Here is a 265,089-nt window from a genome sequence, read left to right on the forward strand (position 1 = left end):
TTATATATATTAACTAATATATTAAAATATAATTAAATTAATTAATAGGTAAATATCTTTAAATAAATTAATATAATTAATATAAGGTTTAAATTATTTAATTTGATTATTTAGTTTATATTTAAATTATTAGTTAAAGGTATTAATAAAACTATCATAAATCTTATAAGTTATTAATTAATATATTATAGATTTTATAGTAATTATTAATCAAGTTACAATAAGATATTTTTAACAATAACAATAGTTTTTTTAAAATTGATATTATAGGTTTAAATTATTAAAGGTTATTATTAAATAAGATTTAAACGTTTTAACTTAAAATCAAACCCTATTAAACTTAATATTAAAGATTTTTAAATAATAAATAATAAAGGAAAAGGAATGACTTATATTAAAAGTGGATAATATTATATAAAATGGATATATATAATTATAAATAATACTTATATTAAGAATATGATCACATAATCAAAATTAAAGTTATTTAATATATTAATACCAGTTTATAACCTTTTTTTAAATTTTATTAAAACTATAAAATTAAATTCGACCTATAAAACAAGAGTTAAGACTTAAAAAAAAAGAAATAAAATAATATAAATAAGGATTAAATCTTAAGCTTTAAAAAGAATTTCGTACTGCTTAAACTATTAAAACTATTTAAAACTTTTAATCATTAACCTTATAATATAACCTTTTTAATATCTTAAATATTATTAAATTTTAAATTATATTTTAAATAAATCTATATACCGTATAATTTAACTAACTTAATTAAAATCAATCAAATATCTAATATTATTAAATCATATCCTTTAATTATATAAAATCATATAATAATAAATTTAATTATAATACTTATTATCAAATTAAATATATATAAAGATTATAATATAAAGATCGTCGTATAAAAATTATATAAAAGATTATTATATAATTTTATCTCTTTTATAATAAATTTAGCTAATTTCATTCCTTCTTTCATCTTAATATTATATAACCTTTATAATTAAACTATTTACCTTTTTTAATATTTTAATACTAACTTAAATAAACTTTAATATTGATTAAATTCTTACCTCTTTTATAATAAATTTAATAACTTATCAACTAATTAATTAACTTACCTCCCTTATTACTAATTTTTTATAACTAATTATTTTATATATTAAATATAATATAACTTAAAAAATATTATATACTATTTTTAAATAATTTAAAACATAACTTTAAACGTAATAATTATTAATATTCTTACTAACTTTATCCTTATATCCTTTACACATTTAATAAAACCACCTTTTATTTCTTAATATCTAATTAATTAAAATATGCCATAACTTTCACATATCTTAAAACTAATAATTAAATCTTAATATAATAATATTTTTTAAATTATATCGTATCTCATATATCTTAACTTAAAATATAAAAATATCAATATCTCGAAAATCGTATTAATTTAATCAATAAATAACGTAATCGCTAAAACTATAAATAAAACTATTAATAAAACTATATCGTATATATTAATTAATATATCAAAACTGATGGTTGTGTAACACTGACATAAAGGCACCTTACTGATGATAAAGTACCTTTATCGTAGATAAAGAAAGAGGAGATAAGATATCTAATTTTATTAAATAAAGGGGTTAGGTATTTATTATTATTAGAATATAAGAATATATTATATTTAGTTAGTTTTAAATAAATTCTTCTTTTTTTAAATATTTTAATATATTAATTTTAATATTATTAATTTATTTACTATTACTTTATTATTATTATTATTATTTTTATTTACGTATATATTTACTAATATTGATTAATATTGTTAAATAATAATAATATAAATTAATAAGGTTAAAAAAATTATTATTATTTTAATTTAAAGATTTTTACTGCAATAATATAAATAATATTAGCACCTTTTTTTATATTATTTCTGTAATTTATAATAAATTATAATTTTATTTCTTTATATAATTTATTTATATTTTTGGTAAATTATTACAATTTAAACCCTTTATCCACGGAATTATTATTACCTATATTATTAATTTTTCCTATTATGTTTTAAAAAATATAGGTAGAAAGTTTAACGTAAACATAAACTCGCGTTATATATAATCCTATTAAATAGGAGAATATAGATAAGTTATATAAGTTTTTAAACTATTTCCTTAATTAGATATTCATATTTAATACAATATTTAACTATATAGTAATATAATAGGAAAAAATTGATTTCTAAACAGTTACACCCGAATAAAAAGTAATATAGGTATTTTTTGCATTAGTAAATTTTAAAATTACTAATAATAAGGTATTATATATACGCTTAACCAAGGAAATAATAATTAAATATTAAGAACAATTTAAAAAATTTACGGTAAATAATTTTAAAACATTATTAAAATAATTACGATCGGTATTGCAAAGTGTATTAATATAAAAAGGCATTTATATAAAAAAATACAACGCTAATTATATAAAGGTATTTACTAATCTTATATTATTACGTAACCCATCCATGTAGAATACTACCAAATTAAAAATAGTAAAAGTAAGGTGGCCTAATATATTAATATAAAAAATTTCGGTTTATAAAACCGAAAAAAGATCGGTATACCCCGCTATACGCGCGTCTACATAGTTACAAACGCCAGCACAGCAACATTAAACAATCTTTAACCTACAAACGCCAATATATACGATTGTACCTATAAGGTAGGTCCTAATACAAAATACCACGCCTTAGGCCCCATCTCCTTCCAACCTGCAATACATGTTACCTACTCCATAGCCAAGATAAGCACTGCCCCCTGCCTTCAACCAGCCATCGTCGATCCCCAACGTTTCGCCACCAACCCAGACGCAGGCCATCGCAGGAAGTAAAGAGGGATATACCAGGAATGGGATGGTACAATATGTGCTGGCGCAACCCCACTTATGGGATAACTCTTGATTTAAACCATCACGGTTTTATCCTCTAACCGTCACAAATGTGTGCGATTATAGATGCGTAAGACCATAAATGCGTGATGGCATATATCCGGACCAATATAAGTATGCATTAGCATAAATCTTAAGGTTTTATTTATTTAATTATATTTTGCAATCAATTAATCGCAAAAAGAAAATAAAATAAGTAATGGTTGTGTAACACTAACATAAAGGTACTTTACTAATGATAAAGTGCCTTTATCGTAAATAAGGGAGGAGGAAATAAGATACCCGACTTTACTAAATAAAAAGGTTAAATATCCACTATTATTAGAATATAAGAATATATTATACTTAACTAACCTTAAATAGATTCTTCCTTCCTTAAATATTTTAATATACCAGTCTTAACACCATTAATTTACTTACTATTGCTTTATCGTTATTATTATTATTCCTATTTACGTACGTACTTACCAACAAAAACATAATTAAATTAACTAATAAATAAATATCTTTAAATAAATTAATATAATTAATATAAAACTTAAATTATTTAATTAAATTATTTAGCTTATATTTAAGTTATAAAACTATTATAAACCTTATAAATTATTAATTAATATATTATAAGCTTTATGGTAGTTATTAATCAAGCCATAATAAGGTATTTTCAATAATAATAATGGTTTTTTTAAAATTGATATTGCAGGTTTAAATTATTAAAAGTTGCCATTAAATAAAACTTAAATGTTTTAACCTTAAATTAAACCCTATTAAACCTAATATTAAAGATTTTTAAATGATAAATAATAAAAGAAAAAAAATAACTTATATTAAAAGTAAATAATACTATATAAAATAGGTGTGTGTGACCATAAATAATATTTATATTAAGAATATAATTATATAATCAAGATTAAAATCACTTGATACACTAGCACCAATTTAATATATAAGATAAATATGTAAAATAAAGCTATATATTATAAATATAAAAAAATAATAAATATATTTATATTAAATATATAATTAAATAATAATGATTGTAATTATTTAATTAAAAAAATATAATAAATATTAGATTTTTATATAGTTTATAATTTAAGATTACATAATAATACCTTTGTTTTTAACAATGTGGCATTACATTAATTTAATATATAAAATAAAGTTATAAGCCATAAAAAAACAACAAATATATTTATATTAAATACATAATTAAATAATAATAATTGTAATAAATAAGTGTTAAAATATTAAATAACTTTAACTTTAATCATATAATTATATTTTTAATATAAGTCATTCTTTTTTATTATTATTATCATGATTTAAAAGTCTTTAATATTAAGTTTAATAAAGTTTAATTTAAAGTTAAAACTTTTAAATCTTATTTAATAACTTTTTAATTAAAAAAAATACGTTAAATATTAAGCTTTTATATAACTTATAACTTAAAATTACATAATAATACCTTTACTTTTAACGATGTAACATTACATTAATTTAATATTATTTAATAAAATTATAAAAACATTAATAAAAAAACATTAAATTAATTTAAAATTATAAAAATAAGTAAAAAAATAAATTATTAAAAAATAAATAAATGATGAACTGGTGCTGGTGTATCAAGTGACTTTAACCCTGATCATGTAATTATATTTTTAATATAAATATCATTTATAATCACACACACCCATTTTATATAATATCATCCATTTTTAATACAAGTTATTCCTTTTTTTTTATTATCATCATTTAAAAGTCTTTGATATCAGGTTTAATAAGGTTTGATCCAAGGTTAAAACGTTTAAGTTTTATTTAATGATTTAATAAAAAACTTTATAATTAATTAATTATAAAAAAAATAAAGTAAATAATAATTATATAATAATTTATAAAGATTTTTATCTTTATTATTAAAGAAAAACATATATATATAAATAAATTATATCGAAGATATAATTTTTTAATTATTACCTTATTATTTATTTTATTATATATACGTATTTACCAACATTTATTAAAATGTTTAATAATTAAAATATAAAATAAATTTAAAATAATATTTAATTTATATATTATAATAATAATTATATAATTTAATTACGTATAAAAATTTATTTATATATATTTTATATATAAATTATATATTTAACTAATAATTTTTTAATTTATATTTATTAAATAAATAAATAAAATAAATAAATAAAAATTTTTATAAATTTTTATTTCTTTGGAAAGTTTAAAATTTCACAGGAGCTACCCTGTAAAGATTAAATCAGTTATCGATAAACGGTCACGTAATAAGCTGTCACGTTCGGGATACTATATATAGTCACATGCTATAACACTTACTTGGAGGCAAGGTCACGTGTGGTAAATGTGGCTGTGTGGCTAATAAGTCATATGACTTGTGGCTGGGGTGCCGCCGCAGGCCCCCCGAGCGGCGAGGCCTGCGGCGGCACGTGATGGGGGGTTAGGCACGTGATAACCTTGCCAATGCCTTGTAAACTCAGGGCTATTGTGCAATCCAGCGGGGTTGCCTCTTGTAAGAGTTGAGAGTACGTGCACTTTCTCTAACCTCGAAGTATAGTTGTTAAAAGCAACGATTTTATTCAGACCCACATTCCCGAAACACAACTGTGAGCAGAACTGTGAGCAGATAAGTTAGGGAAACAATCCTAAGTTCCTCGATATATATTACCATTCCCCTATGCTAGACAGCGAGTCTAACTGGTTACAATGGTATGATTGCCTTCACGAGGTCTTTAGAAGTTCCTTAACGAACATAATATAGCACTGGTAAAAGGAGCTAATTATATAGTAGTAGATAGGCCTGAAGGTTCCGCTTAGTTCTTATTTTTGTTACTTTCCTCTTTACTAGGTGAATAAAATCCACCAAAATCTGCCTAACCATCCAACCAACTCAACTACAGATTTTACGCCCTCCTACCAGATCATATCTTTCTCAACGACAATCCTTTGGAGAGGGTATTATAAAGAATCGGTAGGAAGAGAGAGCTGTTTACCCTGGCCACTGATGCTAACTTGGCAACTACCGCGGTAGGGGTTAAACATAATCTCGTCTTCATTGTTAAGCTTTTCTAAAGACCCTTCGACTCCACTACCGAATGGAGTCCTGTTCGATAATTTTCCAATTGTAATGATACCATCCACAGGACTCGATCTTTGGGGGTATTGGGATGGCCGTAACGGAGCTTACGGTAAATTGGTATTGGCGTTGATAGGCATGCGCCGATGATAGCCACGTAGACTTCCACAGCCAGGCGTGACGAAATGCTCTATCTTGATTAGAATATTTTCTCTAGATCCGTATGCCAATGTATCATACTAGTAAAATTATATCTATCCTCCCTATGCATTCTTGCAGTAGATAAGGTGCGAGTCGAACTTGCTGCAAAGGCTTTCATAAAGGTTAGCCAAAAGCTTCTGACATTAGAGGGGGGATAGGAGAAAAAGAATAAAAGTAAACTTACGTGCCGCCAAGGAGAAAGATTGTATATATGCTGATTTTTCTTGACCTCGACATCTGTAGTTTCAATACTCCCTGAACCGGCATTACTATAGTACAGAAGTCAACGCAGCGAGTTCGATGTGCCGAGTCAGGTCAAATAACCGTACAGACTTGACCGCTTGCAAGTCAGGTTAGGTATATTGACTTCGGACGCTTACCTGGCCATATTCTCGACTCGGCCTGGAGCCCTTATAAAGCCACAAAGAATGCATCAATCATATTACACCAAAAATATACGTATACCTTCAAAGTACGTATTGTTACACCAAAAAGAAAATATTCACGATTTACCCAAGTCAGGTCAAGCTATCAACTAACCTCATCGAACTCGCTGAATCAACAACGCACTTGGCTATCGAGTGCCCATTAGGATGAGTATTATATTTATACGTCTTGTTTCTAGAAGTCGTTGGAGTTCTTGGTACCAGAACGCTTTGAGAGGCCGACATTGTATCATATGAGCTACCTGTACAGCAATAGTCCAAGAGATCCTGGCAAAGATAAGTATTGCGGACGTTAGGCGCATTGTTCAGGTTGGGAAAACCCGCAGGTAGAAAACAAGGACGCTTAATTTCACTAAAGTACAGCTGAAATCATAGGCGACTTCGGCCATGAAAAGAAACTGCTTACTGCGCGGTTAGCCTGTTCGATTAAATATTATCTAGAACACACCTTGAAGAGAATCACAACAGCATTTGGATCACGAGTAACGATTCTCATGTCTCGTCCTAACCCTCCTCGTCTTATAGCTACCGTACAAAATACCATAAAGATGTGGTAGACAAGGAGGCAGGATAGGACCAAGTAGTTGTCAAGTCCCAGGGGGGAGAGGACGTCAATATTTTCCCCCAAAACCATAATGCGACAACGATAGTCGTGCCTAGCGCGAGTATGTATGAACCGATAAGAATTCCAGAGCCAGAATCCGAATGATCTAGTGGCGGTTGGATTTGACCCTGTGTTGACGACATATTGACTTTCTTCTTTTCAAAGAGCATGTAATTGCGTTTAAGTACCTAACTCGAGAGATTATGAAAGACTAAGATCTTTGGTCTTATATGTTCAGTTTTAACTCATAAGATAACTATCTTATTAAACCCCATGATGGGGTATTTTAGGGACCTATTCATTTTAAATTCGTCTGATCGAGATTCCAGTACTCCGTTAGGAAAACTTTACCGATACTGCATTGCTGTCGTGAACCAGAAGGCGCTGAATACACTGTAAATAAGCGAAACTACTCACGCATTCATCTATCAAGGCCAATCATTCTCCACTCCCCTATTTTTGGTATGACATCCACATTTGCTAAGCCGTAACGTAATATGCTGTGTTGCCCTACTCGCAGCCACCTATTATACTTACTATACGAGGTGGGTTACATCCGACATAAAGTCTGCTTCTAAATCAAAAAAATCTTGAAAGAAGAACGATAAAGTTAACTGAAATATAGCGCGATTCGCGCTTTGGCTCGGAGACGCGAGACGCGTCGCCAAGACCAGGGTAATACTAATATATAAGGAGCCGCTGCTGCCCACTGAAGAGTTGACTTGCACAACGAAACGCATCTGCTATTCGAGAAGTATAGCATCGTCTGGTTTCACGCAGCCTCTCTTCAAATTTTACTAATTTTAAATTGCTCCCCCCTCGTTCCTCGGGGGTCGCCCGACATAAAGTCTGCTTCTAACTATTGTTAGTTCAACTGCAGTCCCTGTGTATTCAGCATTGAAGGACTTTGAATTTCTTATAAAAATGTGTCTTTGTGCGGCTTCAAACATAAACAGCGTTCCGAATGAAAATTAAAAGACGTTACTTCTATAGCATAGATTTCACTACGCTTAAAATTTCCGTAGGAGACCTAGCTTTAAGTCTAATAATACTTCATTTTAAGTATTGCCCCATATTGTAAAACCTTTCAAATTAACAAATATAAATATTTGGGAAATATATGGGTTGAACATGTTTTTAAAGAATACTTATCATATTTTATAGTTATAGTTAATGTTTTATTATTGTTAATAACTTAAGAGTTTAACTAGCTCAAGTCGTTGTTTTCAGCAATATTTAGCATAAGTAGTAAACTTATAAATACTTATTCCAATACGAAATATCTTTTAAACTAAACCTCATGGAGTTTTCAAAACACAATGGTAAAATATACTATCATACTATCACCATGAGTAGCACCACCGTCCAACCCTCTTCTCAACCATAAAGCATATTAGTACTCACTTGACGTCCTATCTAATCTCTATATCACATCACTAGGCAACTGCTTGCAACTATAATGCCTATGCTTACTAGCATGGATATGGCTACTAAACAATTCTGACATAATTATTCTCAGTGGCCGTAAGTAGGGAGGTGAGGTATAATGCTTTTGGTTGTGTTAGGACGATATTGCATTACAAGTCCATACTATATTACTTGGGTTTGAGTATAGTGACTCAACTATTGCCGATAGAATATAAACATTCATAGACTTCGGTATCAAATGGTCCGTTTTGTTTATAACGAGCTGGGCTAAGTACTATATAGCATAAGGTCCGGAGTCGTAAACTTAACAGCTAATTTCGTTAGGAATCTAGATGAGATGTTTAAAACGGAACCTACGAGCTTCTATAGCTTTAGGTTAATGTTTCTTGCGAAATAATAATGAAATTTGTTTCGGTGCTTTATAAGTATATGTACCTACTCCGCGATAGAAGAACGTTGTACAAACAAGTGGCAATCTGTGGATTATAGTAAATGTTGTAAAATATTATCGGAAACTTAGTTCTCTTCGAATAACGACTGTGAGTAATAGTTTAAGAGTAGTCGCTTAAGGTGCTACTAGTAAATCTAATAATATTCCCGAAGGTATACTACAGCCTCTATATCTGTGCTTCATGACGAAGTAACTAATTGGAACCTTTATTCTATGTCTGTTAAATAATCAATTATGTAATACTAGAGTGTGTAAAGACTGATAAAATGAGTATTTACTCGTTACCTGCCCGGTTTAATAGGTGGAACACGAAATGCACTTAAAAAGAATACTACCATCAAACCACAATCTACGAATAGTTATGGAATTAAGAATGAATATCTTAGTAATAACGGACAACTATGCTAACTGCTAAATCGAGCCTCGGCAAATGTCAGTCGGCTGTTATGTGGCTTTCACGCAAGTTGCCGGCTTATTTAAGATGTAAGCCTTAAGAAAAAAGAACGGGGTATTCTACTAAACTCACGCCACCTATTCTTTAAAATGCATCATCATGAAGTGTCGTTGAAAATTTTTACCCCATTTGCCTTATATGCATAGCCGTGGGCTATCTTAGGTACCTAACTTCAGCACCTAACCTAATGTTACTACTCTAATGTTACTACTGTCGGATAACGTGCCATCGTGCCGGATCTGCTAGTTGAATATTAGGAATGGCACCCGTGATATCAATTCTCGGCGTACCCATATACCGAAACAAATGCTAAGCTTTAAGGAAAATGAGATATGAAGTATGGAGTATGGGCTAGGAACCGGCGGCAGAGCGGTCGGTGTAACATGATATTTGTTATATATGATATTCTCATTTCACATGTGATGGGCAAGACTTATAACTAAGGATGTATGCACAGGGCATTTATTCTATAGTATGTAAGAAGTGATGTGTAGTAGAGTTGCTATATGCACGGTATTAAGTGCCTTAGGTAGGCATAACCGTTTTAATAACTTAGGTAGGTATAACATTCTTAAGTCGGACGAAAGGGTAACGCGTAATTAGTATGGTTGCGTTATACCCAAGTGACAATCGTCCTTCATCTATAAATACGGTGGAGAGTTCTCATAGATTTTGCTACAAGTTAGTAGTAGCTGAGAAAGGTCTTCGGCGCCCATATTTCACCATGGAGCCTCCTCTATCTGAAAGAAGATGCGAAAAGTCGATCAATGGCAATCCAATACGACGAAAAGACGGACCGGGATGCGCGCCAAAGGTGCAAGAGATCCGTAAACGCCTTACCCCCGCTATGCAATTGTATACTGAGTCAGGAAATTCCTTGCCAACCTATTCTCGGAGGTCAAGTAGTGAATGTCAAATATTGCGTAGAACGGGCTGATGTTAGTTATCGTCGTCGTCGCTAGCGCCGTCATCCTCGCCATCTTCATCAAACTCTGCTAATTCCGCGTCATCGCCCGTGTCACTACCTCCGAAATCAAGTTCTTCGTCACTTTCGTCCCAAAATGCAGCATCGTCGTCTACCGGCTTCGGTGGTGGCGGGGGTTCGAGGCTGGTTGGCATCACGAAGTCGCTCGGAATGTCGCTCTTGGACTTTTCGACAATTTCCCTGGCTCTCCGGTTGTAGTTGGCGCGATCGTCTCGGTACGTTACGCTAGCGTCTACATTTGCCGGGGAGTTGATCTCGGGATCATCTAAAAGTAGGAGAACGGACCGGAGCACGGACTCAACACCTTGTAAAGGAGACCATCGCTCGCTAGCCTGCTCCCCAGACATGATGTCTTCGCCGGGAGTGTGTAGAATGGAGATGCATAGTTTGCCGTCGGGGTAGATGTTGGGGTGATAGATGGGAATCAGGAATCTAAAGGTCGGCGGTTGGTAGGGATACTCTTCAGTGAAGGTCATCTCGGCCTATTGAATATTATTATGTTAGCGCTGATCTTAGACGAAAATGACACTCTAATTTGTTAGTTACTCACCTTAAAGTAACCTCCGTTGAATGCGCTGTCGGGATTAAGGACAATAAGACCAAGGCGCCAACGCAGGATATTAGCATTCACCAACTACAAGTATACGGAGTCAGTGATATAGTTAGAAGATAAGGAAGGGGGTTATAGAGCACTTACATCGATGTTCACCCATTTCTCTTTCGAGAGCTCTTGCATCTCAGACATCAGCCGGTGCTTAGCACCGCCAGCGAGTCTTGACGAGGACATGGCGATGTATAGATTTGTGGTTGTGGTATAGATAAGGAGGGTATCGTGAGTCCGGTGCGACAGGAGAATGTAACTCGCGTGCCCCGGAGTAGTAGTCGGAGAAGTCTTATCAATAAAAAAAACGCCACCAGGCTACCAGGCTGATGACTTCCAATGAAAGGTGAAAATGCAAGTTAAAGAGAGATCTGAGAACTGAGAAGGGAGAACAAGGTTGGATTATGCGATGCCCTGATGCCCCGTGTCTGATGAACGAAGTGACTAGAAACACAACGGAAGAGCCGTAAAAATCGTGAGAAGCGCTATTGAATTTGGAACTGTCCTGCCCGATGTGGTTAGGTAGTAAAGAGTTGTTGAATGGTATTTGAGACTGGACTGGGTGGGATTGAATATTGAATGTGATTGACGGAGACTGTCGGATTCGGATTGTGCTATGTTTAAAGTCTTGTATCGTAACCGCGATTCCTCGGCGCCTGACTCGTCCCTTAAATGGATCCCCACCAATGAGGTAATCACACCTTGACGGGTAGGTCTCGACTACCTACCTAGGAATAGACCCGAATAAGCGGGGGCAAGGGGAGGAAACGTATTGAGTATGTACCTATGTACTCCCGAACTCGGTATGTCAAATAGGTACCTAGATACATGTACTTAACATGCATATGTACGGAATATGTAGATCTGCAAATCCAAAATTAAGACCAAAACTTCCAGATCTTAATTGGCATTTGGAATTATGTAACCTAGTAGTTTATCAGGTCCTGTTGTTAGTTGACTGTTAAGAATTGGTCAATTTGTAATAAAACGGAACTTTGTCCTAATATTATAACTAATATTAAGGAGTGTTATCATCTGCCTTTATATCTGCCTTTATACATATAACATACATTTTCTTGCTTAAAAACTCCTGCTTTGTCTATCAATTATAACCAATTACAAACATTCCACATCCGCATTGTCTTTGTGACCACAACTAACTACATAGCTCCACCCAAGGCTGCTCACGTGTTAGGGAGACCAATACCTGCTTGAGTTTGTAAGATTAAAGAAGCTCTTAAGTTAAGCTTATGTTGACTGCCTTGACTAGGGTTGGCGTATTGAACTTTTGGGTCTGCCCATGCTTTGTATGTCGGGGTTTCTATAGATTGATATTGGGTTTACCGTTCGGGCTCTATCAGGTGGAGTGTTTAGGGTGATTAAGCCCCAGTTGTTTGATATCTCCTTCAAGCGGGATCTACTATTAGCGGGAAGTACCCGTGAATGGGTTACAAGGGAAAATATAAGCCTAACTTAGGCATTGGGTGGGTGCGTAAGACACGTTAAAATTTGATAGGGTACATAATGAACTACATGTCTTTATATGCACTTAACAGCCAGTAAATATACCTACCTAGGTAGCAACCTAATGAGCTAAGAGCCTCATTTAACGGTCAACGCCTTTCTATTTACCTTAATTATAATATCTAGGCAAGGCAAGGTAAAGCAATGCATATATGCAAGGCAGTAAACGATTTTATCGTGTAACGATATAAATGTAAGTGTCCATGTGTTCTGTTAGGTATGAATAGACACGTACCAATTAGGTACCTTACATGTACGTATTTAAAGACATTGGTGGTGTGTAGTACAAACATGACCCGGTGTTTAGGTAGGAGTTGTGTACCTAACCTAATGTATGTACTGTAGGTGAGTCGGCAGGGGTAAGTTTAGGCTTAGGGCGGTTAGGGGTGTATGTATTGTACAATACATATTTACATAAAAGCGGGGACTTCTAGCGGAACAGGCGAGTTGCCCAGTCGCAAGGCACCACCTGCACTTCATTCTCCCCCCGTCCGCCCGTTTTGCTCGTCACCATTGCAACAACTTCACCTTGCGTCCTTTCACCCAAAGACCCGTCAACTTTGTCTTCCGCAATCGACAACTACCACGACGAGGCATCGCGATATCCCCCACAAGCACTCGAGCTGCTTCGATATTGCTAGGAACATCATTTTTAATTCACCGATACGACGTTGTGGAAGGGTTAAGTCGGTGAATGCTGGTAAATTTGGGTATCTTCGACCACAACAGCCGGTCGGCGGTTTCGCGCGACTCGCCACAGTGAGATCGATCGACTTTTATCATTCCACTCCTCAATACCGTCCTATCGTCAATCGTCCATCGTTCATCAAGCGCATCAGAACAAGTTAATCGGCCTACCATATTCAACGTTTCTTCGGCCTTTCCGACTCTCATTAAGCCCTTTCGTATTCTCACCTTGTCAGCATCCGGGCGTCAATTTTTGCTGGCATTATCTAGGGATTTCTGACGACTTCTCTACCTCCGAATTGCGCCGCGCACCGTAATTGTCCATCGTTTTCGGCTAGTTTTCTCGATGGCGACCATGTTATTCAATCCTCAAACGCCTCAGAGTCCTTCTCAATTTTCCCCGACTACAGGCGACCAAGTGTCGAGCATGAACAGCTCTATGACCTCCATCACCACAGCTCTACCGACGGTAAATATTTTTTAAAAGTTTATAATTATCACTAGCACCTAATACCTCATTTTCTTTTCTATTTGTCCTTGTTTCGTTCAGATTTCTATGGAACATACATTAACTTTCGCACTATTATAGCCGGCACATAGCGTGAACGGGTCCGCCCAACCAACCGACATGTCTCACGATACTGCGGTGGCAGATGCCTATTCGGCCAAGCGAAAATATCCATTCGACGATGCTGGAGATCATGAGCACAAAAAAGTCAACCTCGAGAATCGCCGAGTTGGTATTGAGAACCTGCACCTGGATGTTGGTGAAAAGTACCTCCTTTGCAGTACTCGTAAGGCTCCCTTTAGTCTCATACATGCCATGCACTCTACCATCTTTTCTTTCCTAGATTGATGGTAATTATCAAAGGCTACGCTTGAATGGGATTTGGTACTTTCTGGTTGACACTATTTTTCATATTTAGCCTACTCCACCTCGTACCCATGTCTATCGGACGATTTCTTTGAGATGTTCGGATTGACCGGCATCGCTGCTGAGGTCGCCCGTACGAAGCCTAACGGAGAGAAGAATGCGCTTCGCAAGACGTACAAAGGTCAAATAAAGACTCTAGGATTAAGCGGCCATTTTGATGCGGTGAAGAAAGAGCTCGAAGCCCCCGATGGCCTACTGGCATTGGCTGGGCTTGACGAAGATGCATGGTTCAGTAGGGAAGTAAGCGGGAAGGAGATTGAGAAAGGACTGTCGCAGACGCACCAGGCGCATCTATCTCGAGCGGCAGCGATGGCTAGAGGTTCCATACCCAAGGCGGCCTGGGATAGCTCTGTCCTCGGTGACTTAGCGCCCGGTATTTTGCCAAAGAAAGCTGGTCACGAGTCGGCCACGAGACAGACGGCACCTAGCACTCCGGCTGCCTCGGCCCCCGGTATCACCCCGAAGTCGAACAAGCCGTTGACGCCGCAGATTGATCGTGCTCGTCGGATTGGAAAAAAGCGAAGCTACCAAGACAGCAGCTTTGAAGGATACGGCGAAGGCTATGCTGATGACGATACAGGCGGGTATTCAACTGGCGATGCGGATGAACGGTCGAAGCTCAAGAGGAGAAAGCAGGTACATGCAGATCGTCCGTCTTCTGCAAGTCTCTTTGCTGACCGATGACAGAACTCTGGGGAAATGTCTTCGTTCAGAAGCGCCAGTAGCCAAAACTACAGTGGCAGGATTGGGACGTGACCTTGAGATACCCGGTTAAAGACGAGATATGACGGTTTTGTGCATCTGCAGCGTTGAACAGGTTCAAGGCTTGGGTCGAACCCAAACTTTGACGCAGACCGTTACGGCCATTTGCATTTTCCATGATTTCAGCATGGCGTAAGGCGTTCGGACGAGGGGAAACAAAGCAACAAGTAGTAAGCAACATAGGCATATGTGCTCATACGATGAATTCGGATGGCAGGCGGCTTAGTTTGGCTTGTCGTATATACTGCTTGGAGACAAAATTGAACCACCTCGGCCAGAGTTATGGGGTTCAACTGCATTGGTGTAATGATGATCAACGTTGTGAACAGGGCGCGTACACTTAGCAAGTTTATAAATACTTGGAGTGCCTAGTTCTACATGCGGTTAAGATCGAATATCATATCAGTTGTATCCATCTCTTGCCCTTGGGCCTGATTTACTCGTGAGTATTTTCAGGTTTAGGCTAAAGCCAGGTGTGTTTTGTACACAGAAAAGGGAACGGTGCTTTTATAATCTATCTGCATTTGAGAGAGCACAGCGTCTCCAAATTAATGCGGTGCCGATGCGTCTTTGAAACGAGGACCTAGTTAGGGGATTGCGGGATTACTGGATTACTGGTTTACTGGTTCAAGCTTGATTACAAGTTTAGATGACTTGAGGATTTAGTCACGAAGTCTAAGTCCTCCTGAAGGCGAGCCTGATGGAAATCAGCCATTCATCTTGTCCGTAGGGACCCTGAACCGGCCATTTGGCTCGGGTGGTGATAGTTAAATACGATTTGACTTAACATCAGAATATCTAAGATGCGATATACCCATCTTAGCTGCTTCTGCTTATATCCTGTGCTCTTCTTATAAATGGTAGTCCGACTCGAGAGCCTGTTGAGGATAAATTTGACTATCCTACGTTGAGGTCCGTGTAGAAAGCAAACACAAAAACTGGCTACTCACTTTTGATATTCGCTCTTGACATTAGAAATGTTATGTTCACATACATAGGTACCTTACCTTATAGGTGGGTACCTAGGTATGTATACAATTTTGCTATCACAAAGTCGAGGCCTCCAAATGTATTAGAACTTGTACCTACCTACATTGAAGTAGGTACGAAGTACAATGTACATATTTAGCATTAGGTGTGTGCTGCGCGAATAGGCTGTGGCGGGCAGAGCGGGTCGATACGGCAGGTACACACTTACATATATGTACCTAGGTACCTATGTAATGCAAGCCCCGCACTACAAGTATTGTATGCGTTAGTATGTCGCATTGGAACTCAGCTTCGAATTAATCACTGAAGCTTCACTTCACTTATCATCTACCACTTCACCACAATTATAACTAACGAATATAACAACCACAACAACCACAACAACTACTATTTCCACTGCCTTTCATAAGGTTTAATCCGCATATCTCTATTACTCAGATTCCTCAAATTCCTCAAATTCCTCATAATGTTCTTGCTCTTCACCATCTAAAACCTGGCATATCCAATCCAATCCAATCCAATCCAATCCTGCTAAATATGCCGCCCAACAGCAATACATCTCGGTAGACCACAGCTTATGTCACCGGCCCTCTAAGCCTCCTTGGTCTAAATAGGGGCTTCTATTATTTCTAAGAGGGATTCTCACATTCAACTTCTTACTCTCACGTCATCGCCGCCATGGATCGTATGTCTCCGGACAATGTGCCCTTAGATGTGCCTCGTCCTACGATCGGCGTTCGGTGGGGTTCATCCTCACTATCGCTCTCTACGTTAGATGACCCGCGATCCTCTTCCACACAGTCTTTGCTTCCTTCTCCGTCCGAAAACGATGATTCAGGACGCCGTAGACTGCTAGTCATTTACATACATGGTTTTATGGGCAACGATGCCTCCTTTCAATCCTTTCCCGCTCATGTGCACAAGTGCCTTAAACTCGCCTTATCCGAGACCCATACCGTCCATTCTAAGATTTACCCAAGATATAAAACTTACAAGGCTCTTGATGTAGCCCGCGATAACTTCAGCAGATGGTTAGCCCCGCATGAATCTCCCACCACCGATGTGGTTCTTGTCGGTCATTCTATGGGAGGATTATTAGCCGCCGATGTTGCTCTGATGGTAAGTGACCTGGCTTTTCTGCATAAGGTATATTATTTTGTTAGCTCACAACTTGTATTAGCCATCTAGAAACCAGTACCAAATGGGGTACTTTCTTCATCGTATCATAGGGACAGTCAATCTAGATGCACCCTTGCTCGGGCTGCATGCGAGTGTCGTTACAGCTGGTATTGCCAGCCTATTTCGGCCTAAATCGGACACAGCAAACTTGCCTGAGGAGCCAATACCAGAGGATGAATCAGCTATGTCTCTATCTAATATCAACTCAGCAAATACTTCGATATACTCGGATCCCTCCAGCGCTTCCCAGTCCCCGAGACCGCAAGGGATCCCTTATGGTATGACGTTCGATCCGAATTTTAATCCATCGTTTGTCAACGATGCCCCCCTTCGGGATAGGGGCTGGTGGAAAAATATTGTCCACTTCGTCGAGAAGCATAATTCCGAAGGTCTGCTAGACGCCGTCAGCCATCACCTCATGTCACATCTGGAATTCGGAAGTTGTCTCATGGATCTAAATAACCTGAAGACTCGATATGAGAATATTCGTAGATTGGAGGATGTAGACGATCTAAAAGATCATGGATTTCCTCACGTACCCCCACAAGTTCGCTTCATCCAATACTATACTGTGTGCCACGGATATCCTAAGAAGCCCAAAGGCCCAGGCTCTAATAACAATTCAGAAGCCTCAGAGACTATATTGAATACACGGTCAACTTCCTCGACACCGCAAACCTCAATTCAGGGTCACGATCATCCTCCAAGCACGCAAGATCTAGATGCTACCAACAGCAATACTTTACTGCGGGATTCTTTCGATGGCAATTCGGAAAGTCCAGAATTGCAGTTACTCGCTCCTGTACCAATGTCCGAAGAACCCCAATCGATACCCGAAACTAGCACATTTGATGAGCCCCTAAAAGATGTCAAGGACAGGGTCCCGGAAAATGGTATATCGGTCAACCATAGTGATGGCGGTGATACGGAAGTGCTTTCTCAGCAACCCCATAATAATTCCTCGTCTCAGCAGTCCTCAGATAACGACATAATCTCAACAACTGATCTTACCGATGCTGTAGCATCCTTAGGTATTGGTCTTCCTACAATACCAGAACTTCCTATAAGACCCGAACCACCGGATTTTAGCCAGTATACTGATAAAGATGTGCGGAAACAAGCCGAGAAGGAAGCCAAGCGGATGCAGAAAGATTACGATAGGCTCGTAAAGGACCGTGACAAGGCTGTCAGGGAACGGCAGAAAATATACGACAAAAGGAAGAAGAAGTTGGCGCAAGAGACGGAAAAAAAAGTAAAGGAAGAACAGAAACAGCGTAAGAAGGAAGCAGCCGCCATTGCTGCGTCGAGCTCCTCAAATTCGGATGACGGACCTCTTAGAAACACATCTTCCACAGTTGCGCAATCAGAAGGTCCTAACGTGGCGTCACCGCTGGCTAGTCCTTCGGCACAGTCCCGGGGTAAGGCTAAGCCTCCAAAACCACCAAAAGAACGTAAATTTTGCAATGTTCCAAAGGTGAACGGCGAGGTCGATCCGAAGTGGGTCAAGATCTTCATGAAAGACATGGACCAAGTCGCCGCGCACACGAGTCTATTCTTCAGGGGCGAGCACTACGAAAAACTGGTTGGCGACGTCGGCGAGACTGTTGTAAACTGGGTCCAGGATGACATGACGAAGAGGGCTATTTTGGAGATGGAATAGGAGAGCAATAACCTAGCACGTTAGTTTCGTCACGCCTCCGGATCAGTAACATAACGAAAGGCACTTTATACTGTATAACTAATATTGTAATGATACCCAAGACAGGTAAGTAGACAATAAGCAAAGCATCATTAGGTTTATAAACGGCTTAGATTAAGGAAACATTCAATTAGATTATCTATTACCTAGTCGAAATTCATATACGACTTGCTATGCCTGTCTAGATGCAATGGTGCTGGAGCGCACGGGAATCCCGAAGTCCCCCTAATCGTTATTGTTTCCGTATCCCCATTTCTCGACTTGCCATCTTCGTCGTTAGAATGTAACTCATGCATACGGTATGACCCGTTCCCGTCGCGAGTAATCCGCTGCGTCCCCTGCCAGCTCAGCTCGGAGTCGGCCGTAGAGCCCAGCAGGCGCGGAAACGCGCGGGCGATCATCGGACGCAGCGTGGGCAGACACGCACAGATAATACCCAAGTCGAGCTCGACGCCGGACCAAATTCCCAGCGGAAGGCCGCTAACAGACGGGTCCTCTGTGTGGCGCACGTGCTGCAAAGTGACGAGCCGCATGATAGAAGCGATACAGACGACAACACCGACGGTGAAAACGGCAGTGAGCGCGGCGCGCTGCTTCGGTGCGATATGCAGCTTTCGGAATAGGGGGATGGGGACGGCGAGGACAGCTAGGTCTATAGCCGTGTTTGGGATCGAGGTGGCGAACATGAAAAGCGGGAGGTCCATGCAGTGTCGGGGGTCGCGCGAGGCCGGGCCGGGCGGTCCCCAGGATAGAGAGACGGGCACGCAGGCGAGTATGCCGCCGAGGAAGAGCGTTAGGCCGAACATGGATATTACGCATATTAAAGCGTAGCAGAGCAGTTTGAAGCGCTTGCCCGACCAGATGCGAAGGTAAGATGTCACGATGGACATTTTAACTAGGCTGGACGAGAGGCCCCAGAGGGGTGGCGAGATCCATAGTGTCTAAGGGTGCTGTTAGATGATACATATCTCCCGACTTTGGTACTAGGAATAGAGGAATAAGCTAATTTGGAGGACTTGCCTTCAACGCTATATCTCGCTCTTCGGGAGTCATGCTTGGTAAAGGGTTACCGAAGCCGACTACTATCCCTACGACGTAGGTAGTCTTGTCAACCAAGAGTTCATTAAGGCCGCCATTATCGAACCCGCTTACCAGTCATATTCGCCAGGTACGTTCCAAATGAGCATAACTAGAAAAATATTCAGTACGGCCGCGGTTAAGTAGGGCAGTCTTGGGTGGTCGAGAACTTACTGCCGCACCAAGGCAAAGCCAATCGTCAACTCCCGAATTCTTTAACAAGGTCACACGAACGTGGAGTCGTAAGCCAACAGCTAAAAATGCAATAGCCAAAAAAGGCGTAACGACGCCGATTAGAGGAACAGCTTTCTCGGAGAGAGGCATCTGTTTCGTGTATCAAAAAGAAGAAAAAAAACATTAACTAAGTAGCATAAGAATATGAAATCCCGACCAGGAGAAGTTTGACCGTCCACAGCAGGTGGGTAATTATATGCCAATATCTTGGGATCTAATTGTATCAAATGCTACAGGCAGGATGAGACGGCCTGTCCATTTGGCAGATATAGCAGCTTCATACGGCATTGTGGCTTATGTTCAGAAACACAGGATGAGCCAAGAGAACATCTGCGATTCAACAACGTTGCAATAGGGGAATATCTCGAATTTTGTATGACTTGCAGGTTTCGACGTGCTTTACTTAGGGCTTACTGTCATTTCGAAACATAACGACGATTCGGGTCCGAGATCCGCGCGGTGCCTTTGGTTCGCTGCAGAGGGTGAGATTCCTCACCACCAAAAAAAGCCCACTAGAAATCGTTTCAATTCCGAACCGAAGACATTCGGCTCCTTATTCCGAAACAAGAACTGCTGGTCCGACCCGGTGTGATGGAGTGGGTGTCACAGAACCATAGTTGCTAGGAACGGGCCGATGCCCGTCACCCCATATATACCTATTTAAGGGTAAGTGAGATAGAATTATATGCAGAATCCTTCAGTCGCACAACCCCGGAAGAGCCTGTAAGACACCAGACTAACATGATAGCACTAGGAGCTATACCTAAAGTTAGCACTTGGTCTCGTCCGTAGCGTTTTTCTCGGCGACCAGATTAGATATCAGAACATCAATGACGTTTCTTCTCTCGCATGCCCCCAGATAATCTCCTACGGCCAGGAAATCTGATCACAGTTGGTTTCCCCCTCAACCGATATTCATAAGTTGTTGGTTACTCATTCTGGTTGGAGATGAATAGCGAAGATGAATAGCGAAGATGAACTAGAGCACATCATTCAGAAATAGGGTGAAGGGGTATAAAAGTAAAGTAGGCCACTTTCTAGTTTTACTTTCTTTGGTTGTGAAATGGCGAGGAGCTATCAACCGCAACTCAGGGCTACTCACGAAGACCTCTACACAAGGCGAGAGAAACTTACTCAGAAACTTACTCCGTCAAGGCCATACTAAGAATTCTAATAATCAGTGTGGTGTGGTAATGAGAACAGTCGTAATCTTTTCTGCTAATATTTCTGTCAAGTATGGGGCAGTTACTTAAATAAATAGTATATGCGATAGATATGACAAGTAAAGGTACCTACCTACCTATTAACTACCTAGCGCTCAACTGCTAGAAGAATTCGGCTAGATACCTCATATATTAGGTCAAGCACGGTCATGACCGGAAGGAATTTCAGTTTTAGATTTAATAAAGGAAATCTTAACCGAAGTAAAGAGCTTCAAGTGCCGAGCATTAGAATCGTTAAGAAAGCATGTCTATATCGATTATGATGCTCAGATCGAAAACAATATAAGGTACAATCAATAGCAAGGCTCCTAGCCCATGAGGTAGCTATTGACACTTTGCAAGGTTGCTCTGCTTGGATTTGCTTCAGGGAAGGCAGTCATGATGCGGCTGAGCTTGATCCTGATGTCGCTCTTGGTATGGCCAGAAGGTTGTACGTCGGGTTTGAGGTTGCCTTCGCTATCAAAATTTTGGCACAGCAATGCAAGGGCTATCCCAACTGATAGGTCTTTACCAGTATCGCAAGCAATCAAGATACGCCTTGGCTCCGAAGGGTTCGCGCCTAGATCCTCCGAGGGAGGAGTGGGCCTTGGTTTTGGTACCAAGAACTGACGCACGAAGTTGTTGATATTGGGGAGGGCTAGACGAAGATTGCGGCTAGCAATTTTGTGCCTACCTAGACCAACTTCCATGAGCGATGGGCTCTTGACCCAGGTGCTTGGGTCTGTAGTCTTTGAGTAGATAACAATTGTGCAAGTTGACGAAGAAGCCGGTGGGCCAGCAAGTGGTAAGCAGCCGACGAACAGCGACGGCGCAATTTCCCTAGGAGCTGGCGCATTTATATCAGCAACTTGATTTAAGACCAAGGAGCGCACCAGGTCAGGTAGATCTGCCTCCGGAGTGGACAATAGGATATCCGCATGGCGCCAAAAAAGTGGCGGGGTTAATCCCAGGGCCCAGTTCTCGGTATCGTCACCGGCGCCCTGGATGTAGCCGCCCTCGCTCATCTCCCCGCCAAGAACTCTGCGGGAACTAGTACAACAAATGACGGGATGGAAGTCATCAAACACGTGGTTGGTCGGGAGAAGCTGCGATTCCTGCGTAACCCATATGGGTCTCAGAGGCTTCTTTAGTTCCCGACGTAAGTCATGCACGTTGATACTGAGTTCCTTAAGCGAAGCCACGTGCTCGGGGATTCTCGCTTCCATCTGGGCATGTTCAGACTGCGATACTGCGTTTGGAGGAGTGTAGAGCTCATGAAATGCTGGTGTTTCCGGAAACAAAACACGATTCAGGACACAGCACCAAATCGGTACTGTCTTACTGAGAGCATCGGGCATTCGTTTGCCTCTCCTCGTCGAGTCCACGATGACGCAGCCATCGTTTGCACCGATGATGCCCAATAAGTTGAGATTAAGCCGTCGCGTGCTAAATCTCCACTGGCCCGTGTGGCCATCCGTGCTTTTAAAATACGCAGACCCGGCTTTATTATCGGGAGTGATATACCAGCTACCGCAGCGCTCATTAGCAATCAGCGGGCGGGCGAATGCAGTTGCTACCTCGGATACGAAATCTGCATCCTCCCGTATAGAGCGTAGACGGTTGGTGATAGAGAGGTTGGACCTTTTAAGATCGCTCAGTATGCGCGAGAAATTATGATTTGCTTGCGGCGAGAAAACGAGCTCCGACGTAGCCGTAGCCGTAGCCATAAATATAGTTAGCAAGAGATGAATTAGTTAGCTAAAGTAGCTATATCATATAGCCTATATGAAAGGAGTATAAGAGTGATGCGCAATGAAGACGAAGGAGGTTCGTCTGTAACATTACATAAAACAAGGGTTCAAAAAGCGGGCCTAGTCTAGTGCAGATCTACCTATACATACTGCCACAAGTAACTTGTCACATGTAAAAATTACCTATCGATAAGACACAGGGGCCCAACCTAAAGTTACAGAGTCTTGAATTTATTCTTTCTACAAGAGGTTTGGTAGAGTTGGAAGTCAATTCCGCTGAATAATTAATCTATTCGCCTTCCCACCATAAGGTCCATAGACACTTGACCGAATTAAGGGGTAAACAAACACCCAACGCAGTTCTATAATCCTTATCTTGAAGTACACAGGAAATTTTGCGACTTTGACATTCTCGCCTCGTCCGGCCCCTGGTCTAACTTCGCTGCACGTTTATTCAGCTTCCTCCCCTGATGCCGCCTCGCCTCGCGTCATATCAGGCCTTGCGCATTACTTCTAGCAGATGACGTCCGCCTTCACAAGGACCACATAGTCGGCTTCCTTCTTTAGTAGACACGGCGATATCATCATGTCCACAATCGTCTTGGTTCCAAGGTGGCTCCTCACGTCCATAGTGGCCGCCTGATACGCAAATCCGCGCGTGCGATCACTACCGGGCTTATCCGCCATCAGAGCCAAGTATCGCGAACGGGCTAGGATGGTGCTAATTTCTGCCGCTGACGTGACGATCTCGGTCAGCGACTTCGTCAGGGTTTCCGTATCGATTCCGGTCGCAAATAGTGTAGTGGCTTCCAATATCTTCTTTGTTACATCGCTCACGACGGCCGGGTCGGGATCGCAAGCTTTGTTTAACAGCTGCGCCGTGTGTATTCGCCATAATTCGAATTCCGCATCCGGCATCTTGGTCACGAAAAGTCGCCCCAGTTTCGTGGCCACATCGCCGTATTCCTTGCCCCACACCCGACAGTATTTACTCAGTAAACACGTGTACAGGTATCTCCAAATCAGGGCTCGGAAGATGTAGCAAGTTAGGTCGCCGTTAGTCATGTAGGTCTTCCAGTGCTTTGATAGATGCTCGAACTCTACTTTTGACTTGTCCGGCACCAGTTTTGGTTGAATTGTTTCGTTGAATCTATCCAACGAAAGCGTTCGGATTTTGTTCCGTAGATTCTCCCAGCGCTTCGTGATTTGATCGTCGGTAATGTCGCGAGCATCTGCAGCACCAAAACTACCTCGTCGAACATGTAGTAGTTGCTGCTGCAAGGATTCACAGAGTTTCGTCTTTTCCGCCAGCTTATTTGTGATATTTTCGAACTTAGACTCAATATCCTTCATTTGCGACCGGGTGATCACGACCGTCTCATCATCCCCTTCCCGCGCGACCGGATTATCACCCACTAGTTCATCATCGTCACCGAGGAGTGAAGCTAACGAGACTTTCTTCGCGCGCTGTCCATTTCCCTTGTTGCACAACAGCTTTCCACCTCCTTCAGAAACTTCATTTGTTTGGCGCAATCGTCGGATTTCATCTTCGAGTTGTTGTAGCTTTGCTTCAAAGTTCTGCTTCTGCTGCGTCCAAGTATTCAACGCAGCCGCATGATCTGCTCGTAGCTGCCTGACTTGAAGTATTTTGTCCGTGAGCGCGCCTTGCGTCTCAGCGAGCTGACTTCGTAAGGCCTCCATGGTGAAGGTTGGGTAAGGTAGGTAGACCTAATGATGATTTGTGGAAGATAATAATTCCGAAAGCGGGTTGTCTGGGATAATATTTTTTTTTAATTTGATAAGTTCAATACCTACATGTATTACGTTGTTTTTTTAATGCGATGCTCTGAGCTTTATTGGCGTGGATTCTGCGTGGTCTTTGTGGTCTTTGTGAAATAAGTTTGTACTGTACGAACAACTTTAAGAAGCGACCGGAAGTTGCTTAGCTCCCGCCTTCCCACCTCATAAAATATTCTGCAAAACTCATTAGAAGGAACGCTTTCAATTCTATATCTATCTAGCAATCAAACGCTACACGTGGTATTCCCTCCATGTCTCCTCAAGCAATTAATCTATAGAATACCTACCTTAAGTGTGAGTGGAGGGTTGAGACATTTCACACGCGCCGCCCATAATTATCCCGAATGGTCAAGATCGTCGAGTTAGTCCCCTTCGAATACCTTAACAAGGTTGTATCGAACAAAGGAAGTAATGCTACTGCACAGCTTCTCGAATCGACATCTTAGTGAATAGAAATACTCCATTGGGAAGAATTGGACTGTTGCTCTCTTGAGCTGTTCTTCCACGAATCCGAGCTCCATATTTTCATTTTTGAGATTTTCCTTGGCAGACATGAGATCAGCCTTCGTTGATTCAAGCTCATCCATCACGGACGTAAGATCAAGCTGGGTTAATTTAAGCTCATCATTCGTCTCTCTGAGTTGTCGTTCAAGCTTTTTAATGGTGAGCTTCTGCTTTTTGGCGAGTTGAATATCTTCAGCAGTGTCAACTTCTTGGTCACGTCGTCGCTTATTTCGCGGTGCTACTCCTGCCTCTGATTCAACATTCTTATCAGTGACATTTGACACTTTGGTTACGTGAAGATCTTTGGTCGCGTCATTACCCTGACCACGCTTCAGCTTATTAATCTCCGCTAATTTCGGTTTCGGCTGAGAACTTCTGGTTACTCGCTTTGGCTTCGTCTCCATCTGGACATCTTCGCTTGACTCGTCTTTTCGATTGCGCTTTCTCTTTTTACCATCATTTCTGATGGCATTCTGACACTCTGGAGGTGGCATTGTTGTAGGCGATATAGAGGACATCGCTGGATGCGACTTAGATGACACATCTGTGGGCGTATTTGAGGGCGTGGTTGCGAGTGTACCTGAAGACATGGCTGTAGGTGAACTGGAGGGGAAAGTTGTAGGTAATCCAGAAGACATGATTGCAGCTGACTTGAATGATGTTATCAAGGGTGATGGGAGAGAAATTTGTGAATGCCGGATGCCGGATACAGGTAACCAAATTTAAAGGTAACTTTGAATACTGGGTGGCGAAAGGCAGGCAGTGAATAGTTTCTGTGATTGGGAAGGAAGGAAGATGTTGTTCTGTTGTTCTATGCTAGAAAGAATTTCCTCCGGAAGGTATGTGTGTTGCAAGAAATGTGGCTTCAACTCTTGTTTGCAGTACTAAATAAGGTTGGAAGGTGGGATTGCGTTAGGGCTCCTGACTGTCGGATTTAAAAGGCAATAGCAATTGTGGCTTCCCAGAATTTTTATTATTAATGAATTAAAACTGTAGAAAGTCTATTTGGTGCTACTCTAGTTGTGTTTGACTTGAAGAAGGGAAGGCGCCACCAATACTTGCGATGTTCACGTGGTAGGAGGAAGTTTATTTTACCTAAGTACCTGAAGCAACTACCCACCGGCTCTGGCCGTGCCTTCCCTTCCAAATTAATAGATCACTTTAATTAGGTACCTTAGGTACCTATATATATTAACCTTACTCAATTTCTTTAGTCCAGCTCATTCAACTCCTATTTTCGTGGGTTTTCCTCTTTCGAATATCTACATAGGTAGATACGAGGCAGCATCAAATTATCTCGTATCAACCTCTCCATTCTACGCATGCTCCCTTGAGGTATAATAAGTGCCTATCATCTTTATTACGGATCATTGTCACATCTTTATCCTAGCTAAGGGACTCCTATAGGCTTCTTCCCTTAGAAGTCCGAAAGCTTATTAGCGTGTTACAAGTTACAGATTTTCATCTGACCCTATTCAGTACAATTCACAAGGAGCTCCCTACCCTAAGACGGGATCCTTTGGTTTGTATCGTTAGGTCCATTATGGATCTATTCAACGCGGTAGACTATTCCAAGGATTGGGACAGTGGAGGTTTCGTTATCGGAATCGACATAGGAACTACGTAAGCAGTATGCCAACCCCAGCCTCTATTTGTTTACTTACTCTTTTAGTTACTCTGGATCTTTGTACAGTTTTCACAAGAATGGACTTCTAAATGATCAGATTGTCTCCTCAACCCTTTGTCTATGGCCTGGCCCACTAAGCCAGGATGCTATGGATATAAAAGTTCCATCAAAGATCTCATACGACGTCAACGGAATTATTTCTTGGGGGCTGGGAACTAAAGGCAAAAAACATGCCATCTCATGGTTTAAGATGCTCCTAGCGGATAATGACGACTTACATCCCGAATTTCGCGACTCGGAGTACATCCAAGAGGCAAGACGTATCATGAATACCCTAGGCAAAAACCCCATCCAAGTTGTTGCGGACTTCCTAGGAAAGGTCTTTGAATATGTAGTCGTGTACAGGGGCCGAGAGAAGGGGGACAGCTTTGTAGAGAAAAGGCCTTTCCTCGTCATTATTACGGTACCGGCAATCTGGAGAGGTGGCCCACTAAAACGAATGAAACAGGCTTTGGAAATATCTGGAATATTGAATCATCGCTCCAACCAGGTCCCCCAAACTACATATAGGTTTGTTACAGAGCCAGAGGCAGCTGCTTTAGCGACGGTACCCGAATTGAACAAGTGGGATACACTTCTACCTGGATCCTCATTCGTCGTTGCAGATCTTGGAGGAGGAACCGCCGTATTTTTATCAAGAGTCTGTCACTTACAGTGCTTAATACTAACTTTAATAGGACTGCATAAGCTATGTGGTAAACAGCACCGAGCCATTTGAGCTCCGAGAAATAGTTGAAGGTGATGGTGCCCTTTGTGGTGCAGTATTCCTTGATCAGTCGTTCAATATGGCCATGAAGAAGAAGGTTTTTGAGCAAGAGGGCCAAAACTGGGATGAATTTCACCAGCTAGAGAAGGAAAAGATCATCGGAATCTGGGAATGTTTTACCAGGGGAACATATGATGCTGCATTGGATGGGACGCTCTCGATCAATCTTGGCCCAAGAATAGGCTCACATCAAGGCGAAGACGTTATATTCAATTTCTCACGGTATATAAACCCGCTCTTACCCACGGAGAGAATCTCTGCTTACAGGTTCATATACAGTGACGAGGTTCGCAGCATCTTCCAAGTCGTGATGCCTACCATTGAGGCTCTAGTTGAACATCAAGTCAATGCCATTAAAGAGAAAACTTTACGATTTCCAGATGTAATAGCATATTTTATTTTAATACTATTCTCCTGTCTGAAGCTTATTATTTGCTTGATATCGGCCATAGCTAACTACCTAGGAGTATATGTTATCGTGTTAGTGGGTGGGCTTGGACAGTGTTCATATATTTTTGAAGCACTGAAGCGCCGTTACTATGACAAAGTTCCCGTTGTCCAGGAGAGGGGGAATAGCCCACGGGCTGCTGTGTCTAAAGGTGCTGTAATATGTGGAACGAAAGAGCAGGTTTTGATACGTTCCCGTATTGCTAGATATAGCTACGGTTACTTCTCGAGCAAGCCGTTCCAAGAGGGGATCCACAATCCCGAAGATCGGTTCCGTGATACAACAAGGAACTGCGATATGGCAAAAGGTCAGATGGAATGGATCGTCAAGCGTGTGAGTTAGAGCTATGCATTTCACTTACTAGAATGCTATGCAAATGCTAACTTTTGCAAAGGGGGAGAATATTGAAACCCAAGGAAAAACGATACGACAGTACGATCGACGCTTCAACCATCGTACCCGGGGAGTTCAAACCTCTATGGAGATGATCTATGAGTCAAGAAGTGCTCAGCCCTCGGATATAAAGGCCGAGCTATGGGTCGAAGATAGTTTCGAGATGGCCACGCAAATCACCATCCGGACACCGTGCCCGGTTGAGCAGCTGCCCAAGGTCAAGGAGGGAGGGGTATAGTGGTACCTCTTTGCCTACGATCTTGAGGTGGAAGTTGTCGGTGCGTCTATTCTGATATTTAGCTTGTGATGTAGTCAAATAGGAGTCGAGGAGATACTACAGATGACCGCCTTCCAATGACTGCGTTGCGTTTTCCACAATCAAGATAGTAATGCGGTTTGAATTTTGCGATACCCCCTTGACCAGCAGGACAGAAGTGATGTGGTTGGAGAGCACGTGACTAACGATCTTGAGTGCCTAGGTACATAAGTACAATACATTGATACATGCAGGAAACGGGATAGTGCTTGTATCAAGTACATGTGGGGTAAATATAGTACTTAGGTTCACTTAGCTAATAACTCGACTTCTGAGTTCCACGCCACCAGCCCACCTTCCTACGTGTATCCTTATCGTCCAACCGACATTTTAATCTAATCTACCAGGTATCCAGGTCCCAGAAAACGCATATCAAAACTCGTCCTTTTTCCCGTCTGCCGAATCGGTCCCTACGAGCTGTCGACCTTTATGGTTTTCTACTCTCGGATATTAGATCGCCTCCGCCTCTCATTACCGGCATGAGCGGACGGCTGATAGCAGCGGTCGGGCGTCTCCCGGCGACACGCCCGGCCATGGTTCGAGCCATACGCCAATATCATCACCTACCTTCAGGTGGTATCCTCCGAGCTGATGCTGCCGTACGTGCAACGCGGCGGCGGATGTGGCCTCCGGTAAATTCGTTCCATCACGCCGTCATCGTTCGCAATGCGTCCTTTGCGCGATTCTTGCCCCGACTGGTGGTTAAGTTTGTAAGGATTCCTGCTATGGCAGGTGGAGTGATGATAGGTGGTCTGGCCTGGATTCAGTACCAAGCTACACGTATGTCGACCTAAATGCTACCCTGTACACTCGTCTAGGAGACTCAGCTAATATGGAACCCAGAGGCTGGGAACTATGCCTGGGACATAATTTATACGACGAAGGACACAGTTACGAACACCGCGATGGGATTTCTGGATGGTGCGAAAGATATTGCTAACCAGACGAAGCGAGGGTGGCAAAATACGAAAGATCAAGTTGAGCTGCCGGAGTGGATGCAGAAGATTCTCAGATCACAGGAAGAGATAGGTTCTGGGAAGCAAGGTGGTGGACCGGGTGGCGAGGAGCCCCCGAGGCAGAGCAGGGCGGGCGCCGCAGCTGCCGTAGGTGCAAGCGCTGCCGCGTACGGCTACGAGCAGTCATCTGATGATGACCGTAGTGCAGATGAGATGGCCAAGGATGACCAAATGATGGTGCTCACAAAGAAGATGATCGAAATCAGAAATATTCTGTCAAGAGTTGGACAATCTAGTACGCTCACTCTGCCCTCCATTGTTGTCATCGGATCGCAGTCGTCCGGGAAGAGCTCCGTGTTAGAAGCTATCGTGGGGCACGAATTCTTACCAAAAGGAACAAATATGGTCACACGCAGGCCAATCGAGCTTACCCTAATCAACACCCCCGACGCCACTGCTGAATACGGTGAATTCCCGGATCTGGGCCTTGGAAAGATCTCCGACTTCTCCTCTATCCAGCGAACTCTAACGGAATTAAACCAGGCTGTTCCAGACAGCCAATGCGTGTCAGACGACCCAATCCGTCTTTCTATCTCGTCGCCAAATATTCCGGATTTATCACTTATCGACCTTCCTGGCTATATCCAAGTTGTGGGGCAAAACCAGCCGCTCGAGCTTAAGCAGAGGATATCAGAACTTTGTGACAAATATATACAACCACCTAACGTTATCTTGGCTATTTCGGCTGCCGATGTTGATTTAGCTAACTCGGCGGCCCTCCGAGCTAGTAGACGAGTCGATCCCCGGGGTGAACGGACAATAGGTGTTATTACGAAGATGGATCTTATTGATCCTACCCGGGGAGCTTCCATTCTAGGTGATAAGCAGTACCCGCTTCGTCTAGGCTACATTGGAGTCATCTCTCGTGTGCCGTCAACGTCCGGGTTATTCAAGAAGGGCAACACAAATTTAACATCTACTATTACTCGAAACGAAAACACTTTTTTCTCCGCTCACCCGACGGAATTCGGTCCTGGCTCTGATCTCCAGGTTGGGACTTCAACGCTACGCAAAAAGCTTATGCACGTCCTAGAACAGACTATGTCAGCTAGTCTACAGTCGACGAGTGATTCCATAAGGCAAGAACTTGAGGAAGCGACTTATGAGTTTAAGGTCCAGTACAATGACAGACCATTATCTGCCGAGTCATATTTGGCCGAGAGTCTGGATGCTTTCAAACACTCTTTTAAGCAATTTACCGAAGAATTTGGTCGTCCTGAAATGCACTGCCTCCTGAAGAACGAGCTTGATCAACGGATGCTTGACTTATTAGCTGCGAGATATTGGAACAAGCCTATCTACGATTTAAGTGTCCCCATCGCCGAGCCTAATAACCTTGCCGATCTTCCCAAAGCAGATCCCAACTCCCTTTACTGGCGAAGACAACTCGACGCTTCCACATCTGCACTTACGAAACTTGGCGTTGGTAGACTGGCCACCAACGTGGTAGCAAACTCGATCCAATCTCACATCGACGCTTTAATCAGCCAATCTACTTTCGTCAACCATCCATATGCACGACAGGCTATCACAGAAGCCGCTTCGAGTATTTTAAATGACCGGTTTTATAGTACCAGTGATCAGGTCGAAAATTGTATCAAGCCTTTCAAGTTCGAGATCGACATGGAAGAGCGAGAGTGGACCACAGGTAGGGAACACGTTCAAGGTGTGTTGAAGAAGGAACTGTCTGCATGTGAAGGTGCTATGAAAGATCTCGAGACAGTAGTTGGTGGGCGGAGAAAACTGAGGGAAGTTGTCAACTTTGTCGACAAGGCTAGGAAAGGCGATGTGGTCGTCGAGGGCGACAGCCGCAGCGGTGCAGGAGGCTTTAGCGCCGAGTTGCTTGCGAAAGGTTTGATCTTATCAGCTTTTGGATATCGGGAATAACTCGCTAACGTGTTTCCAGGTCGAGAAGCCGTTTTCTTACGTGACCGCGCCGATATCATCAAGATGCGGATGCTTGCAGTGAAGTCGAAACAGTGCAGTAATATGAAGAATAAATACCACTGCCCTGAAGTCTTTTTGGATGCAGTGGCTTCGAAACTTGCATCAACGGCCGTACTTTTCCTTAACGTGGAGCTACTCTCTGAATTCTACTACAACTTTCCGCGAGAGCTAGACTTAAGACTTGGACGCCACCTATCGGACGAGGAGGTGGAAAGGTTTGCCAAGGAAGACCCCAAGATCAGGAAGCATCTGGAAGTCATTAGGCGTAAGGAGCTTCTCGAACTAGTACTCGAGAAGATGGATAGCCTAAGGCAGCTCGAAGGTATAGAAAGAGACCGTTCAAGGACAAGTGTAAAGAAAGGCAGCGAGAAAGAACGTGGACGATGGGGGTTATTCTGAGTTATTAAAATATCTAGTTATTACTAACGAATTATCACGATATGGAAAGGAGTTAAAAAAGAGTAGTCTCAGCGCCTATTACTTGTCCAGATATCACTTTCAAATCCCAGCTCGATGGTTGGCTTTCTGACAACGTGTGTGTGGTTTTACATAGATGTGATCCCCCCCTTTCTAAGACAGCAATATTTGATACACGATTATCAGTACAGGCGTTATACTTTACTGTGTTCCTGAAGTTTGTCTCATAGATACGACCATGCCTAAGCCACATACATGAATCATGTAACCTAGAGGAATACAGATAAGTAAACATCATAGTAGCAATTTCAACATGTGATACAGCGATAAACAAGCGCCGTCATCTTCTAATATAATCGTACGAGAGCAATATCTGGTCTATTCTAGGCGGTTTTACATAGCTGGACGAGACACTCGCTCACACATCTACGCATTCTAAGACATCCCTCTATGCATATAGCCCGTTCTCTGTCTTTCTAGTTTATGTAAGATCGTGCTCGGAAATCAACTTTTCGGCGCATGTTATACCGGTGAGGTAAGCGACGCATTGGACGTGGCAGCTCGCGAGAACAGGGACCACGCTCATGTCTGCGACGCGTAGGCCCTCGAAACCAATGAGGCGAAAGTTGTTATCTACAGCCGCATCGGCAGAGCCAGGACGGCCCATCTTCACAGTGCCGGTCATGTGCCACTTTGGGAAGGGTTAGTAATTACTTCCTTTTAATGGGAGATGTGCGGAGTGTAGGGCTATATCGGGAATGACCCCCTTTTTTATCACATCGTTTAGGAGGCCTTGATTTGACCTTGAGGCAGGGGGGTAAGGAAAGGGGTACGTGGTAGGTTACTCACGCTTGATCCTATCGTCTGACGCCAATATTCAAGCAAGTCTGCGTCGGAGTCGCTTGCCGGCCCTGTAATCGTTGACACGTTGTCCCGTGCATAGCTTTCGGACCGCACGAACCGTAGCGCATCACGCAGCCCCTCGATGGCGGCACGCCGATCGAAGGCTGTTGCTAGGAACTTGGGGTCTATCCGCGGTGCTGCGTCCGGATCTGCCGACTGTAGAGTGACCTCGCCGCGGCTCTGCGCATTGAATAGGAAGACTAGGAGCGCTGTGTAGTTTAGGGCCGAGTCGGGGAAGTCTGGCACGAACCAGTGGAGCGGGAAGTGACTGAGCAGCTCGTAGTGAGGCACGGTAGGGTCATTGATCAAGTCCCTTTCGCTAGCAGGTAGGTCCTGGAACTCCTGAGATGCGAGGAGTTTGTCTAGCTTGAACCACCCAATGGGCAACTGACAAGCATACTTCGCCCAAGGGCCCGAGCCGTCTTTCCTCCACTGCTCCAGAGCGTCGGCCATGGCCTTCTTGTCACCGTAGAAGGAGGACCGATCTGTGGTTCCTTCGGCTCGCGTGTAGGCTAGGGGAATGAACATATGATCACGCAGGCCTTGGCCGATTGCTGGGACGTCTTTGACGACAGGTATGCCATACTTTTCTAGCTGTGCTCGAGGGCCAATGCCAGAGTGCATTAGGATTTTCGGGCCGTTGACTGAACCTGCCGAGAGAATAACTTCCTTGGAGGCCAGGTCTAACATCAAGGTCAGCATGTTCGATACTTATACCTACAGCTGCTACTAACTCGAATCTGTACAAATTAGACTTACAACGCTTGCCATTCGACTCAACTCCAACGGCCCTATTGCCTTCCAGTATCAGCCGCTGGACCGGAGACTCAGTAATGATTGTTAAGTTTTCCGGCGCCAGCGTAAACAAGTCCGCCGCCGTAGACCGGACGCCCTTGCTAGACGAGTTGATCCCGAAGGAGAAGCCGATCGGGTTACCCGAGTTGTGGTCCGGGTTCAAGGGGTATCCGGCCTTTTCGAAGGCGTCGAATAGGGGCGCTATATCCTTCTCCGCCTCGGCCACGTAGCCCGTCTTCAGGGGTCCCGAGCTGCCGTGATCTTCGGCTTTCGGCGCGGCATACCGACTGTCGATTCCCGGCGGCAGTGTCCGGTCGAACGACTCCAGACTTCTGAGCCGGCGCTGCATGTGAGCCCAGCCGAACGTGTCGTCCCCCACGATCCGCGACCACTCGTCGTAGTCGCGGCTTGCTCCTACGGTGAACACGCTGAAGTTAACAGCGCTTGAGCCGCCGAGTCCTAAGCCTCGCGAGTAATCGAGCTCTCGGTTATTGCAGAATTCCTGGGGCACCGTCTTGTAGCCCCAGTTCAGGGACTGGTTCTGGAATGTTGTCCACCGCTGCCCGTCGACACGCAGGTCTTTGTCGTCGTTCTTGCCGCCGGCCTCGAGGAGCAATACCCTGGGCTTCTTCGCCGACTTCGCGAGCCAGGCTGCGACAGCGCTGCCCGCTGGCCCGCCTATACGATATTGTCAACGGATCGAAGGGGTTATGCCACGGGTGGCTTGTTTCGAGCGGACTTACTACCAACGATTACAAAGTCATAGGTTGATGCCATATTATCGTAGTCCTTGGGTGAAGCTTGTGTATGCCAGAGAAGGTCGTATTAGTGAGACTCTAATTATGGAATGCTAGCCTTATATAGACAGAGAGAGACGGAGTGCGAAGTGAAGGAAGTGGCTTGGATTTGAGACAATCGTCCAACCCCCCCTCCCCCCATTACCTTCCATAACGATACTTATTTCGAAGCGGCTTGGTTAGAGCTAAGTTATTGGGAGCATTATGGGCCGTAATATTTTAGTGGCGAAACATAGTACTACTGCTTGGGTATTATGCATGTTGGTGATTCAAAACCGGGATTTGATATTATCGTATAAATGTTGGTAGATGTTGCATGGTATATAGTTCTGATAGGTCGATGCTAGATTCTGTATCGGCTATTATCCAATTCATAATCTTGTCTGAGCCTACCGGTACACTGAGTCACATAAAGTATAAGAATCTTGGCCTGGGTTGGTCCTTTTCATGTAGAAGCAGGGGTATTGAGTCGTTTAGTACTAACTACCCTTCTAAATATCATTGTGTTTAACTAATACTTATAGATGTTTTCGCCGCTAAGAGTGCCATCGGTAATATTATGCTTTGGCATGTCCCCTAGGGCACATATGAATAACTGTTATATAACTCTGTTATAAAAGTCTGAAGGACGTTGGGATCGGTTTCTCCAAGGATATGTTATAGACGCGGGGTTATTGTACGGACGAAAAGCGATTACGCGTGCAGACTTGACTAGGTAGTCGAAGGACTCACAAGACCTACGCAGTGAGTCCAACCGCATTATGCAGCTTAGATCTCAATTCTGCTACTTATGTGTTGGGTGGTATTGACGGCACGTGGTCTCACCAAGGTGAGATAGTATGCATGCAGAGGTAGTAATGAGCCATTAGGAGAGCTGCTACGGTACTGTTATCTTCAGGGGTATCATATGCGTTTCCTTATATTGATCTTGCTCGCGCCAGCATACTTGCGCCTGTTATCTCACGGGTATTATATTCGGGTATTCCATTGGGGGGATCGTAATATTTGCGGGAATAGGTTTACAGCAGGGCTAAGTAAGAATAGAGGCCCAGGGAATAAAATCGAAGGAATTGAAGAACGCAATTAGTACCATGAGAGATGTAGCGAAATCTCTGATGTCCGTGAGGTAGGGTCTCTTGAGTAATTATATATAAAGTAGAATAAGAAAAGCCGCCAGAGACAAAGCCGTCGCATTCTCCTAGAATTTTATATCGAAAGGGGTAGCTGCGGAGCTATATCTTGTTGTCTAAGGAAACTTGATATTGGCTAGATGTATACCCAGGGCCTATACAAGTCTAAAAGTATGTTTTGAGAGCCTGATCTATCAGGCAATAAGACTATATTAGAGGAGTATAAGAGGTAAGCTTCGTATTAGTAGTGGTAGTGCGTTTACTTTGCGGAGTCATATTCTCTTAGGTTAGGTACTACATCATTATCAATCTTCTCGTGTCGACCGATGTCCAAGTTCTGGTAGATAAGCTTAAACCCGGGGATTACTTATCCCTATTTAGTTCCCCTGTTTAAGATATGTCTTAAAGAGGATCATTGGGGCTTGTTGAAGAGACGTGTACTTCAAATACTATAAACGAATGGAAACGGAAGAAAAGGGGCTCAGAGGCTTTACTTACATAACATAGAATTATATAATCATCAATAAGAACGGTAATATGTCCGTGGTCGATAATAGCTACCTAGGTTACTAGGTTAAACATTCGTGCAGGATGAAATATAAGGAAGAATGTAAATACGAATTTATTATTGGGTATGGAATTAGCAGCCAACTTTTGCTACAATGCTACACGCACCAAACCGCTCTTCTAAAACAACAACCAGAAACGCCTTGCTGTTCCGGGTCCCTCTTGATGACATTCTCACCAGTTGCGGAACTTGAAATCTATGTTGCCACTACCCCCGTCATGATGCGAAACGTCAGGGAAACACTAATTAGAAAATCCAACCAGATACCACTGAGAAGTCTCTTTACTAAAGAGCCATCCCGAGGACGCGAGCTGCCTTCTCCGATGTGGTATATTCAGGGGCTCTTGATATGGAACTTGGCACCGGGCTGTCTGGCATGGGCAATTCTATATCGACTTGATGGTCGGCAGGGTGAGGCTGTTCTCCGATATTAAGCGAACGCCTCTTCTTCTTGATATTACCCTGCGAGGGAAGTTTGTTACCAAGATCTGGACGTGGTTCTGTGCGAGGCCGGAGTTCAGTTGGAGGAGCACGGATATCGGATGGGGCGGAGGCTGACTCCGAGTATGCAAGCGGTGTCTTATTTCGAATTGGTAACGATGGACCCTCTGGCGTTCGACTTCGTCCGATACCGGCAGGGATTAATGGAGCAAGAATGCGCTTGTGGCTGTCGAGATCGATACTTGGCGTGGGTAAAGGACTGGTAACGCGGGGAGCTGCCTTCTCGTTGGTAGTAAGACCCTTCGTTTGCGCAAATGCCGAGGAACGCTTGTGATACGGATCGCGGTCTGAATAAGCGTCGATGATTGGGTTTACCATTACAGTCTGGCCATGAATGGTTAAAATGGAGTTGGTGGGAACATTGACCCAATTTTCTAGTATTCTGTTAGCAAAATGTATACGTTACGGTAGGATAGCCACGTACCTCGTTCGAATGTTAAAGGCTCGCTAGCTACAAGGACGATATCTGCTCCTTTATCGCGGCGTTCCATCTGGTAATCTCGATCATTCGGAGAAGACAGATTGGTCTCCCATTGGGTACCCGAAGAATAGTACAAGCTTGCTGCCTCGTCAGTCTTGCTGCTCACGTATCTTGTGCAGATGATGCTATGTCCGTCCGTCACTGCGAAGTTTAACAGGCTTCGAGTGTCCACATTCTCGCTCTGAATGGTGCTCTCTGGTATAGCCATAGTAAGCTCGTTGATAATCTCGATGGTTTGTAAGAGGGCCCTTCGTAGAACACCTGGCCCAAAGCCATTCTTAGGTTCCGAACTCGGGTTGACGCCCAGACGCTCGAGGCGGTCGAGGAATAGAGCAAAGGCCCACTCGCTATCAGTCCCGCCTTGTACGCAAAGGTACCACTTGTCGTGCAATCGTTCACCTAGCTTCCTCTTGATATGTTTCCAGCCTCCCAATCCTCCATTGTGCATCCACATCAAGCTCCCATGGCAGAAAGGGTGGCAGTTATCCTCGCTTAGGGATCCCTCGGTGGTTGCTCGAACGTGTGCGAAGACGAGTCTTGATGCCGTCTTGGAAGCGATACGATGGAGATTGGTGCAGTTCCAAGCAGGAATAGTTGAGGTGAAGAGGCAAGGAGCAGGACCTAGTTTCGGGTCGGTGTAAAAGCCAATTCCAAAGCCATCTGCATTATTCTGGCCGCGTCGCGTGTCCTGTAGGATAGCTACGAGTTAGTTATACATTGGGTTGCAATAAATTCTAGTTTAGCCACAAGGCCACGGGCTATTAGAATAACTCACCAATCTCAGTCGAGAGTCAAACGATTGCTTAAGGATAGAGTGTGTCGGGTCTAGAATCAACTTGGAGAGCAGGATCTCGTCGCTGCCTCGATAGACCTAAAGCAGAGCATTAGCTTAGAGTCTTCATAATTCACGCGACCGGTTGGGAGGGTATAGTACCAAAAAGCGACACATCCTCCTCGATTAGAAGATGGTTGGTGTAAAGGCTAGAAAAGAAGGTTTCGCTGATATCATATAATTACCCAATAGGTTTAAGTAAGAGACCTTAGATAGGTACCTAAGAGGTTGTCATAACCGGGCGAAGGAAATAAATCGTGGATCCGATCTTTTGAGTGAATTGAGTAAATTGTGCGAATTGTGTAAACACGTCTTTCCGTGACCGCTTCTTGCTTGCTTGTCGCTTTTACTTTTTCTTATCTTTTTTTCCGCGTCGCAGTCATCGAGGAATGTGGCGTGCCTATATTACTCAATTGCGATATTCCAGATTAGGAGTGACGGAATGATAAAGTACAAAGTGGGTGAAGTGGGTGACACTGAGGCGGCAGGACGGCAGCTGGAAAATTCATGGGTCTAGGCTCTTGCTATTAGGTATTGAACATTCGGGCTCGTTTAGGCACTTCATCCCCTGTCTTAGGTACATTAGGTACCTACCTGGATACATAGGCTAGCAGCCCAAGCAGATACCTAGTACCTAGCAGGTGCATCTTACGTAGGGCAAGGGCAGGCCTGGGAACCTGGGAACCTGGGTGAAGGCACCTGCAGTTGGCAGCTGCAGCTGTCCGGGGTAATTAACACAACTTTGGTTTAGTGTCCTAAACAGAAATCTGGGGCTAATTACCCTCAACCAATCATCTACTCTTTGACATTCTGAAAAGGGGATTCTTTTCTAACTACCTACCTAGGTATTTTCCATCGTAACGTATTGTTTGTGTTTACTTGCCCATGTTACACAGGTAAGCATTCGGCTTGTTTCACGTGTAAAAAACGTGGTACTTATCAATAGTATCTCATCTTTAAACTAAGCACCTTAGCGAAGCTTTAGCTCCAATGTAGGACAACGGCTATCGACTGCATCTAGGGCATATCCCGGATCATAGGTAGTCTTAAGGAGTAACCTACGCAAATGAGGTATCTTTACGGCTGATCTGTATCATATGATATGTTTGCTTATCTCTTAGCCTGGCACGAGTATCCGGGTCGCATCCGTTTTTCAGCCGTCGCCTTCTAGTTGCTTCATACATTGCACGGGTTATGACAGGAACAAGTCATTGCTGTATTTCGATACAGAAAGAATAAAAGCCACAAGGTCTCCGGGGACCTAATCTTCTGGAAAACGAGGCAAGATGAATAGCAAAGGCAATGTATTAGGTACCTTAGATAGTTAAGTCGGGGATTAACATATTTCTCGACCACCCAATCATGTAAACCATGTAACGCAGTCATCTCTTTATACTGATTTTCCTGCTAGTTCTGTTAGCTGCCTTTTTTGTATCAGGTTGATCTAGCGGCTCACCAAAGTGAAATTAGCAATAAAAATATCCCTGGGACTCTTCTAGTAGATATAGCCCGACTAATTCTTATTAAGCATGGATATCGCTAGGTTAACTAGCTCTAATAGTTTTAGATTCTTATGCAATAAAGGTCTTATTAATTTCAAGGAGTCCCTTGTGTTAAAACATCTTTTCATGACCTTCCGCTCGCCGTGTCCTGCCTCACGTACGAAATGTTTAATCCAGAACCAAAGTACATTGAAGATGTAGATCCCCTATCCTTCTTTACTTCAACCAGTTTTTGCTGTTAGCATCGTCTAACGACGTCGAAAACTAGTGGACTAACCTAACATGTTAAAACCCCCTTCGGTGAAGATGAAACTTTTCTCCATTCTAAAGAATGGATACGTATAGGTAGATAGACGGCTTCTATTACACTCGTAGCTAGGGCAAATAGATTTTTCTATCGAACTTTCAGCCCTGGCAACTAAAAAATTCGACAGTGTACTCTAATCAAGCGACTATTAATTCCTTAGCCTCTTCGCGTAACCCCTAATCCACTTTCATTTCAGTCAAATCATCTACAACGATGAATCTTACCATCTCTACCAATTCCCAGTAAGTTAAATGAATGCATGAACAACTTATTCTCCCAACATCTACAATCACCCCAATAACACTTTCTTTAAGGCGGCTCGGCAAGCTTCGAATCACCGTCATAGAATACGCCCAAGTTTGGAGACCTCAAATAACAATTCAGCCATACCTAAGTGATGTTTGATATTGCTCGCCCATCATAGGCTTAGTCTAATCTTCGGCGACCATCGCCTCTCTCAAGAAGCGAATCTTCCTCGCTATTCTTCACTAAACTATCGTCACGGTAGAGTATGTAGTGCTGGGTCATGAACACCAGATCATAGAGCATGCTGACATTTCCCAGCGCAAACTTGACTGGGTTACCCGTGACTCCAGACCAGTCGCCCTGTAGCCAAGAATCTATCATCAACTGTGCGATACTCAACATGCCACCCAGAAAATCTAGCAGTATCTGCCAGATGCTCCACCCTTTTGTGCTGTGATTTTTGAAGTTGTACACCAGCTGCGGTGCATATTTAACAAGAGTAATGAGCAGCTTGACGTATGAGATGGTATAGATAACGTCTAGCCATGCCCACGAAGTCTTAGGGTCCGCATCTGAGGGCGTGGATAGCACCACGAGGATGATGATGGCAACGGCGACAAACGATCCGCTCGCAACACCCAATATGAGCCGAGATGGGCGAGTGCCAGGGGCACGATCAAACCCCCAAATAGCGGGCAAGAAGTACTGAGTAGTTAAGATCGAACAGACAACAAGTGCATGAGCAGCAAAGACAATATCGTTAACTGCGACAGTCGGCGTGTGGTCATTATTTCGTAAAGCATACTGATGTCGGATAACTGGAGATGAGTAAAATACAGCATTATAGATGAGATAGGCAAGAAAGCCTATGAAATATTAGAAGATGAATGATAAGAGGTGGTTATTGGATTAGATAAAGCACGATAGACTTACCGAGAGTGTTGATAAATGGGAAATCTACGGTAGTTCCGGAGGTTGATTTCCTCCGAATATTTAGTAGTGGTTGCGAGTAGAATGATAACGACCATGATAGCGTATAGATCCATCCGAACACAGCGGATATAAATTCGAGGAAGCCCATGATGCTTTGTCGGTTAAAATGTAGATAAAATATACCCGGCGCGGAGGTAGATGCTCTATAACCAGGTACCTGGGTACCTAGGTAGATATTGCCAATGTTTAGGTCTTAAGGTTGGCTTACCATTCGGAATAGACCGTTCAGAACGATGACGCAGTGATTGGGGCCATCCGAGATACCAAAGCGGTGCTATATTACCTATGTCCTAAGTTTCTATAAGTAAATGTTTTGTGAGGTAAAAATGAGATGAGTCAAGATAAGAGAAACGAAGCTATCGAAATCCCTAAGCAGAATTGCGCCATTCATGTACTTCGTACCAGAAGTTCTGATTATATAATTATTCCTTTAGCGGTGTCATGCGATAAATCCTTATCCGGTATTGTAGAACGGCACGTGACTCCACGAAGTCCTTAACATGCCCCCTATCCAAGTCCTTAACCAAAGCGGAATTCATACAGTACCTCATAATTGAGACTCGGCCTGTCGAGATTTTGGTACTATTTCTTTTCTTTAGTATCCATAATAAATCAGCATGTAATAGTCTCCAGAGCATATTCCTTTCCGATCCCTTCTTCAACATTCCAATCAAAATAAGTAAAATGGCCAAGAAACCTCAACCACACACAAGCTTGTTCATTTAATTCTTATTTTATTTTAAACCCACAGATCTTGCTTTCCATGGTTCTCATATTCCACTAGAGAGGTCGGAAACATCGTAGAACTCCCGTTGACTAAGGCGGATAGGTTCCTGGTAGGTATTGTTCTCTAGCGAGGGACGGCTGCTTCTGTCGGTAATCTCGTTCCGCTGTTTAAACTCGTGTTACGCAGTGCTGGGATTTTATTTCCTTGACCTCTAGCTAATGGATTCTCATCTGGAAGCGCCACTATAGTCGGAGGTACGAAGTCATTATATTCACATGTCAGTTACGGTTATTGATATGATTTTTTAACCATATCCACCGGTAACGAGAGTGAGCTCTCGCTTTAAAAAGAAACATTTGACTATGTTATAGTATCTTTCTTAATTATTCGGTATCAAATTGATCAAATTGGTAGCTTTATATCAATTTCCTTGAAAATGCGTGTGTAAGACAAGTGTCAGGGTACAAGTGGATAGAGTAGTTATGGGGGTTCGTTTACTATATAAGGGGTGCGCAGCGCCCTCGCAAGACGATAAAAGGCCAGGCGTTACTATATCAATACAATATACCACTTAGGCTGCCTATACTAAGTGCTCACTATGTGTATGATATCAATCAACGGGTATAAATCCTGACAACAAGCGGGACTCGTGAAAGGTGTGGGTTGTCGTTTTACAGGACAGTGTTAATTAGAAGATAGGCCAACCAGCTTTACCTTATCGATTCCCCTAAATATGTAGATCTCAAACTGACCATAGACATATCTCGAAGAGACACTGCCTTCTATGTGGTGAATCACTTGCATATAGTACCCTTCCATCTATTCGTATTGAAACTCTTGGACCAAACTACCCAGTAAGAGAACGCTTCTCGATGTATGGTCTAGAAAACTGTGACTCGAGTTTAAAACATATTCTGACTTGTGGTTGGATAAGCACTGTTACTATATTTAAACACCCGTTACCCGAAATTTGAGGGTATAGACAGAGACCTGAGGTAAGACAGACCGATTAGAAGCCAAAGGATTTACACATTATCGGAATTGGCAGAGGATTAAATACAGCGGACCGTAATCAGGAATCAGTTGAATAGGGGAGCGCTATACTATGGTGGTACGCGTATGCTTACTCCGGTTAAGGGCCGGTCTATGAACAACCCTGCATAATAAACCAAAGGATGAGCCAAAATATCTTAGGCTTGAAACATCATAGTCCAACCAACCATCAGGATAGTGATTACATTGTCGTACAAGTAACTACAAAACTGTGTCGGGACTAATGGTATATATCCACGTAATTTTTCTCTCCAGGTCCGTCCGGGTTCCCGGAGTAAGCTTCACAGCGCATTAGGTCTTGCCGCGGGCCGAACTTGTAACGCGGAATATAATGACAATCTTCGTCCGTAAAACCGGTTCGGCTTCAATATTATACAATCACCTATCGCCCAGAGCTTTTTGAATACGGAAAAATGCGTTAAATTAGCTTATCGTTATATATGCGTAGCCCAGACACAGTAGTCGATTGGCGTACTGTGCCAAAGCTATTGAAGATATATATTGTCTCAAGTTTTAGTCAACACCACACGCTCTGACTTCGAGACCGCATGGTTTACTACAACAACCATCAACTTGTTAAGACATTACTCCCCTTTTAAGCCAAACATGCATTTTTATGTGGCCATAGTTTTACATCTTCTCCCATCGAATTAATCGCGATCAGCTATTCAGTCGCGCGACTAGGTTCAGGTGAGGTTGGAAGACCATATAAAATACAGTTATGCGGCTAAAAGCGGTGTTACATGGCGTCTAATAAATCAAACAAAGGGTTATCGCTATACTAGGGCTATATCTGCATGCTTACATAGGTAGGTGTCTGGTAGCCGCGGGACCATACATAGACGCCAGGTAATATTCCTGAAAGGGGTATGTCTTGCCGCAATGCAACCTCACACATGACCACATACGAGTCAAATCTCTTTGCTAAAGGGCTACTAAGAGAGCCGCCTTTTAATTCAATGTCCCCGTACATGTCATCCCAATCCAGAATTCGTGAGAGGACATCTCTTATTTCGCATTTATTTGCTATTTATTGGATATTGGACTGGTAGCTATCGAGTTGAAATAATTCTTGAATTCGGCTGCAGGACGATAAACGCCATCATGTTTAACTAACTAGCTCAAACTCCCAGCTCAAGCGGCTATCGAGAAAGTAACATTGCTTTGAACCTCTACATATATTCAACTTCTAGGTGTATTATGTAAGTCAGCGTATGCATAGGCGTACTTTATGTTGCTTATGCCTTGTTGTATATGAGGGTTGGGCCCGAGCCGTCGTCTCACAGGGCCTGTCGCACAATATGAGCCACCATAGGCGGTACGATATACTTTGGCATCTCCCCCTGAATGAACAGAGGTGAATGTTACGGTGACAAGGTGTCAGCTACTGATCTTGCATCCGATACACCTTAAATATTACATGGAAATACGGAATAAGATCTGTAGAAATGCTCTAACCCTATCTGAAGACTATTTAGGTGGATTTTCAAGACCACAGAGTATAGGGGCTGGGAAACCAGTACCGAAGACAAGGAGCTCGCCTTCTTGCAGATAGGAAGGATAGTATCATTCGAGAAAGGCCTTCTTGCGATGACGAACGGTCTTATCTTAATGATACCTGTCAGGATCTTGCTGCTTCGACCAATGGATAAATGGAAATGTCTAGCAGTGGTAGTCTGCTTCGGCGCAGCATTTTATCTTTGTCAATGGCTAGTGACAGTCTCGTTCTCAATTTCGCTAATACTTTTCTATTTATAGATTTCTATCAAATATACAAGATGAGGATCATTGCCAATGTTAGGGTGTATCTAAACTTGGACGGCAGAAAACGGATTCAGTGTAAGCTGCGTCGGGCGTTTGATAGTACGTGTATTATTACTGGCTTTCTCCACCTACCTAATGGAAAGGAAACCCGGTTGAATAATTTTAAATTATAAATTCTCTAAGTTACCATGCTATGTGGCGTAGAAGGTACCTAGCCTTGATTGTTCCCGAAAAGACGCATGTTTTAAACTAAGTATAACATTGGCAAGGGGGGCCACATGAGGTCAGGGACGAAGCCGACGTCTTCCCTTTGAGTGGTCAAGTTACCGCATAAATACGTATCTGACTTATTGTTCGCATGGATACTGCCTTTTAATGGCGACACATAAACATGATTGGATAACCTAAGGCGTCCCTGCATCTAAGGCGAATTATGCGAGAGGATCATGACTCCCTGCAGGGCCGTCACAAGCTGGAGTATCGTTGCGGCATGCCATAAACACCATAAACAGTTACTAATATTTAACTGGGAAATTTCGAAAGGAGACTTAAGCTTCCGCTCACTATACGTACAGGTATGGGGGCCATTCACCGGCACTTACAATACACGTGTTGTCTCGTAACACTGTGCACATACCAACCCCCCCTTTTCTTACCTTTTTCTCACGCTTTGGTCGCCTTGTTGCCTTGTAGCCCTGTCTACATCATTAGGCGATTGCCAAGTTCAATGAAAATCAGGTTCTGTTGAGGTAGCTTTTTACAGATTCTAGAGTCCAACGTATGCCGATTATTACGCATGCCCCCTTTGCTGACCAGTGGCAAGTTGTCAGTGCAGATCATAAGTACAGGAGCAAGACATTAACTTACCTAACTTATTACGGCACATACAAACTTGGAAGGGAGTATTGCGTCGTTTGCGTATTAATTTCTACTTTGAGTCCCTATCTCCCGTCAAAACAGGCCCATTAGGCAACCTGCCTGCATGCATAGGTAATTAATCGAACACTTGGGGTCTAAAAGATGATACGATACCAACCAACCTTTCATGCCCGAAAACAAAATTTTCTGCAGAGATAGCTTAATCACAATTTGACGGGTTCTAGAAATGGTTGGAACGTGGCGATTCCTGCAGCTAGTACTTCGTGCGCATATAACTCGGGCGTATATTGTGGATATCATGGATTCATCATAGCAAGTAAAAGAAGACGGCGGGGTGCTCGTGCACTCCCGAGGGATCTTCTGATGCACACGAGGAGTACTAATGTATAAGACGTAGGCGAAATTATTCTAGTCTACCTGGTCTTAAAGACTATAGACAGCAAGGAGAGCTAGGTAATATATACGATTCATTAATATGTATCTTCTATAGTTATCCCTCGAGATCCACTAGAGCGAGCACGTAGGTGAAATTAGGCTTGGCGCGTCACCTGCGGTCGTATTAGGTAGCGTATACATGCTGTAGAGAAAAGGGGCTATGTAGCAGTATCTAAGTTTTTAAAATCTAAACACAAGAGAAATAGTTCTAGATGTATGCTAGAGGATATTGATTGCCACTGCCATGTATGCCCAATCCGATCTATGCCTACCGTGGACGTCGTTTTTAGGAGGTACTTAGGCTTTCCTACGTTGCTAATGCAGAGTAATGCTTCAGCTTATCATAGTTGATTTAGCCTTTCGAGGTTCAGGTATCATTATACACCAGCGGGAAGTCACCTACAATATGAAACTACCGTAGTCATAAGGGTGACAAGAGAGCTTAGAGTTTAGGGGTTAAAGACAATTAATCGTTGCGAGAATTGTATCTATAAGAACTCAAAGTACTCGACCCGGAGAGGTACTGAATATTTCGACCAAAACATGCTTATGCTACGAGGGCATTGCTGCGTGTTTAAAACTACATGACATAAATTTGTATACCCGGAGTCAGTATTGCATTTGAAATGCGAAAGGTGAATTGTGTGAGATTATACCCATTGTATAGCATCTCTTTATATATGGTAATACATACAAATAGGTACTTGGGGAGAAGTCAAACGGTTTCCCTTCATTTGGCCCTTAAAACTCGACTCTGGATCCGAATCCTGTTTACCCCTTACGCGCTTTTCGTCACATTCCCATCAACATTCCCACCAGCTTGTCCCATATAATCTTCACGATATTACGACTAACTGTGGGCTGGGATGCCGGGTTCTGTTTGCGTGCTTGCTGAGGTGGTGCCAGGATCAGTCGCCCACCCCTTGTAGACTTTCTACCCGCTCCGTTCGAAGGCATCGTGGGTTTAGATAGTAAAAGAAGCTCAAGTTGCGTATGGTCCGTCTAGGAGTTAGTGTATCGACCGAAGATATCGGAGGTGGCAGAAATCGATAATTCAACACTATTTGGACGAGTCCTTGTGTCTCTAAAGCAAACTAGAGTTAACATATTGCTAAAACCAGATCATAGAATGAAGTTATATAGACAAGATAGAGTGCTTGCCTTTTGATACGGACGTAACCGAGGATTATTGGATAATTGTCGATACTTGGTGCTCGACTCTAGGTAGGGATAGGATTCTAAAGATTTTTGTCTAGAATCATAATAATTCGGGGGATATCACGAAATAAATAGTGATCGTGTATTCCTGTTTATTACTTGGAGTGTCTGCACGCGTCTTTAGCACATTTCGAGCATGGGTAACGGGGTGACGCCATGCGGTGCAGGAGGAGACGCGGGTAGCCCTCCATCCAAGGAAAGATCTTTTCCTGGCATGGCTGTGAACCGAGCTAATGATGTTTAAGGAAATTGCTAGTCGTCTATACACTCAACAACCGAGTTAAGGATAAGGATGGCGGTGAGATCCTTACTATCACGGAGGCGGAGTATAGAGTAGAACGCGATGGAGACGTGACGAAGGCAATCGTGGGTAACCGTGAGTCCACCGGGTTTGCATCCGGGCAATAAGTATATCGTAAGTATATCGACGCATTGGCAATACAACCTTGTTACTCACCAGAATGCGCTAAATCCAATCACTACCACTATTTCGCATCAAATCCCGCGTCCCACAAAGTAGGTGCCTGGCCTTGAAGAATATAGCTTCTGATAAATTGTCAAATGTATAGGTTAGGTTAGTTACTTTTCAAAAACATTGTTTTGGGGGGAGAGGGGGGGGGTATGAACAACCAAGTTTTTACAGACCTTTTAGCACCGAAATCCAGGGTGGCTTGTACACTCAGCGCCAAGGTTACGTTACGCTGGCTTAACGCTGGCCCAAAGCTAGATCTCTTCCGTCTCTTCTATATCTTCCATCTCATCTCTTCTTGTTAATAGACCTAATACCATTCCCACGTCGGATTGAAGAGATGTGGTATTAATTCATCTCCTCGCCAATGCCCTGGCAAATAATGGACAAAGATGGCCGTTCGTAGAAGTCCCTCCAGGTGTAGCGCCGGGTCGAAGAGAGGTAGCTGTAGTATAGGTACCTGATAAGGGCCTTAATCGTCGCTGTTTGTAGTAACCTGTCCCGATTTCCAGCTCCCGGCATTGAGCTTAACATTCTGAATCAGATTTGGGCTTATAACAAGCATCGACCAAAGTCCATATTGTAATAGGCATTCATGTCTTTAAGCCAAACTTCCTCAGGAATACTTTCTTCCAATTGGATCGAGCGTGGTTAAGCTTGATCAAATTATCTCATTGATTCCATACCCAATAGGTGGGGTATGTGAAATCCGATTTTGGGACTCCATCGTGTCTCTTGAAGCTAACATGATAAGCTTTAACAGCGACTTCAAATGCATGTAGCTTTATATCTTATAACCTTTTTTGTTTTTGTTAATATCAATTTCCTTTTATTACATTCTTTATTTAAGGGTAGGAAGAAGAGTGCAGCTTACAGCTTTGTAGAAGGAGGTATGTATTAGGCATTATGGTCCGTGCGCTATCCGTTGCAAGTCCAGGGGATCGGGTCTGGGGTAAATTAGCTAGATTAGCGGATATCTCCACTATCCTGCGGATCTTCCCGAGAGAAGGTTGAACCTTTTCTATTAGTACCCATTAAACTTCAGCCCTAACGGATCCGAAGAGGCAGTTCCGACGTACGGGATACGGATATCGGCTATGATATCGGCTATCAAATAAGGTATTGTTACCCGTACGTAATTGCTTCCGGTAACAGCCACAGATCGGGAGGCTGTTGCTGCACGACATATTATGCTGCATATTCGTAGCCCACGAATAAGACGTAGAGATCATTATCGTGAGGTATTATAGGCGCTTTTCGCGCCTCCTAAGAAAGAGCGGGACCGGCTATAATCTAGTCAGTAAGAAATAGGAGAGAAGAGGGGTATTTGTTACCAAATCAAGAGCCTTCCTCCATACCGAACACAAGCTATAGTGCCAATAGGGACCAGTAAATAAGAATTACCAAACTAACAGTATTTCGATAAAATATTCGTATTTGCTTCGTAAGAGATAGGTAGGTAGTTAAACAGTCTGAGGTGCCAAAAATAAGAGGCCACGATGGCATGTATTGTTGTTGCCGGAAGGCCGAAGTTGGAAGGTTCCTGTAAATGATTTAACTACCCAGAAAAAGAACAAAGGTTTGAGGAGAGGGGGTCAGAGTGTAATAGGTAGGTAATCTTAAGTACCTTTTATATGGATCCTACGGTTGGCCACTTTCTTTCCCAACTTCCAAGTAATAATGCAATCGTTGCTGTTAAGTCTCTCTGATTCTGTCCAGCCCCTATACATCATTTAGTAACGTACGACAGTCGTAAGAGTGAACGCGTATTTAGAGAATTTATACCTATAAACCATGAGGGAACATAATAACAATCATAAAAAAGAAATTTCACGCGACCGTGTAGGTCTTTATATCGCGACAGTACACTACCGGGCCCCTGCTAGCGACTAATAATAGCTTGGTACGAGAATACAAGCCTAAACCCCGGAGAGTAGATAGGTAGGTAATTATCCCCTATTCCAAGTGTACAAACAGTATAGGTACCTATGTAAAGCATACCGGTCTACTCTTAGCTAGATTATACAACGCTTCATCGATTCTTCGATGCCCTTATGGCTACTACACAGTTATTATTAAACAAGTTCGAGAAGCCATAACATGGGCGCTGAGCTGACCAACATTGGAACTACAAGCTACTTTATCGGCGAAAGCCGTCAACTTTCTCTTATCAATGTTAAGAAGGTACAAAACAAGCAGGTATCCGAGTCGAGATAGTTAATATAAGGATCAGCATACTGGTTCTGCTGTGATGCGAACCTAGCATTAGAAGAACAGCTGTATTGTAGCGAGTAATTGAAAGTTCATACTATGCGGGACCGCAAGTATTCTTACAAGCAGCTCTTCGTTTTATCCTCAAGCTATAGACTTGGATCCAACCAAGTACCTACGTACTATCAAGTAGCTCGAGCCTCTAAACTATATATATGTCTATTTAGGATGTCTATTTAGGTGTAGAGATATATACTCGTAGATTCCTTTCATGCAAAGAGCTATTCGTGCTTAAGGCTAATGCAACAAAGTAGCCAGATGTTGGTTCCATCTGATATTTAGATGTCACTGTTGTGCATTATCTTCTGCGCGGGGAAGCCATCGTACATGTAGCGGTTAGCCGATAGAGACTAGGGCGCGACTCTAATATATCAGTCACGGATGTAAGTCTATTCTAGCGAATCACGCTGCCCCCTTCTTTGGGCTAATCTTCAGACTCTCAATCTGCCGAGTTCGCAGAGCCGCAAAAACCACTTCACCGAAGTCTCAAGCGATAAGATGATGCCTTGTCCTTTTGTCCTTTTCCGGACAAGAGGGAAATATGCGATGCATATATTGCAGATATTTATTAGGGCCCGTCACCCACTGGGTATCATGCGCCTATTGACGAATCTAACGCTCCTTTCCTTCACAATCCTTCACTATGACTACACCGGCTCGCTTAGAAGAGGGCCATGAAATGAATAGGATCCCCGGTAGCAGTGATGCTAATGAAGGTCCTGCAGAGCCTAGTGCGATTTGAACATGCCTTAATATCCTTTCCGCAACTAATAACTCTTCTAGGAACTAGGAACAACAACGCCGGGCATGAAAACTTTCGTGGAGACTCTGACTTTAGTGAGTAAACTAATACACATAGATGGCTAATAGTTTAGCTAATCGACAAGATAGTTGATGATGCGCCTGCAGGCTGGCCTTCTATTGCCGCTACTCAGTTATACTATCCCAACTTCAGTATTCATCGACGTTTCTCCTACCTTCTACATCGGGTCCTCATAGATCAGGAAACGAAGCTCGCGTATCTCGAGAATGAACTAGAAAAGCTCGATAAAAAAGACAAGGAAAACGATGCCGACAGATTGAATTCTCTGCCTTTCGATCCGGAAACGTTACTTGCCAGCCACACTCCAGCTCAGGCTCAATATCAACCTACTTCTATCCAAACATCCCCGACAACATCGAAAGCAGGAAAGGAGCAAAAGAAGACGAACGAGGATAACCGATGGGACGACAAAGACCTCATCCTGGAATCCGCAATATCGAGATTGAAGAATTATCGTTAGTACTATACCCGCGAGTTAGTCTTGGATAAATAATAATAAACAGTGGCTTGAAGATGAGCTACTCCTTCTCGGTAAAGAAACGCAGAACCTGCCACGTATCTCTAGAAGAGAGCATAGGGCATTCTATGACGAGGTGGAGAGCCGTCATACGCTTTTTGATGCATCAGCATACCAGTTCCTATATCCAAACGATGACTTCGTTACTACAAATACCGACCGTGTGCACCACTACTTTGAAAGATTAATATACGGGGACACACCCATCAAGAAAGTGAGTACTTATCTTCTATACACTCATCAAGTTCAACAAGGACCCAAGTCTACTACTACTACTACTAAAACCCCTTTTTGCTAATATTCAACCAACACTTCCAAGCTCATCAAGGGGATCTTTGGGCGAACGGACGAGAACTTTAACCTCGAAATTGACAACCGGATTTTAGTCGTTGCCTTCAAGGTCCTCGTAGTATTCACGAGCGGATTACTACTGCTTTCTCCAGTTGCTATACTTCTCCTTGTGAACCTATCTAGGAGCCTTTCATTCGTAGTCGTGGTTGTTTTCAGTTTTGCATTTGTAGCTGCCTTGACCTGTTTGAAGTCTAATTGGGACACAATCCTCGTCGGCCTAAGCGCATATATGGCGGTACTCGTCACATTCCTATCGAACCTGGAGCAGGGAAAGACTTAACCTCTTTTTGAATGATGATGAGGCGGGTGCTTGATAAACAAACGAGACACTCTTTTAAATAAAATCCATCTTGGATTTCACATTCTACATTTCCTACCATACTACTGCCTGTGCTCCTCTGTGATATATATATAACCTATTAGATCTTTATATTTATTATATTTATTATATTTCCGGGTTCGGCATATGGTGTAAGGTACGGATTCCTGTTAAAACTATTTTTAGGTGCTACACAAAGCAGCTATGGAGTAAAAAGGTAGATACTTAACTAAGATATTCCATGTAAAGACCTATAAAGTGGTTGTAAAGTGGTTGTTAGTTGTATGTAACGGCTTCGTGTTAAGGGGGTAGATCTGTTTTCTGTCAAATGCGTAATTCGGGCCAATCACATATTACACATATATTTCTTACCCTACGTATAAACATTGATCTGATTTAATCAAACACCAGCTTTACAGACGGCTCTAAGCGCTTATCCAGTCCGTATACCTGGCTTTTGTCGCGTAATCCGAGAGACTCGTAACCATCTCTGCAAAGTTTCGGACGAAAAAACATCCTATAAAGAAAGTCGAATTACTTCAAAATGTTAGAGTTAATGGAATGACGTTGAAATTCCGATATTTCTACTGGTCGCTTAGATAAACGCAGGCTTAACAAGCACGGCGCGTAAAGATTTGCCGTCCCCCTTAAACATGATTGGTGCTGGGGCCCAGTATACAACCAAATCGTACATGATTTAACCAGGCTGTACTTCCTTCCATGTACCGAAGACTTCGATTCTTGAAATTAGCTAGAGTACACGTGTCTCGCTTTTATATTTATAGAATTAGGACTAACTTCTTTGAGCTCACACATCTCAACGCGTTACCCATAGCAGCTCGAGCATAACGTGTCAGGCTTATTCACCTCGCGGCAGATACCTCAGGTACCAACTGTTCCGCATTGTTTATTCCAAACAGTGATTGACACTCGCTCTACCCCGGCATTTAGTACCTTATCCACATATAATCATGTAACTCGGCTTATATATATTAACCTGCTGCCTGATAACAGGTCCAAATCCGTCGAAGGCCTCATCTTGTTGATAAAAGGTAGCTAGCCTCGTCAAAAATATCTTGCTGTATCCTGGGGGTTGGCAAAATATTCTCCGAAGCGCTACGCTAGACAGCTAAGCGATGATACAGTGAACGCCATATACTACGAAAAGTTTCTCTACTTTAGATAAGTTAGGATATGCACCTAGCCAAGTAAGGAATGTAAGTTAGTGCAATGGACATGTAAATTAAGGCATGTAAGTTAAGGCATGTAAGTTAAGTACCTAGGTATAGGTGTAGGCGTAGGTATAGGCCTAAGTATAGGCATAGGTATAGGTACATAGGTATTTCTAGGCTACCCTAAATTGTTTAACCATCTAAATCATCACAATTGCCATGACCTGACGCTTAAGATTGAATCATTCAATCCAACCACCTGGTCTATCATTGCGGGTGTCATCAACGGGGGTCTAAGGAAGTCCTGCAGCGCGCACAGACGAGGCTGCCAGTTCATCATCGATAATAGCGCTCATCAGTTCGATTCCTTACTGTGGGAATACTTAAGGACAATCTTACTATACTGTCAAACATGCTACTATTCCCATATGATTGATACCTACCTACCTAGTAACGGTATGATACGTGTACATCTAGCTAGCCGACTACCAGGTCGCATATTATGTGGAGCAAGAAATTTTTCATGTACATAGCAAGATGAATTGTTTTTAAGAAGTTGTTGGGGCTGAGCTCTGGGCTAGCATAGATGGGCTTCCGCCCGACTATGGTGTAGGTACTGTACTTCTTCGCATGCTACATAGATACATCCCCGCAAGGCATACTCGAATGTACCGGGACATGCCAGGACATGTAAGGGGAAATTGTATCTTAACTTACCTATTCTGACCATTCTTTACGCTGGTTCGGCAAGTGGAGTTCCCGGCTGATAACATTCCCACTCTAGAACTCTCTTCCCGTAGATACAGTGTGTCTGTTGCGCAGGTGAGAGTTATGATTACTGGATACATTATTGGCTACGCTTAAGTCAGTAAAAGAATCCCGCTCTGGTTGTGTCTAGAATCATGTAACTATGTATCTATCGCTCTCTAGAATGAGTTTCGGAGTCGCTTGATAGCGAAGCTCGAGTGGTGGCTCGAGGAAATGAGATGCGAAATGCAAGAATGCCGATTTTTCATTTTTTCCCAAGAACATTAATTCTTCCCAAGACTGTAGCCTACCTGGGCTACCCAGGTAGGCACCTAAGAATTATTTCTGATACAACGGAAGTCTAGTTGAATGTTACTATTAATTGTACATAGTCTTGTGAGCATAACTAAGACGATACTGCATCCCTCCTTTTCACTACGCTTTGGCGATTGGGTTTCATTTCTTTACGGCAATTAGTGCCAAGTCATTATTGCGCAAACATTAATAACACTTATTGATTGGGTGGTTCTAGTCTATCTATGTAACTTAGGTAAGTACATTTCAATTTTAATACTGCAAGGCTGGGGTCTTGGTGTTTTCTCTACCTATATAGGTACGTAGAGGCGGTATCTCCTTATCCTAGTAAACCAATTATATACCTGTCTAACTCCTAGCATAAAGCTTCCATAAGTCTCAAATCACGCAGTCCAGCCATTGAACTTTCTTCGTAGTCCTTTAAGCTCCCCTTCGTGAATTTTCGGCTAATAGGGGGTGGGGATTGGAAAGAGGGGAACGAGTCTGTTCCGCGACATAGATATCCGTTCCCCTCGAGCGGCCGCGTCTTTTGTTCGGTCTATGGGTGTCTTTTCTGCCCTTTCGCGACCAAGTGAAAAGCCCACACATGGCGTTGTGCAGAGAAAGAATGCTAATTGGCGATCTCAACTTGTCGACTTGGACTTATAAGAAGGATTCTGAGAATTGTAATTTGGTTGGGCTTCAGAAGGAATGCTGATCTAACGAGCAGTGTAAGCAATTGTCGCAGAACATAGAGTAATGAGAGACTACGTCAATAGGATAAGGGCATTACCTCGTATCAGGGACTCTTTTCTCAGTAGTCTTACTTGACTAGACAATATTGTAGAGGGAGAGTTGTAGGTTTCTATGCACATTTATTGGTAACAAGGATGCGGAACTATTTTGTAGTCGAGGAAGTAAACCCTAGGGCTTCAAAAGAGGACACAACTGCTTATTGTCTAAGAGACTCACTCCTCAAAGGCCATTCGAGATAGCATGGATATACAAGGATGCATTGGTGGAGATAGTTGAATGGCCGTGCACCCTTGACGTGGTGAGTGCGGCTCTGTCCGATACACTAGAGCAGGAAATACTCCATGATCACAGTGTAAGGCGAGTCATAGTTGAGGTACTCATGCGCCGTGCAATTCCGCGCCAGTGAAAATAAACCCTTATAATGAATACGGAAGAGTACATGGTCAATAGACTACCTACATATAGCGAGTACAGTTCTTGTATTCGAGCTTAATGAGAATAGACTAATGGAACATGCTGGATATTCTTTTGGTGTTGGGAGTACCAAGTGGAATTTCTAGAGTCGCTGTCCCTGTCCCTGTCGATGCGAACTGGCCTAGTATCGGTAGAAGTAATCAATACATATTGACAGCACGCGTTGCTTTAAGATGTGACCCACTGAGGGAGCAAGGGGCACTGCCAGGAATATGATCCTAGAGCCAATCTGCCATATCATGTGCCTGGGTAGAATTTGTCTTTCAGTATGTGTTAACATCTGTATCTGTAATCTGTAGTGTAGTGGAATAGTCCCCGTTTCGGATTCTGTTGCCTCGTAAGAGGTAAAATTATGAATATGGAAGATTTTGGCGATTGAATAAATTCCAAAATTCTCCGTCGGCTCGTTAATCTTGTCCTCCGCGGTAAGCCATAAGCTCAGGCTTTTTTTCCCTCCTTTTTTTTTTTTTCTTTCTCTCCGCCAATTTCATATTACGAACTAGGGCCACCTATCGGGTCGCATTGGTGGCGAAGGAAATTCTTGCTTCATTGAAAAGGTCCCGTTTGGTTGATAGGACATTCGATCTCCGACGGCGATCCGAACTCCTAAGAATACCTCCGCGATGTCCCTTATCGATGTCCCTTATCGATGTCCCTTATCGATGTCCCCAATTGAATCGAATCAGCATGCCACATGGCTGCCCAGGGTATTCGAGTCATATATATATATGGCTGGATATATGTGGCTGTAGGTGTGCTGTAGGTGGCTAAGTTGGTGCCTTTCAAGCCTCGATAATTGCTTTCAAACTGCTTCCATTTTCCTTCTCCGACTCTTATATTCATGTCTCTCAGCGAAGTTGATGAGATCCGATTGGAAATCAATTGCAGATCAATCCTTTTGAGATGAAGTAAAAATCAAAGGTTGCGGTACTCGAAAATTGGCAATAACTGATCGGTACGGACCGGCTCGGGTGGTCCCGAACATGAGCATCGTGCCGAAAAAAAAAGGGGGTCTGAAGCGGCCACGATGATTTAAAGGCGGGGTGCAGAAAAACCCTTCATCCGAAACCCGGGCTTGGTTAAAAGTCTGACGATATAGCTGAAAACGACAGCCCCCTAGACTGTTACCTGCGCTGCATGTACGTTTGCCAATCAAATGTCCGTCTTGAGAGTGTTGGCGCCACGCGCATGACCTCTCGTCTTTTTCCAGCCTTCCTCATCCAGCCAGATGCATGCAGCCTAACCCATCTCGAAGGACAAGCTGAGCTTTATATGAATCTCCTCTCCAGAACCCTTCTTGCACCCCTAAAATAACACTCGTTGCGTAAGCGGAGGGGTCAGCCAGTATATCTCGAAGCCAGTTTGATAATAATGAACATTGAACTTTGGTCTTACTGCTTTCATAGCACTTATAAGCTATCTTTCGTCATATTGAGACTGACCAAGAGAGGACGAGGCTTGGTGGAATGGAAGATGGGTCGACTGCATTCTAGTCAGGCCGTGGTGCTTTTCAAAAGTAACATTCAGGTTAAAAAATCATGTCAAAGTCAGAGTGGGAGATGATTAGTCTTATTCCCATTTGGATACTCGGAGGGAAGGTGGGGTGAATAATATCTGTCGAGTAGGATGCTCAACCATGGTATATCATGTCTCACTGCAAACGAGATATCCCTGTGACATGTATCCAATCTCGTTGGCACCATCATCGGAGTTCTATCGGCCGTTTCATGATTGGATAGGGTTAATACGAATAAACTATAGTAATAGAGGAATTCATATTCACCCAAAAGATAGGTATTTATTACTCCGAGTCTCTTAAGCTTCACTTACATCATATTTTTGATCGCATTTACTTCTCCCATGCGTTATGATCAATAACTCCGCCATTGCGTATCCCAACATGCCTAATGGCTTGAGATCCGAGACACTTCGATATCTTTTGAAGCCACATTGAAAATTCCCGTTTGAACCGAAGCGTCACTCTTGTAGTTCACACTCCTCTCAGGGCCCTTAGCAGGAGACGTAGCATTACTACGCCCTATTAATAATATTCATGTTATTCATGTTAGTAGAATATACTTATTTATTGGCAATTCAAACAGGGCGGAGCAGCGTCCCATAGGCTCGATCTAAAGCGTAACAGGTGAACATCATATTACGCTGAAGATCAACAACTATATTCTTCAGAGTCAAAGACGCAGCAACTCGTATGATAATAGGTTCCTTGGTTCATCGAAGGATTTCATATGGCACCACTCTTGAGGCTGCCGGTTGAGATGAGTATTGATGGCAAGCCCAGGAGTAAAAGCCCCGCCAATGCGAACGAAACTAACTGGCATTTGTCATATAGGGGTCAGCCTATTATACCTCTTAGAATGACGACATTTAGTAAAAAGGAGCCTGCTTTGCCCCCTTATTAGGAGTAGCTTCTATATCAGGTAGCTCTCAGGAGAGGCTTGAGCGATACGGTATCCACCTATCTACCTAGGTAGGTGGGTATTTCGACGGATAAAACTCAGCCTCTTGACCTTCTGTCCGTCATACCCATAGCCACGATGCTGATGATCGAGGCTCTTAGCCGTATTCCTACGAACATAGGTCAATCAGACTCTTGGCCTTAATGCCTAACGCTAGAAACGGTAATGAAGCCATCTAGGTTCTACGCCAAGTGGCTTCCGTGTTACCCTCATACCATAAGCCTGGTTTACACGATTCCAATGTCGTCTCTAAGAGGTCGCCTTGATAGGTATTCCAACCCACACTAGATTGCCATCAAATGATCATTTGTCAAGATGAGTAGATGTTAGCTCAAACATTTGAGAGTGTTGCACTCCTTCGTTAGCACGCCGGATTTCATTGGTTCGTCTTTGGTATACCGCTTTCTATCTTAAGAACTAAGCACCTTCAAGTGAAGGATTTAGCGTAGTATATTGACGAGGCTTCCACCGATATCTGCCCCCATCCTCACCGCTCCATCGCGACTCGCCCTTTAAACACACGACGTTGAAGCATCTTCTCTTAAGATCAAATCGCGCTACACCCTCCTTAAGATACTGGCCAATTTTCCAACCACTTCGGGGGCTAAATTGGGTATTCAAGCATATTAGAAAGTTATGAATGCTCTTACCAGAACTCGTATCGACGATCGATGTGGCGATATGTCCAGTAGGGTCAGGCGGTGAACCCGATGCCCCGCATATAAATATCAGAGGAAAAAACTCAACATTAGCATAAAAATGGAATACAGAGCAGCATATTTCAGTAAATTTCCTCATTATGTCGAACTCATTCGGTGCTATCCCGGTACTTCCGCTAAACAACATGCAGCTGCACAACAACGTTGCTCGCCAAACTCCAACTGCCCCTTATAAGCCGCAATTACATCCTAACATATACGAAAGGATTTCAACTGGTATGTTTACGTGTACAATTCTATGGTAGCAACATATTCCTTTAATTAACACCTACGTCCTAGCCAAGAAAGCAGCCGGCTTAGAGGAGGAGGATAACTTCTATACAGACGAAGACATCGGTAAGTCGAATTACCAGATGCGGTTTCCCGTGGGAAAATCCCCCCAATAACGGAATTAAGTGAACTACGCGCCTCGTGGCTGGCCTAATATAGCGTCGCGGCAGACGTATTTTGGCAACCATAACAGCCATAGGGGCTTCGAACCCCTGACGCACTACCTACTCACGTCTTACGAACTAAAGCTCTCCGTCATCGAGAATGAACTAGACGAGATGAACTGCGAGGATGTAAAAGAGGGAGGAGAGCCCCTATGGTCGCTTCCTTTTGACCGCCAGCAATTCATCACCCGTTGCCGTCAGGGGGTTGGACATCTGCCGCCACAATGTTCGGGGTCAAACTTGGACGAGATCGACCGTGCGACGCAGAGGGAGAATATGACCATGAGCGCTAGGAGTTTACTCAACGAATACTGTAAGTTGCGGAACAGAAGTTGAAAGCGCATAGACTAATGCTGGATGTCTCCTTAGTACAGCTTCTTCTCCTGCAGCGCGACATCAAGAAACTTCCGCGCGTGTCTCGGAGCGCACACGAGGCGCACTTCAACATGGCACAGAGAGACCAAGGGCTTAATGATCAGGCGTGCACATTTATGCGCTACATCGACGATTTCGTCAGTACCGAGCCAGACGCGTTTTTCCGGCGGTTCGAATCTTTACTGTACTATTCAAACGATCGCCGGTTCATGGCAAGTTGGATTCATCAACTTCCCCCTTTCCCACTTCCTTTCCATCGGTCCCTTTCTTTCCATTTACCTGCCAAACTAACATCTTCCTAAAGAAACCACTGAAGTATCTCTGTCGCTTTTTCAGCCGATCTACTCTTCCTTCCTCCATCCCTCCTGACGGCCCGCACATGACTTATAGCCTGCGGCCTCCCCGGTTATTCATCAAAGCCTTTCTTGCTATTGGCAGTCTGTTGCTCTCGCTACTGCCTATCGCGCTCCTATTTTTAGAGACGAACTGGTCGCGCGCAGAGTACTTGGCCGTTGTCGTCATTTCCTCCGCCATTTTCGCTCTTGTCATACTAGCCTTTGAACCCCGTACAGTGCCTATGCTAGTCAGTCTTAATGCATACTTCGCCGTACTCTCCACGTTCTTATCGAACTTACCTATGTAGTCACGATATGACCTGAGACGGGGGCGATATTATGGTGAGCTAAGCTCTAGTTTGCTACCGGGGGATGATTATGTGTGTGATGGAGGGATGACGGAAATGAGTGATGAAAAGGGGTCACGACAAGAAAGGTAAGATAAACACGATAGTGTTGATAACTAAAAGCTTACTATCATGTAATATAGGCTATTTTAGGTCGGAAGAGCCTAATAGTCTTCACGAATAGATATTATACATAGTGTAGCGAACACGAGGTCATCTTAAGATGAACCTTTACGATCTTTTTATTACTAGCTTCTAGTTATTCTTCCAAATAGAAGATTTTAACTTTTGTTATGTATAACCAAAGACTTTTAGACCAGTCGTTATCGTACGCTGCCCGTGGATAGTGTCCGTAATAAGAGTATTTATCCATGCGCGAGCATTTATTCCCTCTCACTGCGAGACAGAGTTGAATGTAGCTTGTGTTGCTTCATCAAGGAAATACAAACAAGCTCCAGAATCACTAGCCCTAACATTGTAACCCACACACTCCTGAAGGCTTCCATAAATGACGCTATGACACCATCATACCAGCCATCAGGGAGGTGCTTCAATTCGTCTAGATCATCTCTGATCCTATGAATCTCTTCCGCTGCCCCAGGAAGGTCGCCAAATCGCTCCCATAGCTCAGTTTTAAGTACGTTTTGATAGATGGCTGATGCGATCGTCACACCGATCGTTCCACCGACGGATCGAAATGCGTAAGTAGCAGAAGTAACTACGGCTTGGTGGGAGTGGTCTACGGCTGCTAAACAAGCTAGGAGCGTGATAGTAAGCATGCCCCCCTGGCCGGAACCAAGAAATAAGAAGGCGATCATTAGGTGCCATGCTGGAGAGTCCTCATTGAGAGTTGTGAGGATGATGACAGAGGCTACTTGAAGTAATACAGCAAAGATACCTAAGGCCAACTATTGCAACATTAGCCTTCTACGAAAACCCCCGAAATTGCTTACTATAAATGTCTCGATTTGGAATAGGGGCGGCTATTAAGTAGGTCACTCGAAATCTTGAATGCCTCGCCACCTCTAAAAAGGGAATGATGCATATGATGCTAAATCCAGAGGTCATTAAGAACTTACTACTTCACAGTTAGTATATACAACGAATAAAGCACTAGACACAAGACGAATCGCAAGTAAATATGAGGAGCAGGGATTCGAAGCCTCAGGACAGAGTTTTCTCATACGTACCATATCGACCGGTTTTCCTCATAATGAGCCCGCTTCCAATAGAACATATAGATATTCCGATAGGTGCAAAAAGGATTACTACTCCAGAATCTGTCGAAGAACTTCCGCGAGACTGCATGTAAAGAGGGATATAGAAGAGAGCCATCATGTTTATCATCATGCCTAGCAAGTTCGTCATACAGGCTGTGAAGACTGTACGATCTAAAAGAAGGCGCACCGGGATAATCGGTTGTTTAGCACGTGATTCCCAGAGAATGAAGGCAATAAACGCTACTAGTGAAAGCGGCAAAGTAGTTAGCGGAAGGGGATGGATCCATGGGACCAAATTCCCACCGGCATTCAAGCCGAGCAGCAATAGGACCAGAAACAAAATGAGTGACAATACACCCGTGAAGTCGATGCGAGCTAGGTATGACTTTTCTGATACTTTGGGTGGTATGCGGACAAGATAGGCAACTAGACAAGCCGAGACTAGAACTAGGGGAACCTGGATCAAGAATGCCAGACGCCAGCCCCAAGAAGAGTTGTCATTGACCAGACCACCAAAGACGCCACCTAGCATGGCCCCGGCTCCATAACATATATTACCGATCCCCTGGATGACTCCTCGGTTCCGCAGAGGGACGAGATCGGTACCAAGAAAAGTGGATATGGACATGAGGCCGCCGCCTCCAATGCCAGCGACAACTCGTCCAAATATCATAACGTTTTGGTCCTGCGCGAGACCACAAATGAGATTGCCGACAGCAAAGAAGATATTGCTGAACACGAGGCCGGGGCCTCTCCCGAAGATATCCGTCAATCTTCCGGAGATGGGTTGGCAGGCAGCATTTGAGATAAAGTAAGCAGTTGCAAGCCATGATAATAGACTCAAGGATTGGAACTCGCTAGAGATGGGTGCCGAGAGGGTGGCGATGATGGTAGAATCGATGGCGCCGAGAAACACGCCTATCCAGCAGGTGAAGAGGATGAGCCACAGCTTCAACCCTTTCACTTCTTCGACGATGATGATCTGCTCTTCGTCGTTGTTGACCAGCGGAGACCCCTCGGCCGAGACATCATTCCCATTCTGATTGCTCAGTAGCGGCGTCCTTTCGTCACTTTGGACGATGGAGTTTCCGTTCGCCGAAACTGGCGGAACGTGCTGAGCAGAGATGTCATCAGCCGCCATGATAGCAACTCGTCTGCACAGGTTAGAGCACCACTTCCACTTATTCAGGGGGCGTATCGATTAGGTATTTAAAAGTCGTTGGGCTTGCTGTTATAAAAATTAAATAAACCGTATCTATTAGCAATGAAAAAGAATAAGGTGAGAGCTAGACAGCGGTGAGATGTTTTCTCTAATTACTCAAAACGGGAATATCAAGATGGAGAAATCGATTCGGATTTAAGAGATACGCTATAGTCGGGATTTAGAAGGCTTAGGGGCGGTTGCGACGCTAAATAGTTCAATACCTTCCCCGAGCATCGGCAACTAGCGTGCGCCTTATCGGGAACCGGTATGCTGATGACACGGGATACAGCATTTGGCAAAACTGGCTATGGTGCATTTTGACAAGGATGCCAACAAGGTAACTAACTGTATACAAATACTTACAATGCAGCTTTTAGTTCAATAGACAATTGTATATATAACGGTTAGGTGTATTGATCAGAGAGATAGCCGTAAAACTTACACATAGGTACCTAGGTACTTAGGTACTCGGCTCTTGATGTTAAAAGCCGGAGAATTTAGACCCAAACTCGGCCCAGTTGCTCGGGAAACGATGTGTGATGCGCATATCGGAATGTACCTAGATACTTGAAGTATTTAAAGACATCATCATGTACGTAGTGTTGAAAGAAAGAAAAAGCGTATTAAAAGTATTACAAACGATATTATCGAAATAAAATATTATACGAAGTAGTTATTTGAAGTCGTCGCATTTGTAGTCGTTATTACTGAAGCCGCAGCAAGCTCTTATGTAGATAATCCGCAAGGATACATGGTCTTAGTACCACGAATAAAGCATGCGGGACTGACATCATATGTCACAGAGATAGCAATTTGGTGGCAGTAGTGGCAGTACGAGATGTGGCCGGGATGAGTTGTATGTAAGTATGTATGTAAGCAAGCCACTTTAGACTATGGCACCAATATCTAATAGTTATATGGAATATGGAGGAATGTTCGATCAAACGGGTCAATAGTTCAAGATTTCGTATGAAGGTTACATTCAAAGGACAATGAAATCGACGGGTATAGACTCGAGTATTCTCGACGAATATACTCGAGTTAAAGTGAGACAAATTAAGCATGACAACCCAATTGTCTTAGAGACAACTTGGAAGTTATGCCTCTTATACACACGGAGGATATTTCCAATCCCACTATTTTCTTGCGGTTAATGCGGGATAAATAAATGAAATGCCTGACCTCTTTATCATCAGTTCATCTAGTATTGGTTATGTTTGTAAACACCAGCAACGGCCCATCTGGAAGACTAGCCGGCTTTCTGCACTTCGTTTCTTCAGTTGCCCAGTGAGAACAGCGCTAATACAGAGCCCTCGTGAAGATAGTGGCTTAGCGCTTAGTCTTTGGTGGCGCCCATAGGCTGTGTTTACGTTCGCTAATGAACCAAAACAGCGCTTTTCGCAGTGGCAGTTCCAGTTGATTGTGGCTGAGCTTAAAATAGAATACCCCCCTTCCCCCCGGGACCCTCACTATTACATTACACGCAATCGCTATTCATCAGCGCGAGGGTCATTTGATGTCAGCTAAGGTCCATTACATAAACACAAAAACATTCAGATCCATTAACTAACTATCATAATATTTCATCGACCCGGTCACAATTAACTTTACATCGTCTCCAAACCTCCTTTTCCTTTTTTTCTTTTTTGGAAAAGAAATTTGATAAGTTTAATAAGATAATTTATACCTGTTATTTGAATCAAGGCTAAGTAGCCGGCGCGACATCAACTCGACTACCCGGATTCGAGTTAAAAGTCGAAACCTCTTCAAGCCCTTGTCATTTTACGTTTCGACATCGTCATCAGCCGCAACCGCCGCCCCTAAAATACGACGTAGCCTGCTTGGCTGTTTCCGTCCTGTAAGCTTCTTGTCGCACTGCCTTTTTCTAATCCGAAATCTTCTAGATGTTCGGCAAACCTTACAACGTAAACCTTCTACTCCTCTAGAACCGACATATTAACTTTTGACCTACAGAACTTAGCGTAGCCATTAAAATGGCATTGTTCGAGAAGTTGGACGTCAACCCGGATAAGGTGCCCAACACCAAGTTTGGCCTCCACATCTTCCAAGGCGTCCTTGCTATAGTTATATTCATCCTCGAGATCATCTTATTCCGAGCCGACGATTCGAAAATTAACGGCAATAATGGCTGGCCATTTGGTCTGGTACGTGCGAGGTCTCCTTTTGCTATGTCCCTTGCGGGAAAGAAAATTTAAATAGACAGCTACTTACAAGACCTACGGTAACAGTGTTTCTTATCCATCCCAGCTTGGATGTACTTAGCTTTGGCGCCGCGCTTTGAGCGAACTCGAAAGGCTGCCCAGCCTCATGTAATGGTCGTTACCGATACCATCTTCTGCATCTTCTGGCTATCTGCTTTCGCTAGCCAGGCCGCTTACAACACTGCCAACTCGTGCGGGCAAGCTTGCTCTGTTAGCAAGGCTATTGTTGGAATCGCCTTCTTCGAAACGTAAGCATCTAGCTAATAGCATGGTCTACTGGAGTATCTTCCACTAACTATCAGCATAGGTTAGCTTGGGCTGCAACGACAGCCGTTAGCGTATACACCTTGAGATACTATCAACGTACCGAGAGTCTACCTGGCTACGAAAACATCGGGACTAGCCAGAATATCGATCCGGACAAGGCGGCGTTCTCGATGGCGCCGCACGACGAGGAAGCATATGCGCCCGTGCAGATGGACGATCATCACGAGGATGATCACCATGACGGTCCTTACGACCCGGACTCGTTCGGTGGACGATTTGACAGCGATACGGCGTACAGACCACACAGCACGTCTCCGGCCCCTCTTGAGAACCCCTTTGATACCTACCGAACACACAGCACATCGCCATCGCACAGCGATCTGTACGGTGACCCCTACGGTTCTCAAACATCCAGGCCTCACATATACGTCCCACCTGCGGCAGAGTACGACGACGACGACAGGCCGGTGCAATTCCCCAGTGCGAACTACGACCGGACGTTGCATTAAAGTGTTTTATGTTGGCGTAACGATTTCCTGTTTCCGAGGATGCGTTTGGGAGCTGATGACGACCTTGGGGAAGTTCAAACTACCTACTTGGGTACATATGATAAGAGTCGTTTGGGACAGGGTGGCTGGCCAGTACAAAAACTTGACGACGGTGATCGGTGTTCCGGATACCTATTCCATTGTGGTGCTATGGGATACCATGATAGTGCCTACGATTGTTGCGTTTATATTTTGTGTTCCGATAGCATAGTGTGCAAATAGATCTTGCAGGGAAGGGTAAATATTGGCTTTATATCGGTATTCTGCAGTTCACTCTATTGTTTCGGTCAATGCGTATGCCTACCTATGTATCTAGATGTGAAAGACGGCAAAGCAGCCCATGCTTTTATAAGCACCTATATACCGAGGGCTAACTTCTCAGCCGGTCAAAATACTATGATCCATAACGCCTTGCAATGCAGAAAACTCCATCCACCAAGTTAGAGTCCCTTTGCCCCCTTTTTAAGCCGAGGAGCCCCTCCATTTCTTAATCCTCCTAGCAATATCCGCCTGTGTCTGCTGCATCGGGTTCAACTTGCGATCTCTCGACATAGCCTTAGTATCATCTCCATGTTTGTCTACAAGGCTCTGCAACCACTCAGTCTCCCTCTTGGTCAGGGTTCGTGGCTTTTTAATTATAGGCCTATTAGCTTCGTCCTCGAGCTGCGCAACGATCATATCATCCTCTCCATTCACATCCTCAATTCCACCCCACCCTTCGCCTTCTTCTTCTTCTTCATCTTCGTCCTCATCATCATCCTCCGAGTCAAGATCGTTGAGAGGATCGTTTAGCGGGTTTTCCTTCCGCTTTGAACCGTCGAGTACACGTATAATCTTGCCGTTCTCGTCCCGCTCCACGCGCACCTCGCTAATAATAGCTCGGGTAGGTTGACTGATGGCAAAAGGATCCACGGGCTTCGTAGCTCGTCCTTGCAGGGTTTTTGACTTCAAATTGGGTTCTACGCCACCGGTTGGCGCTTTCAGGTGGGACACAAGACCGAGACGGCGGTAGTTCTGCGTTGCGGTCTCCTTCTTATTCCTGTATCGCGATATTGTCTTAGCTCAGGTAATTTTGTATTTTCATTTCGGCATGCGACTAGAGGATACATATATATGAGATAGATAGGTATGAGGTATAGAGAATCCTTACCAGCTTTTAGCTACCAAATCATTCCCCAGCGGATTCAAGAGGCGCTTCGATCTTAACGATGAAGGCTGGCGGATGGCGGGGCGAGAAGAACGCCTCTTGCGCTTCTGGAGATCACGACCCATGGCTGTATCAGGTATAGTAATTTGACTTATTCAATTATATAATATACGTCGTATGAAAGGAACCGTCAGCTTGTGAGGTATTGCTGATGCGCGCTGAGGTTCAATGCTTGTTCGTTCGCTTCTTGTTTCACTAGAGATTAATCCAGCATATTGTAAAATGCTCCAAAATTTCTTACTGATGCATTGTTGATACTACTTAATGATAAGATAAGAATATAGTTGCTTATCTTATCTAGTATGCACGTGCATTCTAGCTGGTCAAAGCGTCCAAGCTGGCTGTCTTTCATCCTTCATCTTCCCCCACATGTTTTTTTTTAGGTACGTACAGCAGCTTCACATCGCGATTCTCCAATACTAAGGTGAAATTTCGTCAGCCTTTAGAATAAGTAAAACTACCTGCCACTCTTTTTTCTTCTTCTTCAAGGGTGAGTTGATACGAGCCTTGATGGGCAGCCTCTTGCTACATCGACCCATGCTGGCCGGGCTTGGCGTTGTGGATAGTTGTGAGGTGCTTTCAACATCGACCATTTATCATATACCATCTACTATCTACCGTATAAGTTGAGGAAGTCTTATACAAGTACCTATTTATCATGAAAATATGTGGGTTCGACAGGCCGTTGTCCACGGAGTCTTTTTCTATCTCCAGTCTACTCAAGCGAGGCGGGGCGGTGCATGAGAAAAGCGAAAAGCGATGTTGCAATATTCCTACGTGGAGCTGGAACTGGAGCTGGAACTGGAACTGGAACAACTAACGACTGTAACCGAATCCTCAAGTCCCGAGATGATTCCAAACGCAACAAAAAAGTACTACAGTACTATGATACTACACTCGACGTTACATACCCGCATCGCGGGTACTAGCTCTTCTACGGATACGAGTCCCCAACTCCTGTCACCTCGCTAAAGTTGCTTCAGGGCAATCGGCGAGAGTCTATAAATTTTAACTCCAAAATCTGATCGATCGCCGACTCCCTGCCCAGTAGGCTTTCGTGATCCGAATAATGCTAGGGTTCCGGGTAGGCCAATCGGTAGCTAAGTGAACTTCTGGAACCCGCCGATGCGGCCAAGCCCGCAATTCTGATGCGATGGCCGACCTACTGCATGCAGAGTTGCATAACAAGGGCGTAGACTAGTTATAGATCAGGAATGACCCCCGAGCGCCCTTTAATTCTCGATGCGAGTCTCGAATCACGGAGCCATTCCCCCAAAATGGACCCCTGGCTAGCAGATCTAAGACCTACTAGAACCCGCGAAGAAGAAGCTAAATTGTCGGGTTTCGGAGAGCGCCATCTCATCGTCTTCATACTTTGGTATGCTACCTCCGCGGAACAACTATCTCTACGCGCCGCCGTCATAGCAGCGCTGCGTGCAGACCCGCTCTAGCTAGGGACCCTGCTCTAGTGTCGATGTCGCGCCGACGGAAGATCTCGGATCCCGGAGTCTGTATCTACCAATGAATTGGATTGGGGTACTGAGATCATGAACTGGTTGCTTGATTGATCGAACCAATGGAGCGCTACTAACAGGTCTGGCTTGGTTGACGTTTCCCTGCGAAGGGGGGGCGACTCCATGCTCACCATACGATACGATCTACATACTACGGAAATCATCTAGATTTACCGGCTCCACATCTGGCGGCTTCCCTTATAGTTTGTAACATCGAATCTTAACAGAACGAGCTGAGGAGAAACCTGCCAACCAGCTGTCTCGGTTCGTTCGGAAGGCTGTTCACGGTGGTCAGACGACTTGCCGGCAGCTCTGTTTAAAGTTGTCAAAACCCGACCATACGTATTTGGACAATGGGTGAACCAAGAGGAAAGCGAGTCTGCTGACACGACCCGGGTATCTACCGTAGCTAGCACTCTAGGCTACGGTAGATCCTATCATCTTCAGTGGGTCTGACATACCGAGCAAAGGTGACCGGCGAAGGTGAGGAAGCGCCAGCTAACTACGTACTGTACGCCTCGACTCTGCAGTGACGATCATTCTAGATGTTGGGTGTGATAGCGTTAGTTGGCCGAGGAGTAGTGGGACGAACGATGAATGGACGAACCAGACTTTGCTCTTGTCGGCCTGGACCTTTGCTAAAGGGAAAAGAAGCTAAAGAGAAAAGAGCAAGTAAAAACAACATGACAAGATATGCGCATTGCTTTACTATGTAAGCCTATGTCCGCAAACCATGTATTGCGACTTCTTGGCTTAAGCTATCACAGACAGCTGCCTAGCTAGCTATAGCTGGAAAGATTAGGTAGGTTAGGTAGTTATTCTGTAGATACGGCTAGAGTCGGCAGCAGTACACCCTGGGTACTGGTTTCCTTGTTCCTCTCCACTCAGAGATCTGTCCTATCCTTGTTTTCTATACCCCGTTACGTATGTATGTATGAAATGATTTGTTGAGGCCTTTACATATGATCTGCTTCTCATTACGTATCAGACCCTTTTGAAGATTCATTAGTACCTAATGTACGTAGAATCTCGTGGCGGGCTGCGCTGCTGACAACAGTTCATTCTTCCTCCCTATTTAGGAAACGCGCGGGGGGTGGGGGTCTACGAACGACAGAGGAGACGAGGGTGAGCGAGAAACAAATCTATACGAATTCTTGTAATTACTCTCACAACATATACCTTGCATACATGTAAACTAGGGGTATACATTGAGAGTTGAGAGAGATATCCTATGGGGTCGTACGTGGAGTTACACTTCCATGGAAAACTAAAGTAGGCTACGAAATCGTGTTGATGGGTTCGCTGTCCAAGCCCTATAGAGAGGGTATCCTTGCAAGTATTCCGAGAGGCTCCCTCTCGCGTCTATCTACGGTAATGTAGGGTAGATGTCTACCGAATGATAACTAAAAAAGGAAAAATGTGGCTGTGCCCTGCGCCCTACGCCCTGAGCCCTCCATTACGGAACGGTATTTACTAACGATGGAGGGCGGGAGGGAAGAGTAGGGGGTGGGTGGGAAGGTTCCTTCCCGGCCGCTTGATGAACAGTAGTTATGGTGGGGTGTGTGTGTGTGTGTGTGTGTGTGTAGCCTACATCTGGTTTACATGCCTAAGATATAATGCATATACCTAGGTTAGGTGGATATAATATGTCAGTGCTGAACATATTAACCCAGTGTGTGTATGTACTTTTTGGGGGCATGAGGCGCTATGGCATGACGACGGACACCGGGAGATCTGCTTTGCGTGCTGACAGCTGCTCACATGCGCCCCCCAACCCATCTGATGGTGTGGTAAAAGAAAGACAGGGCGGGCTTGTGCGCGAAATCACGAGACTCAAGTGACGAACTATGTTATGTGTGTCTTGGGAAATTCTCTTTCTTCATCTGTATGTCTCTACCTAGGTCGACATGTAGCGCAACCAAGTCATATGCTAGCTAGTTACAATCATCACCACTACTACCATCACCGCATGAAAACCCCAAGTTTCTTCCTCCTCCTTCTCCCTCTCCCTCTCCTCTTTCGTCCCCCCCCCCCCCCAAAAAAAAAACTTCACTCTAAACATGATCCCAACCGAAATTTCTTGCTTAACAGACATAGACCATCCCAATGTTCAAAATGAAAAAGTCCATACAATCCAAATCTCGTTCATATCCGCCGTAAATCCGTAGCCCCGGGATATCAACAATGCAAGTGTATATAATGTACATCCGTGGTAGAAATGGGGGAGAGACAATAAACAATAACAACTAGAAAATAGGCAAGAAACAGGAAAGAGAAAATGGTGCTAAAAATATATATGTCAGAAGTGAAAATGCGCTCCAAAAAAAACCAAAACCAAAACCAAAAAACAGGTCGTAAACCTCTATGATCCCATATGTTCCGTGTCCGTCATGTTCAAAAAAAGCTTGCCTCCTTTTGTTCATAGAATATACGAGTATAACATCCGCATTAAAACATGATCCATTCCACTTCGACCCCGGGGCCACCGATGCACTTAGTCCAGTTGAAGCAGCCGCGCCTCATGCCCAGCTTGTTCCCGGGGGTCATAGGGGGTTCGTAATATTCGCCAGCCCAGAGGCGCTCGAGGACCTCGATGGCGGCGAGGTTGTTCATGTAGCCGCTGCGGGACATGATCTCGCGGCACTTGTTGCGCACGATGTTCTGCTGCAGCTCGTTGACGCACTCGCTGCCGGCCACGAACATGGGCCACAGCAAGAACTTCTCGGCGCTGCTGCCGGACTCGAGCGAGGTCGCGTAGTACACAACCTGGCTGACCAGGTTGCGGAAGTTGTTGTTGGTGGAAGGGAGGTTGGGGGAGGCCAGGCGCTCGGTGTAGAGGAGAGCGGCGTAGCGGAAGGCCTCGGAGAGAGAGTGAAGATCGCGTATTTGAGCCTGGGTTGCCGAGTTGGGGAGGGATGCGGCGACTCGCTGGGTGTCGAATTCCCAGCTCTGGAGAGCCATGCGAGCGTCTTTCCATTCGCGCCAGAAAATCGAGCGGTGCTCGTCGAATTGCGGCGAGGGGCAAAGCCCTGTCGACAAGATCTCCTCGTCGTCAAGCTGCGAAATGAAGCCGTTGCTATCGTAGCGATGGTGATTTGTGCTGAAGAAATCTCCAAGTGGCGGGCTGGTTTGCTTGAATTGCTGTCCCATGGGGGAACCTAGGGGAGGCGAAGTCGTTGGTGTTCCAACGTGAGCATTGGGTGTTGATAGAACGCTCTGGACATGATGGTGTTGTGATAGGAGGTTCAGACGACCAAGTTTGCTGATGGTCTTAAATAGCTCCCTGTCGCAGCCAACCAAGTTCTCAGCTCCCGGGGGTAGCAAGTTGGCATCCGAGGGAAGACCGTAGAAAGAATGGTTGAGCTGGGCCTCGCGGTCGTTGATGCTGGCAGAAATCGAGTCGAAGTAGGTGAAAATGGCCTCCATCCACGAAGACTCGCTAGACCCTTGGTAAGGGGCAGAACCCCGCATGCTGAGTATCTTCTTGACGCCGGCAAACTGCGTGTGGAACTTTGCGACCCCAGATTCGACCATGCGGTAGTGGCAGAGAAGTAGTATAGTAGCCAGGACAGAGTCGTGGCATGATTTCATGGGGTCATTCAACTGTTCATTTAGGAGATGAACAGCCAGGTTTCGATGTTGGTGCTCTTCGTTCAAGGAGTGGTGATCCGATTGGGCTTCAGAGAGTCGCTCAGATCCGGTGCTGTCTGATCTGGCACGTTGGCCAAGACTTAGCCTTCTCTTCATTCTCAGGTTACAGGCAGCCAGAGCACAGATGGCGTGTTGTAGGCTGTGGCTACCCGATGCTAGTCGCAGGATGTGGTCTCGGAATGGATTGTTCGGGCCATCTACGAGAACCATGGAGGGACACATTATATTCTCGTAGTAATCCATGAAGAACGGCATTTTAGCAATGAGATCAGGGCTAATCTGTATCGGCTGGCTCTCGTACGGAAAGGCTAAGTTGGCCGAGGCGGAGGGCGTCACATCGTCATCTCTTGAAATCGCAGTTGCCCAGTGAGACCCGTCCGTGGAGTGCGAGCTGGTACCGTAGGGCTCCATCTCAGGTACGCCTGCGAGGAGTTGTCAGTGAGCCGAGGCGTGGGATTTCGGAACGCTTGATCCTTACTCAGAGTGTCGCTATCCGCGACCAATCTATGGGCCATCTGGGGCCCATAAGAGTCGGGATGAGAGCCGAGGCTCGAACTGGGTTCCGACGGACCGTAGACTAGGCCAGGACACGAAGTTGGGGCTCGTTGGTCGATCATAATCGCAGAGGCGGGACTTTGAGGCATGGGCGAATTTTGGGCTGTGTAGTTCTCGTAAATGATGCTGGGGCTGTGAACGAAAGGCATCTCCTCTCTAGCATAAGAATGTCCCATGGCGTACTCGACGTCGCTTAGCGAGTCCACGGACGACGATAGTGAGTCGCCCATTATAGGGTAATGGCTCATTGAGGAGCCAAGCTTCTGGAATCTGCGCTGGTCGTGAGAGCTCATGTTCCCGGCGTATGCTGGAAGGCCTCCCCAAGGCCCTTGGGAAGTTGATGGAGTTTCTCCGTGGGAGAATCTTGGGTATTCTTGATAAGATCCGTACGGTGCTGTAGGGACGGCGGCGGCAGTGTGATTTCCATCGTCTCGGTGAACCTTGCGTAGCTCCTCTTCCGGACCGCTCCATCGGGGAGTTGTCGCTGCGGAGCTTGCTGCCCGTGCCCGGCTCGCTGTCTTCTTCCCAACAGGCGCAACCGGCGGTGCCTTTGCTATGGGCAACGAAAGTCCTCGCAGTTTGCCTCGACTCGCCACACCCACTCCCCAGGTCAGTTGAGTCTTGTAGCCGGAGCATTCATTCCCAATCTCGAGACATTGTGAGCAGTAGGGTCGCCTTCTATCGCACTTGGTATTTCTCTTGATGCAGGTGAAGCAATCATCCGCAGCTCCTCCGGCAGGGGCCCGTCTCCTCCGCTTGCGGGCAGCCTGGGCGTCCTTTGACGAATTGGACGATGGGGGGAGTGAAACTGTCATGTTAGAATATGCACTATATCGAAAATAAAAAGTGATGCAATATGGTTCTAGCAAGGACACATAAGGAAACCCGGGGCGGTAGTGGTCTCGACTCTGGTCTCAACGCGGTATAGAATCTCTTGACTATCAAGGAAGAGGAAGTTGACTGGCGTGGATAAATAGAAGTTAATATGGAAAAGATGTGATCGTCTGGGCAAGAGGATATTGATATTGCATGAGAAGAGGTAGACGGGGTGGAGCGAATGGGACGACTGATATAAGTCGAGATGCGGTCTCTATATGAACGAGCACGCATACAAAGTACCACTTACAGAGCAGGGTATCTCATCGTGTTGTGCTCCCCACCTGCTCTAGGGAGGTACTGGGCAGGTACAAGAGATGCAAGACCCTTGTCAAAAGGAGGCGATTAATGTGCATGTAGCAGTCGCAGAACGGCCAAACCGCAGAAGGGAAGCATGGGTGGGCCCGGCTTGGGGAGTTTGGGGGGCACAGGCAATAGACAGACAACGTTGGAAGAGAGATGACGGGGAATCTGAACTTGACCCTCTGCTACATAGGTTAAGATGGGTGCGAGATCGAGGGGAGCGAATGAGGACCCAGACAAGCCTAGGTGGGTCTGCCACTTTTAAGATCAGCGGGATATACCTTCATTGTACCAGCCAGGTTGAGGACGTTAGAGGAGAACGGTGACAGGGGTAGGGGTGTAAAAGTGACCCCTGTAAGATCCCCCCAGTACATACATGCAGAGACGGGGGTGACCTGAGGAGCATCATTCGCAGGTAAGGTACTTTGTAGCTGGTACCATTCTTTGAACTACTGTAGGTACAAGGGTGAACTATGAGCGACGAGTCCTAACGACATCAGACTTAGCAAGAGTTATGGTGAGTCCGGGGGGTGCAGGGAAGGGAGAAAGATGAGCTGCACTAGCATTACTTCCAAGTTGCGTCCCTGTATTTTACTTGCAATATTTACTTGTGATTAAAGCTTTTTCGACGTCTTCCAAGTTATAAACTACCTATGCAAATTTTCAATACATAGTAAAGCCGAATGTCAGCTCGGCTAGTGAAGGGGTTTCTCGTCTACCCGTATGCAAAGGAGGACCGGTCGAAGTGTGCAAGAGGATGACGAAGAGAATGGCTGAACTTTGCAGATACCATAGTTATTTGCTTTGTGCCACCACCGATGAATCAAACAGGAACTAGGGGGGGCGGGGAGGGAGGCAGACCTCGGTAGGCCTATAGTTGGCCTGTAGTAGACTTGTGGGATGTAAGAGTTACGAGATACATATTGGCTGGCTGTCTTGTTGGTACAGGTAAGGCAATGAGTGGGATACGATGGGAAACAGACAGACAGGTTAGCACGGAAATGCGCAAGGAACTGTGAGACGCCATCATTCGATTTTCGGCTCTTGGCTTTGTACTTTGTGGGTAAATTAGCCCTCGTTCTCCCAGAGAAAAAGGAATCTTGCATCCTAAACTCTCTTTTCTGTAAGCTTAAGTTATTATTAGTCTTTTAGTTAGATAGAAGGGGGCCTTGCGCCGCTTCCCGCTGTATTAGGGCATACAGATGATACACTTACAGTGGACTTGGAAGAGAATTCCATTCAGTAAATTCCAACGTAATGGCCCATCGTAACTCGTCTCAGTGGGGGATACGTTACAGGGCTTACACGGACATGCCTTGACATGCTTTGACATGCTCCCGACGTGGTGACCATGATGGCGTGCAGTTTTGTGCTAACATTAGAAAGTCCAGGTTGTTACCTAGGTTAGGTACGGAAGGATTTTCGATCGGGCGTGCCTTGTTACCCGTCCCAGTTCTTCCCCAAAAACGCTGTGATCAAGGAACGGTCCCCCTACGTTTTCCCTACACTTTTCCCTACTACCATAACCCACATCTACCTACATCGAGTACGAATTACACGCAGAATGATGTTCTTTTGTTCGCCGGGGCTTTAATTACGTAGTAGGCATAACCCGCGCAACTCGCAACTATGGATCAGTATATGGATTTACTGTATAAGATACCTAGGTAAGTTGGCCATCCCTGGAGATAAAAGTTGCTACCGAGGATTTCGGGGCGGGCAGTTTCAGGTGGGAGAGGCAAAGCCACTGCAAAGACATGTGCTATAGTTAACCATTCTAGCACAGCTACCTATTCTAGTACAGTGCTCAAATATCTATTAGCGGAAGACCCGCCGCAAGCCCCTCTGCTTCCTCTGCTTCGCTCTCGCAAGATGTCTAAATCCTTTCGTCCCATACTATGTAAGACGGTGCTTCCAAATTGTTCTCGTTAATATCTAATATTATACTTTGAGGTGTTTTCGGGCTAGCAGATAGTTGTCTTGACTCTTCGCAAATGCTTCTAGTGCGTGGGCTATGGCCAACAAGCTTTACAAGTCTTGGCATGCTCGTGAGTTGCTTACTGTATGTAACCCATGGAAACAGATCAGGTAATGTGACAACTCCAAATTCTCAGTAATTCAAGCTACCTATGCGACCTCCAGTCTCAGATGACGATGTTTAGAAGTTTATTACCAAGCGATTTCCTTACCTAACGTTCAACTACATATGTAGGTTTTGTGAAGATTTACCGGGGTTCCCCTCCCCTCGATCGCATATGTATGTAGGTAGGCACCCAAGTAAGCTTTTAGGTCCTAGGAGCTACCTATGTAGTTATGGCTACCTACCTAGGTATGTACCTAATGTATGTATGCATGCATGTATGTAAATCACCGCGGACTGATATTGTTATGTTACACGTGTAACGTCGAGTCGCTTCTTGCTTTGTAACCCGCTCTACCCCTTTTCGAAGAGGTAGCATATAGCAGTTCGATCTTCAGATTAACTACGGGTATTGGAGAAGCGGGTTTCAAGGAGGGAAACTCATGTCCGACCAGAGACCACATAAGACGGTTATATGGGTTGGTTTACAGTTGGGCATAATCAAATTCGAGAAATAAACGAGCGAACGAACCAAACTTCCTATTACTGTGACAAGTGACCCCCTCGCTTCAGACCACTACTTGCTCAAGTTCATGTATTTGATAATGCTGATAATGCTAGGGTGTGGGTTCCTGGACGAATCCGAACCCTTTTCTTTGTAAGACACACCCAAGATGGTGGAAGATGTCATTTGGTAAAGACTGTCTAGCAATTATCCTTAGCTTCTCATCTGACCTTTTAAGTGGTAGAGTTGATTGCGTGTGGACATGACTTTACTATAAACCTGTGTCCTGTTAATTTAAATGATAGTCCTGGAGAGATTCATATTGGTTGTCGGGGGAAGATGGCCTTTATTAAAGTCAGACTAAGAGCAAGGCTGCAGCGCTACTGCACATGATAGGTAGCAGACCACCTCGAGGACCATCATGTGTAAGCTATAACGATAATCCGAGGTGTGTAGTTCATTTTCGTGTAATCCTAGACGAGTGGCCTGGTCCAGGGTTACGACAGACAGGGCAAGCCTCTAAAGCGCTGAACTCGAGATCGTATTATTATTCTGTAATTCTCGTACTACGTATAGCTACGACAGAACCTTGTCATATTGATAATGTTCGCCATAGCGGACAATCATCACGAGCTATTCTCATTCTCCATTACCTAGGATGACTTGCTCCGACCATGTATCTGCCACCCATTATATCTCGATGCATCTCAATGCGGCCACGACTTCGCGAAAGCGAGGGAATATGTCAAGAAGATCGAGCAGCTAGACTACCGATCTAATGTCGTCGCGTAATAGGAAACCTAAAGCCAAGAGATTATACCTGCAAGACTTATGCCCTCTTCTGAAGCTATTCATCGTCATGTCCTGCCAGTCGGTACACGAGTGCAACGGTAACACTATAGGCGGGAATTGATGATCTATGCGGTTAGGTGGTTTTCTTAGAGATGGAGAATATTAGCCTTCTTCATGTATGCGACTGCGGGTTGTGCTCGGGTTGGTTAGCCTCGACTTTAAACTAATGGTCGTATTGTATAACTAAGTAACACGACGCCGAGACTTGGGTATGGATCTTTTCTACGACGGCTTCTTTTTCTCCTGTTTCTATCAAGCTTCTATCGTTATCTCGAACCCCCCGCCATTTTGTTCTTTGCAGCTCCCTCTTTCGGAATGCACCGATTGACTTTGTTGAGGTGGCTTTCGTATCTTAGGTGCTAGCTGGACATACGCGCACAGACGCCATTAGATCGATGCTAGTTAGTTTCTTTGGGAAGAGGTTTGCTTTACTGTAAGGAATATGCAACATTCGATCATATCCATAAGCACACCGTCATCGTCATCGCCATCGTAGCGCTGCCGTCTTGTGAACCGTTCGAGGAGTCGGAAGGCATCGGGCCTGAATGCCGTTTGGCAGATTTTAAGGTTGCCAAAGATTTATGAGCTTAGGGTAGGTAGTGAAGAGACAAGGAGGTGGAGGATCTTCAAGATCCTCGGAATAAATGCCTACCTTAAAACCTATACAGGCTTGAGCTTGTTTGTTACCTGACCTACCGTGGAGATCAAACAAGAAACTATTCTTCGAATAACGCCATTTAATTCATCACGAGCTTACTGTGGACATGTTTGCGCCAGGTCTACCAATTCCCTGGTATCTATCTGTGTACACTAACGGCTAAGAGGCCACAATCTGCCCCACGGATGATGCTGGTAGTATCACGCTTGGCATAAGAAAATCATGAATGGCTCCTTTCTTATCAGTCATACAGAAGAAGCATCGAACTCTTCTGCATAACGTTCAAAGACAACCGAGTCTATAACCCTCAGGTAGCACCCTTGAAAGGGACGGGCACTTGACTACCTCCTAACCTCTACGGCGGGGCTTAGCATATGTGCAGCCACCTAAAATCTATATTGGAATCTATATCGGTTGAAATCTTGATTTAAGCTCAAGTATTACCTGAAAGTCGAGAGTAACGGAAAATCAAACTAGCACTATATTCAACTAGCTTTCTAGTCTTACCCTTCGTACATATCATATATGTACGGTATGCGTATTGTGGGCAATGTATTGTGGGTTGTGTACTTGTCTGTCAGAGCACTTACATGCCTTGAATACATGCAGAAGCATAGAGGCGCTCGTGATGGATTTGACGATTTACTAACATGCAATTGAACATGCAATTGAAGGTAGGATGCTACGGGTCAAGCCATCACCCACACGAATTTTAACCAACGTTCCCGTTCCAACTGCCAATGCTCCATCGAGAAGCTTCGTTAAGACTTTCTCACAAATCCATAAATCCTCATCTCGGTACTGTATAACACTACCCTGCGACAGACGCGAAGGTAATGCCAAGATAGACCGTTGCACAATTGGCACCAAAGTCTGCCGACATACGTTGACAATTCACAAAGATCAGTCTTGGCTGCTTCTGTGCTCCGTGGCCTGCTTTGCTTGTATGTATGCTGGATGTATGCTGGATGTATGCTGTATGTATGTACCTACGCAGGGCGCCTCGATGCAGGTCGAGCAGCACCCCCAAACATCCCCAATCAACCCCAATCAACCCCAATAGCTCTAGTTAGGTGTCTTGTGTAAACCTACCATGTAAGCATTGCAACCAGCAGAGTAGACTGCAGTGTGACTTCAACATACTACAATCCAATCATTCCTCTAGAGTTCTGGAAGCCTTCCAATTCGAGCTTTCTTGGCCGCTAAGTCTACCATTCAGCCCGTGTTCGATATTTTCTCTTTTTCTCCTTTTCTATATTTCTACCGCTCGCGAAGAATTTACGAATCCCGAGTTTTACAAAAAGCTGTTCTCTACTGTTCCGCCTGGTACCTCGAAAATTCAAATGATATCATCCCCGATCCCTTGAAACAGAGTTCATTACTCTCTGGTTCCGGCTTTCGTATCTATGCCTATCGGCAGACTTGCGGGAGATTCTGGAGATGCTCGCAGGGTCCCATGGTCCCTTACGACCAACCCACTTACCACATGTCAACTGAGCATCGAGTACTATACCTTTCTCCTACGTGCGACCGCGGCAGTTCCATGCCTAAACATTCATTTGCCCATGCTCCTTCATATAATAAGTGGTTATGATGTACCTACATAACATAGTGTTATGACGAGAGCCCAGCGGGAACTATAACAGACGCAGTAGGTGTTGTCCGTTAATTGGATGCACCTAACTGATTTCGACTTCGGTCTGTAGGGTAGCCAATTTCTCTTATCTTACGATCCGTTTCCCATTGGCTCCAAGCTGGGGGATAATGTGTAATTGTTTAGGGCGTACATGCAAATGATGGAGACAGCTAAAGGCAGATAAAGGTACCCAGCTACATAAGACTAAAACCGCCTTAAGCATTCAAGCATTCAAGCATTCTGGCATTCAGAGTTCAGAGCTTAGTTAGACGCTAGATGAGCCGAAGAAGCCTGCATCGAAGGCCGCTAAGCTATATTCGACCTAGCGCTTCGACCTAGCAGTAACCTTAAGTACTTAGTCCAAGGTATCTAAAGTATGTAGGTAGGTACTTGCTTAGGTACCTCCTAACCTTTGCTAGCAGGTGCGACTGTGGCACATATTATTCTGTATTATTTCTACACTTCTACATTTCTAGCCTACACATGTGCAAAGCTAAAATGATCCTACATACCTACCTACCTACCTAGGTACCGACTAAACCCCCCTCTATAAGTACCTACCCGTTGAATTTCATCGTTCCCTTGCCAAAATTAACTGAATACATTCTATGCTCATCATATATTACCTAAGGTATATATCCTATAACTATACCTATATACGACGACTACCCGTTCAGCACCCGCCGGCTACCGCCTTAAACCCATCGGCTACGCGGCTGCGACGGCAAAGACTTGCTCAGTCAGAACTTAGAACATCTCCTTGATCCCCTGTATAGACATACATTAGATACATATGTATCTAACCTATTAACCTATTAACAACCATACACAGGGTTATCCTGTACTGGACCTTACCCCTTCAGTCACCGACTGCAACAGTACTACATACTGAACAGCAGAGCTACCCTGGCTCCCCCCCACAATTAGCTTAACTGAATTCTGTCAGCGGACTAACATATGATTGGTGGCTTCATACCTGGACATACATAGTACAGATAAACCCCCGTTCTGTCTAACAGGCTTTAACAGGCTTCGGTTCGTTCAATCGCCGAGAATGTGACGGCGCAGGTTGAGTAGGTTGAGCAGGCTGATCCAATCATCGCCGACTCAAGCCTTTACATGAGCATGAATGAAATCGGCGTAATTTTATAAGACTCTCCGTCGAGCGTCGAGCGCCAAAGTCCGCCGTGATGACGAAGAATTGCTGGACAGCTAGACAGCAGTAAACTAGCTCTCGAGACACGATCGTCATGCCCTGTTTTCCATCAAACGCGGGAAATTGAAAATCACTCAGATCGTTCTCATAGATGCTAGATCCACCTCCTTTATCGATACACACGCATTTCCAAGAAGCCGGGTCAGGATCGCCAGCTTGAACGCCGGGCTAACCCCGTCGACCGTTAAACTTCGATCTACATACAGATGGTCGCCCATTCACGTTGAATACATGGCTCATAAATCCATATCCGACCTTAGTCGAAACTTACTACCATTGAAGGAAAACGGAGATTGGCTGATAACTAATAAGCAAGATAATCTCATTTTACTCTATCACATCTTATCCCCTTGATATTTGTCCCAAAACCCGATGACCTTTGCCCATCGGTACCCCGGACTGCATCCGGGAATGTCAAGGGGTGCCGGGTAACCGCTGCTCGCCTTGAGCCGCTGCCTGTTTACACGGCTGCATTGCACTTATTACGCTGGGGCGTATATCTCGGTCCATCTTATGACCTCTCCTGATCTTGAGAGCATGGTTACTAGCCAAGATTACTTGATTTTAGAAAACCCTACCCTCTTGATGCTTCGTGTTTACGGACGGATTATCTGCTAAATTCACGAGAACAATAACTACCTGACCTAGGTATCTATGTTAAATTCATGCTGTGGTACAACCATCCGCCAGTTTATTCCATCTTCAACAAATACAAAATTGTACGAGTCTAAACAGTTTGAACTTCCAAGACGGTCTATCTCGGTATGAATTTCTCCTAGGACCCCTCGAATCTACTAGTCATCCTTCCATCTCCAAATCCATATTTTGATTGGCTCTTTATTAATCAAAGTTATCACGCAACGTTGCATTACGTCCGGGTACCACTTAACCCTGCCTTTTTACTATGTAGCGAATGTGGAGGTGCACTTACATGTGCCAACCCCATACATACAGCTACATGTGTGCACGCATAAAATTAAGATGTGGCTAACCTAGGTAGTATACTGGCAATGTCTTTTCTTGCACGGGGCTCGCCTCGAATTCGCATGACAAACTCACAACTTCGGATGAGGAGGATTGAATCCCACGCTGTATCCCGACGAAGTTGAGACTGATATGGTTACTGTCTCATAATAATGGAAATCTCAAGAATCCACGTCTCGACTCATTTTAGCATATTAATTGAGCCCCAGATGCGGCTCATATTCCGTTTATCTCCGTGTTATGACTCTATTCATAGAACATCGTGGACCCCGGTGTCGATTATTGTTTAATCACGGACCATTATGCGCGCTGTGATAGAAAAGATCCACAGGTGTTACAATCCGAGAACAGCTTGTACATACATACATACTATGTAGATGACCCCTACAATATCCTCACGTGTAAGTACTTGTCCACCTTTGTCATTTATTATTTCAAATTTACTCATCCATTTTTACGTACAATGCTGTATGAACCATTTAGTTAACAAGGAATCGATCGATGCCGGGATTAGTAGGCTGTCTCACCTGATAAATCCGACTGGCTCATGGTCAACACTCTACTATACAATGTGTGGTGCCAATTCGATCAAGTGGACCAATTGCTAATGCTATCTCCCTGCACCTGCGGCCTCGGCGGCCTTACCCTTTCTTCCTGCAGATGGCTAGCTCTCTCCCACTTCTCTTCTCTCAGCGGCTCAGGTATCAGAATCGGCTGCGCGCAAGTCACGGCTGGCAAATAAGCACCTTGTCGCGTGCCGTTCCCCTGTCAAATGGGATTAAACAACCCGGACATTTTGCAGTAACTAAGCAAGATGGTCTGAGACAATGCCGATCTGCAAGTACTCGAACAAGCCAGCCAGTGTCAGGTCGGCTTGAGGCAAACGCGGGGGTAGCGCTGTCAAAAGCTGCAAGTGATGATCCCGAACCCAGACGACCAGGGAGGATACTGTAGAGACACAGTTTACGGCAGATGGGGTAAATTGTCTAACCCCCAGTCGTATTTATTTTTATCGCCTTGAAGATACTACATATCACCTATCGGCCTCATTACATGGCGAGAACCGTATGTGCCATTGCGGGATAGTACACTTCCGTCGGGTCTTGTAACAAGGCCCCCCGTTACTGTCGCTAATTCCTCGTTATATAAGGTATGTAGGTAGGTATGTATGTACTGTTATTCCTTCGAAGCTCTAGAGGATTGCTGATATCGTGAGCGGCGTACAATTCATGACCTGCTCGGTGTTGCTTTAACACAATTCGTCTCGGAAGACGGACGTGGCTAAATTTGACCTCACTTGTTGAACGATACAAACGCCTTTGTCATACATTACAATGCGTGGTGGCCGGCGAGATGGATTTTCCTTAGCTACCTATGCAGAGACATTTGTCAGATGCTCGTATATCGGAAAGGACCGAAGCGCAATGCGCCGAATAAATTCTAAATGTTGCATATAATTCTTAAAAATCAGGTACATACAGTGTGCGAGTTGAATTAGACGCGTTGTTCACAAGCGCCAGCCGAGGCCAAAGGAGCTGAGAGGCCTAATTCAGACACTATTTTCAGCACTCAGCCTCGTTACTCTGCAACGGACCCTAGCTTAAATTCAGGGTATTGGCGATCCTTACTCCTATTAAGCACCGAGCAACCCGTCCTGCCTGGATGGCCCTATCTCTACAATTACATGTAGTATTTAGGATTCCATTACGGACAGCCCGCTACTCTCACCAGCAACAAAAACCTGGGGAACACCAAGTTTAGACATTCTTGGCGCCATCGTCGTTGACAAGTAGCAACCTCGCTAGTTATTACTGATTCCTTTTACCCCTGCATCTTCGCCTCTTTCATACAGAAGGTATGCCTCTATCCTCCCATTCGGCCCGGTATATTGTTCCCGGGGTAATACAACGATTACTGCCTCGGCCGGTTGCTATTCGGTGACTTGAAACTGACATTAGCGGACATAGCGAGTTGTCGGGCGAGCCCCTGGGCACTGGTCAATGACCATACGAGGAAAGGCATCTCATTAAGATTGGCATAGTTTAATTAACGTATACTAGATTGTGGCTACCGAGGTGTCTCTAACTACCGCTTAAGGATTTGAATAACCAGAATCATCATTCTCGTACGGAGGGACTAGGCTGGCTTTGGAGGGGCCCGAAATTCAAATTCAAGAACTTGACAGAGAATCTATCTAGCACGCCTCTGGAGAAGTATGTTTCAAGCCCACGGGATACGATAGTTAACGAACTATACAGGGATCCCTAGGCATAATCCACTAGATGCAGCTTTTACGTGCTCACGATATCGACCAAGCTTGAAGTGCAGATGATGTCTCTTCATTTCGGTGGATTTCTTGCTGCCTTCCTCCTACCTCCCAACGGATCGTGGGGTCTGATCTGCAAAAACCCCCTAACATCGAGGCTATCTGGACCGGGTATGATAAACTCTACGGCCGGCCTGACGCCAGCGTAGATCCGTAGTGGACGCCACGCATTAGGCTGGTTGTGTTGTAAGGGGGCCCTGAGACATAGATCTAGGGGCAAAGTAGACGGGACAGACGCTATTCTACCTGACTCCAAATCGAGATTAAGTTATCATCTGTGTCCATCCTCACTACAAGATCCGTATACCATTGGGAGAATGAAAGGTACCAACCAACATTTAATTCAACAAGTATTTGTGAAGTACCTCGAATTCAATCCTAGCCAGCTTGTATATCTTATGTAGTCACAGAGGAGACCGCTATTCCACTCCTTCTGGGGGAAGCAGCTCTCTCAATGTTTCAGGCCTCGGAGAGCAGAGGTTTATTGAAGAGCATCTCTCGTGAGATCTACCTCCAGGAGATTCATCTGACAGCCTCGCCCCATCCAACATCGCGAATATTTAGAACCATCACCGGACAAGACGGAAAAGGCTCTGTTGATATCTTGGCAACGCCTTTTCAGGGGTTGTCAATATGTAGTTGCCGACTCATACTACCAACACACTCGAATCTTAGTAGCTTGTAAGCCAACCGCTCTATAAAGAGGATGAGGATGAGGAAGTTAGCTTAACTTAATTTAGGAGGCACCAACTCATCTAGACCACACGATGGCGTCTGTAATCTTCGTGTCTGTTATGCGCCATAAGCTTACCCGCCGTAAAAGGGGCACTTTTTGGTGAAGGCGTGTTGACATCACAATGAGGGGCTCGATGTTCGACAGCATAGCACAGACAGCTGCCACGTTTCTGTATGCCGGAGCTTATCTAAACAATAGCCGTAGGATCGATATACTTTCAAATAACTGGAGTTCTCTGTTATTATCGAGGGTGGTCTCTTATTATCTCCACTTCCCTCGCCGAATTTGACCCAAGTCAATTCCTACCACGCCGCATTGCCTAAGACGATGGAGCCCATATGTCCACCATGTACTAATACGGCACTGTTGACTGAAAACAGCTTAGGTACCTAAAAGAGATGGAGATACGGCATCGCGAAACCCCACCAATAAGAGCGGCGCAGTACCTCATCCTTCAAAGTTGTTTTCGCCATCCTCTGCTTATTGATCCTTCAGACGTGCCGCGGCCATACAGGCTTTAGGGGAATAATAATAACGTGAAATAATATATAAGACCACTAAGGTCTTGGCACTCTCGACGAGCCAACAAACGGGAATACGGCATCATCCCTCATGTCTGTTTCTTTGCGGTCCTGACTTGCTCGAAAATTCTGGGGACTCATGATGCGGATGCGCGTGCTCGTGCAGATCAACTGTCGTGTTACCGATACGTGCACAAAGTCTAAAACAGGCGGAGAAAAGCCCGGATAGGATCAAAAAGCAAGATTTGGATCGGGGAAGGGGAATGGCACCGTATGTTTTTTTTTTCTCCTGCGGCCGCTTCAACCCCCTGGAACATTTCGCCAAAAGAGACTCCACCTGGACAACGACGACGATGGATGGATGACCGAACCACACCGTGATCTTTTTTTTTTCCTTTTCCCTCGTACCGGCGGACAGACCTGCAGGATCTAGCGAGAAAGCATCTCAACGGCGGCTCGAAATTACATGGCGCTGGCTCCATTTCCATTTTTGTCTTGCCTGCTTTTCCCCTTTCGCCAGTGCTGACGCCGGCTGATGGGTTGGGGTTGGGAGGCTCGAAGGATGAATTGAGGCTCACTCTAGAGGTTTCAAATATGGTCCACCGCTCAGTGCAACCCGTGGATCGTCCTGTCGCATGGCCAAGACTCCCAAAATAGCTCTGTACTGCGCAGACCACGATGCCATGTTCTTTTGTTGTTTTCTCCCTCGTGGTTTTCTGCAGGGGAGGGATGGCGTGCACGAGGAGAAATGGATTTACAATGCATTTGTTTACGTACTTTTGCCAGATCCCTTGTCATCGTCGCGGCGGGGGAGGAGGACTTTGCCGGGCCTGTTTTTTCTGGAGCTTCGTTAGTATTGCCCGAGCGCCTGTGGAACTGCGGCTCGTGCGCAGTCAAATGTTCTTCGCGCCCACCTAAGTCCGAGAGGTAGAAGTTGGTGACGACGACGATGTTTCTGTTACTGTAGTTGTAGCTTTCCCTCTCTCTTTGTTGGCGACTCTCCTGGAAACAGGCTGCGCGTGATGGCTGTGAGGAGGAAAGGATATGGCCTCGTATTGCTGTTAGAGTAGCATCAAGGAATATAGTCAATTGAGTTTCGACAAGGTGTGGTACCTTGTCCCCGAGCATCCGTCTCAGTTAACTCGTATTCTCTTAGCTCAAAAGCTTTGCTAGGTCTAATTACTCTCGAAACATTGATGTTCCTATACTGAATGCCAATACCATTATGATATGTCTACCACGGGATAACGAAAGCACTTGGAAAGAAGTCATCACGCAATTTTGATACATCTAATTGAACAAATCCGATAAGATAGATCTTATACTTCCTTGCTTTCCTAACCCTAACCTCTTGACTGACATGATAGTCTTCAATTTGTAGAACCCCCAAACAGAGCAACCAAGCAGTGTATCGTGCCCAGCATAGACCTATTTATGATGAAATATATCACAGCGATAACTGTAGCCCTGACATTAATTAGGAGATTACTAGGATATCAGAGCCGCCGAATCCTGTATCTTGCTATTATCCGATAGAAGTGACATTTTCGAGAAGTGTAGTTAGCCGCTCATGACAACGACAGTCGGGAGTGAGGACGATGCCATAGGCAATAAAACTTTCTTGAGTGACAAAAAGAAAAGGCAGTCGAGGACTATAGTTCCTTGAATATTAGGTATCTATTCGTCTCAGATATCAGCTGAATACCTATTTAACCAAGGCTCATGGCTTCTTAAGTTTGTTGATTGTAGCGAAACAACCAGTTTACGAATATAAATGCTATGATGCTAAGTATTTAAACACACTATTATCGTGTCGTGCTAAAGTAATTATCAATAAGACGAGGTACTCATTCTACTTGGGTTGTTGAAATTGGGATGGTAGACCTGGAGTTGTGCCAAATCCTGTTTTCCCAAACCGTGTATCCGAAGAAGCTCATTAGTTACAAAGGTTACGAAATATAATATGCTTATCGTTATTCACTCATTTTTCTGGACAACATCTTACTTAACAATTCTGCAAATTCATTTTTGGATGTGTCTACTAAAATTCATACGTTATCAGCCTATATAAGATAGCCTTTTCGTAGAAGCACAAGTAATAACTAATCAGGATTAACAGATATGTATGTTATATTGTATGTCCCAATTGGCGATTGTCTGGCCATGCTTGAAATTAGTACAGATAACTAAGGTAAAAGATATTCATAAATTCAAGTTGGAATAGCCATTATCTACTTTGCAACATAGAATTCAAGGAAAGAAATGAAGTAACAATGATGAAAAGAGGGAGAGAAGAAAAGGGGGGACCCCCGAAATAGCAAAATAAGATGTAAAAGACAATGGAAAAGAAAGACAAAAAAGATCGGAACTTGGGAATCAATATATCGCATTTGACCTGAACAGTTGGCCTGCCTGCCGCCCTGCGAGTGAATCGAACCCAAGCCCTACGAAAAACTCCTCGGGGAATTATTTCTGGCTCTATCTCAGAATGACTGTTGCACCACGGCCATTTGGTTTCGCAGCAACTGATAAGAGATGGAAGAACGGGTTGTCAAAACCTTACTTATGTCTATCACGGATGCCTAGCAACCGGGAAGCAGGATGTACTTCTCGACAACAGCTTGTTTGCAATACTTAGCAACAAGCGTAACCCAGGCCATAAGTATCCAGGTACCTACCTAATAAGCTTGTAGAAACAATCAAAAGTTTAGATGCATGCTTCGCTTGTAACTCATACAAGCAAGGTGTACCTCCAGGGCTAATATTGATTGGCTGTATATCTGCTAGAGTGAATATGGAATTAAGTATCCAAGGTATGATATTTCTGTAATCCGGTAGGCTAATTTATAATAATTATATGGTATGTTATTAGAAATTATACTTATCAACATATTTTATTTAAATTGTGTTCACTAACCATCATGGATCTTGGTTCAATGTTGGTACGAATGTAAAATATACATCTGGACTTACGAACAATCACAGATATTAATTTTGCCGTTACTCTCTAGTATAACAACATGAAATCACCAGAGTGTTTTGAGCGTGTGGCCGAGAGGCGGTAGCATAAAATCACTTGTAGATGACACGGGATTGGGCAGGTAGAATTACTTCAAGCAAATGCAGACTTATGAACCGGCCTGATTTAAGTCGTTTAACGACCGGAAATAGTTTCATATATATGTACCTATTTGCCCAGGGATCTAATACTTGGAACGAGAAACGTTGGCTTGTGACTAATACGAAAGTCTCGGGTAATATGGAACGTTCGAGTTCTATTATTCTATGGAGAAGCTGTTGCTAAGACACCGGATTTCGTAAAAACCACCTTCCAGACGTATGCGTTTCTACTATTATGCGCTTGATAAAACGAGAACAATAGAATTGTCACTTGTAAGTAAATCTAATCCGTTCATGTTTTTCCCGGAAAGAGGAGATCGCCTCATGTTATTATATCATAGCCACTCTAAGGGCGAATCGTCAACACGTACATACATATAGAACGGCCATAAGACGCTGGAAAGGTAGATTTCCAAGCACAAGCAAAGACTTACGCCTTCTTCTCGAGCTCCGCCAGGATGGGCGCCTCCAAGCTCTCGGGCTTCGTGGTACTAGCCCACCTCTCCTTGACCTTGCCATCCCTGCCGATCAAGAACTTCTCAAAGTTCCACTTGACCCGCTTCATGCCGAGGAGGCCGGGTTTCTCGGCCTTCATCCACTCGAACAACGGCTCGGCCTTGTCGCCGTTCACGTCCGTCTTGCCTAGGATGGGAAAGGTGACACCGTAGTTGATCTGGCAGAAGCTCTGGATGTCGTCGTCGGTGCCGGGCTCCTGGCCGCCAAACTGGTTGCAGGGGAAGCCGAGGATGGTGAAGTCATCTGGGTGCTTCGCAGTGATATCCTTGTATAGCTTCTCGAGCCCGGCGTACTGCGGAGTGAAGCCACACTTGGACGCCGTGTTGACGATTAGGACAACTTTGCCCTTGTAGTCGGCTAGGGGCAGTTCGGCACCCTTCTCTGTTGGGATAAAGTAAGAATGGTTAACTTATATTCTCGTTAAGTTGTAAGTTGTAATCTACGAGTTACGCACTATCTTTGACCTTGAAGTCGTAGATTGTCGTAGCGGAAGCCATTGTGGTGATTGAGCTGATGTTGACTTTGGGAATTTGGGTTTTCTGTAGTTGCGGGATATTGGCCGACGAAGCCGAAGTTAAGATGGCGCGACTCGTGATAGTAGCTTCGTTGGCGGGGTATCCGAGGTTCACTAATTGGACGATAGATGACAAAGCTCTTCTCTGTGCGTGTAGTCCAGATGATGGTGATGAGGTCACTTTGCAGATAAGATTACTAAATGTTGGATGATGAATTGGAAACCAGTTCCTTATAATAATGACTCTCATGAATACTCTAGGTTAGGTTGGTTAGTTACCTGTTATTTTGTTTTTGGTTTAATTATTGTACCTAGGTTAAGTTGTTCATTTCTCTCGTTTTGCTAGTAAAGAACAACTGTTGAGCTAACCTAGTGACTTTTTAACCCCTCGGCTTTTCTTTTTTTGAAAGTGGTTCCTGACGATGATAAAAGCTTGTGCAACATATCGACGTAACAATTACAGTTTGGAGCCTCGGCAGGAAGTCAATGCGGGTTAATGCGGGCGGGTCTTACAAGCTTGCGGGGCCAATCAAATATAGAATTGAGAGCTTCTAGGAGCTTGGGCCTCGTATTCCGGAGCTGCTGTTTTCCCGGTAGTCTCATCAGGTCCATCCACTCCACTTTAGGTACTTAGGTACTATAACCTTATCTGCGTCCTGATCAGTAAGGAGCGATTGTCCAATGTCGTCTTAATTCTAAGCTACATTCTATCATGAACATTAACTATTAACTATTCATTAAACTATTCATTAACAACATATGTTTCCCGTTTTCCCCGTGTTTCCCGTCGCTAGAGAATTAAACCACTCTTCCGTCAAGCCACCTTGTCTATCAAACCTCTACCTATTAAAAGTTAATGAATTGATACTCGTTAGTCGAATGTATTGCATATACTACGTGCTGCGTCTATTAGAACCCGGGTAGCAGCCGCTGCAAATCGACGGGTAGATTCGAAGAAGCTCCACGTCCACAGTCCACAGTCAGTCTGCAGTCCACAGGCTGCGAGTTTATTCGAGGGTAACAGTATTATCCTCTACATATTCTACATATAGTTACCCATATAGTGGCCCTACTTAGCATGTAAATCCTGGTCACTTAGGAAAGTCTAATTCCAGCTTTCATCAGCTGTCCTAGTCCTCGAATGACTATTGGCTTGGCCGTGTTAAATACCTTACTATTATCTATTATGGACACTCGTATACCTCAACCGCGACATGTCGTGATCATAGGTGAGTCTGTCTCACCCTGCTCACTCTGCTCGGATACTTTTCTACAGTTTCGGGTTTGTATCCGTGCCCCTGGGTTTGCACCCTTCAATACACACACTACACATTGCACACGCAAACATCCTTGCTTGATTGGTTCGTGATCAACATTGGAGAGGCGCACTACTACTGCATATGGTAGTACCTAATGACTAATTCAGATCTCTAAGGTGGTGGCGTTATTGGCACGACGACAGCCTACTATCTAACCCGACATCCTTCCTATATCCCTTCGATTCATCACATTACTCTTCTCGAGGCCACATCAATAGCATCTGCAGCATCTGGGAAGGCTGGCGGTCTACTTGGTCTTTGGGCTTACCCAGCATGTCTAGTCCCACTTTCCTATCACCTTCACGCCGAGCTCGCAGCCGAGCACGGCGGATCCGAGAGATGGGGATATAGGCGACTCGGATGTGGACAACTCACGGCGAGGGTTGGGAACAAGAAGCCTCCGGACGGCTCCACCAAGACGAGGAAAAGGACCAGTCGCGGCGTCATCAAACAGCAAGACGAACAAGACGATCTTATAGCGGATACCCAGGTAGAATGGCAAAAGTTACCCAAGCAGGACGAGAAGGCAGCCTCTTTACTCCACAACTCTATTCTACCTAAAGATCTTGACTGGATTAATCCTAGTTTGGTGCGCGAATACGCCGAGATGGGACTGCCGGGTTTCACTGAGACGGCTCAGGTGCACCCTTACCAATTCACGACATCGATGGCAACCTTGGCGCATGAGCATGGGGCCGAAATACGCGTTAACAGTATGGTTACGAGCATCGGTCTGAATAAGTCCGAGATGGCTGTCTCGAATGTTGAATACCTAGATCGTGCTACGGGCGAGACGCGGACATTGGAAGGTGTGACAGATGTCATATTGGCCGCGGGTCCGTGGACGGGTCGTCTTTGGCCAAAGACTAAAGTAGAGGGTCTAAGAGCACATAGCGTCGTGTTCGCGGCGGATGTCAGCCCATACGCTGTCTTCACCGATATCTCGCTGCCGAACGACTGGGTACCGGCGCACAGAGCGGCGCGGGGTGAGAAGCGGAAGCACAAGGGCAACGTGGACCCCGAGATCTACGCGCGACCGGGCGGAGAGGTATACGCATGCGGCGAGCCGGACTCGATAATACCGTTGCCGGCTACCGCCGACCAGGTCGAATGCGATGAATCACAGTGCGACGATCTTATATCGTATATTGGTACTGTAAGTCCCTTGCTAGGTTCTGCGTCTATCGCTGCAAAACAAGCCTGTTACCTCCCGCGGCACATGCGTTTTGGCAAGGAGAGCACGCCGCTTATTGGAAGTACCTCGGTCCACCGGCTATGGATAGCGTCGGGTCATACCTGCTGGGGAATTCAGAACGGTCCGGCAACAGGCAAGCTCATGAGCGAGTTTATTTTTGACGGAGAGGCTAGGAGTGCTGATATTGCTGAGCTGGATCCGAGGAAATTCAAGGTATGATAGGACGGCGCGGGATATGAAGGAAAGAGGAAAATATCAATAGGACAACCTGAAAAGAAACACGTGGGACGACTATGACGACAAGACGCGTGGGATGATGGCACTGAAGGGGTTTGTGTTTCCCTCGTCCCTGGGCTCGTGCGTGGAGGTAGGTGTACATGTGTGTAAGGTCCGGCACGAAGCGAGAGACTAAGGGACGGATAATATTGGTACATCCCGCATGATACGTCGAACCTACCTACACACCATATTTTGGGAGAGGCTGAATAAGTTTAAGACGTACATCATGATTAGCTTATCTCGCTTGCACGTGTGGGGTTTGGAGGAGGGGAGAAGGGAGAAAATATGTGCTCCCGACCTAGGATTTGGAGAAAAGGTCGCGTACGTATTACTAGAGCTTCGCGCGTGTAGCACCCTCAGCATTATGATATTGAGGGGAGGGCTATTATTATTTTATTTCGTTGCCGCCGTCGCCGCCAAGAAGAAGATAGGTACATAGGGGCAGGTGACCGACCTTATCTAGACGAAGGGGGTCGGACCGAGCCGCGAAAGAAGGTACATGTACGCCTGGACAGGCTGGCAACGCGGGGAGCGCAGGTGAGGGGAGGGGCCCCGGTACCTATTGTGGGAAAACAACAACCCCCGTGGGGTATGTGACGTTCCAGGGATTAATGCCTTACGGATCGCCGCGAGGTATATCGCGCGTGGTGCCCAAAATACATGCAACCTTAGCTCCTCCTCATTGCCCCGAGGACCCTTAGGACCCTAGACGCATGAAGGGATGGGACCCCGGGAAAATAAAAGCTTAGGCTAGGGGGTGTGATACGTCACTCCTTCGAATAATATATGTGATACGTGCGCACATGCTATACGTCCTAGCCAGAGTTGCAAGATGCTACGTATATTACGCCCTCCCGAGGCTAATACGTACATAGGTACTAGGCGGTATTTACAAAGTTCCATGGGAAATGGGAAATGGGAAATGGAAAATGTGGCATGTGAGCTTTTCGCTTCCCGCTTCCCGCTTCCAAACGGTTGCTCCCCAGAGTTGGTCGCATATACGGTAGATCTATGTTTACCCTGTCTCCTCGGCGAAGACGCTCGCTATGATGACGGTATAATATGTTTGATATTGTATTTGCTATGCTAATAAAGACATAGAAGAGACGTCTCGCTTGGCCCTGCGGCCAGCAAGACCGACTTGAAGCTAGTAGTAGCAGGACAAGAGTAGGATTTATCAGCTGGTGGTGACCAGCTGCTTTCCTCCTCCCCGTTTGGTGATAGGGTGCGGTTGCTAAATACCTAGTAAACATGGAGGGAACCAGTGGTTCTTCATCAGAAACAGAGGATCGTTAGGACTAAAGAACGTTCCCAGGGCTCTGATCAATGTCCGAAAAAGCGGCATAGAGAGACGTTAAGTTCTGTGAAACGTATCATGTGTTTTTCATGTATGCGTACGTGTAATCACACCTACGTCAGTGGTCAGTGGTCAGTGGTCAGTGGTCAGCGGCCTAGTCGGCCGAGAGAGAATTGGGAATTCAAGGGTTTTCCACCCTCCAAGAGCCTCATCCGTCATGCCGGGATTCAAACCCCGCACTTTCCAAGAATAGGGGATCAACGGCCACGCGGCTAATATTGACGGCTTAAAGCCAGTTCCTGCGGGTTTCAGACCAAGATCCCGGTAACCCGTCTCCTGCCATTACAGTGACTTTTCGACTTCCATCGCTTCCCTTATTCCCTCCGCTATGGACTCGATTTTGGCCTTTTCGAGACGCTTGAGCGGACGCCGGGGGTAGCCGCCGTAACCGAAATAGGACTGAATCGCTTGCTTTGTGCCTGCGATCGCCGCCTTGGTCAAGAACCAGTCACCCCGTGAGAGTACTTTCTGCAACGCAATGGCCTCGTCTATTTTTCCCTCGGCATATAGATTCCATACCTTGACGCAAAGCTTGGGCATGACATTTGCGCCGCCTGCAATGATTCCGCTTCCTCCTGATACCAATGTCTGGACTGTGAAGTCGCATATGCCACCGAACGCCATATATCCACTACCTTCTGAGGTAGGGGTCTTTGCGTTGGTGGCCAGTGCTACACGAGTAAGTTTGCCGGTGCTGCCGCATGTGAACTTTGTTCCAATGATATTGGGATGTTCGGCAAGCTTGATGAGGAGATCCGAGTCCATGTCGATACCGGCAACTGCGCCGGGGTAGTTGTATAAGACAATTGGTAATGGACTTCCGTCTGCTACAGCGGTAAAATAACCGACTATAGCCTCCTCGTCCATTTGCGCACGAAAGTAGCTTGGGGGTAGTATCAATACGTAATCTCCGCCAGCTGCTGCAGATTCCTTGCAGAGTTCGATAGTCCCCTTTACGCTACCCTCCGTAGCTCCGACGATTATTGGCGTTGTAGTGAAACCCGCGGCATCCAGAGCCTCTCTGGTGGCACGTGTCACGGCTACCTTTTCATCGCGTGTGCAGTGAATAGCTTCCCCGTTGGAACCCATAGTGACCAAGCCAGCTAGTCCATCTCTAACCAAACGCTCGGCATGCTTTTTGATAGTAGGGATGTCGAGCTCTTCGGTCTCGGGATCGAAAAAGGTCATAGTGGGAGCATAGATACCACATGGTAGTGGTCGTCTCGTGGTCGTGTGACCATTGACCTCGGCGCTGTTGGAGGCAGTCATGTTTTAGGATCGAATGGCAAAAGACAGAAACAAGAGTAATGATAATATTGCTACTAGATTTACGGACCGATATATACCGAGTATAGATAGCTTGGAGAGAGGGAAGAAGGGAGGATAACCACGAAAAGGGGCGCCGAAAAAAGAAAAACAACGGCAAAGAAAAGGGGACGCGTAGCTATATTTATAACATTCGAAGAACAATACTCGACGGACGGCAACGGAATGCTCTCTTTTTTCTTCTTCTCATAACATAATGGCTTCTATCCTCTAAGTTGCATGCAATTAATACCTTGTAGGGTGTGGGTCAGCAACGTCTTACTAGCTCCTACTATTTTGCTCGCAACGACATTGGTCCGAAGAAGGCGACACTGGCTGCCTCTTGGACCCGAGATGCCCCTTAGAAAAAGGAGCTAATGGAAACGAACTGGTACCGAGTAGTAAAAGAGCCCATGTCTATGGGATCGAAAAGCCACAAAGTGGATTGTGGATGAGCCGAATTCTTCAACGGCCCTAGGACAGATGGGTCATACGCGCCTCGGGGTTATATCAAAGGTAATATATCGTAATAGATCATGGGAGCCATGCATATAATCCACAGCCATGAATTATACCGTTCCGCACATAAAATCGTCGGGCTGTTATGAAGCTACCCAACGAATTTCGGCCGCATGGCTCACAAAAGTGCAATTGGGAACTTGGGGGAAAAGGCAAGGAACTAGAGACGGTTGAATGCTCCCTTGAAGAGAGATTGCGCCCTATTCGGCAGCTGCTCATACAAAGAATAAGTTAAGAGACAGCTAGGTAACTGCATGTTGTGCGAGATTAGCTGCAGTGGCATTTATAGCCATGCTATGATTGGCTAAACCTAAGCAACATGTCCAAATTGGATTAGAAACTGGGCTGATGGGAATCGAGAGGATCTGCAGTAGGGTCGATCAGGACCCGGTAAAAATTGAGGGATGGTTGATGAGCGGCATTGTCGTCACCAAAGCACATGATTAGACGTAACTAGAAGAGCCGAGAAAGCCGTGTCTTACGCGGCTTTAAAGAATGAAGAATAGATCAAAACCGAAACCGAAAAGGGAGATATGACGGATGATGAGTTGTCGAGGTGATCGCGGTTGTGCTTGAGAGTTGACATAGTTGACGAAGACGTCATTTGTGCTGGCCAACTCGTCTTGTGACCCTCCAAAGGAAAGCCCCGGGAGGGAGCTTCGAGATTTTGGAGAGGACAACAGACAACAGATAGAAGATGGGTCGAGGTATGCCGTCCACTTGGCAGAACCGAGGGATTGTTGGAGGGTAACCTTTGCGGGGGGCTTAGTCGATATGTGAAGTAGCTCGCCCTAGGTTAGGGAGAAGGGAGAAGGGAGAAGGGAGAAAGAAGGGTTGCCGCATTGTGGAGCACACGAAGTCGACTCCAGATCCAGGACATGGGTAGGTAGGGTTGTATAGGTTCCTGAGATGGGTAATTGGTACTTCGTACAGGGTAGGTATTAAGGTATGTGTACCTAGTGTAAGTGAATAGGCCGTTGGATGGTCTCCTCGGACTAAACGCCACTGATCTTACCAGCATGTAGTATGTAGTATGAAGTAGGTGGCACCTCAGGTTGGAGGGTGACAGCGATAGCCGTCGACCTGCTGGATGAACAAGCAGTTCAAATGTATGTAAAACTGCTGATTTCCATTCTCTGGACTTCCTGGGGTAGCCACCTACATGTACTCGATTTGGCGTCTTCTGCAGGCCAGGCTGAATGTGGTATAGATACGACGGAATAATCATATTAGTAGTTTTTCCTCCAGTGAAGAGATAGCAAGACGCTTTGATGTAGCCAAGACCAACTAAGGCTAGAACTAAAGCTATGTAGAAAGCTTCTGTCTCTCCCACCTTCGAGCAATATTCCAGAATCCACGTTTGCTGTTTTTGGTGATCTTTGTGTGATGTAACGGTGTAAGGATGTGAGGATGTGACTCTGCGTACCTTATGGACCCAACAGCTCCTAGGTACCCAGGTAATATTTTTGTATAGTTATATACCTTCGTCCTTTTCTCTTGCTTTTTAAGAAATGCGGTCTATTTTATTTAACCGGATTAATAATGCTTGATGTTAGGTAGTTCCGCATTGTTATCTCGACGTTTGAAATTTTTGGATTTGAAAAGAGGATAAATTTGGTAGGACGGGCATGATACCTACCTAGGAGGTACCTAGGTACTTCGCTGAATCTGCCAATGATGGACCGACGCTCACTGGGCTTCTGTCTTGAAGAGAAGTTGCCCCACCAAACGCGGGGCAATCAAATTTCAGGTAGGTACCTAGGCCGTGGGCAAATGTTTAGTGGGGGAGGCGGGGCTCTTGCTCGTGTCGCCAAGCGAGTGGGGGCGGGGTACCTCTATGTAAGTAAAGTACATGTATTATATCCAAGAAGGTTAAAAGGTCTCTTAGCAGTACTAATGTACTAATGTTGACCGCGCACATCTACTTCATACCTCATTTATTTACCATGATGAGCACACTTAGTTTATCCAACTATGTATACACAACGAACTACTTAAATGGTAGACTATAAATAATAGTTTACTTCCTTCTCAAGTTCTAGTAAAGAGACGTAATTGACACCCTACGATGACGGCTTACTCCTCTTATTTATGCTCATCGATACATCTTGAACGGTTACATACACACTACGTCGGACCCTGAAGATTTATTTCTCCAACTGCCCCTCAATTATTCCGTCTATAGGTAGTTTCTCTTTAGGCCGGGGTAGGTATGGTATCTAGGTAGCTTAAGCTTAACAAGACATTCGTAACTGAGATACCGAAACAGGAGGTAGTTACATGAACCTAAGTTTATAAGACTACCTAGACGTAAATTATACAAGAATCGGTCTCTTTTCATCTTGATCTGTCTTCTTATTTTATTCGGCTCTCCCAAGGTTCCTCTTGGATTTCCGGGCTGTTATCTCACAACTACCTTTGTCCAACCGCTTTTGACCTGCAGGACAACCCATCAAAATGGCAGCAGAAGCAATCAAGTCGGCAATTGTACCGACAGATTCCCCCTCGCCACTAAATGTGTTGATGGTGCGTATCACTATGGCATATGCTTAGCAGATCGTTGCTCGAAACTGACGTGCCCTAAGGTCGGAACAGGCGAATATACTACTGGGTTTGTCGGTGGTGGTGCTTCAGGGTCGGATAAGAAGGTAGGAGTCGTCGGCTTGACTCTATTTGATCTCCGAAGGAGGGGAAAGGTGGCTAAACTGAGCATGGTGGGAACAAACGGGACCAAATTCCCAGCTATCAGTGAGCTCACCTCTTAATCCTAGGCTGAGTGTAAAGAGGCTATCAACAAGTTGAATAGACACTAATATGAGTAGGACAACATCTCGATACTAATATCTCAAAAATCTACAATAGCTTGGACTGCTCCTTCGACTCCTATCCGGAGAACGACGTCAAGGACCCCGATGCTTACAAGGCTGCTATTGATGCCTTGAAACCAGGTGATGCCATTACTATATTCACTCCTGATACGACGCACTATCCAATCGCTCTATACGCAATTGAGCGCGGAATACATGTCCTGATAACCAAGCCTGCTGTGAAGACATTAGAACACCACCAAGGCCTGATAGAGGCCGCCAAGAAGCATAATGTATATGTTTACATCGAACATCATAAGCGATTTGATCCAGCATACTCAGACGCTAGATTCAAGGCGCAGAAGCTCGGCGAATTCAACTATTTTTATAGTTACATGTCGCAACCAAAGTCTCAACTGGAAACCTTCAAGGCGTGGGCCGGTGTCGACTCTGATATTTCGTACTATCTTAACAGCCACCACATAGATATTTGCGACTCGATGGTTTCACAACTCGGGTTTGTTCCAATAAAGGTCACAGCCTCAGCTGCGAAAGGTATTGCCACCAGTCTTGGATGCAATGAGGCTACCGAGGACACCATCACGGTTATGGTTACCTGGCAGAAACAAGGCGACACAAGCAAAGTTGCCACAGGAGTTTATACGGCATCGTGGACTGCACCGCAGAAAGCCGGCGTGCACTCTAACCAGTACTTCCACTACATGGGATCAAGTGGCGAGATTCGTATTAATCAGGCTAAGCGTGGGTACGACGTTGCGGACGATAGTGCAGGTCAGCTTATGTGGTACAACCCATTCTATATGAAATACGCACCCGACGAAGAGGGTAACTTCGGAGGCCAGACCGGATACGGTTATATCTCCTTCGAGAAGTTTGTAGATGGATGTCGAGCGGTGAACTCAGGGGCACTCAAGCCCGCTGATCTGGATGCGAGAGGACTTCCAACGCTGAACAACACAATCGCGACGACAGCTATCCTAGAGGCCGGTCGGCGTAGTATAGATGAGGATAGGGAGATCAAGATTGAAATCAAGGACGGCTTCTGGAAATTAGTATAATACCCCAACCGTGGGGAAGTATCTCGATACCAGGTCTTAGGATCTTCCTTTCCGGACAATGGAATTCGATAGTCTTTATGTATGCTCATTAATATACCTGAGTTAGCATACAAAGTTAATTATGGAAGACCGTAGTTCTCGCTTTTTATGTTTATTTTTCTCAGTCGAAAGAAAACCTGATCTGTGCGATCCAAACAAAAATAGGGGTATGTCGCTCTATAATAATCAAGCCCTCAGCGATTACATATCTCTTTCCCTAAATTCACCCATGTTTCCACGCTGATTTATTATGGCATTGGCAATACTCCCAAGGTTTCTGTATGGTGGGGTTGTATATTTGATTTTATACTATAGCACCTCCGAACCTCAGATTACCATAACATCCATAGCGTTAGTTAAGAAAAATATTCCTCTTCGAAAGGTTGCTCCCTGTCTTCCGGTCGCAAATGTCCCTTAATTTCCAAAGCCCGTTCTTTACAAGCCTGGCTCTCTGACAACGCACCCTTTTCTGCGTATAAGACTGACAATTTATACAGAGCCCGAGCAAGTTGACCCTTACCTTCGTTCAAAGACTCCGAAATGTCTACTAGTTGCCTCAGAAACTCGCTTCGACGAAATTAGCTGACGAACGCGCCCAAGCTTGGAAATGGAGATGAAGATTTGACTTATATGGCTGAGGCAGAATGCCCTTATAGGTGCAAGATAGATGCTACATCGTATAAGGAATCACAGGTCTTTAGTCGATTGCCTAAAAGCTTTTGACGAAACGCGAGCGCTTTAGATGCTAGTCGCAGACCGTCGTCTATGCGCCCTTGTCTAAGTCGAATACGGGACAGGAGCACCATATCACCAGAGAAGCGTGGGTTACCCGTATTCAGGAAAGTCTCGTCTGTGAAGTCTTTTAAAGAGGGACACCTCCCAAGCATCTCTTCGGCCTCATCTGGCTTGCCCATTCGTAACAGTAAGCTGGCCATATTGCTGTATGAGTTACCGATTCTATCGCTGTTAGTACGGAGCCTGATTTCTATAGCTTGCTGGTGCGTAGAATATGCTTCCTCTAGGTTTCCCATCTCAGTGTACGCAAGTGCCAAATTATTCAGACTAAAAGCAATGAACGGATCGTCTGGCCCAAGTTGCTTCTTACGAAGTTCTAGAGCTTCTTTAAACGGCTTGAGCGCAAGTGATGGCTGGCATAAGTCTAGATCAATTAGCCCAGCTAGGTCAATAGCACTTGCATATGCTAGAGTCGATCTATCCTCGAACGTCTGAACAGCAGCATCTACTAGACTTCGCGCGACATCATAGGTTTCACGCTCATAAAGATACCTGCGATTCGTTTAGCCTTCGTTTTGGTAAGGTAGCATTGGATAAGTAGCTACTTACCAACTGCAACGGAGGAGGAGCTCTGCATATTGCTGTGCATTCCTTGGCTGAATATCGTGTTTCTTGGATAGTCTAGCAATATGCCCGATATGTGGTAGGCACTTTTCGCATTTCTTCCAGGCATTTATTTGATGACCTACATCTCTACTCCAAGTATCAGGAAAGCCCCAGGAGAGGAGTTGAATCACTGCATCGAAGTATCTTGGCCGGTCTGAATTTGGCACTCTGCGAATAGCGGCAGACTGGACTAGCCGGTGCACAGTAAGTACTGGCTGATCCATCGTCTTGTTGATCAACGCAGCCTGTAATAGGGACTGTTCCGCATCTCCGAGGCTGCTCTAGTTAGCACTTAAAGGGGATTATTTAGGCGAAAGACAAGTCTATGTTATGTGAACTTACTCCATCTCGTCTGCCACAAAGCCAAAATCTTCTTCAATTCCGAACTCTGTCTGTGATCCTTCCAGAAATATGGCTTCGTCTATCGCGTCCGGATCGAAGAAAACCAGCATATTTAATAATCTAGTAGAATTGCTGGGGAGCTTCTGAAAGGACAGGTCCCAGACGGTATTTAAGGTGTGCTCGTAGTCATCTTTGATAGTCTTTCTCGCATCGATCTTTGTGGCATTGCGCTCGTAGAGGGAAAGGAAATCTTTCAATCCCAATCTTCTCTGTGCTATGAAGCCGCCAATCTGACTTAGGGCAAGGGGCAAGCCACCAAGGGTTTGAGTGATCACGGTCGCATATTCTATGTTCTCTGCAACAGACGAATCTAGTCCAATTTGTCGTAACAACATCAGAGAGCCTTCGGTATCGTCAAATGATTCCACCTGTAAACACTGAGCTGCGGGATTGTTTGCAACATCGAAGTCTCTAGTCGTTAGAAGTATTGAGCCACGAGAACTCCCAGGCCACGCTATCTTAATGGCTTGTAGATCATCAGCATTGTCGAACACTATTAACCAGTGGAGTGCTTATAATTTTTATCAGCTTCTGGTTCATGAACTAGGTGCAAAGCCACAGCAACATACATGCATTATTTAGCCAATTCTTGACTTTCCAAATTGCTGCTGCCGAGTCTTTTATCTTATCTGAATCTTGGTAAAGTTGCAGGCCAAGGGCAATATCTCGAAAACTTTGCCCAAGCGTGATGATATTATCAGCCCGTACCCAAAGGATAACATCGTATATACCTACGTTTTGGTGGGCATATTCTAATGCCACCTGTGTCTTTCCAACTCCGCCCATGCCAAATAATGCTACTGACTTAGTCGAAGATGGTGCTTGTCCGGGATTGAGAGCATTATGGAGTGTGGAAAGGAGTGTTGAACGACCTGAAAATCTACTATTTTATAGAAACAAGATATGATGGTATTTAATTTGTTAACCTTCATCACTTTTAATAGTAAAATTATCCATCAATTCAATTACCTCCTTGTATTTGTGCTCATCTAGCCTCATACGGGCAAGGTCGGCCTCACTTTCAACGATAGAAGAGATTCTTTTGATACGCATAGTCGTCCTTGAGAAGTCGGTATGGAATTTCTCCCATGCATTCCGTCGTAATAGGACGTGGGGATGGTCTCGAAAGAAATGTATGGTCCTTGCATAGAAGCATATAACTTCCGTATATACGTCGATCAGGGCGGTCTCGAGCTGGCGACTCATCGGCAAGGTATCTTCGTAAACCCGAAACCTCGGCAAGGTCAAACTGAGCTCTTCCAGTATGTCCAATACCTCCTGAAGAGTATCTCCTGCTGAGGAAGCTAATGTTAGTATAAGGCGAATACTCCCCCACACCACTGCCGTTAATGTCGCATCTGCTCCGAATGCTAGCGCAATGATAGCCGAGAAGTCGTCTACGAATTTGAACTTCGGTGCAAGTCTGTTCATAGACGCCAACGCCTGCCTGTCTCGAGATGGCGTAGTCTGGAGAGTGTTTACATGACTTAAGAGGTCATCAAGAGAGTGTACTTCATGTACCGCTCGATAATCTTCGTTACCTCCCAGTTCTTCCCGATATCTTTCTAATGCTCGATGCCACAGAGGACTTCTACTTTCAGTTGGCCTTTTCTTGGTTAGTCTCTTAGACATGGATGACTCGCTCTACATAATTACACTTACTTCTCCATCTTGCTAACGATTTGCTGAAGCCAATTGATTATTTCAATAGAAGCCGATTCATATAGTAAACACTTATTACCTAGAAGAGAGGAATAAATTGATAACGATGACACCTACCCATGCGGGGTTTCAGCTACAGGGCTTGTACAATATAATACACCAACGCCAAGTGATATATCATAAAGCACCTAAACCTAAGGTACTTGCCTAGGTATGCTGTGTGGTGACCGCATATACTCGTTCGGCGCTTATCTCTCGGTGAGAGTTACAAGTAAGGCATCTATTGGAGGAGTACTGCACAAGTCTACATGTAATATTGTCCGGTTTTATGTGACCAAGCTTCAACGCCTCTATCACTACGGTAGTGAGCCATACCTAGGGGCCATAATGAAGCCAGCCTACAGGACTGGAATCGCAGTGGCTGGCTCACAACTCCGTACTTCATACCCAGGTATGTACCTAGATACCAACCTAGGTAGGGAGGTATGTCTACCAATTGGAGACTTGACATGAGACAACCAGATGCAGCCAACAGCTCCCGAACACCTCTATTAGCCGCCCCCAGAGTTGCTACTCAGCTATTAATAATTAATAATTACTTTTTACTGAGGCTTTAATGTCTTCCTTACGTTAGGTGCGCATTTCCGCATTTGCATTTCTAAAGCCCGGGCGAGTTTTCCATGTAAACTGAATTATCTGCAAGACCGACTTGTAATCTTGCGATCGTCTCTTTCTACCTAGGTAATTATATTTCCTCGCGCTATACTTTCATCCTTGTTTTAGGCTTAAGAATATGGTTCAAACGGCCGGCGACAAAGATGCATTTCGAAGCACACACTACCTGGGTATCTTACCATGGTATTACTGGTGGCTTCGAACCCAAGTTTACCAACAACCTATACAGCTATATGCTTGTGTTCGGGGGTTTGTTGACGAATCCGAAGATATCCCATTCAATGAAATAAAGTCAATCTACTTAAAAGTTTCAGAGATAGTTACCAACAACGCGGCCTTAAGTATCGACGACATAGTTCAACAGCTGTCAGAGGTTGGTAGTATCATTGTATCAGAAGACCGGCAACTCAGGTCAGCTACTGACTTGATTTTCTCGATTATCGGCTGGCAAACTATGCTTTATCGACCTGATATATTATCCTGCCCGCCATCCGAATTTTGCATTACAGACGAAATGAATGGTCACAGAAGTAGCTGCCATCTCTGCCTCAAGCAATTCCGCGTCTGCAAGAGTAAAGGACTCTCCGAGTTTCTTTTAGGGTTCGGTTTAATGCTCATTCCGCGAAATTATAATACTCTTGAGGACGCTGAGGAGGCCAAGGCATTCAATCGACTAAAGTCTGTTAAATCTTCAACTTTGAACGCATATCTCTTGACAACCATTGGCGGCATCACTATAAGTTGGTCCGACTGCTTGGCTTGTCATCTAGAACTCGACAAGAATGCACGCGTTCTATATGTATTTCGCTATCCATCGTTCTGTGTGGAAAGCCTTGGCGGCCAATCGGCAAGAGGTAGCGGTCGATCTACGATTCATTCTTGCACTTCGGACTTCCCTAACAATAACCACTGGGCAACACCACAGGATGTGACGGAACTACTCAGAGAGGTCCTTATTTCCTACAGACTCTTATTCGGACAAGAACGTAAATCGCGAAAAGCCTTTCGAAAGTTGCGTCCTTTTGAACACATACCGAAGAATAGCCATGACAGATTCCTCTTAGAGGTCTGCGGAAAAAAGCGATTGGATTTACTGTCAGGGGTTAAAGAGCGTGATAGTTATGAACTAGCACGAGATTTTCCACATCTGAGAGCACAGCTCGTCGCTCTAAGTATGTATCTAGACGATAGGAAGCCTCGGTCCTGGAAAGAGTTATGGTTAGACACTCGCGATTCAGCATCATGGTTGACATTTTGGGCAGTCATTATTATTGGTGGACTAGGTTTGATCCTCGCGTTTCTTCAGGTTGTACTTCAAATTACACAGCTAGCAATAGATCTGCGGCAAGCTGGCTCGTGACATATTCACGATAATATTATCTTTACTCGTTGCTCTTCCACATTGAATTAAACCCCACGCTCATACCAACTTTGAATGATACCCTCGATGGTGGGTTCATATTCCCTCAACATAACCATTCCTTCCCCAATAAACGTATTGGCCTGTACATTCAATAACGGAGGTGGTTTATTTCCAACAACCGTTTCCCTCCACCTTAGAGACTCTTGGTCTACATGGGATAGTTCTTCATAATATTCCCTACACTCTTCAACATCGGCAGCACAACGATATACGTGAAGGCGCAATAGCATCTCGCCAAGCGCCTTCTTTCCATGACTTACTATCATTGATCTATCGACTAGTACTCTGAGTTTCTTGCCAGCCATGTCGTGATGAACATCGATACATCCATGACCGAACCGGAGCAAGCATTTAAGTATAGCGAACTGAGCCTGCGACTTATTAGCATTCTCCTAAGACCAAAATTCAACTGTCCTCATACCCGACTATGAGCCTGTCACCATTTCTACAAAGTCAAGTTAACGAAATACTTCTCTGCTGCATTGATAACTCACCATGCCATCGACATTATAATTGGAGAGAGCTCGAAGACCATCAACACCGAGCTGCTGATAGAGATTATAGGTCACTTGATGATATTAGTGGTTAACGTAGAAACCGCAGGTATGGGTATAGCTACAATCGCTGGATCGAATATCCGATTCATCTGTGAAGCCGAAGAGAGCCAGCAGCTCTGGATCATCCATAAGATAAGCCCCTACAAGCTCGGCTCTACACTCATCTAGTGTTGTTGCCAAGTCGCCAAATTGGCCAGTCCATGTTTGGCCAGGTTTGTACCAAGTTCTTATAGGTTTCCCGTCAAGAGGGTTGATCGGCGGGTTCTTGGAGTCAAAGTTGAACTTGTTAGTCGACTCTTCAATCATCATCTTACCTGTGCCGTGGCCTAGTAGCTCATGAAGCACAACCCACCAATAGTACGCTGGGTACTTGTGCTTCCGAAAAACCTCAATTTCAGAGTCGTCGATGAACGGCCATTGCATCGCGGTACTTTCAGCTATCATACGATTTGCGATGATGACGTTCTTAAATCCTACATCTTGACGGATGTCGTTATACTGTTCAAAATTGAAGCGTGAGTGAATATGGACTAGAAACTGGTGAGGAAAAGCCCACATTTGGAAGGTTGATTCCAGGGAAAATTATACTAGAACAGTATGCGAGGGCTGTAGCTGTTAGACTCCAACATCACCAAGTGTAAAAGCAGATGATTCCTACCATGGATGCTGGAGAAATCAGGCGGTTCAAAGAGAGACTTTTCGAATAGCCCCTTTCCATTATTCTCGGCGGCAGCCCAAGGTAGTCGTCGAATGAATTTATCGGAGTTCCCGACTAATGTTGACAAGAGCTTTGTCTCATTGGCATCCGCGATGGCAACCAAGCCTTCAAACTCGGCACGAATACCAGCTGGATCTCGATATGGCTCCACAAAGCCGAAAATATTCTCAACTTTGGGTGCTTTATCCGTAATCCACGTCCGTTGAGATTCCCGATACGCTTCAAGGTTGCCAGTTTGGAAGCTTTCGATGTATTGAGCTAGGAATTTCTTCTGGGTATCATTCGCAGCGTACTCCGTAGCTCTTGCCAGGTTTTCGCAAATATTCTCTAGGTATTCGGCATGATCACCACGGACCAGCCTTACGCTAGCGGATGAGTTCGTAATGTCTAAGGGCTCTGTTTGGTCCGTTGATATGATTGAAGCCTGAAGGACCTCAAATGAAGTTTCACCAGTTTTCCGTACTCTGGTATTTTCGGGTAGTACGGAATGGGCATCCATATGCCTCGAAACGAGAGCGATTTCTTCTTTGCTCATTAAGTCTCCTGGATAATAAGAGCTTTGGGCTAAGGTGCCGGGATATCCAAGGGTGACAGGCGGTATTGCCATGATAGAGCCCTCTATGTTCCTATAGAGGTCTAAGAGCTTGGATGATCGAGAGGCAAATTTCTCTACTGTACCGGAGCGTAGCTGTGGAATGAACTTCTGGTCTCCTGACCCCTTCAAGAAGTTAGTTCTTATATACTCATTGAGATATTTGGGAACAACCTACATAGTAGTTCCCGATGTTCGACAGGAAAGTAGCTGCAAATTCGAGAAATGCTTCAAGGTCCTCTACAGCTACTCCATAGTCTTCTGAAAATTGATTCCAGTCGCCACCGCATGATCTATAAAGCTCCATTATGAATTCAAATATCCCAATAGATTCCGGGGAAACCTGGCTAAGAATGATTCTTGTTCCAGACCATGCTGCCCTAGGATTGACCGTTAGTATCAATAATATGCATACCGTTGGATGAAGTGAATATTGAGACTCATTGACCTTGATAGGTAGTGACTATAAAGCTTTTCTTTTTCGGATAGATTATCAAATAGTGGCTTAACGCCTAACTTATAGATTTGTACACGGGTAGCCATACTCTCTCCTAGAGCTGTCCTCGTTGTACCAGGTTAAAGAAGTCGGATACAGAAGAGGGTTGAAAGTACAAGGCTCAGTCATAGCATGAACTCGGTGGCTTAGGAGGAGAAGGGCGGGGTTGGGCAATCACTGCAGATTTGGCGGTACAATCTGCAAACATTAGGTACAGATGTAGCTTATCTGCAGTGTCACTTGAAAATAACGTACTATTCGATATTTTACAACTACCTTAGGTTATAATATACTATGGAAGTCTTTAGATATAATTTCCTCGCTTCCTTCTAGATCAGAGGATAGGGCTATACGAAACACAACGGCCAGGATTTGTTTGACCGTCATACCAAAATAAAAATAGAATCAATATGGATAACTAACTACCTATGCTATCAAACTCTTAAAGTTAGCATCTATGGGCCCAAACTTTCTCATCAGGGATCACTCTTTTCATATTAGAAATCCCCATATAGATGATGGATGCCTATTTATAAGCGGTATTACCTGTGTGAGCTACTTGCGTTCAGTAGTTGAAGGCTGTTATAAGAATTGAACTATTACGTAATAGGCACTTTGAAACTAGTTGTAACTATAAGACTTTCAGTTCTCACTTAGTTGACTTTTCGGGATGTCTATGTTTATATGCAAAGGAATTTGTTGTCTGAAATTATATTAATTAGATTTTGGCCGAAGTACAGCTATGGCAGCTGTAAGTCATTGGTTCAATAAGTTGCGGCCTGCTTTATAAACCAAGTTAAAATATTCCAGACATGTTGTATACTACGTCTAAGAATATTTACCTATCTCATGTGATATATGCACTGTCGAATGGATCGAAAAGCCCAACGACGATCTTATCGGATTGTACTGCCGCTCACCTACATATTTCCCCTCTAAATCGTTATTTCCGTTCACATGTCAGCTAACGAAGCTTTCTAAAATAAGAAAAGGGGGGTTCATCCACTCGTAGGTCATAACCGAATTGACGACTACGTTTTACAGGTATATGCCGTTGTGTATATATTAAATCACCTTATACAGTGCTATATGCTATGGCTAATTTGCCGTTAACCGCTCGAGGATCGTATGCACATCATATGTAATATGCGTTGCTCGTCAGACTTGGGGACGGTTGTATTTTGCCGAGGACACACGGGGTCCCCCGCCAAGAGGTTCTTGGGAAATGTAACATAGGCGGTTTGATATATGAACCAGGGAACCAGCCGCGTGGCATTGAAAACAGCAAGTTCCTTAAATTTAATTCTTTAGAAACTGGACCGGTTGAGGAGAAGCTGCGAAATATCACTACGCATGGTTTAATATCTTGTCCTGGTGAGTTTACCTCCTTTTTTTTTTTATCCCGCCCCAGAGACTTCACCGTGTCCGATATAGAGTCCGATATATTCAACGAGAAAAGGTGTGCGGGGATTATTGGATTATTGAGATTTATTTCGGAGGCTGCTGGCAGCGCTCTTCTCCCAACGGGTTTAAGCTCCATAAGTACTCAACAAACTATTGTATGAAATGCATAACTGACAATTTTCCATCGACTATCATAGGAAAGATTGACATCAGCCCCGGCTTATTTAATCAATCAATAAATCTTGTATATATATCCAGTCGAACATGTCGTTCGGTCGGAAATCTATCTTACAGCTTTCTACAGTCAATACAGCAAACCACACTAAGGCATGTTTGCGTACTGGATTCCCACGGGGTAATTCGCGATAGTTAACTTATTCTTAACATGTCACCCAACAAACTTGAACTCATCCTTAGATCCGAAGGCTCACTATGGCGCCGACCCCATTAGAAGCAACACGCTCATTCGATCGGGCCAGAGGAGGTTTCTGGGGAACTAGGGGTGATCTTCAGGAACGAAACTCTGTCCATAAGCTGCCATGGATAATGAAGGCAGAGAATCCTTCTTTGCCTTCTCTCGGCTTGGTGCATTTTTTGTAAGATGCGGGACTAAGAAGACCTAACTGAAATCAGCTTTAGCGCTGCCGTAGGGCAGAAGGATATTAGGAGAGTTTCGGCGATAAGCACCCTTGGACATGTCTTATCGATCGGAGGAACAATGAAGCGAATAAGAACTTACATGCAGGACCGGAATTTACCTACAGCGGCAATCCGAGCCGGTCACGACCATACTTAGGTACCTGAAGTTACGGTCAGGAACAACACCTAAAGCACCTAAATTTAAGTTTTGGGGCAGGTGCGGCTAGTCATGCTACCCACGTTTGTCCACTGGTAACTACCCCCGTGTTCGCAGATCTCACGCGCCATCTAGAAAAATTAAATCACTCTGCGAACTTTTTTTTTTTCCCTAGACGACACTGCAATTCTCACATTGTTGCGGCAAAATTACCTCGTCCTCCTCGACCTCATACCAATTAACTGCGTTCCTCGTCGATGTTTACGTTTCTCTCCGTCGTTTCTTTCACCTTCGTTATTTTATTTTAATACTTCCGCCTGTCCGAACCCCAGGTTCTCCGGATTGTGTGCCGTCCGCTCCTTACATCGGCGCTCCACAATCGACAATCGTGAATTATTACTTTTTATTACTTAGACTTGGCCAATCTGCCAATCCCGCGCGCTAATCGATAAGCCACATTCTTCCTTATTCCTTGGTCTTATTCCTTGGTTAAGTGCTTTGCCACCACCGAGAGGTGTGCCTTTTGTGTCGCAAACCAACTACCAACTACCAACTACCGGCAAAATGTCCAAAACTATAATTGTGAAGGAGGCGGTCAAAGAGACCCTCCTCGGCTCCTCAGAGCCCTTCAACCTTTCCGCATCTCACCGTGCCCTATTCCTAAAGAATGCCAAGAAGGATGAGCATACAGGAGAGCTGTATATGGGACCAGAGGAGTTCATTGAGGCTATTGCGCCGCCGAGTGAAGACTACGTGAGCTCTTAGAAATATTCTAGGCTGGTAGCCAACTCTCAATTGCTAATCTATTGCTCTTCTCTATAGCACAAGATTAGCCGTGATCAATACGGACTCCTCTTCCGCGTCGCCGATCGCAAAGATGCCGGTAAAGTGATGATTAACGACTGGGCCGCCTTTGAGAACCTGTTGATGAAGCCCGACGCCGAGTATGAGATTGCATTCCGCCTCTTTGATGTTGGCCGCACTGGGAGTGTTAAGTATGAGGACTTTCGGCGTCTATATGAAAACAACAAAGGCCCTGACAGCATTCCCTTCAACTGGGACTGCGAGTGGGCGAAGCTCTACATTGGTGACAAATCCAAGCGCCATACCCTTTCATACTCTGAGTTCTCACAAATGCTCCGTGGTCTTCAGGGTGAGAGAATCAGACAAGCCTTCCAACTTCTTGATAAGGACAGAGATGGATACATCGACCCTGAAGACTTTGCAAGAATCATCCTGGAGACGGCAAAACACAAATTGTCCGATCATCTCCTAGACAACCTTACCTCCCTCTGCAACATATCCACCGGCAGCAGGATTTCATACGCAAATGTTCGAGCTTTTCAGAACGTGATCATGGAGATGGACTTGGTGGAGTTAATTATACGTCAAGCTTGCAAGAAGAGCGGCGATGGGAAGATTACCAGATCTGAGTTCTTGAACGAGGCAGCAAAAATCACTCGGTTCTCCTTGTTCACCCCGATGGAGGCTGATATCCTCTTCCACTTCGCTAGTTTGGATGAACCGTCTGGCCGATTGAGTTTGATCGACTTTGCCAAGGTTCTAGATCCATTATGGAGATATCGTAATATCGCGGAACAGACTCAGCATGGTCTAGGATCGCAAAAGGCCAAGAGCAATACGCAAAGCTTCCTCTTACAAGCTGCTGAATCTGGCTACAACTTTCTCTTGGGAAGTGGGGCTGGTGCTTTTGGCGCCTTTATGGTGTATCCTATTGATCTAGTCAAGACCCGCATGCAGAACCAACGAGGTGCTGATCCAGGACAGAGGCTTTACAAGAATTCTGTTGACTGTTTCAGAAAGGTTATCGCCAACGAGGGTTTTCGCGGTCTCTACTCTGGGGTCCTGCCTCAGCTAGTCGGTGTTGCTCCGGAAAAGGCTATCAAGCTTACAGTAAATGATCTCGTCCGCGGCTTTTTCACGGACCCAAAGACGCATCATATTCCTTGGGGATACGAACTTCTAGCAGGTGGTACTGCTGGTGCTTGCCAAGTTGTGAGTCTACCTTACTTAATCCTACTACTTTTCCCAGGGCCTTACATTGTTAAACTTGACTAATATAATATATAATTGATAGGTCTTCACCAATCCTCTCGAGATTGTCAAGATTCGACTGCAAGTTCAGGGAGAGGTTGCGAAAACCACTCAAGGTGCACCGAAGCGCTCTGCAATGTGGATTGTTAAGAACTTGGGTCTTGCGGGGCTTTATAAAGGTGCTTCGGCTTGCTTACTTCGCGATGTGCCGTTCTCGGCAATCTACTTCCCAACATACAACCACCTCAAGAAGGACCTCTTTGGCGAATCTCGCACCAAGAAGCTTGGAATCCTCCAGCTTCTCACATCTGGTGCCATTGCTGGTATGCCTGCTGCTTACCTAACCACACCGTGTGATGTGATCAAGACCCGTCTGCAGGTTGAAGCACGTAAAGGCGACACAAGCTATACTGGCCTCCGGCACGCAGCAGTTACAATCATGAAGGAGGAAGGCTTCCGAGCTTTCTTCAAGGGTGGACCTGCTCGTATCCTTCGATCATCCCCTCAGTTCGGCTTCACACTTGCGTCCTACGAAGTTCTTCAGAGCGTCTTGCCATTCCCTGGAAAACCAAAACCAGAACAAGTCCACACTGGCGTCGCAGAAGTCGTGGATACCATCAAAGAGAAGGATGTCACCTCACCCCACGCTCGCAGCCGAAACGCCCTCAGGATCATCCTCGACCTTGATGAGAATTTCGGCCGCGTCAAACTCCCCGACCAACAGGCTTGGAAGACAATACCGAAATTCCTTGGTGGTGGACAGTCCTAATGATACATTATGTAGAACATTTTTGCAATTCTAATATTCCCCTTCGAGATGGTTTTGGGAGACGATTGCATGAAAATGGCGTTTGCGACCCATAGCGAAGGGATCTCTTGTATTTTGCTTTTTCTACAGACGACCAAAGTAGACAGTGGTCATAGCCAAGTTTGGCATCTTGTGTAATTAGCTAAAACAGGGGGCCAGGATGGATCATGACTTTCAAGATGATTCTTGAAGAGAGTTAGAGATACAAGGGAAACCCCCTTTTGGGTTTTGCATGTTATATGCATACCTCATAGATCATCGAGGCATGAGTCTCGCCTTGAGCAGATTCCCAACCTCACAAATAGTCAAACTATCACTTAGTCCGATACACACTGTCTTTTCGACTCAAAGAGCATCCGAGCGAGGTTATACTAACTTATCAACTTACTTCCAGCGGGGTATCAACTACATGTAATTGGGCTATAGACGAACATGCCGGCCATCTCTACTCAGTCGGCGTACCCAACCATAGGTATAATTTCAGTTTTTACCATGTCCCTTCGGACCCTCGACCAGCGTCCCATGAGAAGGGCTCTACCTTAATCTCAGGCTCGCGCATCATTGCACACTCTAACCACTTCGCGTAATCCTCGAACCCGCCGACGCTCCCAATAACCCTTGCACGACGTACACCCCGCACGTCTTCAAACAGGCGTAAAGCATCCGGGCCCGACCCGCGCCACACTATATTAGCAAGAGTCAGCGCCAGTAATTCAGTAACAACTTCTAAATAGAAATAAGGCGTTTTAACTCCCGAGGCGAGCGAATAAAGGGGAAGAAGAGCGGAAACAAGGTTCAGGTTACGTACCGGTTTGCCATGCATCGAGAACAATCTCCTCCTTGTTACTCAGTTGCATCGCCACCTGCGCGCGGTCGTACCCCGGCTCCGCGTCCAGCCGCACGCACACGTAAAAACGGGTTATAAGGCCGGCGAGGTGCGCTGAGAGCACGGGGCCGTAGGCGTGACGCAGCCGGGGAAGCGTTGTGAGCAACGTGTTGTGCGCTAGGAAAGTGTTGCGCCGATATAGGAGAGGCAGCGCCTCGGCGTACAGCTGTCGGTTTGCGCGCAAGATTGCTGGGTGCAGCGGCCACGGCGTCCGATGTTGTCCATATTGGTAGTATGTCTTCTGCGAAGGAGAGGGAGCGTCTGGTGGTAGGACGAGTAGGTGCTTGAAGATCTCGAGACGGATCTCTACGGGGAGGGCTAGGAAGGGGCTAGGAGCTCTCTTCTTGTCTTCCTCGTACTCGTTCTCTGGTGCCGCATACTCTCTGACTTCGAGCGACGGTGTGATGGGCGAGATAAAATTGACTGGCTTCTCCAGTCCAGTATCCCCTTTTAACTGCGCCAGAGGCCTATAAGGCCTATCCGGCGTGCTCATCGAGTCCATGATAATTATTAGTTGCACAGCTATGTGCACGTTGAAGAGATGATTGAATTTATGCTGATGATAGTCTTTGCCATTCTGGCCCCCGGTGACCTAATTATACGAGTCGAAAAATAAAGACACGGTATTATAAAGAGTCTAAGAATCCGCACGAGACGGCGATATTGAACGATCGTAACCTACGCTAATCAATTTATTCTGCCCTACGCTGGTGCTGACTGAGTGTCTAGGGTAGGTATGGAATATGGAAATAAAACGGGAAGATCGTTGCTGCATGCCAATGCAACCTCCCCTGCGTCTTTGTCCCATTTATACCCATTTACGTGATGTGGCATCTTGGCGGCTGAGATAAGAGAGCGAGCGTATGATCTACAGCCTATGAAGTTGCTGGATAAAAAAAGAAACATGACATGGTGTGTTCGTATGTATGTAAGGAGAAAGGGAAACCAACAAAGGTCAGGAAGAGGCTGACGTATTATTTCCCCTGTCAAGCTTCGAGCCTTAGCCCCTCGTCTACCGCGATGTGATTATATCCTCCATTCAATTTTTTTATGTAGTCGTCGAACTTGCTGGCGGTGTCGATGATAAGCTTGATCTTCGCATAATCAAGCTTGCAATTCTCTGGACCTTGCTGCTGCTGCTGCTGCTGCTTTCGTTCCCATCGAGTATACTGCCGTGCATTCGTGATGGCGTTGCGGATCTCTCTTCCGTTCATCTCAAACTGGGCCAAGTCCTTGATGTGATCTTTTAGATCATCGGCATCAATCTCCTATTGTATGATAGAATTAGCAAAGTTGTCAAAATACATTTAACGGTCATAGGAATAACTGCTCGTCTGTAGTCAATTTGCTGGGCACCAACCTCTTCTTTAAAGTCCTGTAAGCGTGAGATAAAATTTCCCCAGATCTTGGAGCGTTCGTAAAAGCTCAGACCGTTGTAGTGGATAGCCAGTTGGATGCGCGACTTAAAGGCTTCGTCGAAGGTACCGACTCTATTGCTCGTCAAAACCAATATCCCCTCGTAATATTCGAGCACTCGGAGGAACACGGATACCAGCGCGTTCCGGTGGAGGTCCTGGAGACTGCGCTGTTCAAGAAATACGTCGGCTTCATCGAGTAGGACAACACACCCCCAGGTCTTTCCGAGATGTAGAACGGACTCGAGATAGTTCTCGACAGCTTCCGGCTCCGTTCCGATGTCACCACAAGTAACAGGATAGAGTGGCTTCCGGGCAATCTCGGCCACACTCTCGGCGGTCAGAGTCTTGCCTGTGCCGGGACCTCCGTGGAGCAGCATGATCAAGCCGTTCCCCTTGCCACTTATGAGATCTGTTGACCTCGTCGATTCCACCTGGTCGCTGACGAGAGCCAGAATCAATTTCTTGGTCTTGTCTTCAAGAACAAGCCTCTCAAAGGCCGTCTCGTTCCATACTACTTCGCCTAAGTTGTCGACCTTTAGGTCCAACCATTTCTTCTTCTTGAGGTTGAAGCCCTTGATAATCGAAGGTAATACGTATAGAAACTCGTCGGAAGGCGGGTAGTCTCGCTTCGTTGCTTCGGGACTTAGATCATCTGTCCCTGGGTGGTCTGAAGATGTCCACCGGGAAATATCGCGTTTCTTCTCTGGCTTGTGCAACTCACGATATACCATCAAAAGCCCAGTAGCGAGCTTCAATAGTGTATTGTATCATCGATGTCTTTCCCGACGTCTTTCCCGACGTCTTCCTTTTGCCGTCTTTTATTCGTTCTTCGGTGACCCAGGAACTGCATATGAGGCCCCTAGCTTCATTGGCCTCTTTCTGCACGACCACGTCACCAGGTTTGAAGAGGTATTGAAAGTATCGGTTCGTGATTCTGCCGTTTTCAATTTATTTCCTCGGCGTCATCGTACTCATTTCCAAAATGAGACATAACATAATCCAGCAATAACTGGAACTGTTGCTTCTCTGGGCTTTCTAGTGACTCGAGGAATGGATCCATGGATTGTCTTGAGGCGTGGTAAAAGGCGGGATATGTAGCTAAAGGCTCGGTTGAACCATCGGCACCGGTAAAGTGGTGATCTAGAGCATCTGTCCTCCCTATTTCACCCACGGCGTCTGCACTGAAACCATAGAACGACATGAATTGCGTAACAGTCGTAGTTAGGTCCGTAGTAGTTGTCTCTATCATCTCCGAGTTGTGTTTTGGTACGGATAGGGTATGATCGACCCCCTTTTTTCTCGAGACCGGGACCGAAAAGTCTCTGTATACAACGAAGCAAATCTCCGGGTTCCTCTCAAGGTACGACTCTATGTCTCGTATTGGAATATTGCCCGCCAAAGCCTCGCCCTTTTCGTTTTCGCCATCTATCTTCTTTGTTTTGTTGCTCGAGAAGCATCAATTGCAACTCATAATCAGTATAATCAGTGGATTTCCCTTTATCGAGGTTTCCATCTTTAAACCCTTGTCCCCTTCTGTCGGATTGTATGGCCTGTAATATTTGAAACCCGCTATCGTGGGTTCGGTCGGTTGAAATGGTATTGAACTTACAGTCTTCCTCCGTGTTTTTCTCCTCGTAATTGCTATCCTTCTTGTCGTTATCTCTATCGCTGTAATTTCCCTCGCCGTTGGAAGGTATTCAGTCTTTTGATATATTTCATACTAAAATGAGATAAAATGGGACTGAATGAGACTGAAGAGATATCATATCCCCTGCCTTCGACTCAGCCTGCCTTCGGCTCAGCCTGCTGCCCGATGGCATGCAAATGGCATACCTAATGTTACACAAATGCGACGTTAAAACGCTTTGCCGAGGAAACCATCAGCTAAGGTTGAATACTCCTCTTTCATTCTCCATCTCTAAGCACCTAAGGTATCATGATTGCATTTAAATGGCGACTTTTAGCTCCTGGTATACTACTGTGCCTGGAACAGAAGTGTAAGTGAATCTTGTGTTTAAGAAGCTTCAGAGCTAATTTGCTGCATCTTTAGTCCAGTCCAGGATGTCTTCAAAGAAGCACTGGACATATTCTTGGGGGAGCTAGCGAAAGATCAAACTAAACGAGAATGGATTGTCAACACGAATCATGGCAACTTTGAGTCTGTCCTTCAAGCAGTCCTAGACGCCCGAAGCCAATATGAAAAGCGCAAAGGGGACTCAAAAGTCTGAGAGGCGCTTGTTAAATTATCGGAGACGATACACTATTATAGCAGTGTTATAGATGTACTCGTCTTGTGTAAAGGTAGAAAGTAAAGCACTACAGCTGTTCGAACTACTTGTTCGGTAAGTCGGATACCTCATCCTTGTGCTAGCTACGTAAACTTGCTTATTGCACCCTAAAGGATACTGCGTTCTAATTCAGCGTTAGGCCAGTAATTAAATATTGTTCCAAAATAATTCCGAACAGAAAGGCTTCTTATATATCCTGGGGGTAATTTCCAACTTTGATACATTTCCATAATCTTTGTAGTTATAATCTTTTTTTTGTGGTCTTTAACAAGGGTTGGAATAACCTTTTTAAAATACGGTTGTTGAGTTTACGCAGACGGCACAAGTACTTGAATAGGTAATAGTTGAGGTTAATAGAATACCAGTATTAAGAGGTTGAGAGGTTTCCTGTTAAGCGCGGAAAAGAAAATATCAGGAAGGAAGCATAAACTGAGTGGAATGAAATGAAAAAAGAAAAGAAAAAGCTTGACCTTAGAAATCGAACCCGGGACTTGTCCAGAACAAATTAGTCTTTTTGCCGCCTTGCACATGCGTTCGAATCTAAAATCTACGAAAAGACCCCGAGAGGTTTTTCTACATCCGCTATACCTTTGACTACTAGAACAATGACCGCTTTGACTAGGAAATCAAAAATTGGGAAGTAATAGAAGGTATCATTACTAAATTCATACTTAGGTTCTGTAGTTCGTCACTGCAAGATATTCACTCGTCTCTGACACCTTATTAATACCGCCCCGAGATAGCTTCGTCGACCCTGCAAACGTATCGCGGTTCCCAGCAACGCGTATGCCAGGCACCAAGAGGTCCTCTTCGATTTGACATACGGATGAATTACAAAGTGTATTTACAGGTGGGACAGGTGGCAGGGGAAGGGTAGATGGGATAGGTCCCACTCACACCTGTATACCTACTTCCGACTGCTCCGTGAAGGTGTAGCCTAGCGTTCGGAGCCAGGGAGAAGGTTGGGGGGTTGGGTAGGTAGTTCTATATCATGAGGGCCGAAGAATAGAACTACCTAGGTAGCATGCCATATATGTAGACTATTTGTCCTATACGTATATGATGTAAGGTCTAGTCCTGATGGGGTGCGTAGTTCAAGACGGGACGGGATGCTAAGTCTCTTATATTAACGCGTGTAAGCATTTGCTTATATCTCTACTTTCACTTTACTTTGCCTTTCAGGTAATTATGAAGTACCTGATATAGTAAGTATCTACCTAGCCTAGGTAGTCTCGCCGATGAGATCGAGAATAGGATCTAAATGCCTATTATTTGATCAAGAAGCCCGTGCTCTGTAGCAATCCGCCCTGTTCATCAGCTTCGTGGTTTATTACACCACCTCTTTTATGCCTTGGGTACATAATGTCTCGTAATGCATAGAGGTACAATACCTACCTATATACCTGGCCAGGCATGGACCTACCTAAGTTAGGTAGGTAGGCAGGCAGCACAAGAACACAACAGTTCTTGTATCCGCAAACGCCGTAGGGGTTGGGGACCTAGACACCCATAGCACCAACGCATTGAAATCGAAGTAATTAACTTACTAATGATACTCCTACCTAGGCAGACATACCGACAGGCATGCTGTAAATAGGTTGACCCTCTCGCCTGTTTCGCGCAGCCCCATAATCCAGCGCGAACGGCCAGCGCATCCATTCACGATGGTGGTCATGCTGTAGCCTTGGAATTACAGGGTACAAAACTTACATAGGTATAAGGTATACCAGGGCCAAGGTATTTGATTGGCTACTATGGCTCCTTGGCGGTCCAAAGTTGCTTCAAGTAGTAATTAACTATTTCTGGTTAGGAAACGTCCAGCGACACTGATTGGTCGAATTGGTTGGTTCGGCAACTAAAAGTTCCAATAGCCAATGGGGAAAAAAAGGCTTCAGCTCCTTTTTTGTTGACGATGACTCACCGGCCGACCCACGGGTAGACTTCCATCATTCAGCAATTAATGTACGCTTGACCTGCCTCACATCAGCAAACGGGGGGGGAATGGGAAATCCTGATTCGGTACCTCGAGCCAATGTCAAACGAGTGGCTGTTGTGTGACGGATGAGCGGGAACGGGGCATAATTTCGTCTTGTTCTTTTCTTTCTTTGATCCACACTTCACAAGTCTCGGCAGTCAGTAACTCGGTGTCATCTTGCACGAAGACGAAGATGAAAACAAACAAACTTGCACTCAACAATGGTCATCAAAAAAGCTTTTTTTTTTCTTCTGTTCCGACTCGAAGCTTATTTGAAATTTCAATACTATCTGCGAGGTTGGGTTCTCTCAAAGTTCTCTAGCAAACTGCTCTTTTCTTTGTACTCGAAGTTCTTTGATACTCGATTGCGCAACACCTTTTCAGGCTCAGATAGGTAAGAAATTATAATGCCAGTGCGCTTCTCGTAGCTACTAGGTCGAATGACAAACGGCGCCCGCTTTTCGACGGTTGCCAAATATCGTTCGGCGGGTTCGCGGGTACGATATCGTTGATCGTATAAATCAAGAAAAGACAAAAAATACTCCAGTATGATACGGTCGGCTCGAGACGTCGCACGTAGTGCCGACATTGCCTTATTCCTCGAGTCGCCTGTCTTGATCCCGTGGGTGCGGCTGTAACCGCCACTGCCTAGCCATTATTTGCTCTTCAACACCACTATGATTATCCCCCGAACACCATTACAAAGAATAACGCACCTCCCTTGTTCATTCGTACACAAACAACTACCCACCTTACCAGTCCCGATATGCTGTGATCCTGGAAATGCATGCATTGTGAAAATAGCTTTTCGCCCGGGCTTTGGCCATCGTCAGGGTTCTCTATAGACTATGTGTGACTTCCAAATATGGATGTGGTATCACGAACCGTCGAACCTCTCCCGATGTAGAACAAAGAAAATAGTTGGATATTGTCACAAAGGTTGTTTGTAGCGGACTTCGCAATAAGTCGTAGCTTAGCGAATGGCCCCTAATTCAAGATGCCTTCCCACATTCCTGGTCCACCGGGTCCGCCGACTGCGGGGTGTATCGAGGGAATGAACGACCGAGCATCATACGAGCAGCACATCCGCTTTCTGCCCCCATTTGATAGAACTGGCGTCCGTTGGTTTCCTGGGTCCGTCGGCGGGAGGCTGCGAGCCGTTACATCCGAGCGTTCCTTTTCGTAATACTGGCTGCTTAGCATTTCACGCACGTTCTCTTGGAGCGAATTATCGATTGATAACGGTCGGCTACGCTTCGCACCAAGCTTGGTGGAAGGACGAGGCTGTGGGCGGTGGTTTTGAAGCTGGTTCTGAAGCTGTTGTAGAGCCCGAGCTGCATTCGCAGTTTCGTCCAATTCGTATCCTCTGGCCAATGGAGTCTCCAATGACATTTGTACCAAATCCTTACTAACCGGGCCGGTGTAAGATTCGGGAGAGGATGTAATGCAATTCTCTTCGTAGTCTTCGGGCACCGAAGCGATGACTGGTCTTAAGCTGTACCTTTCACTGCACAGCTTCGCGTATCGGCATCGCGCCTGAACATCCAATTTGGTGGACGGCGCGCTAGCCAAGGACGAAGCTGATGAGATCGAGGATGAGCGAGACGTTCGTGACGAGTCAGAGATCATCGATTCCGGCGAAGATGCCGTTGAAATAGAATTAGCAAGCGAGGAACGACGTGTGGAAACGTAACTTAGAGGTGAGGAACTGAGAGACCCAGGCCACCTATCTAAGTTTTGCGAAGCAGTTACATTCGCAGCCTGTGCCATAGCAAAACCCATTGAGCCCTTACTACTAAGAAGACAAGTGGCAGCACTCGCAGCGGGAGTGCTGAACCCGGTGGGCTGTGGTGTTAGACGAGGAGTGGGAAGTAAACCTAGAGCGGGAGCGAGACGACCCGGAGTATGTACAGTAGCCGGTGCGGGCTCCATGACGTACGGTATGTTGTAAGTCTTCGGCGTCGATGGGTCACTCGTGTAGGTTAGTTTGTCTACCTGGGCGCAAAGGCTCGATAAAGGCGGGATTGGCGTCGAGTCTCGAGTCTTCGTTACTAAAGGACTTAGCGGGATAAGATCTTCGATGTTGCCCAATCCCGGTTCGAGACTGAGGATCAAATTCTTCCAATCTTGGTTCTGTTGGTCTGAGATCTGGGAACAAACAGACCCGGATGGAGGTTGCGGTGGCGTGTACCTTAGTACAATTTCGGTCCAACGTTTGAAGACATCATCAGTGATGTGGAGCTTCCATTTTACGGCAATTAAAAATGCCATTTCATTTTGGTTGATCTCTTGCGTCGCAAGCCCCGATATTTTGCTCCAAGCTCGTGCCGAATAATTTCGGTCTTGTAAATACTTGGAAGCAAGAATCAGAGCAGCAAGGAACATTCGGCGACCACACTGGAGTACCCGGTTCGCATGAACTTCGTCGGGTTGCTCCATGGTAAAATCGTGCTTAGGAACATGTGGCTTAATCAGTATTAAATAATACAGCGCAACTTGCAACGTAGAATAGCTCGTACGTGAGCGGCGCAACGTTTCTTGGATAAAAGTACGTAGCGGCAGAACGGCCTTGTTGCCGAGTTCTTGCCGGTGAAAAACGGAAGACAGTGGCCAAATTGCTTCAACTATCTGTGTCGATGAATCTAAAGTGGGGGGTTGAGCGCGAGAATATGGGATTGGGGGATACATCGTTACTGCTTACCGACGAGGCTATCGACAAAGTTGACCTTCCGATCGCTTTGGCGAGTTAGGGGTGGAGGGCATCCGGTTCTAGATGTCGCACTGCTACTGGTGCGGCGCGGATTCTGCCGTAGTTCTTGTGGGACTTCGGCTTGTTGCGGTTGTCCTCTCCAACAGGTAGTAGGCAAAATCTGGTTACATAAAACATCAGATTGAGACGGCATAGATCGCCGAATATAAGCATAAGAATCGCATCGTTCCGACGCGTCAGAAGTACATATGGAGATGGAGGTGTCGTCGGAGGCCTGGGATGAAGTTTCGGACCAGACCGAGGCCGAAGACGAGGAGGCGGAAGAGGCTATTGAGGAATTATAGGGCCCATTGAGGGAGGAATTGATAAAATCCAGCGAATCATGTTCGCTGCACATCATCTTGGAGAACGTAAGAGGTCAAGGTCTTCAAGACTAAAACCTCCAGTCGCCCGTTAAGCAAAGTCAACCGATTAGATCGTTATACCGAGAAACAGATCGTGAAATCTTATCGAGTACGAGGCTTCACAACAACATATATTATTGCTATGAGGCTGCCGAAAAGTCGAAAAAGAAGGGAGGTTTCTAGATGTGAGTGCTAGTAACCAAAGTTTCACGAACGATCAAACCGGAAGACTGAGCGAGACGGACGACTGGAGTAGAGGAAGTGGCTATCGCAAGCTGCATGGTGTGGTTGTTTGTTTCTACTAGGGAAACAAAGGTTTCGAGGTAGTAACAGCAGTCGCACCAGCTAGATCTGCATCGAGCTGAGCGCCTACCGGACTAAGAGGTATCACAAGAAGAGAAAGAGAAGGTGAGGAGAGAATGTATTATAGTAAGTGAGAGTTGTTGCGGGTTGTTGCGGCGCGTCGAGAGCTGAGACGTGTATCGTGTGTATGTATGTATAAGTATTGTATTAATCGATTATTGGAGTCGGCGCGATTCGAATATCTGAGTGACGTCGGATTGGTTATAATTGGGGACTAGAAGCCTTCTTGAAGTTCCGCGAGATGGATTATGCAAGGTACAACATAGGCTGCAACCACTGATCTGCTACCAATGAAGTGCGCATATGCGGGCTAGTAATTTCCTGAGATCAGTGGGAAAACAGGGCGACCCCAAGGGTCTTTTTTAAAGTGAAGTTGTATCAGAGGCGAACCAGGCGACAACGTATGAATCAAGAGGGAGCGGAGAGGGTCGATGAGTCGCGTGTTCCGAATCCAAGGGTAGAAAGATGAGAGTGAAGGCGAAAAAGTAACAGGGTGAGTGAAAGTCTAAAGTGGCCTTTGGGTACCTATGCGATGACTCTTTTGCAGGTGTGAGGTGGCGAAGACTCCGATCATTACCGCTATGTGGGCTGTTGTACAGGTGGTCTTTGCTTGAACCTTTTAGGGGGTGGTAGGTGCTCAGGCGCTGAAAGAGAAAGCCCCGGACCCGCTAAGATAAGCTAGGATTGGCTTAGGTGGCTAGACTTGTGCCGGCTAACGCAGGCGCCGAATATAGACTGTATAAATGGGTCTCCAGGGTGACTCCCCAACCTTGAACTAGCACGTTGCAAGGAAAAATGACGGTCACACGCGTGGAAGCCTGGGAATGGGTCCAGATCCAGAGGAGGCAGTGGCGATTGACCAAAGAACAAAGGGCTGAGAGGAGATGGATTTTTTTTTGGGCGAACAAGAATAACTGTACAATTAGGTAGTCGAAAATGATGCAAACGGCGTATCCTTTAAGTGAGCAATCTCAAATTTTAATAGGTGGTGGCGCGTTGGTCTAGAATGAGGGAGGAATAATAATAGTAATAATTGTCGTAAGACTGTTAAACTTGCATCAGAATACAATTTTTTTGATATTTGAATCGCTTCGTTCAATATCTTCTTTTTTTTCTAAAGGTGTCTAGTGGATAGACTCCTCTTTTTTCTTCTTTTTCTCTTCCGGGTTGGAATCTTTCTGAAAGCAAGAGTGCAAATTAATGCCACTGGGAATCGAGAAAGAGACGAATAGAGAGAGGCCTTAAAAGAGGGGAGAGGGTGGTTTATAGAGTGAAACGGAAGTGGATAAATCGAATATAAAATATAAAATATAAAATATAAATAAATAGTAAAAGACTATTCGTTCGTATATTGCTCTTCTACAATAATACTCGAGAGCAGACTTTCAAGAAAGTCGCCTTGTCGTTGTCTAAATCTTCAAATCGAACATTGCGGCGGCTTTGTTCGATAAGAGAGAAAAGGGAAACGGGAAAAAGCAGCTGACGCTTGGGGCACCGACGAGTTTTGAATAACAGCGACGCAAAATCTAGTCGGCAGTATTTTTGGGGGGTTAAGCTTGCTTGGAATACCTATGAACATGTACATAATTGTAGACCACGAAGCAAATCCTGACCCGGCCAATTATACGATTAGCCCCTCTTTTTAGAATAATGACGAGCCATTCAGTGACGAGGCTAGGGGGTTTCGCCTTTCGAGGACACCCTCCACATATGCACCTGTAGCCAGTACATCATGTATGAAAATACTACTCTAGATCGGGAATAGTGGCTTTTTGTTGACAACACTGGCCTTCTTCTTATTGGATCAATACATAATACATAAAGTTGTGATTGGTGTTTACATTAGGTACACTACGCACAATCAAACCCCTGCCCAATGCGTACATAATATCTAATATGCTGTTTATGTATACCCACATGTAACGATATGTAAGTACCTAGATAGTGTAAGTAAATGCATAAGGTACCTTACCTAAGTTCCCAAAGTTCCTACTAGGTATGTAAAAGTCGGGCAGACATATATCTAAGGCTTTACAACACTTGCAACTTTACAACTTTATAGCAGGCTTGGTCGTAGTAGGTGTATGTAGGCTGCTAGGATGCCAAGGGCTAGCAAAACTTGAAAGAGAATAAAACCTTCTGTTAGACAATGGAACGATGGCAGGTTGTGAAAGAGTCATCCATCATCCCTCCACACCACCCCTCCATCAACAAACCCTCGTTACCCTCGTTACCCTCGTTACCCTCGTTACTATTCTCCTCCGCCATCACCCCTTCCCATTCCGTCTTGCAGCTTGCCGACCTGCTACCGTTAATAAAATCAGCCAAGCATCTACGCAATAGTATTTATTAGATGGACGGCCACATATATCAAGCCTGGTAGCAGCATTAGTTGGCCTGGTAGCTGGCTGTCTGGCCACTTACCACCATCAATCACGCTATATTCGCCAGAAAGGAGCCTGGCTAGCTAGCTAGCTACCTATTCACCTACAGGCGGGTATCTGAAATTAGGACAACAAAAAAAGACAACCAGGCTGCGAAGTTTGCTTCGGGCAGCTTTGATTCATTGCCACCGAAAGGGCGGCGACAGGACTTTGCTAGCGGGTATTCATTTGGTGTAACATTATACCCTGCAACTATCAGGTTCTTTTTCCCCTTCTCTCCAGGACGAAGCCGAATCCGAACAACTCCAGAACTTTGGTCTGGAAACGTCCAGTGCCATGCCCCCGGATACGCCAGCGCAGCCAACTCTCCTTGTCCAACTATAGCTTGCATAAACCTCGATGAAGATTGTCCGTTACGAGTAATTCGTATTAAAAGGCTGCTTCTAACATCGTATCTAGGCTGGATGTAATTGGCCCCTTGTTTTTCTCTCTAGGTTGGGCGGTTCCCTGCGAGACGGGACACACATCCTATGCTGTAAGTCTTGTCAGCCTATGTAGATGAGAATCGGCTTTGCCTCAGCCTTCTATTTACATTCTGGATCCTCATTACTATTATTGTCTCGATCTCGCAGCCTTATTAACTTGGGTCATGAATATATAAACAACCTAAAGTAGAGCATCTACAAGGTCTCCTTACTCTGATACCATACCAGATCGAGGATGGAGTCATATAGGTATTGCCGTAAATAGGAGTATTGTGTCATTGCTCCTTGCCACGGGTTCCCCTCTACCAGCAAGTAAACTCATTACTTGTTTCGGATAGGAGTCATCCGTATGGATCCCGTCTTTTATATCTCGGCGGCGGGCCAAATTGCCCAAAATACATATTGGCCCACCAGGAAAGCCAGGGTTCTCCATCGGGCGCAGCTCGAGCAAGCCTCGCATTACTCTTACCTGGTCAGTTACTTGGTTTATTGAATGAAATCAGCCACTCCTTATCTACAACAGCGGTATTTAATCATATCTCAAATAACAGTTCAAGTATACCGTTCGTTATTTTGCGAACTGGCACATTGAATTTTCTATCATGCATTTCTCAAGAAGGGAAGGGAGCGGTTCTCAAGGTGATGAAACTGCGGATGAGGCAGTAAGATGCGCTGAAGAGATTCATCCTCACTCTAATACGAACCTCGCCTTGGAAGTCGTAATAATAGATTTTATCCACTCCGTTGGCTTTCTCAGACAGGAGGATAAAGACGCGTAACTAAGATGAATCACATCATGGTGACCTTCCAGCGATCAGTCACTCATGCCAAAAACTTTACGTCGCTAAGATCATAAAGAACGAATGACGTATGAGTCAAATATCAGCAAAGACCCCCCAATCTTCTCCAATATGATATTATACTATGTATTAAAAGGAGCTTTCCGAATGTTGCCCAAGCAGCAGGATACTAACCCAACTTGGTGTGGCATAAACGTCGTGTATGAGACCAATATTAGACATAAATATTAGACCTAATTCTGTAGCATTTTGCGTACAGCAGACACGGGAGTACAGAGGCCGCTATTTCAAGCCAGCGTTGCGTGTCGCACCAATTAGGGCGACTCAAGAAGTGGCAGTATTGAGGGGCATCGTATTGCACAGTGACTCTCAACAATTACTGTTGATCCGGAGTCGTTTCCACCATGCAGAGTAACCTACCTAACGTTCAGGCTATCCTTCAGGCTATCCTTCGGGCTTTCAAGGGACCCAAAGGCGTTCACAACTAACCTAGAAATGCCAAAGGCAACAAGAGGCTTTCACAAGGCCAAACGATTTGTCCTCCATGACGACAACTAGCCATCTCGTTCAGTGGAATCCGCCTAGGTACTACGCTACATCTCTGACGGTCGAGTTGGGGGTACTAAAGGGGGTGTTAACAAATAGGGTATGATTGCCACCGCTTGCCATGCGCAATCAATTGTATCAGCAGGGATTCGAGGCTATCGCGAAACAAAACCTCGTTCCCGCAGATTTAGCCCTTTACAGCGACCACACCCTTTGCAACAGCAACCAATTAAACACGAGGTGCTAATTCACAGCCCAGAACCCGCTGCGATGACTCAACTCGAACTTAGGTACTTGGCTAAAAACCTTCGACTCCAATGATCCGCCTGTATGTATCACGAACCAAAAGAACCGGACTTTGGCGAGACCTACTTGGTGGTTCAGCGCGAAATCGGAGTAACGCAATCTATACGCGATTGTGCCTCGCTGGATGTTGGACGTGAAAATTTTCAATAGGTCATACCGAGATTTCATCTCCTCGAAGGAAATTCTTTGGGAAATGCCTAGACAGACACCACCAGCTAAGGATGACTAGGTGGTATGGACCGGTACGAAAAGAGCACTATCTGAGCTCGTAGGACCAATCTCTACATCGTATGCAAGGCGCCTCCGGGGAGGGACGAAGTCAAGGGCCGAGGAGGACAGGCGCCCGTATACCCTCAGATCAAAATCTCATGATGGTCACATCGGTAATCTGGCCTCTATGAATACATTAATTACCGCGCGCATTATTAGAAGCCGCCATTCTATCCGTCTATACTATGTAATATTCCATCCATTGGAGGGGAGGGAAGGGAAGGGGAGAGAGGTTCATATTGCAGTCAACTATGTATGAGGTAGGTAACTCTGTATGCACTCCGCTTTCTTCCGGCGATTCCACCCGGCACCTAATTGGTTTCTATCATGTTGTAGTGGATCATGGCGTCTACTGGCTAGTACCTACATAGGTGAGGTATGTATTGGACATCTTCATACGTCCGGTATATTCCATCGTAGTAGAGAATTCTGAATAGCTGCGTTAGGACATACATATATGTAACAACTCACGGGCGCAAACTCTACATTTACTCGTCAGCCAGCAGCCTCGTAGATAAGCATCTGCTTTATGGATGACCAGAATCTTTCGGCGCAACATGGTTCCTGACCCGACAGCAACACATGATCACATGCCACGCGCTCAACCACATGCTCAACCACGCGCACATACTAAATCGAGACTTCTAGCTCCACTAGAAACGAGCATACGTATAGTAGTGTGTATACCATATATTGGTTACTGGTGGTTACTAGTGTAATGAGGTATGTAGTGTAGGTACTCTTTAAGATACAAAACATCACGATGCGTCGTGTTCTCTTCAAGACGAGGGAGTTATTTAGCCCCGCCTCCTTAGGACGTATCCGATTTATGTCCTAGCCACTTACATACCTACCTAGGTATTCAGTAGAAATACCCAATAGAAATCCGTCAGCACGAGTAAATTACAGTTTACATCCTGCACCACCCAATCCCACCTACCTCTAAGACCTCCTATGTATGTACCTAACCTAGATATGTAGCAGAATGCCGCCAAAAATAAAAACATGCCCCATACTGCGGTGGCTAGTATGGGGTATCTTTTTTTTTGACGCTATTCTGTGTAGGTAGGTAGCTATGCTTTATGGAGGGGTTGATCTGGTTAGGTTAGTAATTTATAGGAGGCACTTTACTCTTCCAAGATCTATAGTGTACTTATACCAGCAAAGGTAGGCAACATCTCCGAGACATTTTCTTCATATTCATCGCCAGCGTGCGAAACCTAGCTTCAGCTGGTAATACATATGTGTTCGTGCTACCCCTGTATGTAATACGTATTACATCCCGAGGCTTTGACAGAGGCTCAGTCTGTGAGTCTATCGATTACCTATGTATCTTCGTCGTCTCCGTCTCCGTCTCCGTGCGTCCCCCGCATTACATACTAGAATATGTAATTGACTTGCAGGCAGCCCAGATACGAATAGCCGGATTATGGAGAAGCACTGCCATCATTACAAAGCAGACAATTGCGCGTTCGCAGTTCCCAACTTCTTCTTTGCCCCGGTTTCTGCTTCTTATCACGAGCAGTCTAAGCTAAGATCCATATAAGACGAAACGAGACGAGACAAGATACAACTTAAATCTTCGTATGTATCTTCGTCATCCGTGAGGCTTGGACCCCGACAGCTCCCTCTCTCTCAGTTGATGGTATCCACAACAAACTGACAAACCAGAAGGCGAGCCAAGGTTCGGGGACTACGGGCAGTTCGACGTCCCAACATTTCCATATTTTCGGCCACTAACAAGCGCCGTAGGCCGTGTGGATTATTATTCCGTAGTTTTAAAGAGATTGATTTGCACTTCAGCGAGCGATGGGGGCCGATCTAGATGAGAAATAATACGGAGATTTGATTTTCGCACCCCCGGAAAGCCGAGCTTTATTAGACTGTAATATAGTTACGTACAATATGTACCTTTTGCTTAATGCCGCCTATCAATGCGAGGCGTTGGTCAGCAACATTAGAATCGTCAAACAGGTAGGTATGTAATATGGCACCTGATTGAGATGGACGCTTTGGGATTTGACGATTCCCTATTGATACACGTTATAACCCTATAAGGCAATGGGAAGGTAGCTAATCAAACTTGCAGCATTAATGTGTGAGTGATCTGTCAGCCAGCAATCCCTCCAGTCTTCCGACCTAAGCTACCTACATACCTACATAGAGAAAGCTCTATGTGCATATTCGGACAAGTGTCTGAACAGGTAATGCGATCCTTCCTTTTTCCAAGAACCCTTTGACGTCCGGCTATGCTCTTCTCGTCTATTCTGGAACCCTTCCGTAACTTATTAGCGTCGCAAAAAGACAATAAGAAGAACCATTGCGACGAAGTCTTGCGACGCCAAAGTTGCGATCCTAACTCCCCGCCAGCCCCCCGCTTGTCAGACGAATGATGGCCAGTCTGTACCATGTATTACATAGTAAGCCTCAGTACTACACTACGTCTATTTGACATACGGCTGTAGTTCTGAGACGAAATGCCTAAGGACAACAATCCAGGTGACCCTCCTAGGCAGCAGCGAAGCATCTTGTTCCTACATTGGGAGACCCGAGACCTGTTTATTGGATGGATGTAAAGGATTTTAAGCCGTCTAAGGGCTGAGCCCTACGTAGTAAATATTTATTGGCCTACCTCCTCACGTAATGTAGTATTTCCCCTATATTCCAGACAGCTGAGACAATTGCATATAACAGTCATCTCGGTGAATGTCCTTCCACTACATCGCAAGTCGTGCTGAAAACAAGAGCAGTAATTGGTACCTATACATGATTGAATTTGTTGTGGTGTGACTGTGATCGTGATCCTATCATGATGTTGCTGTGGGATGATATCAGTCACTTCAATGGCGTAACAATAACACCGTGTACGAAGTTGAGTAATAGCGAGCCGCTTGTATTAGACGGAATACACGGCTGTGAAGTGACATTGCGTTGGTCAGCGAGTAGTTACAGTGTGAGGAATACCCAAACATCACCGCCCTCTGCTTACACATGTACAGGTTGCCCGGCTGTACACTAGACCAGTGGTCAGCCTCCCAAAATATCACTAGTAGCGTCATATGAGCGAGTAGGCTATCCTATCCATAGTACGTATACCCCATATCGGATCGCCAAGATATCAGTAAATCCGTAAGGCAAGGGACAAGCAAAAAAGGGCGATAAGATGCGAAATTTTCAGCCCCGAAGTCCTCAGCCTTGTTCCATTCAGAGCGTATTTCGGCTTGATCCTCCCATAGAAGCCGAGGCTCCGAAGTCAATACCGCCGTGAAGGCAACTATAACACGACCAGGGCCGATCACAAAGCTCTAGGTACCTACCTACCTAGGCATATAGGAACACTAAGGGGTCCCGACGGCAAGTAATCGTATACGTAGAGACACGACACGCCCGCGCGAAACCACATGATGCCGAAAATATGCGGGGAAGTGTGCCGCAAGGGTCAACCGTCCTTCCGCGAGGCGCTTCGCAAAGCCCCCTTTATACTTCGGCCCCCACCAGTAAGCCGATAGGCGGTATCAAAAATACCCTCTAGCGCGTGAACAATATAACACGGTCTCGGCTTTAAGAGGGTATTGCAGCTTGCTCGCGGTCAAAGTTAGCGCGCTTACGGAGGCGAAGGACAAGTCAAAAATATAGTTATATAAGTGATTAACTAGATCTATAGGCTATCGAGGTTTGCGGGGAAGATCTCTTGACTGGAAAAGCCTCTTAAACAGCCATCGTGATCGCGTGGTCAGCATATACCTACATACTAACCTGGGATCGTGTCTAGGAACTGGAGACAAGCAAGTAACATGGATCCGCCTGGGGCGATGAAAATAAAGCTTGCTGCCTAGAAGTAGTCCGTACGTCGAAAATTTTCTTTTAAAACGTTAGGCAATCTGACTTTTACCTTCCCTTGTGATCTAGATAATTCCATATCGCATCCTTGAGGCAATGTATCCTTGGACGAGTAAACACATCTGTTCATCCGTGACTCGATACCGTTGGCGGGACAAGGGGTTTATACCAGGAGGATTCCTCGGGCCGAGAGCTGATGATGTTGGTGTTGGAGGTGGCAGCTTGTTTTGGGTTGGATGTTAAAACACATACCGGCGATGACTCACCAACTGACGATATCAAACCAGCACGGATTCCTAACAGGACATAGCTAACCTATCCTTGTGTATGGACTTCGTTCTGAGCGCTAGGACTTGAGTCATCGAGGCCACGCGGTCATGAGCTACGAAGTATAGAAATATCCATTCAAGGCATCAACTAATTAGAATTTACAAAAATACATGGGAATATAGTACGAGTACACGGAATGGATGTACATACATAACTTAGGCATCTCTAGTTTCCTATGGCTATTTTGTTCAGATGTCGTAGCAGATCTTCGCGATCTAATCCACCCCCAGTTCCCCAGAAACACCAACTGTCGTTCCAAGGGAGCAGGCAAATTAGGCGCATAGATCAGATGATAAAGGCCTATTGGGAGCACCTGCAGCATTAATTCAAGCAGGACGCCATTCGTAGTGGTGAGCCCCTTTTGAAGGCTTTCCAGGATCCTCTCCTATCACATTCGGCCTGTCGTAAGCGTGTGCACTGAAGAAATCCATCTCCGCCTCCATGAACTGGGTTGCCAGCATCCTTGAGCTCACATACTTTACATACTCCAGACTGGCGCTGATAGAAGGAACATAGTTGTCCCATTCGATAGCCTTCAACGTAATCTGCTTCAGCGCGTCGAAGTTCTTTTGTAAATCGGTAGCTACCTCGTCGATGAGTTTCATGTTCATGATGGGCTCTTTCGCGTTGAGTAGGATCGGTTCGAGCATATCGGCGATATAATCTTCTTGGATGATACAACCAGCTCTCCAGATCTGTATGCACTTGCCTAAATTGACATTCCAGCCTTCGTCCTTGGACGCCCTCCATAACTATCTAGAACAAGGTACCCTCCGAGCCATCGTCGTCCTGCACGACTTTATCAAGAACATCATCCAAGACATACCCGCTCTCTCCTTTTCCTTCTCCTTTCTGATCACCTTTAGGGGTCTTTTTCCTTTGGCAGATCTCCGACCCGATCTGTATTAAATAGGTGTTCTTGAGCTCGCCCTCGGAATTCCACGCTTCGCAGACGGTGGAAAGCATGCCGTTCTCGATGCCATTATGGACCATTTTCACATAGTGGCCGGATCCGCGAGGACCTACGCATGATGGATTCTGCATTTAAAAGTGCCCTGGCAGATAGTCTTATATAAACAGACAAGCTGTTACCTACCTATATATTGAACGCACGGCTTGCCGTCAACCGGGGACTTGGCGGAGAATTTCTCTAAAAGGGGAAGGACAAACTCTATGATCCCTGACTATCTTCGACCAATAGAATCCCGACCGAAGACCGGTACATACTCCTTTATGTTTAAACAAGATCAAGCTGTTCCTAAACATGGGAGGTTTATATACGTTAATGTCGTACGAATTCAATATTCGACATACAAAGATGAAAACTGAGGGTCCAGTACTCAAGGATAGCAGAAAAGAGGTAAGAGAAGAAAGAAAAAAGAAAAACATACAACACCGGGGATTCGCTGGTCGTCACCGACCCAACTACTAATCCGGCGATATCCGGTTTATCAAGGGGAGAGCGGACGGGATCCCGAGTTTTCCAGATTCTATGGTCGTATGTAAAGGTTTCCGGCGTTATTGATCTTTATATAATGAATGACCTTTGACGCAATTGTTTTCATAGCCTGCCCGGAGCAAAGTGTTCCATAGGTATGCAACACTACATGTCATCCGTACCTACTATCATTTATCCCTAAGTCTTTGTTTCTGCCAACGCAGAATACATTAGCAAACCATTTGGCTGCTTTCGAAACCTAATCGTCAATTTCTTAATTACGGCTAAAGTGCTAATAAATATGAGCCGTTTTATTTTTGGAAAGATGCTGTCGAAAGGCAGAACCCACGCTAAAATTGTCGTCATTTTTTTTTTTAAGAAAGCAAGCAAAGCATTAAAAGGTGTTTTATATCTCTTGACTCCCTAAAGTATAATAATAGTATACAGCAAATATTTCCTTTCGTTAAAGCCCCCAAACGATCTGGTTCAGAAGCAAAACTTTGTTTGCATCTGGAAATCAGGTTCTCAGTCCACTATTCCGCCTCGATTATGAATTTTGAGAAACCTGCTGCTTAACTGGTTGTATGATGCGTCATGCCATATATTCCCGTTGCCCCGGTCCTAATTCTACTGGCGATGATTGGCCTGGCATCTCAGAACATTCTGTATTGTAGTAGGGCCACTGTGCCAGCCTAGCAGATGCACTTCTATCGCTACAAGTATGTCCTGACATTGTATCTGTTGGCTGCAAGTTCCCGTCTGGCGGTAGAGTATTTTCCGCCGTCTTTATATCCTCTTCATGACACTTTCTCCGGCGTCTCCACAAGAGAAATACCCTAGCAAGTATACAAGTGAAAGCGGCCACCCATCTAATCTCAACCCTCGACCGAATGTCCATCAGGATATACAAAGGCATGTCAGCATGCAGAGACCTCAGAGATGACCGCGACGTGCTGTCCTACGCATGTCATTTCTAATACTCGCTCCTAGAACTTCGCGAAAGTATAGAGTTAATATAAGGCAATGGATGTAGTGGTTACAACTGCCAAAGCAGCAATCTTCAAGACCCTGCATACCGGAGCACTGAACCATGCTACCAACATATGGACACTAGATTAATAAATGTAGGTATATACAACGAAGACTGCTGGGAGACCTTCCGAGACGTCGACTATAACTGGAGAAGCACTAGGCGGGATATAAAAGAGCCTGGTATGGGCTGCCAGCCTGTGGGGAAACAATCCGAAGTACTTGTTGGCGGGCCTAGATGGTAATACCGACAATCTAAAGTGCTACCGTCAAAACCGGTGCATGCATCAACACTATTGATGATATAGTAAATGTCATCGGTGCAGTATGATTCTGGCGTAAAAGGCGCATTTGTGTCTGATATTGCCATGGTGATTGCTGGGAACGAGGCGTAAACCGAAGAGAACTAGAAAAATGGAAGGAGGGGGTTCCGCACTGATATTACCCGACTTGAGTCAAGACCTGCTTGTAGATATTTGGTGGCTTAAGAGGGCGTAGCATTTGTGACACGATCTAGTAGACTTGGTCAGCGTAAAAGTGTGAGGGAATCCTGCAACATTATCTCGCAATATCTCGTAGGGGCGTAAACCCCCTTTTGGTCCTAGACCATGCTTAATCATGTTCCTGTGAGAGCAGTTACGCAGTGTAAAATGTAACATGTATCGTACTAGTTTCATCATACCAGTCTATTCATTGCGAAACCTGAGACTACGGACTATGGCCGTGTATGAAATTGCTAATTAGGAGCCCAACATGAGCTACGATATGCTCAAAGCACCTAACTACTGACCCTTAGTCTTCCCCGAGGGCGTGCTTGTCGCTCGTTGCAAGCTGAGAGTATAATGTACAGAAAGCCTTAATGCCTGATGAATCCTTTACTTTTCGGAAATATCCCATTTTCTGAGACTAACGGGCGTACACACGTCAACTTCACCAAATCGACCCAAAATCAAGCCGTAGGCGGAAATAAAGGAAATCGATCGAGAACGCGAGAGAATTTAAGATGCCATGTACGTGCTAGCATCAATGCCGTCCTTAGGGAATTCACTATATAATAAATTAGCTGAATAGCTAGGACTGCTAGAACCGGACAACTTACGGAAGGGCGACTTCGAATCGCTTCTCAATTGACTTCAGCACTTCTTGGTCTGCATCAGTGCTTACAAACGAGATTGCAAGTCCCTTGGTACCAAATCGGCCGGCACGACCAACGCGGTGTAGGTAAGAATCAGCATCGGCAGGCAAATCATAGTTGATAGCCAGGTTGATACGTTCAATATCAATGCCTCGACCAAACACATCAGTAGCGACACAGATGCGCTTGTTAAATTCCTTGAACTCCTTGTAGCGTTTGATACTATATTCTCGTTAGATCATGTAATTGATGAAGACAATTCTATAACGTACCGCTCTTCCTGGCTGACTCCCGAGTGTACTGCAATAGATGGGAAGTTACATTCGCGAAGCAACTTGTCGAGTTCGGTGGCACGGATCGTGCTCTTGACGAAGATGATGACCTGGTTGAATTGCAACTCATCAAGAAGCTCGTTAAGTTTACGGTTCTTCTCTTGTTCCTTAAGCTTGACGTAATATTGCTGCAAGCCGTGAAGAGTCAATTTAGTGTCCTCATCTACGTAGTGTTCGGTAGGGTTCTGCATGAACTTCTTGCAGATCGGCTTCACTTCGTCGGAAAGCGTGGCGGAGAACATCATAACCTGCTTTTGCTGCGGAGTTGCTCGGAAAATATCCTGAACATCTCGTCGCATATCTTATGCAGTTAGTTATAAAAATGCTGACAATAAAGCGTTTGTGTTCTTACCAATAGCGTCAAGCATCTTGTCACATTCATCAAGAACGAAGATTCGAACGCTGGTCAGGCGAAGGTACTTGTCTCGAACAAGAGCGTTGAGACGACCTGGGGTGCCAACAATAATATGGGGATGGGTTTCCTTGTTCTTGAGGATTTCGGCATCCTTCTGAATAGGCGTACCGCCGTAGAAGACACCGGTCTTAATATCCGGCATATACTTGCTGAAACGATTGTACTCGTTTCGAATCTGGAAGGCCAGCTCGCGGGTATGGCACATGACCAAGACGGAACACTCGCCAGCAACAGGTTCGACCTGTTGGAGGGTAGTGAGAACGAACACAGCCGTCTTACCGAGACCCGACTTTGCCTGGCAGATAATATCACCTCCGAGGAGAGCCTGGGGAATACAGGTTTGCTGGACTATAGTAATCGATCGAATGTTAGATAGGACTTCCAAGATTTTAGGGATGCGAAGGTAGAAATTCGACAAGATCCGTCCATCATCGCAGCATCGGTCTTCTAGTATCTAGATCCACCACCAATGGCCTTTTCGACTGTTCCATCTATACGTAGATAAAAAGGGTACGCGTATCACAGCACCAGCTTTCTACAACGTATACATCGGCTCGAGGCCAGATTTACTCAACTGTCGTCGAGATCAGGCAGCTAGGGTTCATCGCCCCAATACATTTCCCAGGCGAGATACGTTGCGTGAACCCATCGCCAGCTACCGAGACTGACGCGATAAGCACAAGTCTCTTAAGCTCTTAGGGCACTCTGATAGGATAGTTCCTATAGATCCTCGCTCCACAGACATCGAAAAACATAGCTATGCGTGATTTTACGCGTGCTGATCTTCCGCTTCTCCGACCGCCTTTGTTTTCTTTATTTGCTTGCGATGTACTTGCGAGATGGACGGACGCTTGAAGGAGGGATAACTTTTCAAAAGCTTGAACGTGTAAGATGTAGACTAACCCTCCGATGGATGTTCGAAACCGCAATCGGCGATGGCGCGAAGAAGCTCAGGCTTCAGCAGGAAATCACGGAAACCGGTAGCATGGATGCCGACATAGGATCCCTTCTTGTCAACACTATTGCCTGAAGCGGCAGCGTCGGTCTTCTTGCCGTTGGTGGCGGTGGTAGCCTCGTTTGTTGCCAGCTCCTCGTCGGAATAGTCGATCAGATCCTCTTCAGCCGACATGGTGATGGAATGGTAAGACTATCGCGATGGATACGTGTCGCAAGGTTTGGTAGATTAAAAAGGGACGTAAGTTAAATGAAAAATTGAGAGTAAAGAAAAATGCCTTCAGAGTTGATGAAAAGGGGGAAAACTCGAGACGCAATGGATGCCTTTGATGGCAGATGCGAGAAGGCGGTGCAGCGAGGCTCTCGACGTTGAAAGGTTGAAAGGTTGAATGGAGAAAGAAAGTTGTTGTTAGGAAAGGCTGGAAAGACTGGAAAGACGGTCCAGAAAAATAGAAATCGACATGCATGAGCTGATGGAATGCGCGACCTCAACTGCAGAAGCTAAGCTAAATTAGTATTAGTGGGTAAATGATGGGGCTGTGCACTCAACTATTGGCTGACTGGTGTTGTGCGGCTAAACACCGGTAGGGCTGCCCCGGATTTTTACCATTTCCGCTTTCCCCAATCTGCCACCTGCATCTGCCACCTGCATCTGCCACCTGCATCTGCACCGGTTCTCATATGGATGCACTTCGCACTTCATCATCTGGGTACCTATGTACCTATCTCACATCAAACACATTCCAGCAACTGTTTTCTTTGTGTTTTGAATCATACAAGAATAAATCATACGTGGAAGTTTTTAGGGACAACTAGGGACAACTAGGGATAGCTAAGACATGGGGAAATCCAAAGCACCTGGAAACGTGCCAAATCGACCAGTCTATTCTCGAATCTCCTATTTATATCAAGCAGCAACATATCTAGCTAGCCAACCTAAGGATATCACAAACGATACAGTAGCAACACAAGACAAGAAAACCCTTTACTCAAGCAAGTCTAACCATGGACTTTCACGTCGCTTTATAACCGACCTCCGGTCTGCCTCGTTAAAGAGTCAAATACGTCTTTCTCCAGCCATGAAGCATACTATCTGCAAATTCTGCGATAGTTTGCTTATCGAAGGAGACACCAGTAGCTCATCAATTGAGAACAAGAGTAAAGGCGGTAAAAAGCCATGGGCCGACGTTCTCGTCGTTAAATGCTACGCCTGTGGAGGGGTCAAGCGTTTCCCTGTCCAAGCACCTCGACAAAAACGGCGACCAATTCGTGAAGTAAACTCGAAGAAGGAAACTAATCAGAGTTTGGAAGCCGGCAATCTAAGAGAAGGGTCTTGAGCAGCAGCAAGATCCTGTACTTTATCTCTCTACAGGATGTGCCTATAACAGGTACCTATCAATTCAGCCCATAAGTCAAACCACCCTTACTGGGGCCACCCTAGTGGGGGCCACCCATTTCCCATACAAAATCAACGATTTCGCATATCTGTATTTAATTCAAGAAAATAGATAAAATTATACAGTCTTTGATTTTGAGTACGGTATTGGATTTTCACCAGGTATAAAATTTTGAAAAAATGGCAGGGCTAATATCTGTGGTGAAATGAATACAAGAGTATACACTAACAATTACACATACAAATTTATATGCAAAGCTATTAAGGGATATTATTGCTTATAACTTTACCAATTAATATGGTATAAATGTAGAATCTATATCGTTAAATAAGGGACGTTTTAATACAACTTTTAAATCTAGGGCCAATTATATAACTTATTTATCTAAGAAGTTATAAGCGTTTATAAGGTTTTATGGTAATTTAATGAAATTTCCATATAAAATTAAAATTTTCAAAATTTTCAAAATAACATTAAAAATACACTTTATTATTTTACTATCAAAACATTAGATTTTAAATATGATAAAATGTACTGTAGGAAGGACCAGGTATAGGTAATAATTAGGTAAGGATTAGGTGTACACCAATAAGCGTACGGCAAAGGAAAGGGAACACACGGTACTGAAATGAGGCTATCACGATCTGTTGTTGCTTGTTGTTGAGTTGTGTGTGTGTGGGTTAGCCTAAAAGGTAAACCCTTTTAGGCTTAGCCCCACGCACGTTGTGGCACGTGACTAGATTACATAATTGGCTATTCCCCATATTCCAACATGTACATAAGCTATTATAATAATCGCAAAGTAAAACATAAGATATTATCTATTTTTATCTATTTTCTTGAATTAATTATAGACATGCGAAGTTGTTGATTTTGTATGGGAAATGGGTGGCCCCCACTAGGGTGGCCCCAGTAAGGGTGGTTTGACTTATTGGAACAAGCGAGTTCTTCTAGCTGATTCAAATAATACAAGGACGCTTCTAGAGGAAGTAAGGTTTTTCCCCCTGGTATCTTCGAATATACATCGTCTCTTCCGCACCTCGGGCAGAAAAAAAAAGATGTAATATCGATAACCCTCCAATATTATACGTACCAACCATTGGGATACGAGTACCATTAGGTTACAAGATAACAGAACCCTGTAAGGAAACCCTCTGCCACGGGAAACGATACCATGGAAAATATTAGAATAAATGTTGGGTGCTTGAATCCGACTCCCAGGGGAGGTCCTTGTTACTCTGGTCTACGTTATTAACAGAATCATACCTATCGGGAACAGGGAACTAGTAAAAGCTCGATCTGTCAGGATTCTAGATGAGACATCTAGAACAAAGGACATGTTCAGTATGTATAGACACGGACTCTCGTAGATAGATTAGAGTTCCTCGCGGAACAACGAAGTTGTTTCCCTACTGTTTAGTTCCACCTCGTGATACGATCTATTAACAAGTTTACAAATACCTCGCGAACGGGTAAAAGGTCATACGTAGAATCTCTATTGCATCACCGTGCATGGCGTTTTCCGATCACCTTATCATTCAATAGCCAATCTAACGCAATTCGGAAAATCTGTTGTCGTATCACTACTCCGCAGAACAGTCTGGGACCTGAAATACCATTTGATGAATCCTTAGGAATCCTCTCAAGTGTCCTGAGCAAGTGGAGACTCAACATAAGATTTACACTCGCCATGAATGCCTCGAAATCTACGACAAAACGGCTCACGAGTATGTTAGTAGTCACAATGGTTTAAAGGTCAAGACCGCGGCGGCTAAATGAAATGCTATCGTAGAATCCGTGCTGTGGGAGGTGTGATGAGTTAAAGAGAAGAAGAAAGTGAGAGTATCTTCAACGAACATACGCTACCTACATCTAGTTAAAGCTCTTGTGGGGTGGAGCTATCAGATGCTTATGAGTGTATAGCCTCTTATTAGGTAGTTCTCATGCAGGGACGGAATCCTATATTTTAGATACCCACTAAAATAGCGCAATGGTAAAGCACGAGGCGTTTACTTATTTTCGAACTACGAAGCACCATCTTGTAGATAATGAGCGAGGTCGTAAAGATGTTGTATTCCGTATATAGTATATAGCGAGCCATTACTCCTCCTTTAATTTCACCTCCCATGGTCAGCTTCTGCGACAGGCCGTATAAGAACTCGTACTTCTGATGATATGCAGCATATATATAGGAGGCAGGTATGCCATCCGTCTTCTATAAACCAAGTGCTACCTCGACTCAATGCTCACTTAAACATCCCCGACTACCTAGTTGGAATACCAAGGAACGGCGGCCGCCCTATGCCACGGAAAGCGGTGTAGATGGGATCCGACTAATGTAGATTGCGACGCTGACTCCTCATGTCGAGGGGGTAAATCAGTCCACAGTGGGGCCATTCTCACGGGCGTTCCCGCCGGGAGCCGAGTTGAGTAAGTTGATTATTGTTGCTAATGACAAGGTTCCCATTATACCAAAAGCAGCGACGGCAGAAAAATCCACGTAGTTGATTCCGGGATAAGAGGTAACTGAGTCGAACAGGAAAATCATGGTCAATATTTTGAGATTGAACTGTAGATATGACCGGTGTTATGTAGACAGTTGTTAGGATAGCAAGATTGGGTATATGCTTTAATAGCCGACAACTGATATAGCTCGCAAAGATACTATCTCGGGTGATATAATAAAGGGCTTGACTTGGCCAACTGTTTAAAGAAAAAGAAATAAAAGTTACAGGACGTATCAATATATCCTGTCGGCCTCGAAGCCACTTATATATTGTTGCGCTGCCATAGTACATGTGAACCATGCTCGCTCTCCTAACCCATAGAGGTGGGCTTGCAGTTTCACACATACCGCGCGTGCATTTACCTAGGCCCGTATCTCTCCGCACCTTGGAGTAGAGTGTAACCTACAAACTGTTACTTTCTCCGCGCCACTCTTTGTGTATACGATACACAGCTCATGCAAGCCCAGAAGCGAGTAACGATATCAAAAAGGCGCGAAGTACACGGTTTTGTCTTTGGAGTATACTAATAAGTATTATAAACGACGGGAGTTTAATAGACTATGCCGTACTGATTCCAAACAGAATTAAGACTTGAGTGTAGGATTGTTCTCCGGGTCGATGATTTGTTCATGCCAATCTCTTGGACCAGTACAGAAATCATGGTTGCTGTAATTATCTACAACCTTAGCTATATCTTAGTAGACACCATATTCTTACACATTAAAGAAGGCAAGGGTATGTTTGTCGTCGTAGATGAGGGCGGTCGTTTTGAAGCGCTACTTGATAAAGGTGTAGGTTAATCACTAGCAATATGTGCACCACACACACGAAACCCCATCTGATAGGATCAATGATTTACTCGATGCTAGATATAATGAGGTGTTATCTAAGTGCCAGGGGCTTCCCGTGCTATGCCCATTTAGTATCAAGCAATGAGACCTGCTAACTACCTTTCCCACCCCAGCAACCTCCGATGTGTGCTCCGAACGGCAGTAGGTATCATCCGCTTGGTATACTCCGCGCCGGATGTGGGGACGTCATTGCGCCAAACAATATCCGTGGATTATCGTACTGCTATCAGCGGAAAGTCCTTGGTCATACTCGATAGCGACGAGAGTAGGACCAATCTTCCTGACGATACGCCTTTATCTGTCTTATTTCTATCTTTCGTACTATGGAGATGGCTGATTAGTATTGTCAAAATTAGATGCTAATAGGGGTTGTACATAGAAATGGAAAAGCTCCGACGGAAATCGACCTAACTGTCTTATACACCTGGTTTTCAAGTGTGGCTTCACATAAAGTCAAGGGGTAAACCCTTTAAAATTATTCGAGAAGTTAGGTCGTTATGCTGACATGAATAAAACCAGGCCCTACCTTCGGCATATGTAGGGCTTACAGAACATTGGTTCGCGCCAAGATAGAAATAACTATGGGCACCCCATACTCTTTAGGATATGACAAGACGTACCTCACTCAATCTAGCTACTGGTAGTCAGCATGTAGGTCCCCAAGCCGGTTTAAACAGATTACACAATCGTAGGTTTGCTATGATTACCTAGATCCTGCTGCAATATATCATTGCGCTAATTGGACAACAGATTGGATCATGTCCCTGCATAAAATGCAGCAACGGACTTTCTCCCGATGTACTAAAAGACTACGCATTAATCCTTATGCCATTATAAAAACACTGATTGGTTTAAACCGAGGTTTCTTTCATGGGGTTACCTTATACCAATCCTCAGTTGATTTATAACTGGCTAAGCTAGAAAATTACGGAACCTGTGCTATGTCGTGTCTTGGCGCTTAGTGCAAGGATGGGAATATAGCTCTGTTAGATCTTGTCATAATAGTAGTATGAACCCATAAATAGTTACTAGCGAAGCAACTGAATACTGCCTTAAGTATTCTTTAACACGTCAACGCTGTAGAACTAGACAAGCGTAATAAAAAATAAAAAAAAGAGGCGACCTCTATCTAGCTTTTGAAGAGTTAGTTATATCTAACGCTTATATTCTTGTATATAAACATTTATTCTTAGCTACTTGAGTTTCAACTAGTCTGTTCTTCACTTAATTTCAGCAAATCACCAGCTTGGAATGAATTCACCTGCGTACATGTAGATTCTTTATTCATCACTATACATATACCTAGGTACCCAAGGGTTACTACCGCTCAACTACCTATGCTATATCCGCCTAGGTTATAACTAACATGTACATAAGAAATGTATTTCTCATAATTTTGGCTACCATCCCGTAGGCAATACTCCTATATATTTACGTGTTCATAGGAATGCTACCGGGGTATCGTTCACCAGCTGTCTTGAACTTGGACAAGGTAGCGTCGATCTCGGCCATCTCTTCATCCGTGATGTCTACGAGCTTGCTATTTTCCTTCACCCGCGCCGCCGTCGTAGCACCGGGAATCGGGATAATAGTCGGCATCCCGGGGCGCTTCGATATCGCCAGGGTCCAGTTGATGGCGAGCTGAGCTGGTGTGCAGCCTTTCTTCTTGGCCAGCTCCTCGACCTGGCGGACCAGCTCCAGGTTGGTCTCGAAGTTCCCCGGCTGAAACCGAGGAAAGAAGCGCAGCATTGAATCTTCCGGGATGTCTTCGATTTTTTTGATCTGACCCGTCAACATACCCCTGCCGATCGGCGAGTATGCGATCATTGGAATCCCATACTGGGCACAGGCGGCTGCTACACCATTCTCCAGTACGTCGGTTGAGAACCTATTACATGGTTAGCAGGAAGAATAGCTGTCTAGCGCAACTGGACTTGTTGGGTCCATGACTTACAGCGAGAGTTCCACTTCTACGGCGTGGACTTTAGTGTGCTTGACAGCTTCGTGGATCGTCTCGGCTCGCACTTCTGACAAAGAGATGCCTCCGATCTTGCCTGTCTGGACGAACTCCTTATTCATAACATCTAAAGTGACTTCCATCGGTACCTTCTGATCCCGGCGAGCAAACTCGAACAATTCCATCTTCTTACGTCCCTTGAGCTGGGCTATGCTGTCGTTGATAGAGCGGCGCGTGTTCTCGGGTGAGCCGTCTGTATGGTGAGTTGTAGGGCTCACGCCACCCTTAATGGAGATGACCACCTTCTCGGCGTCTTCAGGGTACTTTTCAAAGTATCTTTCTAGGAGCACTAAACTATTGTAGTCGGGCGCACCATAGATCTCGCCGCCGTTCCAAAGGTTACCTGGTATAGCAATTATTAGCTACTGATAATAAATAGTGAGAATTACCTAGCGATCAGCGCGTCATGAGTTGGAGGTTGGCCACATACATCCATTTTTGAGTGCTGTACGCATTGCCTCAAAAGCTTGCTCTTGGGGGCATGGGTGGGCTCGCCAGGTCAATCCCATGAGGCCAAAGCCAACAGGGCCTACTTCTTTGCCAACGACTTGGGGCATATTTTATTATGTATTAGGTGTATATTTGGAAATGTTTGATTGAGTTTTAAATTCTGAAAAAGAAGAATGCGATGTCCCTAGGATGGTCGATGTCGTTGTTTGCTCAAACGCAGTGGTCGTGATCTGTGACGACGTTTATATTCGCGATCTGCCCTGCTTAATGTTTACGTCACTACCTAGTTACTAACACTAGGTATTCACCTATCACCTATTGTAAGGTCGCGGTAAAACACCAGGCCTTAACGGCTTTTATGCATTTCAGTGCTTTAATTCCGGACAGGAGGAGAACCCATGTATAGTAAGGGGCTTAATCATTAGGAGGTAACCCTCTGCGTCGTAACAATAATTGCCTTTTCAAGCTTGCGTAGGATGTTAGAAGTCGTTGGTTTTAGGAACGGATTTTGCAGTACTATGTAGTAGCACTATATCCATATTAGACGACATCTAGATCTAGTCGGATCTAATGCTAATCTAGTTATTGGTTGTGTCCTATAGCCCCTCCTCCGCATACGTACCTCCTAAGCTGCCTGATAATAGCATAAAGTCTAGGAACAATGACGTGCATGAAGCTAGCGTACATGTAAATAATCATCTAAATATGTATATCTAACCTATTTTATAAGCTGCTGAAAGTTTTCCCACGTGTAAAGCAAGGATGTATACACGATCTTGGTATCGACCATGGATATAGCTAACCCCGCGGAACCCGTTCACGGTAAGCATCGGAAATCGATGACCGAATCGAGTTAATCCCGAACTTACCAGGACATATAAAAGTGAGTACCGCGCCAAGCACCGGCGCTACACAAGCAGATCGCCAATCACGCTGGCCTCGGCACGGCTCAGATCTTTGGCGATACCCCCCTGATAACATATTGGATTTCCCAACGACAGGCGTAACACCCACCACTATAGCGTAGGTAGTCAATACATGTATATGATAATATAATAGAGAATGTTATGAACGATAGTTGTGTGTCTACGCAATTACAATGTGAAAGGGCTAAAAAAGGGGGAGGGGAAAGAAAAGAAAAAAGGGGCAAAACGTACAACACCAGGGATTCGCTGGTCGTCACCGACCCAACTACTAATCTGGCAGTATCTAGTTTATCGAAAGGGAGAGCGGACGGGATCCCGAGTTTTCCGGATCTTATGGTCGTACGTGATAGTATGTACAGCTTTTTCAGACTATATTTACTTGCCCAGCTCGTTACTGGTGACCTTGGAAACATATTTCAACGCCATACAATCCCCCTTATTGTATGAATGCCACCAACCATAAAATCATCAGAAGCCTCTGGTATCTTCGTACGCAGTTTGGGTAGTTATGGCCTGAAAAATCGACAACTAATACCTGAGGGTCTCTTAAATTCTCTATATTTTATATCGAGGTCAATGCGGTTTCATCACATCAACGAAATTGTGAGTCCTAGAAAGACTTTGATAAGACTCGTAATCCGCATAGAGGCAACGGACCATTAAACCATGTACATATGCCCTTTCGTAGGATCAATAAGAGGAACTTATCCTTGTTGGGTATAGAAAAACGTACACGAACCAACGGCATTCCGGTGGGGAAGACAACATACACAAGCTATTACGTATCCCACAAATGTATTGCGTAACTCCCTAGGTTAAAGGTTGTGTTAGATGTTCTTGTCATAGAGACTACTGCGGAATGTCTACAAATTATTGGCTGTAGACTCGCTAGAATGTGTCAATATATGCCAACATCGTATAAATAATATCGTTCTGTTATACTACCCCAGATACCACCTTGCCTACAAGGTACCTATCTAGGTGAGCAATCGAAATAACTTTATAAATACGCTCCTAGTTACCCAGTCTATATGAACTCTCCCATTGCTTTAGGATGTTTTATCCATCAAGCCTATTTACCGAACTCTTCCTGAATTAGTTACAATGCCCGACTACTTCGTTTCCTCGACAGAGGCAGAGAATAAGCGTTTAGAGCAGGCGTCTGCTGTGGTAAGAGCGTATATGGATGGAAATGTCTTCCTTGCCCCTATCGACACGGCGCGCAAAAACATTAAAGTGCTCGATAGTGCTACAAATAACGGTATGTTCTACTTAGGCGCTCTCAGCGGGAAATTCTAACGTTTCCAAATAGGGTTCTGGTTATTGCAGTTCCAAGCTTCTCTCAAAGATCCAAGCTCAGCTACACTAATTGGGACTGACCTTCAGGATCGTTTCCCGAATCCACCACAGCCAGGAATCAGCTTGCAGATTCAAGACATTAATAAGCCATGGCCAAAGTCGTGGAAGTCAACATTTGACTACGTACATCAAACTCTAGTGCTATTCCAGGCGGGTCCGAAGCAGCGCGAGGCCATTAACTCTCTCGGAGAGCTGGTGAAGCCCGGTGGTTGGATTGAGCTTATGGAACCTCAGTATGAAGCAACTAATGATAATGGGCCGGCCTATAAACAATTCCTTGATATGCTGGGCGAGCTGTGGGCTATGAGAGGCACGAAGAGCGGGTTTGCCGCTGACTTAGAGGGTATAGTCGAAGACGCTGGCTTTGTGGACGTCAAAAGTGTGCTGCTGCCTATTGGCATAGGTCCTAAGCATAAAGACCCGGGATTAGCCAGTGTCAGCGTCGAGAGTACCGTGGGTGGTGGCAAGAATATTACGATAGCTGGAAAATGTAAGTTTGTTCCTTGGTACTACGGCTACGATGAAGTTGACGAGATATTTTAGCCATCCCAGGAGGACTAAAGTCTATTTCTGCGGAGGATTTTGAGACCTGGCCAGCGCGCTTTGAAGAGGAGTTGAAGACGAAAGGAGCCTATATGCCCCTAAGGGTGGTGTACGGCAGAAAGCCTGAAGCCTAACTGGATTTAGAAATGTAAGGGGTCCAATGGAGGTATTGGCGAGCCATTGGATATGCTTCCCTGGACTTTGATTACTTCATTCGCTAGATAATAAAGGATTCTATCAACCTTCTTCGACATATATAATGTATGATATACGATTTATCTTTGCTTTAAAAAAAATGACTCAACTTACTACCTCTACAGAGTTTATTAAGATCAAGAATAGTAATGATTACGAGGGAAGAAGTAGGACGCATCTGCAATGCAATCAAACTGCCTGTAGTTTTTAGGGTTCGTCCATTTTCTACACGTAGAGAAAAATATCCCGGATCCTTCGCTGCTGATAATTGCAACATTTCGACGTTACCATCCTGCACTTAGTATCCATTGTGCTTTTATAGTATGGTGAGCGGTTCCAAACGCAACGACTATTCTAATTAGATTCGGCTGTATGCCTCAAATATTTATGTCTAAAACACCTAGTATCACAATTGATATGCGTTTGGTAGTATTCATAACCCTAGTTCTACTTTGGCTTAGTTAATGTACACGGAACTTTCAAAGGTAGGATGCGTAGGATTGAGTGAAATCGTGTGCTTTATTATTGCTGTTGTCTAAACTCCTGAGCAAGGGTTATATCGAGTAGAGATTTTTAGAAGGAGTTTTGATACAATATGACTCCTTCAGCTTTTTAACTATTGACACAAATTTTTCAATATAGGGGGGTTGGAGGTTCTTTCTAGCCTCGGGTGGAAATACTCTAATCGCACGAAGTATTTATGCCTCCTAAAACATGGGTAGTCCGATCCTTGCGCGTGCATTAATCTAGGATTATGAATAGATAATATACAATATTTGAGATGCGATGACCTCTGGTATAGCTACTCTTGAGGCATCCGACATCCTCTATCCCTATGCAGAATATACGTTGCTATTGACCTCCTTTCAACCCAAGCCCCTTTAAGTCCCAACAACCAACCCATCTCTGAGGCACCATATCTATCCCATAACGCCATAAGGCCCTTAAATTGCAAAGTCTTTAATAGACATATTATGAGAGCATATTCATCATAGCCCCTGGCCAGTCTAACCATCTATGCCACTTTTGGTCTAAGTGCAGTCGAATACTCTGAACTAGCAGCTGACCAGCATTTCTTATAATCCATACGTCTCGACAAAAGTGCAACGGTATGGCATAATATGCAAGTACGAGTAAAGCTTCCGGTTTCCTCTCCGATATGAGTCGAAGGAAATCGGCTTCGATTATTACGGGCCACGAGATCAGAGACAAGAATGGCGTTCCCAGAGAGGTACCTGTTTTCTTCGTATCGTCAGCTCTGCTCAGAAACCATTGGATCCTATCTAGGGCGTCTTTGCAGACAGTCTTCTCGTTGGCGTCCAATGCCGGTGAGTGCTGGATCCAGTTCTCCAGCTCAGTAGTATGGGACCCTGGGCCTGCTTCCTCGAAAATCCTAGTAGCCTCCCGCAGCACGAAGCCCATCTTCGACTCGAGCATCAGATGCCATGCTTCTTCAGTAACGGCGCGTACTCCTCGTTGCATCTGTAGATAGTGAATGAACTGATCTAAAAAGATATGCGGGTCTGTCGAGTCTGTGGTATCGCACAGCGTATGCAAGGTCATAAACCAAGTAAAAACTAACACCTCCAGGCAGTTTTCATTAGTGACGCCCGTCATCTCACGGTTGAATATGCTAAGCGCGTGAGTTTGCAAACCGACTGCGTGGTGTTTGTAGAACTGGGCTTTTGTAGGCTTGAGGTGAGCCAGATGAAGTGCGGCAAAAGCCAACATCTCATTCATTAGAAAAGGGGAGGACATGGCAGCTTCAACAATCATCTCTGGGGACGCTATCTTATTAGGATCTTCGGACGAAGGCGGCAGATCGAAATTGCTGTTAATACAATGATGAAAGAGTTCCATGTGTGTCATGTTAACATCCTGGATAATCGACGATTCACAATTCGAACTAATAGGAGAAGACGATTGAGAGGGTGCCGATGCATTCGATGAAGATCGGAGGAGGCCTGGGCTCGCAGACTCTGCTGGACGTCTAAGGCCAGGACCAGGGGGAAGAATCGGTTGCGAAGATAAAAACGAGCATTGTCTCGAACTAATTGTGCAGTTCCCGCATGCTGGCTGGTTCTCATCACACTGGTATCCTAGAGTTTAGAACTAGAATGCGGATCAAGGCTAAATGATTACCTTGATATGTCGGCGTTTACACTCGAGACAGCCCGTACGAGATTTTTGATGAGATCGACGAGGCATCTTTACTCCTTATAATTTTTTTTTATAATTTCTCGAGCTTCGAAAATCCGTCAACCGTTAACACTAGCCCATTACTAATTACCACATTGCTGTTTACGACAGCAAGAGACTTTATAAGATGAAGATTGTGGCGGAGTAACGTAGTAGTCGTGTTATTAGTCCCATCGAGTCAGGGGTAAGTGACCGACGAGCCCCACTTCGTCCTCCCGGCATCTATACAGCTCCAAGAGGATTTGTATAGCTTATAAGTGATGTCTAAATTCATATGAGTTAGATATTTACATATTTATGAGATGTATACTCTATGTGACATATAGAAATCAGAGACTTACCATATCGACAACACCAACGGAAGAAGGAATGCTGTAAACGTACCATGCCGATCTACGACCAAGGATCGTCTTTCACTTGGAAATCGGATAGTTCGGATCACCGAGCCTCACGTCGGAGGCCGAGGCCTCATCTTGATTTTGCCCCGCAAGATTGCCGTCCTAATTTATCCAGTGGGCCGCCTTAGAACGCTGGAGGTTATCCGGGTACCGCACAACGAGGAAAACCATAGCCACCAACACTTAAACTGAGTCGAAAAAATAGACTGTTCGTTCGTTACTAAGAAGACAGCCATCACGACCCGCAGCGGGTTCGATCACTCGAAAGATACTCCGGATCATAATAAGCGCGCTGACGCTATACAACAAGAGCATGCTGATCCTCCAGCACGTAGCGTCGTGCGCCGAAGCATCTATTTTGCCCTTTTTATATCTGGCCCCGAACGTCATATCTACGACGATAAAGAGGCCTAATATGATGATCTGAATAAATAGCCCTCCGCCGATAATCTTTTCGCCATGAGACCGGCCCCGCCGCCCTATACGCAGGAGGAAGCTACGTCGCCGAACACGAAGACTTTGGTTGTGATTTCAACATGGATAAGGCGGTAGGGCTCTCCGTTCATGGGTTAGATAACGCGCCCTAGTACCATGTATACTAATGCGGCAAAGAGAGCGGGCAGTAGTAAAACCACCATTTCCTGAATGAGATGAGGAGTAAGGTCGCCGGTTCGAGAGTTTGATACCTCGCAGGCACAATAACCTATGACTTCCACGTTACGGCTGTTAGAGGAGACGGTATCAAGTCGTCTAGGACGGGATAATTTTGCTTTACAACTTACTGATACACCCAGTCACAAACGGCAAGCAGAACTGGAGCTTTGTCTGAAATAAACGGTAGCAGTGAATGCCGGCGATAATGGTGAAAAAGATGACGATGATGGCTGTCACTGGCAAGGGGATGTATTACCATAGGCAGTACTCACAGACGTACAGTTCGAGTTTAGCCATAGTAGACTTTAAAGAAACGTTCCTTTATTCTAGAACGCTTTCTAGATATTCAGCACCTGCGAAGTGTGTACAATGAATATCTCAATATAGCCAAGACAAGATACAGAAAGCATGGTGTTCTTACAGAGCAGCGGGGCTTCTATATAAACCAACCACTTTAAGACTACCATCGTCTACCTGCTCGTAGGAGCCTTTATACATGGCATGCAGGTAGATATCTTATTTATATATTCAGAGATCAACTAATAAGAAGACGTTCTATACGCGGATACGTTCTCATCAGACTAAACGTGGACATCCCTTTCCCTTTATTCTCCCCTCTGCCTTAGTACTATCTTAGGCCTACTGAAAAAGAAAATTCATGGAACCGTCCAGCCAATGAAAACTCGAGCTCTATGCGGAAAGGATACCGGAACAATGATTTACCACTCTGAGCTGACTTCCCCGTTATACGACACCATCTTTCCGCCATGCTTTGCTTTCGTGGATACCGCAAGCATACGCATCATACCGTCGCAGGACTCGTCGACTCCTAGCGGGGCCTGCTCAACCCCTAGGCCGCGTGCGCCCGCATTCCCGAGCTCGGTCTGGACCCAGCCGGGGCCCGTAACGAAGGCGTTGAGCCAGTCGTCCTCGGCGTTGATTCGGACGGTGAACCAGTGCAGCGCTGCCTTCGATGGCCCGTACGCCGCGTTAGGAATGGGGGGTTGATTCCTGTTTGCGGCTGGTGTTAGCATCTAAGAATGCCATGCCTATAACATCCACGCAAGTTTTATGTTCATTTCCGCTTTCTGCAAAGGAGGACTGGCTCACCCTATAAATCCGGCTGAGGACCCGATGGGTGTAAAGATGGGCTCGCGGGAAGACTTCTGCAGGAGTGGGCGCGTGGCCTGGTATAGAGTTACGACGCCATAAACGTTAGGTTCAATATGCGCTCGGAGATCGTCAATCTTGACGTCTTTGACAGCCGGCCAGACGAACGAGACGCCGGCGTTAGCGATGACAATATCGAGGTGATCGATCCTGTGCGACTCCTGGAGAGTCTTAACAGCGTCAAAAGCATCCTGCTCGACCGTGGCGTCAAGTTTAACAACGATCAAGCTACTCCCCTCCCCCTTAGGTAGATCGGCGAGCGCTTTCGACGTCGGATGCCTTGGGTTCCGGTTGGCAGCGATTACGATGTGGTTCGGCTGTGCCAAGTAACGCTTAGCCAGGCCTTCGCCTAGACCCCGATTCGCACCTGAAATAAGAACGATAGTCTGTGCCATAATGAATTGATGTAAATCTACTTGAGAGGAATGATGCCGCATTGATTTTGTAGGGAAGAATGCTGGTTTTTAACTATGTCGATGAAGTTGGTGATATTACGCACCAAACCTACCGACCCGGACAGAATAACAATCCGTGCTGAGCAATCGTTCCCGACAGCATTGTAAATCCGAATTAGTATTTATAATCCAATTCTAATGAATATTTTGGTATCTACTTACGTTGTGGGGTTATATGATACCTAGTAAGTAATGGCTATACGCCGTGTAAGATGTTTTAAATAGTATTCCTATGGTTACTACACAACTTCCTGCTGAACCTTAAACGTCTCGGCTCTCTCTCCTTTTTATAACTAGGGCCTGCGTATTTAGAGGTAGACAATCGCTGTCAAGCTACCTCCTATGGATTTGATGAAAACCCACTCTTACCAGGTGGGTAAGGTGTCGTCCAGATCATATGCACGGCATCGCCCCCAAGACTAGGTAGCTACGGAAAGCCTTCATATGTAAGTCCCTCGATTTCATCTTTAGGTATGACGAAGGGCGATATAGCTATTACTTGTATAAGTAACCCACATACGCAACCTCACTAAGTGCAGACCTAGAAGGCGTCGGACTATTCGTCAGCCTAAATTAATACATGATGACTGTATTATTTTTGATTCCCTCCTGGCTGTTGCTCCTTGACTGATTCTTCTCCTAGCACCTTGCTCGCAGCCATGAACCTATTATTAGCCAAGCAAATTAGTGTCATTTTCATACACCATCGCTCAGTTTTTCATTTCATGAGAGACTTGATATAAAGATAAAAATAAAAGAGAACACAGGAGAAGAAGAAATGAGACAAAATGATAGACTCACAACCCACCATGCCAACTTCCTAGACCTCTCATAGCCTCTGCTTGTACGCTCGTCATGCGCAGGAGGTTCTCCGTATCCGCCAAATTTGCTGAGAGTTGTGCTAGTTGCGAATGGAGATGCGTCTGCTCATAATACATTAGCATTGCTATTCTAGAACGATTGCGATATAACATACCAGTTGCCGCGTTTTGACCACGCCGCCGGAGCTAGAACTCTGTGGTGCCATGGAAGGTCTCGCCGCCGCGGACCCTGAGCCTTGCATAATGATTGTACGATCTGCGTTTCCGCCTCTAGAAGTCATATCGGCGTCTTTTGTTATATTGCGTTGCTTGTATCGATCAAATAGCAACTCGTGCGAAAAGTGGGTGGGGGAATTAGGAGAGGTACATATGTTAAGTACCTGACAAAGATGGAAGATCTAGATGTTACCTAGGTAGGTTCAATGTTGTATCTATAGGTTTGTCATCAAATGATACATGTAGACTGCACCTGCAATAAAGTCAATTCTGTCTCTAGGTATTTGCTCCCCTTTTCCCCCCACATCAAATAACGCGTCTGGTTACGCGTGATTTAAAGTTATGCGGGGTGTCTTGTGGCGCTGCTATTTTCAGAGCTTATAAAAGTGGTCCATGCCCATGCGATCCCGACGTTACGGTGATAGCGGACCCCTGAGCTAAAAAGAGCTGTACAATACATAGCCCTATTCTACCTGTTTTGCTGCATATCACAGAATATCACAGAAGGGTACGACAGTAACATTTAAGTGTATATGTGTATATGTAGTATGTAAGCCCGCTTGACGACGTCATTTACTGGGATTTTATATTTGACATTAGAAATTTGACATTAGAATAATTAGAATAGAATTATAGTCTTATGAACCAAGTCCACTCCACGTCGCTATTGACTTTTCGAATTTGCAATGTCGCGAATAATCGGTCCTTGTTAATTAAGCCTAGCTCCTAAGAGTCGCATCACATTACGATGGCCCTTGTCTAATTCTTGACACGGCCTTCTCGACCTTCACTATTTCTTTCTCATCTTCACTGACAACTCCGAGGCCTGTCCCATTTCCAGGCCCGCGCCTTGCCAGTCTTTACAATATTAAAATCCAGACAGAAACCGACAAATAAAAGAGAGAGCAAGTCCTTTGTGTGTAATGTATGGTCATAATACCAACGCCTTCTTCTCCCGACCCGAATTGCACCAGTATCCCTCCCATGCGACTTGAACGACCGACCCGATAGGATAATCGACTTAGACTATACGTATCTGTTCCGCAAACGGCTTTAATACTAGAAAGGTCGTCGGTCTTAATTGCGCGTCGTCAAAGGGGTTAGTCGAGCCACGATATATCAAGGCCAAGCAGATGAGCACTCAAGGGCAGCAGACGGGAGTTCTATATGCATTCCCATTATGTCTTTTTTAACCCAGCCAATGTCCGCCATGCACCTTCAAAGCTTTTCTCCGTGTCTTCGAGGCTATTAACACTTCCGGGATGAGCTAAAACGTGGTGGGGGGAGAAGTGTAAAGACGCTGGGTATCGGGTCGGCGAGTGAATGCTGGGAAGTCATTGCATAGGGAGGAAAATGGATAGAAATATATGTGTTCCGAAAGGTGACAGACCCCGCATCCCAATGCAATATTACCGAAGATGAATAGCCACTGCTTCGACCTTCCAAAATGCTTATGTACGTGATTTTCCCCCTGCCGAGACGAATAGAATTATGTGTGCATCGTTATGTTGTAATCCAAGCCAATTCCATCTAACCTTATCGAATGCGCCATGATCTGAATGAGACGAACTCGACAACCCTAGTGCCGCCGTGGGAACAGCAGCTTACCTACCTAACCTACAAAACTATCGGGCAAGCGTGCAAATTAACCCGGAAAAAATATCGCAATGTGTCGACAATAGCAAGGCACGAAGGCCCGCCTGCTAGCCTAACATTGGCTGCGCATCATCGTACTCGAGGTTTTCAGCGGACTCCAATGGGAGGTCGGGGTCCTAGACTACTTTGACTGCTGTGAGCGGATGGTTCAGAACCTAGATTTGTTGATTCACCACTCTCCGCGCTAGCACTCGCACTGCCGGTCAGACTTCTTGTGGTCTTCGTAATTGGTGGTTGGAGAGAGCTCACCCCGACATGTTGTTCAACTTGCTGTGGCGCGACCATGTTCCCCTGACCCGGAGGATACCTAGGGACTGGCTGGCGCACACCGTCTGGAGGCGACGGGCGTCCATTAGGACCAGGTCCTCCAAACCCGTTGGGAGGTGAAGGCCGTCCATTGCCGCCTCGAATTGAAGGGCTATACGGGTTCCCTGGAGACTGGCTAGCACGTCTAGGAAACGGTCCGCTCATTCCGTTAGGTCCGGTTGAAAACTCATGTAAATGCGACGCCGTTAAAGAGTTGGCTCTGGATCCCGCCTGCATCTGTCCCCGATCGACATTACCATACCGGTTCGACGTGAAGTTCATCAGCGGATCGTCAAGAATATTGTCATGGAGACCCGGCACAGCATTCATGATTTGACTAGAACGATTTCTGCTACCAAATGCCGGTCTCCATCTACTTCCACGGGGCTGTGCTCCTCCTCCGGGACCCTCGGGGTTCATTCGCATTTCGCTTTGGTTCGGACCAGGCCTACTGCGATTTTTCCTAGATGTGACGCTCATCATATCGAAATTATCAGGGTCAATCATGGGGGCAGGTGGACCCGAGTTCGGATCAAAGTAATCGTCCTCCTCGTCCTCATCGTCGTATATGCCGCCTCCACTACGAACAGGAGGAGCAGCACGCCTTCTACCGCCAGCCGGCGGTGGACCACCGCGTCGCATACGCATTTCCTGTTCTTTTAGTGCCAGCTCACGCTGTCGTAACTGGAGCTCCCTTTCACGAAGAGTGATATCTGAAGTGTCAGCATTGTATCCATCACCAGCATCAGCCGAATCCTCGTAGACAACCAAGTGGCTAAACTCTCCAAGATCGGTATCGTCAAAAGAACCGCGTCTCGACGGTTGCCGTGATTGAGGATGGCCGTTCGGTGCGCCGTTCATCGGAGCTCTGTGTCCATTTGGAGGGCCACCGTTCATAGGTGGAGGAGGTCGGCGCATACCCGGAGGTGGTCCACTAAGATTGGACGAATTCCTAGGCCTAGACCTGGGCATCGGCATACCGTTCCCGTTCGGAGGACCGTTGACGGCAGGACGAAGCGGCTGGCTCGAGGACATACGAGGCATCGGTGATGCACCGGTTGGCGAACCAGAAGCAGCTGGTAGTCCATTAATCTCCTTAGGTCTGGACTGGTTGACGATGTTCAGGTTGTGGAAAATAGCGTAGAGCGTCTCAATCCGTGGTAACTTGACTCCCAAGCTTTGAGCCAGTTTGATTGGTGAGCCGAGGAATGTCTCGACTTCCATAGGCCGCCTAGCCACATAATCCTGCCACATTATGCTTGGGTTATCCGAATGTTCACACTGTTCCTTGATAGTGTTTTCCTTGAATTTAGCATCGAGCGTACACCCTTGCGCGGTAGCAAGAGTAATAAGCTCGTCAATTACATCAGAAATTAGTTGCCTCACGCCGGTTTTTTCTAAAAGAGCCGTATGGGAAGGTGTCTCGAAAATGACGCTGGCCGGATGGAAAGCAATAGGGCTAATACATTAGCAAAAGATAAACAAGTTTGACTGGATATTAGCAACCTACCCGATAACTCGTTCGAATTGCTGCTGTCTTATGTTACTAGAAACCTTACAGTCGACGCGACCTGAGCTCAAAGTCAAAGCGAGTGCTTGTGCCATGTCATCTTGTATTGCTGCGGGAATGTTGCCACTCTTATTTGCTGGACCAACCCAGATCTCAGTTGAACCACTATGCTCAAATTCGCTTGATCCCAGCTGGGTCAATTCGGCATTCGAAACGAGCGACAAGACAACATTTGTTGGAAACCTCTCCTCGAGAGCAGCTTCGACTCCGAGGGTGTGTGTTGTATTGACAAGAATACAGGTATGTTGAGGAGTAACAACGGCGTCAATTACCGAGGCGAGGTCGTAAACATCCGGGAGGGCCTTGATACAAAGGATAACATAGTCGAATGCGCCCTCTTTATTGTGTATGGCCTCCTCCGGTGTTCGAACAACTAAACAGGCATGTTAGCTAGGCAGTCAGGCTCCCAGATAATACTGCGCTTGTACTTACCACGTCGAGGTTTAAACCGCTCGTTACCAAATGAGCCAGACTTGAAAGAGATACCATATTGGCTGACGCTCTCGTAGCCTGACTTCCAAACGAGCGTTACGTCGCACGCATTGGTAGCCTGAAGCCTCCAGGACAGGAAAGCAGAGACAGCATTTCCACCCACTGAACATATTCTCATTAGCTCACTGTCAGCCATGGCGAGATGTCGCAAGCGGCTCTAGGCGTATGCCAGCACGCCTTACCCTCAAAGTCGTATAGGAGGGAGAACAAGCGGAATAGGCAATCGAAGGAACAAGACACAAGTGAAAGCAAAGGAGCGGGAGGGATTCCGTTTCTTCCGGTGACAGTGGTACGAAGAAAAACAGAAATCTTCTTCACCAGGCAATGTGAAGTCAAGTTGGAGGATGTAGGTTACAGAATTGGAAATCGACGAACCTGAGAGGATCTTGAGGCGCGGCGCTACTGGAGCCATAATGGAGACCCAGCGGACTAGCGGGTTATACTACCCTCTGAATTTCCTTACGACTCTTGTGCCTGTGTATCGTGCGGGCGTACTCTCACGATGGTGTCGGGACGAGCCAAAGTAGCCTTGTACTACAACTACGAACCCAGTCACAACGTGGGTACAACGGTTCGCAATAGCTGTCTGACGTCCCTGAGAACCGGCTTCTTTTTTATCTTCCCAATTTACAACACTGACCACTCTACAGCCTTTGCCGATTCGGTGACCAGCTGAAGATTTGGCAACGGGAAGTGAATGTATTGGCGCAGATCGGGCTTGTCGTTTGGCGACTCACTGGTCCATTCGAAGCGGCCGCTAGACTGATACGCAATGATTCGATAGCGTGTAATTTAACCCTAGTCTTCACTCGGTAGGCTTGCAGGTTTTGCCCTATTTATTTTCTTTTTTCTTTTTTTTTTTTCCAGAGATGCCGATCCACAACGGTAAGTAAAATGCCCAAGAAAGCCAAATGTCGAACAATAACGAGCGTAACGGCCTAAGCACAGGTCGTGGGATGGTGATGACAGGAACAGAACGAGGAGCGGGTCGGAATGGACGGTCAAACGTAGGACTAGTGGGGGGAAAGAGATTATGGAGGTTTAGCTTGTCGAGAACATCAAGAAAATGGAAGAAAAATTAACGAACGGACGCAACGACTCTAGCGGGCCCCTTTGTGGAGAGTTGGGTGTAGTCGAATGATGGTTGGACGAACGGCGGGATGCCGATGCGAGGTGCGTGTCCAGCAAGAATAGAGAGAGTAGCGTAGGCGATTTGGGAAGAGTGAATAGGAAAAAAGCAAGGCAGAAAGTCAAGGAAGAAACCGAAGGCTACGAAGGGTACCCAGTAAGAAGCCAGTAAGAAGCCAGTACCTAAAGAAGCCAGAAAGCTGCCTAACAGGTACACTAGACGGACCGGTACTGCGTAGAAGGGCTGCGGGAGGGGCGTAGCGCAAGTAGCGTTGATTCGGGAGGGTGGACAAAGTCGAAACTGGGCTAGGCCAGCTATCTAGTGTAAACTGCTTGCTATGTGTAAGTAGGTACCACCCATGACAGACCGGGATGTACGTGTACGGGGCGTGTAAGTGGATAGAGGGTTGACAGCAGCGTTACGTATGTGCATAAGGACTTTTAGGTACATATGTAGTACCTACACGTACATACCTAAGGTGATGCTACCCGGGCTACCCAGGTACTAGATGTAGTGCTGGTATGTAGTGGTATTATGTAAGTAAGCAAAAGCTTCCCAAGGTTGTGGAATTGGTCGGTCGGTGTTGGCGGCTTTATGGAGTCAGCACTGAACTCCCTAACCTAGTAAACTCCCCTAGGTTAGCAGCTTGGGTCGCTTTTCCAAGAAAAGAACTTCTTACCCACCTCAATGAGTATAGGGGATAAACGAATTTCGAGATCTACCAGATTGGTTAAACAAGCTTAAGACCAATATCAATGATGCCAATTTGAATTCCAATGAAGTGATAGAAATTCGAAATGCCTTAGAAAATTGGGATTAAGCTGGAAATCAGTCCTTTTTGTTGTTTTGAGATGGGCTTGAAGCTTGAAGGAAAAAAACAAAAACATTGAATCAAAACCGAGAGGTACGAGAAGCCAATGACAAGCCGACGTGGCGGACTTCTTCTCGGGCTTCCGATAGCGAGGGTAGGTACAGACCTGTATATTCAAAACGAATAACTAATCAATATGTGTACCTCACTTGCACGCACTGTGCGAGGCTTGTCCTTCCTGCCAGACACATATGGAGGTACATGAGGTAGGCATGGAATGAATGGCGGGTACCTATCACAGGTACCGAACCTAACAGGCCCGGGCATACCTAATTGAAGAATTGTTCTTTTAAACATTAAATCTACACTATACACTACCTAGTCAAAATCGAATTGTCTTTTAATTATAAAGAATAAAAACTAAAAACTAAAAAAGAGACAAAACAACGGCAAGCGTTTGATGCTTATCTGTAGGTACCTATAATATTGCATTATACTAAAGAGTACATACACGGCTTTTAATTTAACAAATTTTACATAGGTACATGTAGCATGTAGGTTGATGCGCCAATTCTGCAAAAGGAGTAAGAGGCGCTGTGATCACTGCGCGTGCTATTATTCTAGGTAGAATGAGGATGTGCCCAACCTTACATAGCTAGCAGCCATCGGATGGCAATATCGAACGTTGTTGGTATGTGCGGGACATATGTAGGTAGGTAGGTATGTATCAATGCTTGGGACAATGAGGCTGTGCAATCTATTAGCGTCCACTCCGTCTTCATACTGTACGGAGGGATTCGTGCAGAGACTGCATATGTATCGTGGGGTGCTCTCCTTTTGACTGCAGATGAATTGCTGGGTTGGTCTTCGTATTCTGTCATGATGACCGAACTATATATTGACACGCGCTCGCACAGGACGCAAATTTTCAAGCTGGGCTGAGTAGGTAGATACCTATGCACTTCAGTTACAATTCTGCTTATTTCCGACGAGACCGCTCGCGTGTTGAATACTATGTGGATAAGACACGGCGTTTTCGAATAGAGACCAGTTTCAATGGCTATTGAGACAAGCTTGTCTCATCCAGGCAATTGTTCACTGCCCAACTCATAATACATACCTTCTATGTAGAGAGCAAAACTGAGAACATCAAAATATACATAACGAAATACATGTGTAGCAAGCTATAATTGGTACGGAATAGAAGGTCAAGATATTTTAACCCACAGACGAAGGTAGGTTCTTCCAAATTAGGTATAATCCACACTGCTTCTCACATGCAGCCGTTAATCCATGCGATCTGACCCATCCTACCGTCCATAATCTCGATAAGTCATTCCGTTCCATAATTCTTATTAGTTGAAGTTAGCAACATTGGATATTTTAAGTTTGCACGTCAACATAGGTAGGTATTATACAATAGCTACCCAAGTAGTTACCTATACTTACATTACCTAAGTAGTTAATAGAATTAAGCTTCTCTATACTCTAACCCTCTCCAAGCAAATAATAATAAAGTAACAAATTAACATAGCCTTCCAAAACCTTTTGCATGATAAACATATATATACTATCAACGGTATAAATTAATTGCGTGCTACTAGGTAATCGAATACTTGCAGGGAGTGGTTCCTTTCAGCGGCTAGGAGGCGCAATTCGCAGTATCGAAGCAGGGGTAACAGGCCTTAAAAACTTGAAAACGGAAATTAAAGTCCAGAATTGTTGGCATCGTATTTCATCTTGGTTCTTCGGTCTTAAGCTTACACTACCTAGGTATGTATAAGGTAAAAGAGCCGTCCAATTCATGAGATGTACATACATGATGGTGCACTTCTAAATATACAAACCCCCCCACCGATCTGAGGGTAAGTGATAGACATTACATACACTCGAAATCTCTCAGCAACCCGCAAAAATGAAGCCCAAAATAACTACCCAAGCTTTGTCAGCTAACAGGTAGTTAGTTTGATAGTGATACCGCAACTCCTTTCCTTCATCTGTTAAAAAAAAAATTACCTCATTAACCCCCTTTAAGTCTAGCCGTATTGTACTAAATTGACGTAGTTGAAAGTTCCCAAATGCTAGCAGTTACCGGCACTGTAAATAAAGTTTCTCCTGACGGCTGAATCCGGTCCAAACAAGCATCATTGTGGTAATGACGTAGTGTGATGAAAAGTACCCGTTCTTGTCGTCTCAATATTAAGTGAGATATCTTTACGCGTTGAGATGCTGGATAGCATTTTTCTGCATTGCCGTCATGTCGCACACGATTATTATACCTCTATAGGTATATACAAGGGCATATCGATGTATATACATATGTATATACATATGTCCAATTGCAATGTGAAATTTACAGATATTTCTCATGGAGTACAAGCCTAGGACTGCTAGGTAGACGTTTATTTTAAGAGCTTTAGGCTCCACTTAGGTACCTAGGTACCTAGCTACCCAGAAAAAAGAAATATCTTAGCGTGATGCACCTGCAGCAGCCTTAGATACCTAAAACTCTACGCGACAGGTAGGTACCTACATGTGTACCTAAGGTATACATATGTACCTACCTACATACCTCTTACAAACCAACAACTGAAGTCGCGATTCTTCAACACCATATTTCTCACCTATCATGATATCTGTCTATGTACCTAACTTACTACCTACCACCTTTATTAATTATTGCAGTCGCCTCAATCTGTCATATTACTTTAAATTTCTACTATGATCAGGTTAGGCAATAAAGATGGTCCACTAGTCATGGTGAAGTCCATCGAGTCTGGTTTAAAATGCTGGTGGCGTTTTCAATTATGCCATGGCTACATGCTAGTGTACATGCGTAGGTATGATCAATGTTGATAATATCTCGGCCACGTCGATACAGCGAGGGATCTGCCTTTGCATTTCCATGTACTCCAATAGGATTCTAGGATTCTAGAACTACCGTCTTCCACGCGGCAATACGACTTTTAAGCGAATAACGAACTCATCTTCCGCCTCGTGCCCAAATTCAATTCGACGCCACCCATTACTCAAATATTTCAAGCAGTACATAGAAGAAAAGGAGAAAGCTAATAGACGAACCAGGTAATACATAGTATGCTCACCGCTGTTGATACTCGATACAGTTTTATCTTTCCCAGATGCGAAGGATATCGGTCAGCCAATTAATGAGGCCAATTAATGCGCGGGAGAAATACTCCGAACTAATCGTATGGCCAGGAACAGGAACCTACGAAACGAGAGATATAGTACCTATTAACCGCAAATCCTTCAGGGAAGAGAGCATTGTACATAATGTGTACATAATGTAAAAGTTCATTATCTCTCCACAGTATGTACTCTGCCGCGGCTCAGTTCCAGTCCTGTCGGATAGCAATGCGAAGTTTCCTTTTTCTTGGAAACCAATACATCCAATACATTACCTAATTCACTGTGTAAATTTGCCCGTTCATCCACCTATCACTCTCGCAGCTTATTCGATATCTTGAGGCCAAGATGTTAAAATATTTTGCAGTATGTAGAGATAGGCATCCCATATCAATCTCCCAAACCACCAGGTCGGCAGGTCTACCGCTGGTAGGAAATAGGAAAATTAGTCGGAACTGCAACAAGCCGCTTATACATAGCGTCTCCGACTTGACGCGTGTGTGTCTACATGCGAGATACAAGTAGGCTCGTTTTCTGAAGCGCAAGGGAGTCTACAGCCGTCACCTTTATGAAATCTCACGTGGATATCTAGCAATCAGCCATTCGCATTTAAATATCAATCCTTGGTCACTTGCAATTTACAATGGATACCTATGTTATGCTAAAGGACAGCTTCTATATGCCAAGATAAGCTACGTATTGTGGCAACTCGCAGAAAATACATATCGAATCTGAATGCATTGGCAGGGATCACAAAACCTGCTTTTGCAACCGGGGTCTCCAGCCTTATCCAAAAGACTTAGGTTCCATCAGATCGACATTTACAGGGCCATTTCCATCTACCTATGTAATGCTAGGGAAATCGGGAACATTATCAACACCATCTTCGGTAGCCTTGAACACGCCGAAGTCAGCGAAGTCTAGCCACATATATACACATAGCCTCGATATAAACGCGAGATTATCACCAAAGAAAATTTGCTCTTGCCACCCTAGGGCCTAGGCATAGCACGCTGACCCAACATTCTGGCTTCTGGCTTCTGGCTTCTAGAAATGAGGCACTATGACTAAGTCGGGTTCGGATTCAGACCGCAGACCCGAGATCCGAGGTGGCCCAGTCGGGAAATCCTTGTGACATGCGTCTATCCGCCGCACCCCCGGCGATGCCGGATCGCTATCCAATAGTCTTCCAGTTTTGCTGATACTCGAACCATATTATCGCAGATAAGCTCTAGTATGTAACCAGTAACGGTAGCGCGACCTATTAAATTGGCACCTACCATCTTGTCTTTTGCGTATTTATAACCTGTCACCGCCCGGTAAAAGTAACCATCTGCACGCGAACAATCCCGAATCGTCATCTATACACTATCTATACACTATCTACCGTACGGCCAACGAGGGGCTAAGCTGCCGTCCGCTGCATGGTGCAATAGAATGCGAGTTTTGTCAAGATCCAGGAAAACGGGTATCGTATCCACCTATGATCATAAATACCTACTGAAGAAGCAGAAAATTGTTATCAGTGCGTAGTCTTTTTCGTAGTTTGTAAATTACACAGCATGTTGCACACGGGCCTGTCGATCGGAGTCTTGCTGTGTAGGTTAGTACTACAAGACAGGTAGCCAGCAAGTCATATACGAAGCTCTCGGTTTGCGACGATAACTACTGCGTGTATGGAATGGTATCTTTCACCGCTCCTATAAATATAGACGATATGAATGGAAAAGTCCCAGGTTTCCAAGGTATATACAATACCGATTGCTACACGAGATATTTTTAGTATACTGTCACAATCCCCGTCCTTCGTTATGTAGTCGCCCCCTTCTCATTCGGAAGTTTATATTATGTAGTTGAGGGTAATACATACAACAGCACCAGACTGCTTTATCGGTGTCTTGGTCCCCTGATTGTCACACTGATCATGATTCCGCTTCGGATCTAGATTGGATCTTGTTGAGATAATTGTTGACTTGACATGGCTGTTGCAACTTGTCCCAGTTTTCATAACCCTACGTAACTAAATATTAAGGTAATTATATAGGTAAATATCTTAATATAATCGTGCGATACCACGGAATCGCGCATGGTAGATTGTTTAGAGTCTATTACCAGAACTGCGTTAAGATGACCTGCAAAATGTAATATTCCTTAACTATCGGGATAATATGTAAGACAGCCACTTATAGGTCACTTAGACTTAGAATCAACGTACCTAAGTGACATGAGGCCAAATACTTACTTTGTATTATGTTGATATAAATTTCTACCGCTGTAGCTCAAGTTCTAAGAAGCAGTGCAAGTGTCTATACTTAGTCTAAGCTTGCTGGAGACCAAGTGAAGAAATGTAAGTGGCAGCTACTTATATTTCTACCATTTGCTACACTTTATCGGAGTAGAGAGCTTGATAGATACGTTTTAGCCTGCAATTTCCAATAGCAATGCTTCAATAGGCCGTAATAGTTATAGCTTGTATATGAACTAGATATTCCCACGTTGGTTTTCTTATACACGTTACTGAAATTGACACGCCCCCTTAGGTGAATTAGAGAGATACAACTACAGATAGTAATACAATAGGTTCACTTAATAGAAAGGCAGAAGACCTCATGATGGACTGATAGACTAAACTATATTCATTGCCTAGGTATACTTCGTATTCTCTATTGTGGTATCATGCACCCCCTACGCAGACTCTTCGCCTGCTCGCCCGCTCACCCGCTCATCCACCCGTCCTACTAGAGTCCCAAGCACAAGCATAGGCGCAACTATATTTAGACAACCCCTTATTTCGCAGCCCCGTTGTCCGTTTCTCCGGCAAATGGATCAAAGTCCGGGTCCGTGTTCCGGACATACTCAGACGCATTAGCCAGAGTCTGCGCGACATCCTCGCCGTACTGGTCCGCGACGAAAGCGTACATCATGTCGATACCCGCCGAGATGCCCGAGGACGTCCAGATATTGCCGTCCGTCACCCAGCGTGCCTGGCGCACCCAGTTCACGCGCGGGCCCTGCGCCGTGGCCTTTTGTCGCCACCGCTTCCCGTTAATTACCGCACTTCCAGCTAAGGGGTAGGGTAGGTGGGGAGTGGAAAAGGGGGCTGAGAGAAAGCTGAAACGTAGGTGTGCTGAAGAAGAAAAAAAAGAAAAGGGGATCAACGAACCCACTCCCACGCCCTCTTGTTCGAGGTCGCGCGCCGCCCGTCTAATACACCTGACCTGGCTGCTACTGCGCTGCCCGTGCACACCGTCAATAGGTACCTGAGGCGCGGGTACGCTGCGCGCACGTACTCGACGACGGGCGCCACATTCGCCGGATCGCGAGAGCCGACGCCGCCCGGGACGAGCAGGACTTCGATGTCGTCGGCGCCATCGGCATAGGTGCGCGTAGGCGCGACAGATTGGCCCGTAGTGTGGCCCGAGGACGGAATCAGCGTCGGGACCGGGCCAAGCGTCGCGGATAGGATTTCTAGGGAGAGAGGACGGGTCCTGGACAACATGTTGAGGATGTCGAGCGGGCCGAACACGTCCAGCGCTTGGAATCCCGGGAAAAGCGCCACCGCAAAGCGGGTTGGGGGGGCGCGGCTGTCGGGGGAGTCTTGGGGCGGCATGGCCTGGCTATGGTGTAGGGGGTAAGTATGTGTATGTTTGTTGGTAAGGAGGGTATTCTCAATGATACGAGGAGCACAGGGTAAGGATCAAAACTGGAGAGGCATGTTATCGAGATAGACCTTAATTGGATTTGGATACTTAGTATACCATGGTGGTAACTAGCTGAGGTATGTTTTAAGCGTGGATGATGCGAAGGTCGCCAAAGGATCGTGATCCGGGGTCGGAGCCGGCGGCTCGAGCGGAGTAATGCGGACGTCCTGACGCGGACTAGTGTCGCTTAATAGCTGCACTTCTAATGTCTAGTACGACTTCCCGAGATGCAGGGAAGAAGGGGAGAGGACCGGGGGGGGGTGCGAGCTTACGCAGTAGCCCCAGATTCAGGGATATGACACCCAGGGGTTGAGTGCTTTATGCGGGTAGTTGCTATCTTAAGCGGAAGAGAGTTGGGCATGTTAATAACCTTTATACGAACTTCTGCTTAACAAGATACGTATGTATAGTCGTTTGAATACGCCTTTAATATATTCTCGTTCAAATGAGTATTGTGTTCATGTTGCGGTAAATGAAACAAAGCATGGGATGGCAGTGCTGTTTTATTATCAGTCAACCTAACTTAACGAACGTCTATTCGTAGCAGCAGTAAAGAACGTCATCCTAAGAAGGACAGCTAGAAATATCAACCAACTTGCCCTAATTGCTTAGGTAGCTGTGTAAGTCGTATACGTATAACCCCCCACATCCGGATTCTAATAGTATACCACATAAGAATAGGAAAATAGGAGAAGATAAGACATGTTCCTCTATCAAGGTATTTTACGACCTTCCCCGGGCATCCATACTCCTCATTTGCCAAAATAACTCTGGTCAACGTCTCCCTGACTAGTTCCGATTTGTACCCGGTAAACATAACTGTCGACCTGGACGTCCTCGCCGCCGTATATGCCAAACTTGGGATCGCTCTCGCCAGGATACATGTTTCCAGTGAGCGTCTGGGACTTAGTAGTATCGAACGTTACAGGCTTGCCGTTGAACCAAAGCTTCACGTGGCCGTCCTTCGCTTTAGCTTCGATCTCAAGACCGATCTTGTACGTAGTGCGCGGTTTGACGTCTTGCGACCACTGGACCTTGCGGCCATGCTCCTTCCAGACCGAAGTATGCGTGAATTCTAGCTTGTTATTACGCAGCTCTAGGGCGAGGGGGATGTTGGCGCCCTTGTCGTGGTCGTTGTTGGCCTTGTATTCCTTCCATTGGAATATGATTAGGCCGTCGGGTAGTTCCTAAAATTTTTATTAATGGGCTTGAAAGGCTCGAGTTGGTGCAATCTCGGACTGAGATAGTCTTATTGTACTAACCTCGAGCGCGAAACTGTAAGTGATGAAATACGTAGTTCCAGCTTTGGTCTGGCCCTTCAGCGAATGGTACTCAGCTCTATCGCAATGTTCGTATTAGTCTTCACCCTACTTAGAAAGTGATAATTGCGTTTTCTTACCTGCGATAGCCGGCTTTGTGGTGGAAATGTGCAGCTTTAGTCCCCTTCCAATCCTTGTCCGACTTGATATACAAATCCTTGGTGTTCTGCTTGGGCTTGTCGCCCTTGCCCTTCTCTAGGTTAAGACTTCCAAGCTTCTTGGGGTCGTCACCATGCGCAGCGTTGAAATCAACGAGAGGTGTCCCACGAAAAGTTAGGGTTGCTGGTATCGGTTCACTGTGAACCGGCTGGGTAGGAAACCCCAGCAGAAGAAAACTAGTCAATAAATGGGTTAACAACATATTGCTTTTCTCCTTCCTTGAGTTAGGTCGCCAGTGATACTGTACTTGGTTTGATTGATTGATTGACTCGAAAGATTGAAGTGGAGGAAATATCATATATTTATATCAGATGCCCTCAGCTACAGCCCTTTCTCAACTGTACAAAGTCTCTGTTTATAGGCAAGATTAGCATAAGCATGACGACTTCATGACATGATTCCCTCCAATTAATCACCCAGGGCTGAACTTCATAGGTAAGAGGGTGCCATTAGGATTTATTCGTAAGATAGTGAGGTATTGAACTATTGCTTTCGCGGTACCCAAAAGGGCAGATTTCGCAGTATGGCTCTATATGCGGCTCAGGGGCCAACCAATAGTATGATAGGAAATGGTGGATATGCTGACGATAAATGCAAGCCAACCATCTTATTCTCCAAGTTGCGATAAGCTTCTCACCTTATTGGCGATGTAGTGATTATTTCTAGGACGGTCAATATTTGGGTTGATTTGTATTTTTAGTATGATATACCCAAGGTCCTACCTTAGTCCTATCATATTACAGATACTACCTAAAGATTATTAATGGGAATCACCCATTAACTCTTGAGTATAATATTCTAAATTAGTCCCCAACATTAATTTCTCCCTCCATACTCCTCAGAGAGTAATTATAACACTTAAATGCATTTTAGCTATATTAACAGGCACTTGGTAATAAGAAACGATAAAAAGAAGGACAGCACAACGTCAAAATGAGCAAGAGTGAGAAAAGCAAAAAGAGTAAGCACCTGCACCGGGATTCGAACCCGGGTTCCCGGCTGTCTAACTGAAAAGTCGGAGGCCGATAAGTTAACCACTACTACATGCAGGTTGTCGAGGAAGGTACGATGCGAAAGTTATGTCTAACATCTACACCACTTAGCTTTAGGGGTGCTGCCTCATCAGTGATGGATCTTCTGAAATTACTATTCATATGTCTCCTGATCTTCTGACTTATCACAGAAACAGAGCATAGCCCGTCTATTTCCCGCTACAGCGAGGAAGGAACTGATAGGATAAGGCCGGAAGGGTTCGCACAATCCGCTGTAAGGAGGTCTCGGGGCCTGCCCGGGTGACTCGTTTGGGTAACCAATAACGATCGGGCAATTAGGGTAAAGCTAAATGTGTAATGTATTAACATGCATCGATAAACGTGCAGTCTACATGTAAGTAGTTGATAAAGGGGAAAAGAGCTCATGGAAGCTTCTATCTTAGGTACCTACCTACAGGGCTAGTGGTTCCTACCTCACATTGAGATATTGCGAGAGGGAAAGAACAGCTTGGATAGTACGGCTAGGAGTATGCTGTAGCTGTTTCCTATTCTTATTAAAGGGATTAAAGGGGAAACTACCTACTGGTACTAGCCTGATGCTGGGCGATAGGCTCGGTACTGCATTGCCATTTTAGGTAGCGAAATCCCAATTGGGCCAATGAGAAGGGTCGCTGTGACAGAGCATATGAGGGAAGAACACTTCCATACATGTATAGAAGGGAGGAGCTTTGTAGGTATGTACCTAACATAAGAAACCCTACCCAAATACCATGGAAGTCACAGGCAACTAATACGGATACTTGCCTCCTAAGGTAACTTGGCATGTAATTCTTATTCTCTACCTCTTCTTGATCACCATAAACACCACAGTCCTTATTTTGGAAAACTAGTCCAATAGAAACTATTACTATAGCGATTAGATATCACTCTTCCAGTCTTACCAACCTAGAAACCCGTCGCTAATTATCTTTCATCTACCTATAAGAATCGCAGTTCGAGTTGAGATATTTACTAGAAAAGCTTAAGAGTCTCTAGATAATTTGACACTGGTGCCAACACTGAACACTATGAAAGAAGCAGCTCGAACCAACTTTACAAAACCCCTGGTCACTAGAATATGCGTATGTTGCAAAGAGAAAGTCCCTGATCCGCGACAATTCCCATGCGGGTGCTTCTGGTGCCGAAACTGCTTAGAGAGATACCTCGAATTCAGGATAGCCGAGAGCTATCGCTGGCCGCCTATGTGCTGTCAGTTTGTCCTCAGAGATGAAGACGTCGAATGGATACAGTCGAGCACGATCCTGGAAGAATATCGAAAAATAGACCGCGAGAAACGGAAAAAACCGCCCCTATATTGCTCACAGGAACAATGCAAGGCCATTCTCGATACCCAAAATACGATAGAGGGAAGCGATATCATTGTATGTGACAAATGCAAGTCTAAGACTTGTCAGAAATGCCATCAAGGACATGAGCCTATTGAATCGGGGTGCAAGGGACCGCCTAAAGATGCCAAATTAGAGGCATTGATCCGGCGCGAGGGTTGGCAGAAATGTTCACGGTGTAATTATACAATCTCCCGAACGACTGGATGCAGCCATATGACGTGAGTTCATACATCGTATTCCCATTGTTATCTGAATAATGTATGCTTACCATACTCATCCTTTGGCCTGTGTAGATGCTATTGCGGTCACGAGTTTTGCTACAATTGCGGCTCGACATGGAGAACTTGCGACTGTACGGGTAACTTAGACGATGCGCTCTATGTACTACAACAGCCAAGAAGGGGGCCTCTGATAGAGATTGAGCGGGACGCGGTTAGACTTATTGGACGGCAGGATATAATAAACTATGCGCGAGAGGCGCGACGCATACGTCGGCAAAGGGCTCAGGAAGAAGAGGATCGGATAAAGAAGGAAAATCAACACCCAGGGCAGACGCATGACGATCATGCATCATCAACGCCATCCGAGGAGACTTACAGATTGATGGATGCAACACCTGGGCAATCTCAAGACTTGCCGTATAGGCAACGCCCAGAACCTCTGATAGAGAATCCACTACGTTCTTTCTCCCCTAGCCGTGGTCTTACGCCTATTCCCGAATCTTCCTTGGCTACATATCCGCCTCAAAACGCGGCTGTAGAGAGCCTGCTCGACCTCCTCTCATTAGGAGGACCTCCGGAGACGGGTCCATACATTGACATCGTGCGCCCAAGACGGCATCGAATACAATCCCCACTTCCTGAAGTTCCTGAAGTTCCTGAAGTTCCTGATCTATCCTTGCCGTATCGTTCCGCTGCACAACGGGCACTAGAGGCAACTACGATAGAACTACCGACACGTCAACCCATAGCTCCCCCAGCAGGCCGAAATCCCCGGAGATCACGGAGATCGCGGAGATCGCGGAGAGCCCGGAGAGCCCTTGCCGCTTCTAGAGGGGATTCCTCACAGATCCACGATCCTTTACCAACAGAACAAAATACTCCAACTGAGCCCGGGAGTCGGCCGGAATCGACGCCGCAAGATGAAGTGCTAAATGCTCCCAGTCCTTCTACGCCCCCATCTCAACTTTCTCCTTCCACGCCCAGCAATCCTCCAGCATGGTCTCCTCGATCACATTGAGGGCAGCTCTGTGGTCTTAAGCATTTCTACGGTCTTTCTTTTGGGTATGTACTTACCTATTTGCCCTTTCTATTCCTAGCTGCTGCATTGTGGACACGGGGGAAGAGAGCTAACTAATTTAGTAGGTTTAAAGAGGATTTAGCGATTTTCGTTCAAGAGTTCAGCGGAGTAAATTTTATTTAGTATGGGTGCCAATTTCTGTTTACAAGGCAAAGCTCTTGATAGCCTCTTGATAGAAAGGGCACGAGGATATCAAAATGACAACGTAGCCAGTCTTACGGATACATTAGGTACGGATATTAATACAGGTATGATTCTTAATGCTACATAGAATAATACTATGGCCTGAGTTAAGAGAAACTAAACTTTTGTGGGAACGAACGAACAAGAAAAATACTAAAATGGCCAACTGAAAAAGTTGAAAAAAAGAAACAGCTAGCTTCACTCCGTTTCGATCGGAGGTCCTCCGGGTTATGAGCCCGGCGCGCTTCCACTGCGCCATGAAGCTTGAAGTTGTCTCCACAGACAATTCTTAGGATTTGTGGTTGAATGTATCCGTACAATTTTGCCCTATAGCGTCTTCTACCTTTGCGTTTTACCTAACTATTACTCTTGTTCTATTGTTTGGCCTCTTCGCATCGTCGTGCCATTGCTATTTCAAAACAGCACATGCATGTACTTTAGGTACTATGGAAGAGTGCCCTATAGCATGTTGCATGCACATGTATTGTACATATAACTATCTTACCACAAGTACCTAATCAACACCAAGGGGAGAACTTGAGGGTAGGAGAAAAAGAAGCTACAACAACATATTTAGGAACCCTTACTACATGTAGTTTGACACCGCGTCATTTTAAAAACACGAGGTTTCCACATCGTCCCTTTCTCTCTTACTCTACTCACCTCTGCTAGGACAATTCCGTGCAAGCAATACCCGAAGAAAGTGGGATATCAAGACAACGGTAACAATAGCACCAACTTAATCATCGTCATCAAAAGCATCGGCTTATTATTACTTCGTAAAGTTACCTAGGTAAAGACATAAAACATGGAGAACAAGCTTAGGTCGGATAAACTCTCCAACTGAGATTTATTACATACAGTATCATATCTAGGATCGACCAACCACATCCGTTTCGGAAACGTGACCCTTCCCTCCTCCACCCTGGGACAGGAAATGCAAAAAAAGGGGGTGGGTTAAGCACGAAAACAAAAAAAGGGCGGATGATACCGTTCCAATAGATTTCCTCCCGACTCCGCCTGAAACAACTACCTGCCTCCATGCCTAATCCGTGTCAAGTTACCCGTTCGTTTACCCTGATCCGTTGTATTTTACGAGCGGATAGGCGCTCTAGTCGTTACTTGAGCAGAGCTCAAAGCATTCAAAAAAAGGGGGTTAGAGAAAGAAGATATAGTCAGTCATTACAACTCCGTTACTAGCATTAAACGTATCCTCTCTTCTATCTACGTGAAAAGAAGATGATGGTGGCTATGGCTATGGTTGGAAAGCCGAAAGGAAGGTTATGTGTGCATTTATAGCGAGTTGAGGAAAGCTTCCGGCTTCTCGCTGGCACAGGTGAAGAGGTTGATGTGATAATCGCCGCGAGCTGCGCAACCTAGGATCATGCGGTGCGGGTGGAAGGCGGTGGTAGAGATGGGCGCGCCGCGATTCTGTTGTAGGAAGCTAGAGTAGGGCTCCATACGGGAGAGCTCGTTGCCATCGAAGTTGAAGACCTTTACGGTGTGGGCGGACGTTCCGCTAAAATATTGTTAGCATGAATAATTCAAATTTGGCATCGGCTAGTGACTTACACAGAGAATACAGGCAAGTGTTCGTGCGTGCTTGCTGTGCGGATGGTATCGCGAGTTGCTTGGATAACGCGGAGCGGCGAATCCATTCGAATATCCCAAAGCTTTACTTTCCCGTTTCGGCTCGCGGAAAGCAACTCGCGCTGACCTCCGCGCTGCATGTGCACGTCTCTAATCCACTGTCTATCAGAATCGTCCTTCCATTTCTTTACCATTGACTCATGCGGCCGGAGTCGAGTATCGAACACTCTAACCGCACCGTCCCCAAATCCGGCCACAAAGATATTGCCAGTCATCTGGTCCGATGTTAATGAGGTAACGCAAGATCCTGAGCGTGCGGGTATGTCCATTATGCATGTTTCGTATGCGGCAGCCCAAACCCGGATGACACGAACATCTCCTGCAACAAGCACATTGCCCGTCACCTGCTGCCAGTCGAACACCATACCAGAATTGACATTACTAGGGACCATATGAGTAAGTGCTCTCCAGGACGATGCCAACTCGGTCGTCTTGAGGGTATCGTAATTACGGTAGACCCGGAGCACGCCATCGGATGAGCCCGTCATTAGGAGCGCCGTGTCGTCCTCGTTGATAAACGTCATATCGCTGATCTTCGAGCCTTCCGGGTTCCCATTCGAGAATCGGTTTAATCTAGTTTGCTTTTTCCAATCCCAGATGTAAACAGTGTTCCCATCGTCGGCTACTGCAAGGTGGTCTTCGTATTGGTGAAATGTCATTTTTGCCGGTTGAGCGCCGTTGTTCATAATGCAGAGCTGGTTATTCCACTTGTGACTGCCAGCATACTGCTTCTGCGGTTGCGTCTCTCGGAGTATATTCTCGTTTCGTGATCTCCGCCACAAACGCTCGTTGTACTCGGTGCTTCCCGGTTCCTCAGCCTCGCTAGGGTGCATCTGCGGTTCGCGAAAGTACTCGATGGACCACTCCAGGAACGTGCTCGGAAGGGGTAGAGAAGGTGCTTCATCGAGGCGGCGCTCTTTGAATTTCCCCGACACAGGCTCATCAGCTACATGATAATATGCCGATACACTGGCCTGATCACTCTGTTCAGGGAGAATAGCCCAATCGCTGACGGGCCTCTGCCGTTGCGAAGAGGTTCTTGTAAGCCCGGGGGAAGGCAATGGCGCAGAATTAATCGATTTATCTTCTCCGGTCCACATGCTAGGCAGCTGAAATAGAAGACTTGCAGTCCGTTTCAAAAGGCCAGGTGAGGGTTCTTGGGGAATGATATCAGAAGCAGATGCACCTATGCCATTTCGTGACATAGAGGGTTGCCTCTTGTGACCGCGTGATCGTCGCGTTCGCTTTTGAATCTCATCCATTAGATTTCGGGCTGGGACACCCGCGTTTGATGATAGAAGTGCGTTGTGAACGTAATCAACGACAATCGTCGCATCTCGTTGAACCTCAGGATGAGGGTCTACGTTTAATATCAAGACATGTTTCCAACAAGCGGCGAATACGGTATTCGAAGATAATCCTTGGGCTGTGGCCTTGATTGTTCCATCCGGATTGCGATTTTCCGGGCGAGCATAATGCATACCCATTTTATGCTCAAGGCCGTCGTCCGTTGGGGGACAGTGCAAATACTCCTTCTCCTCGACCAGCTGCTCATAAGCAGCAACGATAAACTTATTTTCATACCGAAGGACAAAATGCGAAATAAAGACTAGCAGCTCTTTACGGACAAGTGGACTGCCGTCACTAGCCATATCTAGAAGCGTCCAAGCTATTGACTCCTCAATCCTAGCCACCTCGTCTGTAAGATCTGGAATGCCTAGGAACGTCGTCATAGCATGAATGACCGCAGCTCGTACTTCGCAAGCCTGGTCTTTCGTCAAGGTAGACAGCTTCAAGGGCGCGTTCTCTCGGATGCCCCTCCATTTCGCCTCAGGCAGATCTTGCCAGAGTTGACTAATGCAAAGGCACGCCCACTGGCGTAGCAACACATTCTCCTCGTTCCGAAGATGAGCTAGACAATACGTCATGATATTTGATGAATTGCATACTGATTGCCCAGGTCTATAACCCTTACATAGCATTGTGAGCACGAAGGCGCACATTGCTTTATGTTCATCGCTATTAGCGACGGCAAGCACTTCGGATGGATTAAGTATGGAGGCGAAATAATTGTAACCGCTGTCCTTGATCAGATCAGGCTGGCAAGAGACATCTACGGCGAGAACCCGGGTCCAAATAAACACCATAACAGGTTTCAGCTCGGCAGCGGCAGATTGCAGGAGCTTCAACACGTAGGGAAAGATACCAATGCTCAAAGCTAGGTGGACTGCCCAGGGTCCCAGATCTAAGAACCTGCCCAACAAGATAAGGGCACGTACTCGGTGCTGTTGACTCAGTAAGACCTGGAGTACAACAGGGAGCTGCTCAGGAGGCTTTTTCTGCATAGCATCTCCGCGCCCAAGATAGACTTCAAAGGCGGTCAACTGCTCTGCGAAGAAGGTCGAGCTTTGGTATTCGTATTCAATCCCCTCGTTCTCTTTCCGCTCCATCATAGGAAGCTGTGCCAACGCCAAATCGACAGCCAAATCCCAGCTTTCCCATAGAGGATGCTGGTGAGTATCCGGTAATTCTGGATATGACTGAGGATGACATCCATAGACCATCATGATTCTCTGAGCTAGAATGAAATTGCGGAAAAGAGCCGCGACCATGAGGTCTTGCCTGAAGAACTTACGGAATAACTGTCGAGGTAGGGAGGTCCATGCAATAGTATCAGTGATTGCCGTAAATATCCAGTTAAGCTCTCCAAGTGGTGTTCTCCGTTCTTGTAACCTACCGGGCAATTTCTTGGCCCGCTCTGGTGTAATACTCGTCTTAAGAGGATTTTGTAAGACAAAAAACCACAACGCCATCTCTATGGGTGTTGTTAGACACGCAGTGAAGAGATCAGCCGGGAGGCGGGGATTGGTAGGAAGATTCTCCTTAACAGCACAAGCTGCAAGATGAAGATACGAGCGATATTTAGTCTTCTCATAGTTAGGATCGGCGGCGGCAGCAGCTTCTTCTTCCTCTTCATGTTTCTCTACGAAACGGTGGTAATTATTTAGGATATTACCGGCCTCGGAACAATCCCAGACGAAGATAGTAGGCGCCTGAAGCCAATGCTGGAGGTCATACAATGAAATAGGGATATACTGAGTAAAGGTCTTATTAAAGACCCAAATCTCTCCCGATGCCGTTGGCTTCGGGACACCATGGCCGTTATAATGAAGTAGGACACGCTCATCCTTGGCATTCCTCCGCAGCGACTGACAGAACCTCTTCGTTTCTTCGACCGATGGATCCAGGTATTGCTTATATCTTGTTCGTAATGAAATATTCTCGTACTGAGCTTGTAGCGACTTTCCAATTGCCTCTAGGGCTTTCGCGGCTGGAGGTACGAAGGGATCTTGCCACGCCTCGAGTTTAGCCCCCGGGTTTGTTTTTAACTGATCAGGGGGCTCAACCCCGATATTGAGGCATACTGCTAGAGCAGCCGAAACAGTTTTTAACCGATCTCGCATACGCCAATCCTCAATCGCATAATTAGGCGAATATGGCTGTCCCGTGGTCTCGTGTCGCTTATCTGCAAAGTACATATACCAGTTCTGTATTTAGAAGTTAGTTCAGGCCAATACTATAACATAAGAAGGGGATTTTTCAATGTGAAGAGTTAAAGAATCTCGGGTATATGATAGCAAAATAGCTACAGCCACGCCACCAAGTACAAAAACACGGCAGTAAATATGACAGCAATATCTTCTCATCTCCATACTGATGCCGCATAGTGGCGCATTGAGAGAATTTCTACGCGACAGGGCGTCATGGCTAGCAATATATGAAGCAAAGCTTGACTCACATTTGCTAGCTGAGAAATAATATCTTCGGATTGGTAATGGTCTTCAAAGCCATGCCTAGCTCCCCATTCGTAGATCTCTTCATCTGCCTGGTCTGCATCTTCATGTCTTACTATGTGTTCACTCTTGGATCGAAGCAGCGGCGGCTTAGAGACTGTTAGCCTAGGCTGGTTGTGATCCGAGTCGTCATGGGAGTTGGAGGGTCTGGGGTCAGCCTTGTTCCCCGGGGCAGTTAACGGACGCCGGCCAAAATCTACGGGCTCTCGCTCATCTGTTGCTGTTCGGGGACGTCCCTTGGGCAATTCGGGAGATCGTATAGCATAGGTTGGGCCGTTGGAGCCTAGACGTGAAGGCATAATGGTAGAAGTACCATTAACATTAACTAAAGGTAGGTTGGTCACTAAGTTTAGCTGCTGATGGTCGCGCAGCGGCGTAGGATTAGAATCGGCGGTCAGGGTATTAAGGGTATTAGGGCGGGAGTGCGACGACGAAGCAGTCCTAGATGTGGAAGATGCGGAAGATGCGGTCGGCATGTGGTGGCTTGGGTGCTGCCCAGAAGTGTACGCGCTATGGGAAGAGACTGTGACAGCGGTCATAATGATTGTAGCACATCTTTAATGTACCTCAAGTTGGAATTATTTAATGATGAGATGTTAAAAATCTGTGGCGTTGGAGGTTTGGTGGTGAGGCGAACACCTCGGCCAAGTTGATTATTCAACAAGCCGATGCGATGGCGGCTGGGCTGATGTTTGCGAATGAAGCTTTGCGGTCTAATCTAACTGCTCTGGTTGGTAGGTACACCCGGAACGACGGTGGGGACTGAGGTTATGTGGTACCTACATGTAAGTATCTTAGGTACCTAAGGTACATATTAGTCCTAAGGATGCCCCACTTGAAGCCAGTGACGAAATACATAATTTGAGAACAGCTTCCAACTTAAAATTCTTCCTTTATGTTATGTACCTATGTACCTAGGTAATTGACAATAGGGGTAAGCGTTTGTCATCCAACCTCTTACACTACCTATCACCTAACCTACCTGCTCACGATAAATTCATTGATGTTTCCTATAGCCAGTTAGATAATTCTAATTTTCAAATAACATTACTCTCTAAGTCGTTATAGTCTCTCAGCCGCAGTTGATCCATAGCATTTCAGCTCGGTCATTGCTCACTTAGGCATCAAGACAAGACAAGTCCATTAAAAGCTGGGCATGTCAGGAGACAGAGCTAAAGCCTATCGGGTGGTGCTTCGTCACACCTTTATCATCGTCAATGCATCTGTATACAGCAGATATTTAGCCTTACACGATTGGGGCAGTTCGGGTGTAATAGTCCTTTTATATTTCCTAAGTTGATGATTTAGTTGTTTAACACGCTGTACTTTTCTACCTTTTTTTTTTTTTTTTTTTTTTTTTCTCAATATATTACCCAAGCGTATTGTTCACGTGCTAGATAATTTATTGCGTTTCAGGTGGCCCATTAAGATCTGCACGTCCCCAAAACGCGCATGCACATATCCACATGGCTTCCTCGCTAAGGTATATCTATCCAGCCTTGCCCAGCAGTCTAGGGTCCATTAACTTAAGTACATAGTAACTTAAATTGATAGTTGCGTACATACCTGTATCTATTAATAAATTGCCTATTTAGGGTGACCCGTTTATCTCACAGTGTACTCAGGTATTATTATACCTTAGAATAGGTATGCATACATAATGTACATACAATGCAAAAGTTAAAAAAGGGTTCTGTAAATATGGGAAAGGGAAAAGGGGTCTCACATCTTCAAAGTCAGTGCAGCTAAGAACGATATCCTAGGTTGCACTTAAAAAAGAGTCTGGGGACACTTGCTCATCTAATGGTGTAACCATCTACCATCTCGGCATGCAGTCACGCCACAGTATAGTAAGTCTACCTATATCTTCATGCGTATATAAGTGTACGTGTTGACATGTTAGCTAAATAGAGAGATCATCTACCTAGAAAATATTGAACATAAATATAAACCGAATTAATTAGGAGTTGATAACACTTCAAATAGCTTAGAACTTGATATAAGTGGTAGTTAAGTAATAAGTCTGTAAGCGTGTTTTCTCGATTTGATTAGTACGTATCTTTCATGCGTACCTTTCCCCTATATCGAACGACTCGGTTACCTAAGTAACCTAGGTATTTAACAAAGCCCAACCCCGAGGGGTTGTCTAGTCACAATCTAAAGTCTTTATAAAGGGCTGCCGTATAATAGTAAATAGAATTCTAGTCAGAATATTTACGATAGTTATGATAGAATACTACTAAACCAACGCAGCCGCAGGTATATAGGTAGATATATCTATACATAGGTATGTAGGTAGGTAGAATTTCAGGAGTTCAAATGCACCTAATGCATTCATTATGTCCATTATATGTATTAGTATTAGTACCGCTCATCATACTCATTTATTTTAGTACCTTTAGTGCCGCTAACCCACTTAGAGAGATGGGTGTCTCCTAAATTAGCTACTTCTTGCCCAATAACAGTCTACAGCATAACAGTGAACTAACCCAATTTAAGAATTAGCGCAGGCACAGTTCCCCCTCATAACCCGACCCTTGGTGGTGACAGTCCTGGGGAACTTTAGAGATTTTTTTTTATGGAAATTTGGTTGTATGCGGTCCCCGGCAGGAACCTCGTCGCCAGTGCGGTCTCTCTCATCAAACCAAACTTTCTCTCTTTCTTATCCATTCATTCAACTCCCTTTTTCTTTTCTTTTCTTGATGGCGATGTTCTAAATTGCCACGGTTGTGGAGGACGCAATAGTATTTGGAAATTCAAGGTAACAATAAATAATGTTCTAGTTTTAACTCATTTATCCGTACATTACCAACACTGTCAATTGCACAACCCCGACGATCTCGAAAGGGATTACCCATCAGTGGCACAGAACAATCGAGCCGTCGCAACATTCGATCCGTTAACCCTTCATTTGTCCATGCTCCTAATCCAATACTCCTAATTCAATAGCCTAACAACTCGACACGATTTAGAACTGTTTTCTTTCGCGCCTATCCAAGTTCTGGAATTTATTTTTTGCACAGAGCAATTAACAATTACAATTACAAGGGAACAGAGGAAAGGAAGGCTTACAAGCTGGAAAAGGAAGGGGTAAAATAAATAAAAAGTCGAGAGGCTGCGCAGGACACGGGCAATCGGCGCAATTTCGATTGAGGACCCATTTTCAATATTTCCAACCTCATGTTATCAACCCCAGCCATTTCGAAGGCCGAATCCTACCGCGACGAACTCTTCATACATTCGTTTTCCGCTTGGTCATCAAGCTAATCTGTCCACTCGCCGATCCATCGCATGCTACTTACCGGTAACCTGTGTTCGATACTAACCATAGAACACCTTGTCGCCTCTGCGACGACGTTGCCTTAGCACTCCTCAACCGTGGTCCCTTCGAGGGTGGGTGCTCGATTAACTAGCTATGGCTTTCTTATTCAAATCCAAGAAGAACCAGGACAGGAACGTCCAAAGCCGCGATGGGGGTCCCGGATCGTCACCTCCAGTCCAAAGCCCTGCCGGGCGCATTGCTCGAGAGGAGAAGCACTCTCGGTCAACACCAACAGGAAGTTTGAACTCCTTTGACGAAAGTACACCTAGCCCGGATGCTGAGAAGCATGCCGCTCGCCGTGGCCAAGATCTAGCACTGCAGATGCAACAACCGCAACCTCAACAGCAACAGCCGCCGCCGCCCCAGTCGCAGCAACAACAGCAGCAGGCCGGCAGCGATTTGCCTGTAAGTTAATTTCGTTTTAATTCAGTTACTATAACCGCGTCTTTTTCCCCCTTTGGTTTATCTAACAATGTTGCTTTAAAAGTTCCGCAATACTCCCCCGCAAGGCGCGAATTCCTCGTTATACCCTTGGTCTCAACGACGCTTGACGTTCACTGCATCTATACCCAGTCCGTTCCCGAGATATGGAGCCGCGGTCAATTCCGTCTCGTCTAAAGAAGGCGATATCTATATTATGGGCGGTTTGATTAATAGTTCGACCGTCAAAGGTGATTTATGGATAATTGAAGCTGGAGGGAATATGTCTTGCTATCCGCTCGCTGCAACATCTGAGGGGCCCGGACCAAGAGTTGGCCACGCGTCTCTCCTAGTTGGCAATGCGTTTATTGTATACGGCGGCGATACCAAGATTGACGAGACGGATATTTTGGATGAGACTCTATATCTTCTCAATACTTGTAAGACATTATTACCCCGCCGGATCCCGCTCTCATCGATGTAGGCTAACTTGGCTCTCTAGCCACAAGGCAATGGTCGAGAGCTCTGCCGGCTGGTCCTCGACCGTCAGGACGCTACGGCCACTCTTTGAACATCGTCGGGTCTAAGATATATATTTTTGGTGGTCAAGTTGAAGGCTATTTCATGAATGATCTAGCGGCCTTCGATCTTAACCAGTTGCAAATGCCTAACAATCGATGGGAGGTGCTTAGCGAGAATACCGAAACCGGAGGCGCGCTGCAAGGCAAGGTACCACCGGCCAGAACTAATCATTCTATGGTCACCTTTAACGATAAGATGTACTTGTAAGTCTTATATACACCCCTTACGCAGCTATAGGTCCTAAAGGCTCACTATAATAGGTTCGGCGGTACCAATGGCTTTCAGTGGTTCAACGACGTATGGTGCTATGATCCCGCAGTCAATAAGTGGTCTCAGTTGGACTGTATAGGTTACATTCCCGTCCCCAGAGAAGGACATGCCGCTGCTCTTGTAGACGATGTTATGTATATTTTTGGTGGACGTACGGAAGAAGGTGCTGATCTAGGCGATTTGGCTGCGTTCCGAATTACGTCTCGTCGTTGGTATACTTTTCAGAATATGGGACCCTCGCCGTCGCCTCGATCTGGTCATAGTATGACATCTGTAGGAAAGTCGATCGTTGTAGTTGGGGGCGAGCCGAGTTCGACTCCAACTCAGGTCAGCGATCTCTCGATTGTATATGTTTTAGACACCACCAAAATCCGGTATCCCAACGATGCGCAAATACAGTCTACCACCCAGAAGATTCAGCAAAGGCGTCCAAGCGGTAGCGACGTCCCCGGAGTCAGACAGACACCATCTCGCGAGGGCTCTATTGGATCAGATTCGAAACGAGTAGCGAGCCCTAACAGCCCAACAAATAGCTCCGGAAAGATCGGCACCGGCATCGACATGACTGGGCCCCCGCCTGTCAGTAATGGGTTATCGAAGCTTCCAAGAGCTGCAGGCACCTCTACTCCTTCAGGCCCTCCACCTCCGGGTCAAGCTCCTCGACCAAGTATTGAAGGAAACGCGAACGGCCGCCGCCCTAGAAATGCATCTATCGAAAGAATAGAGAGGGAAACTGCGGGTACCGGTTCACCTGGTATCAGCAGTCAAAGCCAGTCCCCCATACCAAGAGAACTGGTAAGAGAAGAAATTCCAGTCGTGAATGGGAGGCGAACACCGAGTCAGCAAGCCCTTAGGAGTGGTTCGCGGTCAGAAAATCAAATAGAAGAGAAGTCGAAGTCAAGGATGTCGTCGCGTCAGGCCCGGAGTCAAGGGTCCGTAGACAGCAGCACGGAGCCAACACTTAAAACTGTGGCTAACCGCCCGTCTTCTCCACCTCCACCGACCCGGCAACCAAGTAATCCTTTGTCACGAAGAACTTCGAATAGAAATTCTCAGACCGTTGTTCTGCTAAAAGAACTTGACATCGCCCGCAATCGGACCGCATGGTACGCATCTGAGCTGGAGTTAGCCCGCAAAGCTGGATATGTACCAAACGCAACTCTTAGTCCTACCCTCGAATCTCGAGCCGCGGACACATTCGATGATGATGATAAGCGGCTCATTGAATCGCTCTTAGCTATGAAACAGGAGCTGGCTAACGTCCAAACCTCCATCGATAAGCAAGCGATCCTTGCAGCAAAACAAATTGCTGAGGTAGAACGACAGCGTGATGCTGCCGTCCGTGAAGCAGTTTATGCCAAGGCAAAAATAGCAGCGCAAAGCGGAAGCGCAGCTAGTACGCCGCAACTGGACGGCGAGAGAGATGTTGATAGTAGCGATCGTTCTTCAGAGCTAAATAGGAAACTCGCATCAGCACTAAACATCCAAAAAGAGTTGCAGAACAATATCACAAAAGCCACTTCAGACCTCGAGGCGGAAAGACGAGCGCGACAGCTCGCAGATGAGACCTTAAGCGCTACTCAGAAGCGTATAGCTGAATTGGAAGCGTACAAGCAGCAAACATCTTCAGAGCTTGAACAGCTAAGGGCAGAGTTGCACATGGTCCAACGTGAGGCGCGAGAGCAATCAGTTGCCAGTGCTGAAGCGATTGCTGCTATGCAACTTCTGCGCATCGAGAAGGATGAATACGAAAGCAAATATAACGAAGCTAGCAATAGCTCCCAAGAGTATAGTGAGACCTTAGAGTCTCTTCGAGAAGCTGTGGTAGCATCTGCAGATATGCGTGCTCACCTTGAGCGGAAGCTCGATGAGGAACGGGCTCAGCGAGAAGCAATCGAATCCAAACTCACCAAGCTTAAGGCAGAGCATGAAGCACATGCTGCTGAGCTGGAGACCGTAACGCAGAGGCTGCGAGATGCAGAGGAACTCGCGGAGCGGCATGCAGCTGAAGCAAATGCACATCGGCAAGCCTTGATTTCCGGACTAGAAAAGGTTGCCAAGGATCCCAGCAAAGGAAGCCGAGCTGACGCTGAACGTATTGTGGTGCTTCAAGGTCAAGTTGAGGCGGCAAACAATCTTGTCAAGAAATACCGGGAGGAGGCAGACGCTGCTTCGGATAAGCTCCGAAGCGCTGAGGAACGAATCGCGGGACTTGAAGCATACCAGGAACAATCCAGCAGGGAAGGCGTATCAATTCGTCGGCAACTGCAATCTGCCTTGAGGGAAACACAATCGCTTCAGGCTTTGAACTCCGATCTCAAGAACCAGCTTGCTAACCAGCAGCTCGAGACCAACGCCATAACAGTTCAGCATAATACCCTGAAAGATATTCTGGCTGAAAGGGGCATTAGCCCGACCAATCTTGCTCGAGTGCGAGAGATGGGTTCTAGAACTGGCTCGCCTAACCCTTCTCGCACCAACGATCTTGAACGGCAGCTTGCGCAAGCAGTTGCTGCTCACGAGGAGACAAAGCAGACTTTTGCCGCCCAAATTCAAGAATCCGAGGCTACTTATCGTAACAGAATAGTCCAGTTAGAGAACGACTACCAGTCCGCCGTCCACTATGTTAAGGGCACAGAGAAGATGCTTAAGAAGATGAAGCAAGAGCTTGCCCAAGTTCAATCTGAGAACAACCGTCTGAAGAACGAAAATATCGAGCTAGAGGAACGTTCCGGCCTCCATGACAATGCCACGCCTGCGGACTGGGAAGCTGAGCGCTCGGAGCTAGAGGATAAGATAGAGGGACTCCAGGAACAAGTCAAGTCTACTTCTGCACAACTTGAACAAGAACTCATGGAATTGCGGAAGAAGCTAGATGCTACCAATCAAGAGCGTGACAGCACAGCCAAATCCCATAATGACGTTGCAGAGCAACTAACCATCCGAGAGAAGGAGCTCGAGCAAATGCAGCAGGAGAATGCCCTCCTAGAGAAGCGAGTGCAGGATGCTGAACAAAAAGTCAGTCTACTACTCGACCAGGTAGAAAATTCAGTTGATAATTATCGGAGACGCAGTCGAATAAGCACCGATCAAATGAATATCGGCGCTCCTAATCCGAACGGCGGCTTGGGTCATGCTCGGCAAGAGAGTTCAGAGGCGGGAAGCTCCTACGGCGGCGCTGGCGGCGTTGGCGGTGTTGGCGATAATAGAAACAGCACTGCTCTCGACGATTTAGCTAACGAACTTGATATGTTACGGTCCCACTGGGAGGCGACAAACAAGAACTATCGACTTTCAGCCAACTTCGACTTTGAAGGACTTGGAACCAAAAAAGAGAGCGAGGCTGTCGGTCTCAGCGAGAGCTTAGCTGACTGGAGGAAGCGGCTCGACGCGGAGGAGCGCGCGACCGACAATATAGGGGCCGCCCAGGGCAATCATGCCTCGTAAACACCTTGGTCTTCGAAAACCCAACCGCGAAATTCCTAGGGAAACATGCTGATCGCCAGCCTTGTCAATCTCCTAATAAATAATACCCTTGTACAGCACCTACGATGTGTATCAGAACACATTCGTTTTTTACGATTCATCACTTCCTATTTCGATTCGGTTCGGTTCGGTTCTTATACTTTGAGCTCGGGACAGCATGTCTTTTGCGCTATATCAGCATATCGACTCGTAGGCTTACCTACTAGCGTTCTTTTGAGTCTCCAGGACGACGATCTTGTTTTCATCCCTCAGCCCCCCCCCTTTTTTTCTCTAAATGTGGTTTCCTGCGCTGAAGACGGAATGAACTGTAACCCCCACGCAAACTCTCCAATCCGTCGTCATTTGGAGACCTTGTTCCGAAGATATGACCGATTGCGATGCCCCATGGAGTTGATTTGGTTCAGGAATGTCATAAGTTTTCTGTTGTTATTTGGTTGTTGTTTTTTTTGAGAAATACGCAGATTTTCATGGGATGCTGTGGTGAACGCGCAGGATGACTAGGGAGGGCGATAGCCCTTCCTAACGTTAATGTACATTATCGCTACTACAACTGCTGCTGGAATAGTGTCAAGGAGGCGATCAGGTGGAGGAAGTGATACCTAGAGGAGAGAGGCGGCGACATACATGCCGCTGGATTTGGACGCTTCATCCGCGTTGTGGTTAAAATGTAGTGATTGCGATGTGGGAGTAGTTCAATATTGATGAATCATTCGGCTTGAATTAATAAGTTAATAATCATAGTGACTAGAAATATCCAGCATATGTCTAGTAAACTTTCTCAGTCTACCCGTCTTCTCATTCACCATACACATATATTTATCATATATCGCTAACCTAAGTACGTCTGATCTTAGGTGCCAAAAGCACGACTACCGCATTACGATTAAAATATTTTTCATTTAATGTTTTCAACCGAAAGAGTTGCTAATATCTATACATGGGACGTAGTGCTAGTTAAACGGAAACCCTAAGCAATACGCTGCTGTATTTTCTAACATGTAAACGAGTATGGCATTTCATAAGCTTCCAGCTAGAATATGTGTCGTTAATACTATTAGACGGAGCAGAACCACCTCGTACCATCAGGGACTAGTCGTCTTACGATTTGCTCCCCCTCTCCCCCTTTGCATGGCGACAGCGTCACTCGTTTCACGCGCCAGCTTCACATTAAGCTGTATTCCGTATTAGGTGTGTACCTATATAGTCGAGTTGATCTGGACAAACTACTTCGTAAGCACGATAGACTAAATAGCAATTGAGTAGCTTCAATTCTTGACATATAATATTTCCATATCTACTAGGTAGGTTAATAATAATCTTTTTGCGTTCTTGTAGAAAAACATTAGGTAGGTATAGTTATATGTAAATATGTATAACTAACAGGTAATCCGTGCCTCTATTCATGCTGGGGTCCGTCTCGCCCTGATGAAACTTGGTTCATCCCCGTTGTTCTCCAACGCAATTCGTCGCAGATTTAGATGCGGAGCCAGGGTTTTTATTAGGGATACAGTGTTATTGTCGACAGTTGGAAGCCAATACACTGTAATGCATTCCCTCCTTTCCCTCCTATCCCCTTCATTTGAAGGGATCCAATGGTAACAAGCACAGTACCCGCGGCACTGTAACTGGATCTGGATCTGGAACTGGAACGTTAGGTCTTAGGTCTTAGGTCTTAGGTCCTAGGTCCTCGGCGTGGCTTGTTGGAAGGGAACATGGATCATATGATGGATTTAGGTATTAGGTATTCCTCCTCCCTCCCTTGTGTCCTCTGCTATCGCGAAGTTGCCAATTCCAGCCGGGTTTCTCTTCCGCACATCACTTCCACAAATTCTCTTCTCGCTCTTTAAAGGTTCTGATTTTGATAATCGACGTTGCGATCTGGTCATCGCTCACCCACAATCGTTACTTTTACAACCAACTATCGTATACCTTGTTTAATTCGGAAGCCCGCGACACGAGATTAATAAACCCACAGAACCCACACCCCGTACCTTCGCTCGGACGGACAGACGAACCCGCTGAACAAAAGGGCTAACCTAGCTGGTCTGTCTATCTTAACCATCGTCAATCTACCACTTTTGCGATCCTGTACATACCATACATACTATACATACCATATATACCTACATACATACACACCTAGATCGACAATAAACCGCTCCCCCCCAAACAATCATCCAAGATGAAGACCGCATTCGCCACAACGCTCCTCGCCGCGCTCTGCGCAACCCTCGTCAGTGCCGGCGTAGTCATCACCCCTATCTTCCAGAACCAGGTCGTGCCTCAGGCGAGCAACGACTGCTTCTTCGGCCGCACGACTCCTTTCGGCTGCGGGTAAGCAACTTTTCTCTCTCTCTCTCTCTCCTCCATCCTGCACCATTAGACCTAGGGGTGAGAAAAAAAAATAGATAGATTTCAGCTGACCGTAACCCTTTGCAGCCCCCTCCGCTCGTAACGAGTCTTGAACGAGAGGCCCGTTGGAATAGATCTGGCTCCGAGGAGCGAACGAGGGAAGCGCCGGCGTTGGGTAAATAGATAGATCTGGAAGTTCGAAAGAGATTACTTCGGTCGCTTGGATACAGTCAAATTAACGGTTACATGGAGAAGGTGGCGAGGGAATACTTGTGGTTGTGAAATTCAGTAATGAATGAATGTGTGGCATTGTGTTCAAGCTCAAGTTTGGGGTTGTTTATTGATTTTCGTCGTTAAACCCGGGAAATACAAAATTTACTTCGCAATTTGTAAATGGTTCTGATCTACATCCATGGCAAATGTCTAGACGGTGCTTCTAGTCAAAGAATGCTAGGATATATAGAAACACTTCGCATGGCCCTTTAACACAAACACATCTTGCCGTCCATATGTACGTACGTACATAATGCGACAAGTCTTCAGCAAACAGGTGTTGCTAGGTAATATAATAAATAATTGCGAATATAAAATTATATGGTATCACATGTTCTATATCTCCTATAATATCGGCTGCCGTCGACATTTACTTAGCGGTGGTATATGACAACATATAATTACAATCGACATCTAAAATCAGCGCCTATATGCTCCCTACGTCCCTTCTTACGCACATCCCCATCTACTAGCAGAATAAAACAAGAAAGGAGGCTTAGCACTTGAGGCTGTACTTGGGCGTCCGGTCGTCGGTCATGGCACCCCACGAGGTCTCGTCAGCAACGGAGCCATCCTCGCCAATAGCCTTGGGCTTCCAGGCCTCGTCGAAGGCCTCGAAGAAGAAGACGTTGAATCCCCAGTCGACCATACCGCAGACGGCCTGGCTGTAGAAGGTCGAGGCAGGCTTGACACCGGGCTGCGCGTTCTGGTACTTGTCACCGCCGGTAGGCCAGCCCGTCTCGCCAACCCAGAGTTCGATCTTGTCGGTGCCGCCGGCCTTCTCCTGGATGTGGCCGAACGCCTGGAAGATATCGTCGTAGAAGGAGCCTGTCGCGTTCGACAGCACCTGGCCCTGCCAGTACGAGAAGGCGTTGCATAGCATAATGTCCACGCTACCGGATTCCGCGAGGGCGTCGGCCGTGCCATCTGCGTACTTGTTCCACGAGTCGGCCGTGCCGATCTTGAAGCCGCTTCCAACGGCCGACTTGACGTCCTGGATCTTGGACACAAGCTCCGGGCCCGTCAAGTTGCCACGGTACATGGCTTCCGAGCCTACGGTAATGGCGTATACCTGGTCCTTGTACTTTGGCGCGAACTCGACGACGGCTGCCTTGTCGGCCTTGAAGGATTCATCTGTGTCGGGCCTAATTGATGTCACCGTTAGTAACTGTATCCCCCATTCTCGCAAATTGGCTTGAGGTCTATTTTCAGACTACAGCAAATACAAAGGCGTTAATAAAACGGCACGTTACTAACCAGATACCCAGGACAACCTTGAATCCAGCCGTCTTAGCAGCAGGCAGGATCAGCTTCGCGACATCGCAGTCGGAAGCAGCGTAGATACGAACGACTTTGGCGTTCGTCTCCTTTGTCAGAGCGGCGAAGTCAGCCGCGTAGTCGCTCGATTCCTTACAACTGCCATCGGCCTTCTTGTTGCCCAACGCAAATCCTAGTTGTCCTGCGGCCGACGCCACGATTGGGCCAGTGGCCACGGCTGCCGAGAGAATGGTCGAGAAACGCATGGTGCTGAATGTAGTATTTCCAAATCAAATCGATTCGCTCGAACGCGTAGATTCTTTCAAAGGGGTATATCGGTATCTCCTATTCGTTCGGAAAGCAGGCGGTGAGTAGGTAAGTAGATAAGTAGCAATGCTAACTTGAAAAAAAGGAGCGAAATGCCGGGCCAACGCGAAAACAAGAAAGAGCGTGAGACTACAGCTAACCGGCGGGGGGAAGGGCAAATAAAGCAGAAAAGAGAATGACGAATTGGTGGTTGGTAGTTGTGGTGATAAGAAAATAGAAGAGAACTTGAATGTCACGACTGCTTCGATTCTCGTAGCTGAAATTGGATGTTTCGAGCAGGGGTCGCCGTAATAAAAAAAGGGGTACCTACCTAGGTACGTATCTCCTGCGCTAAAAGTCTTAGCTGCATCAATCCCCACATTCCCAATTCCACATGGAAATAGGTACATCTGCAAGGTATCATACCTGCTTATATAATATCCTTACCTAGGTAGTTATATAATAATATCACCAGTTACTCAATACTAAGTTACATAGTAGTAGAGTCTCATAGTAGTATCCTTAAGTCCTATACAAAATTTTATAAGAGGAGTTACCCAAAAACAACCAGCAAGTCATCAAGGCCATGTCAAGTCGCATATCGTGATCAGTTATACTTATAAAAAAGCAACAGGAAAGAAAAAAGTAGGCAGTTATATGTTTGTTGCTTCTCTACCTTCATAGTATGTAAAGAAAAGTAGTAGTTTAGTCTTATTATGTAGAACAGAGCTACACGAGTGATCATGATATATCCCTTCCAATAAATATCCTGAAGAAGTCGCCTATCTCTAAGATGAGTATAAGTAAAGCCGCTCGAACCATCTCTCTTTTCTCTTCTAATTACATGCAATCTTCAAGTCCCGTTCCCTCATCCATCTATCAATACCCATCACTCATTCTCCATCATTCATTGGCCATCCCTCTTCATTATCTCTTGCCTCGACTTCATACATGACTTTGTCCATCACACCTCTACACCCCAAGTTTGATATTCGACTTCAGTCCAGCGTGTATAACTTGGGCAACGCGACGAGATCTTGCGATTCCCTGCCTATGTTGCCCCCACGATTATCATCATAAGTCGATGTCAACAACCCCTCTGAGCGATGCCCCCAGTAACCCACTTCAAGGTAGGCAATGCTACTAAATGAAGACCAACCCAGCATCTCCAGAACCCACAAGTATCCCCCGGCCCTCTGTTTCGACGTCGACGACCCCTCGAGCGACAACCTTGTCCCACGACCCTCGCCTTCTCACTTGCTGCTAAGCAACATGTAATCAGGTGGGTACTACAATGATGGCAAAACAACGGGCACGAGCTTTATAGCGATGAATGCCCTTGTTACGAACTGGGTATTCCTACAAGACGTTAACCTTTTAGTTGACGCATCATGGCTTTATAGGTCCCCCTCGGTCGATATTCGGATGGCGCTCGAGCACGACTATACCCCCACGAAAACCTTACGTACGGCGAACCCTTCCCTACAAATCTACAAAGTTCTGTTGGTGTACTAGCGGCGGGCGTATAGCGATGTCAAAAGGGGGGCTAGCTACCTAGTAATCTAGACGCGGGAGACAGACGGCGCTGCTGAGGTTTAATGTTGGATGTTGGGAATAATACTGCACAGTTGTTATGATCTCAGTGACAATGACATCCATGTAATGCCTTAGGTTAGCTAAGTGCACATTTCAATAAAGCTTAAGACTTTAGATTTTGGTGTTAGTCACACATGACAATCCATACTCACTAGCCATCCTTCGCTCAAGTGCCTTGGTGTTGTATAGTTTAACCTATTTCCATCCTTTTACTTATAAGAACACCACCCATAGTCGTGGTATAGTAGTTATCCGACTACACTAGGTGATATAAATTCTTTTTTATACCCCAGTGAATTATAGGGCAGTATCATTGCTTTACGGAATTCACCAATAACCTGTGACCTATGTAGGCCATCATCTAATGACTTCCTCACTGCAGGAGGAGGGAATAATACTTTCACGCGCAAACCCTGAAGCTGCGATAGTTATTAAATCTTCAACAATGTGATAAATTTATCGGGTTACAAATTCACCAATTGCGATCAAAGAAATCTCCACGTAGCCAGCCTACTCTCTAAGTTTTATACTCGGTGCCTCGAGATCATAATGCTTGTAGTTCAATCCCCATTCACGCTAAGTATCAGCGTCAGGCAATTATTGGCAGTTATTTCTATGCCACGTCACGAAGATTATGACTAGGGACCTAGGAGAAGTAGAGTCTATACAAAGGCAATTGAATGACTCTAATTGCAGCGATACTTGCTTATTTACTTGCTTAGGTATTGAATATATCTACCTATATATCTAATTTGAGTAGATACCTCTTATGTATACCTAGGATATATTTAAACACTCGCGCCGTCCTTAGCAGAGGGAAGATTTCCAACCATCAACAACCCGCTTGGTCAATCAACTACCTCTCCTCGTCCACCAACAGCCCAACAACCCTATATACCCCTTTGGCATCGCCAACACGCCATTTTCCTCAGGACTCCTACGGATTACCGCCATACACCTGCGCCATTCCGCCAACCAGACACCATGTGTAAACTAGTAAGCCAGCGTATGAAATACAGCTGCGGCCACAATGTGTATGTATCCGTAATTGCGAAGACCACACACGCATGTCCAGACCATACACAACCCGAATGCATGTTTCCGTCTCCCATCGACGAAATGATCGAGTCGGTTCTTGAGTCCCATGAGCTTTGTCAGAATTGCCGTGCAAACCCACAACCACCAACGCAGCAACAAGGATGGGTTGCACGGGCACTTGGTCGTTAGTTATACCTGAATACTACGACGCATAGGTACCTACCTACCCATGAATTACCTATATGGCAGATGCCACCTATTCCACCTATTAGAGAGTCACTTGCAATGATTTCGCCGCGCTAGAAATTGCAGCTAGATCACCTATGTAGATGAATTCAAGATAATCATCTTTTATATTTATTTGTGAATCATTGGTAGACTCCTAAACTAAGCTTCGATTGGGCTAAATCTTTCTTGACGCGAAGTAATTCCTAATCTATAAGGCCAGAACTGTTGACAGGTTTGAATAATGATGGGCGATGGCTCTTATGGTAGCATCGTTACTAGCTTGGCATCACCTTGAATAACTGATGGTTAGAACCCTAGGTATAATACTGTATCAAGAAACCTAGACTTGATGATGGTCGAATACTAAATATCTCTTGTGTCTTATTGGCTGAATTTCTTGGGTGGTTCCTAAAAGGGTATGTACTAAGTGCTCATTAAGCCTTGATTCGCTAGTATGGGTGGGACTTACACTCGTGTCTCTGTAGCATATCCAAACATGAGGGCACCCCTGCGGTGCGCCACAATAGCCCGAGTTTACGTTATAAGTCGATTCATATACGTAGATCACGTGCCGCTACTGCCGGAAACCTCAAACTCAAATATCAACCTTGAATCGACTTTTTTTTAAAATATATATAGAAAAAAAAAAAAAAAAAAAAAAAAGGCGTGTGGGCTTCGAACCTAGGCTTTTACTACGTATTGTATTGGTGACCGTGGCTGGCCGGGCTGGGCTGGGCTAAAAGTCAAGTAAAAAAGATACGTATTTCGAGAAAAGATGAAAGTGGAGACTTGAAAAACACGTGAGAGACCCGTTTATTCTCAGCTTTTCTAGGGATGCATCCAATAAAACCGCTTAAAATGCGCACAGATGAACTTCCTTTCTCGAGTCGAAGTTTTCCAAAAAGGGATTCCCAAAGAGGAAATCGAGGTTAGCAAGACAATATCCCTCGTAAACTCGGGCAAAGAATATGTCGAAGTAAAATACAAACCCCAATAAGAGAGTCAAGCAATGGATTTCTAAATCAGGTATATACACCATCTAAGAGGACATCCATGACAAGCAATAGCACCATGATCTAATTCGCCAAACCCCTATCCTCCACAGGGAAAAACTTCAACAAACCATAGTCATCCTCTCTAAACTCCACATAAACCCCTTTCGCTAGCTCCTCTAAGTTTCCAATGCTTTCTCTCATACTATGTACCGGCTCGTCCCCTCCGTAGCCGTCAAGAGGGTGAAAGAGCAGAGCTAGCGGCGAAGACTTGAGAAGGGGTTGGTTCCTGGTCAGCACGATGGAGACGGAAAGCAGCACCGCTGTTATAAGGACCTCGGCTACCGGCAAGATAATCCACGGCCAATGGACGTGCCAGTATGTCTCCTGGTGGAACGCCTGGCCGGGCCACGTCAGGGCGTCTCTGTTGTCGCCGGGTGCGGAACTGCGTATCTGGTTCGAGAGAGTGTCCTCGATGTTCTTGGTGAAATTGGTTAGATTCGCGTGGTACATAAACTCGCCAAAGCTGAAGTCCGCGCTGGCGGCTTCGTCTGTTAGAGGCGAAGTTAGACCCGTTGAGAAGAGCCTGTTGACGTGTTCGAAGAGCCCGTTTCGCAAGGAGACGCTTATGTTGAAGAGTTCCCTAGAAGAGTTTGTGTAGAACGTGTCGTATGTGAAATAAAGGGACGGGCTTCCGGCTCCCTCTTGAGACCAGTCATAGCCGAGGAGCTTTTCGGTGGTATAGTTGGCCTCTTGGATCCCGGCGGGCGTTGCGACAACACTGTGGTAGGTCCCGACGCAGAAATCCAAGGTAATGGTGAAGGCTTCGGCGTTCGTGAACGGGATTTCACTGCTTTGATCTGTATTGTTAACACCATTTAGCACACCTTCTATAACACCGTCTAAGTTATTCCAGGTTCGTGACGTGTTGAATAGCGAGCTGCCTCCGTTTATCCTCTGCCATGCCATCTCTATGGGCTCTCCTTGGGGGAATTCGAATGTGTACATGTATTGATACCTGTTAGATTAGCAGGTCTTGTTAACAATATTGGTAACGTTTTTAAAGTCAGCGCAGACAGCTAATGTGTCGAATTGATCCCAGGTACACTTCGCAGCTGGTTCGGGGCAATAGAAGTTAACTTCTTGGACAGAACCTACGGCGCCGTTCGCAATAGTCGTCTGAAGCTTCAATAAGTCAGGATTCGGATCACGCGGACCTATATGCTATTTTATTAGACTGCCGAACCCCCAATATGAACTGGATTCCAAGACGTACCTCTGTAAATCTGTATCGAATTAGACCATACAGCCTTTGACGTATAATTACCAGCTCGTCCTACTTGGGCCGTGACGTTTGTTAAAAGTACCTGCCTGCTCTGCTGCTCTAACATCTGCTGGGCTGTCGGCTCGATGGCCAGTGCAACCAATGTGACTAGAGCCAATCCCCATGCTGCAACAGCTTTGAGGCGGCCAGTGAGTAGCAATAAAAAACAGCCCCATGGCCCTCGACTTGCATCGTCGTAGAGCTGCAAGTGATGGAGTGGGTTGGCTCGATATTGAAAATGGTCCCATTTGAGTTGACTGAGGCAAGACGCGATAGGAATCATCATCGCTGTTCTGGTGATCGTGGTGAGAATAGCTACCATAGAGTTTGGTCGGATAGAATACGGCCACATTTCAACTGGCTGATCGTCAACCTGTTTCAACACAGGGATAATTAAGCTTATGCTAACGAGACTCAGAACCGAGCCTCCTATCTCCCACCACCACCACCAAGAGGCAATTGTGCTTAAGCGCTCTACTTTTGCTTCTGATGCAACCTTGTCCTCTTTAAGTATGCTTCCCGAGTCGCCTGATCTTTGGGGGTTTGGGTTTGGGCTGGGGTTCATGTTGGCTTGAATATCTTCCACATGAGAAAAATATATACGGCTTCTGATGGTTTGTTCTGACGGCGTGAGAAGGGATATACCCGCCGATGCACGGCTGTTTTCTGAATTGTAGCCCGCCGTCAAGCTGCCTGGCGTTTCGTCGTCCGTAGATTGGCTATGATCAATAGGCATGTGCATTCTAGTTTCGTTGTCCACAGGTTGAGGTAGCATTGTGCTACAAGTAGTAAATAGTGAAATAGTATAGAGAAGCAGTGTAAGCATACAAAGTATGACAGATTATCTCTCACATCTCAAAGAAGAAGAAGCTTATATATAAGAATATGTGAATCTTGAAAGTTAGGTATTCGACGGGTCTGATAATGCCTTGATAGTATATTGGGGGCCAAGTGCCTAAAGCGAAACACCGACAATGCCCCCAGCAAGGCAGTATCATAGCCAAATACTACGTAGCAGATGTTGTGATACCAGCAAATTTCAGCTGATTAGTTGGTTGGTTATGCTAAGTCAAACACCTATAAATATAGAGCTATGTTACTCTATGGCTTTGAATGGCATGGATGTGATATGTGATACGAAGCCACAGTCACCGCAAGCTCAACCCTTCACTTCAATATAGGACGAAACAATGCAGCTGATATATATATGAGACCCGCCACACAGACTTGTCTATCATATGAATTCCTCGTTTCTATTGGGGGCGGTTTAAATTCATTGGGCTAGATGTCGTGCAATTATCGCTGATCGAAGACGGACTAGTTGGGGGCCGTTGACGATAGCCCGCACGGGTTTTAGTATAGATTTGGAGGATTTAACTTGTTAAGAACCGTAAAGCCTTGATCATATTGTATATTTCCGGTGATGTGAATATTATCCAGATCTAAACCGGGGATTACTTAAAACCCCTATTATAAAACGCCTAGATAATGCTCCTAATATGATGACCTTGACCCCTATACAATTCCAAGTTAACGAAACCACGTTGCAAACCTACCTACATTAGGTACCCAAGGTACCTAATTTTGCAAGCAATCACCTTTACGCAGCCTCGCTGGTACCGTTGGCCTTGCTCACTCCCCTTTTCGAGTAGATCCTGAACTGGTAGAAAATGATACAATCCTCAATAATCGTTCCTAGAGATCCGAGGAGCCAAGGAATAGCCTTAATAATATACTCCGGCTCTGGGGAGTAAGTGAAAACACTTAGGCCGTATGTTAGATTACCAGTGAGAGACAATAGGAAGAAAAGTAGAGCAAGACCCTCGCAGGACTTCTCCCGGTAGTTCTTGATTATCTGGGGAATTCGAGCACTGGACTTCTATTAGCACGTGTTTTGGAGCTTATTGAGATCAAGTAGAGGTACAATAGATAACAAATAGCACTGGAATATCCTAGAATAAGTCCTAGGACGGCTACTGATGATTCAGCTGCTGGCTCTTCGGGAGCACCAGGCTTGTCCCAAGCCCCAACTTTGTACGACACGAACCAACCGGCAGCTCCAACGATGTAGATAGCTACAACGCTCAGCGTGTTGTGTAACCAGGGGTTGGTATCAGGCGTATCGTCTTCGCCCGTGACAATTCTCTTGATGGGGTCTAAGCCGGACTCGGAATGGTGCACCGAATGACGTCTGTGCGAGCCTGGAAGGCCGCTAGACGACCTCCTTCGCGGCTGCAAGAGGGGTTCGTCTTCCGAGGTCTCAGATTCGGTTGACCTTGTTCGCTGGCGGGTTCTTCGGGCGTTGAGGGTGTTATAGTAGACGGATTGCGTGATTAGGATGACATCGGATATGCAGAAATAGCCCGCCAGTGCTGTCGCCGTGGGCGCGAGTCCAGTCGCAAGAGCACCTAGAGATTAGAGACAACGGTCAGTTTGGCACGTGCTTCATGGTTGAAGATATATGATATATGATAGGTAGATATAATCCTATCCTAGTATTTTCGGATACTGACAGAAATGCTATAAACGTACGTACCTGATAGGTTCGTGAGATCGCCAAAGAGCCAGACAGCTAGGAAAATCATGGACAGGCCATCTGCACTCTGGGCTCTGTAATTAGTGATAAGCTGAGGAAGCTATCGCATAGTTAGCAAAATACCCATAGGGTGATACAATATATGGAGAGCTCTCTTTATCCCCCAAACCACGTACGAGCAGGCAGATCCATGCTGTCAAGCTGATGCTACCAAATACTCCAGACAACATCTCATTAACGGAGAGGCCGTGCGATAAGGCCATATCAGCGACATTCATTTTCAACTTGGCAATAATATATATGCTCAGATATAATGATAGTTAGATAATAATGGGAGATAGAAGGTAGACGGGTAATTGGAACATTAGGGACTAGGTTTAAAGAAAGAGAGAGAGGGAGACCTCAGCCAGGAGCAGTTAGTCAGTTAGTCAGATGGTTTGTCTAGTAAGAGTCAGCTGGAAGGAGGTTATCAGTGGATGGTCAGTGGCTTCAACAAGTTTTCCCTTATCGCATGCACCATCGATCTTTAGTCGCATGTCTGCGTAACTGTGCAGCGTCGCACAGAGATAGGGACGCATAAGAGAGAGGGTAGCAGCGAATAGGGTTAGCGCCAACGATAAAGCTATGCGGTTGTGCAGCTGTGCAGCTGTGCCTGCGCCTGCTGCAGCCCTCAGACAACCAACCAGTGTCGGGTTCGCAGTACCTAGTGACGCCACCTGCACCTGCAGAGGTAGCTTACACAGTACTATCTCGGGTATTCCCGTAAGCTACTTGGTAGTTACATGACCTCTTAAGGTTTAGGTACATACCTACATGATGTACCATTTACATAAGGTACATGTATGGCAGGCAACGAACTCAAATTAACAAACTCCGATATAAAATCGAAGGTTTAGTTATCGGAGAACATCACATCCATAGTCTAGTAGTAACCTTTTTGTTAAACCCCGAGAATAAATGGGTGGTTATTTTTCATCTAACTAACTTAAACCATGTCTTATGTTTGATGCCCGCAGCCGCATCAATAGACCGGGTCATCTGCGACCGCAGCAAATCATATGAGACCCAATGGTCACGCGTGTGTTCCCTCGACAACCAAATCCAGACATGCTGCGTAAGGGCAAAACGGGTAGACGCGCACCAACGATTCACGTGTTTACCTAGCTCATATACCCCTATATAGGTACATACCTTATCCATATTTGATTTTGAGAGGTTATTAATAATTGATATTTATTATTATTATAAGTTATTATTATAAAACGATAAACAGAGCCATTTCGCATTTAGCAATTGAATTAAGTAAATTATAAATTAACTTAATTATCATGAAGCTTGGTCAGAAAGCTATCGTCTTGAGCACGCTCTTACTACCAGGTGCTCTGGCATGGGGAAGTAAGTAGATATATACCTACCTGCCTTATTAGGTATTCAACCTTCGATTTATAAGAGCTATTCAATTAACAAGTGATTTTCATCAAATCTCAGGTTTGGGACATATCACTGTGGCTTACATAGCGACAAACTTGGTCAAGGATGACACTACTGCATTCTTTCAGAATATCCTACAGAATGATACCGAGCATTACCTCGCTGGGGTAGCTACTTGGGCGGATAGCATCAGGTACACAAAATGGGGGCGATTCTCCAAGAATTTCCATTTCATCGATGCGAAAGATACGCCGCCGACGTACTGCGGTGTAGACTTTGAGAGAGATTGCAAGGAAGATGGCTGCGTTGTGAGCTCGATCCAGAATTACACGTCCCAGTTACTCGATACCGAGCTGTGGCCGTCGCGGAGAAGCCAAGCTGCTAAATTCGTCATTCATTTCGTCGGCGATATTCACCAACCTCTACACGTGGAAAACGTTGCTTATGGCGGCAATGGTATCCACGTCAAATGGGAGTCGTCTGAACTGAATCTGCACCACGTCTGGGACACGAGCATCGCAGAAAAGATGCTGGGAGGCATCCATAGGAAGCCTTATGTGGCTGGGTTCGCATGGGCGGCCAATCTTACTCACCAAATCAGGTCGGGCAAGTATGAGGCAGCCAGTAAACTTTGGAATGACGGCCTGAGTTTTGATGATCCTATCCAGACGGCCATGGGTTGGGCAAATGAATCCAATGCCATTGTTTGCTCCCACGGTAACTAATCCCGTATTCAGTTCGAATCTTCGTTTGGAAACGTAACAGCTGACTGGCCTCGTATAGTGTTCCCGGAAGGACCTGACGCAATTGCTGGTCAGGAGCTCGCGGGCGATTATTATGAGAAAGCCGCTCCCGTGATCGAGCTTCAGGTGGCCAAGGCAGGATACCGCCTCGCGACTTGGCTAGACCTCATAGCTGACAAGGCCTCTGGAACGGTCCAGCCTGTTGACGAGCTGTAACAGGAGCCTTTTCAAAGGATCTCTAAAACTAGAATATTCAGTTAATCTAGGACCAAAGATATGTTCGATAGGGATAGGAATGTAATCCAAAAACGCGAAATGCTGCCATGTTGAAAAAATAGATATTATTGCTTTCTTGGTAGCGGATGGATACGAGTGAGGCTTGGGTGCTGTCCGTAGAAATCCTCCATGTAGTAACCCGAAATGTGTTCCAGTTAAATTCAAAGCTAGCTTCCTCTACTAGATTCTTCCGGTTATTGCGGCATGCACAAGGCTTGAAGCCTCTTGGCGAGGTCGCCGATAGGGAATGTGGTAGTTTTCGAGACGTCGCTCGCCGCGTGGGAACATGTTAAGAATTTATATTTATTAGGTCCTCGAAGTTATGAAGTATGAAGTTGAACCCCGAAATCTTGGCAGTTCTAAAAGCTGTTACTTCACTCACGCAATAGGCAGTTCTGTTTTTCTCTCTTCTCGATTTTCTGGGCGGGAAGATCGTTCCCCTTGCAGTGGCCGGTTCTTGGCGTTTCTTAGCATCTTGGTTACGGAAAGGGGAATGTTCCTTGCGAAGAGGTTCCCACGTGATAACCCTGACCGTGAATCAGGGGTCGGCCGAGTTTCATCATTGTATTATGGGACGTGCTTCAAACTCGGATTGCTTAGGGCACTCGTCGCTCCGGCTGCTAGCCTTTTCCTTATTGGCACCCAGGTTAGTCAAACACGAGAAAACCGGTGCTTGAAGCGCGCAAAGCCGGCGGTATATGTAGCACCGACTAGGTATTCAGAGGTCCCGAGACGGCGTAGACATTAGCAATAATATCGGAGTTTTCTAACCGAGGAAGGTCAACATTAGACACAGAGTAAGCAAGATAATGCGCATTGTTATCTAGGCGCCATATTGCGCTGATTGGGATGGACACAGTTACAGATCAAGTTAAGAGGTTGAAGTTCTTCATCCCGTCGCAAGTAGAGATCCTCATTACCTACCATGAGGGAGAGAGAGGGAGAGATCTTCCGCTAATGCGCCAAGCGGAGCACGACGATGATGAATGCGTTGTTTCATTCCAAGCCAAGGTCGGCATATTTAGACGTCATTTTCATCCCATCTTTGACCATGTGAATGTTTCTCCTGCTTTCAACCTTAATGATAAAATAGAGCCTTGTCCCCCGGTGAGGACGGGGTAGGATGTGTAACTCCGGCGACTGAATTTGGAGGGACTTCTAGAACTGTCAAGGGGTTAGTTAAAGCTAGGACCAATTACAAGGGGGTTCTCCAGTCATGACCCCCGGAGGTAGAATTCTGGTAGGATTCTAACTTTTTCGGTGGATTTTATCGTATGCAGCCATTTGTTCTAAGCGACCAATTTCCCATCTGGACTAAAGTTAAATAAGGAATGGTTTGGTAAAGGATCTCGGATGAGATTGCCGACGAGGGTCGGGAGCGTCACATTTTAGGGGATGCAGAAAACGGTTGAGCTGTTTCAGAGCTTTTAGAATCTAGTATCTCGGGATTAGGCAGGACACAACACCAGGTGGTATCGTGAGGATTCTTAATCCTCCTCGATGGTCTGGATCAAATCGGCTGTGTACTATGTAAAGGAGAAGACTTGATAGGAAGCTATTGTGTGAAGAGGAGCCCCTATTGGATTGAGGGTACTAAAATATTAAACAATCAAATATGCACGGCCTATGGGACCAGGCTTGACCCCGGAAATAAAATCGCAAATCAAATCAATTTTGAGTTACCTGATAGATGTTATAGAGGGATTCTAGGAAATTTGAAAATAGTACTACTTCTAGATTGGATTTTATTCCGGTGAGGTTGTTTTACAACTTCATAACGTCTCACTTTTACTCTGAAGGCTGGTTAATTGACAGGGCTGGTTACCAGGTAACATAGTATATTTGGGGGAGTACCTAGGTAATCCCAGCTCTATGGAATACGGTAACAAATCTTCAGCCCTCCTCCCCGTTCATCTAGACAGCCTAGGTACCTACATACCTAACCTACATTTGATGCTCGGTTTCATTTTTAAGCTTGTTTTCACGTTGCTCATGGTGGGTCTAGACAGATCAGAAGGGGCAGATCTCATGATTGGACGGCGAGGGTGAATGGTATGTACAATTTGATTTTCATTACATACCTGTTAGATGTTGATATAGTTAACAGGTGCCTAACTTGGATACTTGATAACTATAATAAGCTCGGGTAAAAGTATATATATGATACTTATTTGAGCCGCGATATACTCTATAAGAATGAACTTGAATAGAACAGTGATTGTTGTTCGAGTTCTAGGTATTCGTGCTTAGTTAAGAGATCACAAATATTCTACCTACCTAGGTAGTTAACTAATTATCTCATAACTACCTACCTAACCTAACTAAGATCACAGCCTAGATTAACGTGAACCCAGCAACGGACTCGTTTCGCGTTGTATGCTAAAACAATAAAAAAAGCTTTTCCGGTTATAAAATGCCAAGGGATCGGCAATCTAAGACCTTGCTGATATGTGATCATTTTGCTTAACTATTAAATCTGTCATCCAAGGTTATGGATCGCTAAAAGAAGATCTAGGTATTATTTCGGCGTAGTGTACCTAATTAATGTAGTATGTAATGTAGTATGTAGTATGTAGTGCCTAGTTAATTTGTACAATTACTACTCTGCTATGTACATAGCAGTAGCTGAAGCTTGATAGACTGCACAAATGGATCCGCGCTTATTTTTTTTCTTCTTTCTGTCGGTATGTTTTGCTTCAGAATGCGACCAGGGGTCGAAACATGAGGTGCCTGATCTACTGGGTCTAGACTTGCGCTGATTGGCTGTTCTTCCGAAATAATGCGGGACTTGCGACATATCGAGCCGCAAAGCCAGATGCACCCGCTTAGCCCGGACCACTTCAGCTGTTCGGCTAACTGAACCCCGAAGTCTTAGCGCTTCCCCTTCTTCAACTTCAATCTTTAATCTTTGATGGAACTTTACGAGAATTCCCATAGATTGCGCCAGATCTCCATCTCCATCTCTTATACCCTATCCTACCCTATCTTATACCCCTATACCCTACCTCACATACCACGGGATAAGGCAACCGAGATTCGTCTCAGCAATGCCCTATAGTCCAAGCGGGTTCTGTTCGTTGTATCGTGTCGTCGATGATGCTCAAATAGGTTGATCAATAGCTTGAATAGGCGCAATCACCTTCACTAAACTCTCCTCGTGTCATCCCAAGTTGGGCCACTTATACGTAGCAGTGCTCGCGTAGTAAGACAGCATTTACAGCATTTACAGCATTTACGGGATACTACTACATAGTAGATGAATATGAGTTGCTACGTACCTAACGTACGGAATACATTAGGTAGGAAGTGCAAGGTCAACAAGTCGCTAAGATGGTAGATGTATGTATCAGTGATACATCTTCTAGTCGACACAGCCTTATCCCGAGCTAGCTCGCTTCGCAAAGAGGTAGAAATCAAGGACTCTAAGGAACTACGGCGTGTACTAGTATGAGGTAGGTATGTAATGTATTTTTTTTTTCGAACTAGGATTATTGAAGCTTCACCTCCCCCATGCATTCGTACATACACATTGCTTCGGCGGTGGTGGGGTCTTGCCAAGGCGAGGCCAGAGATTCGACCATCCCATACCCCTGCCTCCGCACCTTACAAGGTCCTGTCATTATCCTCGACATCCTCTTTGCCCTGCCATCCCCGTTCGCGTTTTGAGACTGTGGATACATCTCCTGGGGATGGAACCTCTACATGGGAACATGATGTAGTGTTTGTTGCGGATGCCTTTGATTCCATAGCACCCAGGCACAATCTGTCCGAGGGGCCTGTCTACCCTGCTGGTGGAGTATATAATAAGGAAATGTCTTGGCCTCGCCTTTTTTTTATGCCTTCTATTCCCATCATCAGCTTTTAATTCTCATTTCGGATTCTCTGTCGAGTTTCTATCATTCCTTTCTCTTTCACTTAGAATACGCTGGTAGTGTGTCTTTTACATTCGTTCTCTTTTGACAGCATTTGACATTTCCCATTTCAATTCATTTCAGTGTTGTCTGTGACCACTCCTTTCAGCTAATTCGAAAACGGTCTGGAACCATTTTTGGATCTTACCATTTCCATTCTTACGACTAGAAAAACGGAAGTGAAAAGAACTTGTCCCTCGCGCTCGATCCGCCCAGGTACTCTTATTCAGTATGCATGCCAAGAGTGTTCTCATCGGCCTGCTAGGCATTACGGTTTTTGCCGAAGCCTCAGCTATTCACCGCCCGTTCGACCAGATAATGAACCGACGAGCGACCCGAGCCCTCAGTGCTAGACAGTTTGGTGGTGGCAACTTTGGTCAAGGTGGCCAGGGCGGTAACAACGGTCAGAATAATGGTCAGAACAACGGTCAGAACAATGGCCAGAACGGCCAGAACCAAGGCAATCAGAACAACAACAACAACAATAATGGCCAGAACAACGGAAACCAGAACAATAACAATGGCGGTAACAATAACAACCAGGCTTCGTTGACGTTGAACCAAAATGCCATCCAGACCGGTTCGCAGTCCGATGGTAACCCAGACGCAGCAGACGGAGAATCAGCGTCCAAGACGTAAGTTGTTGAAATCCAAGTTGGATGGTGTTAGTAACTAACATTACCTAGTGACAATGCCAACTTCATCAACTTCTGTAGCGGCCAGACTTTGACAAACGGTCTTCAAGTGAAGGAGGGTTCATGTAACGGTATCCGTAAGTAAACTATTGCCTATATTTTGATATGGTAAATAGTTGCTAACAGTAAACCAGCCATGGGTAAAATCCCCGCAACCACCAAGATGGTTTCGAGTGTTCTGATCAACCCTAAACACAACGACAACATCCAGGCCAACAAGGACTTTGATATTCAGGTTCAAGTGCAGAACTTTCAGGCCGGTACATTCACGAATGCCGCCAACACGTACTATTCTGCGCCTCAGGATCTGAATGGCCAAGGACAAATTATTGGCCATACCCACGTTACAGTTCAAGACATGGGCAACTCTTTGAACCCTACTCAGCCTCTTGACGCCACCAAGTTCGTTTTCTTCAAGGGTATCAACGATGCGGGTAATGGTCAGGGACTTTTATCGGCTACTGTTACCGGTGGTTTACCTGCTGGTAACTACCGTGTATGCACCATGTTCTCATCCGCAAACCATCAGCCTGTCCTTATGCCTGTTGCCCAACGTGGTGCCCAAGATGATTGCAATAAGTTCACTGGTAAGATTCGATACATTGTTATGGTGTGTATATTTCCGGATTTGCTAATTGTTTTTTCAGTTGGTGGTAACGGTAACAACGGTGGCAATAACGCCAACAATGGCGGTAACAATGGTGGCAACAACAACAACAACAATGCCGCGAACGGCAACAACGGCGGAAACGCCGCCAATGGAAACAACGGCAACAATGGGAATGGTGGCAAAGGCCAAGGACAAGGCTCAAGTAATTCGAACACAAATAACGGTGCTGGCGGTAATGCTAACGGCAAAACCCAACAGACTAAGAACCTTGGCGGCGCAGCTCCGAGTGTAACAAACTCCGGAGATGCTAGTAGGCCATTTGCTGTTAACGGGTGAGTTCAGTGACCCAGATTCGGTATAAGCACAGCCAGCTGACCTATCATTTTCAGGAACACATTTGTGAACGAAGCTGCTGCTAAGCAGAGGGCCTGCGATGTTAGTATTTCTGCACCTTGGATATATTCTTCACTTTGCTAACTCATTACGTAGATACAAAACAACAAGTGCAGCGACGCAGCGAACGCTGGTGCTAGTTTCAAACTTTCGGATTGCCAAGCGCAACTTCAAACTTGCCAAGCGGCATAGTTGAAATTTGGGGGTGGGGGTAGTGTTCGAAACAGCATGGCAGTTCGCTGTCGAGCGGTATGTACTGGAGTTTTTGATTCGTAGGCTCTCTGTTTTGCCGCAGGAAGTCCGACGTTGATGTGTAATGTCACGCTGTGTGTGGCAGGATAGAGAGTCCCGGCGGTCGGGCGCATGACAAATACTTTTTAATGATCAACAACCAAGCTCCGACTGTACATTTTTATATCATCATGAAGCTTGGTTAATTTCCCTGATATCTATTTTCTTTTTTATACGAAGTGAAGTGGGGGTGGGGATGGTCATACAGCTAGAAGGGAATGGAAGCACATTTCAGAAATTCATTATTTAATCTTGAGCATTGTGACTGAGCAATATTTGGAGACTGTAGTGGTGTTGGTGAAATCCATGCGCCGGCAAATCTTGGTTCGCACGTTTAGAGCAAGATAAGTACCTAAGATACCCAACCTACCTAGGTACCTATGTAATGTAATATGATTAATATGATCTCAGCGCGGATGCAAGTAATCCGCAACGGGCCGGTCGGGTTCGTCTAGGTTAGGTACTCAAACGGGCCAACTGCTTTTACGTGTGCTTGAGCGCATTGTCTCAGAATAAGTCAAGTCTACGAAGTACATGTAGCTGTTTGCTTCCAAACAGGGGCAATTGTTATAGAAATTATTCTCGTAACTCTAACTACCTGCCTAACGTAGATGCGGCTAATTGAGTAACCTAGTAGAAAATGAAGTGTCTAAACTGTGTCAGTACCGAGGAACTTGGAGAGAATACCGCTTTTGTTGTGGAGCGAGTTGTTGGTTAACCTATGTACATAGAAAGCTGTCTTGGTAACAATAAGGGGCTGCGCTAATCCTATTTTGTCTTGCGGCTCATCTTGTTTGAACCCCCTTGTCTGAACAACTCCTTGTTTTATGCACGTGGATTAAATTATGAGGTATATTATAACGGGACTTTTTTATTCACTTCGCTTATAACCTTTTTAGGTACATATGTAGTTACTGCGGTGGAGATTATGTAATTACTGAGCTATATTGATAATTACTGGACCTTGCCCAGTCATTAAAAACTTTACTAAATCAACATCTTAACATTGTAAACTTATATGCTTTTCATATTATGTGTCCGTATCTCGGAATGTCCGCCCGCGGTAAACTTCCGTTTGTTGATGAAGTCAATGGCATCCTATTAATTTTCAAGTCTTCAAGATTTCAACCGGGCGAGAAACATTGGTTTCGCGGCTCGGCAGTGTGCAGAATGGATACATAGTTAATCAATGGCTATACATCGTTTACCGTATACTTTGGCCCCTTAAGACCGAGAATTCTCTTATCTTCTGGATTAATCACTAGGGAAAAGCTAATGCTTCGTCAATGATACACGATCAAGTCTGAACCGGTGAAAGGCTTACATCCAGTTATCGACTTTAAGGACGGGAAAGGTGTGCGGTACAACATTGTTCTAGGCGGCAGCCGGAACATTGCATCGGGAACTTACCTACGTCTACGTGAATGACCTGTCGTATCTAAGCTGTAAGATCAAGGGCCGGAAGTCCACCGTCTTAGCAGGGCTGGCCAACTCCGTGAGCAAGGCGGTATCTTATTTCCACCACGCTTTGAGGTACAATGTCACGAACCAGCAGGAAATGCAGGAACACGATAAACCCTCCCGCAAGACTTTGGTAGAGGGGCCCCTAACCTATAGCGTACTTAGCACTCTCTAGTGACCCCATTCTAATCATTGTTTCTAGATTAGGAACTAGATGAGTCGTCATCATCGAAATTGTCCATCGGATCCTCCCACAGCGGCCGGCATTGTTTTATTATATTTGTCCCTTATATCTCCGGCACTACACGTCGCGTAATGCGGCAAATGAAAATGTTCTATGGGCCCTACTTCGCATCCTCTTGCAGACATCTCGCAACTGGAAGACTGTCATCATTGCCAATGACATCCACCTTTGGCCCAGCGTTGCCCAGTCATCTCTTAGGATACTAGAAGAGTTCCTCCGTTCTCTGAACTATAGATACATATTAGTTTCGATAGTTCCAACGTGGACTGGAATTGGGTTGATTTTGGCGAGAGGACCGTGCTGCATTCCGCTGCAGTCGGCGGAAACGAGAAAATCTTTAAGCATGTCATCAGTCGGGGGGTTCTCGACCTCGATAGAAAAGATAAGGACGGAAAATCACCATTGATTATTGCAACTCAGTTGAACCACTCTCTATTCGTGGCAGGACTTTGTGAACAAGGAGCATATGCGACATTGGCTGGCTGACAAGGATGGAAGGACGGCACTCCATCATGCCATCTTCAAGTGCTTACTGGGGCATTAAATGACGAGGAACTAACCAACGTCATAAACGAAGAAAAGCCTCCCCTCCGCATTAAACCAGCCGGCGTGAGCTCAAGTATCATTCGGTCCTTCCTAGACGAGGGAGTTGGCAGATCAGCTGAAGAAGATCGGAGTCAAAAACCAACCCACCCCGTTGCAGTTATGAGGTACCTGGATGAACTTGAAAGGGTGTGTCTGCGCACAGAAGTTGGCTCCTCTAAGAATAAGGATTTGCTCATACATTCATTATCGAAGGGCCATTTAGTGGCTGTGTGGTTTCTTCTAGGAAAGATCCTACGCGATTCGGAGCAACCTTGCCGGCTTTGTCGAGTTCCTCGTCCAACATTTGTACCAAGCTTCCATAAAGTGGCAAAAAAGGAAGCTTATCATTAAAAGGAGCTTGATATCGACGAGAAAAATAAAGAAAAGAAAACGCCGTTGCATTCAGCTCTCTCCTCAAGTAGCTACGATACATCAAAATTCCTCCTCGACAAAGGGGCCAGCATAGACGAAAGAGATAGCCTTGGAACTAGTTGCCCTTTTTTTTTTTTTTTTTTTTTTTTTGCGCCTAGGAGAATACAAATTATTAAATACCTCCTCCAGCCGTTATGAATGACGTCCCAGCTGATCAGGACGGATGGACTATAGAGGCCTTCCTCTCCCAGCAATATCGGTATAAGCCGGCTAAACATATGCCTCAGGACATGACGACGGTTCTGACTCTAACTGTCTGCATCGGACTCTCTGGAGAGTTCACCGACATAAATTACGCATTTCCCGGGCGCGTCGACCATGGGGTACTACGGCGATACTAGCTGCGTGTACTGTTCTTTAGTAATCGATGGGACGGATACCAGCATCACGTACTGTGGTTCGGAGAACGACGATGAGACAGATACCGGTAGAAAGTTCACAGGAGGGAACACAGTCGGTTGTGGAATTGATCGGGGGGAAAGCCTCGTTTACTGCACGGTTGATGGCCAATGCTTGGCTGGAGCTTATACTAACATAGTTATTTATCGCAAGAGATCACCACTATAAGTTATAATTCTTTACTAAAAAAGACGTATCTCGTCATCTCCGTGTAGAATACACCTAGCAAGGTACGAGTCAACTTTGGCGAGGAAACGAACGGAGGGAAAGGGAAGAGCGTGATATGAGGTAGGTTAGGTACCTAAGCTACGACCAATAGTGGTGTTGGCTTGAACTCGAAACATAGGTTCTTGGTGTGGCTCGACGATATAAAGTCATGAGCTTTACTCTCCGAGCTCGTTGCCTTTAATTTAGTAGCTTTAGTACTTTCAGCCGCATGGTTTGGCTACAGACGGGCATTGCTATCACATCAATATATTATCAGAAATGTTCACGGGTAGCGATTTACAATTAAGCTAAACGCAACTATGTCCACACTCTTTATATTAGCTCTGCCGTCTTTTAAATTATGTGCTCTCCAAGGGTCTTCCATTTTTAAGTGAGCATGAGTACAAACAATCCACCGTCATCCTTATATGGTCTATATGGTAAGTAAAAAACCGGTATAATAGGTGTTCGATATTTACACCAAGCACCTAATAATAGCCAGTGAGATGGATAAACCTTTTATTTTATATAATACATACGGCTAATAAACCAATTACCTTTGGCTATTAAATCATGCATCGCCTATTTATAGGTCTCGTTTATATATTGAATGCGGTCCCAATGTCAACCGACTCAACCCGCGCGAATAAATAGTAAGAAATAGACACGCTGTAGTAGTATATAAGTACATGATAGCTCGCTGGGGAACAAGAACCCCGCGATGCGCTAGTTTATCCTAGATGTCGTGATAGGGCCCTCAGACTGCCCCTCATAATATCTTATAGTATATATAGCAAACGCTACCGAGACTCCTGAAAATCGTGCGAATGTAGGTCCCATAAATACATCATAACCAAGTCGCTGGGAATCTCTACCTATAGTAGCCAAATGACCCCGCAAATTACGCCTTGCCTTCGTATAGCCTCGTCTAGATAGTTGGAAGATATTTCATTATCCATGATTCTTTAAAACCCTTCGAAGTAGTGGTCATATTGACGAGACAGTTCGTTAGTATATGGCTCCCGCTTACCATCGTCCTCCGGGTAGATATCGAAGCACTGTGCGTCGCCCGGGTACCGTACGTTGGGCTGTATCGGGGGCCTGATTTGCCGGCTATAAAGCGCATTCCAATCTATGCCTTCGAAGAATTGATGCTCCTTAACTTGACGAGTACCGCCGATGAGATTTCCTAATCGCCTAGAGCGATCCACAGTACAGAACGAACGGATGATGTTTTGCGCGTTAGGCGAGATAGGGGGTTCGGCGGGGAAGAGCACGGGCTTCTCAATTATCCTGTGATCTTATTAGCTTTTGGGGGCGGTGAAACATGCGACTCCCCGGTACTCACTGCTTGTAAATCTCAATAGGATTCTGATGCCAAAATGGAGGATAGCCAGTAAGGAACTCGTAGATCAGAATACCCAGGGCCCACCAATCAACGGCAATGGTGTGTCCCTTGTTCTGAATAACCTCGGGCGCCAAGTACTCGGGTGTACCACAAAGAGTATAGGTCTCAACAGGTCTACTATCCCTGCTACCGAGTCTCTTCGCAAACCCAAAATCGACCAATTTCACGTGACCCTGGCCGTCCAGGAGGAGGTTTTCTGGTTTCAGGTCGCGGTATGCGACACCGCCCTGGTCGTCATGAAGATATTCGAGTACCAAGACGATCTCAGCAGCATAGAACTGGGCCCATTCTTCTGGGAATCGCCGATGTCTTCGTAGATAACTAAAGAGCTCACCACCTGGGACATAGTCGAGAAGCATGTATAAGGAATCGTGATCGGAGAAGGTGGTGATTAATTCGGTAATAAAAGGGTGACCAGCGACATCGCTTAGTATGCGACGCTCGTCTCGAACGTGGTCTAATTGCTTCAACTTGATAACTTCGGCCTTCCGTAGGATCTTGAGAGCGAACACCTTGTCACGGTCGTCTTCTTTAGCGCCGGCAGGATGGACTAGACAGACTCTAGCAAAGGTGCCTATGAGAAATAGGGTCAGCATGGAAAATACTGTAAACACTTGGCGCATCTAAAATAGCCGATATGACGGGTGGGTGTGTTACCAGTTCCTAAAGTCCTCACGAGGGAAAAGTCGCTCAGCTTTAATCGCTGGTGTTGAGGTGGTACTTTTGGATCGACGTCAGCTTCTGGCTGGAGAACATTGTTGGTGTCTGTGTTCGCGACGGGCCGCAAGCTGTGTTCCTGTATGACCCGTGGAATGAGGCCGGGTTTAGCAACGGTAGCAGCCATTTCTTTAAGATTTATCTGGGGTACTTTAGATATTTCAACTAGGTAAACGCTGCCTGTCGCAATTGGCGGATATCATTAGACGATACCCATGTCTCAGCGCAAAATATTTCTAGTAGCAGCAAGGACGCCTCTGACCATGGGCCGTCCGTCGAAGGGCAATGCACATGAATTGGATATATGGTGTAAGCTGGGTACTTCAAAGAGTACACATGGCGAACGTGTTGAAAAGGAGGCGGCACATGTATACCTAGTCGACTTGACGGACGGAGGGAAAAACTTATAAGAGAGGGCACTTATAAGAGAGTGCTAAGATAAGATGCGAGATTAGACCAGGACAATGGCTGTCCGCCTCTTTAGCGCATTAGATGGTAAGTAATAATAGGTAAAGTCTATATGACGAGGATGGTGGGTTATTAAAACGGAGTTGATAATTCTGTTTTTGTTTTGTTTTTGGTAGTTATTCGGTTAGGCTGGGCTGGAGTGGAATGGGCTGCATAGATACCTACATGTACCTAGGTTTAAGGTAAGTTACCTAAGGTATGTAGGCAAGTAGTAAGCAAATGGGACATATGCGATCTCCAGCCTTGTAGCGATGACGTTTGCTGTAGAACGAACCCAAGCGGGGAGGGATTCCATTGTTGCAGGTGATGAAAGTGGACCAAAGTGGACCAAAGTGGACCAAAGTGGACCAGAGTGACCAAAGTAACCAAAGTGACCAAAAGTGGACTCCAACACTGTCTGATCTAGACCGCGAAGGGAAACTACCCTTTATATTGCGTGGATGCGTAGAGCAGCTGGAACGTGCTGGGTAGTTGCAGGACGTCGCGCCCACGCATTTCAACCAATCATCTTTGCCCTTCTACCTAGGTCATACAGACCATATCGAGGCTTTGAGACACAAACATCAGCCAATTGTAATATGGTTGATTCAGTATTAATTGTATCTGGCACTATATATGTTAGGTAACGACGTGATGCGACAAGATGAAAGGTTGAAGAAATAGGATCCGAGTCTAGCCGTGTTAGTGGTTGTTATGACGGAGGATATGGAAGCCAGCGGGATATCGGGGAATTCCAATTAAATTAGCGAAGCTTGAGATGATGTAAGTTGAATGTACGTACATACGGAATATGTACTTTAGTTCAGGTACCAAAGTACCCCCACTTCAAGGGGTTTCAAGGTCAGGAGGTAGTATGTATGTAGGTACCTACCTAACCTAGAGCTTCAGCCACAATAGAAGGGTCATTTTTACCGGGAGAGGCTGAAGGCACGGCCAGAGCGGCACACTTTAGGTAACCTCACAGTTGTCTTATCCCTGAACCTGTAGCAACCCCACGGAGGAACATCTCTCCTTACAACAACCTACGCACTTACACACTTACACACGATAACAGCTGACACAACATCTAGCATCTTCACGACGAGTACGACTGCTCCTTTTCCATTTTCTGCATACGTTCCATCTCCGTGGCCTATTTAGCGTTATTGCTCCTCCGAACGTTATTAGAAATGAATTGAGTTACAAATACATGGACTCGACTCTGCTGGAAGGTCTTGAACCATGTTTAATAACCTCACCAGCTTTGTGCAGAAGGCTCAGTCGGCTGCCCAGCAGCTGATTGATCCTATGCAAGGACTAAACCTGACCAACTCAGACAGGCATCCCTCCAAAGCTTCTCTATTCCAGAATCAGTTCCGACTTCCCAGCTCCCAGACGCCCCTGTACGAGATACCCGCCGAGCTTACCATACCGCCTTCGAACGTCACTCAGGGTGATAAAGAACGTGACCGGGGCTGGCACTATGTCGGCAAGCTGCACCTTTCCGAGTTCTATATTTGTTTTTCGACTACCCCGACCAGTTTTTCACAAGGCGCTAGCCCCTCGAGTGCCGCCGCATTCACCGGCCAGACACATGGTGCCGGGCCTAGTGGGAATGGGTTTACTTTCCCTCTCTGCGCTATCAGAAAGGTCGAGCGCCTAAATACCCAGAACCTTCAGGTACGAAGGCATTCCTCTTCACTTACGGCTACTGTATCAACTCGAGCTAACCTTGAAGGACTCTAGTTTGCTCTCGCCATCACTACTTGGAACGGTATAACACAGGAATCGGTCAAGGATAAAGATGCGCAAAAAGACAAGAAGGATTTCAGAGAGCAGAGGATCACTATACAGCTTGCCGGATCCCGTCCGGCATGTGAAAGATTTTGTGACGGCCTCAAGAAAGGCTTAAGGAATGCGGTCGGTAGCGTCGGGAAATATAAGAAGGTTATGTCCGAATGTTACTCGGAGTACCTTCTCAGGCCAGAGGATAAAAAGAACATAAACCCGCCTGATGCTGGTTTAGGTATGGTATTTCGATATCCTGGCGACCCGAAGAAGCTCAGGGATCGGGCAAAGATGAGGTTATGGGCCGAGTATCTTCGCGATAATGGTCGGAATGCGACCCTGATTCGTCAGCCCACATTTCATAAACTGATCAGAGTCGGTCTCCCAAACCGACTCCGAGGTGAGATCTGGGAGTTAACGTCTGGATCTCTATATCTACGACTCGAAAATCCGACCTTATACGTGGACACACTCGCAAAGTTCGAAGGGAAAGAGTCGTTGGCTATAGATGAAATAGAAAAGGACTTAAACCGAAGTCTCCCCGAATACCCGGGATTCCAGAGCGAAGATGGGATCAGCCGCCTACGACGAGTTCTCACAGCATACAGCTGGGTTAACACCGACGTCGGGTACTGCCAGGCCATGAATATCGTCGTGGCCGCTTTGCTAATTTACATGTCCGAGACTCAAGCGTTCTTCCTCCTTTCAGCATTGTGCGATAGGCTAGTTCCCGGGTATTACTCCTCTACTATGTATGGTACGCTCTTGGATCAGAAGGTCTTTGAAGCCCTTGTGGAAAAAACGATGCCAATTCTGTGGGAACATCTCGTTAAGAGCGATGTACAACTTTCCGTCGTTTCTCTTCCCTGGTTCCTCTCTCTGTATATCAACTCGATGCCCCTGGTTTTTGCATTTAGGGTTCTGGATGTTTTCTTTGTCGAGGGGCCTAAGGTACTGTTCCAAGTCGGACTGGCTATTCTAAGGATCAACGGCGAAGAATTATTAGACGCTGCGGACGACGGTGCTTTCATATCTGTTCTAAAGTCATATTTCTCGCGTCTCGACGAATCCGCACATCCTAAGTCAGAAAATCCAAAGCTACGAGCTATCAACAGGTTCCAAGAACTGATGGTAGTAGCTTTTAAAGAGTTCTCGGGCGTTACTCATAGCACTATCCAAGATTTACGATTAAAGAACAAGGATGCGGTTCTCAATAACATTGAGAATTTCGCTAAGCGTACTGCTATCCGAAATCTTGGACCCGACAGCAAATTACTGAGCCCTGACGAACTAGGAGCCCTGTATGACAGATTTTACGGGATCTTGTACGAACGACAACAGCGAGATCACATCATCCAAGAACAACTAGCTCGAGCTAAAGCCAGCCGAGCTAGAGCCGCTGACGCATTCCCGGAACATCGCGACCACGGCATCGAGAAGGGTCGGGTCGGCCTGGGTCCCAGTACTAGCTTAATGGATTACGATGCATTCCGGGAATTCCTAGCGAGCGTGTCTAAATGGGCCATCTCTGATGCTCCAGCCTCGCCTAGGCGCGACTTGTCCGAGAAAGACCGTGGCTCATACTTTGGCGGGTTTAGACGATCCGAACCTAACCTACTTTCACCGTGGGGAGGAGGCCCCGAGCCGACGGATCATGAGTTCATGCAGAGGTTATTCCGAAGATGGGATGTGGATTCCAGCTCGGCGTTAACGTTGCAAAATGTCGTGACGGGCTTCGCACATATCAAGGGGAAGCGTGACATTATGGGCACAATCACATACTTTTTTGAGCTCTATGATGACGATGGCGATGGAAGAGTCGACCGAGAGGGCATACTCAGAATATCCGAAGCGCTCTTATTCCTCTCGCGTCGTGGCCTTGAAGGATCGTTAAGTCATTCTGCGTCGACCCCGGCGCCGAATGGGCCAAGTGAATCTAGCAGTGGCTCGTTGAGCCCACCAATCGGGGGTACTATTAATGAGCGATTTTTGGGAAGCGTGAGCGCTTTCATTCGGCGCTGTTTTGAATATGCCGATCCTGATCATCCAAATAACCAAATCACAAATAATGGAAAATCATTTTCCAATATCGAGGAGCCAGTGGGCGACAACAATAGTGCATTTGCTATTGGCGATGACGAAGATGACGAGGAAGAAGAGGAAGATTTACTTGCGTTTGAAGGTCCACCAGACAGTCCCAAGCCCGCGAAGAAGAAGCCTGGCTTAGGAGAAGCAATTCCGTCGGCTTTAGGTAGGCCAGATACCGACAACGAGGCTAGACGTGCGGTATCCAAAGCCCAGTCCGAGAAAGCCAACGCAGCCCTAGATCCTTCAAATCCGCTGCATATAACTTTGCCAACGTTCCGAATGGTGGTCCTTGCAGACGAGCTACTGGAACAGTTCTTCGAATCATCATTTCCTACCTCATTACACCTCACTGATAGCTTGACGTCTACTAGCCAGTCTGCTTCATCTCTAACCACGTTTTCTAATATGAGCTTCGGACGTTCTACTGGTGCACCCCCTCCTGTTCCACAGGTAGGCATGGCAGGTGCTGGTCGTAGTCTACGTGGCGTTCTAGACAATATTGTCACAGATGCGTCACGTGTTGCCGCCGAAGTCCGCCGGCGTATGGAAGAAGCACAGCGCGAATTGGAGAAGAATGCAGTACCCGGACAGAAAGATGAGGAGGAAGAGGAAGAGGAGGATGTTCAGGGCTTACGTCCGGCTGGATATGGTGGAGATCCCGAGCGGAGGAGCGTCAGATCATCCGATAGAGATCTATTGGACGGAGCAGATGCGGGAGCTGGGGCGGCGAAGAGCCCAGAAGGGCAAAGTCAGTCGAATGTTGATGCCAATGATACGCAAGAAGGGAGGCCAAGAACCTCCAGTTCAACAACACAGAGAATTGTGGAGTTTGAGGGTTGAAATGCATGTAGAGGTTAGCACAGGGTCAAGAGGGAGTTAGGGTATCGGTCTGGAACATGATTGAGGGTCTTGGCGTCGTTTCCGCTGCTTTGTTCGCAAGGTGTATGTACAACTGAATGCCACTATACCAGGGACTGTAATTCAAATTCAATGAATCAACAAATTGACCGAGCTGAAACATTGTGCTACTAAGAATTTGGCGAGGTCTCCCTTCAATGCCCAGGAATCCGGGTCTTCAAAACTAAGCTAACATGAATTATTAATCTTGACTATTGAGGAAATTATCAACATTGATGCTAGATGAGCTAGAGGCGAAAGGGGAATTTCCTATTTGTCTATTGCTCGTTATCTTCAACTCCAGCCTAGGAGGTTAAATCAACTCATTCCAAGGGCAGCGAGATAGCTTAAGAGTAAATTACGGTGATAGATCTGAGTCAATAAGGGAATGACATGGCTGGCCAGATTCAAGTCTCGCCCTTTTAGTAATGAAATCGAACATTCCCCTTGGTTGTTTACGTTATCCTAGACACAAAATGCTGGTTGGAATAATACATTCAAATACTTCCAAATTCGCCCATCCAGTCGATTCTTTTGCTGAGTATCACCCTACTAACTAAGCCAATACTACCTTTCTTGTAATCTACCGACGTTTATTTATAATATTTTCAGCCCAAGGTAGGACTTGTTCATATTAAACATCTAAATTCACGATGGGGTTGTCGATTCAGGTCAGAACTGCCGTTGCGACTAGCTTGCTGGTATTTTCGGCTCAGGTCAACTCGGCTTCGGCTTCTTCTCAAGCTACTATGAGTGCTTCTACCTCGACTGTTTCCTTGATGAGGTCGTCTCCTATCTCCTTGGTTATGTCCGGGAATGCTATGCCGTCCAACTCAGCTATCCCGGGCGCTACCAACTCCAACGCTCCTATCATGCTCGCTGTCGTCCCGCTGCGTGACCCTATCAGTCGCAGAAACACCGAGAATAAACACCCTAAACACCACGACTCTGATAAAGAACATCACCACGACAAGGAGCACCACCACTCTGATAAGAAGCATCATCACTCTGACAAGGAACACCATGATTCTGACAAGAAACACCACCACGATAAGGGATTCGTGGGCACTACGCCCCCCAACCCACTTAGCTGCACAGACGCAACTACCTTCGATTTAACGAACGGTGTGATCAGCAGCGGTGGGGAGTACCTTATGACGGGCCGGGACGTCCTGTACGAGCCGTTTACAACATCTTCGGGGCGCAGGGGTTCCGCAGCCGGCCAGTTCAGCGTTGAAAACGGGTATCTGCGCTGGTACGATGACGGGTTCTACGGCGGGCGGGCGCGGTACTGCCAGATGCCGGGCTCGGGACAGGTGTACGCCACGTTCCATATCGACAGCACCTGGCCCGAGGGTTGCGAGGAGGTCGACCTTGCAGCGGAACCGGAGTCGTGGTGCCAGGATGGGTACCGCGGGGGAGAGGAGCATAGTGATAAGGATGAGGATGAGGATGAGGATGAGGATGAGGATGATGGGTACAAGCACAAGCACAAGCACGACGACGACGGTGATAAATATAAGACCAACGATGCACATAAAACCAAGGACGATGATCATCACGACACTGACTACGCAACGAGCACCGGATATCGCGTCCATACGGACTACGAAACCAGCTCCGAATACGCGACCCCGACAAGCCATGAAACTTACAGAAGTTACAAGACTCCCGCCAGCCACGCAACACCCACCTATCCCACTGCCAGCTTCCAGACCCCTACATCCCACGGTATCTACCAGACGTACGCCAGCCCGACCGGCCAGCTCTGCGTCGAGACGCCGCTGTCTTGGGTCCTCGGCAGCCATACCTTCATCCGGGACGAGCTATGAAGAAAGAAAGAAAGGAAGGAAGCGTAATTCTACTTACGTGTATTTTATACTATTTCCATCACTACCACGTACGTGTGCCAATACATGGGTGCTAGTTGACCACCAGCCGGGGGGGGGGGCGGTAAAACGAGATACGAAGAAATTGGAGAAAGGGTGTTTTGGATCTACATTTCTTGTTTAAATACACGTTAGTCAATCATCTTTGTATTGTAGTTGGATAGTTTGGAGAAGTCATTGATTTATGTTGGTCATATAATTATGTCCCAAGTCACAACCCACATTGTTGCGGTTCAAACGAGTTGCAATTTAAACGTCCTAGTTTCATGCTTGATGAATTAGGAGGTTGTGAATATAGTGAAATAGAATATATCGAGGTAGAGGACTCGCTAGTAGGTGTATTGTAACTTCCACTTCGCTTCTTGTGTCCTCTCTGGTCGGATAGATCTTGAATACTCCTAATTATCCAACAAGCACATCTTTAAGTTGAGAAGCAAGCTTTTATCATATGATAATAGTTAATGTATGACTTGAAGTAGGGGGGTTATTCAAACTTAGGGCTGTCAAGGGTTACGATGCAGATAACACCTGAACCTAGACATTTACACCAAAGACTCTAGAAATACGCAAGTATAAGGCCCTTCTCAATTTATATACTTAACATCAAAGATATTAACCTAGCGGATAAGGTATACAACAACTTTGAGCTGATGTAAATGATACTGTATATAGACGGCCGGGTTTTTGCTTCGTAGGAAACTGGCCATAAACGACATGCTGGTATTGGTGCCTTTTATACAAAAGGTAGTACGAGGTATTAGAATATGAATATTATAGTAGTGACTATAACCCTCCTCCTCGTGTACTATCAGTAATAATACCTCCTTTCTATAGCCTGGTAGATTGCCCAATTAGGTATCCTGATACTCCTGCCCAGTTCGGCTCATCACTATTTTTGCTCCTCAGGCTACCTTAACGTCCGCTCGACACTCATCCTTAATTTCTCCTTTATTATAGAGTTTAATATAAACGAAGGCAGGAATTCTGTTATTCATGGCCTGTCATTGACACCCAAGGAGCAAGACAAGGCGCTAGGATTAATTTATAGTGTTTAGGTAGCATAGCAAGTTTTATAATCACAATAGTCACCAACAGCGCGATGAACGATCAAGCTATTTAAATGAAGTCTCTTGTTTCTTATCTCACTTATTCTCTTATCACGTCTCAACCCCCCTACAACCGATTCTATACAGCCAGTCCACTCTACTTCCCCCTAAAAAAACACGACCGGTAGAGCCGATAACCTAACCTTAACCCCGAACCGGAAACCCAACCGTGAACCCGATGTCCCTGAAAAAAAAATATAGAAAAAGCGTCCTGTCCTAATGCTTCTTCTTTCTTCGCAAATCCTGCCCAGGTATCATCATATAACGCGCACGACACGCGCGAGCGGGCGCGCGCCAAGATAGAGAGATAAGAGATGAAGACCCCGGCTCAGCAAATGCGTGACAGTCATAAATGCCGTGAGACTCCCCAAGTTAAGATTAAGAGACCCCATGAGGACAAAGGAAAAATAAGCAGTTGTGGTAGCCGAAAGAAGCTCGGGGCATATCCCGTCTAATCTTGCGGGATAGGTCGTGCGTCTCTTTATGGATAAGACGACAACTCTGGCTATTGAAGTGAAAACCCCCATCTTCAAGGTTCTCGATAGGCCATCCGGCTTCTCCGTAACAATTTCTAATCCGTATCGATACAAGCTAGAAGACATTAAAAAATAAGGTGGTTGAGCGTATAAGCTCTCCAGTAGAGCGGGTTACTTTATCTTCCTAGCGTCGAACAACGTCAAGCTTAGACTCGTATCGTTCTCGCCTACGACAGGGGTGGGTTCGTTGAGGATTTCCCACCTCCTGAACACAAAGGGGGTTAGCTTCTCTGGTATCATATTCATCCCCATCGCCATTGCCCTCCTTTCTTGGATTCCCTGGGGTGTCTTCTCGCGATGGGCTAGCATTAAGTTTTCAGCCGGGTTCGGAGCGAAGCTGAATAGGTATCTGATCCTAGGATCAGCCGTGGCATCTTTCACTGCCCGTACGCATAATAGGCGCACCTCTTCGGGTAAGTTATCGGCTAACACGAGCGCGATGTCGAAGGCTTTTTGTCCGAGATTGGAGGACAGGTGATTGTCGAGCTCCTGGATGAGACCTGCGAGGATGACCAAAGCACGGCCACGGATTTCACCGCCAGACACCCGTGAAGCATCCAATGCACTGGTGGATGGTGAGGTGAAAAGAGTGAGGTAAGACAATATAAGAGGCAGCCAGCGCGAGAGCACAGCGGCTTGAAGTGATGCGTACTCGCCGGTTCTCGAGGCTAGGATATCCCACAAGTCTGCAAGTTTGTCTACCAGAGCGCTAGAAAATTGGAACACCTTTGATCCCGACCCGCCACGGAATATGGAATCAATAACCGTCAAGAGATTCTCCGCCATGCAGATGTCCCTATCAAAAGTGGCATCTCCGGGAGGATTCTTAAGAGATGGAATGATATCTAGCAAGCGCGACTCCGCTCGGTTTCTCATGTGCTGCGTAATATCAGGACTAAGAGAAGGGAGTATGCCTGTCCACATGATATTATTAGCGTCGATGGCGTTGTCAAGCGCTTTCGACAATAACTCAAATTGCGACTGGGTCCTCTCTGATGCCTCAGTTGATCCCAATTCATCAACCGCAAGGTTTAGGGAAAGTTTGATTTGGCAAAAAGGTAGCGTAAATTCATTTGCCAATTCTAAAACTTGCTCAAATGATTTCTGGCCACCACCACTATGAGGTACTAGCAGCTTCGTGGTCCAGGTTTCGATAAGTGCCGCTAATTTCGGGTCGGGACTTTTTAACGAAACAATTTGGCTGGCAGCGTTTGGATCGACAAGTATTAAAGATCGGAGGACTTCTAGTACCTTAGCCTCGAACTGCTTATTATCTAACGGTTGAGGAATCGACGTGTGCTGATTAAGGGAGGTCGAATACTCGGCCAACGCCCCACGGACCAACGGCATCAACTCCCTGGCATGCTCACGCCTAGCATGGTCCTGGACGATACGGAAACGATAGCAATCCTCTGAAGTCATCGTAGAACTCGGACTGCGTGGCATGATTAACATTTGCAATATCTCCTGCAAGTAGACAGAAGCAGACCCGACGGCGTTCGGCCGGGGTTGGATAGTTTGATCTTGGTTCCTAGGAGCGGTTGCGAACAATATTGCGAGAGGTAAACAGCCCGAGCTCATTAGAGGTGGAAATAGCTGATCGATGTGTGGCCTGTTCGTTAGCTTGCGAATGTGCTGAATCCATCCCCTCATAAGTTCGCTGAAATGTTGAATGTCAAATACACGAAGTCTGGTAAGAAGGATGCAACAAAGTCGCTGACGCTCATCCGCTTTACCCCAGTACACTTGTAGCTTCTTGATGATTGCATAGAACAACCGCTCCATTGTCGGCCTATCAGCACTGGTGTAGCTAGCAAGCTTCTCTATTTGCTCGCTTAGCTCTGTTTCGGCGTCTTGAAGTTGGGTAGCCATGTTGTCAGATAACGGTGACGAGGCATCTGCAGCACTACTACGGTCTATACGTATCAGATCGTTCTGTAGCTGAGTCGCCACATCTTCTAAGCCGGGTAGGTGAGGTACTAGATAAGCAAGAGAAGCTAGAAGCGGACGGGCGCCGACACCTTGCTCTTCCATGATGGTTTTGAGTCGTTCGTAGAGAATTTGGAAGAGTGGCTTAGCTGCTCCAGTTGCGGTGAATACTGGCAAATGAAGATTGATGGTATCGGCACAGAGTGCGAGAAGCTCTGGATTCGAGTATGTCGCTGTTAGCTTCAAGACATCTTCGAGCATAGTATAATCCTCGGCGGCTTCGAGAAGAGTCCGAACCATCTCAAACGTGTTCTTGGGTAGTTCAACACCGCCTTTGCCCGATTGCGAATTCTGGACGACGTTGCTAATGAAGTCACTGCAGAGCCATGAGGAAATAGTCGTCTTTAGAGATCGGCTGCTTAACTTGATACGCTTCGATAGCTTGTCTAGACTCATGGGCATCTTCTGTAGGAGCGGATCTTCGGGTCCTAGTGGAACAGAGAGCATGCTTTTGATGCAACTGATAGCCATTGCCATATCCTGGGCCTCATCATCGACCGAATACGACGCCCTTCGCAGTAAGGTTGCCCTCACATTTTTCATGGACTCGTTTAGAGAATGGAGTGGAATCTCAACAAGTAACCTCGTGAAACATGGCCCGTCACGTGCTGCTTCGAAGGCAAAAGAAAGTCCACCGCGGGATATAAGCCATTGGATATACTGAGGAACTGAGAAGTGGCCAGAGCGAACGAGTTCCGACACGAGATGGTACACAAGCTGCTTTCGGGCGGTTTCTTCAAGCGAGTCGGTATCCAGAAAGTCCAGTATGGCTCTAGTGACATCGACATCCAATGCAGTCGACGAACGCAGAAGCGTTGTGGCAATGTACACTTTCGCAATCCCAGGTCGATACAGCGAGGTACACCATTCAAGAATCGTTCTGACTATCGGCAACTTGTTATCGCTCGTTTTCCAAAGTCGCTTTGGAATATCCATGTCGAGAGGCGTTCGATGTATGCTGTCAAGTAGCTGTACCACTATGCTGCGGAGAGCAGGTTGCGATTTGGCATTGGAACTAGTTAAATAGTCATTACGCAAATCGATTGACTTAAACGCTCTTGATCTGGCTTCGTTGTTACTAGATCTAGGGGGCTCGGCTAAAGAGTCGCGAAACTTGTACCAAGCCCCAGGATTAATGAAATTCTCTGGGCAAACAAGAAGTAACGACTCTACTAGCGACTGCAATCGTGTGGCAAGAGGGAGTAAAATATCGCGATCGGGATGATGGTAGATCTGCTCATTGAGTTAATTGACTGAGGTTAAGAGATGTCACTGGGGGCATACAGAAGAGTGATGAGACAAAATGGCGCTGACTAAACGTCGTCCATGTCTCCTTAATTTGAGAAGATCTTTCCAGTATATTTGGATAATTAAAAGCCACATGGGAAGCTTGGCCTGATTACTATTTTCCAAGCCAGAGACCAGCCAGTCCATATAATGGTCGCGGTCCAAAAGATGTTCGGCGTAAAGATGAGTAGCCAGGCGGATGCTACAAGCGGTTAGCATGAATATCATTCTACAAGATAGCACCGTCAACTTACGCATATGTAACTTTGGCCTTCCAATCATCTTCACTGAAAGCATTACAGATGGCCTCGACGAACTGTTCGACAAACACGGTCCAGTCTCTAATCCATTTGGCTTCTCCGCCCATAACAAAGATGCCATTTGCCCCCTTTCTCTTAAATGCTCGTATCTCGTTTGCGCCAACACACTTTGCAAGCCAAACAGCACGTTCTGTGGGAACGTTCTTATTTAAGCACTGCTCAAGCAAGACCTTCCCGCGAATACCGTGGGGGATAGTTCGACTCAAACGTCTGAGTGAGATAACTGGATTAGCAAGGTCCTTGAGCCATATCTCTCTTTTCGTGTCGGTTAGCGTAACTCGAGGCGGAGGTTTGAAGGTAGAAGCCGAAGTGATCTGGCCATTGTGCCTCCTCTGATTGAGGATGCTGGTAAAAACGGTGGATAACGTGTGAAGGCCAGTCTTATGTTTTAGCGCAGGAAACAATGAAGCCTTGGCTGACGCAGGCTCCTGCGTAGATTGCGCCGGTGCCTTGTCGAAGTATCCATGCCTAATAATATTATCAGAAAACTGATCCTCAGGATGTGATCCGTTCCAACGATAGAAATCAGCGACTCCTGTACATGGGTCAGTACACGCACGAGCGGGCACATCCTTAGTTCTAGTTTTACCGGTGGACTCCGACTTGCCCGTGTTAGGGTAGCGAGCAGCAATCGACGGCGGATCGAGGACGAAGGGCTTCGGCCGGGTGTCCTTCTTAAGAGGCGTACTGATACTCGAGGGTTCTGACCGTTTAACGGGTACAACGAATCGAATTCGACGAGGCGGCATGGGCAGGGGAACCGAATCATCATCGGCCGTTTGGCATCTCGATGTTCGGGGAGTTAGATCGCCAGCATCAGATGCATCATTCATCGACATCATCCGCGACGGGGTAAAGACCTTGTTGGCGGATAGGGTATCCAAGTTTTGCGGGGATTCGCTGAAGCCGGGATGCTCGATGCCATCATTGGCGAGCTCGAGCTTGAGCCTCGACCCTCCCCTTCTTGGGATTATATTAAATCTATTTTGTGCGACATCGCCCGCATCAATAGACTGCTCATTAAAGCTCTCCGATTTCCGTATAGGGGACGGGGGTAAATATTGTTGCGAGAGGGATCGCTGGTGAGTAGGGGACTGCGACAACCCCGAGCCGCTTAGTGTTCTCTGAGGCTGTCGCTGAGGGACGGCCATAGGGGGCCTGGAGGTCATCGCGGGCGAGCGATGCGTTGATGCGCCATGTCTTCACGTAGTCGAAATGAGCGTTACGTACGCGGTAGAATTGTGGATTGCGGATTGCGGATTGCGGATTGTGGATTGCGTATTGCGTATTGCGTATTGTGCACTGCGTATTGAGGATTGCGGGTTGCGGATTGGAGGAAAGCGAATTCGAGTCTAGGGATGCGATACAGCGAGGCTTGGATGCAATCGACGATACCTCGGAGGAGGCCAGTAGGAATGAAAGTGAGGCCAAAAGAGGGAAAACAAACAAGTCGAAGGAAGCCTCGTGTGTACAGCGGAATTTAACATGTGTGTTGTATAGATGTGGTAAGATGTTGTTAAGCTAAAAAAGAGGGTGTTTCTATGATTACACACACACAGTTTCCGCCTCACACGTCCGTAGCGGCGATACGGTGGTAGCGGCCAAGGTAAATCGGGGTTGCGGTAAGAATGCGTAGTGGCCCAAAGACGGGACTGGAGGTATGTATGTAGTACCTACCTAGGATGGAAGCAACCCAGGTAACCAAAGGTACCTTGGGTACTATGTAAGTATAGGTAAGCTGGTGGCCAGTAGCCAGTATATAGTAGCCAGTAACCAGCCAGTACCTAACTAGTGTATTGACCGCATCTGGGAATCTGAACCAGTGAGAGCTAGAGGAAGGCATGCAAGCGGGTCCTAGGGCGGGTTCGTAATAGACCTTTGGGTCTGGCTGCTTAACGTGCTGCTTAATTGCTGCTTAGATTCTGGTTTGGCATGATCTGCGTGGCAGGGGGTGGAGATCAAATGGGTAGGATCGGAAGCGCGGGAAAATATGCGAACTGACACCATCGCACCTGCGCTTCTGCTTCCTAAGCTTTTACATAGTACCTACCTATCTCACAATACCCCTTCCGTTTACCCTTAATACCTGACCGGGCACCTACCAATAATAATAATGAACCTAACAAATATAAATGAAAGAACGTATTGATAATAGTAACATCTTAAGTACCTTGGGTAGATTATATAATTGTATTGTTAGGTATATTTTACGTAACACGTACCCTTTCCACAACATATCACGGTATCAACCTAGATTCGCCAGACTCAAGCGACATTTAAAAATACCTAGGTACACATGTATCTATGTACCTAATCCAACGTTTAGTAGGTACCTACTTACATAAACATATCCGGATATCATGATACACAGTACATATATCAATACGATTGAATACTTGGCACGCTATCTCAGCTTAGCCAAGCCTCAAAACCCTTAACTTACCACTACCTACACTATGTACACTACCTAAACAACCGTACTAATCCAAATTCATGACCAGTCCGATCTCCTAGGCGTCCACGAGGACGTTAATCGTCTCCTCCTTCTCCCCCGTAACCTACCGAACCTGCTGGATCTATCTCGCCTTACCTTGCTTAGGCTGCAAGGCACTGGGTGTAACCCGCGGCTATCGTGGCATCTGGATTACACACACGTACAGCGTATAGTAATCATCATATCACTTCCTTCCCGCGCCGCAGCGTCAGCCTTTGGTCAATAAATTGGTTGGGATGGAAGCCTGATAAGGGGGGCTTCGTTCGGAGATTCGATAGCTTCGCCCCGCGAATGTGTTCGTTGGGTAAGACGCCGAACAGCTTACACACGCAATATCCGTGATCAGCGGGATGGGGGAGCTTTCCAATTTACAAATACAGATGCAACTTACGACAGACTAGAACGGAGTTAAAGAAATCTAGCAAAGCCCAAAAAGGAATAGGGAAGGGAATTGAGAGGAGGATGGGGGCTGAACCGAGGCCCTGGACGAGCTAAATCTGCTAGTTTACCGGGCAGGCCGATCCAGATTTGGGCGACCCTATATGCAGTTTACCCCCAAACAAATGAATTGAGATGCTACTAATCGGTGCATACATACATACATACATACATACCTACCTACATACCAAATCATATGGTACGTGGGTATCGTGAGATGATGGCACGTTCTACTACCACAACGCACAACATAGCAGGTGTTGTCAAGTTGTCATGACGCCCAAAGATGCAAGCGGTAATCACAAGACAAGAAACTGCTTGATAGGCTCCTTTGTGCGCGGGAAAATAATTTCACAGTTGCGGAGTATGAATTGTTTTGATAATGAAAGTCCTTGTGTTATCAGAGACTATGTACTCCAACACCGTCTCCGGTGTTTTATTGGACTTTGGGGATTTTATTAATATTGCTCTCTCGTTTACTTTGTCCCCAAGGCCGGAGACCCTATCAGCTAACAGCCAGCCCCAGACGCAGGTCATCAATAACCCGCGTCCGGTCTTGTATCTCTGACAAATGGTTGACTGAGTCCCGGAGGCCTTTCGTAGAGAAAGCCCCGCAACCAATTGCCGCATACGAACAACAACCAAAGTCGCCGGAAGCCCATTCGGCCGTGAGTATCTGTTGTGTATCAGGTCTACAGATCCAACGCAGGATCGAATCCCTTATGTGTGACGAGTTTGCGTAGACAACTCGGATGCCATATTGGTTAGATGTAAGTACCTAAGGTAGATAGAGACGACATTGATGTAACGGAACCGAACATTAGACTATTAATTAAACGAGAGTGCCAAATGAGAAAAAAGGTAGACTTGGGTTACTATTACTCTTACTCTATTTCATTCGGTGGCTTCCTGCAAGGATAAACAAAGGAGCTCAACCAATTGTCGCCACGACAATTGTTCTCGACAAATCTATTGTTAGTATCTATTGTTAGTACGAGACGTGGTTGGATGCACGTACTTAAGAAGGCCATAGCGACCTTCGTCTTGTTCTAGAATGACTAGAATGACTAGAACGACGTTGCTCGCTTGCGTTTTCAAATACCTCAGTCTAGATGTGTTCGCATGAAATTCCCGGTTCGGAAGTTGAAAAGGCATTAACCCCTCACGGTTGACGCCCCAGGTCACTACCGAAATCTATCAGGAGAGATCACCGACGACGATCGCCTTTTGCAGATGTCTTCAGAAGCTTAGAGAGGCTGTCTGTGTGCTCGGCTCGTTGGTGCTCACCCGTACACAAAAGCCGCATATATTAAGAATCCGCGAACCGGGCTCTTGGCCAGAAATAAGCGGTTGTGCCATTGCGCGAAGCGACGCTACGCTGGTGTCGTACAAAGAAGATTGATGAGACATTGCCCAAAAGCCGAACGGGGAGCGATCTCTGGAGATGGAGTTAGGGCATCGCGATGGCACAAAAGTGCCGGCCGAAGTTACGAAGCTACTCCGCCATTTCCCGCCCCTTTACATAGATCCTCTAAGATCCTCTCAGCTTTCTTCGGTATTTGGTCTTAGCATGTACGGTGGGTAACACTGGTAATACTCAATAGGTAATACTCAATATAATGACTCGAGTCGAGTCGAGACGAGACGAGACGAGACGAGACGAGACGACATTGAATACGATATGTACAAAGGTAACCAACCCCAAGTTCGATGTTGCAACCCAGGGGGATCGATGTTTGTATGTTAATAGGTAGTAGCTACATTATGTACTTCGTACTCAAGACAGTGTGAGGTATGTTTATAGACAGTACAGCCCGACTGTGTGTAGATCTGTATGTAATCTGGCTGATCCCCGCCGTGTGGCTTCATCGCACAAAGGTGGGGAAAAAAGGCAGGAAAGCCAGGCCGCTCAAAGGGGGTTAGCGTTGAACGGCATCCTGGTCCGACCCTGCAGTACTGGATTTAGGCCTAACTGGATTGCAGCATGCATCTCAACGACATGGCATCAGCGCTCTTGCTTCTATAATAATACACATACCCAACTTACAGATAACCAACGCCGAGTTACCCGAACAATACATACATACATACCTACATACATTCGTTCCTACGAAGGAGAAGGGAAATCATGTCCACTAAGAAGGATATGCGACGGCCGGACCTGGGTAAGAAAGCTCTCTCTCATCCGCGCATCACACATCACACCGCATCGCATCGCATCGCATCGCATAGCATCGTGTCGCGTCGCATTAGCTAACACATCCCCCCCCCCCCATCACAGTCGTCCCGTACCAGGAGCCCGCCCCCAAGTCCGGCGATAGCGCCGAAATCTCCTCGACCCTCTCATCCACACTCCCCATGGCCGCCATCTTTACGCGGAACAGGTATATCGGTTGGGCCTCGGTCGTCATCAGCATCCAGAACTGGCTCGGCGAGAGCGAGGAGACCAGCAAGAGCAGTGCCAGCACTCCCGGCTACTTCACCATTGGCATGTCAGGTAAGCCGCCCTTTTCTGCTAACGCCCCGATCTGTTATCCCCTCCCGTCTAATAAGTAAATAAGCCATGGCCCTCGCCGTAACCTACCTCCCCTTGTTTCTCCCGCCGCCGCCGAACCAAGCCACCAGCACCGGGCCCGCAGCCCCGGCCGCTGCTTAGGGATATCTGGGAACATGAGATCCACGAAAACAAGCTAAACAGGCCTTCCTACTTACACGTAAGAAGAGGGGCCGTGGCAGGAATAGGAAACCCCCCAAAAAGACCCGAGAGAATAATTGTAAGACCATCTAAGGAGGCGGGATAATGTAGTAATTCACTTAAACCCAAGAGACATGTGGCCGCGCCGAGGTTTCACTCCAGAGCCAGATTACGGGAGAAGGGATGATTTAGTACCCAAGCCCCGGGATCCGGGTCTTGTAAATATATCAATATATAAATACCTAGGAGTATAAAATTGGTCCTAGAATCAATTGCAAATCATTTGAAGGAAACAGTTACGGCCGCAACAACGGACAATTGGCAACTCTTTCGAAGATCGTAACCGGCTCGTTTAGACCTACCTCGATTACATCTTTCGCGTGTAAGTACCGATGTAAGTGAGAAAGGTAATCTCATAAGCATATTATATAGGTAGGCAAGCACCTATATATATATATATAGCAATAGAGCACAACGCGCGGAAATACAATGGTATTTATTCATTTGTTTCTTAGACTTGTTATACAGCCTCACCCTGCCTTGCCTACGACAAGCTATACCAATCCAGATAACAGCAGTTAAGCGAGAAGAGGAAACGACCGGACCTAGACTAAACAGTGACGAAATATGAGATTTTACTCAAAAACAACGCTCCTGCTAAAAGCTCCTTTGCTATTATAGATCCACGGCGCAAATTTCAAGGTTCAATCATGCACTCAGGTTGATACAACACACGGATATGGAGAGGAGCCAACCACCTAAGAGGTAGTCAAGCAAAGCTTTAAGATGATTATCTTAACCAAGCACCTATTGTACTCATTCCCTTCCCTTTACCCCCTGACCCCCTGCCTCATCCCCATCACCCCGTGCCTCCTCCGCTAGAAGAGAACAAATTATTCGTTAGACAATTAAGTTGACTGTAGCGTATTACACTGAACCGTATTCTCGTAAAAGGCGGACGAGGACCTCGCATCCTGTACAGACACACTCTCGCTGCTTTCTCAGGTCCAGTTCTTATCTCAGGCTGATCCTTACGTATGCACCTCTTTTAATGCTCTACTCCCAAACTTAATCCTCATCAAAGATCTGGTAGGTATTCTGTAATATCGTATCAACAACTCTGACCTGCCATCCTGCGTCCTGGATATTTGCTCCTGGTGCCGTGCCCATGAGCGTTGGCCCAAAGACAATGGCCAAATTCTGCGAGTTCATGCGATTGACGGCCGACTGCTCGATGACGCGGTGTAGGTGGAGTGTCAGCGCCCTTAGCGTAGCGTAGTTCGGGTCCGGCAGCGCGTTGATAATGGCGTGTAGGCTGTCCCGCCGTACCACCTCATCGTCGTTCTTAGCCGCCTCGATGAACCCCGCGTAATGCTCCGATGTCAGCAGTGGATCCGGCAGGTCTCGCAAAAACTGTTTCAGTAAGCCTGCCACACTGTTCACGTCATGGAAGAAGTTCTCCGGATTCCGGAAGTCTAGTATTGGCGCGTCTTCGTCTGTTTTTTCTAAGTTAGCTCTCGCTGTCGCTTCGCGGGAGGGAAGGGGGACGAACTGGTATCAAACAAGTGTTTTAACTTATTCACGTGCGCTGACGAGCCGGAAAGCCTGTAGATACCCTCGACAGCAAGTCCGTACAAGTCAACGGCCTGGATACACTGGTAGACGACCATCGGTACGGGTCCTTTACTATTTTCGTATAACCGTTCTAGGGAAATCCCAAAAACCGGACCTCTTGATATTGCTCCCTCTGTCTTCGGTATAGCAGCACCATGAGGCGAAGTTGATCGTGGCGGGGACTGTTCACTACGCGGCGGGGCCTGGAAACCTACTTGCCCACCTTGTTGTTGAGGGCTTTGCTCTCGAGGCGGCTGGCTCTGGAACGATAAGGCTCCAAGCTGTGGAGCGCCACCCATGCCACCACCATTGAATCGTGACTGGGTCGGAGGGGCTTGTATCGAGTTCCGTACATTATACTGCGGCTGAGGCTGCATACTAGGCTGATTTAACATTGCACCATGGCTGAAGCTCCTCTCATGTCCTGCTCCTGAAGGCGGCCGTTGGGCTGATGTCAGTCCAGGGGGAGGGGTGAAATTCTGAGCCGGTCCTTGGAACCCAGTCGGTGACGATATGGAATCGAAGCCTCCAGTTCGAGAACCCATTGAACCTGGTTGCTGTTGCACTTGCGAAGGTGACCCTTGTCGCTGCTGAGACTGCGGCCGTGCTTGTTGCTGATGCACATGTGTCACCTGATTCAGGGACACATTTTGCTGAGGGTTAAGAACCTGGCTTAAGTTAGCATCGAGCATGGCTCGAAAGTCAGATAGCCGACGACGTACGGGATTCCTCTCGTATTTCGGCTCTGATAATTTGGCCGGAACTTTGCTATGAACGCTAATAAGATAGTTCTCCAGGTCCTTCTTGTTGTCGATGGCCTGGACAACTTCTTTTAGACTGCGACAGTGCTGACCTGGTTGAGTAGCGGTCCTCAGAGGACTTATCACCAACCCGTTACTGAGTAATAGCTTTTCGTTGAATGAAGCTAATACGCTGTTAATACCATATGTCAAACTTTGTCTCTACGCTCGCATCTACTTACCAAACTTCTGCATTTGCAGGGTAGTGCCAGAGTCGCATTCTCTAATGAGATCTTGTAGCGCCTTGACAGCTTCTGGACGGGTTGAGGTCTCGACGGTTGCTTTTTCCGACTGGTATGCCTGAACTTTGCTCATATAATCCGTGTCGGCTGCTTGGACCTTGCGTAGGAGATCCTCTTCGTGCTGTGCTGCTGATTTGGGTTTGATACCGAAGACCCTTGGTCCTTGTTTTGCTTCGCCGGTTCTCACCCTATCATACTCTTCGGCCAGCGAATCGTATTTCATCTTGGACTTGCGCATTGCGTTCTCCACATCAGTCAGACGTTGTTCGGCGGCTAAGCCGTTCTGCTTCCATCCTTTGCGGTGTTTCTCGGCCACCGCAGCTACTTCAAGAAGATCTTCATGCATTTGGTGTAGAGATAACGCAAACTGTATTCCGTTCTCGGCCATGCGTTCGTGTATCGTGAGCATTTCCTCGTATGACTGCGCGAACGACCCTTGCCTATGATCTGTGTGGTGGATGCTGTCCTGAGTCGATTTACACAGCTTTTTCAGGCCCTTAGCATGTTGGTCTTCGAGGTCCGATCGCTTCTTGAGAAATGTTGCAAATTCCTATAAGACACAAGCGATTAGAAACCCGGCGAGAATAGTTATAGAGCGTATTATCGAAAATAACTAACCTTAGCAGCTATAATGCTTTGCTTAAGCCTATTTAGCATAGTGGAAACACCAATCTGCGCGAAATCAGCCATGTCTTCCTCGGTATGTGATGCCTTGTGGGATCTATACATCTGAAGCGAGCACCTCTTGTACTTCCTTGGACATTTCCGATTCGCCCGGGCTGGGACTCATCGCAGTAGGTTCGAGCCCACCACCATTTGTTGAAAAGACGGCACCATCTTCAGGTGGTGGTGGAGTTGCGCTATTCCCTAGAGACATGCTGGCTATATGCTCAAGCTCGGGAATTTGGGGAGAGGTAAAGTCGGGAGATTGACGGCCATAGTCTGCCATGTTGGGCGAGGGCAGTCAGGAGAGATGCGACTTGGATGTGCTTTGCTACTTTATTCTCGACCCCCACAGGATCAATTAACTTTCGTCACACTATTTTAGGTATAGATCCGGGGTAGACTGTTCATGGGAAAGGTCTCAGAAAAAGCTTAGTCGTTGGTGGGAGGGTTGTGAAACGTGGGATCGGGATCGATATTCATGCGACGGTGTCAGGCATTTATCATGCAAGTAATCCGTAATTATCTTTTTTTTCTCCGTCTCCTTTTTGGGTCGCAATCGAGTATCGAGTTGGTAATCAGATCGTATGAACTAGAATGTACATTTGCGTATTTTCTTTTCGTGTCTCGATTTCATGCATATGGACAACAAGGCATGCTTGAAAGTCTGTCAACTCAGTATGTAATAGTAGTGTAGGTGGTGTGGTGTGTAGAGTGGACTATTAGTGTAGCATGAAGCTCCATGTCACGATATCCACATGCAAGGTGGTTCTGCTTTGGTTCTGCTTTAGCCTTTAGCCGCCCCCTTCCCCCCCATAGAAGCAGGCACAGAAACCTTTGTGGCTTAGCAGAGCAAACTACGTAATTCCACTGGGCACAGTGCCAAAAGCATAGTTGGGTGCTAAGGTGCTAACTTAGGTAGCGCTGCGGATACAAGCGAAATACTAGCTGCCGCAAGCCCTGATTGGCCGCCTAACCTTTTACGCTTTCCAGCGGTAAACCGCGCCTTGGCCCGCAATTCCCCCATCGGATGGTTGGGTCCATATGTCGTACTCGGATAGTCGGAATAACTGCCAATTCTCGTATATGTAGGTTACCTTATATAAAGTTATACATTATACTCGTATTATTACATGTAAGTGACAAGTCAATCTTGCAGAGTCTATTTAGTTAAATATGCAAGTAGAAGAAACAAAATATTTATAGCAAACAGTTTAATACATTTGAAGAAACGACATTGCTATGAAACCCAACATCTAGCCTTTCGGAGGGGATGCTAGACAAGATAAGCATAGCTTACCATTCTTGAATATTGGTAATAAAAAAAATACGTGTTGAATTAGAGCCTAGGTATAATATTAGTTTCACGTCGCCACCTCTAGATGGACCAGAAGACACAGATAATTTTATCTTGCATTTATGTATCTCTTATTCCTTGCTGCTATACTATATGTACAGTTCTAGCAACATTTGGTAGCAACAGCTCCTCGTATGTATACCTACCTACTAAGTCCTGATGCCATAGCGCCTAAATAGAAGAAAACGACATTTCTGTTTCCGAATGGGTATAGAATATGCGTCCGTCAATACGTGGTATCATTTCCATTTATTAGAACAGAAGAAAAAAAAACAAACTGTTCCTCCCAGCCTGCGTTATGACCGTTGCCTAGCGTCGTAAATTGTTGCCGTTATCATCCAGAATCAGAAATCCACCTTGATCTTGTAATCTACCACAGACCAACCACAGAAACACACTCTTTCACCTGATAAAGGAAATTGATTTGCAATGATGAATGCAGTTGGGGGAAAGGGGCCACATCGTAGCCATTGGATCACCTCAAATTAAAACGCCGGGAATATGCGGGATATCAAGGAAATAATTGGAAATGTTGAGGTACGTCTCAAGTAAGAATGCAAAGAGCACAAGGAAGCTTTTGCAATTCACTTCTTAGGAAAGGCAGCAGGACGTGTAGTTTATCGCCAGATTGGCGAGTTACGATAAGCAGGAGAGTGATAGGAATGGAGAACCCGATAAGGCATGGGGTTACCTTGCTGATCTATGCTCTGGTGCCTAGTATGATGTCGAGGGGGGGGTGTAGGATGCTGTATAGGCTGATGCCATTGTTGGTCCAATTGTTGCGGTAGTGACATCGACCGGCCACTCCAAGGATCTGAGACGTATATCTGTCCGTTACGAGATAGTGATGGGTAGGGGCCGTTATCCCGAGCACAGCTGTCTTGCGGCACGATATTATACTCGTCATAACTGGGCTGACGACGCAATGGTAGATTGGGTTGCGAATGGTGTGGCTGCCGGAAGAAGACTGGCCCGGCAGTTGCAGCACTTCGTTGGCTCGACTGACTAGCAAGAGAGCTTCGGCGGCTATAATCGGATGATCGTCGAGAAAGGGAAGGACCATGGTCTATCTGGACATCCCAGCTGGGCGCCTGATTCGCCACTTCCGGTCTGACGTTTATGGGCTGAACACCGTTTAGTGCAGGCAGAGAAGAAGACTTATCGATGTAATGACGAGCTTGGCTGGGAGGGTAATTTTGAAAATTCTCCCGACTCGATCTTCTGGGCACTGTAGTCTGATTTGCCGCAAAAGTGCCGCTCACGTCGGGGGTCGTCAAATTACCTTCTCGGCTCCCCTTACGAGAGTAGGGAGTTCGTCCTGGCCGACCCATGTTTTCTGGAGGAGTTGACTTTGACCTCACAGGTGGAATTCGTAAAGTACCCATATTCCGAGTCCTCATACTAACGGGCGGGGGGCTTTTAGAAAATCTCGAACTTGGTACAGGTGGTGGAACTTCAAGGGATGTTGCAGAGTGCGATTTGCCTTGGGCGAATTCATAACTACGTCTAGCATTTATCATCCTCGATCCCTCTTCCATATGACCCACCAACGTACTTGAGCTAGGCTGTCGCGGAATGTATGTAGACGTCCTGTCGTTTGATGCAGAAATATTAGTAGAATTGTTAGGGTCCCTATTGGTTGTTCTAGGTGATGCAACTTGAACGAGTTTATTTTCCGGAGATGTTTTGATGATTGTAGGCGGCTTAGGGGATGTATCATAACTTCGAGCAGGTACAGGTTTACGGCGGACCGACTTCTGTAATAAGGCGGATGAATTGTTCGTCGCCTTCGATTCGAGAGAAAGTGGTGTCCCTTGATTCCGACCTGGAGCTATTATTTGACCGCCTAAGGTCTTCGGAGAGAGATCTTCATCCTGGAGTAGCTCTGCACTTCCAACACTTAGGATTGTTCCCAGCGTCTCCTTGCTAGCTGCAGACCTTAGAGCCAATTTCCTGAACGAAATCGGTCTTGACCTAGCGTGTATCTGAAGCTTTGCATGCATATCCCTAGAGACAGCAGGAACACGTGCATACCCAACAGGATGCGTATTATGGGCAGCGAGCGGTGCCCGACTTCCACTTAAAAATCTCTGCAGCTTTCCGGGCTTGCGGAAACCAGTGGTGGTGCTTCGACTAGGACTAGATGTAGGTGGACTACGTAGAGACGACCGGTAAGTTTCAATGCTGCGGCTGGGATGATTCCACGTATTGCGTGGTGGCAAGGTTCTCTCCGGAGCCTGAGTAGGCTGCGAAATGCCTTCTGATCTAGGGGCTTGCTGAAATCGTGGCGATTGTTCGCCCGGCGTCTTGGGACTAGTAGGAGCAACAAGATGAGGGTCTTTCATAGGTACCGGCGGAGGGGGTGGTTCCTTAGAAGACTCAAAAACGTCAACGCTAGCTGTCGCGACAATAGGGCTCGTAGCCTCTAATTCTCCAGCACGTCTGCTTTGTTTCACACTAGTATCGCTCATAACCTCAATAGTACGGTCTTTTTCGGGAGCCTGTGGCCTTGAAGAAAACGACCGTAGTGAAACACTTGAGCTGTAGCCTGAGTCTGCCTTGGATAAAGGCGCGGCCGAGTACTCCGAAGCAGGGCTCGCAATGCCACTATCTGACCTACTGATCTCCTTGGAGCTCCTCCCTTCCGCCGCTGGCTTCGCGCGAGGTGGCATAGACTTCGCGTTTGTGTCAACTCGTACATCTAGAACCTCGACTGACGAATACTCGCCCTGATCGTCGTCCTCGAATAGTCTATCCTCTATAGCTGTATTCTTGCTAGTTACGTATATATCCGGGATAATCAACTCCCCACCCTTAAGCGTTGGTGGGCTTATCTGATACTCGCCTGGAAGCTCGGAGAGCCTCTGAGACAATATAGGGCGTGCAGAGGTTACTCCTTCAGCATTGGAGTTGATTTGAATTTCAACTTTTGGGACTGAAATCTCGGAGCTTTGGGTCTCAATGTGGTTGGTTGGAGCTGCTTGTACCGTTCCAAAATAATCTTCTGCTGTATTAGTAACTGCTAATATCCCGGTATCTCCGTATTTGGTATCACCGTCAAGATCTCGAATAGAACTCCTTGCCGGGCTCCTTGCTGGACTGCCATTTGTAATTCGGAGAGTGCCATGCTTAAAGGCGCCTGTCTGTGTATATTCCGCCTCACAAGGGGTAAGTGCACGGGGTACAGGCTCTAGATTGGTTAATTGATGAGGCAAACTAATTGTACCAATACCCGTTGACTCCATGGACTCTCGACGCGCTGGGGTAGAGGGGACGCTGTATCTTGTTTTCGGCTTTGGAAGGTCCGAGTCCATTCGCACTTCACGAGTAGCAACGCCAGGAGTCATAAAAGACCTCCGTCGCATAGGAGTATATAAAGACAGGTCAGAATTACTTGGAGTTCTTGACGGAGGCGTATCATGAATTGACGGTCGTCGTCCCCTGAAGTCGCCCCGCATCGCTTCGGAAACGTGTATTCGATTCTCCAAACTAGCCAAATGGTCTTCGCGAGGCGTTTCGCTAACGATATTTGACAAGCGTTGGGCCTCGTAAGAGAAAAGGTCATAATTAAACGAAGTTCGTGACGTGTTCTTAGACAAGCTCCTGACGATGGCATTTAGCTCATACCTCTATAATGAAAAACAAGCATCACAACTTACACTTGGACAGGAGCTTGGCCATAGTTATAGCCTTCATCGAATCCATTCCCTAAAGAACCTATCCTGTTTGACCAACGATCTTGCGGAAGGTCCGGTACCTCGACACTGTTACTTCTCCGGTGATGTCTGGGCACGTCTTTGGAGGTGTTGGAACGGAATAGTCTTCTCGAAATACGATGTCCTAAATCTAGCCCTTTCTCGCCACTTGACACGCTTACAGATACGATAGGATCCTTTTCGGGGAGCATCGGCGGGGTTGCAGATATAGGAGCGTGGGGGAGCGAGGCACGTCTCGCTGCCGGGGAATGGCGCGGCGGATTTGAGGCGCCATTGTTATTCAACAGGCCAGCTGCGGTAGGATTACTTGTCTTAGGTTTCGATAATTTCTGAGATGCTCGGTGACCCTTCCACGGAGCTTCGGCGGAGATCGAATTCCCCATGATGTTGGGTGAGGGCAAAGCCGAAAGGCCAGCGCGGTACTAGTATTAGGCAAGCATTGACAATTCCATGCCAGTAGCTTCAACAGAGTGTTAGCATTAGCAATTAACGAACCACGCCAATCTCACATAAAAGGGAATAGACAAGCTCGGATCCAGAACGGGCACGGTTCAAGAATTGAGAATGAAGGAAGCTCTAAGGCAGGTATCATAAAGCGTATTATAAAGCAGCATGGGTTACGCTCTGAGATCCAAGGTCACATCACATATATGGATGGATAAGATGTTATTGATCTAGATGGTGAGCTGGGGGGTTGGGAAAGGTGCGGGATGATGGTTTAATAGGAAATGATTAATAGGAAATACACAACACCCCGGTCCTGTTTATCTCGGTCCGTACGCGGTGTGTATCTTAAGAAGACGAATATATTGACTGACCGAGTTATCTGAGCTACACACTGGGACGGAACGAATGCGGCGGGATTAGTCAAGATGCTGCTTTATTCACATATATCTCGTAGGAGATAGATCTGCGCCCATGACTACATATATTATGTAGGGGATGTGAAACAAATAAAGCAGACAAAGGAGAAAAGAGTATTATGTGCAGGATTTGGTGTAGAGGTTTGCGTAGACTTACATATAAGTTTATCTTGGGTAGGTAGGTAGCTATGGTTATGTTACATGTAGGTATGTAGTATGTATCTATGTTGTATGCATATATGTACGAAGTACGGCGGAGTTGAGTAAAAGATAGAGCAACAGAGAGATGCATCCATGAACTATGACTGGGAATATAGAAGTTATTGGTAGTTATTGGTAGTTATTGGTCTAGGATTAAAGTGTGAGATGCGGGTCTTAGAAGCCTTGACGCAGAAGAAACCTGAATTTAGAACATGATCTTGACTGAGTTTAATGGAGACATCGAGATCTAGAAAATTAAGACGAGACTTGTATATTACTTATGTTACTTATGCTACTTCAGCGCGGCAACTGAGACCGCTTAACTTTCCCATGCTAAAAAAAAAATATGGGAACTATGGGAAGCCACGGAAATTGGCATTCTAGATTTCTAGTAAGGTAAGAAGGCACAGAAGTACATATGCTGTACGCATTTAGCAGCCGTCTTTAGAGTATTACACAAAGTACATATGTACAATACCTACATATATGCCCCGCCAACCGGCTGCTCCCTGCATCTGTCTGATCTTCACACCCCTGCAATCTCCATTCCTGCACCGATTGGAGGCCGGAATTGACCTAAGTTAGGAAAGCTAGACACACTTACACTATCGACTTGTCAACAAGCAGCTAAGGCATCCCCGAATTTTATTATTTGACCACTACATACATGAAGTACATATGTATGTACTTTAAACTCTAAGCTGCATTAGGTAGGCAAGGATCATGGAACTTTTATAGCTAAGGCTCGAACTACATAAGGTAGTATAACTTGAAATATTCAAACACCATACCTGATTAATTCAATTATACTATCCTAGCCTAAACCGAGCTATCCGTCCGAAGATATCACAAAGACAGCTATATGCTATTACCGATAGCTTACATATCATTGCTCGCGTATACAAGACAATGGATTCAGTATCATTTCGCATGAACCCATCCTCTTATATAGTACGGTACAGTTCTTTTCTTCTTCTAACTATCAGATATGTATCAACCATATGTATACTAACTACTGAATACGGGAAGTCCTTCGTTAAGCTATATACTTCACCCCATGACTTGAGGCTACTATACCTTATTTCCTCCCGTTGTCTCCGATATCCGAGGTCTTGCAAGGATAGGAGTGAAGTTCAACACCTCAATGTTATGTAACACTTACATGCGATATGTTCTCACTTACACATAGAACATCAACTCACATCTACATTAAGTCAAACCCCCGGGATTCTGGTTGCCGATACCCGTCATGCTCTCGTCACAAACATACGCGTTTCGGCCTGATCTTTTTTTCTTATATCCACATATACACATACCTATCATGTATGTATGATTTCCATATAGAGCAATGTTAAGCTTCGATAACACAAGTACGGCTGATGTTGCATTTTGCGGAGCGGGACCAAGACCAGCCACAAAGACCGGGGGAACAAGATTACAGGGTTATGCTAGCAATTCTCCAGGATTACCGCTCCAAACGCTCCGGCCCTGTCTTCTGTTCTCTGTTCTCTGTTTTCTGTTCTCTTGAGCCGGCGCTTCAAATCTCAAATATCCAACTAACTAACCTACCAAATTCCTCGACCAAAGGAATACTTCCTCTTCCTGGCACTTCCGACATTGCTCCCCACACGTTTTAATATTAAGTAATCCTTTAGAAGCCGCCAACAACATGGAGGACGTCACTTGCGAAAGAGCCTCGTACATAGTACATAGCGTCGGATTTAACACACGCGCCGCATTATTTACAGAAATACAGAAACACGTTAAATCCTCTCCAATCAAATATACCGGTAGTCTAGGTACAGTATGTAGTATGCTTGCGCCAATGAGATGAAAGAGGGATCGGTTCCGCAACGTCGTAATCGTAAATATTTACCTCCCTCCCCCACTTGATCCTATTCAGAATTTACAAACGTCGCGAAACCTTGATTCGGTGTTGACCTCCCGAAACTTCTGTTCTTGCCTGACCACCCACATAGGACATATGCAGGTTATTTTGGTGACAGCGAATCTTCCCTTTTCACCGCCTTATTGTACAACGGTCAGCTGTTTCATGTATGCGGTTGACGTTTGCTAATACTGACGCAAAAATGAAGTTTCCCATCTTAGTTATCCCCTTTCTCCGATGGCGGTCAAGAATTCCCAGGCCACTACATATCAATATTAACTACCTAACCTAGGTAGCATGAATCGATTTAAGTTCTAACGTTTCCCTACATTCGAGATAGGGAGAGCTGTATCAAAGACATCTATGACACTATTAGCAATATAACTACAGAGCGTACGATTAAACTTTTGATACCCTTGGTGCAGATCGCTGATCAGCGTGCTACTGGAAGACGGGATGTCCCATTAGACTGCAGTGCGACTTCATTCATAATAATTCGCCATCATTCGTTCTTTGTCGTCGTGCTACCGCATGCTCTATGCAGACTTCTTACGCAAGCTTCAATTAAGCCCCACGACAGAAGAATGCGGCTGATTTAATTTGTTCATTTGGACTGGGCGGACAAGCCGAAGTCGTACGGACGTATTAATATGAGAATGCTTCATTTAAACTTATCTTCATGGCTAACATGTGGACAAAGTGATTTTTACCTAATATATATTTGAGATATTTTAACAGTATGGCCGATATACCCGCTTATTATTTCTGACGACGCTTCTCAACATACCAATGCACGACGATAACCTCAAATGCAAACTTCGTGCAAGTATGACCGTTGCCCCGCTGCTCATCAGCGGGCATCGAACTGCAGCTTCCGATAGGGGTTGGGAGATGTTCCAAGCCGCCCGGCGCCGTGGCTGACGCCCGCCCCGTGGTGTAACCGATACCCTCACGGTTTCTGATAGGTATAGATTTGAGGACTCGTCAGCTTCCCGGAATGTTGTGATACAGGCGGGCACAAGATCGATATTACACGACATCTCGCCGCAACTTGCTAGCAAGTATTCTATCTACAGTTTGCTTAGTTCGTGTGGTTGTACATTCGAATAATAGGGTGAAAGGGTAAAAGACTTCAGCTGATTATGTGCCATCTTAAACTATTGACGCTTGTCTAACTTGAACCTTAGTGATAATCGTACTTAACTAGCGATCTAAGACTATCAGTCTGCCGACCGACTTGTTATCTCTCTATGGTGTCTACCGGTGGTGGCGACATCATCCGAGATGCCGTTTCTGAGGTCATCGCCACTATCCGGGTCGCCGTCTGTGACAAATACCTGCGCGTGGCCACTTAAGAAGGAATACCAAATACCGGCATGGCCGATCCGATAAAGTAATCATCAGTTATGAACTTATTTGAGTGGGGTATCAATTCGCTATATCATTCCTCTTTCAAGATGGTAAGACTAGATTGGACCACTGGCCTCCGAAGGGCTATACGGAGCTCCGAATCCGTCTAGCAAGCACTGGAGATTTTGATCATCCACCGTACCAAATCCCGAAGAGTGTCAAGGTAATGGCCGATTTCCATAGGTTTCCGAGGATAGGAGCCCCAAACTAGACTTGGTTTTACGAGAGGCCTGGATTGAATATTGTCATTGTCCCTTAATTTGTGCGTGCCTCACATGATGTTTAAACATGTAAGACTATAAAAACTCTTATTCTCACTTAGGCTGAGGTCGATAATGTAATTTCTGCCGCGCATGTTATAACAAAGCTCCAGCAAGCCACTGCTCTGTGTCGGTATTCTAGAAGCGCAGTCTTTTCCCCTATCATTAGACGATTAGGAAAATGTTATAAATCCAGGTATTCCTCTAACATTTGTATATAGAGCTAGGCGCACCATCACTGTGTTTCTTTCTTGTAGGCTCATACAGGCTGATCGAATGGCTGATTCACTCATCTGCTTATGTCAAAGGGGGCATCGCATCATACAGATGGCGTTTAGAGCCACCGCCACAGTGGCCCAGACATATTGGGTGCCGAAGAATTTTGTTTCCCACAGCCGAGACTGGCATACGTCGGGGATAAAGCTTGATGTCCATAATTGATTCCATAATTGATCTTGTCCCTTGGAAAGAACTATTTGTCGCCCCTCTGTTTATTAGTTAGTATGTATCCACTCACTCGGTCGATGTTGGAATTACACGACGACCTCTACATCTGTAATATCTTACTACCCCTTATTCGGCATTGCTACTGCTCGCTAGACGAAGGTTATTCGCCAATGACGTATGTACATCCATCGTTGCCTATCCAGACCTCGTGAACTCGGCCGGCGTCGACATCAATGCGGTCGCCGACGTTGTATGTCTTCTTCTCCGGATCAGCGTCCTTTGGGTAGGTGATGGTGAGCTGGCCATCCAGGATCAGATGCGTTGTCAGGCCGGAATGAGAGTGCGGTCTGTAATAGGCATTGCTGCATAAGTAATGTGAGTTAGCACTGTCATCTAATAACCCCCTTTTTTACCCTCGTTGATGTAGGGCCTGAAACGTACGGGCCATCAGTCCAAGTGAAGACGTGAGAGAAGCCCCAGGACCGCACTTCCGCCTCATAATCTCTGCGGCTCTTGTTCGACATGGCCGGCCTAGTAACTGGCCACCCTGTTTCCTGTTATCGATACCTAAGTGAGTTGAGTTGAGTTGGCCGATGGATACGGTCGATTTGCTAGCACAGCCAGCTCTTAATGCCTAAGGTTGACTGACGGAGAGAGAATGGGTTTGACTATAACGTGGCTGTGTTTTATTGTTTTGGTGAGTTGGACAACTTGGGGTAAAGTCCTCCAATAAATCATGACGTTGCTTCGGTCTGCAGCCTTGCGTTCGTAGTGTAGACATGAGTGTCAGACAACTCCCCCGTGGCCCCTCCCCTCTTTCCTTTTTTACCCCAACTTCACGTGCTGCTTCAATTACCTAATTACACTAGGTACATACATATGTAGGTACAGTTAGGTATTTGCCTACCTACATAAATATGTAGGTACATTACATATACATACATGAGGTACCTAATCAATTGGGGCTGATAGACTTCCATATGAGCTGGAAACTGCGTTGTCTGGATGTTAGGTATTGCAACTGCAACGCAAACTCGATTATAACCATGAAAATTCCACTTTTCCTCTTTCCTGGCTGCACATCTGCATGTCCATTTTTCTGCTTTCTGTTTCTGCAAGCGCCGCGCAAAGACTCCATTTTGCAATGCCCTGTGCTTACTTGTTCCTAACTTCTCTAACGAAACATTTACAACCCATTGGATGCCCGGTGAGGCGCAGCCATCGATAAACCACCTTAGCCGCATCAAGTCATTCAGTCCATTCCGTCATCTCGTCTGCCCTCCCCAATTCCACCTTGGGTCGATCGATTTGCGATTCAACTCGCATTGTCTTTACATTGTCTTCACGAAGGGGGACATGCTCTGCTTTCGAGGTCGACAGGTTGTTTCGCTAGCTTCAGACTTTGACCTGAAATTGGGTTCTTTTCTTATTTCTTATCAAAACCTGAACTCATATGATGCACCCTAACCTAGAGTTGTATTAGACCTTTCAGCTGTGCTCGAGCATTTAGACAAGCGAATTGTATTGTTCTAAAGAGTGGAGAGTGTCATTAGTGGACTTATCAACTCGCCGTTGACTTGCATGTCCACTCTATCATCTCCAGCTGTCGGTCATCAATTGGGGGCCAATCATGACTATCGAGCTGTAAAAAGACTCCGCCCCCAGATGGTTCAGGGCTCATGGCACGACTTAGGCTGACCTAAACCCGTCTTTGACAGTAGCGGTCTGGGCCTATGCTGAGCTGTGCGTTAATCAATTCGACAACCATTTAATTTATTCTTCTGCCTCGCCTCGATCGTTTTTCTTCTCAGGTTTTATCTCAACATTTTCGTTCCTGAAATCCAAGTTGGTATTACCCAGGTTTTGAGGTTTTCAGGACCCTCCAGGAACATCAACTGTTTCTCTTGGGTGGTGGGCGACCAAGACATACAGGGCCCGGTCCTACGGTACAGCCCTACGAATAGTAGCTTATTTTCAGGGATCTACTCCCCTGAAACGGTCGGATTGGTCGTGTTCTGGTTTCTACCACAGCAGCGGGGCCGCTTGTCGTAGGCTTGTGCTGGGGTGAGGCTGCACCCTGTCCATAGCTGAACCTGAACCATAACTCGAACTTTGAACTTCTCTTCATTTCGCATTACAAATTATCCCGCGTCATACGTTGTCTGCGCGTACAATCTTCTAATCCTTCGGTTTTCGAATCACTCACTTTTTCCATTGTCCATTGTCCATTGTCCATTGTCCATTGTCACGTTGTCTAAGTCGTTAAGCTCATAGTCATATTTCCACGAATGCTATCATCTTACATAGTCCGGGTCGAGAATCATTTCTATCCGACCCTTTAAAAGGGGAGCGACACCTTTACTCTAATACCCTTCGACAACGCCTTCTTTTGCTCGACCAGGGCATAAATCAAAAAGGCGACGCTTCGCAAGGAATATCTAAGCTAATCCATACCTGCTAAGCCAACCCAATGTGCTTTAATGTAAGCCGATAGTAACTTGACGCGGTCCTCATTTCTTCCACATTCAGATGAGGGTGTTTGAGTGAGTGCTGATAGTTATATGACAGATGCGGAGACGAACAAATAACGCGATACCGACGCGCTCGGTAACGATTCGACGACGACTCACGTTGAGTTCCGAGCTTGGGACCAATTCGATTAAAGCGCTAAAGCGAGCAATCGCTCTAGCTTCATTTATCACGCCAACAGCCGTACACTTCCAAGATGGAGAAAAGGAAGTATATCTAAGCGCTGCTATTCAACGACATCTACGAAAACTTTACGACTCCCTTCGTCGAGGGGAACCTTTCTTATCGCGCCAAGCCTTTGGAGACTTCCTCGAAATCGTCCAGGGCAATAAGGCTCCAGTTTTAACGGAAGAGAGATATAAATTTGAGAAGTTCCTGGAAGTGTGGTGGCTGGACTTCGGTCTTCAAGCAGAAAAGCCGGTCTCCTTTGAACAAAAAGACCTTTCGAAACCTATAAGCAATTATTTTATTAGCAGCAGCCATAACACGTACTTATCCGGCAATCAGCTGTCTGGCCGAAGCACGGCAGATGCTTACAGGCGCGTTCTTAGAAGAGGATGCAGGTGTGTGGAGATAGATGTGTGGAATAGTGATTCGCAAAACTCCACGCCGGACAATCCAAGAGAAGCATCGGCGAAACCCACTTCGAGATTTGAACACGTTCGTCACCTCTCCGGCGGAAGTCTACATACAGCTGCCGCTCATCTCAAGGATGCTGTAGAAGAGACAGTTGAGAAAGCTCGACTAAGACTAGGTGTCGAAAAAGTCCACAGTCATAGTCCCAGATGCAGCAAATCCGAGCTGGCGCCGCCGCCGTTCGGCCGAGAGATTGGTGCTGCCTTTGATCCGGCTTCCCTTGCCAGAGAACTTGACGCTGAACGTCTATCTATAAGATCTAGACCATCGTTACCACCGGACGAACCGATTGTGATGCACGGTTATACTCTTACGACGCCTGTTGGATTTCGTGAGGTTTGTAAAGCCGTCCGCGAAGTGGCCTTCGAGACGACCAATTTACCCATTATTGTCAGCCTAGAAGTTCACGCCGACCAAGAGCAACAGGGTGTTATGGTTCAAATCATGAAGGAAGAATGGGCTGGTTTACTAGTCGATAAGCCCCATGAAAATTGCCCGAATGGCCGAATGCCAAAGCTAGAGGAACTACTTAACAAAATACTCATCAAGGTCAAGAGGGCCTCGCCAAGCTTAGATGGGACTATGTCGACGTTATCCCCTCACACCACGATTGATGATGACGCATCCGGGTCAGAGGATGACAGGTCTATCCTACAGAATGGTGCTAAGAAGCCCAAGGTTCCTATATGCGAGGCTCTTAGTTCTCTTGCCATTTATACTCATAGCGAGCACTTTACGAACTTCGAGTCGCCAGCTGCTAAAATTCCCTCGCACATCTTTTCTATTAACGAGAACAAGATTTTTGAACTCATTTCGTCTAAACACTTTGAGCTATTCTCTCACAATCGTCATTTCTTTATGCGCGCCTATCCGAAGGGCCTGCGGTGGGACTCGTCAAATCTGGACCCTTCGCACTTCTGGCGCAAAGGTGTACAAATGGTAGCTATGAATTGGCAGTCTTGGGATGAAGGCATGATGCTCAACGAAGCCATGTTTTCGGGTGAGCATGGTTGGGTACTGAAACCACCGGGATACCGAAGCGAAGATGCGTTTATAGCTCCGGAAGATGCTGGTCCTCAGAGTACTCTCGATCTAGTCATCACCGTGCTCGCAGGCCAACATATTCCGTTGCCCGAGGGTATTCAGAGTGGCAACTCGAGATCCCTGAGACCCCATGTAAGGTGCGAGTTACACGTCGAAAAGATAGAAGAGAAGTTCGGAGCCTTTATCGACGGGAGTGGTAGGGTCCGCGAATGCGAATACAAGCAGAAGACAGGGATCGGGAAGACGGATTACCCAGATTTCGGCAGTGTCAAAAACGAACTTCACTTCCTTGGTGTCAAAAGGGTTATAGAGCAGCTCAGTTTTGTCAGGTAAGAATCTGCTGCCCGTGTTTTCTTTCCCGTCGTATTTCTCATTTCAAAAATTTCCCCGATACGTCTTCCCGCCGGGCACCCACATATCCGGATCCGGATGGTCGGGTTTTCACTGTGATATACCTATCCAATAGTTCACGTGTTCCGAGCCGGGGAGTCGCCGGCGGCTGAGCTTGCATGTGCAACGAACCGTCGAGCGACGGAAAAGAGGATGTGATATATCACAACAGGCCACCGCCTCTTGGAGCTGTTCGCGGGAACGCAGCGAGTCCTGGGAGCAAACGAGTTCCTAATGTTGGTCTGCTTTTGCTACTCATATTCGCTCGCGACGTTCCATCACGTCTCGTTTATCAGTTGTGTAACGCACGGGTCCCTCCCTAGTCTGTGATATCATGGAGTGTTCCTGAAGATCCCGATTTGTTCATGAACCCTAGCTTACGAATTCTTCTCTATTTAGGTTCAAGGTGGAAGACGACGCGCCGCGACTCATGTCACTAAATCGCGACCCGTTTCTTGGCTGGGCATGCATCCGTCTCGACCGTTTGGCGACGGGTTACCGCTTTATTCAACTTTTAGACACCAATGGCAACAAGACGCCGGGTGTCATTCTCATCCGCGTGGATAAGAAATTCCATTGACGCAATTTCATTCGAACGGGCGAAGTCGGAGGCGATAGATAGTCACCGTGTTTGACACCGCTTACGTGCCACAAGATTAGCAGTCTATTACTTGTCACGTATGACTGGGGACTGGGTATACCGAAAACCAAAACCAAGGTCTTCTTTTTTTTTCTTTTCCCTCGACCTACCCCGGCGCCCATTTCCGAAACTAATTTCATTTATCATTTTATCATTGGCGACTATTCGATCACCCATGTATTGAGGAAAAAGAAAAGGGAAGCGGGCAACCGGCGGAAATCTACGGTAGATTGTGCTAGGGAGGCGCAAGTTGAGCATCATCATTACCATCCATTATATTAGCGAATCTTTTATCTTCTATCTCGGGTGTAACTGGTTTAGGGTCTAGGAAGGGCACAGCAGCTACGGTCCGGATGCTGCTGTCTTTGGGGAAGGCACCGGCATTATCAGATGGGATTCTCAGGTATGACCGCAGAGGCTCGTCATCATTATCATCTTTTCATCAGTTGGGAATCATAGCAGCACTGTCAGATTATGTTTCGACTCCCTTTTTTTGTAAATATATTTTATTGCATGATAGGATACCCGGAACAATGAGCATGTTCTTCTTTGGCGTAACGCATTCATGGGGTCGACATGCTTAGGGTGGTGTGACTTGCTAGGCCCATCCATCCCTTGTGAAGCAAAGAGGGCGGGGGGGCAGAGCGGCGGCGTCGATGATAGGACTGGTATATAGATGACAGATCTACCTTCAATACATAAACTATGTCCCATTGGCATTGGAACATACCTATCTTAGGTACCCAATGCACCTAAAGAGGTACTCGTCCTCTAATACCTGTCCCCCGTTGCTGGTTTAGCTTCTATTCCTATAGTCTACTCATCCCGTTTACGCCGACACAAGGGTATTCATTTTCAGTTCTTGAGCCAGTTTATCTTTGTACCAAGGAAGCACCTCGTGGGCCATGAGCTTCCCCTTACTGGCTATAGATAGATGGTATGCCGAGGAAATAGTCCAACTGTACAGCGGAGTGGTCGGCGCCTCTTACTACTTGCTACCTTGGCTAGATAGACACCTGTTTAGCTAGTCACCGCTGTTCTTTTTCCCATCTACGTCTTGAGACTAGTGCTTAGGTGCATATGTATATATTTATGTATATATTATACGTCTCATACGGGTAGCTAACCTAGGATTGTATCCCCGGGAGCGGCCCGTCGTGGCGTCCTTTTATATACTATACTCGGGTAGTTTGTCAAAAGCAGGCGTGATCTAGCATGTCTCTCGCACCCGAGGACATCAGCAGGGGTGATCCTAGGGGGAAGAACGGTCTATGTAGGGCAGATTCCATTAGAGAGGCGTAATTAGTATAGCTGATGACAATTAGTCGAGCACTAGATTAGAATACTTCTTCAATTTAATCTACAAATCCAAGGTTAAATAAAAGAGAATCCAAGACAACACGTAGGTTATTGTCGACACTCTAGGTTCAACTCCGTACAAACAGCCCTCCCTCGCGTTGTCGTGCATTTATGGTAGATCCTCGATCAAATAATGAGCTATCAAATTTCGCGTATCTGTAAATGCTTTGGTTCTCTGGTCAACATGATCCAGCCCTAGCATATCTGCTCATGTTTATGGTCTTCTGACGTTGGGGCGTGACGTGAGCTACTTGGCGGCTTAACACTTAGAAGCTGACTCGGTCGTATACAATCTGACATGTCGAATTCGGGGACGTGTGGCTGCTTAGCTACCTTAAATGCTAGTCGCGATCGTCAAGCCTACGTCTAGCGCCTCGTTATTCGCTACCCGTCTTCTCTATCCCTAGCGTTGTCTAGAGTATAATCTGTCTTATTCTTTGGGGAGCTGAGACAGACCTTCAGGACGGGTGCACCCGCTGACCATTAGATTTCATTAGTGGTAATGAAAGGACAAGAGACGGGGAAGCATAACCCTTCCAAAAGTTTGAATTGAGTTGCGTGTTCGGATCCATGACGTGACCATCTATTATGAGGCTCTACCAGATGACGCCAGAAAGAGATAGATGATAGAGATTGATGAAACATGGCATTGTATGCCGCGTTGTCATCCCTAGCTCAACTCGCTGTTGGCGTATGAAACCCGTCAGACTCAAAACCATCGATGCTAGCCTCCGATATCGACTATACGGATATGTCGTCTCGTAGTATGGGCTAGGCCTCTTGGTGGCGTTTTGGTGACATGGTAGTTTTATGTTTATACCTTCTACATGTATGATATCTTTGCTACACCAAGGGTTCTCCCTGCATAGACGCGTGGATGTATATGGCTACAGAGAGATCCCTTCTGCGTGTCGGCCCGTCCCCTTTCGGCGAGAAGCGGAGATGCTCAACGTTGAGCTTTCCTGCTGTGGATACGTATGCTTCATCCACGTCATGAGGCTCATATTAGATACCTAGATTTTTTCCTCTTTTCTTTTTTATATAACACCTCGCACTGATATTGATAACCTCAAATCCCGGCTGCAAGTCGCATGCGGAAAGCTTCAACCCCCACGGGTACTCGAGTTATTTGTAGCCAGCTAGCCTCCTTCGGCTATATGTTGAGATAGATTCGAAATTAGCAAGCTTAAGTCTCAACCTCGAGCGCATACCCGGTATGTGCATATGCAAATGAGCAGAGAGCACCTGTTTACTTGGTTGGTCAGTCGGACCCTGAACCGCCCCATGCTTACTGAACGTGAATTATTACTATCCCTGGCATATAGTAAGTTTACCTTTGCGTTGGCAGATGCAGCAACGTTACGACGGGAGATCTCAGAGGATCTAAACAATGGGTAGACGTCAGTCGGCTCGTGAAATAACCAGTTAGGCGTGAAATAATCAGTTAGGGACTTCCGTGTAACCAATAAGTACTCCTTATTATACAGTAGACCCTTTTTCTAGAAACCAGGGGAAATGTGAAGATTCCCCAGGGTAGATCAGCTGCGACTGTAACCGAATAACCGAGTAGAAAGGTGGGATGGCCAGCCTTAAGGTTAATTGCCCTTCAAATTTCTAGTGGGCGATGGGTTCCGTCATAATAGTGACTGTCAGCTATAGTTCAGCAGGTTTTTTTTGACGCCTATTTCGGCAGATGCGAGAAGGGGGCGGGCGTCGGTGTGTGGTATTTGTCCTGTCGCGGAGTTGATCACCAATAAAACGTTGCTTTTAAACTTGTCGCCACCGCACTGGCCGGCGACTCAAGCTAAAGCGATAATATATCTCATAATCTACAAGTTTTCGCCCATATCAGCTGAGACACTGAGGGATATCAACGAATATCGCCATACAGTAGTGATTTTAGATCAACGCTGCCACGGAAGGTGACCAGCGATGTAGAGCTACTAGAGACGAATTATGCAAGTATGTCTCCATTAACGACGGCGGGCTGGCGTGTTACAATGACATGGCTGTATTCTGACCAACTTCTGCATGTTGGTCGGTAATTGCTGTAACGAGTCAATTCGCGACAGCCTTCCATGTCATCGGCTGACAAGATCTGCAAAAGAGAAGATCCCTTAGAGAAACGCTACCTAACGTAGTGGGTTGCTGTCAGCGATGGGCAGGCGGTTGCGCCGTACCGTTGTATACTATTTTTTCGTTAAGACATAGAAGTTCGATGCTGCCTCTCTATTGTGTAACAGCGACCAAGCGAGCATCCGTTTGACAGCAATATAGTCTTGTTTCTAATGCATGCCGCAATCGGTAACATACCATGCAGGCAATGTGCCGCCAATGGCTAGGAGAAATAACCTTCGCATTAGTTGTATCCAGTGACTGCTGCATCGTGGCTCGTTAGCTAAAGCCCTAACAGGGGGATATTTACTAGTCAAATGGGCTGGAACCGCGTCCACATTGATTATAGGCTGCATTATTAACAGCTTGAACGTTGTCATCAAATAAATTCGGGACATGGGAACCGAAAGTTGGATAGTCCCTTTTTTTAGAAATGATGCCACATACTTCGGAGGCCAGGTATCAAGCTGTATGCAGCTCGTACCCTAGTATGCAAAATAGGTAGGCAGTGATATTTTTGGGGACTAGAGACGGGTGACGTCGGTCGGGAAATTTCTAGTGTCCCTGATGGTCGAGGAGTAATTCTCGATAGAAGCGATACAATGGGATGGCTCCTGTTATCTTGAGGTCGGCAGTGGGGCACGATGCTCGAGACTAGGAATGTGGTCCCCTCCTCATTCGTCCCGGCGTAATGGTACCGTACGCCGTAGCCCATGCAAGTTTCCTTTGGTGTTGCCGAACCTTTGTAATAGAAACAGGGATGAGGCCCAAACCCACGGACAGTGAAGCAGATCAAGTGGCGTCGTCAAGGGTGTAACAGGTTGGTATCATTACGCCCTTGGGTTACCTGTTTATAGTTAGCCTCGACCAGTTTGCCTTAAAATATAGGTACATAGATGTATTCGCCCTCTTCTCATAATGACATGTTTGGCAACTGGTGCAGGTAGGCGAGTGCTCAAACATGTGCATATCCGGGTGCTGCATGGCTTTAGTTGCGTAAGAGTTGACAGGACGGAAATCAAATCGGACGAATAGCCTCTAGCTAGATGAGTAGACGGGTGAGTACACATGCGCGGATTGCAGAAGCCATGTTCGTCAACCTTATTTCCTGTTGACCAACAACGGGGGATACTAGGCGGTAAGAGTTGATGAATGTGACAGGTCTGTTGGGCTTGACTTGAATCTCAACACCGACGTCGATGCACGTTCTCGAAGTCCAATGACCTTTGTCTTGTCAAGTGGGATTTTGGGATCCGCAAGACTTGCTGCATACCATTTTGAATATCGCGATAGCCGAATAGTACGACCAATTGCTTGTCGAGCTTGGTTGTAGCAGATAGGATAGGCATATTGTGACCTGTCACTTTTCGATGCAAAGTACCGGGTCAAAAACTCTTCCGGTATGAGACCTGCAAGGACCCCCCGCTAGCATAAACTCCGTTATGTTGATAATGGGTCGGCTATGCAGAATGGCGAGACTACCTCTGATACCTCTGATAAATGGCTGAGACTATCGAAGCTGAATACGGACAATACGTTTCGCGGCTTTAGAGAGAGTCGATGCTCATCAAATTTGCGACAAATTCCAACTTGACTAGCACTGCCTCGATTATGACCCTTGCTACTAGATTCGGGCATTTTTTCCCCCTCCGAACTCGCTCGATGGTCCCGTGAGCGGTGTTGCGATTTTTCTGGAGGACTACGAGCCTCGAAGCTCTTATCCACTAGAATAGCTTCAGCTCGAGCTGTCGATCTTCGGACAACTTGATTAGCAGCCTTCCTTAGTTGAAGAAACCGCTTCTAGGTGGTTCCTTGATCGGTATTCAATCTAAATGAGCCTATGCATTGGCTGTCTTGACCTGCTCAACCTCTTAAGCGACCAACAAGATGGGAACATGGGTGGATCGCCGGCTAAGCGGACGATCTGAGGAGTCAGAAAAATCGCGACTCGGTGGGCTAGTATGAGAAGAGCCAATGAGTGAGTGACCGCAAAGATTGATACGCCCAGTTCAAGGATACTACCTCCTCAGAAATCATTCGCGGGAGTCGCTCGGATGAATGGGCTAGTATCCACCGGGAAAGGCTTCATGTATGCCAGCTCATGTGGTTACTTTGTGGGGCTCTGGAATCCGGTCTGCATGTCGTGAGGAGGCCCTGAGGTGACAGACACAGAGACGAAGGCGTCAAAGAGGAGCGGACTCCGTGGCATATGATAGACCCCCTTGTCAGATGAGAGCGTGCAAATCAGTCAGCAGAAACATCATTCGATCAGAGTGGACGGTGGCCCAACCAGAGAGACGTCTAGCGGGTAAGTTCAAGAAGGTATGGACGTGGTGTAGCGGTTAGAGATAACCCTAGGATCAACGAGCATTAATCGACTTTCTGCTTTGGGCAACGGGAAAGCTTCTTACCTAACGGCTTGGAACTGCTACGTACGACGTAATGGGGGTTTAAACTTGTCAATCGGGTTGTTTCACGTCAGATATCAACCTGAACCTCTGGTCTTGTATTGCTCTCTCCTTGCCGAACACGTATGAGGATCTGCCTTGTAGACAGCTCAACTAAATCCCCACAAAAGGATTACGATCCCGAGGAACAAAGCCCAATTGCTTTTATGGCAGTCTTGTTTAAAAAATAAAATAAAACTAAACAGATAAAATAATAATAATAATAAAAGTAATCATCAGGGGAGTGATTTATCTGGTTCCCGTGAGTCGAATCTGGTTGGTTGTAAGCTAGCGGCAGGAGAAGCCCAGGGGTTACGACAAGCTCTTCTGGACTTGTAAAGGGACCCAGGAGAGGTGGTAAATGATATCAAAATAATACAACAACGGCAACGTCGCGTGGATGCTGCAGCAGTAGTACCGGAGAGTGACAGGGTAGACGACGAATCGGCGTTTGCTTCTTTTTATGTTACGCTAGTTTTGATTCAAAGAAAGACAAGGAGCCGAAGGGGGAAAACGTGCGTCGTGATGCGCGTGGATAGAATGATGGAATTAGGGTGGTGATGCTTCCACCTGCCACTCCTAAGCCCAACGATTAAAACTTGTTCCTAGTAAAAACTAGTTGATGAGAACTTGGTCGGGCATCTGTGAGTATTAAGTATTAAACAAAATACGGAATATGTAAGAGGCATGAAGAGAAACACCCGTCTAGACGGAAGGGAAGTTTAGGAGGAGCTACAGGTTAGAGAATAGAAGTGCCTTCCCGGAGAAAACGCAGTAACAACTCGGGAAGTAACGCAGTAACAGCCCTAAGTTTCTCATGTCGCACAGGGAAGTGCACTAAGAAGGGTATCCCCCCCCCCCCCCTTTGTACGCAATAGGCTAGATAATTACATATAGGTACCTTAACATATAAGTGCCTCGCCTTGCCTCGCCTCCCCTCTTCGATATCCGAATTCCTCTCTCCCTATTCCCTTACTTTGATCTGCCCATCATCATGCAACTTTATATTTTCTGTACGCGGGGGTTCCGAGCGCTTGGATCGAGAAACCTGGCAAACCCGGATGCTGGGATGATTTTCATCCATCTAAGAGGTTAAAAGTTGAATGTCATGGAATGTAAGTACGTAGTATGCATGTATTGCGCATATCTAATGCATACCATACGTGCATATTCTCATGCGCATACATGTGCATGGAAGGGTTAAGCAGGTGTAGGTACTACATACATGCATAAAGTATCGCACGTATGTCCACCCTGTAAATGCCCCCCTACGTATTATCCACATATATACAAACGTACATATTAAACCATAAGCCTATCACGTAGTACATAAGAAAATGGGTAACTTTTTTTTTGTAACAAAAAATCGATACTTCCTAATTGCTGTTCCCCATTCCCAAAAGTCCCTCTCATGATTCGGATTTCTATTTCTACATATATCGAATTTCCCTCTCAGTCTTTGTCTCTTCTCCCCACCTCGAGATCTCATAAAATCCCCCGACGGGCCCGAGTATCCGCCAACCCGGTCTTAATGACAATCGTATCTAGGCGGTTTTTTTAATACAGGCCATCCCTGCTTTCTTGCTTTTTATCTTGCCCTGTCTGACCCTGAAAAGTATCGTCGAGACGTTCTGGCCCACACACACTTCACTATACGTACATAGACCACCCGCATACAACATACACAGACTGACTGTCACGATCTGCCTCTTAATATTAGCCCAATAGAGTCTTCTGACGCCATATCCGCAGTGATACAGATGTCATTCAGCGCCAAGAAGTCTACGGCCTGATTCTGTCCCACGTTTCCGCCCTCTCTGCCCTCTCTGCCCTTTTCTGCCCTCGAAATCAACCCCACTTGTGTGAGTTGTGTCCTGTCAGAAATTCAGGTCGCCGTGTCTTGCTCCCTATCGAAGCATGGCTGGACGCATCGGGCTCAGTCACCGTAATGGTGCTTTTTTCCGGGATATTGCTCAGAACTTGACTTGCAATATTATTACATTGGCTTAGAATCCGTGCCCCTGACGAATAGAGCGAAGGGGCACCCCCTCTGCCGCGAGCCTTCCGCTGCGCGCTCGACATGATTCCGTGCTTCTTCGTCGGATACATACAGGCTCCTACTTTTCACGCAGGGACTAAGTACGCCAGCCGCACCCAACGCGGCAAATCGTGGCCTTTTGAATTGACCCTCTTGCCTTAGCCCTACGATACACCTCCCTCGGCCCATGTTTCGGCGTTGACCAACTAGAAAAGTATAAGTACGGCCGTAGGGACTCCGAGTTTGGTCAGACATACCACACCATCCATTATTATCAACGCTTGTTTCGTCGCTCTCCTCACCAATAGTACTCCCATATTTTTTCAACGCCCCTTTGATAGATTTCTCCCCCCCTACATCTTATCCCTGCTACTCAGACGACTCGACACGATGACCTGCTCACATATTCACTGCTCGCACCTGGCGTCTCAGGTTAACTATTGCTCTCGCCCGGTATTTAGCCAAGCTTGCCCCATGGTTGATATGTCCGGAACTGTACGTATCAGCTGCCCATTTATGAAAATAGAGCATCTCTCTGACAATCCCACAAGGCCCCCGGGAAACGCTGCCCTACCTGCCAGGGCAAGGGCCAGGAAGTATGGGTCTTGCCAGGACGGGACTGTCCATACTGCGGAACTTACGTTTCCTGAATCGAACAACCTCAGGTCAGTTGCCGTTGTCAGGTGATATTTGGAAGTTTTCGACTAACTCAGAAATCTAGGCATGAGCTGACGGCGGGGCTCTGCTCTGCGCAACGACTATCACAATGTCATTTCTCAATTCCTATCTCTGCATGCTCTTTCGATCATGACGAATCAATCTTGACCCTGCCCTAGTCGACCGCATAGGCTATCGAATTCACTAAAACCCAGTGTCTGCCCGGAAAAGAAAATCAGTCGTCGGGGGGAGGCGCATTTCCAGGAGTACACGTCATTTCATAGCCATTGGCTTGCTGGCTTGAAAAGTCGGTGTCTTCTCCGAGGAATAGCGAGCATGAAACTCGATACATTTTTATCTTATTCTTTTTTCTTCTTCTTCTTTATTGGGGATACAAAGGGGGAGGGGGCGTCCCAATAGATTCGAGATCGGCCGGTTAGACGTGTACGAGCATGTAGAAAGCGGCAATACCCAGGACGTGAAGGAGTAGCCTTCACGTATCTATTTAAAGATGTGAAATCTATCCCCATGCTCGTGAGTCAGTTCGCACATTAATGCTTTAACAAACTCGCAAGCTTTGGCGAATCATAGCAACTATTAATGAACTAGACCGAGTACCGCAGTAGGTCCGGCATTGTATGGTTATGGTATTATATCTGATTCGTCGGTGATAATCCATCTGAGACGCGAGTGGCTTAGGTAGATTTGATCTTATTCGTCCTAGCTCCCCATCAGCCCTGCGAGGCTTGGGTGAGGCTCAAGGGGGTAGCACCCTAGTGAAGGCGGTGCTTTACTGGTGTAGGTTCCCTTAAAGGTGGAGATGCATGTTCGTAACATATACGCACAGGCGTCGGGAAGTGCCATCAGGTACCAACATCCACTGGGGATGACCGAACTACCGAGTATGTAAGACGGCCTGATGACTACAGCCGTTCGAGAGTACATGCAGTTACTTATGAGGCTCCGGCATCCAATCTTGGCTCGGGTTTCTGAACTCGGAAGTTCCGACGTTACACAGCAGACGCGGGCGCTTTCCCCTCGGTACCTGACTTTCCAATAGACCGGGTTTAGGGCTCAACACGCTTTCCCTCCCTGGTGCCATCTTTTCTCCCACCTTCACGTTATTGGTCACATCGTTACCTGTGTCACCCATACTTCCCTGTCGAAGCTCGTCTTAGTGTGTAGCTCTTCTAAGATGCCCTACATCAGTAACGTGTGGTGGGGGATGTGAAGGGAAAACGTCGTCCTAAACTATTGCGGCCGTAGTGCGTCGAGGGTGAAGGATGGACTTGCTCTATCCAGTAGCTATTGTCGGGTAATTCACCTCTTAGACAAAATGGCCGCTTAGATCTTATTCTTATTTAATGTTGAAATAGGATAATGAAATCTGCTTGCCTAAAAGATAAGAGGCAGCACGGACTCGTTATGCTCCTAAGAGCTTATCGAGCTATTGCGGCCCAGGCGTTTTTATACAGGTGTTATTGCTTATTCAAGTAAGATTAATAACATTAACTAGGTAACTATAACTAACTAAAGCATAATGTTAATAGCATTGAAACTTCCTTGGCTTCCTATGACTAAAAAGTTGTATCTTTTTAAGAAAGCGCCAATGGGGTAGGAAAGAGGAAACAGAAAACAGAAAACAGAAAACAGAAAACAGGAAACAGGAAACAGGAAAGAGAAGGTCAAAAACCTTAACCCCCTAAACCGGTCGAAACGTAAAGCGTACCGCCTACGCCCACGCCTACGTCCATGCCCAATCTTACTAGGAGGACAGTACCCGACCCGGAAAGAGAAACCACGCCGGTTTCCTGCTACGGCTTTTCTACTTCAGCTGTGTTACTTGAATATCAGCTAGGATTATGTATGTATTACTCCAGTAGCCGGAAACTGCTAGGCTACTAGGTAGGTAGGTACATACTTCACCCATCGTTTCCCTTGTAATGACAATGATGAGCATACCAGGCGACATGTCATTTCCTTCCAACTTACAAGAAATCCTTTAAACTTAATCGAAAAACCAGCCCCAATCGCGTGACAAACCCCGAATCCACTTTCCATAATGCCAATACTTCTTCCGGCCCTTGCCTGGGTTTCATTATCTCCTGTTTTACTCCTCACGTAACATCATTTCCCCCCTCCCAAGTCGTATCCCAAACTAACTTCACATAGACTTCACATAGACTTCACATAGACTTCACATACTATATCAAACATTACATCTACTTTATTGAGTCACATTCGCTATACCAACATACGAGATACCTGGGTTAAAACCTTCTCGCCATAGAAAATGTCTTGTCGCATGCCAGAGTGTCATCGTGTCCGGCTGAACGGCTCAGCAATGAAGCTCGACCACGACAAGGACACTAGTCCTGGCGCCACATTTTACTACTGCTCCATCCACCACGTCTATCATTGCGTCGCAGTGAGGGCCCATCGGCGTCTTCCCCAGCCACCCTGCGGGGAGTGCGCCTGGCTCTTCTTCAAGTTCCCTAAAGAAGCCGCCAAGCATCCCGAGTCTGACATTACCGCCACCGTCGGACCTGGTGACATACCAGCCATCGCAACCGCGACTACTTTCAGCCGTAGAGATGTTTACGACCGCCTGTTTGACTTTGAGAATAGCACTACGATCAATGCTAGTTCTGTTACAATGCCTTTAGATAGAAACAAGCGTCCAACATTAACCATAGAGGAGATACTCGACAATCTCAACGAACGCGCCCGTAACTACCACAACACGTCACAGTCCAATAACTGGAAGCACGTTCGTCAGGCTACCGATATAACCAGAAATAGCATAAAGGCTTCAAGTCATATCAAATAGTATTCCGGGTCCGACGAGTATGACGCCTATGTAACAGACGCAGACGGCGATGTCATCATGCAGGATGTCACATCTCCGTCAGAACAGCAACACAACTACCTTTCCACGATCCCTGCTAGCAGAGTTGTACACTTTCCTATCCGACGACGTCGCGACGGAAGCCGGTGTGACTTCTTGCAGTTTATACCGTACGACAACCCGGCTGTTTTCGATGTGCAGCCGGCACAATGGCACCGTGTCCGTCGAGGAGTCTTCCTGTTCCGATATACGGACTACAGAGGATGGCCTGCTGTGCAGCCGGTGGCGGATGAGCGCCGCATCAAAGCGTATTTCAAGCCCCTTGATGCCATTGAAGGAGACGGGAGATGCGACAGGGTACTAATAGAGGCACGTTGGTGGTGTTGTTGGGCCCAGGGCATCACATTCCTGGAGCCAGAGCTACGGTGGGTTCTAACACTCATTTTTGACCTAATTGGAGTTCTCATCGAGAAGCAGTGGAATGCTACGAGAAACTCGATAATAAAAGGAGCTTACGATTCGGTCCTTAAACAGTTGTTCTGGGAAGGCCGGTCATATCTCCACAGCTTAATGGCTATCGTCAAAGACATGAAGGAATGGTTTGGCGTCGAAAACTTGACGGTTCCCCAGTTTCCCAGCATTATGGAAGCTTGATTAAATGGCAGTGATATGCTATTCGCCTTTCTGACTTGTTACAGCGCTATATGTCCTATTTTTCTCTGGAAAGAAATTAGCATGAATCAGAGAAACAAGCGAACAAGCCGTTGAACACTACTATAATGCTTCGCATGCTGTCCGGTTAATAATCAAGCTAAACAATACGTGGTAACTATCGTGATTTGTTGTCGAAGATAAGAGAAGACTTACCCATGATGATTTTTCTTTTGTTCACCACACATCTTTAACGACATACTTAGGTATTTACCCAGATATAGATAATACTAGATGAGTAGTATAACCCTGTCCTCTTTTATGTATAAAACACAGGGATGTTGAATATAAATAGCACAGGGGTAAATGAAAAATAATATCTTACCATACATGGGTAATCTCTCAAGAAATATATAAATCTTGCCTCACCACCGGCCACTTTCTCTTCGCGTGTTAGAGTTCCTTAGCTAATAGCAAGGTCTGTTTTTTTCGGAGCTGCCGGAGCCGTTCCAGGTCCGTTACGGCGTCCGCGAAAGTGACACGCTTGTTCTTACCCTTGCACCGGAGTGTAGTGACATTGGATTCCGTTTGCCCATTTTGGGCACGTATGTCGTCCGAAAGTGCATTCCGAGATTGTGCTTTTTGGACAGGAAAAGTGTCCCGGATCGATCCATCCCGAGTGGGTATGCTCTCGGTAGACGTATTTCCACTAGATATATCTTGGTTGAGCTGCCGCCCAAGCACCGGGGGTGTTTGTTGTAACTGCACTGTGTAAGTAGGGGTTTCATAGAGTTGATATAGTAACTAGAATTATACGACGGATCTAGGACGGGGTAGGTATGCCATCAACATGAAAGGAATAGACTTACATGTATACCCTGCGCTGCACGTTTCCCAAGATGGGTTCTTATCGTAGGTGCCATGAGAAATATGAAGAATGCGAGAGGTACGTTGATTCCGTGCTGCGCGTAGGCGAGCACCATAATCAACAGACTGAGCACTGCGATGCATCTGCTCACCATAGCACCAACCTCGTACCGCTGCTCATCCATCGACTGGGCTCGCCACGTGCCCGCGCTGCAAGCGAACAGGCTCCCGGTACAGAGTAGAGCTGCAGAAACGAGTATGAACACAACAGGGTGTATCGACATCACGGTTTGTTCACACAGAAGCCGGGGCGGTTAGTCTTGAGGGGCGATTGTGGTGTTTGGGAGATCTATGGCTGTGTATTTGTACTCTGGTATAGGTGTGAGTAATCCTAGTATCCCTCGGGACTGGTATATGACGAATGCCTGAGGTGCACGCATTCATGAGTCGAGACGGTGGGACAAGATGACAGTTTGCTTGGCAGCATTACCGACAAGACTTGAACAACTGTTAGGATTCTAAATGAGATATCTAGATTAAATGGTATTGCTTTAAGTATGTGCGGTTCAAGCTTCCATGGTTAGGTTTAGAGGGTTCCCTTCGAAACAACGAAGTCGTTTCAATACTTGACAGCATAAACATCATCCTCTAGCGACTACCGAGCAACATGTGCTATGACCTAGAATAAACACTATATCTGCTGGTGTATTAAAGTTCGGCCATTCTTGAGTTTATATAACCATCGTTCAATCTAATAGAATTCCTATGAACCCTTTCGTCTAGAAACTTATACATTTGATCAGTTATAGGATAGCGCTATACGATTGTTAGATGGGTGGGTACACGGATATATGCTACGAAGACTGCAGAATATAAGAGTTGAAGACGGAGTTATATTTCGATTTCCAAAGGTCATCAACCGTGCTTTCTATAGCTGTGAAAGCTTTGGGCTGTTGCTAAGACCGTGTCTCGGTTTCAGCCTATAATCGTCATATCATCTGTTCACCAGGACATCAATATTTCCCCGTACTTACATGAATTACGCCGGGAATTAATAGGAGGCGTGTTGACATCTAACCTAGGAGATTTGAATCTCGTAGGCTATGATTTAGGCAATTATTCTTGGTATATGATAAAATCCTTAATCAAGAGTCTAGTTACGTAGTTCCCTACTAATATACTGTAATGAATTGGTGTTCTTATACTTCTCATATATACCTATGTATCCCAATTCTATACATCTATATATTAGATTTACCTTATTGTAAACTAGAAAGACCTTCAATTATATAGGGGCTCTTAATATGAGTCAGCTAAGCCTGGTATTCATTTATGAGGATATGACTTCGGGCACAAACACAAATGGGATAAAAAGGGAAAAGAATAAGTAAGGCAGCAATTAATTATACGATTACAATACGTCTACGCATGCAAATGGTAAAAAAGTAAATGTAAGGGTTTGGCCGGGGATTGAACCCGGGACCTCTCGCATGCTGCAGCATAGGGTGTACCCTAAGCGAGAATCATACCACTAGACCACCAAACCATGAACCATGCTAGGGCACGATGACCAATCATGTCATAAACTCTCTTTTTAACAATTATATTGTTTAGTTGAATCCCCACTTAATCGCGCGGACCTAAGCAGGTAGGGGGCATCAAGCGCATTACCCATTACCCCTTAACAACTGGGCAACACCCAATCGGAATTTCCCAGGGGGTTACAACTAGTACGCGGACGAAAGTATGACCTGATAAATTTATTACAACATCCCTTTCTTGTAGGTAAACCAAGTAATAGCTCCGAGGAATGATATAATTTATGTAAGTCACTAGCCTAGGGCCTTTTTGTTACGCGCTTCAAAAGTTGAGATTGTGGTTAACTATTGGGAGTAAACGCAACATCTAGATCGAAGTCTTATTCATTACTCCTCATAGAACAGTAGCAAATATTTATAATTCAGATGTATAATAGATTGAATTTCATGTTCCACATCGACCGTCTCTTTTTGAATAGTTACATATCTACAGATGCCTGACTGGATAGATGCTTACCTCCTTTTATCTTCCCAATGTAAATGAACCAACCAACCGCCCGAAAACGCCCGTAGATGCTAGCAAGGAGCTCGCTCGTCATCTAGATGAAACCTTTCAGTACAGCCGCCTCCGCATTCAATATCGAAGAGCCTGCAGCTCCGATGACAGCTGTAAAATATGTTAGTTTCGCTTGTTACTCCGCATACCAAGGGATGGATGTTGAAAAGGGGAAGCTTACTGTTATGGCTCAGCGCGACAAACTTGATATCGAAGATGCCGCTCTCGTCCTCGCGCACACGACCCACGCTAACCGTGTACCCGCGACTCAAGTCGCGATCGAGCCTCGGCTGCGGACGGTCTGGCTCATCGAAGACCTGGATGCTCGGGCGTGGGGCACTCGGGCACCCTATCTTCTCAGCCTCGCTGACGTACTCTCTCAGGGCAGCACGCACATCCTCCGCGCTCGGCGCAGGCCTGTTCTTGAACCGCAGCGAGACGCAGGCCGTATGTCCGTCAAGTACCGGAACGCGATTACAGGCCGCAGACACGCGAAGCTCCTCCTGCTCGACGAGGGCGGTGGCGTCGCCGTTGATTCCGCCGAGGATTTTGCGCGCCTCGGTTTCGAGCTTGTCCTCTTCGCCAGAGATAAACGGCACCACGTTGTCCATGATATCCATGCTGCTGACGCCGGGGTAGCCGGCGCCGGAGACGGCTTGCATGGTAACAACGCTGACGGTGTCGACGGGGCCGAAGCGCGCCTGCAGCGCTGCGAACGGAATTACTAGGCCGATGACTGCGCAGTTCGAATTGCACACCAGGAACCCCTTCTCTAGGCCGTGGTGTTTCCGCTGGTGCGGGATCAGACCGAGGTGCGGCAGGTTGACAGTAGGAACGACAAGAGGTACGAGGGGGTCCCGACGGTAATTCTTCGCGTTGGAGAAGACGGCCAGGTTCGCCTTAAGGAATTCCATCTCTGCGGACGTGACCCCGTATTAGTCAATTGGACTATAAGATAAGTAATGGTTTGAGGTAAACGTACCGATCTCACCAGCGACGTCCGAGTCTAGGCCGCTGAAAACGACGTCACAGTCGGCAAACTCGCTAGATTTGCACTCGCGGACGACGAGCTCGCCCACAGGACCCATGGGAGAGGCCTGCTTCCATCGTACGGCATCCTTATACTTCTTACCGGCGGATCTAGACGACGCTCCCACGGCATGGAGGACGAAGTGTGGATGTTGAGATAGGAGCAAGATGAACCGCTGACCCACGGAACCAGTGCAGCCCAACACGCCTTCGCATAGCAAGCATAGTTTAGTATATGACTCCTTTTTGCCATTGATGTCGAGGAAGAGTTCTTACCGCATTTCTTAGTAGGGAATTGGGAAGCCATTGTCGTCTGTGGTTTAATCAACCAGTGTGAAGGTCAAATTCTAGTGTTGGATATTCTAGTGTTAGATATTATCATACCCTTGTATATTTGTTATGTATAGGTGTATAGGTGTATAAGTGTATAGGTAGGTGTATGGTGTATGGTGTATAAGTAGATTTATACGGATTCCGAAGCGCATGTCGCAATGAATCGGCTGCTTTGGTTCTAAAAATTTGCCCCGTTTGCCCCGCCAACACACCCCGCCATCCGCCATCGGAACACGCCTTCAGGGGTTTGTCTAGAACTCCACTACCTACGCTAAGCATGCTAAGCTACATGTACCTACCTAGGTAGGTACCTAATGTACCCGGTTAGGCAATTGGTTTATTCGGTGTCTGGCCCCCCTTTTCTTTTTCCGAGGCCTTTCAAACGGCGTCTTCTAACGGACCCTGCCGTTTGCTATTTACAGAAGCCGAGTTCAAGGGTTTCCTGACTTGATCATCTGATTTTAGACTTCAAGTCTCAATAAACACCAATTAGAAACATCAACGATAGAGCATACCGATTCTACTAGGGAAACATCCCTTAATCATTTAGGTTCGCACCACGGTTATAAACATTTTTAACGCTTCGCACGGCTTCAGTATATACAAGTTTTACATCGCCAAGCGTTCAATCCCGAGAGCCCGCTTCCAGCAAAAAAACCCCTTCTATTCCATTGGAGGTATACCTTCAAACTCCGCATACCCGCGAGCCAAGTTCATATTTTCTATTATTCATGTTAGTACCTTCTAATCATCCTAAGATTTGGTAGGTCGGAATACTCACGCAAACATTGTGTTGCGGCTCCCTTGAGAAGATTATCGATCGTCACGCAGATGACTGCTCGCTTCCCAGAACTGTGAACCGCGAATCCGCCTATTTCAACGCCGTGCTTCCCGCTGATGGCCTTTACTGATGGCGCCTCTCCTACTACTTTGACCAGCTTCTCTCCCGCGTACCTATCTTGGTACATTTGTCTGATATCTCGTGAAGTCATTGTCTTATTTAAGGGAATGTTAATTGTGTGGTGGATGCCCTGAAACCACACTGCGACGTGTGGGATGAACCCTACCTCAACACCGAGCTGACTGCTAATCTCCTTCTCGTGAACATGGTCGGTCAAGCTGTAAGCAATGATGTTGTTGGTTAGGAGCTCCACGTTGTTTTTCGAAGAAGGTTTCGTGCCTGCCCCTGAATATCCAGAAACTCCAAAGACGGTGGGCTGGCCGCCGAGAAACTCCACGAGGGGAGCAATACCAAGTTGGGCTGCTGTAGCGTAGCAACCAGGGTTCGAAATATGGGTGGCCTGAGCAATTTCGGATCGCTTAACCAACTCAGGAAGGCCATAGGCCCACGATTTATCGAATCG

The 265,089-nt window shown here is 45.7% G+C and overlaps 68 protein-coding genes and 3 non-coding genes across 71 annotated transcripts in view; 26 read left to right on the forward strand and 45 right to left on the reverse strand.

The window, feature by feature from the left end:
* Positions 1-10,096: 10,096 nt before the first annotated feature.
* F4813DRAFT_371937 (ubiquitin-conjugating enzyme/RWD-like protein) lies at positions 10,097-11,406 on the reverse strand (the record flags this gene model as incomplete). The annotated part of the gene is made up of 3 exons (XM_049244672.1): positions 11,340-11,406; positions 11,193-11,276; positions 10,097-11,124 (listed from the first exon to the last, which is right to left on the reverse strand). Coding segments are annotated over exons 1-3 (656 nt in total), but the record flags the coding sequence as incomplete, so codon positions are not given.
* Positions 11,407-13,206: 1,800 nt separating this feature from the next.
* F4813DRAFT_399427 (Rox3-domain-containing protein) lies at positions 13,207-15,072 on the forward strand (the record flags this gene model as incomplete). The annotated part of the gene is made up of 3 exons (XM_049248171.1): positions 13,207-13,923; positions 14,044-14,248; positions 14,381-15,072. Exons 1-3 carry the CDS (start codon positions 13,801-13,803, stop codon positions 15,070-15,072), a joined length of 1,020 nt encoding a protein of 339 aa, XP_049096013.1. The 5' UTR covers positions 13,207-13,800.
* A 1,518-nt stretch (positions 15,073-16,590) lies between these two features.
* Positions 16,591-19,072, forward strand: F4813DRAFT_232548 (uncharacterized protein). Its single transcript, XM_049239938.1, has 2 exons — positions 16,591-17,259; positions 17,321-19,072. Exons 1-2 carry the CDS (start codon positions 16,819-16,821, stop codon positions 18,977-18,979), a joined length of 2,100 nt encoding a protein of 699 aa, XP_049096014.1. The 5' UTR covers positions 16,591-16,818; the 3' UTR covers positions 18,980-19,072.
* On the reverse strand, positions 19,072-21,070 carry F4813DRAFT_232561 (uncharacterized protein). Its single transcript, XM_049239939.1, has 4 exons — positions 20,270-21,070; positions 20,171-20,207; positions 20,039-20,106; positions 19,072-19,959 (listed from the first exon to the last, which is right to left on the reverse strand). Exons 1-4 carry the CDS (start codon positions 20,417-20,419, stop codon positions 19,165-19,167), a joined length of 1,050 nt encoding a protein of 349 aa, XP_049096015.1. The 5' UTR covers positions 20,420-21,070; the 3' UTR covers positions 19,072-19,164.
* Positions 21,071-21,860: 790 nt separating this feature from the next.
* Positions 21,861-23,258, reverse strand: F4813DRAFT_392998 (initiator tRNA phosphoribosyl transferase; the record flags this gene model as incomplete). Its single annotated transcript, XM_049247353.1, has 1 exon — positions 21,861-23,258. One exon carries the CDS (start codon positions 23,256-23,258, stop codon positions 21,861-21,863), a length of 1,398 nt encoding a protein of 465 aa, XP_049096016.1.
* A 191-nt stretch (positions 23,259-23,449) lies between these two features.
* F4813DRAFT_232711 (uncharacterized protein) lies at positions 23,450-25,242 on the reverse strand. Its single transcript, XM_049239940.1, has one exon. It carries the CDS (start codon positions 24,981-24,983, stop codon positions 23,796-23,798), a length of 1,188 nt encoding a protein of 395 aa, XP_049096017.1. The 5' UTR covers positions 24,984-25,242; the 3' UTR covers positions 23,450-23,795.
* A 1-nt stretch (position 25,243) lies between these two features.
* On the reverse strand, positions 25,244-26,594 carry F4813DRAFT_232716 (uncharacterized protein). The gene is made up of 2 exons (XM_049239941.1): positions 25,906-26,594; positions 25,244-25,836 (listed from the first exon to the last, which is right to left on the reverse strand). Exons 1-2 carry the CDS (start codon positions 26,222-26,224, stop codon positions 25,445-25,447), a joined length of 711 nt encoding a protein of 236 aa, XP_049096018.1. The 5' UTR covers positions 26,225-26,594; the 3' UTR covers positions 25,244-25,444.
* A 535-nt stretch (positions 26,595-27,129) lies between these two features.
* Positions 27,130-29,547, forward strand: F4813DRAFT_399429 (uncharacterized protein; the record flags this gene model as incomplete). The annotated part of the gene is made up of 6 exons (XM_049248172.1): positions 27,130-27,209; positions 27,259-27,898; positions 27,951-28,261; positions 28,319-28,421; positions 28,542-28,820; positions 28,882-29,547. 6 exons carry the CDS (start codon positions 27,130-27,132, stop codon positions 29,116-29,118), a joined length of 1,650 nt encoding a protein of 549 aa, XP_049096019.1. The 3' UTR covers positions 29,119-29,547.
* F4813DRAFT_232801 (dynamin family protein) lies at positions 29,406-32,584 on the forward strand. The gene is made up of 3 exons (XM_049239943.1): positions 29,406-29,976; positions 30,040-32,064; positions 32,119-32,584. Exons 1-3 carry the CDS (start codon positions 29,676-29,678, stop codon positions 32,556-32,558), a joined length of 2,766 nt encoding a protein of 921 aa, XP_049096020.1. The 5' UTR covers positions 29,406-29,675; the 3' UTR covers positions 32,559-32,584.
* Positions 32,585-32,965: 381 nt separating this feature from the next.
* Positions 32,966-35,219, reverse strand: F4813DRAFT_232742 (putative GMC oxidoreductase). The gene is made up of 4 exons (XM_049239942.1): positions 35,018-35,219; positions 34,239-34,952; positions 33,426-34,162; positions 32,966-33,267 (listed from the first exon to the last, which is right to left on the reverse strand). Exons 1-4 carry the CDS (start codon positions 35,049-35,051, stop codon positions 33,058-33,060), a joined length of 1,695 nt encoding a protein of 564 aa, XP_049096021.1. The 5' UTR covers positions 35,052-35,219; the 3' UTR covers positions 32,966-33,057.
* A 1,492-nt stretch (positions 35,220-36,711) lies between these two features.
* Positions 36,712-39,093, reverse strand: F4813DRAFT_371997 (N-terminal nucleophile aminohydrolase). Its single transcript, XM_049244673.1, has 4 exons — positions 38,686-39,093; positions 38,527-38,622; positions 37,695-38,439; positions 36,712-37,644 (listed from the first exon to the last, which is right to left on the reverse strand). Exons 1-4 carry the CDS (start codon positions 38,698-38,700, stop codon positions 37,055-37,057), a joined length of 1,446 nt encoding a protein of 481 aa, XP_049096022.1. The 5' UTR covers positions 38,701-39,093; the 3' UTR covers positions 36,712-37,054.
* A 1,199-nt stretch (positions 39,094-40,292) lies between these two features.
* F4813DRAFT_371998 (PQ loop repeat-domain-containing protein) lies at positions 40,293-41,974 on the reverse strand (the record flags this gene model as incomplete). The annotated part of the gene is made up of 2 exons (XM_049244674.1): positions 41,572-41,974; positions 40,293-41,504 (listed from the first exon to the last, which is right to left on the reverse strand). Coding segments are annotated over exons 1-2 (829 nt in total), but the record flags the coding sequence as incomplete, so codon positions are not given.
* Positions 41,975-44,315: 2,341 nt separating this feature from the next.
* Positions 44,316-45,326, forward strand: F4813DRAFT_371999 (uncharacterized protein). The gene has a single exon (XM_049244675.1). The coding sequence runs from the start codon at positions 45,002-45,004 to the stop codon at positions 45,167-45,169; it is 168 nt and encodes a 55-aa protein (XP_049096024.1). The 5' UTR covers positions 44,316-45,001; the 3' UTR covers positions 45,170-45,326.
* A 5,556-nt stretch (positions 45,327-50,882) lies between these two features.
* Positions 50,883-53,015, forward strand: F4813DRAFT_372027 (uncharacterized protein). Its single transcript, XM_049244677.1, has 5 exons — positions 50,883-51,178; positions 51,231-51,284; positions 51,339-51,725; positions 51,784-52,001; positions 52,107-53,015. The coding sequence occupies exons 1-5, from the start codon at positions 51,091-51,093 to the stop codon at positions 52,416-52,418; spliced, it is 1,059 nt and encodes a 352-aa protein (XP_049096025.1). The 5' UTR covers positions 50,883-51,090; the 3' UTR covers positions 52,419-53,015.
* A 5,548-nt stretch (positions 53,016-58,563) lies between these two features.
* Positions 58,564-60,786, forward strand: F4813DRAFT_233035 (uncharacterized protein). The gene is made up of 6 exons (XM_049239944.1): positions 58,564-59,312; positions 59,376-59,432; positions 59,493-59,843; positions 59,900-60,117; positions 60,210-60,676; positions 60,731-60,786. The coding sequence occupies exons 1-5, from the start codon at positions 59,177-59,179 to the stop codon at positions 60,546-60,548; spliced, it is 1,101 nt and encodes a 366-aa protein (XP_049096026.1). The 5' UTR covers positions 58,564-59,176; the 3' UTR covers positions 60,549-60,676; positions 60,731-60,786.
* Positions 60,787-60,970: 184 nt separating this feature from the next.
* Positions 60,971-62,948, reverse strand: F4813DRAFT_393007 (MFS general substrate transporter; the record flags this gene model as incomplete). Its single annotated transcript, XM_049247354.1, has 2 exons — positions 60,971-61,485; positions 61,778-62,948. The coding sequence occupies 2 exons, from the start codon at positions 62,946-62,948 to the stop codon at positions 60,971-60,973; spliced, it is 1,686 nt and encodes a 561-aa protein (XP_049096027.1).
* A 1,592-nt stretch (positions 62,949-64,540) lies between these two features.
* Positions 64,541-66,314, forward strand: F4813DRAFT_233185 (uncharacterized protein). Its single transcript, XM_049239945.1, has 3 exons — positions 64,541-65,176; positions 65,261-65,481; positions 65,541-66,314. The coding sequence occupies exons 1-3, from the start codon at positions 65,006-65,008 to the stop codon at positions 66,007-66,009; spliced, it is 861 nt and encodes a 286-aa protein (XP_049096028.1). The 5' UTR covers positions 64,541-65,005; the 3' UTR covers positions 66,010-66,314.
* Positions 66,315-66,384: 70 nt separating this feature from the next.
* Positions 66,385-67,614, reverse strand: F4813DRAFT_233238 (ribosome biogenesis protein Nop16). The gene is made up of 2 exons (XM_049239946.1): positions 67,199-67,614; positions 66,385-67,087 (listed from the first exon to the last, which is right to left on the reverse strand). The coding sequence occupies exons 1-2, from the start codon at positions 67,318-67,320 to the stop codon at positions 66,511-66,513; spliced, it is 699 nt and encodes a 232-aa protein (XP_049096029.1). The 5' UTR covers positions 67,321-67,614; the 3' UTR covers positions 66,385-66,510.
* A 3,438-nt stretch (positions 67,615-71,052) lies between these two features.
* F4813DRAFT_233350 (fungal-specific transcription factor domain-containing protein) lies at positions 71,053-73,979 on the reverse strand. Its single transcript, XM_049239948.1, has 2 exons — positions 72,899-73,979; positions 71,053-72,842 (listed from the first exon to the last, which is right to left on the reverse strand). Exons 1-2 carry the CDS (start codon positions 73,788-73,790, stop codon positions 71,218-71,220), a joined length of 2,517 nt encoding a protein of 838 aa, XP_049096030.1. The 5' UTR covers positions 73,791-73,979; the 3' UTR covers positions 71,053-71,217.
* A 14,950-nt stretch (positions 73,980-88,929) lies between these two features.
* F4813DRAFT_372147 (glutathione peroxidase) lies at positions 88,930-90,311 on the reverse strand. Its single transcript, XM_049244678.1, has 3 exons — positions 90,098-90,311; positions 89,759-89,998; positions 88,930-89,685 (listed from the first exon to the last, which is right to left on the reverse strand). Exons 2-3 carry the CDS (start codon positions 89,799-89,801, stop codon positions 89,219-89,221), a joined length of 510 nt encoding a protein of 169 aa, XP_049096031.1. The 5' UTR covers positions 89,802-89,998; positions 90,098-90,311; the 3' UTR covers positions 88,930-89,218.
* A 693-nt stretch (positions 90,312-91,004) lies between these two features.
* F4813DRAFT_393013 (FAD dependent oxidoreductase) lies at positions 91,005-92,551 on the forward strand (the record flags this gene model as incomplete). Its single annotated transcript, XM_049247355.1, has 2 exons — positions 91,005-91,047; positions 91,254-92,551. The coding sequence occupies 2 exons, from the start codon at positions 91,005-91,007 to the stop codon at positions 92,549-92,551; spliced, it is 1,341 nt and encodes a 446-aa protein (XP_049096032.1).
* Positions 92,552-94,057: 1,506 nt separating this feature from the next.
* On the reverse strand, positions 94,058-95,522 carry F4813DRAFT_233546 (aldolase). The gene has a single exon (XM_049239949.1). The coding sequence runs from the start codon at positions 95,235-95,237 to the stop codon at positions 94,251-94,253; it is 987 nt and encodes a 328-aa protein (XP_049096033.1). The 5' UTR covers positions 95,238-95,522; the 3' UTR covers positions 94,058-94,250.
* A 2,505-nt stretch (positions 95,523-98,027) lies between these two features.
* On the forward strand, positions 98,028-100,007 carry F4813DRAFT_233639 (D-galacturonic acid reductase). The gene is made up of 3 exons (XM_049239950.1): positions 98,028-98,318; positions 98,378-98,540; positions 98,615-100,007. The coding sequence occupies exons 1-3, from the start codon at positions 98,250-98,252 to the stop codon at positions 99,676-99,678; spliced, it is 1,296 nt and encodes a 431-aa protein (XP_049096034.1). The 5' UTR covers positions 98,028-98,249; the 3' UTR covers positions 99,679-100,007.
* A 360-nt stretch (positions 100,008-100,367) lies between these two features.
* On the reverse strand, positions 100,368-103,292 carry F4813DRAFT_399435 (uncharacterized protein; the record flags this gene model as incomplete). The annotated part of the gene is made up of 6 exons (XM_049248173.1): positions 100,368-101,004; positions 101,062-101,394; positions 101,461-102,013; positions 102,090-102,392; positions 102,447-103,126; positions 103,183-103,292. Coding segments are annotated over 6 exons (2,616 nt in total), but the record flags the coding sequence as incomplete, so codon positions are not given.
* Positions 103,293-103,975: 683 nt separating this feature from the next.
* Positions 103,976-105,217, forward strand: F4813DRAFT_393017 (uncharacterized protein; the record flags this gene model as incomplete). Its single annotated transcript, XM_049247356.1, has 1 exon — positions 103,976-105,217. One exon carries the CDS (start codon positions 103,976-103,978, stop codon positions 105,215-105,217), a length of 1,242 nt encoding a protein of 413 aa, XP_049096036.1.
* A 47-nt stretch (positions 105,218-105,264) lies between these two features.
* On the reverse strand, positions 105,265-107,690 carry F4813DRAFT_382858 (dipeptidyl peptidase III; the record flags this gene model as incomplete). Its single annotated transcript, XM_049245862.1, has 8 exons — positions 105,265-105,651; positions 105,702-105,713; positions 105,775-105,848; positions 105,900-106,335; positions 106,394-106,443; positions 106,496-107,273; positions 107,326-107,527; positions 107,596-107,690. 8 exons carry the CDS (start codon positions 107,688-107,690, stop codon positions 105,265-105,267), a joined length of 2,034 nt encoding a protein of 677 aa, XP_049096037.1.
* Positions 107,691-109,862: 2,172 nt separating this feature from the next.
* Positions 109,863-112,803, forward strand: F4813DRAFT_233768 (mitochondrial carrier). The gene is made up of 3 exons (XM_049239951.1): positions 109,863-110,596; positions 110,666-111,859; positions 111,942-112,803. The coding sequence occupies exons 1-3, from the start codon at positions 110,408-110,410 to the stop codon at positions 112,665-112,667; spliced, it is 2,109 nt and encodes a 702-aa protein (XP_049096038.1). The 5' UTR covers positions 109,863-110,407; the 3' UTR covers positions 112,668-112,803.
* A 432-nt stretch (positions 112,804-113,235) lies between these two features.
* Positions 113,236-114,336, reverse strand: F4813DRAFT_233894 (uncharacterized protein). Its single transcript, XM_049239953.1, has 2 exons — positions 113,431-114,336; positions 113,236-113,274 (listed from the first exon to the last, which is right to left on the reverse strand). Exon 1 carries the CDS (start codon positions 114,092-114,094, stop codon positions 113,507-113,509), a length of 588 nt encoding a protein of 195 aa, XP_049096039.1. The 5' UTR covers positions 114,095-114,336; the 3' UTR covers positions 113,236-113,274; positions 113,431-113,506.
* Positions 114,337-115,847, reverse strand: F4813DRAFT_233798 (P-loop containing nucleoside triphosphate hydrolase protein). The gene is made up of 2 exons (XM_049239952.1): positions 114,953-115,847; positions 114,337-114,860 (listed from the first exon to the last, which is right to left on the reverse strand). Exons 1-2 carry the CDS (start codon positions 115,739-115,741, stop codon positions 114,579-114,581), a joined length of 1,071 nt encoding a protein of 356 aa, XP_049096040.1. The 5' UTR covers positions 115,742-115,847; the 3' UTR covers positions 114,337-114,578.
* Positions 115,848-116,817: 970 nt separating this feature from the next.
* Positions 116,818-117,897, forward strand: F4813DRAFT_372177 (uncharacterized protein). The gene is made up of 2 exons (XM_049244679.1): positions 116,818-117,007; positions 117,061-117,897. The coding sequence occupies exons 1-2, from the start codon at positions 116,961-116,963 to the stop codon at positions 117,236-117,238; spliced, it is 225 nt and encodes a 74-aa protein (XP_049096041.1). The 5' UTR covers positions 116,818-116,960; the 3' UTR covers positions 117,239-117,897.
* Positions 117,898-120,260: 2,363 nt separating this feature from the next.
* Positions 120,261-122,383, reverse strand: F4813DRAFT_393023 (uncharacterized protein; the record flags this gene model as incomplete). The annotated part of the gene is made up of 2 exons (XM_049247357.1): positions 120,261-121,915; positions 121,975-122,383. The coding sequence occupies 2 exons, from the start codon at positions 122,381-122,383 to the stop codon at positions 120,261-120,263; spliced, it is 2,064 nt and encodes a 687-aa protein (XP_049096042.1).
* A 9,654-nt stretch (positions 122,384-132,037) lies between these two features.
* F4813DRAFT_399447 (6-phosphogluconate dehydrogenase) lies at positions 132,038-133,203 on the reverse strand (the record flags this gene model as incomplete). Its single annotated transcript, XM_049248174.1, has 2 exons — positions 132,482-133,203; positions 132,038-132,420 (listed from the first exon to the last, which is right to left on the reverse strand). Exons 1-2 carry the CDS (start codon positions 132,753-132,755, stop codon positions 132,038-132,040), a joined length of 657 nt encoding a protein of 218 aa, XP_049096043.1. The 5' UTR covers positions 132,756-133,203.
* On the reverse strand, positions 132,421-133,168 carry F4813DRAFT_372221 (uncharacterized protein). The gene is made up of 2 exons (XM_049244680.1): positions 132,808-133,168; positions 132,421-132,733 (listed from the first exon to the last, which is right to left on the reverse strand). The coding sequence occupies exon 1, from the start codon at positions 133,098-133,100 to the stop codon at positions 132,834-132,836; it is 267 nt and encodes an 88-aa protein (XP_049096044.1). The 5' UTR covers positions 133,101-133,168; the 3' UTR covers positions 132,421-132,733; positions 132,808-132,833.
* A 361-nt stretch (positions 133,204-133,564) lies between the features above and the next one.
* F4813DRAFT_234488 (uncharacterized protein) lies at positions 133,565-134,192 on the reverse strand. The gene has a single exon (XM_049239954.1). It carries the CDS (start codon positions 134,063-134,065, stop codon positions 133,742-133,744), a length of 324 nt encoding a protein of 107 aa, XP_049096045.1. The 5' UTR covers positions 134,066-134,192; the 3' UTR covers positions 133,565-133,741.
* A 984-nt stretch (positions 134,193-135,176) lies between these two features.
* Positions 135,177-137,189, reverse strand: F4813DRAFT_393025 (DEAD/DEAH box helicase; the record flags this gene model as incomplete). The annotated part of the gene is made up of 5 exons (XM_049247358.1): positions 135,177-135,225; positions 135,278-135,535; positions 135,586-135,946; positions 135,998-136,408; positions 136,964-137,189. 5 exons carry the CDS (start codon positions 137,187-137,189, stop codon positions 135,177-135,179), a joined length of 1,305 nt encoding a protein of 434 aa, XP_049096046.1.
* Positions 137,190-137,674: 485 nt separating this feature from the next.
* F4813DRAFT_372228 (Rpr2-domain-containing protein) lies at positions 137,675-138,644 on the forward strand. Its single transcript, XM_049244681.1, has one exon. The coding sequence runs from the start codon at positions 137,854-137,856 to the stop codon at positions 138,349-138,351; it is 498 nt and encodes a 165-aa protein (XP_049096047.1). The 5' UTR covers positions 137,675-137,853; the 3' UTR covers positions 138,352-138,644.
* A 1,820-nt stretch (positions 138,645-140,464) lies between these two features.
* On the reverse strand, positions 140,465-141,200 carry F4813DRAFT_372231 (uncharacterized protein). Its single transcript, XM_049244682.1, has one exon. It carries the CDS (start codon positions 140,957-140,959, stop codon positions 140,789-140,791), a length of 171 nt encoding a protein of 56 aa, XP_049096048.1. The 5' UTR covers positions 140,960-141,200; the 3' UTR covers positions 140,465-140,788.
* Positions 141,201-141,461: 261 nt separating this feature from the next.
* F4813DRAFT_372232 (uncharacterized protein) lies at positions 141,462-142,322 on the forward strand. Its single transcript, XM_049244683.1, has 2 exons — positions 141,462-142,090; positions 142,145-142,322. Exons 1-2 carry the CDS (start codon positions 141,851-141,853, stop codon positions 142,178-142,180), a joined length of 276 nt encoding a protein of 91 aa, XP_049096049.1. The 5' UTR covers positions 141,462-141,850; the 3' UTR covers positions 142,181-142,322.
* Positions 142,323-143,035: 713 nt separating this feature from the next.
* On the reverse strand, positions 143,036-144,767 carry F4813DRAFT_372234 (putative aldo/keto reductase). Its single transcript, XM_049244684.1, has 3 exons — positions 144,217-144,767; positions 143,724-144,129; positions 143,036-143,657 (listed from the first exon to the last, which is right to left on the reverse strand). The coding sequence occupies exons 1-3, from the start codon at positions 144,341-144,343 to the stop codon at positions 143,201-143,203; spliced, it is 990 nt and encodes a 329-aa protein (XP_049096050.1). The 5' UTR covers positions 144,344-144,767; the 3' UTR covers positions 143,036-143,200.
* A 1,116-nt stretch (positions 144,768-145,883) lies between these two features.
* Positions 145,884-147,305, forward strand: F4813DRAFT_372235 (S-adenosyl-L-methionine-dependent methyltransferase). Its single transcript, XM_049244685.1, has 3 exons — positions 145,884-146,423; positions 146,475-147,011; positions 147,065-147,305. Exons 1-3 carry the CDS (start codon positions 146,267-146,269, stop codon positions 147,196-147,198), a joined length of 828 nt encoding a protein of 275 aa, XP_049096051.1. The 5' UTR covers positions 145,884-146,266; the 3' UTR covers positions 147,199-147,305.
* Positions 147,306-147,997: 692 nt separating this feature from the next.
* On the reverse strand, positions 147,998-149,592 carry F4813DRAFT_234551 (uncharacterized protein). The gene is made up of 2 exons (XM_049239955.1): positions 149,402-149,592; positions 147,998-149,350 (listed from the first exon to the last, which is right to left on the reverse strand). Exons 1-2 carry the CDS (start codon positions 149,465-149,467, stop codon positions 148,232-148,234), a joined length of 1,185 nt encoding a protein of 394 aa, XP_049096052.1. The 5' UTR covers positions 149,468-149,592; the 3' UTR covers positions 147,998-148,231.
* A 1,637-nt stretch (positions 149,593-151,229) lies between these two features.
* On the reverse strand, positions 151,230-152,075 carry F4813DRAFT_382865 (NAD(P)-binding protein; the record flags this gene model as incomplete). Its single annotated transcript, XM_049245863.1, has 2 exons — positions 151,230-151,521; positions 151,621-152,075. The coding sequence occupies 2 exons, from the start codon at positions 152,073-152,075 to the stop codon at positions 151,230-151,232; spliced, it is 747 nt and encodes a 248-aa protein (XP_049096053.1).
* Positions 152,076-152,727: 652 nt separating this feature from the next.
* F4813DRAFT_393031 (DASH complex subunit Hsk3 like-domain-containing protein) lies at positions 152,728-153,237 on the reverse strand (the record flags this gene model as incomplete). Its single annotated transcript, XM_049247359.1, has 3 exons — positions 152,728-152,800; positions 152,937-153,058; positions 153,112-153,237. The coding sequence occupies 3 exons, from the start codon at positions 153,235-153,237 to the stop codon at positions 152,728-152,730; spliced, it is 321 nt and encodes a 106-aa protein (XP_049096054.1).
* A 1,678-nt stretch (positions 153,238-154,915) lies between these two features.
* On the reverse strand, positions 154,916-157,332 carry F4813DRAFT_399453 (ApbA-domain-containing protein; the record flags this gene model as incomplete). The annotated part of the gene is made up of 3 exons (XM_049248175.1): positions 154,916-156,593; positions 156,645-157,077; positions 157,137-157,332. 3 exons carry the CDS (start codon positions 157,330-157,332, stop codon positions 154,916-154,918), a joined length of 2,307 nt encoding a protein of 768 aa, XP_049096055.1.
* Positions 157,333-164,900: 7,568 nt separating this feature from the next.
* F4813DRAFT_372262 (class I glutamine amidotransferase-like protein) lies at positions 164,901-166,138 on the reverse strand. Its single transcript, XM_049244686.1, has 2 exons — positions 165,447-166,138; positions 164,901-165,306 (listed from the first exon to the last, which is right to left on the reverse strand). The coding sequence occupies exons 1-2, from the start codon at positions 165,891-165,893 to the stop codon at positions 165,070-165,072; spliced, it is 684 nt and encodes a 227-aa protein (XP_049096056.1). The 5' UTR covers positions 165,894-166,138; the 3' UTR covers positions 164,901-165,069.
* Positions 166,139-166,736: 598 nt separating this feature from the next.
* F4813DRAFT_393034 (uncharacterized protein) lies at positions 166,737-167,664 on the reverse strand (the record flags this gene model as incomplete). The annotated part of the gene is made up of 3 exons (XM_049247360.1): positions 166,737-167,171; positions 167,247-167,322; positions 167,384-167,664. 3 exons carry the CDS (start codon positions 167,662-167,664, stop codon positions 166,737-166,739), a joined length of 792 nt encoding a protein of 263 aa, XP_049096057.1.
* A 764-nt stretch (positions 167,665-168,428) lies between these two features.
* F4813DRAFT_t130 lies at positions 168,429-168,514 on the reverse strand. The gene has a single exon. It is a non-coding gene; the product is annotated as a tRNA-Arg (tRNA).
* A 1,007-nt stretch (positions 168,515-169,521) lies between these two features.
* Positions 169,522-171,081, forward strand: F4813DRAFT_399458 (uncharacterized protein; the record flags this gene model as incomplete). Its single annotated transcript, XM_049248176.1, has 2 exons — positions 169,522-170,060; positions 170,136-171,081. 2 exons carry the CDS (start codon positions 169,522-169,524, stop codon positions 171,079-171,081), a joined length of 1,485 nt encoding a protein of 494 aa, XP_049096058.1.
* Positions 171,082-171,517: 436 nt separating this feature from the next.
* F4813DRAFT_t129 lies at positions 171,518-171,589 on the reverse strand. Its single transcript has one exon. It is a non-coding gene; the product is annotated as a tRNA-Met (tRNA).
* A 424-nt stretch (positions 171,590-172,013) lies between these two features.
* F4813DRAFT_372268 (raptor N-terminal caspase like domain-containing protein) lies at positions 172,014-177,551 on the reverse strand. Its single transcript, XM_049244687.1, has 3 exons — positions 176,774-177,551; positions 172,897-176,522; positions 172,014-172,843 (listed from the first exon to the last, which is right to left on the reverse strand). Exons 1-3 carry the CDS (start codon positions 177,365-177,367, stop codon positions 172,618-172,620), a joined length of 4,446 nt encoding a protein of 1,481 aa, XP_049096059.1. The 5' UTR covers positions 177,368-177,551; the 3' UTR covers positions 172,014-172,617.
* Positions 177,552-180,006: 2,455 nt separating this feature from the next.
* F4813DRAFT_234844 (uncharacterized protein) lies at positions 180,007-184,771 on the forward strand. Its single transcript, XM_049239958.1, has 5 exons — positions 180,007-180,555; positions 180,638-181,010; positions 181,073-181,355; positions 181,413-184,132; positions 184,543-184,771. The coding sequence occupies exons 1-5, from the start codon at positions 180,244-180,246 to the stop codon at positions 184,626-184,628; spliced, it is 3,774 nt and encodes a 1,257-aa protein (XP_049096060.1). The 5' UTR covers positions 180,007-180,243; the 3' UTR covers positions 184,629-184,771.
* A 1,894-nt stretch (positions 184,772-186,665) lies between these two features.
* F4813DRAFT_372274 (uncharacterized protein) lies at positions 186,666-187,852 on the forward strand. Its single transcript, XM_049244688.1, has 2 exons — positions 186,666-187,242; positions 187,348-187,852. Exons 1-2 carry the CDS (start codon positions 187,091-187,093, stop codon positions 187,361-187,363), a joined length of 168 nt encoding a protein of 55 aa, XP_049096061.1. The 5' UTR covers positions 186,666-187,090; the 3' UTR covers positions 187,364-187,852.
* Positions 187,853-189,368, reverse strand: F4813DRAFT_372277 (glycoside hydrolase family 17 protein). Its single transcript, XM_049244689.1, has 2 exons — positions 188,791-189,368; positions 187,853-188,678 (listed from the first exon to the last, which is right to left on the reverse strand). The coding sequence occupies exons 1-2, from the start codon at positions 189,054-189,056 to the stop codon at positions 188,030-188,032; spliced, it is 915 nt and encodes a 304-aa protein (XP_049096062.1). The 5' UTR covers positions 189,057-189,368; the 3' UTR covers positions 187,853-188,029.
* Positions 189,369-193,034: 3,666 nt separating this feature from the next.
* Positions 193,035-195,049, reverse strand: F4813DRAFT_382871 (uncharacterized protein; the record flags this gene model as incomplete). Its single annotated transcript, XM_049245864.1, has 3 exons — positions 193,035-193,968; positions 194,059-194,167; positions 194,227-195,049. 3 exons carry the CDS (start codon positions 195,047-195,049, stop codon positions 193,035-193,037), a joined length of 1,866 nt encoding a protein of 621 aa, XP_049096063.1.
* Positions 195,050-195,306: 257 nt separating this feature from the next.
* Positions 195,307-197,380, reverse strand: F4813DRAFT_372280 (PQ-loop-domain-containing protein). The gene is made up of 4 exons (XM_049244690.1): positions 196,987-197,380; positions 196,811-196,910; positions 196,199-196,682; positions 195,307-196,145 (listed from the first exon to the last, which is right to left on the reverse strand). Exons 1-4 carry the CDS (start codon positions 197,086-197,088, stop codon positions 195,875-195,877), a joined length of 957 nt encoding a protein of 318 aa, XP_049096064.1. The 5' UTR covers positions 197,089-197,380; the 3' UTR covers positions 195,307-195,874.
* A 23-nt stretch (positions 197,381-197,403) lies between these two features.
* F4813DRAFT_372285 (S1/P1 nuclease) lies at positions 197,404-199,602 on the forward strand. The gene is made up of 3 exons (XM_049244691.1): positions 197,404-198,205; positions 198,299-198,958; positions 199,025-199,602. The coding sequence occupies exons 1-3, from the start codon at positions 198,139-198,141 to the stop codon at positions 199,198-199,200; spliced, it is 903 nt and encodes a 300-aa protein (XP_049096065.1). The 5' UTR covers positions 197,404-198,138; the 3' UTR covers positions 199,201-199,602.
* A 3,800-nt stretch (positions 199,603-203,402) lies between these two features.
* On the forward strand, positions 203,403-205,061 carry F4813DRAFT_393044 (uncharacterized protein; the record flags this gene model as incomplete). Its single annotated transcript, XM_049247361.1, has 6 exons — positions 203,403-203,806; positions 203,858-203,943; positions 204,001-204,453; positions 204,514-204,808; positions 204,866-204,911; positions 204,966-205,061. The coding sequence occupies 6 exons, from the start codon at positions 203,403-203,405 to the stop codon at positions 205,059-205,061; spliced, it is 1,380 nt and encodes a 459-aa protein (XP_049096066.1).
* Positions 205,062-209,192: 4,131 nt separating this feature from the next.
* On the reverse strand, positions 209,193-211,130 carry F4813DRAFT_235062 (Pkinase-domain-containing protein). Its single transcript, XM_049239960.1, has 3 exons — positions 210,554-211,130; positions 209,837-210,470; positions 209,193-209,781 (listed from the first exon to the last, which is right to left on the reverse strand). The coding sequence occupies exons 1-3, from the start codon at positions 210,738-210,740 to the stop codon at positions 209,454-209,456; spliced, it is 1,149 nt and encodes a 382-aa protein (XP_049096067.1). The 5' UTR covers positions 210,741-211,130; the 3' UTR covers positions 209,193-209,453.
* Positions 211,131-212,048: 918 nt separating this feature from the next.
* On the forward strand, positions 212,049-215,944 carry F4813DRAFT_372299 (TBC-domain-containing protein). The gene is made up of 2 exons (XM_049244692.1): positions 212,049-212,740; positions 212,807-215,944. Exons 1-2 carry the CDS (start codon positions 212,303-212,305, stop codon positions 215,774-215,776), a joined length of 3,408 nt encoding a protein of 1,135 aa, XP_049096068.1. The 5' UTR covers positions 212,049-212,302; the 3' UTR covers positions 215,777-215,944.
* Positions 215,945-216,316: 372 nt separating this feature from the next.
* On the forward strand, positions 216,317-217,989 carry F4813DRAFT_372300 (uncharacterized protein). The gene has a single exon (XM_049244693.1). The coding sequence runs from the start codon at positions 216,487-216,489 to the stop codon at positions 217,663-217,665; it is 1,179 nt and encodes a 392-aa protein (XP_049096069.1). The 5' UTR covers positions 216,317-216,486; the 3' UTR covers positions 217,666-217,989.
* A 756-nt stretch (positions 217,990-218,745) lies between these two features.
* F4813DRAFT_235098 (uncharacterized protein) lies at positions 218,746-224,328 on the reverse strand. Its single transcript, XM_049239961.1, has 4 exons — positions 222,895-224,328; positions 222,638-222,842; positions 221,718-222,586; positions 218,746-221,669 (listed from the first exon to the last, which is right to left on the reverse strand). Exons 1-4 carry the CDS (start codon positions 224,127-224,129, stop codon positions 219,476-219,478), a joined length of 4,503 nt encoding a protein of 1,500 aa, XP_049096070.1. The 5' UTR covers positions 224,130-224,328; the 3' UTR covers positions 218,746-219,475.
* A 3,692-nt stretch (positions 224,329-228,020) lies between these two features.
* On the forward strand, positions 228,021-228,548 carry F4813DRAFT_393049 (uncharacterized protein; the record flags this gene model as incomplete). Its single annotated transcript, XM_049247362.1, has 3 exons — positions 228,021-228,057; positions 228,174-228,389; positions 228,454-228,548. The coding sequence occupies 3 exons, from the start codon at positions 228,021-228,023 to the stop codon at positions 228,546-228,548; spliced, it is 348 nt and encodes a 115-aa protein (XP_049096071.1).
* Positions 228,549-229,441: 893 nt separating this feature from the next.
* Positions 229,442-232,805, reverse strand: F4813DRAFT_372316 (RhoGAP-domain-containing protein). Its single transcript, XM_049244694.1, has 6 exons — positions 231,971-232,805; positions 231,862-231,915; positions 231,184-231,793; positions 230,924-231,126; positions 230,140-230,869; positions 229,442-230,083 (listed from the first exon to the last, which is right to left on the reverse strand). The coding sequence occupies exons 1-6, from the start codon at positions 232,190-232,192 to the stop codon at positions 229,656-229,658; spliced, it is 2,247 nt and encodes a 748-aa protein (XP_049096072.1). The 5' UTR covers positions 232,193-232,805; the 3' UTR covers positions 229,442-229,655.
* Positions 232,806-233,533: 728 nt separating this feature from the next.
* On the reverse strand, positions 233,534-237,529 carry F4813DRAFT_235271 (uncharacterized protein). The gene is made up of 2 exons (XM_049239962.1): positions 236,923-237,529; positions 233,534-236,866 (listed from the first exon to the last, which is right to left on the reverse strand). Exons 1-2 carry the CDS (start codon positions 237,360-237,362, stop codon positions 233,881-233,883), a joined length of 3,426 nt encoding a protein of 1,141 aa, XP_049096073.1. The 5' UTR covers positions 237,363-237,529; the 3' UTR covers positions 233,534-233,880.
* A 4,679-nt stretch (positions 237,530-242,208) lies between these two features.
* On the reverse strand, positions 242,209-242,572 carry F4813DRAFT_393052 (uncharacterized protein; the record flags this gene model as incomplete). Its single annotated transcript, XM_049247363.1, has 2 exons — positions 242,209-242,410; positions 242,490-242,572. 2 exons carry the CDS (start codon positions 242,570-242,572, stop codon positions 242,209-242,211), a joined length of 285 nt encoding a protein of 94 aa, XP_049096074.1.
* A 1,333-nt stretch (positions 242,573-243,905) lies between these two features.
* Positions 243,906-247,271, forward strand: F4813DRAFT_235474 (PLC-like phosphodiesterase). Its single transcript, XM_049239963.1, has 3 exons — positions 243,906-244,530; positions 244,617-246,586; positions 247,047-247,271. The coding sequence occupies exons 1-3, from the start codon at positions 244,519-244,521 to the stop codon at positions 247,225-247,227; spliced, it is 2,163 nt and encodes a 720-aa protein (XP_049096075.1). The 5' UTR covers positions 243,906-244,518; the 3' UTR covers positions 247,228-247,271.
* A 10,976-nt stretch (positions 247,272-258,247) lies between these two features.
* On the forward strand, positions 258,248-259,405 carry F4813DRAFT_393055 (uncharacterized protein; the record flags this gene model as incomplete). The annotated part of the gene is made up of 2 exons (XM_049247364.1): positions 258,248-258,673; positions 258,734-259,405. 2 exons carry the CDS (start codon positions 258,248-258,250, stop codon positions 259,403-259,405), a joined length of 1,098 nt encoding a protein of 365 aa, XP_049096076.1.
* Positions 259,406-259,855: 450 nt separating this feature from the next.
* On the reverse strand, positions 259,856-260,553 carry F4813DRAFT_393056 (uncharacterized protein; the record flags this gene model as incomplete). Its single annotated transcript, XM_049247365.1, has 2 exons — positions 259,856-260,164; positions 260,272-260,553. The coding sequence occupies 2 exons, from the start codon at positions 260,551-260,553 to the stop codon at positions 259,856-259,858; spliced, it is 591 nt and encodes a 196-aa protein (XP_049096077.1).
* Positions 260,554-261,724: 1,171 nt separating this feature from the next.
* Positions 261,725-261,815, reverse strand: F4813DRAFT_t128. Its single transcript has one exon. It is a non-coding gene; the product is annotated as a tRNA-Pro (tRNA).
* A 399-nt stretch (positions 261,816-262,214) lies between these two features.
* F4813DRAFT_372395 (aspartate-semialdehyde dehydrogenase) lies at positions 262,215-263,886 on the reverse strand. The gene is made up of 4 exons (XM_049244695.1): positions 263,669-263,886; positions 263,346-263,600; positions 262,545-263,279; positions 262,215-262,474 (listed from the first exon to the last, which is right to left on the reverse strand). Exons 1-4 carry the CDS (start codon positions 263,697-263,699, stop codon positions 262,407-262,409), a joined length of 1,089 nt encoding a protein of 362 aa, XP_049096078.1. The 5' UTR covers positions 263,700-263,886; the 3' UTR covers positions 262,215-262,406.
* A 99-nt stretch (positions 263,887-263,985) lies between these two features.
* F4813DRAFT_372396 (Aspartate/glutamate/uridylate kinase) overlaps positions 263,986-265,089 on the reverse strand; it is a 3,559-nt gene continuing 2,455 nt past the window's right edge. Inside the window, exons 2-3 of the mRNA XM_049244696.1 lie at positions 264,507-265,089; positions 263,986-264,447 (exon numbers count right to left, since the gene is read on the reverse strand). The exon at positions 264,507-265,089 is cut by the window's right edge and continues 2,186 nt beyond it. Of these exons, the coding sequence (XP_049096079.1) occupies positions 264,389-264,447; positions 264,507-265,089 (642 nt within the window). The 3' untranslated portion in view covers positions 263,986-264,388. The remainder of the gene's footprint in view (positions 264,448-264,506) is intronic.

Source organism: Daldinia decipiens (genome assembly GCF_022478715.1).
Source record: "Daldinia decipiens strain CBS 113046 unplaced genomic scaffold F4813scaffold_40, whole genome shotgun sequence".
Lineage (NCBI taxonomy): Eukaryota > Fungi > Ascomycota > Sordariomycetes > Xylariales > Hypoxylaceae > Daldinia > Daldinia decipiens.

What these genes read in the sequence shown, in the direction of transcription:
- F4813DRAFT_232548 (XM_049239938.1), top strand. Translation starts at nt 16,819, where the DNA reads ATGGATCGTATGTCTCCGGACAATGTGCCCTTAGATGTGCCTCGTCCT. An exon ending in CCGCCGATGTTGCTCTGATG is followed by an intron (nt 17,260 to 17,320) that starts GTAAGTGACCTG and finishes AACTTGTATTAG; the next exon opens with CCATCTAGAAACCAGTACCA.
- F4813DRAFT_232561 (XM_049239939.1), bottom strand. Translation starts at nt 20,419, where the DNA reads ATGCCTCTCTCCGAGAAAGCTGTTCCTCTAATCGGCGTCGTTACGCCT. An exon ending in GGCTTTGCCTTGGTGCGGCA is followed by an intron (nt 20,208 to 20,269) that starts GTAAGTTCTCGA and finishes ATATTTTTCTAG; the next exon opens with TTATGCTCATTTGGAACGTA. An exon ending in AGCGAGATATAGCGTTGAAG is followed by an intron (nt 19,960 to 20,038) that starts GCAAGTCCTCCA and finishes CAGCACCCTTAG; the next exon opens with ACACTATGGATCTCGCCACC.
- F4813DRAFT_232711 (XM_049239940.1), bottom strand. Translation starts at nt 24,983, where the DNA reads ATGGAGGCCTTACGAAGTCAGCTCGCTGAGACGCAAGGCGCGCTCACG.
- F4813DRAFT_232716 (XM_049239941.1), bottom strand. Translation starts at nt 26,224, where the DNA reads ATGTCTTCTGGATTACCTACAACTTTCCCCTCCAGTTCACCTACAGCC. An exon ending in TAAGCTGAAGCGTGGTCAGG is followed by an intron (nt 25,837 to 25,905) that starts GTAATGACGCGA and finishes ATGTTGAATCAG; the next exon opens with AGGCAGGAGTAGCACCGCGA.
- F4813DRAFT_232801 (XM_049239943.1), top strand. Translation starts at nt 29,676, where the DNA reads ATGAGCGGACGGCTGATAGCAGCGGTCGGGCGTCTCCCGGCGACACGC. An exon ending in GATTCAGTACCAAGCTACAC is followed by an intron (nt 29,977 to 30,039) that starts GTATGTCGACCT and finishes TATGGAACCCAG; the next exon opens with AGGCTGGGAACTATGCCTGG. An exon ending in CGCCGAGTTGCTTGCGAAAG is followed by an intron (nt 32,065 to 32,118) that starts GTTTGATCTTAT and finishes ACGTGTTTCCAG; the next exon opens with GTCGAGAAGCCGTTTTCTTA.
- F4813DRAFT_232742 (XM_049239942.1), bottom strand. Translation starts at nt 35,051, where the DNA reads ATGGCATCAACCTATGACTTTGTAATCGTTGGTA. An exon ending in TGACTTTGTAATCGTTGGTA is followed by an intron (nt 34,953 to 35,017) that starts GTAAGTCCGCTC and finishes AATATCGTATAG; the next exon opens with GCGGGCCAGCGGGCAGCGCT. An exon ending in TGAGTCGAATGGCAAGCGTT is followed by an intron (nt 34,163 to 34,238) that starts GTAAGTCTAATT and finishes CCTTGATGTTAG; the next exon opens with ACCTGGCCTCCAAGGAAGTT.
- F4813DRAFT_371997 (XM_049244673.1), bottom strand. An exon ending in TTGACTCTCGACTGAGATTG is followed by an intron (nt 38,440 to 38,526) that starts GTGAGTTATTCT and finishes GCTATCCTACAG; the next exon opens with GACACGCGACGCGGCCAGAA. An exon ending in GCCTTTAACATTCGAACGAG is followed by an intron (nt 37,645 to 37,694) that starts GTACGTGGCTAT and finishes ACAGAATACTAG; the next exon opens with AAAATTGGGTCAATGTTCCC.
- F4813DRAFT_371999 (XM_049244675.1), top strand. Translation starts at nt 45,002, where the DNA reads ATGACGAACGGTCTTATCTTAATGATACCTGTCAGGATCTTGCTGCTT.
- F4813DRAFT_372027 (XM_049244677.1), top strand. Translation starts at nt 51,091, where the DNA reads ATGACTACACCGGCTCGCTTAGAAGAGGGCCATGAAATGAATAGGATC. An exon ending in TGAAGGTCCTGCAGAGCCTA is followed by an intron (nt 51,179 to 51,230) that starts GTGCGATTTGAA and finishes TAACTCTTCTAG; the next exon opens with GAACTAGGAACAACAACGCC. An exon ending in ATCGAGATTGAAGAATTATC is followed by an intron (nt 51,726 to 51,783) that starts GTTAGTACTATA and finishes AGTGGCTTGAAG; the next exon opens with ATGAGCTACTCCTTCTCGGT.
- F4813DRAFT_233035 (XM_049239944.1), top strand. Translation starts at nt 59,177, where the DNA reads ATGTCGAACTCATTCGGTGCTATCCCGGTACTTCCGCTAAACAACATG. An exon ending in CTATACAGACGAAGACATCG is followed by an intron (nt 59,433 to 59,492) that starts GTAAGTCGAATT and finishes AACGGAATTAAG; the next exon opens with TGAACTACGCGCCTCGTGGC. An exon ending in GAGTTTACTCAACGAATACT is followed by an intron (nt 59,844 to 59,899) that starts GTAAGTTGCGGA and finishes ATGTCTCCTTAG; the next exon opens with TACAGCTTCTTCTCCTGCAG.
- F4813DRAFT_233185 (XM_049239945.1), top strand. Translation starts at nt 65,006, where the DNA reads ATGGCATTGTTCGAGAAGTTGGACGTCAACCCGGATAAGGTGCCCAAC. An exon ending in ATGGCTGGCCATTTGGTCTG is followed by an intron (nt 65,177 to 65,260) that starts GTACGTGCGAGG and finishes CTACGGTAACAG; the next exon opens with TGTTTCTTATCCATCCCAGC. An exon ending in GGAATCGCCTTCTTCGAAAC is followed by an intron (nt 65,482 to 65,540) that starts GTAAGCATCTAG and finishes CTATCAGCATAG; the next exon opens with GTTAGCTTGGGCTGCAACGA.
- F4813DRAFT_233238 (XM_049239946.1), bottom strand. Translation starts at nt 67,320, where the DNA reads ATGGGTCGTGATCTCCAGAAGCGCAAGAGGCGTTCTTCTCGCCCCGCC. An exon ending in GATTTGGTAGCTAAAAGCTG is followed by an intron (nt 67,088 to 67,198) that starts GTAAGGATTCTC and finishes ATCGCGATACAG; the next exon opens with GAATAAGAAGGAGACCGCAA.
- F4813DRAFT_233350 (XM_049239948.1), bottom strand. Translation starts at nt 73,790, where the DNA reads ATGACAGTTTCACTCCCCCCATCGTCCAATTCGTCAAAGGACGCCCAG. An exon ending in CGCGGATAGCGACACTCTGA is followed by an intron (nt 72,843 to 72,898) that starts GTAAGGATCAAG and finishes AACTCCTCGCAG; the next exon opens with GCGTACCTGAGATGGAGCCC.
- F4813DRAFT_372147 (XM_049244678.1), bottom strand. Translation starts at nt 89,801, where the DNA reads ATGGCTTCCGCTACGACAATCTACGACTTCAAGGTCAAAGATA. An exon ending in CGACTTCAAGGTCAAAGATA is followed by an intron (nt 89,686 to 89,758) that starts GTGCGTAACTCG and finishes TTATCCCAACAG; the next exon opens with AGAAGGGTGCCGAACTGCCC.
- F4813DRAFT_233546 (XM_049239949.1), bottom strand. Translation starts at nt 95,237, where the DNA reads ATGACTGCCTCCAACAGCGCCGAGGTCAATGGTCACACGACCACGAGA.
- F4813DRAFT_233639 (XM_049239950.1), top strand. Translation starts at nt 98,250, where the DNA reads ATGGCAGCAGAAGCAATCAAGTCGGCAATTGTACCGACAGATTCCCCC. An exon ending in CGCCACTAAATGTGTTGATG is followed by an intron (nt 98,319 to 98,377) that starts GTGCGTATCACT and finishes ACGTGCCCTAAG; the next exon opens with GTCGGAACAGGCGAATATAC. An exon ending in GACCAAATTCCCAGCTATCA is followed by an intron (nt 98,541 to 98,614) that starts GTGAGCTCACCT and finishes TAATATGAGTAG; the next exon opens with GACAACATCTCGATACTAAT.
- F4813DRAFT_233768 (XM_049239951.1), top strand. Translation starts at nt 110,408, where the DNA reads ATGTCCAAAACTATAATTGTGAAGGAGGCGGTCAAAGAGACCCTCCTC. An exon ending in CGCCGCCGAGTGAAGACTAC is followed by an intron (nt 110,597 to 110,665) that starts GTGAGCTCTTAG and finishes TCTTCTCTATAG; the next exon opens with CACAAGATTAGCCGTGATCA. An exon ending in CTGCTGGTGCTTGCCAAGTT is followed by an intron (nt 111,860 to 111,941) that starts GTGAGTCTACCT and finishes TATAATTGATAG; the next exon opens with GTCTTCACCAATCCTCTCGA.
- F4813DRAFT_233894 (XM_049239953.1), bottom strand. Translation starts at nt 114,094, where the DNA reads ATGGACTCGATGAGCACGCCGGATAGGCCTTATAGGCCTCTGGCGCAG.
- F4813DRAFT_233798 (XM_049239952.1), bottom strand. Translation starts at nt 115,741, where the DNA reads ATGGTATATCGTGAGTTGCACAAGCCAGAGAAGAAACGCGATATTTCC. An exon ending in TACAGGACTTTAAAGAAGAG is followed by an intron (nt 114,861 to 114,952) that starts GTTGGTGCCCAG and finishes ATCATACAATAG; the next exon opens with GAGATTGATGCCGATGATCT.
- F4813DRAFT_372177 (XM_049244679.1), top strand. Translation starts at nt 116,961, where the DNA reads ATGGCGACTTTTAGCTCCTGGTATACTACTGTGCCTGGAACAGAAGT. An exon ending in ACTGTGCCTGGAACAGAAGT is followed by an intron (nt 117,008 to 117,060) that starts GTAAGTGAATCT and finishes CTGCATCTTTAG; the next exon opens with TCCAGTCCAGGATGTCTTCA.
- F4813DRAFT_372221 (XM_049244680.1), bottom strand. Translation starts at nt 133,100, where the DNA reads ATGTTTTTCTTTTTTCTTTCTTCTCTTACCTCTTTTCTGCTATCCTTG.
- F4813DRAFT_234488 (XM_049239954.1), bottom strand. Translation starts at nt 134,065, where the DNA reads ATGCCTTTGTATATCCTGATGGACATTCGGTCGAGGGTTGAGATTAGA.
- F4813DRAFT_372228 (XM_049244681.1), top strand. Translation starts at nt 137,854, where the DNA reads ATGGGGAAATCCAAAGCACCTGGAAACGTGCCAAATCGACCAGTCTAT.
- F4813DRAFT_372231 (XM_049244682.1), bottom strand. Translation starts at nt 140,959, where the DNA reads ATGATTTTCCTGTTCGACTCAGTTACCTCTTATCCCGGAATCAACTAC.
- F4813DRAFT_372232 (XM_049244683.1), top strand. Translation starts at nt 141,851, where the DNA reads ATGAGACCTGCTAACTACCTTTCCCACCCCAGCAACCTCCGATGTGTG. An exon ending in TCTTATTTCTATCTTTCGTA is followed by an intron (nt 142,091 to 142,144) that starts CTATGGAGATGG and finishes TAGGGGTTGTAC; the next exon opens with ATAGAAATGGAAAAGCTCCG.
- F4813DRAFT_372234 (XM_049244684.1), bottom strand. Translation starts at nt 144,343, where the DNA reads ATGCCCCAAGTCGTTGGCAAAGAAGTAGGCCCTGTTGGCTTTGGCCTC. An exon ending in TACAGCACTCAAAAATGGAT is followed by an intron (nt 144,130 to 144,216) that starts GTATGTGGCCAA and finishes TTGCTATACCAG; the next exon opens with GTAACCTTTGGAACGGCGGC. An exon ending in GTAGAAGTGGAACTCTCGCT is followed by an intron (nt 143,658 to 143,723) that starts GTAAGTCATGGA and finishes ACCATGTAATAG; the next exon opens with GTTCTCAACCGACGTACTGG.
- F4813DRAFT_372235 (XM_049244685.1), top strand. Translation starts at nt 146,267, where the DNA reads ATGCCCGACTACTTCGTTTCCTCGACAGAGGCAGAGAATAAGCGTTTA. An exon ending in CGATAGTGCTACAAATAACG is followed by an intron (nt 146,424 to 146,474) that starts GTATGTTCTACT and finishes GTTTCCAAATAG; the next exon opens with GGTTCTGGTTATTGCAGTTC. An exon ending in TATTACGATAGCTGGAAAAT is followed by an intron (nt 147,012 to 147,064) that starts GTAAGTTTGTTC and finishes GAGATATTTTAG; the next exon opens with CCATCCCAGGAGGACTAAAG.
- F4813DRAFT_234551 (XM_049239955.1), bottom strand. Translation starts at nt 149,467, where the DNA reads ATGCCTCGTCGATCTCATCAAAAATCTCGTACGGGCTGTCTCGAGTGT. An exon ending in GTAAACGCCGACATATCAAG is followed by an intron (nt 149,351 to 149,401) that starts GTAATCATTTAG and finishes CTAGGATACCAG; the next exon opens with TGTGATGAGAACCAGCCAGC.
- F4813DRAFT_372262 (XM_049244686.1), bottom strand. Translation starts at nt 165,893, where the DNA reads ATGCCGCCCCAAGACTCCCCCGACAGCCGCGCCCCCCCAACCCGCTTT. An exon ending in ACAAGAGGGCGTGGGAGTGG is followed by an intron (nt 165,307 to 165,446) that starts GTTCGTTGATCC and finishes TGGCGACAAAAG; the next exon opens with GCCACGGCGCAGGGCCCGCG.
- F4813DRAFT_372268 (XM_049244687.1), bottom strand. Translation starts at nt 177,367, where the DNA reads ATGACCGCTGTCACAGTCTCTTCCCATAGCGCGTACACTTCTGGGCAG. An exon ending in TTATTTCTCAGCTAGCAAAT is followed by an intron (nt 176,523 to 176,773) that starts GTGAGTCAAGCT and finishes TTCTAAATACAG; the next exon opens with AACTGGTATATGTACTTTGC. An exon ending in CACTTGCCTGTATTCTCTGT is followed by an intron (nt 172,844 to 172,896) that starts GTAAGTCACTAG and finishes ACAATATTTTAG; the next exon opens with CGGAACGTCCGCCCACACCG.
- F4813DRAFT_234844 (XM_049239958.1), top strand. Translation starts at nt 180,244, where the DNA reads ATGGCTTTCTTATTCAAATCCAAGAAGAACCAGGACAGGAACGTCCAA. An exon ending in AGGCCGGCAGCGATTTGCCT is followed by an intron (nt 180,556 to 180,637) that starts GTAAGTTAATTT and finishes TTGCTTTAAAAG; the next exon opens with TTCCGCAATACTCCCCCGCA. An exon ending in TTTAACGATAAGATGTACTT is followed by an intron (nt 181,356 to 181,412) that starts GTAAGTCTTATA and finishes TCACTATAATAG; the next exon opens with GTTCGGCGGTACCAATGGCT.
- F4813DRAFT_372274 (XM_049244688.1), top strand. Translation starts at nt 187,091, where the DNA reads ATGAAGACCGCATTCGCCACAACGCTCCTCGCCGCGCTCTGCGCAACC.
- F4813DRAFT_372277 (XM_049244689.1), bottom strand. Translation starts at nt 189,056, where the DNA reads ATGCGTTTCTCGACCATTCTCTCGGCAGCCGTGGCCACTGGCCCAATC. An exon ending in AAGGTTGTCCTGGGTATCTG is followed by an intron (nt 188,679 to 188,790) that starts GTTAGTAACGTG and finishes GACATCAATTAG; the next exon opens with GCCCGACACAGATGAATCCT.
- F4813DRAFT_372280 (XM_049244690.1), bottom strand. Translation starts at nt 197,088, where the DNA reads ATGAATGTCGCTGATATGGCCTTATCGCACGGCCTCTCCGTTAATGAG. An exon ending in CAGCATGGATCTGCCTGCTC is followed by an intron (nt 196,911 to 196,986) that starts GTACGTGGTTTG and finishes ACTATGCGATAG; the next exon opens with CTTCCTCAGCTTATCACTAA. An exon ending in CGATCTCACGAACCTATCAG is followed by an intron (nt 196,683 to 196,810) that starts GTACGTACGTTT and finishes TCTAATCTCTAG; the next exon opens with GTGCTCTTGCGACTGGACTC.
- F4813DRAFT_372285 (XM_049244691.1), top strand. Translation starts at nt 198,139, where the DNA reads ATGAAGCTTGGTCAGAAAGCTATCGTCTTGAGCACGCTCTTACTACCA. An exon ending in AGGTGCTCTGGCATGGGGAA is followed by an intron (nt 198,206 to 198,298) that starts GTAAGTAGATAT and finishes ATCAAATCTCAG; the next exon opens with GTTTGGGACATATCACTGTG. An exon ending in TGCCATTGTTTGCTCCCACG is followed by an intron (nt 198,959 to 199,024) that starts GTAACTAATCCC and finishes GGCCTCGTATAG; the next exon opens with TGTTCCCGGAAGGACCTGAC.
- F4813DRAFT_235062 (XM_049239960.1), bottom strand. Translation starts at nt 210,740, where the DNA reads ATGGCTGCTACCGTTGCTAAACCCGGCCTCATTCCACGGGTCATACAG. An exon ending in CGTGAGGACTTTAGGAACTG is followed by an intron (nt 210,471 to 210,553) that starts GTAACACACCCA and finishes TATTTCTCATAG; the next exon opens with GCACCTTTGCTAGAGTCTGT. An exon ending in CCTATTGAGATTTACAAGCA is followed by an intron (nt 209,782 to 209,836) that starts GTGAGTACCGGG and finishes ATAAGATCACAG; the next exon opens with GATAATTGAGAAGCCCGTGC.
- F4813DRAFT_372299 (XM_049244692.1), top strand. Translation starts at nt 212,303, where the DNA reads ATGTTTAATAACCTCACCAGCTTTGTGCAGAAGGCTCAGTCGGCTGCC. An exon ending in TAAATACCCAGAACCTTCAG is followed by an intron (nt 212,741 to 212,806) that starts GTACGAAGGCAT and finishes GAAGGACTCTAG; the next exon opens with TTTGCTCTCGCCATCACTAC.
- F4813DRAFT_372300 (XM_049244693.1), top strand. Translation starts at nt 216,487, where the DNA reads ATGGGGTTGTCGATTCAGGTCAGAACTGCCGTTGCGACTAGCTTGCTG.
- F4813DRAFT_235098 (XM_049239961.1), bottom strand. Translation starts at nt 224,129, where the DNA reads ATGACCTCCAGGCCCCCTATGGCCGTCCCTCAGCGACAGCCTCAGAGA. An exon ending in TTTTGTCTCATCACTCTTCT is followed by an intron (nt 222,587 to 222,637) that starts GTATGCCCCCAG and finishes CTCAATGAGCAG; the next exon opens with ATCTACCATCATCCCGATCG. An exon ending in AAGCTATCGAAGCGTATCAA is followed by an intron (nt 221,670 to 221,717) that starts GTTAAGCAGCCG and finishes ATGGCTCTGCAG; the next exon opens with TGACTTCATTAGCAACGTCG.
- F4813DRAFT_372316 (XM_049244694.1), bottom strand. Translation starts at nt 232,192, where the DNA reads ATGGCAGACTATGGCCGTCAATCTCCCGACTTTACCTCTCCCCAAATT. An exon ending in AAAGCATTATAGCTGCTAAG is followed by an intron (nt 231,794 to 231,861) that starts GTTAGTTATTTT and finishes TGTGTCTTATAG; the next exon opens with GAATTTGCAACATTTCTCAA. An exon ending in AAAACACTTGTTTGATACCA is followed by an intron (nt 230,084 to 230,139) that starts GTTCGTCCCCCT and finishes TAGAAAAAACAG; the next exon opens with ACGAAGACGCGCCAATACTA.
- F4813DRAFT_235271 (XM_049239962.1), bottom strand. Translation starts at nt 237,362, where the DNA reads ATGGGGAATTCGATCTCCGCCGAAGCTCCGTGGAAGGGTCACCGAGCA. An exon ending in GGCCAAGCTCCTGTCCAAGT is followed by an intron (nt 236,867 to 236,922) that starts GTAAGTTGTGAT and finishes TGCCATCGTCAG; the next exon opens with GAGCTTGTCTAAGAACACGT.
- F4813DRAFT_235474 (XM_049239963.1), top strand. An exon ending in GAGCAGCTCAGTTTTGTCAG is followed by an intron (nt 246,587 to 247,046) that starts GTAAGAATCTGC and finishes TTCTCTATTTAG; the next exon opens with GTTCAAGGTGGAAGACGACG.
- F4813DRAFT_372395 (XM_049244695.1), bottom strand. Translation starts at nt 263,699, where the DNA reads ATGGCTTCCCAATTCCCTACTAAGAAATGCG. An exon ending in ATTCCCTACTAAGAAATGCG is followed by an intron (nt 263,601 to 263,668) that starts GTAAGAACTCTT and finishes TGCTATGCGAAG; the next exon opens with GCGTGTTGGGCTGCACTGGT. An exon ending in TGTCGCGCTGAGCCATAACA is followed by an intron (nt 262,475 to 262,544) that starts GTAAGCTTCCCC and finishes CATATTTTACAG; the next exon opens with CTGTCATCGGAGCTGCAGGC.